General features: G+C 35.7%; 6 protein-coding genes and 1 pseudogene across 6 annotated transcripts; 2 read left to right on the top strand and 5 right to left on the bottom strand.

The window, feature by feature from the left end:
- Positions 1 to 41508: 41508 nt before the first annotated feature.
- Positions 41509 to 42024, bottom strand: LOC149078845 (ubiquitin-conjugating enzyme E2 D1 pseudogene; annotated as a pseudogene).
- Positions 42025 to 44252: 2228 nt separating this feature from the next.
- Positions 44253 to 49595, bottom strand: LOC149078844 (THAP domain-containing protein 2-like). The gene is made up of 3 exons (XM_089240999.1): positions 49291 to 49595; positions 44952 to 45101; positions 44253 to 44848 (listed from the first exon to the last, which is right to left on the bottom strand). Exons 1-3 carry the CDS (start codon positions 49387 to 49389, stop codon positions 44792 to 44794), a joined length of 306 nt encoding a protein of 101 aa, XP_089097125.1. The 5' UTR covers positions 49390 to 49595; the 3' UTR covers positions 44253 to 44791.
- Positions 49596 to 55039: 5444 nt separating this feature from the next.
- LOC149078843 (uncharacterized) lies at positions 55040 to 57438 on the top strand. Its single transcript, XM_089240521.1, has 3 exons — positions 55040 to 55485; positions 55570 to 55641; positions 56995 to 57438. Exons 1-3 carry the CDS (start codon positions 55150 to 55152, stop codon positions 57160 to 57162), a joined length of 576 nt encoding a protein of 191 aa, XP_089096647.1. The 5' UTR covers positions 55040 to 55149; the 3' UTR covers positions 57163 to 57438.
- Positions 57439 to 63468: 6030 nt separating this feature from the next.
- LOC149078842 (uncharacterized) lies at positions 63469 to 68436 on the top strand. The gene is made up of 3 exons (XM_089240520.1): positions 63469 to 63801; positions 63906 to 63977; positions 67582 to 68436. The coding sequence occupies exons 1-3, from the start codon at positions 63586 to 63588 to the stop codon at positions 68008 to 68010; spliced, it is 717 nt and encodes a 238-aa protein (XP_089096646.1). The 5' UTR covers positions 63469 to 63585; the 3' UTR covers positions 68011 to 68436.
- Positions 68437 to 71831: 3395 nt separating this feature from the next.
- LOC149078841 (uncharacterized) lies at positions 71832 to 73071 on the bottom strand. Its single transcript, XM_089240519.1, has 3 exons — positions 72501 to 73071; positions 72321 to 72395; positions 71832 to 72234 (listed from the first exon to the last, which is right to left on the bottom strand). Exons 1-3 carry the CDS (start codon positions 72969 to 72971, stop codon positions 71959 to 71961), a joined length of 822 nt encoding a protein of 273 aa, XP_089096645.1. The 5' UTR covers positions 72972 to 73071; the 3' UTR covers positions 71832 to 71958.
- A 6421-nt stretch (positions 73072 to 79492) lies between these two features.
- Positions 79493 to 81240, bottom strand: LOC149078840 (uncharacterized). Its single transcript, XM_089240518.1, has 3 exons — positions 80799 to 81240; positions 80623 to 80694; positions 79493 to 79868 (listed from the first exon to the last, which is right to left on the bottom strand). The coding sequence occupies exons 1-3, from the start codon at positions 81123 to 81125 to the stop codon at positions 79734 to 79736; spliced, it is 534 nt and encodes a 177-aa protein (XP_089096644.1). The 5' UTR covers positions 81126 to 81240; the 3' UTR covers positions 79493 to 79733.
- A 69212-nt stretch (positions 81241 to 150452) lies between these two features.
- LOC149078839 (retroviral integration site protein Fli-1 homolog) lies at positions 150453 to 281417 on the bottom strand. The gene is made up of 8 exons (XM_089240998.1): positions 281272 to 281417; positions 267642 to 268447; positions 238230 to 238430; positions 237046 to 237129; positions 197459 to 197509; positions 172637 to 172717; positions 155822 to 155869; positions 150453 to 152051 (listed from the first exon to the last, which is right to left on the bottom strand). The coding sequence occupies exons 2-8, from the start codon at positions 268378 to 268380 to the stop codon at positions 151507 to 151509; spliced, it is 1749 nt and encodes a 582-aa protein (XP_089097124.1). The 5' UTR covers positions 268381 to 268447; positions 281272 to 281417; the 3' UTR covers positions 150453 to 151506.
- Positions 281418 to 288358: the final 6941 nt, after the last annotated feature.

The following is a 288358-nucleotide window of genomic DNA, read 5'->3' as shown; positions in this document are numbered from 1 at the left end:
GAAAAAAAACTTATTGACAATATTAAAGAAAATATAGGATGTTGCGCTTCAGGAAACACTGTATTTATGTGATTTACGCAGATTTGAATAGTTTAAAGATGTCATTTATATTGTTTGCAAACTTGCTTTTCAATGACTGTTGAAGAATGCACAGCAATACGTTTCCTCCTCACGTGGTATTTACCCCCCCCCCCACCCCCCACCAAATGCTAGGGTAAAAAAAGTATTTTAGCTTGGCTTGCCAAGAAACAGGAGGCGTGTATGTTTGAGCCGTTCTTCTGGAGATGGTAGAAACTTCACGAACAGCTCACAAGTAAAAATCGAATGATTAGGAGTTGCTTAGAAGCATCAATACCGGAAACGGGCTCAAAATATACAATTTTTATGTTTGAAAAATATAAGAAAACCACGTGCTTTTGAGAGCAACTCGATTAAATAAAGGGTTCACCATCGATCATACGTAGAAACATACTTATAATTACAAAACATACCAAATACTCTGTAGATCGTAAGCATGCCATGCAATTCATAAAGGCTGTATAGTACCTATATCCCTCTTATAACATCCCCCACTCGGAACGTTTCGTGCTTAGTACGACTAATTTTCGTGTGTGGTCCCAACTCTTACTAATACCACTCCAACTATAACTCATCGAGAGTTCCCGTTTAAAGTCTTTTCCCACGTACAACGTTTTATACGAGTTTAAATAAAAAAAGTGTTATAAGCGGGAACGACTGTATATGCACCGAAATAGGAGTATTATTTTTTCATGCTGCTTCTCTCTAGCCTTATATATGCCAAAAATAATTTTATCTTGCATTAAATGATTCAAACAGAAGACATTCTATGCTTTTATTCAGATATTTACCAAGTTATCGCAAATTGAAATGTTTAGCATCATGCTTGGGAGCATCTCAGAATCGAAATTTCTATATTACGTACATTATGTACATTATGTGTGTTTTTCTGTGCAGATCACATTCAAAACTAAATATATACACTTGCATCAGAATCTTACGTGATGTATAACGGATTTATTTTAAAATGTAAACGGAATTTATTTCATAGTTTGTAATGTGTTCGGATATCATACAAACTGCCTCTTTTAGCAAATTTATCTCATACTTAACTCTCTTGAAATAGGAATTATGTTGCCAAAAAAATATATGGTAAAAATCATAAATTTTAAATTTACTATATATTTGAATTTTTTTTTATTTATAAATTTCTGCAAAAGACCCCTCATATGCATTATTATATATGGGGCCATTTTTTCCACGTATTTTTTTTTTCAACGTTAGGTGTGATAAGAATCCATGATGTCTTGGTTCGATAGGTGTGACAGATCCGAGAATGTCTTTCTCTTGTTATTGAACATCCGGGAAAATTCAAAAGCTCAAGCAATTTCTTGATAACTCTTTGAGGCTCAAATATTCATTTTTTGGATTAAAAATTTCTCTTTCATCATTTTTGTAAAAAATCTATAAAAACACAAGTTTAAGCAAGTCCTTCATTTTTTTTCAAATTTTATATAAAATACAGGACTCACACAAATTGTGTGGCCTTATAGTGAAATATATTATAGTGCCAGCTAGTGAAATGTGATATGGTGTGATATTGCTAAAAGCAGTTTGATTCTTTGCTCAGACAAATACATGCCACACTTTTTGACATCTCATCCTCGTCATTTTTTTAACTGTCTACAACACCCAGCAACTTTGAAATCTATACATATAATATTGACTTTCTGTCTGTGTGCATGTTCTCTCTACAAATTTACAATTTTAGATCTATTGTCGCCAAATTTTGCACATATACAAAACGGGACACGACTTGAACGATAGGCTACTTTAAAAGTTCACCAGAGCTGGGCAAATGCCCGAAAAGGTGAAAAACTGTCGGGCAACGATGGTTTCTCGGCCTAAACAATCACTTTCGGAATATGTTTAATTTGGTTCCCGAACAATGCATTTCAGACATGTATATGCCTTTGCAATGTGGTTTGCCATTTCTTTAATCTTGTCAGTATATGTATATAATATACGTAGTTTATATGCCTTTATAAAATGGTTTGTCATTTTTCAATCCTCCCAGTAATTAAAGAAAACCCGGGCATCGCCGGGTATTAGGTCAATGGCCAAAATTGACCATTCTCTGCCAACACATGGTTGTTATTATGGCATGTATTTCATAGAGCCCATCACTACAGTATGTGGATTCCAAATTTTTTTTTTAAATTTTATCTGTATTGTATCAAGTTTTAATTATTCAATAATACGTTTTTCTCGAATCAAATGCTATTAATCTGTAAACTACAAAGAAAGCCGACTATTTTCAATCTTAGTATGCAAAAATTGTTCATTAATTTAACAAAAATGTATCAATTACCATCAAAACTGCTTTAAAATTATCAGAATGTTCAAATATAGTGAAATACATTTGTCATAAAAAACGAAATTTAGTTCTGACGTTGCACATTTGGGAATGTCGAAGTTTTGAGCTTCAAAAAATAAAGAAATAATTCATCTCATTCATATTTTTCAAATGAAACGATGTATTTGGCCTGCATGAATTCACACATACAATTTATTTCCAGAATTGCATTGCTAAATTTTATTTAATACACCACATTTATAACACGGAAGTAACTTCTACTGGAAGCCATCATGAAAAAACCAGCGTGTTCAACTCCTCTGATGGAAACCCCAAAGTTCATATTAACCATGTTTCTAACTCAAAACACCCACAATTCATCAAGTCAGGGCTCAACATGCTGAGGTTAAAAGAAAATATCTAGTCAGAAAAAAGAGCTTTTGAGTACATGGTCTGAAAAGGATAACAGGAAAAATATCTAATGTCTCGTTTTTAAAATAAAAAAAAACCCGGATTCTCTGACGAAACGTGAATTTGAGGAAAGAGACCTCATACGACGGCCTGGCCGAGTAGCCGGAAAATACCATTAATGACTGCAAAATTCCTAATCAGATGAAAATGTTCTTTAACGAGACCCTCATTTCAATTTATTTCTTCTCCCTCTGAAAGTTCATCTTAATGTTTAAAGAAAAAAAAACAAGAAAATGATAAATACACACAATGTTGTCTTCACGCCAGTGTTGTATTCTTGAACTTGACCTTAATATTCTCCTCAATGGCCCAATGCGAAGAACTCGTTTCACCTCGTGGTTAAAGAAAGGCTTCATTCGTGACTGCTTTTACAAATAGTGGTGTTGCCGTTTTTTTTTTTTTTTTTTTTTTTTTTACATGAACATACATTTTGGTCTTCATTTTTCTTCTTTTTCTTTATTTATTAATTTTTTGCTCCATTTAAACTTTTCTTCATTTTACATCCTTTATATGCTTCGATTCTTTTATTGCCTTTTATGTATTGTTATCATTATGTACCTTTCTAATTGAATGATAAGATACTACACACGTGAGATTTAAAAAAAAAAAACTAAAGCAAAGTTTATGAACATAGAATAAGATAAAAATAACAAAAATATCAGCTTTTCAACTTTTTATCTGCTTTTTGTAAGCTTAGTTTGTGATAAAATGATCGAGTGTGTATTTTTTAAACTTTGTTTTTGTATATTATGGATTTATCAATGGATTTTTAAGGTATATTAAGAATTTTGAGAATTTTTTTGAATTCAACTTTCTAATACAGTGAAACCCCGATATAACGATGTAAAGCGAACCAAGAAAATACAACGATGCGGGAGAATTACTGGTTGCATCGAGAGGCACCTTTATTATTACGTGCCATTAAATTTATGCTGCTATTCCAAATCCGCGTAGTTAGTAAAATCAAAAAATTCGCTTTTGATTTATGCGCTTTTTATTCACCGCAAAAAATTCATTTCAATTGATTAGCTGACAAAAGAAATTCAGTTATATGTGTATTACCCTGTAAAGTGGTTAACTGCGATACACTTTGGTGGTATCATACAAAAAAAGTAGCGATGCCGTATATAAACTTCATCAACACTTTCGGTGATTAGGTGGTGCCATATACAGTACCGGTATTATTAAACTTGATCGGAAGAACTAAAATGTGATGAATTTACAAATATGTTGGATGATATTTTTAGTGAAATATAAAAAAAAAAAAATCGAAACAAAATACACGCAGTTGTAACAATTTCAAAATCTCCGCAAAAACATCGTTATAGAAGGATTTAGCATAGTGAAGGATATGGTTGTATCAAGAGGAGTTTAATATTAGACTATGGGTGATTCCAAACAAGATTTGAAAAAAAAAATCATTGTAGAGGGATTTATCGTTGTATCGAGGTTTCACAGTAAATATAATTCATTTTATTATTGCTGTATTATGATTTTATTAATATTTATATTCACCTATATACGATTTAGTGTAAAATATTAATTATTGATAAATCAACTGAGATCAGAATAAAATTAAACTAATCATAATTTCTTTCATCGAAATGACAATTTCATCTTCACGTAAATGCAAATTAACCTTATTAATTTGTTCTCATTCTCACTGAAAGTCTTATCAGAAGTTTTCATTGCTAAATAACTGACTGATCTAGACATTACATTACAACGATTGTACCTCGATACTAAATCTCATTACTGCACTATATATATCAAATAGCAGTACAGTACATGGAACGTCCAGGCTATGGTCAGGAAAATTTACTTCGTTATGTTTTAAATTTTCCGAAGACTGGTCTGTGATTGGTCGATAGAATGGAATAGACGTGACATTTAAAAATTCTCCAAAAAAGAACGTATTTACATTTCACGGAATTTTCTAAAACCCGAAAATGCAAATTTCATCTTGTATATAATCTCCATTTCCATATGAACATTTATCTTATTATAGAATTGTTTTTTTAAACTTCAACATTTAGATGAACAAAATTTGGTCTCAGATTTTGATGAAAAATTTGGTGATAGTATCAAATACTGAACTTAAATATTTCGGAATTTTAATTTGACCCATCAACAGTTTATGTTTCTGTGCTTCCTCGATTTTTGTCTTACTTAAGAAATAATACTTCGTGTATGTTACGATAAATGTGACAAATCAGTAATTATGGATAGTGGGTGGATAATATTAATATGAATAAATTTTGAATACATTTATAACTTTTATTGGCGATTACACATAATTCCCAGATGAAGTTGGTGAGTTTGATTTGATGCGGAAAAAATTATCATCTCTTTTCTTTTCATTCTTTCAGTGCATTAGTTTTGTCTGAACGTGATACGTACACTACACGTATTTTCACATGAAAATTAAATCACATGAAAAAATGTGGAAAAAGAGATAACGTAAAATAAATTTTGTCTTGTAATGTTTATTTTCTTCACATTAATTTACATACGGAAACGAGACGAACATTACTTATTGAATTCGTCATCCTAGACCAGATGGTCATTCATCTCAACCTTTCAGACACTCGGGCCAAATTAAACTTTTCACGAAGCATGCGGGCCACCAAGTCATCCCACGGTATATTCTCTCAGTTATTAAACAGCTTTCTTCATATTTATATTGAGCACTTATTTTTTTATCTACTCTGAATTTATTTATTTCCCTAAATTTTGAATTTTTATCTTTATCTTTGCAAATGACTTCATTTCATTAATGAATTAATGCATGAATTAATTATTTCTTTTATTGAATCTGAAATTCGCTCGATAACTTTGGAATTATTTTATTAATTAATTTCACATTTTAATATTATGAAATTATTATTTTTTCAATAATTCTAAAATTATTACTTTCATTAAAGTGTTTTTTTAGCATTCCTGAAAATTCTGTAATTATGCATACCTTTTTGATGCTGAATTTTGCCTCTCGAAATATGTAGCCTATATGAAAGCCAGTGGCGGATTGAAGTCGGTCGAGGTCCGGGGCGCAAAAGAAAATATTAGGCCCCTTAAATTTCATGTTTTCGGGGTCCCTTAGAAGTCGGGGCCACGGGAGCGTGCCCGGTGCACCCTCTGTTAAATCCGCCACTGCATAGGCCTTAAAAACTGTTTTGGCTCACTGTCCCTGGAATTCGTTATGATTGACCTTTTAATGCATCAGCTGCACAACATTACTATGGAGTCCGGAGAGCATCTCACACTTCTAAACACAGCAGTACAGATCCCGGTGGCCCTGATTTCTTAAATGACTTTTTTTTCTATTTTGGAATTTAATTCCATGCTAAGTACAGTAGCTATTTTGTATAAATTGTCGGTGGGCCACAGCGGGGACAGAGCGGGGGCCATGGTCGGTTTCGGGTTTCGGGGGTGGGCCACAGCAAAAAAAGCTCGGAAGGCCACATTTGGCTCACGGCCATGTGTTAAAGACACCTGTCCTAGCTTGAGAGGTACAGGTATAGTGGTAGGTTAATTTAAGCAATGCATTGTGATTCATCTTATTTATTAATACGAGCTGCGAAATATACATAAACATAGGTAAGTTTTATATATTAACGAAACACATCAGATTCACCAAAACGATTGGTGACAATGCATTATAACCGGTGGTTATGCACGATCACCGGAATTGTCATATTTACCGTAACATACACTGGATGCACAACTAACTCCTCCCGCTTGTCACAAATTACTGGCGAACCACTAATCCTATAGGCATACATCCCGCCGTCGCCACTGTGGTGTCGGCTGAAGTCGGTTTTCTGTGGTTCTCAACTTCGGAGTTCAAAAGTCTCGCTACAGAGAGTAACAAGCATGAAATGATACATTTATTCAGTCAGTACGCTTCTCTCCCGGTTAGGAAAAATTGATGGCAGCACTACACATAACAAGCATTAAACAGAAACGAAATTCACGTTTGGTTCACAACACGTGCGCGCACACTCCGGCATGTAGCAATTCGTTAGAAATTCCATAGAGGAATGTGTACGATGTGAATGAACGGTTAAGCAGTAGCAGTAGTGGTATAGGTATACATATCATTAGAAAAAGTATCCAAATAAGTACAATATTCACTGAGATATTTGAATTCGAAAATGAGGGAAAGAAGCATTTTCTGTTAATTTATGCTGTTTTTTCCCAAATTTTTCTGCATTTGAATTCAAATATCTCAGAGATTTTTCCCCTTAGAAACGTGATTTTTTTTGTTGCCGCATATAAAGTTTTTCCTTCTTTAATAACTATACAACACCTTACAATATGAATGATGCATCTGAGATTAATACGTTATTTAGATATTTTTCTAACTGGAAGTATCACTCTAGGACAGGCATCTTCAACCCGTTGCTCGCGAGCACCATGGTGCTCCCTGAACCACTCAGAGTGCTCGATGGCGGTGCCCGATTTCGTGCTCACGAGCACTTGATGAATAATTCCAATTAAAAACCTTGTACATATTGCATTCAAGGATTGCAATCACCCTAATTTCATGCATTCGTACGTCAAACTTGCTGTAAGGGTGGTCTTCTTTTGATGATGAGTACAGGCAGTGCTCGCGACTGGAAAAAGGTCGAAGACCTCTGCTTTAGGATCAACGGTACGACAGAAATTTATGGAGCCGGAACTTAACTATGCGCCCTGTATATTTTTTTATTTTTAGCCTAAAATGTTTATAAAGCCGTTCCAGAACAAAAAATGAAGTTATTCAAGAGTATAAGCGGAATAAAAATGCTTATACTTGAGTCCTAAAGAAAACGTAAATCCCTGAATCTATATGATGCTGGGGTTCCTGACATCTTTCAGCCGCGACCCAAAATCAACAACGAGATAATCTTCGCTCGACCCATGGGGACTTTGTTTTTTGAAATTGGTATACCCAGTGACGCAGTAAGTGCATTTTAAGAAGACGGTAAGTGCGTTTGTAAGACTCATCTGGAAAATCCCTACAGCCCCGTTCACATGTGCAATAAAACATCCCGGGAAGTTCCCGGTAACGAGGATTTTCGCTACAAACCATTCACAAGACGTTTAGTTTATGCCGGTAATCCCCCTCTTCTTTCCGGAAGTCGTCACTGGTAACATGGGTTGAACGGAAGTGGTTGATTCAAGATGGCTGACGAAGAAGCTTACAGTAGTTTTCGCGGAGCAAAGGATTATAGAAGAGAAGGTCAGTGTCGACCACCAATCCATCCCAAGAAAGATGGGCTTTTTTTGACGAGCTTCTCTTCCACCTTCTTTCTCCCCCACGAGAGGAAAAAAGTTGCCATGCCGGTAATTACACCAAAGCGACCCCCCAATCTTACACATGTGAACGGGGCTTACGAATCAAGTTTGATTCATGACCCATAGCTCAAGAGTTTCTTGGCTGTACGGGGATTTGTAAGACATGTCTCGGAAGACACCCCCCCCCCCCCTGCAAATCACAGTTTTAATTACAACCTTTAGCTCAGGAGTCCCTTTCTATAAGTAGATTTGTATAATCCGTATTGGTCTGAAGCCCCTGCGAATCAAGTTTAAGTCGTGACTCGCAGCTCAAGAATACCTGGCTATAAGTGGATTTGTACGACCCATCTCCAAAGTCCCGACGAATCAAGTTTGTGTCGTGACTAATAGCTCCAGAGCCCTAGCTGTTAGTTATCTGAACGACCTATCTCGGAAGCCCTTGTGACCCAAGTTTGGGTCGCAACCCATAGGTTAAAAATCTCTGATCTAATTGATCCAGGATAAATCGGTGCTACGAGCATGATTCAAATCTACGAAATTTCTTTTACATGGACAGTTAACAGTTTCGCGAATGTTCTCGGATAACATCGATCCAATGTATAAAATATACAAATTTTCTGAAATTATCGAAGACAATAAACTGATAATGCTATTACGTGTGTGTCTATTATGCCTTCCGAGAATAAAGTTTCGAATGTAACTCAACTCTGACCCGGATTTAAGAGCCCAGGTCTTAGGACAAAAGGCTATGAATTCATCAGATTTCGCAATCGTTGCGTGTGTTATGATGAGATGGCCTCTGCGCGCTTAAATAAGACGCAAGTGGCCTCGTTTCTAGTTACTTTTCACGATATAATTAATAACAATGCGTCATTTAAATCGCAACTTTTATGTGTGCATCTTATATGACATTGACGCAATTTACAGCGTCATCTTGCATGTCATTATACACTCACATGAAAGGCGAAACAATCGCTTATGATTAGCTGTTTCATAAAAACTTCTCAAACGAGCTTAATTAATATGCTTTTATGATGATGATGGTGATGTTGCGCAGCGTTTTAGTCCCCTGTTTCCACTTTTCAATTATTATGTCACTGCCAGAACTTTTTGGTGGTGTTGAAGATGATTTTCCAGAAATGATATTATTACATGATTCGTTTATTACTGTATGATTCTTTTTCCTCTTGTTCTGTGGATATGAAATACAATCATTATAATGTAATGTCTCTATCAAATTATCTTGCAATGAAACTATGGTCAAACTTTTAATGGGAATGAGAACAAATTAATGAGGTTGATTTTTATTTATATGGAAATCAAATTGTCATTTCGATAAAAGAAATTATGATTAGGATGATTTCGTTCTGATTTCAGTTGATTACTCAATAATTAATCTTTCACATTGAATAGTATGTTTATAGTTGAAAATAAATAATAATAAAATAATTCATAATAAAACCCTCTCAGACCCTGGTTCCACAAATGTGTGGGTTGCTTTTCCTAGTATAGATTTTTTCTTTTGACCTCAAGGAATTAAGCCCTGACTCAAAGTATTTTCTATGTTTATTATTTTAATTTTAATATAAATAATTTTAATTTTAATATAAATAGTTTTAATTTTAATATAAATAATTTTAATTTTAATATAAATAATTTTAATTTTAATTATTTATATATTAATATTATTTTAATTATTTATATATATATTAATATTATTTTAATTACATTTTCATATTATTTTAATATTATTTTAATATTATTTTAAACTATTTGGGTTAGAAATATGATGAATATATATGAACTTTTTTGGGCGCTTTCATCAGAAGGGCAGCACTGAAAGTTAAACTTGCAGGGATTTTTTGAGATGGCTTCCAGGATAAAGTACCTACAAGGAAAGTGCGATTTATTACATAACATTTAGCAATAAAATTCTAGAAATTTTTTTTATGTGAAGATGAATCTACGCTACATCATCTTGACTGAAAAAATTTTAACGAAATGAATTATTTCTTCACAAAAATTGCTAACATTTATGTTTTCCATGAATTTTTTGACTACCAGAAATGCAAAAGTTTGAAAATTCATATTACTAGTACATATTTTGAAGGGTAATTAAAGCTCAGTCACTTTTTTTTTATAATTTTTCAAATGAATATTGCTCTTAATTATTTTCATAAGATTGGATCCCGCAGGTGCTTGCTTTTAATGCATATTTTCGGATACAGAAATATGAATACTTATCTCATATATTTGTCAGATAATGAAAAGTAGCTCAACATTTCTCCTCCCATTTCAACAGTATCAACAACAATTGGTGTTACTTATGTCAACAATTTTGGTGATAATTGGCGATGTCCCGTATTATACGGCGTTTGAAATACTAGTTTCCCGTATTTTTCTGAATGTAATATGGTCAACCATTTGTTTAAATGTTTTTAAATTTCTAAATTTTCGTTTAAATGTTTTAAATTTCTAAATTTTCGTTTAAATGTTTTTAAATTTCTAAATTTTCGTTTAAATGTTTTTAAATTTCTAAATTTTCGTTTAAATGTTTTTAAATTTCTAAATTTTCGTTTAAATGTTTTTAAATTTCTAAATTTTCGTTTAAATGTTTTAAAATTTCTAAATTTTCGTGAAAATGTTTTTGGTTACTGCGATATGAAGAAATCATTCATTTCCCAACTCTTCAGAAATTTTGACTGTAATTATCAAATTTATCGAAAATTGCATTTTCTGTCTACAATCAGTGACATCCCGTATTTAGGATGACAAATCGGTGAGGTATAATGAAATTAAGTATGAAGTTGTAATTTTTATTTGAACCCATATTATAGTATTACTAATATCAACTTCAGCTATTGAATAATTTTGCATTCATTTAGAATTAAATTGTCAAGATTGCCTGTGGACCACTTACGTCATCGCGGACCATAGGTTCAGAAATGCTGACTCAGATCATTCGACATAGCAATTATAATTATTATAATTGACTCACACGTGGGAAAAAAAGATTAATGGTAACCCATTATAAAACTGCAGCTAATTTTTATGTTACCTGAATTTGTAGTTTTAATTTTTAAAGAAGTCGATGAAAATCTAAGCAATTATAGTTTGGGCAAAAATAACTTCTCACATCATTTCAATGATTTAAAATTTTTAATCAATAAAATCACTTGAATTATTATCCAGCCGTATGTTTTCGCGTGGTCCATGGTCATTCAACAGTTTTCTCTCCCCCGTTCATAATATTATATTTTTCTAGGACGATTCAGATCATCTGACATAATTATAACTATTATAATTGACTTACAAGTGCGGGGAAAAAATGGTGTGACGGTTACGGTCGTATGTTGATTCGTATTACCACCCGCTGAAGTCCAAGAAGTCATTCCATCTTTTAGCTGCTCAACCGTGCAAGAAATCTCTCTCGGTGAGGTCAAACATGGCATCCTCATGGTTTAATATGTATATATTTTTTGATAACTTCAACATTTTTTTTCCTCAATGTGCAACATAGCGTAAAAAAGGGGAAGATTCTAATTAAGGATTTATTTTTTCCTTTCCTTGTTAATTGAATTCTTTCGTCAAAAATCTTCAAAAACAAGACACGTCTCAAGGAAAAACATTAACATCATTCAAGCGTATATACAGTCTTTATACTATTTTAAATGCCCTAAAATTAGAAATATGCGAATAAAAAATAATAATATTCACTGATAAAATTTTGAAATTATGTTTATCTTTTACGATTACCTGAAGTGTTCACACATATTTGAGTTCTATAAATAAATATTTTGAATTTCATATCTATGAATGGTAGTTCGAAAATTTACTTGGCAAGTTCTCCTTCCAATAGTATTGTTTATCGACGAATTTTCGAATATATATTCTCATTTGATGTTCAAAGTGATACTATTCATATGTCATCTCACATCCTAATATTGCTGTAATCGAAAGCAAACCTTATCAGCGACAAGCGAAAAAGTCTATTGTAATCTTACGATTAGAGTAGTACTACGATTTTCCCTCGGTTTTCTCAACAAAAAGATATCTTTTTACGTCAGAGGTGCACACACACACACACACACACTTTAGAGGCCTTATTCTGCAAAACTTAGATATTTTAGCATTGGGAACTTGAAAAGAAAATTTTTATGTTTCAAATCTCTTCAACCAGTACGAATTGATTAAGGATGTTTGGTCGATTGCCATCAAAATAGAAGGGTTTAAATTTTAATGGTTCCCGCCGGACAATGAGCTCGATTGAACCCCTCTCTGATTTTCATTGTTGTAGGTCAGGGTTCTCAAACTCTTGTCACCCGCGGCTCCCTTGCCCAATTCATGGCTTATTTACTGCTTCCCAGAATAGTATATAGTAGATATTTCTACTAATAAAAGAACTACACTTCGAAGCGTAAATAGACATACAAATCAGTATCCCCAGCTTGTCGCGACGCACAATACGAGAAACACTGCTGTAGGTGATGAAAGAGGTGGTGGGACGTTATTCCAGTTAACCATATATAAAAATTATGTGCAATTTGGTTAAGAAATTGGAAAAGCAATCTTTTTCTTCTCTGCCGCAAGCATCAACACATAGATTGATGCGTGCGCCAAAGAAATATCTCGACTAGCGTCCTCTATTGCTCACTTAAAACATTAATTTTCGAATTGATGCATATTATGGAATTTTTTTTTTATTGTTTGGATAAAAATGTGTTGCACGTTATTACACAGATAATCTCAAAGAATAGATATTACACGGTTAATGCTACAATTGAGCTTAATTATAGCAAAATTTGATGAATTCAAATATCGGTTGATTTATTTTTATCTTATTTTATTGTGCGGAACAAATATTACATTTTTGTTTCCGTTTCAATTTTCAGCGTGCCTATCCTAAATATCACATAGTTTCCTGTGGGTTCCGACTGAAATTGGCAAACAGTGCATACCCCTGAGTCATTTCTTAGCCATCCTGGACTAGTAGTGCGATTTTCGAGATGGTTGTATATGTTATTATTTTTAAACTACTTAGAGTTTAATATTACCCATATTGGGTTATTAATCTAGGGGGAAAAGAAAGCTTAAGTAGGCTGGAGGGGAAATAAAAAGCAGAAAGTGTCACTCAACAAGGCAGTGACAGAATGTCACTTCATCAGCCTGTTAGGACGTCATTAAGTTATAATTAATGCTATTCTTTTAACACTAATCATTCATCATAATGCATATATTACCTACTCTCATTTTTATATTTAGCGTCAACCATATATCATATTAATAAATGCGATTATATGTTATTAAATGCAGTTATAAATCATGTTATTAATTATGATTATTTGATTAAATATATATTATCTACAAAATTTGATATTTTGCAGTTGGTCTAATTATTTACACTATATATAGTTGCTTATATACATTTTTCACAATCCCGGTACCTCCGGTCTTTTCATAACCAGAAAGTTTTTGGGTCTGGAGAAAGCTGATATCTGATCTTTTGGGTAAGTGGATATTTCCCTAAGATGTAGGTATTCTGACTCTTCAAGAGTTTGGAAGAGATTATTAGCCAGCTTTTGTGTAAATGCGTGTATGGTGGGCATTGCAGTATCCTTTCTTATACTTCTATTTCTGATGAACCAATTGGCTCCCAGCATAGCTCTTATTGTTTTGTTTTGATATTGTTCTAATTTAACCATGTGTTGATTGCTCGAGTAGAGCCACACTGGTGCAGCATATAAAAGTATGGATCTGATAGCCATTTTGTATACATTTAATTTGTTCTTGATTGTCAATGTTGATCTGCTTGCAAGTATGCGTTTTAAAGTGTGTTTTGCTACGTCTGCTCTTTGTATTACATAATTGCGTTGTTGCACAAATGTCAATCGTTTGTCAATTATTATTCCCAAGTATTTAGTACTTAAAACAGGTTCAATGAATTTCCCCTCAACCACTATTCCGGCATCTGGGGGTAGATCTAATTTTCCTGTGATCCACATAAATACTGTCTTGTCTGCATTAAGTTTAACTCTGCTGTTTTCGCACCATGTTTCGACTTGATCAATTAATTCTTGTAAATTACTTAATGCCTTCAGTGGTTTTCTATCTGTACAAATTATCATTGAATCTTCTGCGTACAGCGCAGTATTACCCTTAATGGCCACTGGAAAATCATTCATGCGATAATATTCAGCGTGCCAGAAGAAATTAGTTTTGGTTTTAGCGTCATCTATCTTTAACATTGAATATCATTTTCTAATTTTACACGTTTTAATTTTGGTCATATATATATATATATATATATATATATATATATATATTTATTTATTTATTTATTTATTCACTTTCTAACGTTTCTTTTATCCAAAAAATCAATTTCTTAATAATTTACGAAATAATTTGGTAAGTTGTGATCACTTATAAAATAATCGGATGCAGTGAAATATAGGTTAATACGATGTTTCTTCTGCTTTAACCTGGGAATTCTATATAGTTAATTTTTATAAATAGTTCCCTTCAACACACTTATAGGGAATAGTGCGCTGATGTTTTTCGGAATCTCTCTCTTCCTTGCAAAGTCTGCAAAATATGTGCTAGATCTATTAAGAAGCGTGCTAGAGGCTGCAATTTCAAAACTTATACTATTACGGCAATAGAATAAAATTCCCAATAAAAACATGAAAGGTAAGTCATCATTTTACACACAAAAATTAATTTTATTGAATTTTTAATTTTTTTCCCCTCGCTTTTGAATGAAAATTACATGCATCTTATATGAAGCTCAAGCATGTTAAATTCCCCAAATAAAAAAATATGTATGACATACATTCCGGTTACACATTTAATGCGGAGATTTTCATTATCAGGCATAATCATATATATCCTGTAACTCCATGATTTTAATCAGGAATATTTGCAACTTTCTATTTAGAGTTGCTAAATCAGAATATATTTTCTTTCAGAAAAATTCATGTACTTTTCTGAAAGAAAATATATCCAAATTTTCAGTTCCAAATGGAAAGCTGCAAATATTCTTGATTAAAATAATTGAGCTAAATCTTTATTAAAATCGATCAAATAGAAAGCTGAAAATATTAACTGATATAACTCACAGTGATTAAAGTTATTGAGTTAAATCTTGATTAAAATCATTTAAAATGGTTTTGAAGAGATCAGTTTCTTCTGAATATTAGGGAAGAGAACGGTGATTCTCATATTAGAAAACAAGCGACGTGAGTTCTTAAAAATTATATTTTAATGAAAATTTGTTCATTTCTTTCCTGAAAACATTTTTATTTTTCTTAATTTTTTTTTCTTAAATTTTTTGAGTAGTAGATGCACATTAAAAACTGCTAAGTTAAAAACTGTATGTTCAATTTCAACGATTCTACTATCAAAATACATGCGATTGGATATTTACCTTGTTTCTAGAACACCCAGCTTCCTCATGGAGTATATTATGACGGGTACAGAAAATTTAGAATCTTTTTATTGCTAAAAAATTGGACGTTCAGCAAATGAGAAGAAATCACAATTTTTGTATATGTAAGTTTCTATAGCAATATATCATCTAAATAAGACCATATTTGTTTTTACGAGATGAATCAAGCAGCGCAGTATAAACTGGATTTCATCATACACCTGTATCCTGCCAGCGAATTAATTTAATGAAAGATGTTTTCAAAACTGGAGAAAAGAGGGGGGAAAAAGCACAAAACAAAAGCTATGAACGATAACAAATACACACAAAAAAGAGGGAAATGCTCCTCTTCGAGTCAACAAATATTTGGAAAGAATAAACAGTATTTCTAACGATTGGTAATCACTATTTTCCGCGTGATAATGATTGGTCCTAGGGTAAAAATCAATTTCTCAAAAGTGACAAAGAGCAAAGGTGGACCAATCTTTGGGATTTTCCTCTTTTTTGATATTTTGCTGCAGATACAATATTTTAGTGTTTTCAGTGAATAGAACCATAATATCTTAGTAGAATGACCACTTTCCATGATTATTACTTTTTAATGGAAGTAAAAATCTATTCCTTAATTGGAAATTTATAAATGGGCGTGTATTTTTCGATTTACAAAACATAGGCATGATAAAAATATTAATGTGTTTTGGCGGCTAGAGATAAAATTCTCACCCATGCGAGACATAGTTTCGGCGCCCCTGCGGTGTATAAGCCGCACAAGTAGAACGACCCCAAAAACTCGCTACTGTGTTTCCAGCTAGATGAAATGCTACGAAAATTAGTTTTTTTTCTGTCTAAATGATTCCATAGGGGTCATTCAAGTATTACGTCAGCATCGAAGGGGGGGGGGGGGTTTCGGATTTGCTGACTCTTGATGACAAGGGGGGCAGGGGAGGGTTTTGAAGGTTGCTTACGTCATCAACCACCCCTTTTTGAAGATATGAAATATTCTAAGCTGCTGACGAAATTTTGGTGACAGGGGAGGGGAGGGGGGTCGGTGTTTTGCTGACTTTTGCTGACAAGGGGGAGAAGGGGGTCAAAAATGGCTGAAAATCTGCTTACGTAATACTTGAATGGTCCCATAAATGCAGGGTGAGTACAATTAAAGTTCTCAAACTCTGAGTAGTTTTTCTCAAAAATTGCTTAGGGGGCCATTCAAGTATTACGTCAGCATCGAAAGGGGTTAGGGTTTTCGGATTTGCTGACTTTTGATGACAAGGGGAGAAGGGGAGGGTTTGAAGGCTGCTTACGTCATAAACCACGCTTTTTGAAGATATGAAATACTCTAAGCTGTTGACGAAATTTTGTTGACAAGGGGAGGAGGAGTGTCAGTATTTTGCGGACTTTTGCTGACAAGGGGGGGGGGAAAGAAAAATGACTAAAAATCTGCTTACGTAATACTTGAATGGCCCCTTATAAGAATACAGCCAAATTTTTAGGATAGCTCAATTAGACCATGGGAGAGAGAGAGAGAGTTACGAAATTAAAAAAACAAAGGTTCAGTTTTGGACCACCAGGTGATTGAAGTTTTTATTTCATAAATATTTTCCCTGGTCTCATTAAGATATCGTATTAATATGGCTATATATGGATAAGCAGTTTTTGAGAAAAACTACTAAGAGTGCGGGAACTTTAATCATAATAACTCTTTACATTCATAATTTGAATTTACAGACAGAGGATTTTCTTCCTAAATTTTTCCTGCAATTATTTTTTTCTTTACCTCTAATTTGGCATCCTATGGGAGCCTACGGGTCACACGATTCTATCGCTGCCCCTGTTTTTATCTATTCTCAAGAATCTATAATAATATATCTTTCAAGTTTTGGTAAGATATTATAAATCCCTGTGCTGCATATAAGTAAAATCTTGTTAGTATACAAAAGAGGGGTGCACAACCTCCGGCCCGCGGATCAAATGTTGCCCACCAAGGCGTTCCATCCGGCTCGCAAAAATTTTTCAGGTAGAAAAGTATCAGTACACACAAGAACTAGCATGGCCATATTTGATAAATAAAATGTTGCCAATTATAGCTAGAAAAGTTGTCAAAAGCAAATAAAGATGTCCAAGGTAAGTGAAATTGCCAATTACAGCCAAAAAAATTTACAGGGGCAAATAAAGTTGGCAACTATTATTAAAATTGCTGAAAAATTATCAATGACGGAAAATAGAGGGCTACTGCAAGTCGCAATGGTTAAAAATGTAATTCCTTCAAAGAACGCATATTTTTTCCAAATAATGTGACATAAATATTTTTATATGACTATAATTAATTATGATGCAGCCATAATTATCATAATATAATCTACAAATCATGTGAAAATGATCTTAATTCTTGATTTGAAAAATTCGAGTATGACTCATTCAAAACAATAGAAATTTTGTAAAAAAAAGTTGAGACAGCCAAAATTACGGGAATGTTTCGTAAAATACAGATCATATATTCACTCTATGCATACAAGTTTTCTGACTCGCAAGCAGCAGAAATACCACATATATATACCAATCCGCGTACTAAAAACGTTGTAGTATACTCACTCCCCTGGTATACAATAATAATAAATGAACATAAAACTCGGGCTCTTTACATTTAGAAGAAGAAAAAAAGTATTGCTATATAAAAATTAGTTTCGAGTTAATCGTAATGGTTTTATCGGTTTGAAAAAGTTCCATGTTAATCCGTGATCTCATATATATATAACTCGAACACTAAAATGTTATATACTTCGAAGACAAGAGATTAATTGTTTCTTCGCGATTCCTATAACAATGAATTCTACGTATAAGAAGAATCTTAACAACGTATTGTTCTGTGGAAGTATCGAAAAAAAAACAAGGTTTCGTACAACGGCTCAGCATAAATGAGTTGAACGGGTCATGGGTCCGTGAAGATAAAAACCAATTCATTTCTGAAAATCACCCGCCTTTTTATAATGTATTGTTTGGAATTGCGATTAAAATGAAGTAACGCACGATCCGGGTAATTATATGCAAACAAAAGGAAAATAAAAAGCCGTACACTTGACCTCGTTTTTCTCCTCAAATGTGGATTTCGTGTGCAGATACTCTTCATATAAAAGTTTATTTCAGTTAGGGCCGTATATTCACGGACATGGTTTAAACTGTAGTCACAATTTTTGGATAAGAGATCAACATAGAGATTGGTTAAAAACCTGAATTTAACCAATCCGTGTCGATCTCTTATCAAAAAAGTGTGACTGTAGTTTAAACCGTGTCGGTAAATACCGCCCTTACTTTTCGTGTATGTTTAAGTAAATTTTTTTCAACCGGAATTAAAATTCTGATTCCTATTTTTCGAGTTATCAGTTAATCGGGGCTTCAAATATAAAATATATATGCCTAAATAGAACTGTTTTATTTCCATATAATAACCATATTTGATTTCTCGTTTGTTTTTTCCTCAAGAAGAGATAGGTTTCTGGCTTTGACTGTGTAATTTTGGGTCATTAGGTGTCCCAGCCGATCTCTCAGTTGTCTCGCAGAAACATAAATTGTAACGTAATATAGCATAATTAAGTCGTAACATTTAAAATTATACAGTACGTGCTTATACAGATAATGCTTATATATACACGGTGTTTCACCGGGAATGTCGGGGAGGCATATGAATTTTACAGTTCGGTTTAAAACTCGTGTAAAATATATAAAATGAAACATGGAGCAAAATATTTTGGCAATTTTTGAACCTCCCACACATGATCTTTGAGGGACCTATAAAAATCAAAATTTTCATAAGGTTTTAATTGTGAATTATTAAAATTTGCAACTTTTTTATTATACTAAGAGAAATTTACAACGTAAAAATTGATTGATTTCTGTCAGTTTTACGTGATAAAATAACTGTCCCAAAAAATGTCATTACATCTTCAAGTGGCAAAAATTAAGAATATCAATTACCGATATGTCTCAGCGGTTTTTCATTAAATTTTCACGTTATAAATTTCTTTTCGGGAAATAGAAAAAATAAAAAAAAATTACTAATTGAACAATATTTTATATCAGGGTGCATAAAAATTTATTTTTCAAATTTCCTCTAATAACCTCATTTTTTTGGAAACTTAACTATCATATAGTAAAATTTTGCTCTGTTTTTGCTGATAATTTTCCATATTTTACTTTAGTTTCAAGATGAACCATACAATTTTTGACTCTTTTGGAACTTCTCTAGTGAAATTCCCTGCATATATCACAGTAAATAGAACACATATAGATGTACATTTCGTAAACACAAAAATTTTGCTAAATATTCTGGGCTATACTTTTGCTAATAAAATTTTGCTAAATATTTCTATTTTCATGTCATTGAAATCTGGTCAACCGAGTGTTACATCATGCAATCAAATATCTTATATATAAATGTGAAAGTATGTATGTATGTGTACGTTTGTTCTTAATACAAATCCACAATTTTAGACCGATCGTCGCCAAATTTTGCATATATACCAAACAGTACCGGAATGGAACCATAGACTACTTTAAAAGTTCATCAGATCTGGGCAAATGCCCGAAATGGGCAAAAAAACCGTCGGGCAACAATGGTTCTTTAACCCCCAACAGTCACTTTCGGAATGTTTACTTCGGTTACCGTGGCTCCCTCAGAATGCGTTTCAGACATGCATATGCCTTTGCAATAGTTCATCACTTCTTTATGCTGCCAGTATTATGTATGATAGCTTATTATAATGGTTTGTCACTTTTTTCGATCATCCCAGTAATCAAAGAAACCCCGGTATTTTTGCTATTACAAAATAAAAATAATCTTAAACTCGTCTTGAGCCATCAATGGATAATGTAAATCTTAATAAGTCACGATACATTTCACGCTTCTTATGACAACCAGATTCATCTAGGAAGGTCATTCATTGAATTAATTGTTACGATATATATTGATATTTTTTTCTTGAATAATAATAGAACTATGGAGAACATTAAACAGTAGAAAAAAAAAGCTTGCCTTCAACAACACTGAAGTCTAAGTAACATTTTACGCTCAACTTAAACCCTTTCGAATCGTAGACTTTTCTCGTTTATGTACTTGAATGAAGCAATCGGAAGTCACGGAAAAATCTAAAAGCCTCCTTGAAACTCGCACCTGGGATCGGGTCAAACAGAACACACGGGGCCACGAGATGCTCTGGACTTGCTGCTTGTGTTTGTTCAACCTTTTTTATTTGCTTTTATAATCGGTCCATTGAATAAAGAGAGAGAGAGAGAGAGAGAGAGAAAGAGGAGAGAATACTTGACATTCGGCCTCATCAACAGAAAAACGAACTCTTACTCAAAGTAAATCTCTTTACCAAAAGCCGTGAACACGGGATCAAAACACGTCAGGGCTTACGAAACGTCCGTGCACATCCGTCCCGTGGTTACGTACGTAAACAACTTCTTATTCAATACTGATGTTTGGAATAATATTTTGCGATATAATAAACACATATGTCGATCTTCATTCGACATACGTTATCGACAAAGCTTTAGAGAGTAAGTTTTGCGATGTCCTGTAACGCACGCAACTAAAAATCCGATAAAAACTGCTAATACTAAACATACGGCTTTCATGCTTTCTTGCCAGCGGTCATGCGTACCATTGGCATGCACCAATCGTTTTCTCATCGTAATTGATTCATTGTAGGCAGAACGATCACGAATAGTATTGAGCAGTATAGATTAATACAGTTTGTGGCACTGACGCCAATACATTGGCACAAAAGAAATAAAAATCAGTTTCCTTTTTCTTTGTAATATGTCAATTCTTTAGTTGGATGGAAATTTAATCCTTTATAGCAGTGTTTCCTCAAAGTGTGCGTCGCGGTTCCAAGGAGAATCTCGGCGAGATGGAGATATTGATTTGTGTGCCGATTTATGCTTTGAAGTGGTTCTTTTATTTATATGGGAAAATGTCTGCCAAACTATTCTGGGGAGCCGCGAGTTAGGCAAGGAAACCGCAGGTGACAAAAGTTTGAGAACCACTGCTCTATTGCGAGGTGCTCGATCTACTGATAAGGTCTCGTCTTCTCGATATAATTTCAACGACTGCATTAGTTCTCTTCTGGCGGCGCCACTCACAAGCGCGAAACAGACATTCTCGAATGATCTTGACTATTCGCGCGACATCTTTACATTTCTCGTTCGGCATCATGATATTGCTAATTTTTAGACGTCCCCAAACGTGTCAAATTTGTGTAAATTTCGAGGGATTTACAAAAAAAATGCGCTACCGATTATTTACAGGTGAAAAATGACATAAAACATAACGAATGATGACTATTTACGTAATTTTCGCAACAATATATATGTGTATACATATAGTCAGGTGTACATCTGAATATGCATGACAAACACATGGGGGCAGAAAACCAATTATACCTATTTCCTTCCTCGGTAAAAATACGGCTGTACATGTACAACCAGTGCCGTAATTAGTAATTCTGTGCCCTGCGCAAGAATTTGCATTTAGGCCCCCTTCCGCACCCAGAGAATGGCCCATTCAAGCCCATTCTGCCCCTCTCCAAGTTGGCCGTGTGGGTACACCTATTGCACTTGCCTAGTTACGGCAATGTGTACAATACTTTATTGTATTCGTAAATAAAATACACTGCCCACATAAAAACTTAAGACAACCATAAGTTTTATACGCAGTGTATTTTATTTTATAATCACTTGTTTGTATTAGTTCCGTTCTAGTGTGTATTTGTTTTCTCGTGATAATCGCTCTTATTCTGGGTTTCTGTATTTTAGTTATATTTGACATCGATTTTTCAGCTATTACCTCTTTGGGATTTTTGCTTGTTGTGGCCTTTGTATTTCATCTGTAGATAGTTGATTCCTTGTCAGTATCATTTTTTGAGAGCTTCTGAATTTTTATGTGCTCAAAGATTTATAAAATCGCACAAAGTTGAGGAAACTAGAGATGAAATTCAAGGTAACAACTATTTAACTTTGCTGAGCAAGATTTCATCAGTTTATAGACAACATTAAAATAAAGGGAAGTGTATATTTTACCTTTAAGGGGTTTCACAACCCCTTGAACTCAATTTTTCAGAGAAATGACTTTAGAAAATTCCTCATTTTACAAATACAAATACAAATACGACGCCACAACAGGCAAATTGCCCAACGAGGTGGCTGACTTAAGAACATCATGGATCCCCGAGCCATTTTTTGGAGGCCCTACCTACTACTGCTACACCCCAAATGCACCCCCCCGCGGAACCCCCCAACGAACCCCCAACGAATCGGTACATGCGGGAATGTGCGTGTACGTGTAGTGCAACCTGACGTAAAGTTTTTTTTTGTTTCTGTGTAATGCTTGTTATGTGTAGTGCTGTCCCCAGTTTTTCTAACTATGAGTGAAGTGTTATGGTTGAATGATTTACCGTTGTAGGACTGTTGCTCTCTGTGGCGAGACTTTATAACGGGGAGATCGGCTCGCATTTGCGCCTTGAAGTTGGGAACCACAGAAAACCAACTTCAGCCGACCACCACTGTGGGGTTCGAACCCGGATCCTCGCATCACGAGTCCGCACTATAACCACTCGACCACCACAGCGGCGCAACCTGCATTTTTGACGCAAATAAAATGCAAAAAGTTTCGTATAATGAAAGAGTAGATCAACTTTACCCAAGAATATTAAGACGTCACCAACAAATAAGGTTAGTACACGAAAAATATTTTTGACAAGAAATTGTATTTTTCTCCCGTGTATTTGCCTTATTTGTTGGTGATTTCTTAATAATTTCGTATCAATCCATCAATTTTTTTCTTCTAAAATCGAAAACAAACTGGAATTATAGTGTAAATATTTTCAAGAAAAAAAAAACACTTTGAATGTGATTTTCTCAGATTGCTGTTTTGCAGTTGTTTATCAGCAAGATTGAAAAAAACAATTGCTTTAAAATTTTTGAAACTTTGTACGAATGTATACGACATGTATCATGAATGAACGCCAGAACTTTGCCACTGGACTTATCCCGTTGCCGAGATCTCTTTCCAGCCCAGCTTCGTGGCAGAGTCCGGAACACTTTATATGACACGTATAAGTAAACTGAACCTCAAATGTGGATATCGAATCAATCGTTAGAATTTTATGAATTTTAGAAGTTTCAAAAAAAAAAGATAAATTTCAAAAATCTGAATTAAACATTTTTTTTTTTAAGAATAATTTTCATCGGTCACACAGTTACTGAATCAGAAGTTAATTTTACTAACACATGTTGAATAAAGGCTTCTGAAAATAAATTCAGAATTTTCTGAGCGTTAGAGAGAGATTTCTTTTCTTAAATCTTATGGATGGCGCTGCGAAAACTTCAAAAATTCGATCTGAGAAAAACACGTTGAATATTTCTTTCCTATATACTTTTACACTGTCATTCATTACCCCTTTCTTTTATTTTGAAAGAACCAATCAACCGATTGACACGAATCATTTTGCATTTAATTTGCAATTGAGTGAAATATTTTTTAAAATTATTTTTTAAAAAAATTGGCATTTTGAAGACTCGGAAATCAGAAAATTTTCAGCGATATGCAGAAAACTGATTGAAAGAAAATTTATATTCCAAGAAAAACTTACCGATATGTACCGACGACCCTATTTATTATCACTTTGTATGAAATTATAGCTTGGGAACAAGTGTGTTTTTCATTGCAAGAGGCCAAACATTTGAAAAGAGCTAGAACCGATGACGCCGATGCCATTATTACAAGAAGATCCTCTTTATCGATTCGATAAATATTTGAGGAGATATAACGCATCGCATCAAGACTTTTCCCCATATCTTAGACAAAAGGCGATAGAAATGGACACCCAGACATACTCCCAGATAACACGCATAATATTCTGCATTTCTTTTTTTTATATTTCTATTTGCGTATTTTCTTGCAATGATATTTTCAAAAAAGGGGGAAAAAAATCTTTTTTCATTCCTATTTATCTAGCTAGTATTAGATTTATTTGATAATAGTAAGTCCTTGTAACTACTGTAACCATGATAAAACATTATATACACACTGTAATATACAGGGTGTCCTGTAAGTGCTAATGCGGCCTTTATCTCATCAACCGTCCGTCGCGTCGTAGAAGTATGATTCCAATTTAAAAAATGCTCAAAACGCGTTCAAAAACTACCCTGCACTAGTTATAAGAGTGAGGATATACAGTGTGTCATAAAATAAAAAATCCAAATTTTTATACGGTCCACTTGTACTCTAACTTCAGTTAGAAAGTTGTTGTCCTGTCTCTCCTGAGGCCAATAACAAAAATCTCATGTTTTTAAATGTAATATTTGCTGAGATATTCGAATTGAAAAAAACGAAGAAAACTTGGGAAAGGACAACATAAATGAGGGAAAGGATCGATGTCCGTTAGACCTTACTATTCTTTCATAACGCTTCTCCGATTTTTGGATAATCCTCTCCACATCCCATATTTTTTGAGAGCTTACGAAAAAAATAACATTTAAAATATTTTAAATAATTCCCGTGCAGAAATAAGGTTTTCGTAATTTTTAATGATCAAGTCATTAAAAATGAGTCACCAGAGTGAATTGATATTGTATATTTTAAAGAGACTCCTCACGTTTTGGGAAGAAATTATAGTCTGCAGTAGTACATCATAAACTATAGTTTGATTTATTGCAATTTGTTAGAGGAGTTTAGTGACTTTGCAGCTGATTATACACTAGTCAACAATTTTAACTTTTTTTTTTATACATGAGTGTAATTTTTTTTTCACACTAAATTTGGGATGTTGAATTCAAATATGAATGCAAAAAAATCTCCATCACGGACAGTTTTATCTGTAAGCATGACGGACATTTTTTTGAAATGCACATAGGCCTACACTATGAAAAACTTACTCATCTTGAAAAGGGGGGTAATTGGCAAATTCTTAATAACAAATTACAATACAGTAGAACCTCTCAATAACGGACACTCATGGGACCAAAAAGTTTGTCCGCTAATGGGGATGTACGATATACCATGAACCTCGTTTATACAACTTCCACAGTTATATGATGTTTGGTTTCGGTCATAATTGGTTCCTATATGTTTTAATGTTAAAATGTATATGTTACTCTGTCTGCAAAAGTAAAACACCGGTGGATATTCATAATCATCTATCGTGTCGATAAAGAAAACCTGATTGAAATACACTACATTTATCGCTTTTACCGGGAGTTATGCATAGTTCTAAAATATAAATAATTATATATGCATATACACAAAACGAAATTTATACTCATTTTTCTAGTATTTTATAAAAATAATTAATTTCTTTCTCTTATGCAAATTGTGATGTCTTCTTTCTGCAAAAACCAATAGTAATCACTCATCATTGAAGCGTTCCACCTGCCTTGATTCCCTAAAAACCCCTTCATTGCAGGTGTAAATGATTGTCATACAGCGAGTTTTCTGTGAAAACAAAATCACTCCTTGGTTCCCTTATTTGAGGACTTATAAATGCTTCTTTTAGTGTTCTGTCTCATTTAATTTCGAAAAAATTTTCTTTTAGGCACGAGAGAAACCTGGAAAAAATTTGTCCGTAGCCTTCGTAATATTTTCCATCAGCCTCGGACGTATGCAGGATCGACTTAAGAGGGGTCACAAAAGGTTTGTGGGGGAGGATTCACTCAAGGATTTTCTTCGAGATAAATTTTCAGTTATTAACCTTCAAAAAAACATTTAAGTTAATAGAAATTGATTAAAATAGCTGATAAAGGTATTTTATTGGTCTTTCGCATTTAGACTTTCAATATTTCATTTTTTTACAAAAATATTGAAAAAATTTTCAATTTTTGATCGTCTTTGGAGAGACATAAGCCCTCATGCCCCTTTGCGTGCATCTCTGATTAGCCCCAATTTAATGTGAAGTGGTAGCAGCAAAACATATAGAAAAAATTATATGGAGCATTAAATGCATCTGCGACATTGACTTAGCCCTATTTTTTGACCAAAGGATTGTACATAAACATAAAAAGCCTGTATTTCTCTTTCAATTAAGGAAACATAGAATCTGTGTGTGGTTGAAATTAGAGTTAAAATCAGTGTTGATATTCCTCAAGTTTTAGATGGCAAAAAATGGAAACATGATTTCTAGTATCATTTCACACGTATAGCCTATAAATGTAAATTTTGAAAGATATTCAAAATTAAATACATACCATGTAACAAAAAAAAACTGGACGTATGATGACCATTTTGTGAGGTGAGATCTAGAATCAGCACCCAAGAAAATAATTGAGAACAGCGGCTAAATTTTTCCACATTAGAAAAACCTTGTAGACTGGTGCTATCTAAACGTATCGCATGTTTCTGGTGATAATAGGGATCGATAATACGTAAAAGATATGTACATACGTGTACATAAGTAATACATAATTAAAATAAAAGTTAAAATTTCGAATGTATTAAATTAAGTACGATACTTACAAGACATGATGAATATATTATTCCTGTTTGAAGTCTAATTCGCAATTTTACCTACACCTTAAATATATATCTGAGTATTTTTCCCTTGGATCAATGGAATCTTCTAGATATTTTGAAATCACAAGATTTCAAGGTCGTACTTATACTAGTACCATGCAAACCTGAATGTTAACATAATATACATCTCAATACAAATTATACATTAGATTATTACATTTTATCACGATAACAAAAAGAAAATTAAAAATTGAATAACTTCCGGAGAATTTTTTTCTTGACGAATTTCAAAACGCAGTCCCTCTCTACGTTCCCTCGTGGAATAGCATATGACATCCAATAGTATAGTTCGAACAATCCCTCATATGGCTGAGAGTCTCTGACAATATAAGATTACCATGTGCCCGTAATCACACGATATACGTGAAATGAATTCCTTTGTCGTATTTTTTTTCAGAAAAAAAGCCAGCGAGGGAATAAACTAATTAGCTCTGGACACGCTGCGATTGTTTGCATAATATGTATATGTTCAATATAATATCGTATTTATTATGTTATTGTGCTGTTGCACATATGTAATCGAAAGATGCACGAAGGTGAACCTCACAGGCACGCATTTCCTTTCTTTCGTACAAGTAACTCAAAAACAGATGAAATCTCTCAAGGAGACTTGTCAATGAAGCAAACGTCAAATCTCATTTCATACATAATCCATACGAGTACTTAAACCAATTTGCGATGTCTGGAAACATATTGGCTAGATGTTGAATACACACGTACGCGTCTGCGTTTTAACGGTATACGTAGCGTGATTTTCACAGCAAGATATCGCGTGAATGTGGGAATAAATTCTTACAATTAAACGTCTGGACATTGTCTGATAGAATCAATGATGTATAGTGAAGAGGAAAAAAACAAATAGTTAAGCCTCTCTTCTCGCTTCAATGAATGACCATGAGGACAGAAATACGTATTTCTATTATTTGACAATGAATCTAAAATGGTATCTTTCTCTTTTTTCATTATCAGGTAAAGCTGAGGAAGAGTAGAAAGTGATAATATACAGAAAAGAAACATTTGTATCGAACTTTGTGAAATCGATAAAAGAGAAAAAAAAAATTCACTTACGTATATCTGAAAACGAGTGAAACTGTGAGAACGGAAACATATTGGTTTTTTTTTATATACCTAATAATATGGCAGGTGTTATCTCTCTACATTTCTACGATCGAATTAGATCAGACTATTTCATTGTGTCTTCACTAATCGAAGAACCTCGCAGATGTTTTCTTATACCGTAGATCCATCGAAGAAAACTCTATATTAATCTAATTTATCTTATTTTGATCTTCTGACCTATGTCTACGTTGCACTGTTTCTTTTTTCGGATTTGCACAGCGCTATATTTACATGTTTAAAAACTTGATTTTAGAAGATTGTGACGCGTACGTTAATTTTTGTTTCGGAAAACACAATCTTGAAGAATTAACAATGAATATTATCAATTGCTTTATCAGTAGACTGGGGATTGCACGCTCAATAGTCATTGCTCCAAATCGCGCAAACATATTTCATTTTGTGAGTGAATAAAATATCATATTTGCTAAACACCAAGACCAAGAGTCCGTTCGACGACGTTGCTAAGTAGAGTGCTAATTTGGCTACAATTAGTTTTATACAATTACAAACATCCGAGGATGATGTCCCTCTCCGCTATCCATACGAAGGTTTTTAAAAGCTGATTGATGCGAAGATATATTTAAGAAAGAGAGAAAATTAAACTGCCCCTTCGGGGAATCGAACCCACGTCCTGTCCCTTGCGGGTGAACGCACTAGACTACAGAGGCAACGAATATCTCCATCTTTTTTTGGAGCTCGTGTGCACTGAACAGGACCAAACATGGACGGTCGGACCTAACTCGAACCAAAGCTCACAATTGCTAACAATGCCACCAGATGGCGACTTATCCGAGAATGATGTCACTCTCCGCTGTCCATACGAAGGTTTTTAACAGCTGGCTGATGCGAAGATATATTTAGGAGAGAAAATTCAATCGGTGAATTCGACAAAATCGTTGAATTGCAAAGCTCGTTGCCTCTGTAGTCTAGTGGTCTAGGGCGTTCGCCCGGAACGTGAAAGTACGTGGGTTCGGTTCTCCGCAGTGGCAGTCGAATTTTCTCTCTTTCCTAAGTATATCTTCGAATCAGCCAGTTGTTAAAAACTTTCGAAACACTTACTACAAACTACTACTACTAACCTTCGAAACTTCACATGTTACTATGAATAGAACGATAACGGGGAAAGTCTGATGAAATTTCCACTATTCAGAGTTGGTTCAGAAATTTAAGTGAGCATTTCCTGACGAATATTTATTTGTTGAATACACGATATGCACTTTTTATTTATACATACACATACATACATACACATTAAATACACATTTATTTGTTGCACACACATGGTTTCATGAAAATTAAGTTTTATCCTTAGGTGTAAGTTTAGTAGGTGCAATGGATATACAGATGTGGCAGTTTCGTTAAGTTCACAGATATATTTTAAATATTTTTCCACAGTACGGTGCACTACCCATATGGTTTAAAAAGCTTTATTTTTGTGACTGTTTTTTTATTGGTTATTTGATTAGCTTAAATTAAAAAGGGGGAAGCACATTTATCGTACCAAACGTAAAGTTGAAATCACCTGCCTCCCAAAAAATCTGTCGTTTGAAATATTAATAAATTTTGGTTTTTTTCCCATCTAAATTAAAGGACCAATGTGCTCTGTTTGAGATAATATTAAATTTACAAAGTGTTTAACTATATATTTCACATAATAAAAGTCATAAAAAAGTCAAACTGTTCTGAAATAGTTTATTTTTCTTTGAATGATCATTGAAGAAAATTTCAGAAAATTAAAATTTCCTGCTCTTGCTTTGTGTAGTAGGCCTATAGTTGCACCTCGTTTGTACGACTTACAAGAGAACGAGTCAAAACTTCGTATAAAAGTGAAAACCACGCAAATATCAATCATATTTTAAAAAAATTACCCCTTTCCCCCATCAGACACATACAAAACATCATAACATTCAGTGTCTTTAACTGCATCTCCAATTCTATGGTGAAAGTTTTTAGGGAACAGAAACAAATGAATTTTGAAATCGCATTTCAAATCGTTTAGAAGAATAAAACTAGCGGAGTAAAACCTTTGCGCTTATAAAGTAGTCCATTGAAAAAATAAATAAATATAAACTTTAGTTAAAACCTTTTTTCGACATAGCCAGCAAGCAAAGCACTACAGTGAAAGAAATTTCCACCGGCAATGATCGAACGAACTGATACTGTGTGCGCGTGTCTCATTGACTGACCTATCTATACCCAGTGCCGTCCTAATGCGTGCCTCCCCGAGCACGGCTCAGGGAACTCAAGTGCATAAGTAGGGTGCAAGATTCAAAAAAAAAATTCAAAGGAGGACGCCTACGAAAGCACCCTTAGTAGCGTCACTTTTTCAAATTTCTACAACAGATAGCGCCACTATATCGATCAATGAAACCGGCCACACAACAGTAATTTTCCCAACTAAACAATACCGTATAATAAAAAATCAAAAACAGTAAAAATTTTGGGAATTTCGACGTTTATTGGTCAATGCGTGTGGCAAAGAAACACAAAAACACTTATATCAATGAAGAGATATATAAGTTTCAGAGTAGGAAAAAAATTTCCTCTCAGAAAAAAAAAAAGGAAGAAAGAATTTCGAAAACCGGAGAAAAAAGACGACAAAAAATGACGAATTTTCCGAAACGTAGGAGTCCCTTTTAAACGTCATCAAAAATGAGGACGTCTGGTAATCCTATGCATTAGAGGACCTCGTGATAATGAGATTTAGTGCTATGGTTTTCGAAAGGAAACAGAAATTTATAACGATGTACTTTCATCTAATTAGGGACCTAAGAGTATCATTTTGCCCGAGGGCCTATGGGTCATGATGGCTTTGCCCGTACCTTTCAAATAGACTGAATGGACTTTCCCAACTTCAACTATTTGAGTTCCAAACAATGCGAAATAAAAAAAAAAACCTATTTTTATTGGTGATATCTGCTGTTTATTTGAAACACTAATTTTTTTGAATTTATGCATATCTTAGCAATATGTTTATGCATCCATCTGGATGAATTCATATTGCAAGTTGTTATTTTGATAACATTTGTTACAAGTTCTGCTCAATTACACGTAAATTTGATGCGGTCAAATACCGGTAAACATAATTTTTTTTATTTTGTTCGGTGGATATATTTTCAGGGCCGCAACTAGAGGGGAGTAAGCGGGTCTCGTGGCCCGGGCGCTAGACTCGAGGGGGGTGCAAATTTCATTCTGAAACCTCTCCTTCAACATTACAAGGGGGCGTCAAAATGCGTGCTTACCCCGGGTTACCAAGCATCTAGTTACGGCCCTGTATATTTGATCCAATTTCGATTGCTGTATGTATGCGTGTTAAAATAAATTAGTTTCGTATTGTAGAATCATGTACTTTTTCACTCGAAATATTATTCTTTAATTTCACACGTAAAAATTAAAAAAAAAAAAACTTTTAGGGGAGGTAGAAAACACAAAAACCAAAACAGAATCACATAGGAATGTATGACCGGGAACCACAACCTGATCAGCTGGGGGATAAACGAAGATGTAGAAATGACAAGCCAATAATGGGTGGAAAAACTCTTCATTTAGAGATACTTTTACACGATGACAGTACGTGTACACGTTAAGTTTCACAAGTGCTAAACGTTCTTACCATTCACAGTAATGCACAAAAAATAATTGTTATTCTTTTTTTTTTTTTGTAATTCTGTTTTGTTTTTGTGTTTTCTACCTGCCATAAAAGTTTGTACGTTGAGATTTGAATTACCCTGTATAATGAATCGAATGACTTCAATGAATTAAGATTTGAATTGAAACGACAATATCGAATGAAAATTTGTTTCAGATATCAATATCATTGAGATTCTTGATTTTTTTTTCACTTTTTACGCAACAAAATAACTATCTAAAAGAAAATTTAAGTACTTCGAAAAATTGACGAATCAAGAATTTCAATTATCTACATTTCAGCAAATTCTTATTCAATTTTACGGTACGGTACAATAGAGAAAAGCACGAATTTTACTATTTGAGAATTTTTTGATTGTTGAAGTAAAAAAAATGTCATTTCTATATTTCCTTTTTCATTACTTTTGAGGAGTTCAATCATCACAACACGATCTCCCTTTTTACTCATAATTTTTCGTATTTTACTTGATTTTTAAAATAAGGTGTGTGTGTCTATTCCTTTCGGACATTTTTGGTGACTCACCCTGTGTCTCATTTACATATGTTAAAGAAAACGTCTTTATTGGCGCAAAAATGCAATTTCACGTAAATTAAATGATATATAAGATTTTAAAAAAAATTGTGACACATAATAAATGCATATTAAAATGCAAATGATATCTGTTTATTATGCATTAATAATGTATATGAAAACATAATAAAATGCTTTCCCTACTTGAAACACAAAGCATCGTTTCATATAAAACTAAAAGCAATTATTTGAATGGTAAATTTTGAAATACAGGGTACATGAATGTAAACGCCTGGTCATCACCATCATTTACATGATCCGCGATATCCGTAAAAATCGACCTACAAACTGTAATTTGAATCCATGCCATTTCATTTTATTTCATTTTTTCACACACACACAATGTATGCGAAAATTAATTATTTCTACAATAATTTTTATTTCATTTCTTCTAATAATTATTTTTTGGGAAGTTCAACCATCACAGAACAATTTTCTTCTCTTTGCACTAATAATTTTTTCTATATTTTACTTGAATTTTAGAATGAAGCGTAGATTTGATATTCCTTTTGGGAAATTTTGGTGAAAAACCCTGTTTACCTCGTTCGCATGAGTTCAAAATAACGTCTTCATCATAATAACAACGCAACTTTACGTGAATTAAAAGAGCTATAAGATTTTTAAAAAAATTTAACACTCATAAAGATAATATTATAATGCTTTCACTTCTTAAAACACGAAGAATCGTTTCATATAACACTAAAAGAAAGAAACTATTTGAATGGTATATTATGAAATACAGAGTTCATGAATGTAAAAGCCTGGTCATCACCATCATTTACATGATCCGCGATATCCGTAAAAATCGACCTACAACTATAATTTGAATCTATGCTATTTCATTTTATTATTATTATCTTTTTTTTAATGTATGCCAAGGTGAGACATAAACGGCCGAATATCTTTGAAGATGAACACCTTAGTATGAAAACTTTGGTTACAGTGTGTGTTGTGTGTATTCAATATTCCCGTTTTGTGTTTGAAGCTTGAAGTTGATGACGAAACGCTTTGCGTTGGCGGAGTTTAATGAGCGGAATATATCATGAGTGCGTGTGAAGGTGGCTTCTTATAGTTTCTGGGGGGGGGGGGGAAACTCATGCTCACGAGATAAGATTTAGGTTAATGATATAAGCCTTATATTTTCGTGTTTAGAAGAAAACAATTTGGTCATCTTGGGATGCAGAACAGTTTAATTACCGGCGTTGAGTTCTGTAACAATTTTTTGTTGTTGTTGTTTAAATCTGGGCTGTATTCACTTTCATTTTTGTTATGTTAATGAGTTCTAGATTCGTGAGAAAAAAAATAATACTCTACTAAAATGTGGTATATTTTGAAACTGTCGATAAGTATTGTAGTATGCATGCATAATGAATTCATTTCTCGCACGTTATATATTTCGGCATGAATAAAATATAGAATACTCGGTGAACTTGCGTGCGAGCGATTATTACGTCCATTTCTGTTATCTGAAATGGGGTACTGATTTTTTTTTATCGCTTTATGACTTAATTTATTTATAAAAATAAATTGTGTAAATTAAATGAAAATTACCGTGAGCTTATCTGTTAGATACGAACGGAAATTCCAAATACAATAATTTAAAGAAAATAAATTTTTATTTTTAGATATAAATTTGGTTTAAATTATATAAAAGATAATTTTCTTCCATTCACAATTTTTTAATTAATGTTCAAGATTATTATTATCATTTGAATGTTGTTTTGTCAAAAATTCCTTCCACTTAATGGTCTATTAAGCCGGGTGGTCTTCCACCTACGGCCCACGGGTCACATGTGCCCCGATGAGCTGCTTGCTGTGGCCCACCGCCCATTTAAAAAAATTACTACTCCGCATAGAAAAACAATGAAATTCTAAAAAAAAAATCGCTAAAAAGCTCTGGCCGCTGAGATTTTCACTATTCAGAAACTGTGAGATACTTTTCAGATTCAATAGTAATGATTGAATAGGCCGTCGTAATGAATTCGGAGACCCTGGGCCAAACAGTTTTTGAAACCTATGATTTCTCATACGCTACAAATTTCAGGAGGTCAAATTCGGCATCCAAGAGGTATGCATAATTACGGAATGTACAGAAATGCTAAAAAGCATCTTATTGAAAAGTTTTACAATTAATGAAAATTTATAATTAATTGAAAAAATATTTACAGAATTACTCACAGAGAAATAATTGCAGAACTACTGATAGAAATAATTGCAGAACTACTGATAGAAATAATTTCAGAATTATTCCGAATAATTTCAAAATTGTCGAGAGAAATTTCAGAATCGTCACTAGTAATTTTATAATTGTCAAGAGTAGTTTCAGAATCTTAGTATAACAAGATTAATTCTAGAATTGTTAAGAGTAATTTCACAGAATTGTTGAAAGTTCCTTAAATTCTAAAATTTTTGAAGTTAAAAAAAATTGTTAAAATTTATAAACAAAATTAACAATTTTTGAAAGAAATAATTTCCTAATTATTGGAAATTTAAAATTAGTGAGAAAAAATATTTCAGAATGATCGAGACATAGCCATATACAGACATTTCGGGACATATCAGATATAATAAAAGATATAATTAATTAAAATAATTAATTAAAATAATTAGTTAAAATAATTAGTTAAAATAATTAGTTAAAATAATTAGTTAAAATAATTAATTAAAATAATTAATTACAATAACTAATGGATGTCATTTGCAAATAGAAAAAAATTCAAATTGAATGAAAGAAATGAATTCAGAATAAATAAACATCAATAAATTTGGGGGAACCCGGTTTAATGACCGAGAGTACCAACGGTATATCACAGGGTGGCCCGCCGGCTTCATGGATAGTTTAATTTAACAAGAATGTCTGCGAGATTGAAGACCCTGGTATTAAATAAACTCTATCATAGTATCTTAGAAATATTACTTGAAACAAAATAAAAAAGAAAGTTATCATCATGAAAATTACGATAAAAATAAACTAAAACTGTACAACTTCATCAAGAAAATTTTAAATACTCGGAAAATATAAGAAAATGTATAGAGACCAAATATATATTCCTTAAATCTCGAAATCTCAAATACGTTTTTTTATTATCTTTACAGCACTAATATGATTAGTTCATTGTATCAATCTACTATACTCTCGAGTTCACGATAGATAAACAATATATAATTAATCATAACTACTTAAATTTAAGAATAAAAAAAAAGGATGAATAAAAGCCAAAAAATCGATTTCACATTAGAAGCTGCCCCAGATATGATCGTGGCGCGGATAGCGTTGTATTTTGACGCTTGTAGTGTAAAGTCTGGTTGTTTTTTTTTCCCCTCTCTCTATGATACAGGTAATAGATGAATATAAAGGCAGAAAAAAGATAACTGTTAAAAAAAAGATAACTGTAAAAAAAACTGCTCGAGAAACGCGTACGGTTATTGAATAACTAAATAAACTTGATCCGGTTTAACGCGGCGTGTTATTCAATTTTCTCTCATATAGCGACTTTTTTTTCAACTACTGGATCGAGTTTTATTGCCCTTTGCGTTGAATATTGATTCCGTTTCTCAGTCTGGAAAGGGGCTCCACCCTCAATGATGAAAACTTCTACTGTTTGCAAATGAGTCTTATACTTTTGTTGAAAAAAAAACCACTAAAAATCATTAATGCAACGGGACAACTCGAAATATTGATACATTCGTGTCCAATAAATTTCATCGACAGAAAATTCGCCACCAACAACTGTTCACTAATACATTAGCTTCTCTTTATTAATTGAAGTTCGAATGAAATTCATTAGTTATGAGCTTCATTAATTACCTTGTCGGTGATCTGTTATCGATAAATTATTGCCGGAGAATTTTCGGTTAACCATAGACCAGGGCCCGAACTAGAGAGGGAGGAAGGGGAGCAACTGCCAGCAGTTTACACCGTTATAAAATTATCAAATTTTAAAGTTATGGGGTGACAAAATCATGTTTGCCCCTGGTGGCTGAAATCCTAGTTACGGTTCTGCCATAGACATCAAAAGATATTAACCCTAGATAACTGAACTTAAATCAGCGTTAACTCAGTAACTAATTTAGTTAATAGTCTATTAGACAAATATTAGACAAATGTTTAATTATCTAGGGTTACCATCTGCCGCCACCGTTGTTCAGTTGAGCGTCGTTTGTGTTCCGTGAAAGACTTGTTTTACGAAGTGCTTGTTTAGTGCGTTGGTTCTTAACTGATAACAGGAAAATGAACGAACAAAAGATCAATTTAAAGTACCTGAGGGAACGACGATGAATGCTGCAAGGTACATTGAAATTTTGACCCGTTTCATGAAACGTCTACGCAGGGTACGACCTCAGTACGCACAACAAGGTTCATGGTTTCTTGTTCATGACAATGCTCGCCCTCACACAGCCAATATCGTCAAACAGTTCCAGGCAAAAAAGGGGGGTGGTGAAAATTGAACATCCACCATACTCGCCAGATCTCAATCCTCCAGACTTCTTCCTCTTCCCACGACTCAAACTCGCTTTGAAAGGAAAGAGATTTAACAATATTCCTGGCATCCAATGAAACGTGACGAGGCTTTTGAACTCCATCCCAAAAGAAGACTTCTTGCAACGTTTCCAGGACATGTATAGGAGATCTCAGCGGTGCATAGTAATGGGAGGTGACTATTTCGAAGGACAGTAAGGTAACTTTCGTTAACATTTCATCTACGTTGATGTTACAGGACTATTCACCGAACTTTATTGTCAGAGGTTGTATTTACATGAATGATACATATCACGTATTTACCAGTGGTTCTTATTTAGGGGTCCTCGAAGAGGTTTCAGGGGTCTGTGAGATTGAATGAAAAAACAACTTATTGTTTTTAAATTATTATGTGCTGCCTATTATTCTGTAAGGAGTCCGAAAAACACAAAAAGGTCAAGAACTCCTGATATAGACGAATTTACACAACAGAGACCTAAATTTTCACCGTGTAAATATTCGAATCCTAAAATTCAAATCCTAAAACATTTCACGTTAGAGAAGTTTGTCTCGCGGTACCTCCGGACGAAATCGATAAACTTAATAAGCACCTTTAAAAGTCGCTACATGTTAATATTATTATTAATATTAGGGCAGGTATGTTCATGACCTAAAGGTGGAACGTCGTTTCTCTTAAAAATCCTAGCCCTAATTATTATTAACATAATTATTCGGAACCTTTCAATTATATTAATACAACATATTATTTTACATATTAATATCACTTTCAATGTGATTTACGAATCACTCTAATCAAAATTCTGTTTTAAGGCAGATATCACGACTTTCTGAGGTTCCGATGCTTATCTTCTGGAAATGACTTATATCTCTTTCAGCTACAAGTATTCATTTTTGGGATTTTTAAAAAAAAAAATTTTAAATTTTTCACACTCAAAATATGCATTAATAAATGTCAGCAAATATTTAATTTTAATCTTTTTGTGAAGAAGTAAACCACTTCTTTCGGATTTTTTCATCCAAGATGATGCAGGGTTCGTTCACATCATTCTAGATATTATATAGAAAATCCACTTTTCCCGCAGACACTTTCTCCTGAAAGAAAAATTAAATCCCCCCCCTCTGAAAATTCAATTTTGAGTGCTGCCCTATGATGAAAGCCCCCTAAGTTCATATATTCATCATATTTCTAACTCAAAACTCATACAATCTTTCAAGTCAGGGCTTAACTCCTTGAGGTCAAAAGAAAAAAAATCTACATTGCAACCTACGCATTTGTAGCACCAGGGTCTGAAATGGATATAGTGATCTAAACTCTTCTCTCTCTGTTTAAATTCGATTTCAAAACCTCTGAAAATCATTTCTAAAGAAATCATCGCACCCTCAGACGTCCCATGACAGACAGAAAGTTGCTCAACATACCCTGCAGCTGCAGATGATATGTCACAGATATTATGCACGGCTCCGCTTGTTTTGTTTCGACGGCAGTTGACCCTATTCGTCATAAAACATTCCTCTTTCTCTTTCTATCTGTTGGTTTCTATAATCCTTTGTTTGAACAAGAGAATGCAATGTCTACGAAAGGCACGGACGTGTAATTAAACCTTAAAAAAAAATTCCACTTGACATAAAGTCAAAGGTTCCCTTAAGGGTAAATAACGCCGCTAAAAAAATAAGATAAAATGAAAAAAACTTGGAAAAGTCAAGTTAGTTATTCACGAACTTTTAGAAGTCGACCTGATTTCCACCCATTTCGGCCCTCTTCCGACTATAGAATTTGTTCTCTTCCACCCAGTGACCCCGAAGCTTTTTTTGGGCAAAAGAAAGGGAACAAGAGCTATACCCGCCCAAAATGGTCTCAGCGTCGTCACACCTCCATTCGATCATCTACTAGAAGAAAAAAAAAATTGAATAATAGAATACTTTTCTTCTCTCAAAATAGACATTTTAATATTTTTCGTTGGAAAATAAAATTAGCATGTTTACGTGTGGGTGGTTTCCACGCCGCCGCTGCTGAGAGAATAAGATCACACGCCGAATATTTAAGAATATTGGTGTAGGTGGTTATTTCACGTAGGTGTTCGATTGTTAATAACAATAATCAACATGGGCAGTGGTAAAAACGGTGTTTTAACATGATGATGAACGACTCGTAGTGTCAATGTTTCCTTCCTCCGCCTAAATATTGTTTGAGGCGATGGGAATTCCCATTGCTCATTCAAAAAAGATTAATTACTACAATAGAGATTATATTCTTTCTTATAATAGGATAATAGAAAATTTCAAATTTTTTCTCGCTGTAATAACCGTGGGAATTTTTTTAACTAATCCTTTCACACTGAAGAGTGTCTACATATGATTAAAATGGTTTCAGGATTTTGTTATGGTCACACATTTGGCATAATATGAGCGCAAAATTTTACACTCGCCATTATTTCCCGTGATAAAGTAGTGGCTTATATAGGCTATCCCAAATTGTTTACCCAGTGGATATCTCTGCAACCGTTGACTATAGAAACATACTTTCAATAACAAAAAGTTTTCAAATGACGTGTAAATGACTCTCTAATGCCTTAAATTTCCTAAGAGGGGAATCCTATACATAACAAAATAGAAAAATTAACTTTTTATGTAGACCCTGTGTGATAAAACTTCCAATTGGTTGAATGTAAATGCAGCTCTGCGAGAAGCCATTGACAAAAAAAATAATATTTCTAAACGCAATATCAATGGAGATGTTCGACTTTGTTTTTGGAGTTTTCAACGTTTGTCGCTAATGATTGAGGGTGTGATTCGCAAATTGTAAAACATAAATTAAAAGCTTCAAAAAATTCTACAGTTGTCAAAATAATTGTCAAAAAAATTAACGATTATTTATTGTGTATAAAAGAAACAAAATGATTGACTTCATTCCATTTGCGTACAGTCCCTGAAAGATAGTAACTTTTGAGCTAATGAAAACTTGCCAACACACTGTGATAAAGTTGTTAAAACTTTATATATTTAATGTTTCAATATAAATATTGCATTTAAAAATATGATTTTGCAAAGGAATTTTGAGAGCGGGATCTATTTTTCAATGATTGAAATTATAGCAGATATAAGAAGACACCAAACACAAAATCTTTGCTTTCATAACAAAATCGCAAGAATGGAGTTATTGATGTTATAACATCAATTTTTACTGGCATCATCATCATCATCATCATCATTCCCAATAATATGTACTCATTGGTAAATCCCATCGCTTTTTGGCAACAAATTCGGACGCTGTATAGTTGAAGTACTCTAGCGATATACAGTCAAACCTCGTTAATGAGTCACTCTTGGGAGAGCAAAAATATGACTTGATAAGCGGAGTGACTCGTTAAACGGAGTAAGCCATAGCTGTGACAATTCCTGCATGAAGATAATTGGGACTTCCAAAAAGTGATCCGGTAAGCGGAGTGACGTGTTAACCAGGTGACGCACTAACGAGGTTTGACTGTATATCTCTTTGTTAACATTTAGGCAATACGGGAGGGGGAAGATGAGTGTGCCAGATCTCCTCGTTATATCAACTACATTCGCAACCTTTCTCCTAAATATGTTTGAAACTAGACTCATTTCTGGCAGATCGTTATAAAAAAAGATTTATAGCACACATATTCTGGGACGAGATATCTTGCTCTTGTTCGGGAAGGAGTTCAAATACGGATTATGGTCCACTTTTGGAACCATGGGTGAGTATGAATGATAAGTCTGTTTATTAAAACAGTTTCATTCATCCTTATCCACGTTCCATTGAAACCAAGGGCCTAATCACAGATGCGAACGTAACATTAAGGAATCATAATTCCTCTGACCACAGATTTTTAGACGTAATCGTCTTGCCTTGATACTTGATAGCAACCGTTAATGACTACATTATTATTTTCTTATTAAAGTCGAACCTATCGCTAGCGGACACCCATGGAACCAAAAATTAACTGACGATTAACCATATTTACCAACATGAGCTTGAGATTGAATATAATATTAGTTGGATATGATGAATTTTCGGTTTTTTATGACCACAAATTAATAAATTAGAGTTTCACTGACTTTACTATCCGCTAACGAGGAGTGCAATACATTAATGCCCTATTGCGCGGAACCAGGGATCAGGAAAGAGTTAGTTAATGGGGAGTGTCTGTTGGGGGGGGGGAAGTTCCACTGTATATTTAATTTATGCAACAACTGTGGAATCGGTTTGATACTTGAAATTCTGTATACGTAGTATCAAATGACATTGAATTCTCGAAAACATCGAGCATTCAATACAGAATAGTCCCCAGAAAAGCCACTGATGGCTTCACAGTGTAGTTCCCATCTACTTCCAGAACCTATAAAATAGCTAGAAGTTCGAACCTAGTAGTAAATAGATACGACATCGATATATTGATCCGTATAACGAACGGTTTTAATCACTGAGCTGATCTAATGGCACATTGCTACACAGTACATTCTTAATGATCTACGATAGGTCAACCGCGTGACTGTCACTACCCCCCCCCCCTCCTGTTTACTGTGGAGAGCGAATGCTGCAAGAAGTCCCAAACCACCGTCAACCGGACGCGAACGCCAAGGTCCATTCCCTGGCTATCTTGTCGTGTTCCTGCCGTTCCTTCAAGTACATCATGGCGATGTCTCTCTCCAGCACGACGTATGGATTCGGGTCGGCTAGCAGCGAGCATATCGACAGCAACACTTTGGATATGGTCAGGCTCGGATTCCAATTTTCCTCCAGTATGCCAATACAGATGTCACCGGTGGTGCTGCTTATGTTGCAGTGGTATATCTTGGTGATGAATCGGACGTATGGCGGCTTGAACGGATAGTCGTTAGGGAATGATATGCCCAGGAAGAAGACGCCGCCCTCGTACACGGTGTCCGTCGGTCCGATGATAGTCCCAGTCCATTCCGTGATGTCACTGTCGTCTTTCGGTCCAGCGCTACAGTTCGGTGGAGGGTCTTTCGTGATCATGGCCAGCTCGATTTGAAGCCTCTTGGCTAGATTGAGTCCCATTTTCTGCATCTTACCCCTTGTCGCATTCGTGCTGGTCGGCTGCTGCATATCCATAGGTCCGAAGTGTATCCGAGATTAACTACCTATTTATAAATTTCTAAACTAAAACACCATTCAAACATTTTATAACTTCGTTATCCCTGAACTTAATCCTGACTAGTAACTAGCTCTGGCTAAAACTAGAACAAAAATGGGAAAGCTATTGAAGGCGACATTATCGAGTAATCTCGAGCTTAACGGGGAAAGAAAAAGACTGAGAAATGGCTGGTGAACGGCCATCTTGATTGTTTTACAGCTAGTTAAATACTATATCAACGCATTCAATTAGACCTTTTAATAACAATAATAATAATAATTCAATTAGATCAGGCGCAGATCCAAATGGAAGTGATGGAGCGATCGCCCCTCCCAAGAGCTGAATAATATTGGAAAGTTTTCCGCGTCGCGTAAAAATACAGGATGACGCAACGAAGCTACACAATAAGTCGTCCATGGCCCTCGCAAGGGTGGGACTACTATCACTTCAACCTACATGCACCTCGTACACATTCCCCTGTGGAATTTCTAATGAATTCGCACACGCCGGAATGTGTGCTCTGAGTTAAGACGCCTTCATATACGAGCGGAACCATCAGGCATTCTGGTCCTCGCCGAAGGGTTGCTGCACGAAATCGTCGCTTCCGAAATGACCGCCAAACAGAGGGGAAAAAAATCGCGTCGGTAAATCTGGCATAGCAACCTAACAGAATTCCCCGCGCGCTAAAAATGCTCGGCAAAAGCGTATGGAAAATTCAATTTGTGGGAGAAACGAGGAAATTCCGGGTACGGATTTACTATGGGAAATAAACCACGTTTCACGAAATTATGATTAATCACGTAATTATTGGTAAACAACAGGTTGAATTCGTAACAGTTCGTGTTATGACGATCAAGTAATTAATCTTAAACACAAAAGTATACAGCAAAAAAAAAAAATTCTTAACTTTTTTTCAGGTTTTTAGTGAAAATAAAATATTCCTATATATCCCTTACCACGATCCTTAATTTCAGGGTAAAAGTGGCATACAAAAATATATATAGTCAATTTAGATTACATTAAGAAAATTTCTTCTGGATATTAAATGATTGTGTGAAGTTAAGGATTTGATAAACTACTGCCTCTAGATATTGGAAATTTAGTAAAAAAATTCTTAAACATTTTAGGAGCATTTATTTTATCAGAATTTTCTTCAGTAAATTACAAATCCTGAATAGCACACACAGGTTCAATAATGTAAATTGACGAGCTCAATGAGTGAATAAATTTATTTATTAAAAAAATATTCAAACATAATGTACATAACTGATGAAAGCAAGATTTTACAAATATCATTCACAATTTCACATATTTTTCTACACCATGTAATCAATTATTACGCTGCTTTAGAGTACCAGTAAACTTTGGGAATTACAAAAAAAATATGCTTAAATAACAGAAATATAGTTTTTCTTGAAACTGCGTGACCCAACAGCAATTAATCTGGAAATATATATATATATATATATATATTTTCAAAAGCAATACTTTAAGAGAGCCAAGATAAAAACTCTACTGAAAATTGAAAATTACAATTATGGCAAAAAAATAGTCTACGCGTACATGATAAATACCCATATTTCGTTATCTTTGACCCTAGTAATAGGTCAATACAGGGGCGCAACAAAATACTTTGTCCCCCGGGCAAGCCAGAATTTTGGAACCCCCTTGCATGTAGAAACAGTTAAAGGGTGAATTCTGCACCCCTTCTGGTCAAGGGCGTAGCCAGGGGGGGGGGGGACTTGGGGGTCTGGTTCCCCCCCCCCCGAAATGTGAGAAAATGACCGAAAAAAGGGAAAAAGATGGCCAAATCCATTGTTCTGTCACTTTGGTCCCCCCCCCCCGAAATGAAAGTGGTCCCCCCCCGAACGAAATTTCTGGCTACGCCCCTGCTTCTGGTCCAGCGCCTGGGGCACCAGACCCACATGCCCCCCCCCCCCCCCAGTTGCAGCCATGGGCCAATAATAAGCTAATCTTAAAATCCTAATAAATGTATAAAAACATCACCACATTAGGATAGATAATCACTAGAGCCCGGATTATATGCAAATGCATATGTGCATATGCTTTTGCATATTTTGACCTTTTTTAGCATTAATGCATATAAATGCATAAAATCAAAGAATTTTCAGTATAAGTGCATATTTTGAAGGTTTATTTAACTCGCTCAATTTTTTTTTATAATTTTTCAAGTAAATATTGTTCATATAAATAATATATTGTTCAAATAAATATTTTTATAATATCGATTTTTTTCCCGCAGGTGAAATTTAGTGAATTAATACATATTTATAAAGTATTTTACGAATATTAGCCGTTTTATTGTCGTGTTAAATTTTTTTAGAAATTTAGAAATAGTGTCGAAATTTTTTGTTACTGGTATTTTCAGTATTGAGCAACTACAACGAACTAAAAGTAGAAAAGATGCATTTTAAAAACACATCTGCTTTTTTTTGCATAGTAATTTTTTTAATGCATATTTTCTCATTTTTTGTACATACTTCGGAATTTTTGACTTTTTCAAGATTTCTAGTGCATATTCTGGAGTATTTAATGCATATTTTGGGATTTTCAGTGTATATTTTGGCATTTTAAGTGCACATTTTGTATTTTAACTGCATATTTTTGTAGTTTTAAGTGCATATTTTTGCATTTTTCAGTGCATATTTGCATATTTTGCCACTTTTTTAGTGCATATAATCCGGGCTCTAATAATCACCAATAAAATACACACATTGATTCCTTTTAATAAATATATTTGTCTGTAGCTAGTATCCTCCGAACCAAGCTTTCTCTCCTCATCTAAAAAGTAAACAAATAAGCAATGACGATTTTCTGGCTTTCAGTATTTTCTGGCTTTATAATGACAATTGAGAAAATAAGGTTATTTGAGAATATCACATACATAATCATCACTCAGAACTTTTGGAAGGCCTATATTCTTCTTCCGTTGAGGAGTAAGAAGTTTCGGTGGATTAGGAACCTGGAACAAGGTCGGCACAGCAGTTTGCTTTAACTTCTTGCAGTCATCTTGCCTTTTCAACTCATAATGTACCTAATTTAAAAAGGGACAATAACGAAAAATTACCACACAGCCTTTTTTTATACCTTAATTCAAAGTAATGTCAGGTAAGTGCATATTGAATCACACATAAGAATGATAAAACAGCATAACATACATATTTTTAAGTGATTAATATGGTACAAATATTAACGTCCAAAACAGTCAAAATTCCTTTTAAGGGATACACATCTGTTTTTCAAAGATGAAAAATTCTGCCCCAATTTCTCAGAATAGGAATTAAAATCTTCATTAACCATCATAATTAATCTCTAAATACTGGACACTCATGGAATTCTGAATACCTATCCTTAAAGTATTTTCTTCAATTACAGTAATGGGGATGTCTGAATCTGCTCTAAAATAACGCATCTGAATTTCCAGTAAACATAGTAAATAGCCTATTGATATCCTAACAGGATCTAAGAAGAAACCTAATCTAAAAGGATGCAAGCACCTTTACTTTATCACTAACAAACTTTGCATAGATTTGGACCTCCCGCAGTCTTCCGTACTCTGCCACGAAGCTGGGCTAGAAGAGATCTCATCAAAAGGATAAGTCCAGTGGAAAATTTCTGGTGCTCATTCACTAATAAAACAGTGTAGATTTGAACCTTCCGCTTACGAAATTGCCTAGATGTGTATTAAGTGAGCTGTGCAATATAGAGCTTTTCTATGAATTTGTGAAAAAGAGCTTGAGATGGACGATCTGACTGAAATCTGTAATCCCTATAAAACACTCCCTACTAATCCCTGCCATCCACAATACTTGCTCATGAGTCTTTTTCTTCATTTAGTTAAAGGAAAAAACAGTTACTTGTAGCAGGACTTGACAAATCCCACCAGGGTGCCATGGCAATGAAATGCCATTACAGTTATAAAGTAAATCATGTGATAAGTAAATTTGAGTCTTTTAATTTCAAGGCAGCATGTGTCTTCTAAAGTAGGAAAAAGATATAGAAAGTTGAAAGAAAAAAAAAAACATTATTCATTACCATTTTATTTGAGATTAAGATCACCCTTGGCTCCTAAGAAGTTTGACTGGCATTAATTTTTTTCCCTCTTGATTTGTCAAACCCTGACTTACATTTTTTTTGTTTGTTTACATTTTATATTTCGTATATCATTGAATCTATTGTGTACTTTTGTTTTACACATTACCAGTTTATTATTACTTCCATAATTTTTTTCATGCATGGTTATTTGTTTCTTGTTCAACGAAATTATCTTTTAATTAATCAAATTAGCAGTACATCTAAAGCCCATCACATAACCAAGGTTGTGTGATAAAGGAAAAATATCAATGGAGATGTATTCCACATACTAGAAAGATAGGATGCAACAGTTCATATCTTTATCTTTAGTATATATAAGTATTATCGGTGTGCTTACAATCTGGTCAAAGAACTTAAAACCATTTTCATGAAATGGGGAAAATTCCACAGATGAATAAATAATTATAATAATACCACTTAAAACAATGGAGGCAGCACAAAATTTATATTGACGTGCAGTGTTTTGTGTGATTTGTTGTGAATTTGTGATAACTAGAGCCCGGATTATATGCACTAAAAAAGTGGCAAAATATGCTCTAAAAATATGCAAATATGCACTGAAAAATGCTAAAAATATGCACTTAAAACTACAAAAATATGCACTTAAAACTACAAAAATATGCAGTTAAAATACAAAATGTGCACTTAAAATGCCAAAATATACACTGAAAATCCCAAAATATGCATTAAATACTCCAGAATATGCACTAGAAATCTTGAAAAAGTCAAAAATTCCGAAGTATGTACAAAAAATGAGAAAATATGCATTAAAAAAATTACTATGCAAAAAAAAGCAGATGTGTTTTTAAAATGCATCTTTTCTACTTTTAGTTCGTTGTAGTTGCTCAATACTGAAAATACCAGTAACAAAAAATTTCGACACTATTTCTAAATTTCTAAAAAAATTTAACACGACAATAAAACGGCTAATATTCGTAAAATACTTTATAAATATGTATTAATTCACTAAATTTCACCTGCGGGAAAAAAATCGATATTATAAAAATATTTATTTGAACAATATATTATTTATATGAACAATATTTACTTGAAAAATTATAAAAAAAAATTGAGCGAGTTAAATAAACCTTCAAAATATGCACTTATACTGAAAATTCTTTGATTTTATGCATTTATATGCATTAATGCTAAAAAAGGTCAAAATATGCAAAAGCATATGCACATATGCATTTGCATATAATCCGGGCTCTAGTGATAACGGACATCAGAAATAAGTGTATAGGTAGTGAATGAAAAAAAAAACTGATTTTCAAAAAGGTTTTTCTTGCTATCATTATAACGTGTTTCGCAATTGCATATCTATGCAATGAGATATGGTGGTGACAGTTGACGAAACTTCTTCTACTGAAAATTATGCACACATTGTTGAGCTTAATACTCATTTAAAAAAGTAATTGTTACGCATCTTTTATATCACACTTACCAGAAAATGTGTTCATGCCAATGTCAATGTAAAAAAATATTAACATTTATAATGCGTTTTGACGGTTATAATGTCAATTTCTATTTTTTTTATCTTTCTCACAGTAATAGCTAATTTGCCTCAAATATTATTCTCAGAACATATTAAATAGATAACAGACTGCAAAATAAATTCAATTGAATTTTTACCTCATCAGTTTTTTAATCTATGGCTTTTTTTAATTTGCTGAGCATCCAGTGTTTGAAGCGGCAGTCTTTTCAAAGCATTAAAGGGATAAATAAGAGTAAGATAGCAATATAAAAAAACAGTACGTTATTGAACATTGAAGTTATTTTCATGTGTCTGTATGGTGTTGGGTCTGAGAAAAAAATTTCAACATTTCTGCTTCACAATACTTAAATGCGTTTTTCTCAAAGTGATTACTGGCGAATGATTTGACGTTGTTATGCAATTTTTCACACTTACTAAGCTATTATAGGGATATAGATAGAATTTTTGAGATTCATTGAAAATTTTAAAAATGTTTAAATTTAAGAAAAATTATAAAAATGTCTAAAATTTAAGAAAAATTATAAAAATGTCTAAAATTTAAGAAAAATTATAAAAATGTCTACAATTTAAGAAAAATTATAAAAATGTCTAAAATTTAAAAAAAAATAGAAATTTTAAATTCCGAATTTGAAAAAATTACTTTCCATCATACTTTCTTGAAACTCCAAAGAAATTGGAATGTATTATTCTTGAGAAAGAAGAAAAAACCAGTTTTTGCATGGGCAAAATTTAATCCACGAGGTATTTGTTTCAAAACTCATGCATGTAGTGCGAGTGAAAAAACTCAAAAACCTTTTTCCAAGCAAGATAATGATTTAAGCTGAACATGCAATTAATTTTAAAATAGTAAGATTAAATTAATTCTTTGTAATTAATTTGCAAAGTAGTCACTGCATGTGCCTTGCAGGAAAGAGAGAGTGCTCACCAGTCCAGTAACACAAACTAATGATACCAATCACAATTTTGTAGTCTGTTAAAAGAATTATGGGGGACAGAAAATGAAATCAATAGAAATACGGCGTCTATCACATTAATTTTTAATCCCATTAAATTTGATTTTCAGTGAAGATACAATTTTAGCTAATTACTCCCAATCTGCAAGCGATAAGTCGCCAAACCAGCAGAGCTCACTACAGCAAGCAAGGATGATTGAAGAACCGATTTCCAACTGATTTGAAATCACCTTGTTCTCTTAGTTGAAAATGCCAAAATTAAAACATTTCTATTTTCCACAGAAATATCACATGAAATTTTGCCTCAAAACATAACAAAATAAGTTAAAATTCACTATAACAGTAATTCGTCGTAGTAGCGATAAATCGCCAAACTGAGAGCCGAGAAAGTGAGCATTCCACGATAAATTCATAAATAATTTGAATTTAAATTAGTTCTCTTGGTCAAAATTATGTACCTATGCATCTTTTCTCTTAAATCAAACGGAACAAAAAACCGGGAAAATGATTGAAAATCACCATAACTTTTATACCTAAACACAACACGTGAGCAATGGCGCCAAATATCGTCTGCTACCTCCAAACGATTTATTTTTTCATATAGTTCTCATTTAAAATCATTATCACAAATACGATTTTGAAAAAATAAAATTCACACAGAATAATTAAATTTAACTCACTTCACACAGGCGAGCTCCGTTTCCTGGTATGAAATCGTCTCTCCTGGAGTTCACGATCCACTTCTCGCGTCGTTCGTTTTCCGCCGGAAATCTTAACATTCTAAAACCTTTTTTGTCGGAATTGGAACACTGGAGCCGAACAACAAGGCATTTCTGAAGTTATTTCACGAATAAAAATCGATAAAAACAACTAAAAACACAATAAATTTAACTAATATATAGGAGCGTTGAAAGGACCCTACAATGCGATGATAGTAAGCAGTGCTACAAAAAGGACCAGAATGCCGCATGCGCCAGCCTGTGTATTAAGGAGTTCTACTCTGAGTGTGTGTGTGTGGCCCCTAACGTATTTATGTTGTCGAGTTGCGCTTGTTTAGTGTTCATGCTGCCATCTGTCTTCCATTTTCTGAAGTAAAGATGGAAATGCTTGGTGTTATAGGTCTGCCTGCTCTCTGCGGAGAGATTTTTTTAAGGTGCGACTGAAAGAGCTAAAGCCCTAGGGACCGGGACAAACACCGTAACTTTTTTGTTTTTGTTCTATAAATTCGCTATTGAAAAGCCCCTGTGAAAAGTCTGACTTGGGGGGGGGGCAGCCAAAGATTGCAGCTTAGGGCCCTGCTCCAGGATGCGAAGGCCATGAAGTCGTCCTCGCGACACATCACATTAGATACGCGCCTGTCCCTCCTCCACTCGCTGCTGAAAATGTCTACCTCCGTCTCCTTCGCAGCTGAATATGTCAGCCTAGGCTTCCTTCGAAGCTGAAGATGCCTGCCTCTGCTGAGCAGGGACGGATTCTGGTCATTTTTCAAGTGTGAGCGAATAATATTTTGCAGATGAAAAATCACCCCTTCTCTTCAGTTAGTGCACTAAAAAATCGCCCTGCTTTCAGTTGGCGCATTCTGCGGCTGCATAGTTCGCAGCTAAAGTGAAGTATTAACGCTATTACAGCGTCTTTTTCGCTGATTGAAGTGAATGTAATTTTAGAACGAACACATGTGCGCGCAGTGTTGTGGAAACGATTGAGAGAAATACCTTGAATTTTCATGCTATATGTCCGAAAGAATATCAAATACTGTACACAGCCCATCTTAACGAGTTCGGGCCACCGCATCTTCTGAGGCCACTTTAACCCAGTTCACGCATTAGAAACTAACTACACAGGGTGGCCTGTTAGTGTAATAATTCGGCCTTTTTCTCCTCAACCGTTCGTCGTAGAGGTATGGTTCTAAGGGGGTCATTCAAGTATTACGTCAGCATCGATGGGGGATTCCGATTTGCTGACTTTTTATGACATGGAGGGAGGGGGGTTTGGATGATGCTTACGTCATCACCCACCCTTTATGAGAATATGAAATATTCTTAATGGCATCTTACTCGGTGCGCCAAAAACAAGAAAATTATTTCGCTAGTTTGTGGGCACCTGAACTAACAGTCTCCCTAATGATAAATCCCTTACAGAGCCACTTCACCGATCTCTAAATATTTCACGGATCCTTTAAGTGCTCAGGAAATGTGTTCGGGCTGCTTAAGTGCTATGGAAATATTTCCGGGCCGCTTAAGTGCTCTGGAACTGTGCAACGCATCACTCAAGTGATCCATAATTATGCCACGGATCACTTAAGCAATCAGGGAATGTTCCGCGGGTAACTTGAGTGATGTAGAACCGCACTGTGGACCGCTTAAGTGCTCTAAAATTGTGCCACATGTCCCTCAAGGGATACATGTGCCACGGATCGTTTAGGTGTTCTGGAACTGTGTCATGGGTTATTTAAGTGATCTTTGAATGCGCGACGGGCCTACTTCCGTGATCTGAAAAATGTGCCACGGGCCACTTAGATGCTCTGAAATTGTGCCATGTGTCATTTAAGTGATCTGAAAATGTGCCGTTTAGTTCATTTTTACAAAATTGAGTTTGAGGGGGGATCAAACAGATAACATCAGAATCCACATCGGATCCACATCAGATAACATTCAGGGCCACATTTGGTCCACTAATTATAAAAAAAAAATCCCAAACTGTTCACGAATCACTCTGTACTAGTTTCAAGAGTGAGAACACAGTGTGTCATAAAGTAAGAAAACATCTAAATTTTCTCTTTTCCTCTAATTTATAATTAGTGAGTTGTTCCCCCGTCTTTCCGGACGCCAACAAAAAAAAAATCCATGGTTTTAAAGTGCAATATTCGATTAGATCTTTTTGAATTCAAAAACTGAAGGAAATATTGGGAAGAACAGCAAAAATTAACGGACGACGCTTTTATCCCTCATTTATGCGGTTCTTTTTCCCATTTTCTCCGGGATTTTTGAGTTCAAATATCTCATCGAATATTGCACTTGAAAACGTGGATTTTTCTATTTTGGCGTCAGGGGAGACAGGGCAACAGTTTTGTAATTGGAAGTTAGAGGACAGGGGGAACCATATGAAAATGCAGATTTCATTTATTTTATGACACACTGTATCTTCACTCTCAAATCTGATACAGAGTGATTCGTGAACGTATATATATATATTTTTTAACGTGGGCTATGGAATGTTCCAGCGGGACAGTAGAAGCTACAGGTATAACATAGGATCCTATGGGTTAGACTGCGTTGGGGGCGATGGGAGAAAATAATTTCTGAACAAGGGGGCGATGGGACAAAAAAGGTTGGGAAAGCATGCTCTAGGTCATTCTCTTGGTAACTCACTGTCCTGTCTTTCGCTCTATTGGCACAGGCGAATTTATGATACTATGTACCATGCGTTTCTCTTTTTACTCTTCTTGACCACTAAATCCCAAAAATTTCCGTTCTGGGCAATTCACGAAATACAGCCCACAACGAAACCCACAAAAAAAAATTTGATCTGCATATATTGCTTTAGAAAATTAATTTGAAACCCATGTTCAAAGGTAAATTTTACAGCTATCTCATCTATATCAAATCCTGATTTATGAAGCCTGATGGATTAATAACTGACACCATTTGATTGTTTGGATAAAAAATATCAGCGAAAAGTAAGAGCAGTAACTTTGGTAAAAAAACATCAGTAAAAGTAAGAACTATCGGAAAGAACATAAAAAATTCCTTCGAATACAGTATGTCCCGCTTATAACGTTTTAAAAAGTCAATTTTAAAAAAATAGAAACGTTGTGAGCGGGAAAACGTTTCAAATGGAAAATCTCGATGGGTTATAGTAAAATTTAGGACCACGAAAATAAGTCATACTGAGCGGACATCTTTGTTCCGTAGCTCTGCAGTGCCGTCACCTATCATTCAATACAGAAAAATATTTTTTATAGAATAGTGCTGCCATCTAGACAAACGCAGCAGAGACGTAAACAATGAGAATAGTTCTTAGTTGTGTGAATAGATGGCAGCACATCCTTCAGTGTTGAATTGAGAAGTTATAATTTTGTCTCATTGATACAGGGATAGGGTTACCAGATCCGAAGACTGAGAAAGGAGGACATCTGCACACGCCCCCCGGGGCTAACGAGAAAGAACGCAGCCTCAGTGATGTCATTTTCCTCAGTTTTCCCAATAGATAGCGCCACTATTCCGAACAATAAAAAAAACCGGCCACAATAATAATTTTTCCCAACTCTAAACCAGAACCGCGAAAAAAAGCAGAAACAGAAAATTCTGGGAATTTCGATGTCTATTGGTGAATGCGTGTGGGACCAAAAACACAGAAACGTTCATGTCAATGAAGAAATTTATGTTTCAAAGTGGAGAAAAAAGTTTCCCCAGGAAAAAGGCAAAATAATTGCGGAAACCTGGAAAAGGAGGACAAAAAGGCGAATTTTCCGAATCGTAGGAGGACGCTTGAAATGACTTCAAAAAGGATGAAATTAATTATTCAAACTAAAAGCTTAGGCCTTGTACGGTTTAGTTCAGTGCTGTTCAAACTTTTTTTTTCATTGTAGACCGCTGGAATTAAGTGAAAATTTCTCGAACCGGAAAAAATTTGAGAAACAATTCACAAACTAGGGAACAATATTTTTTCACAAGTTCACAAATTATTATTAAAAAGATTGGAGGAAAACTTCCTGACCTTCCAATTTATAATATATCATATATTTTCATACTTAACAATTATAAATACTTAAAGCTGCTTTAAGCTAGGACCATGTCATCTATTGAATAAAATCAAACAACTACCTGTATAAGCTCTCAAAATTATTGTTTGTTTTAAACCGATGTGAAGAATGAAAATGAAAACGATGTGGTTCAAAACTATAATTTTTTTTTGTAAATTTAATTCTAGATGTCAGTGTATATTTAATGTATCATAGTGCCGGTTACGAATTTTTCTTGGTAATTACAAAACGTAATATTCAGTGGCAAACATAAAAACGTATTAACCGATATTTTGGGGCATGGAGTTTATACCAGTATGCAGTACGTGGTGAAATAAGTAGTATATAGTATCATAACACAGTTTAGAGAGATATAGATGGCTTTTTATCTCAGCCAGAGATATCAAGGAAACAGTTATTTTCCGGATATTATGCTGAGGTGAGCTCGGAAAGAAAACTCATCACGTCTCCGCCGGGACTCAAACCCAGGCCCGGGGAAGGCAGATTCATGTGTCTCCAGTGGTGTAGATGGTAGCATGCTTGCCCGGTATGCAAGAGGGCCTGGGTTCGAGTCCCGGCGGAGACGTGATGACTTTTCTTTCCGAGCTCACCTCAGCATAATATCCGGAAAATAACTGTTTCCTTGATAACACAGTTTGTTTGTTTTCGTAGTCCATAATACTGGTTTTAAACAGACAGATCTCTCTCTCTCTCTAATTTCATTTAGCTTACATTTTAAGTCAAATTTTACGTGTTATATGTATACCGTATTTTTAACCGTAAATCTGCCGAAAAAATTAGTTTCTGCCGCCAGATGAGTACAAATGAGTTTCTAGGAAATGTTTACAACATGTTGAATTAATTTTGAGGTCTTTGTGTTATTTCATTTAGTTAGGACAGTGTTTCAAAAAGAATGCGTCGCTGCTGCTAGGGGCATTGTGGCGATGTGGAGATATTGATTTGTGTAACTTATTTATGAAATGGTTCTTTTATTCGGAGAAATATCTGCGAAACTATTCTGGGGAAGATGTACCATGAATTGGGCAATGAAGCTGCGGGTGAAAAAGTATAGTTTTTTCTACACAGGCTACGAGAAGGAACCGATACCGTTTCAAAAAAGGCTTCTATAATCGATGCATTAATGATGAGGATGATGAAAGGCTGTATAAATAACCATGTGGGCTTATGGTAGGCCGGTAGCTATGTGGGATTATGGTAGGCGGGGGCCATGTTTGGTGTTATGGTAGCTGGGAGTCCACCGATGACGGATTAGAACAAAGTTCGAAAAATTTTAGAGCTTATAACAATGTTTAATAATTTTTAAAATTTAATAGGTGAAAATGGAAATTTTTGAATGCATTTTATTGTGCTTATAAAAAGCAGTCATAAAAGATTTTGATGACTACAGAAGGATCGAAAGATTTCGAATACATGTGATATCATGTCACAATGTTGAAGAAACGAACAAACAGGTGCACGCAGAAGCAGAATTAAAGCTGCTTTGTTTCGGGAAATGAATGGAAATGCTGTACGTGTAAGAGGATCAGCTACGTAATCCATTCAATGTATATGACACGTGTCAATGGTTAATCGATTTTTTCGAACGCGAATAATGGCACATGGCATTGACTCATCTTTTGCAATTAGCCGCTTATATAAAGGGCCTCGAGTACCAGTCGGGTGAGTTACTTTGGTTTTCTCATCATTCTCTCTCTTCAGCCATTTGCGAGCCAGTTTTCGTTGTTGGGAAAGGAATTCTGTCTTGGCGACTGAGTTATATTGCAATCAACGACGACAAATGTTATTCAATCTGTTTTCCCTTCTTTGCCTTTTTTACGCGGGCATTTACCCCGAAACCATTCAGGCAGGCAGATACCATCCTTTCACGATCCCTGAAGGTACTATCGTGGAAAGATTTCAACCTAAGATCATTTCGACCAAACCTATCCACCGTTATCGCGTCAAACCTGGTGCTTCTCGTCACTTGACTTCCAGTCTAGGACTCAGGTACTTGAACCCTCATTCGATACTTGCACAGAATGTTGCGAGATGGGCATACGAGAAGATTGGTGATGAATGTAAACAAGACTGGAGCATTATGACTTTGAATGGTATTCTAGGCTCAATGATACAGGTATCTTATTTCTGGACATCCCCATCACTGCTAGCCATCACATTAATGTAATATATACTAACTGAATGAATCGATTGTTTTCAGGATGGATCGAATGCGGTGAACATGTACTTGACTTTGGCATTGGGTCCGAGAACCTCGGATTCTCCTTACGGTGTACGTATTAATTCAATTTAATATTGCTCAGAATGAATTTCAGAGATGTTATCGATTTTTAGCTGGCATTGTTAAGATGTTAATTAATGTATGTTTCAGCCTCATTTCAGTATTTATGGAAGAGTAGATAAACTCTGTGCTCAGATGGCGAAATGTCATGTGTCACTTTTCCTAAAATACTGAGTTGCTCACATTCTGGAGTCTCTTTCATCAAAAATTGGGAAAGTGGAAAAATTTCGTCTTTCTCTTTCAGTTTATGAAGAAACAACGAAGGCTAATTGTAACAAGTCATAATTCACAGCATGGCATTTTGGCAAAATATTATTCACAAATTTTCTATCGTGAAATTTTGAAAAAGTGACTTATAACATTTTGTCATCTGAGCACAGAGCTTTGCCCAAGAATATCAATAAATCCACAATGAATAAGGCTAATATACGGAAAATACAAAAAAAATCCATAATGCATTTCGACACATAGTGGTTGTCGTCTTCAGAGGAAGAATATATAACCACTAACCACGCTAACCGAGTATTCCACTTGGGTTCAATACCAAATCTTAACTTCCGGTTGCTCAACCGAAAAAAGTACGTCTGTTCACTTCAAACGCCGTGGTCAGACTGAAGCTGAGAACCTGCGTATAAGACTGATGCAGCACCCTGATAGGCCGCTTGCAAAATCGAGCTGACTGATCAATCTATTCGAATTTTCTTAGAAAATATCTGGTAAATATTTTCTTCAAAAATATATTAGTGAGTAAAAATCACCACCTCACCAAATCAATAAATCAACACCACTATGGCTTAGATTCATTACGAGCGGGAATTCTAATAAAATTCGAATAGACCAATCGGGTAGCTTCAACTCACAAGCGGCCAGTCAGAGTGTTGCATTAGTCCTACACGCAGGCTCTGATTTGGTATGCAGCCCAAGTGAGATAATCGGTCAGCGTTATTAGTGGTTACATATTCTTCCTCTAAAGACGACACCCCCTGTGTGTCGAAAAATGAATTAGGAATTTTTTGTATTTTCCGTATATACTTGCGTTATTCATTGATGATTTCTTAGTCATTTCAGATTCCTTAGCTTTGATGTTCAGTTTTCTGTTCTTCCACGCACACTTCAAGAATGACGATGATGACAGTTCTTTCAGGTCATTTTATATGCTGAATCACAAAAGTTTTTTAGCTAACGATATTGTTTGCATCAACAAGACAACCATAATATTCTTGATGGCAGTTTTGGAAATATATGACATCCCTATTTGTTATGGGCATCTTTTTCTCAGCCACCTCGTTGGGCATTTTACCTGTTGTGTATTTGTATTTATTCATTTTTTTGTTTTTGTTTCAGATTCACATTTGTGATATAGCCGTCAATTATAACATCGAGGATTCCTATGCTCTGGTTAACGAATACAGCTGCAACCACGGACCATTAACATTTTGCTCAAGTGCCAGCGGTTATATATATAGGCCTACTATGCTGATGGAGGATGAAATGGATTTTGATGATGTTTAGGGCGGCAATGTGAAATCTATTCACATTGGTATAGAAACGGACGTTGACATTCTTGGTTAAAATGTAAAATTTTCCCCCGATAATAGAGAAAGGGATGTAAACTTGAAGAGCAAATGCAAGACTTCCTCATACTCATGTTTCATATTTCAAGGAAAATGTCAAAATACCGATATATCCTCCTTTCCTGAGGCAAATTCTCATTAATGTAATATGATAACACATGAGTGTTGATTCATGTTCCACGAGAGTAATAATAATAAAATATTTGTATCCCCATGTGTGTGGAATTTCTCCGTTGTTATTTTATTTTTGTTTTTTTTTTGCGTTTTTATTATTCTATGTTATTAAAAAAAATTCATTATACTGTAACAACGATTTTTGTCACTCGGTAATTCCAACATTATAAGCAGATACCAACATTGATACTAGAGAGGCATACTTTCAATGAGAGAAAAGTATCCACATAACGTGTAGACTTCAGATACGTCATTTATGTTGCAAGATTAACAAAAACGTTAACTTTTTTTTACGGAGAAAGTTATAAACTTAAAACTTCATTGGGAAGTTGTTTCCTCGTCTCTTCTCAGGTCAACAGGAAAAAAAATTCTGTTTCCAAGTGCAATATCCAACCAGATATTTGAATTCAATACTTCGACAAAAATTCAAATATTAATACAAATACAACGCCACAACAGGCAAATTGCCCAACGAGGTGGCTGACTTAAGAACATCATGGATCCCCGAGCCCCTACCTACTACTGCTACACCACAACCCCCCCCCCCACCGCGGAAACCCCAACGAATCGGTACATGCGGGAATGTGCGTGTACGTGTAGTGAAACCTGACGTGAAGTTTTTTTGTTTCTCTGTAATGCTTGTTATGTGTAGTGCTGCCATCTGCCACCAGTTTTTCTAACTATGAGTGAAGTGTTATGATTGAATGATTTATCGTTGTAGGACTGTTGCTCTCTGTGGCGAGACTTTTTAACGGGGAGATCGGCTCGCATTTGCGCCTTGAAGTTGGGAACCACAGAAAACCAACTTCAGCCGACCAAGTGCTTCATCAGCAAAAATATCATTCAGAAACATGGAATCACAGAAACATCAAGAGAGACTGGGCAACCATTTTCTATGGGTTTTTTAAAACAAAGTTTCCGCATAAAAAGTTTTTTTTTAAATTTTTAATAAGTACATATCCCCTTGCAATATGAATGACGTTTTATAACTGAAAGTATACCTCTAGGATCGATAGTTGGCCAGTAATTTGTGGCCAACTTAAGGGACTCAACCGGCTACCCTGTATATCAGAAGCAACACCGAAGCTAAGTTTATGATATGTTTGAAGAAAGAAGCAGAGAATGTTTGAAACACACACGTATGTGTCGAATTTCATTCGCATTCGTCGGTTTTTGTGGCCGATTTGGGAGTTCGTGTATCGGCAAAGGTATTTTATGACGACCCTGTATATTTAGTGAGAAATTATGTTGAAGAAAGAAAAGCAACACTCAAAATTTAATCGAAGTATTAATCGTAAGACAAGCGAGATCTAGAGCTATGTGTCGGGGAGGTCAAATTTGTGGAAGCGGAGGTCGTTCGGGATGGACCATGCGTTCCATATCAACACTATGAGAAGACCTCCTCGATGCTTTGAAGTCACTAAAGAAGCGAACTTCTTTAGCGACGTCACGAGCTTCGCGCGGAGGCTTTCTACTGTAGATGGTGTTGTCCGTATTGTTTTCCACATCATTTCTGGCTCTTAGAGAGTGGGAGACGATTTAGCCTTGGATCACCACTTGTTCGAAGCTGATATCACGTATGCCGTTGCGGTCAGGAAAATTCGGTGAACTGATCAATTAGATTTTGCTTTGAAACCTAGCTTTGGCAATTTGCAAAAACACAACATTCTACCCACTCCCTTCAACGTTTTATTCGTGACGGCGACTCTGAATGTTGATTTTGCAGCTGAAAGAATTATTATTTTTTTAAATTATTGAAGAAATTCATCGCATGTCATTTGTGCAGATTGACTAGCCCTGTCTTAGATCGAGATTAGTACTTTCAAACAAAGTACTAATAATATCCGAAAAACAATTTTGAAGTCCTTGCAAGGGGCAATGAATTTTAGACATTGGGGAATGCTTGTGAGATTGCTACAATCTCAAGTTACGAATGCTTCCCGCTTAGTGATGAAACTCGGAACGGAACCTGTTCGTAAGTTGGAAGAGTGGCTACATCTATTTTACTTTCTTTAAACTAAAATTTCATAATCATATAAAAAAAGTACTTCGCTATAGACTTCCCCCAGAAGCAAGAAGTTATTGAAAACAAATTAGAAGGTATTTGAGCAGTGGCGTAGGAAGGCGGTAGCGGGGGGGGGGGGGGTGAGGCTAGCACCGGGTACCAGTTCTGAGGGATGACAAAAAATTGCCGGTTTTGTATTAATGCGCCTGTTTGTTACGTAAAATAACATGTCAAATAATTTACATGGGCCTTACATGAATTGTGCTGGTGCACAACTAAACAAACCGCCGCACAGTGGTCCAAATCGGGAAGTTAGCTGGAGAAAAAAATAAAAAATGAAGTTCTTGCTTCGGAGAAAAAACCATATGGGTGTATAGAAAAATGTCTGGTGCGCGCGCATCTTGGGGTGATATTTGTTTACATCGGGGGGGGGGGGATCCCGGGGGGTAATGCTCGCTCAGATGGGTCTCTCGCCAAAATGTGATGAAAAGCTTAATTTTCTTAGGTTGTTGCTCGGTTGCGTTTGAATAGAACCATGAAATTCTTTTTGGTATTCATTTTTAGTTTTCTGTCCTTTTCGGTTCGTTATTTTCCAAGCTCCGAGTAGAATAAATAATTTTCGTAATTCGTCCTTAAAGTTTGGCTTATTTTTGAGTGATTTTGAGTACAGAAAGTGAGATACAAAAAAAGTTTAACTTTGTTCAATCGGGAAATGTTTTTTCGGATGTTCCACACATTGTTGGTGAACGTTTTGCATTATGCGTAGCCGCCCCCAGCCGCCCCATTTTACGTAAGAAATTTTAGAAATGGACTTATGTGTGACTCGTCTAGAGTTGCTTGACGTTATTCGCGATAATGGCGGGTTGAGCTTGCCTTTTAAAAAGTCAGCAGATCTGTTAATCCAATATATTGATGAAAAGTCAAAATTTGAACATAGCCTGGAAGTCAAAAGTAGTAAGTTTCGTCTGGAAATTAAATGTTTTATCAGTTTCTTATCAAAAAAAGTGGAGATCTAGTAACAAGACCATGACACGTTTCCTCTACAAAAATTCCGCATGGCGATTTTAAATGTTCAATCGGTAATCAAGCCCAAAAATCATAGATTTTGTTTACTTGCGCTGTTTATTTTTAATGTTTTGTGCTATAAGAGAATAATTTATTATTTCTGAGTGAAAATCTTGATTTCTTACATATTAAACTTCAATTAAGTGTTCTCCCCAAGTTTTTACGACAATATTTTGTTTAGAATGTGCTTTGGTGTTATTACAATTTTTTAAACATTATTCGTAATAAATATGAGTGATTCATTATTATTTTGCACACAGTCAATCAGAAAAATAGGAAGCATCAGTAAAAGCTGGAAAGATTAAGTAGAAATAAGTAATTATTTCATTGAAATGGAAAGAATTTCAAAAATGTAGAAAACATAGTGATCATGCCAAAGTTGTTTTAAAATTACCAAACGTTATTATTATTCAATTATACTTCTCCACCTGTGTGTGTATGCCTATTTTTCATGTGAAGCAAAAAGAATTTTTCAAAAATATTCATTAGTTTCCGAGAAAACATTTTTTTACTCCTAAATTCGCTATATTGACCACTGTGCGCCGGTCCTGGTGACTCATCGTCTCATCCTTGTCACAAATATCATTCGCTCCAAGTAAATCTGTGCAACAAGATATTTTTAACACCCGAACATCATAATAAAATTCAAAAAATCGTCAACGAATAAGGCAAATACAGTAAATACTAAAAAATTCTTTATGCAGTTCGACACGCTATGGGTGTCGTCTTCAGAGGATAAGAATATCACGCTACCCGAGTTTCCCACTTGATTGCTTTCAAAATGTTCCACATCGGTTGCTCAGCGGAAAGAAAAAACTATACGTCTGTCTTAAGGTCAAACGTCGTGGCAAGAATGAAAGCGAAGCGCCTGCGTGTGTTAATAAACTCGATCAGCGTTCTTATCCTCTGAAGACGACACCCATAGCGTGTCGAAATGCATAAGAAATTCTTTAGTATTTTCTGGTATATGCGTTTCATTTGTTGCCTTATTAAAAAATTGCTTCCTCTATGAATTTCATTTTATATATTGGTGGACATGGGTGGTGGGGGGAGGGGGGGGGTGACAATTTAAAAACTCCGCACCGGGTGCCACCAGACTTTGCTACGCCACTGTATTTGCGCCCAACATTTCAATAAGTAAAGTTATATTCTTTAACTTATTATGGAGATAGATTGTGGTAAATATTGTAGATTTACGGAAAATCCGCCACAACCGGATTTTGAATCCTGCGAACTACGGGACCGTAAAAGGTGCCAACTGAAAGAGGCCGGTTTTTAAGGACGCAACAGATGGAGGGGGGGGGGGGGAGACACGATTTTTTCGTTCGTCAAATGAAGAGGGGGGGGGGAGCACTTTTTATCATCAAAATATCATTCGCTTACACTTGAACATTGCCCTGAACCTGCCCTGAACCCTTCATCGACAACATTTCAACACGAGTGAATGAGCAAGTAACTGAGTTAGCATTGACCGAGTGACTGACCTAATGAGTGAGTCAATGAGCGACAGAGTATTTAGTGAGTGAGTGAATTAGCGAGCGAATGACTGAGTGAGTGAGTGACAGAGAGGATGACCTGGAGAGTGACAGAGGAAGAGACCTGTAGTGAGTGAGTAATCGAGCTAATGACTTAGTGAGTGTGGGGCGCGGTAGCTCGGTCGATAAGATGCTCGCCTAAAGTACAAAAGGATGTTTAGAGGTGTCGTAAGTTCGATACCCGGTTCATCCTTGCAGGAAAACTTTCCTGACATAAGGGTACAACAAAAAACGGCGACTTGACCACAGCAAAAAATTGTTACCGCAGGGAGTCCCCCATCGAGGGGTTAGCGCACGAACCTCTCGATGAGTATAAAAAACAAGCCTGCCGTTCGGAATCGGATATAAATTGTAGGTCCCGGTCTAATTAGCCCTCGTGTGCAGAAAATGACCGTGGTCCGACAAAAATGATCAAAGTGATCAATAACCTAGTGAGTAAGTGATAGATTCAGTGACCAGTGAGTAAGTAATAGATTCAGTGACCAGTGAGTAAGTAATAGCTTCAGTGACCAGTGAGTAAGTAATAGCTTCAGTGACCAGTGAGTAAGTAATAGATTCAGTGACTAGTGAGTGAGTTGTAGGGAAAGTGAATGAGCGAGTAACAGAGTGAGCGAACTCACTCGTGACGAACTGTTGTCGGCGAAATTTTCGCAACGGTGAACTTTACTTTGCGGTGAATTGCATGTCGGAGAATTTTCGTTACACGAATAGTGTGAATCTTCAGTCCTAAAGAAAACTTTGAATTTCCCGTTACCTTTATTTTTAACTTTTAAAACTGCCTAAAATTAGCTCCAGAATGAGTATGAATGAGTGAGGATAATGGCTACTAAATGTTTACAACACCCAGAACTAATTTTGACAATCTCTGTGAGCCTTTCATTTAGCTTGAAGAACGTTCTTTAAAGTGCTCTCTAGTTTTTCCCAGGGACTAAGGGGCGACGCAGGAACTGAGGAGAAGGATGCAGTTAAGAAAAAAGCTTCTCATAGATACATTAATGATGAGAAAAATGATGATGAAAGTTTGGATGAAAAACCGTATGGGAGTATGGTATGCTTGGGGAATCCATTGCTACCGATTAGAAGAGAGTTCTGCCATTTTCAGAAAATGCAATTAAATATGTTCAATAAATTTTTGAATTTAATATGTACAAACATAAATTTTGGAACCATATGTTTGTGTTGCACGTAAAATTCGGATTATAGAAGTACAGAAGTTTTTCGAATACGTTATAAAATGGCGCCATGCTGAAGAAACGAACAGGTGCTGCAGCATTAACGCTCCATTGTTTCAAAAAATTAATGGAAATACGTAAGAGGATCACCTACGCAATTCATTCAACGTTTATGAATGCTAACGTATTAACAGTTAATTGATTTCTTCGAACCCAAACAATGACACGTCGCATTGGCTCATCTTTTGCAATATTCCCCTTATATAAAGGAAACGGACACAGTCGGGTTATTTTCGTATTCCTTATCATTGCCTCTTCAGCGATTTGCGAGCCAGTCCTCGTTGTTGGGAAAGGAATTCTCTGCCTTGGAGACAGTTCTATTGCAATCAACGACCGCAACCACCCTAAACATGTTATTCAAACTGTTCTCCATTACTTGCCTTTTCCTCGCGGGTATCTACCCCGAAACCATTCACGGGTCTTCCGATCACGGACTCGAGTACTTGAATCCACATTCGATGCCTGCACAGTATGCGGCGAGATGGGCATACGAGAAGATTATTGCCGAGTGTGAAGAAGAGTGGAGCATGATGTCTTTGAATGGTATTCTAGGCTCAATGATACAGGTATCGTATTTCTAGACATCCACACATGAAGTACTTATATTCCTCTTTCTCCCCCCCCCCCCACTATAATATATGTACTAACTGAATGAATCAATTATTTTAAGCATGGATTGAACTCCGCAAACGTGTACGTCACTTTGGCAATGGGTCCAAAAACCTCGGATTCTCCTTACGGTGTACGTATTAATTCAATTTAATATTGCTCAGAATGAATTTCAGAGATGTTATCGATTTTTAGCTGGCATTGTTAAGATGTTAATTAATATATGTTTCAGCCTCATTTCAGTTTTTATGGAAGAGTAGATAAACTCTGTGCTCAGATGGCGAAATGTCATGTGTCACTTTTCCTAAAATACTGAGTTGTTCACATTCTGGAGTCTCGTTCATCAAAAATTGGGAAAGTGGAAAAATTTCGTCTTTCTCTTTCAGTTTATGAAGAAACAACGAAGGCTAATTGTAACAAGTCATAATTCACAGCCTGGCATTTTGGCAAAATATTATTCACAAATTTTCTATCGTGAAATTTTGAAAAAGTGACTTATAACATTTTGTCATCTGAGCACAGAGCTTTGCCCAAGAATATCAATAAATCCACAATGAATAAGGCTAATATACGGAAAATACAAAAAAAATCCATAATGCATTTCGACACATAGTGGTTGTCGTCTTCAGAGGAAGAATATATAACCACTAACCACGCTGACCGAGTATTCCACTTGGGTTCCATACCAAATCTTAATTTTCGGTTGCTCAGCCGAAAAAAGTACGTCTGTTCACTTCAAACGCCGTGGTCAGACTGAAGTTGAAAGCCTGCGTGTAAGACTGATGCAGCATCCTGATAGGCCGTTCGCAAAATGGAGCTACCTGATCTATTCGAATTTTCTTAGAATATCTAGTAAATATTCTCTTCAAAAATATACTAGTAAACGATAACAAATTAATATCACTATGGGTTAGATTCATTACGAGCGGGAATTTTTAGAAAATTCTAATAGACCAATCGGGTAGCTCCACTTCGCAAGCGGCCAGTCAGAGTGCTGCATTTCATTTTGACCATGAAGTTTGAATTCAATCAGCATCATCAGCATCATGAACAACAGCAACCATTTTCAATTCACTGCTGGATGAAGGACACACACACACACACTTTTCTGATATCATCGATCCATCTTGTGTGGGAACGCCTTCTCGGACGTTTAGCACCACGATGGTACCAACCCAGAATACTTGTGGTTCATCTGTTGTCCTGTCTTGTTGCAAAATGTCCAGCCAATTTCCATTTTAAACGTTTAATTCTTTCCATCTCATCATGTGCCTTTGTGTGGCTTCTTATCCAAGTGATTCGTTTTCTGTCTCTTCTTGTAGTGCCTAACGTACATCTTTCCACGCTCTTTTCTGTTGTCTGTAGCCGTTGTATCGTCTTACTTGTGAGTGTCCATGTTTCAGCCCCATAAGTTAGTGCTAGTAGCACACACTGGTTAAACTTTTTTTTTCAGGCATAATGGCATGTAGCTCCTCAGAATTACACAGTTTTTGCCAAAAGTGCTTCATCCAATCCTGATCCTTCTGTTTATTTCATTAATAATTCCGTTGTCTATGGTAATTTCTTGTCCCAGGTTCTACTTCTTATATCTCTGTGTTGTTGAGCAAGATCGTCTTCTTCGTAAAGGATTTGACATAACTTTAGTCTTTTGCAGATTAATTTTCAAACCCACCTAAATACTTGCCTCTGCCAGTTCTTGTATTATGTCTTCTATATTGTCTGGATAACTTCTGATAATAACAATGTCGTCGGCAAAACGCAGATGGTCGAGAAATTCTCCATTTATTTCAATTCCTTTCTCGTCCCAATCCAGTTTCCTAAATACTTCTTCTGAAGGAGCAGTAAAATTTTTAGTGAGATAGTATCAACCTGCGGGACAACTTTCCCAAGTTTAATCTTTGCTTTTATTTTATCCAAACGAATGGTTGCAGTTGCTTTGTCATATATTTTCTTAAAGATATTGATGTACGTCTTCTCTATCCCAATTACTTCTAGAGCCTTAACAACAGCAGCAGATGTGAAGACAGAGTCAAACGCTTTCTCAAAATCAATGAAGGCAATACACAATGGTAATTCGTATTCCTTGTGTTTCTCTTTGAGTTCTCTGATTGTCTGAATGTGATCCATTGTACTAAATCCACTTCGAAAGCCTGCTTGTTCTTTCGGTTGGGCTTCGTCTAATTTGGATTCAAGCCTATAGGTCAGCACTTTGGTGAAGATTTTATAAATTACTGATAAGAGAATGTCTATTGAAATTCCATCTCACGTGTGCATTTCCCTTTTTGCATGCATCTTATAGCCTCGTAGACTTCTTCTTTCAGCACAGGTGCTACTTGTACAAATTCTGCTCCATTTTCTTTTCTTCCTGCTCCCATTCCTCTGTTCCGATCCTGGATCTTCATGTTTCTCTTATTATAAAATTCTTCAACAATGCTAATAATTTCATTTCCATGTTTTGTGATAATTCCAAAATTAATGAAATAAAAAATTCTAGAATTAATGAAAGAGATAATTCCAAAATTAATGAAAGAGATAATTCCAAAATTAATGAAAGAGATAATTCCGAAATTAATGAAAGATATAATTCCAAAACTAACGAAAGAGATAATTCCAGAACAAACGAAAAATAATTCCAGAATTAATAAAAGAAAACTTCAGAATTAATAAAAGAAAACTTCAGAATTAATAAAAGAAAACTCCAGAATTAATAAAAGAAAACTCCAGAATTAATAAAAGAAAACTCCAGGATTAATAAAAGAAAACTCCAGAATTAATAAAAGAAAACTCCAGAATCACTGAAAGAATATTCCAGGATTGATGGAAAATTCCAGAATTGATGAAAGAGAAAATTTTCAGCGTAAATGAAAGAAATTATTCCAGTATTAATGAAATAAATGATTCTCTATCCTTTTTTTAAATCTTTAAAACGCAATATTTAGAGACTGAACTGTACATTTCAGTTATGAAATTGCCAGACAGGAACTGTGTTATTCAACGAGTCACGTGATCTTGTATTCGATGTTGACCCCGTCACAGCGGCGAATGCTCTCTCCAGTAATATAAGCTCGATGTTTTGCTGATTTTATTCACCAATTATCTTCCAGTGCTTTCTTTACAATATCGCAATTAAACATCCTGACATCTTTTGCAATTCGCTTTCGTACCGTCTTACGAAGTTGTGCATACTCGACTATTGATTTAGGGTTATTCTTCTTAATGTGAAATTCTCTCCGTTCTTTCACCAGTTTCTTTGCTTCTTCTGTTATTTTCTTCATCGGTTTGATTTCTTTTTCTCCAGCGACTTCTTTTGCTGCTTTTTTAGGGTACTGGTTAAATTTCTGTTCCTAGTGGTGACATCTTGTTTATCTTCAGTGGCGTTATATAACAAATATACAGCCATTTTTGAATTGAATAGACGTAAATTTTTCCGTTGAGCAACCGAGAGTGAAGATTTGCTGTGTAAACCCAAGTGGGGTAATCGGTTTTTCCTCTGAAGGCGACACCAATTGTGTGTCGATATGCATAACGGATTTTTTGTATTTTCCGTATACTTGCCTTATTCATTGGTGATTTCTTAGTCATTTCAGATTCCTTAGCTTTGATGTTCAGTTTTCTGTTCTTCAACGCGCACTTCAAAAATGACGACGATGAAAGTTCTTTAAGTTTTTTTATATGCTGAATCACAAAAGTTTTTTAGCTAACCACATTGTTTGTATCTTGTTTTGTTTTTGTTTCAGACTCACATTTGCGATATAGCCGTCAATTACAACATCGTGGATTCTTATGCTCAGGTTTCCGAATACAGTTGCAACTACGGACCACTGACGAAATGCCTAAGAGCCGGCGATTATGTTAGCTATCCTTATGCAGGAAATGATGAAGACTTCTTCAGACAAAACTTAAAATTTATTCCCAATTTCAGTGATACGGATCACGTTGAATCTTACGACGGCATACCAGTAAACGCTAAGCACACTGGTAGAGAAACGGGCTTTGATATTCTCAGTGAACATCCAGAATCTGTTTACGTTGATGAAGAGGGGGATACATACTTTGACGGAACAAACGCAAGATTTCCTGATACTCCTGTTTCATATGTGAAGGGAAATGTTGCAATACCGATATATCCTCCCCTGAGACAACTCACCATTGATGTTTCATGGTAACAAATGAGTGTTGATTCATGTTCCAAGAGAGTAATAAGAAAATATTTTCTTCTCCCGTGTGAAATTTCTCCGTTGTCATTAAATTTGTGTACGTATTATTTCATCTTATTTAAAAAGAAAAACATCGTATACTGTAACATCGATTTGTCACTCGATAATTCCAACATTATAAGCACAGTGATCAAATAAGCAGGTGATGTTAGAGTACATGAATGTCAGAAAGAATGTCACAATTCAACTATTAGTACAACAATTCAACCCCTTGCAATATGAATAACGGGTTTGTGGTTATTTAGATACTTTTTATAATTGAAAGTATACCTCTAGAATCGGCAGTTAGCCAGTGACTTGTGTCCAACTTAAGAGACTTAAGGGGACACATGACGTTCAAATGGAAATTTCTTATTACTCTGTATTTCTTGCTAAAAATGCTTTAATGATATTTCAGTACCAATATAATAACAGTTTCAGGTCTCTTAGTTTAAAAAATATGTGTTTCAACAAGCTTGGTGCCTTATTTACGCCAAAATAAATATATACCTGTACACCAAAAAGCCCCAAATTGGAACGGTCATTTTTTAGGCATATAGCAATCATTTGTAGCATGCAGTTTATTTGTGAGTTTATTTTCATGATAATTTTGGCAAATAAAGTTCAAAAGGATGAAAAATTTTCAAATTTGTGCTATAAATAGAGATTTACAATTTTTTATTCATTAATGGTTTCCCATAATACAAAATGCATGCTGAAATTAATTGATATATGACTACAGAGCAAAATAAAAAAAAGATGCTTATGAATGAAATTTGAGACGCAGGGGACAAAAAATGATTAAAAAATGACAGTTACAATTTGGCGCTTTTTGGTGTATAAATAAAGCGCAATGATTTTTACATATTTTTCACATATTTTTTAAACTAAGAGACCTAAAATTCTTATTATATTGATACTGAAATGTCATTAAAGCATTTTTAGCAAGAAATATGGAATAATAAGTAATTTCTGCATTTTGAACATCATGTGTCCCCTTAAGAATATCAAAACCAACGCCGAAACCCCGTTTGTGACATTTTTAAACAAAGAAGCAGAAAATGTTCACTATCTAAAAGCTGAATTTTTCATTCAAGATTCATTAAATAAAGAACTTTCTATGTGAACCAAAGGTTCTTAAGTTCCACAGAATATGGCCTCGAAAATTCATGAACAAACATGTGAAACAATACCGAAATAGGAATTAACGGCAGGGAAAATGAAAAAAAAATCACAAAAAGAAATTTGAAAATAGGCGAATAAGCATTTATGACATTTTCCCTGAACTTCCGGGCTCTACTTATCGCATTTTGTGTTTTCAATATACAGGGTGTTTCAAAAAGAATCACCCTATTTGAAATGCGTATATTACGAAAAATATTGAACATAGTCACTTAGACTAATTTCATATTACATGACTAATCATAAAGTTTTTTACAAACCAAATCAAAGGTGCTCAATATGTCAACCATTGGATGCACGGTATACCTTTATACGGTAGTCAAATTCGTCTCCAACCTTTGCTAGCATGCTTGCATCCACCGCTTCCACGGCTGTTGTTATGCATATTTTCAGTTCGCTCTAATGTACATGGAAGGGGAGGCACATAAATGTAGTCTTTTATAAACCGTCACAAGAAGAAATCGCACGCCGTGAGGTCCTCCAAGAAGGCATCTTGGAAGCCAGTGATGCTTAATTGAATCGGCAGGTCTCGTACATCCGATCCAACGTTTAGGAATGCGATTGTTCAAAAGTTTTCGAACGTCCAAGCTCCAGTGTAGTGGGGCCCCGTCCTTCTGGAAAATGAAGTCATCCGAATCGGTTTCTAACTGTAGGAAAAGCCAGTCTTGACAAACACATGAAATGGCGGCGAAAGGAAGAGCGTTAGCGTTACCTGTCGGCAACGGCGTGAAACTCTTCCCTCTTTCTACCTATATATTATTTGATCAAAACGGAGTAAAAGCTGCATAGTTATGTTTTTTTTTTAAATCGGATGATTCTTTTTGAAACACTCTTTATTTAAAAAACATGCAATTTTGAAATCGGGTGATTCTCTGTGAGTCACCCAGTAAAAATATTAACTTGATGTATTGCAAGTAGAATTTCATAAAATTATATTGTGTATGATACACACATGTGGTAATTAGCTCAGCTGAATAAAGGCATTTTTTAGTTTTAACATATTTTTAAAATAAAAATATTGATTCTTATTCGGACGCTCAAAGAATTGTGCCACGAGTCACATCAGATAACTCCTAGGACCACATTTGGTGCACGGGCCATGGTTGCATATATGTCTTGGAGGGTGTGGGTCGCAATAAACTTCTTAAAAATAAATTGTTCTTAGCTTCAACTGGCATTGAAATTAACCGAAATGGATTTTAATAACATGATTTTCCGAAATGTTAACTTTTTAAAATATTGGGGGGGGGGGGGTAAAGCACTCTTATGCAACACCCCCCCCCCCCCCCCCCGCGTACGTCTCTGATCCAAATACGCGTTAGAAAGGTGGTTACTACAGATCCTATCGGTCGTTGTAATGGAATGGTCGCTATAACGTGGAGATCATTATAACGAGTGTAGGCTGTATCACAAAAAATATTAACATTAAGTAAAACACTACCCATAGAAAACATTATGGTTGTCTTATTCTTAGAATGGATAGCTTCTTTATTCATCCCGTTATGTTTGTCGCACTTCTTTTTAAACGTTATAATTGTGTTGGAATTCACGACTCCTGGTTGTAAACTATAACTATCCCATCTTTTCACGACCCTATTAGAGGAAAAACTCCCTGCGACACCACAACCCTGAATACCCCTTTACTAAACGGTACTGGTGTCCATTTGTCAAAGCAGTTGATTGATTGACGTTGCACTCTTTAACTCATGGTCCATCCTATTTATACCGTTGAAAATGTTAAACACTTCAATCATATCCCCCTGACATTCGCGTTCCCCCAATCAAAACATATTCAAGAAACGAAGTCTTTCTTTATAGCTCAAGCCTTATGTGAAGACAAGAGCACGAAAGCTCTTCTCTGCATCCCCTCAACCAAGTCTATGCCACTTGTGTTGGTATGGTTTCCAAAACTTTACGACATACTCCAGTGCAGAACGAAATTAAGCCTCTGAAAAGAGAAAGAATGACTTCAGAAGAACGCGAAGAGACCTTATTGAAAATGAAACCGAGCATTCTATTCCATTTTTTGACCACCGCTGAACAATGTTCAGAAAACCTAAGCCGCTGGTCAATGAGAATTCCCAAATCCGTGACCATATTTGCAATATTTGCATCCGTGGTAGTAGCACCATTCAACTCCTAAGAGAAACGTGGGTTGTTCGAAGCAGAACGAGCGACCATGGCACTTATCAACACTAAAGTTCATGCTCCATTCATTAGTCCAAGCTGCAATCATAAAATTTAATGAAATTTAGTCATCCACTTTAAGAAATGGATTATTTTTTTTCTCGGCCCATGCCACTTCAGATAGAGATTATGTAAAATCATTTCATCATGCGTGATGTTTGGAAAGAATTCAGCTAATAAACCTGTAATATAACACTAAGTGCGTTCGCCCGGACGACTGCGAAAGGTCCGGGGGTTCGATTCGAAAACAATTACCTTTTTTTCCCCTCGTTCGCCTCGGTATGATAGGCAGAAAAATCTCGTGATTTAACTATAATTTGAGTTGGTTTTTTAAATTTTCGTAGATGGCTTCTTATATTATTTATGCGAAATGTCACGTCAAATGTTAACCGGAATAGGAGAGAAAAAGAACACAAATCACGTATCGAACAAAATATTTCATTTATTTTTCTTTATGCTGCGGTATCAAAATGCAACATCTGCTGTATGCATGGATATCAATTCTCTGCGTCAGCTGATTACATAAATACGAACACCAGGACGGGGAGTCTATTTCGCTTTCTCCATTGGAATTGCTATTTCACCATCGAGTACTATACCAGGTTCAGGAGTCGCACCGAGAGGTTCATGTCTGAAGATGTTTGGCATGGAATTTTTGTTGGCCGGGCTGGGAATCTGAGATAGATGGTATTCACCTCTCGCATTCGGGCATGAGTTTGTACCAGCTGGAACCATTGGCCCATCCGCTCGCAAACAATTGTATTCGGTAACCTCGGCATGATCGTTCCATGGTGACACTTTTACCACGACGTCGCATAGCGAATTCTAGAAAAGACAGGAGCATAACAATAAATACTAGATATGAACAATGTTTTTTCCAATTATATGATGAAAATAAAATATTTCCCTACTTCAAGAGACGTTTGTCCAAAGGCACTCTCAGGTCCCACTTCGTACGTCAAATGGTACTTGAGTCCGTCTGAAAACTATACGAATAGAAAGATTATATGTATTTGTTCAATTTACATTGGTACATTAATTCTTCTTTTTTTTTAGCTGTTCAAAGCTGAATGAAACTGAGTATATGTCACCTGATAATAAGCTGAAACGATTCCGTTGAGATATTTCATGTTCCACGTCGGTTCGCAAGTCGACTGGAGCATATTAAATGACCATGCGGCGGCTTCTTGTACCTCAGGCATCGAAGGATGCATGTATCGAAGACCCGATATCACCGGACGATGACTAGGTAGATTGAATGATCTGTCCGTAAGCTTTTTTTTTAGGTCGCGGTTGATGCTCTCGCGCGGAACACTCTTTACAGGGACCGTGGAAGTAATGATGTGTCCCGGGTCCCCGGGGGCGGGGAACCCTTTGAAACCCGTCAATGGTAATAATGGTTTAATCATCATTTCATCACTATGTAGATTCAATTGGCCACCTTCTTTACCGGGTAGTACGACCGGTCTATTAGGTGGATTCTTGCCAACGACCTCGATGTTAACGGACTCGGTACTAACTCGAGCAACGAGAAAACCCAGCACTAAGACTGCGAGATGCATTTCTTAAGGTTATCGAGACGAGAAACGCTTTTCACTTCAGAAAGCAATAGAGTCAGCAGCAGCAAACCTTGCGAATGCTGTAGGAATCGATGGATGAAGTAACGTGCCCAGAGACATTCGAGCTTTTTATAGCGACGAATTACGAAAGACAATGGAGCAGTTTAAAGGCTGGTGATAGACACACGTCAGCGTATGAATGGTAGCAAGAATTGGATGAACCATTTGTCATAGATGCACGTAACTGGTAATTGCCGCAATGATTTCCTCAAGAAAATTCCGCGTAAATTATCCCATTCATGAACAGAACAATAAGCAGAGCTGCTTCGACTGATCACCTGTCATTTTAATCAGTCCTACAGATACGCGTACATGTTATACGAGGGCATGTTTTTGAATTGCGAACTTACCTCCACGTGTGTCGTAGAACAACGCTCGCGTATAATATAATATAATATAATAAAGTGAATGTTTCACAGTTAATTTTCAGAGGAGAAAAGTAGGGCCAGACGAAAATGATACAATGACTGAAGATATCTGTATTGCATAATTTCCACTAGAAGTCCAGAATTATTATTATCCTTCATCTAGAACGGTAGTGTATTAGGGCACAGCCGACTAGACATTCAATTAATTGTTTAGTGGGCTATGATTAGGGTGAATTTACATTTTCGATTTTTCAGAGTTATTCGATTTTCATTATTACTACCCTGTTTTGAGTTATTTCGCCAAAGTAACACTCATAATTTCCCAGCTCACAGCATCCCTACGAGTGCGTACATGTTAATCACATTAAAATATTGAGATATAAATTAGAAATAAACAGGGATTTCTAATCTACAGTATGCGTAGTCCTGTGGATACGTATAGAGGCGTAATTATACACTAGGGGGGCAGGGGCTCCCCCTGCGCCCTCCCGCACGAATGCGATGAAAAAAACTAACATTTCGGTAAAAAAATTAAAATATCGAGAGAAAAATGACTTTCCTATGATGTTTTAACGAATTTCTGCAAATATGAAAACTATTTTTAAAGGGTGGTAACTCGAAATTTCCCGGGGAGGAAAATTTTGTACCCCCGCAAAGGCAGATCCGACGTACCCCCTCCCCCCCCGTGTATGTAAAGGATCATCCAAGGCAAAGGTACGCAACCTATTCAGTCTGCGGGCCAGAAACTTGTATATACAGGGTACGCATAGGTAACAGGACGTGTGGAATTTTACTGGCGAACCGTTCACCCTAGAGAGGCATACTTCCAATTAGAAAAAGTATCCACGTAGCGTTTAGTATTCAGATAAGTCACTCATGTTGCAAGGGGTCGACATGATATAATTATCAAAGTTATAGTTATTAAAACAAGAAAAAAAAAGACTTTTTACGACGTTCTCGTGTGACCAATCGGATCAAATTAGAAAGTTGTTCCTCTGTCTCTCCTGATTTAAAAAGAAAACTAACTTTCCTAAAGGCAATATTCACTGAGATATTTGAATTCAAAAAAAGGAGTAAAAAAACAGAGGTGGGGAAAAAAAACAACATTGAATACAGTTAAAACGTTTTACATGCAGAATGACGTACCTGATTCTACACGTTATTTGGGTACTTTTTGTACTTTGAAGCATGCCTCTAGGATTAACAGTTCATCAGTAAAATGCCATACTCCGTGTTTGCTATGCACCCTGTATAGTCTGTAATTTGGTGTGCATTTGAATATACGTGAGAAATAAATGGCAGAAAAAAGAACTAACTATACCACAATATCTTTTCTCAATTTGCTGGCAGTTTAGAAAATGTACATCTTTTAGCGTTATTTCAATATAAAAATACGGCTATACAGGTTTTCCCAAACTGTTTGCACAGCAGACATCTCTGCAACTGTTGCCTTAAGAAACATACTTTCAGTCACAAAAAGTTTACAAATGACGTGCAGTTACTTAAAATCTGAAAATTTGTTTGATGAGTCATATATTCATAAAATAATGGAGAAATTAATTTTTCATGCATTCTCTGTGTGTTAAAAGTTCTAATTGTTGAAATGTAGATACTGCTATGAAAAATCATTTGCGAAAAATTTTATGCTATTAAATGCAAAATGTGCATCAAAATATTAAGTCACTATTAGCGTCACTATGTTTTGGCATTTCATCCGTACGTTGGCCAGTTTTCAATGGCTCAAAAAGTGCCACTATTAAATACTACGCAAATAGAATGTGAACTCAATCATTAAATTTTTTTTATTCAAAATAAATAACAATTCCATTTTCTTTCACAATTGTTGAGAATATTTCAGAATTTTTACAACTTTGAATTTAATTTACGTTTCGCAATTTGTGAACCACACTCTGAATCATTGGCAACAAATGCTGAAAAATTCAAAGTCAAATATTTTCTACCGTTAATACTGCATTCAAAAATATGCATTTTCTTTGAATGACTACTCAGAAGCGCATTTACATTTCACTAATTGGAAGTTAGCACACAGGTTCTACATAAAAAAATAATTTTTAAATTTTTTCATGTACGTACAGCCCCTTTAGAAATTCAAGACATTTTGAGTAACCGCACTTCATTTTTTGGAAACTTTTTATAATTGAAAGTATTTTTCCAAATTCAACGGTTACAGAGAGGGATATCCCCTGTACAAACAATATGTGACAGCCGTTAATACCGAATATCATTTTGCTAAACGATCCGTAGCTATCCTTTCAAAGCCGGGGTGGGGGGGTTCGTGGACTTGATGTAATTTACACAAAGAGTCCGTGGAACACAAAAAAATCCCTAATATATTTTAAAACAATTTGAAATTCAAGCACGCGCACATACACACTAACCACCTGCTGATTTCATTTGGAATATCATGAACAAAATGCAATCCATTTCTTGCAGCAATCTCTCGTTTACGCGTTCATTTTTCACAATGACATTTTATTAGTTAATCCACACGTGTTCAATGATATCGCTCGAATTCGATTGAATATTTTTAAAAAAACATTGATGAAACAATGGCGGACTGTTTCATGAATACCCCGTGTCTGGAATTTACGAAATTAAAAAGGTCGTCTTTCTTAGAAGATGTAATTCTCGGTATTTTTTTAAAGAATTTCATAATGGTCTATTCATTCTTTAATTATTCTATTGAAGAATTTGGTTGGCTCATTCTCGATTGTGGAATTTCATCAACATTAATACGATGCTTGTTGCGCATAAAATTTCAATGACGAGTTTTTTTTTATTTACACGGAGGAATCTGCTGTGTGTTTTATGTGGAGCAGTGTTTCTTAACCTTTCTGATCCATACCCCGTTCCTTTGACTCGTTTATACGACATTTAGGAGTTTACAATGCTGGTCAAAGCGTCGTACAAATGCAAGAGTCCCGCAACTGAGCTTCTGTAAGATAATAAGAAAATGACCCCCTTCCCAACTAACACACAAAAAGATTATAAAATTTGATGTGTTTGGTTGCCTATATATATATATACCTTTCTATTATGAAAAAAAAACCATTTCCATACTCTCAAGTGTCCCATACTCTCGTGGAAATTTAAAAAAAAAATGAATTGTAAAATCGCATCTCAAATCACTTAGAGAAATATAAGATTGTCCCAACATTACTTTCCCTTATATATCGATTATTCATGTAGTTATTCCTTTGAAGATTAAAGAAAAAAAAATACTTCAGTTTAAATTTTTGTGACACAGCCAGCGAGCAAAGCACCACAACGAAAGAGAATTCCACTGGAAATGTCCAACCAAGTGTCCACTTTTTAAATGGTCCAAATTCAGTTCAATGGATAGTTTTGTATAGAATGTTGACAATCGCCCTAAAATTTATGGCTTTTGCGGTGATAATATGTCAGAAGAACTGTTTCAGTAACACGTTTTCACTGTATACAGAAATTGCACGCATTTGATGTATATCAATGCCGTTTATTTTTAAATATCTGAAGTTCGAGTTGAAGTGAAAACGCCAAATATAACTGAAGTTTTACGTCGAATAAATAAATTATTTTAACATTACAATTAGGGTTGGGAATCGATTAAAATTTTTAATTTAATCAAAAATTTTAACCGATTAATTTTTGACCGATTTATCGAATTTTAATTATTTTCAAATGCTATCCGTTCACAGCAAACGTAGTGTTGGTTGCTATTAATTGATGCAAACATTAATATGCTATTCATTTCACGCATCTATCCACTGAATGGACGTAAACAAATATAGAAATAGATTAAGAAATAAAGGCTGCCCTGCTTGAAGCTATTTTAATATCGTTCCCTTTACCAGAAATGTGAATGTACAAATTTCTAGAACTTGGAAAACGACTTTTGAATGCCATTTACTCTATGGAAAATACTCTCCTAAAATGTGTTTCAATAGGGGATACGAATTTGTTTCTGGCAAAACTTAGCAAAATAAGTGATTCAACTAATTAAGTTGGAAATTCCAGTTGGAAATTAGTGCATATATTTATTTCTCTAGTATGGGGGGACGATATGCTGCGCATGCTTGTCATATCCTATAATTTCTAAACTTGGATCTTGTCGTTTTTTTTTTCGTCTTTAGTAATTTTAGACGTCATTACTAGTTTTCGTTGGATCGACTTGTGTTTCGTCACGTTCAAAAATTTGATCAAAATAGTGAATCAAATATTTTCAAATACTGCCATTTATCTAAAATGTTATGTATAGCAACATAATTTAAGACATTTGATCGTATATTCAAATAAACCAAGTTAAATTATACTATTAATCAAAATTTTAATCGAATTTTAATTGAATTGATCGAGTTGATTAACTCAACTGAAATGTTTAACTGAGATTAACAATTGATCGATTAACCGATACGATTAATAAGACCAGCCCTAATTTATAGAAACCAATTGCCGCCGATGAAAAACGTCTTATAAATGAGAAAGTCGTATGCCTCGAGCACGCCGTAGGGCAGGGGTCTTCAACGCGTAGCCCTCGAAGCTTTCCGCAGTGGCCCACTGACGAAAAGGCTCGCATAATTACAGAATTTTAGAAATGCTAAAAAAAAATGTAGAAAAATGTATTTTAGAGAACTGCAATTTCAAAATTACTTCTCGGAAAGTAAAAACATTTCAGTATTGATGAGAGTAATAACTTCAAAAGTATTTCGCAATTCTTCAAAGTTCATAATTAAGAAAAAATATTTCCTGAAATAATTGCAAAGAAAGAATTGATAGAAATTTATTTTAATTACTTCAAGATTAATAAAAATTTTATTCGATGCAAAAATTAATTCATCATCAAGCAAATTCATAATCAATGAAAAATAAATCCATAAGAAAGGAAGTTCATAATCAATTGAAGAAATTGGTTAAAAATTGATATATTTATGAAAAAGTTTAGCAATCAGTGATCACGTCATTAATGATTCCCATTATGAAGGAGATGTAAGCCTTAAAATTGAAATTGTTAGATCTGGTGTTCCACATAACTGTTTCGCGGTCACGGTCACAAAGTAACCCCACTCACTCTACGGTACATAAAAAATTTAAGAAATTTACATTTTAAACAGTCTCCGTGTGCTCAAAAAACCAATTAGAAAGTAGTTGCATTTGCTCTTCAAACAAACAAAAAAATTATGATCGAGGGGTTGTTTGGTTACTAAAATAAAATAAAAAATTAAATTTTTATATGAATGGAAACACCCTGTACTCAAACACGCATTTAAAAGTTGTTGCCCTGTTTCTCCTGAAAGCCAACAAAAAAATTATACATTTCTAAGTGCAATTTTCGCCGAGATATTTGAATTTAAATATAAAGAAGAATTGGGAAAGAAAATGAAAAACTAAAAAAAACAATGCCTTTTTTTCCATGGTTTATGCTGTTCTTTTGCAACTTTTCTTCGAGTTTTGAATCTAAATATTTAGCAAATATTGCACTTGGAAATGTGGAATTTCTTTCGTTTGTCGCAGAAGAGACAGGTCAAAAACGTTCTAATTTGTTTTTTGAGCACACGGAAAAACGATATAAAAAATTAATTTCTTCATTTTTTACGTATCCGATCCCTCAAACAAATTTTACGATTTTGAGTAACTTCACGTCATTTGAAAACTTTTATATCTTTCTAAAGTCAACGGTTACAGAGATATCCGCTACGAAAACAATTTGGGACAGCCTGTATTGGATGAAGGAGGTATAATAATGGAAGCGACATCATGATGACGATTCATAGTCGGTATTTCGCATCCATTTGTAGCAATTGGGCAATATCACTCCGGAGGGGGAAAGCATGGTCCAGGGGGGGCGGGTAGAAGCTACGGAATAGCATAGAATATGGGTTGACTTGTGTTGGAGGGGGGTGATAGAACAAAAAGTTTGGGAAACTCTGATTTATAGGATAAGTCAAGATTTTCTCAAGTCAATCCGTTTATAATTTTAATTAGCATTATGGAGTAAAATACCAGTATTACGGGGGAGCTGCTATTCAAGCTGCATACGTCACGTATTCTTCGTATGTTGTTGGAAATAATAAATGCAACGAATGACATGACAACGAAGCGTATTGATATATTTTATTATATTATTATTTTAATCTATTGTTTTCGTGGAACATAAATCCACTTGGGAGATAACACACGGGGATGATCCGAATGCTGACGTTTTCCTGGATACAGATAGGAAAACCGGACATGACTTCACGTTAAAGTTCTTTCGCCGCAGTCGGTAGGATCCTGGATATAGATACGGTGTCAAGATGATGCACGGTTTTACTGTGGTAGTAGGCATTTATTTCTACCCTTAGAAACGAAGACTAGTCACTATTCCTCTTGCGCTTTGACAATATTCTTTGGGGTCATCGTTGCAACTGTACTCGATAACTTGAGCAAGATGGCTCAAGTAATTGTAATTGATGGCCACATCACAGGTGTGAGACTGAAAAGAAAAAAAATATGAATAAAAATGAAGAGCCACGACAGGCAAATTGACCATCAAGTGGGAATCCTGAATACATTTACTTTAAATTAAAACAACAATAAACCGAAGAACTTTGAGAAAAGCAAAATACATTGGCCATAAAAAAAAATTATGATTGTCATCATCTAACTATGGATAACTTTCCGGGGGGGGGGGGGTTCTCCACCACACGAATATCGTGAAACTTTTCAAAGGTACTATGCAAGAGGAGGTGGGATCGACCGTGAAGTGCCACACCAAACACATCAAAATAACCCAGTTTACAGAAACAGGTCGAATTAACGAACAAATTTCTCTGTTATACCGACACCGGATGGATATTGTTTGTCATTTTGTGCGATACAAAATGTTACGCAATTTTCAGTTGAAATCGTCTTTGTTATGCATATTATGATGTTCTCTTCCGGAATGGCCTCGGTGTTTTCAGTGAGGGTTTCTGAGATTTGGATTCTAAATTGTGCATCGATCCTTCGGGAAAGTTCGAAACCGCATAAGTGGTTCTTCGGGTTCGGGTTCAAGCTGTGCTCAATTTCTCCTCTAAACCTGGTTTTGGCTGGTTCTAAGCCATTGGTGTGGACCCGGCATTAGAATCACTTAAAAGAAAACTAATGACTCAAACATTCCTTGGCGAAAATCCTGAAGGAGGGAAAAAATACTTGCTGAAAAAATGGATATCATTCCAAACAATATTAAATCGAAGACAAATACATACACCAGACAAATCTTCCAACTCGGGAGGACCCATCGCCAGAGTCACGTACAAATTCATGGAATCCTGTCCACGCTGCAAAAGATATCAAACTTATTCAGTTGGTACATAAAACAATAAAATAGTAATAGTAGAGACTCATTCAGGCACACAAGTGCATGTTGACAGCAATCTTTTACCTGTATCATAGAGGCTAGAATGCCATTTAGTGACAAATGTCTCCACTCATTTTCGCACTCCCCAATCTTCCTGTAAGACCAATCTGCGGCATACTGTGCAATCGGAGAATGGGGGTTCAAATATTTTAAGGGAAGAGCGCCAATTTCACCCACTCCATGAAGCTTTTCTCTCGGTCTGTCATGTTCCATCAGTTCCGTCGCCTTTGAAGACTGGTGTGCCTTCGTAGGATCAGGTGAAATGGCAATCTTACCAATAGTTAAGTGAGCTGTAATACTAGGAAAAGCATCCGGGAGGAAAAGGGAAGCAACAAGCACTTGGAAAAACATTTTTGGTAGAACGTTGGATCCCTCTATATAATTCAGTCGCAAAAGTAGAATTTCTGTTCGAGGTTCGAATATAGTATCTGCAAAAATGACTGGGGAGGAAGATGAGATAAAAAGCCAAAGTAATCACGATTGACAGCCCGTGTCTTTTATAAAGGCGAATGATGGTGAAACATGCGCCTATATCCGACACAATGGTTTCATTGTTCAGATTCCAAAAACTCGATTACCATAAAAGTCGAATCGATTCGGAAAAATCCTCTTGCGTACGGCAAAATTCCATTCATTTCATGAAACAATTGAGTGTTATTGCCTCGTCCTCCGAACGTCTCACCTGCTGCGTTTTTTTTTCTCAGAATCGAGACGTGTTAACACATGGTGACATACCGAACGTCTATAGATACTCATACCAGTAAAGTATTCTGTGTAGTTAAAGTCGACGTCACTTATTAGAATCACGGATAAGTTATCATTCGGATGTCGTTATCACTTTTGCAAAGAACGGAAAAGATCAATATCATAACATGGCATAGCTGCCAATTTTATAGAATAAGAATTAGGGAGGTTTTTATGTGGATCCAAATTCCGTACAAAAATAAATACAAGAGGTTTTCGAGGATGATTTGTCATTCTCCGCTATCCATGCAAAGGTTTTTAACAGCTGGCTGATGCCAAGATACTGTATATTTTGGAAAGAGAGAAAATTCAACTGTCCCGGCGGGAAATCGAACCCACGTCCTTTCACTTTCCGGGTGAACGCCCTAGACTACAGAGGCAGCAAATTTCTCAATCTTTCCTTGGAGCTCGCGTGGACTGAACGGGACCGTACATAGACGATCGGACCTAACTCGGGATAAAGCTCACAATTGCTCACAATGCCGCCAGATGAGTTAAAAACTTTTTTTTTTAATTTATTTGAAACTTTATTTAATATGATGAAATGGCACATAATAATGAAACAAATTCATCAAGAGATCATGTCGATCTGTACTGATGAACACGAAGTATCGATGAGTAATTACAATGCAATCCACTACCCATATTGGAGATCATCGTCCTCAGATAAGTCGCCATCTGGCGGCATTGACCAGATTCAAATATATTTTTCCGAGAGATTTTCTCAAGAGGTCTATGTAACGCATTGTACATCCAAAAAAATATTGTAGTTCTCGTGATATTCTTTAGACAGTTCAAATCTAGTGCCTCACAATGGTTGATTAACGAAAATGCGGCATTTTACCTTTTGGGGAAAAATGTTTACCTTTTGGGAAAAATGTCCCGTTTTAAAATAAAAACAATAGAACGAAAATGAACATTTGCAACTAGTTATGCAGAAAAGAAAAACAGATTTGTCCAGTTTCACAAAGATCGGTTTACCTTACATCCCGTTCAACAAAACGGGATTTATGGTCACCGTATTTGCAAACGGAATTTTCTTTTGGATACAGTTATCATTCAGCTATTATTATCAGTAAAACCCGAATTATAACAAATTCATAAATGCATATTTTAGCACTTTTTATCGTTAGTGCATATAAATGCATAAAACCACCAATATTTTAGAATAAGTGCATATTTTTAGCATTTTCTATTGATTTCATATTGTTCAAGATTATTTTTAACTGTTTATTCTTCGAATTTCATCAAATTTCTTCCATTTTTTTCAAGAAATCATTCCGCTATCGGGTATTGTTCAGTTTAGGGCTTATTTTTAGGCATTTTTAAATACACAATTTTGCCCTTCTAAATGCACGTATTCTCCATTTTTTGCGCATATTTTTTTTTAGATTTACTGTATTTTTTTCTCTCAAGTTAGGCCATACTTTTTGGTATTTTTTATGCATGTTTTCGTAGTTTTCTTGAATTTTTTTACATTTTTCGACACTTTCAATTTTTGCGTATACTTTTCATTTTTTAGTGCCATTCGGCACATGATATTAGATGCATTTTTGTTTTAATTTTTCGCACATACTTTCGATTTCAGGGATTTGATTTCTTGGGATTTTTCAGCGGGGTTTTTTTAGCATTATTATTTGAGCGTTTCTTAGTGCATATTTCAGAGATTTTAATGGATATTTCAGAGATTTTAATGGATATTTCAGAGATTTTAGTGCATATTTCAGAGATTTTAGTGCATATTTCAGAGATTTTAGTGCATATTTCAGAGATTTTATAGCATATTTCAGAGTTTTCAGTGCATATCTTGGCACTTTTAAGTGCGCATAATCCGAACTCTAGTTATTAGAAGCCTCCGAGTCCCGATGTGATAGCATTAAGCGGAGTGGATTGTATGAAAAACTTACTTGGCTTGGGAACAACACTGCTAGATAAAGGGTCAAAAATGGTTTTATTCTCCCTTGCATGCCAATTTTCAATATTAAAAGTATGTCGAAAAAATCGAAATTTTTTGCCTGTTAAAAATCAGTCGATATAGAAATTGCGGATTTCTAAAGATATTGTTTCTGAGTCCCACGCATAGATGGCGACACAAACATTTCTCATAATCTTTAAGTAGCAGTAGGGTTCTTAGATTCAAAAGCTGAAAAAGGAGTACACATGCATGCGCATCGTTAGTAACGTCACTTTTCAAAATTTCCACAATAGATGGTGCCACTATTCTTACTAATAAAACCGACCACAATAACAATTTTTCCCAACTCTAAAACAGAACTGCTAAGAAAAAAACCCCAAAAACAGAAAGAATTCTGAGAATTTCGACGGCTATTGGTGAATGCGTATCGAAGAAAAACCACTAAAACACTCATATCAATGAAGAGATAGATATACGTTTAAAGTGGAGAAAAAAATTTTCCCCGGGGAAAAAAAAAAGAAGAAATAATTCTGAAAACATGAAAAAAGGAGGACAAAAGGGCAAATTTTCCGAAACGTAAGATGACACTTTAAATGGCATCAAAAAGGAGGACATCCAATCCTAAAGGAGGACGGTTGGTCACCCTAAGTAGCAGAAAAACAAACGTGGATAAACTGATGATGATGCTTTCAGGTATTTATTATGGTCAACAAACTTTATTGAAAATGTTTAAATACAGTGTGCATAAGACTCATGTCTTTCAAAAAGCATTCTTAAATTTCCATCAGAAATTTACAACTTATCAATTTTTAATATTGCAAATTCATTCTGAGAATAAGTTTTTTTTAAACTTTGTTTCATAGTACTGTGCCCACTTCAATCTCGAATGACACACATAATTTCAAAAATAAGTTGAAAATATAAATACAGTCGAATCCCGTTATAACGAACTCCAAGAGACCGGAGATTTCACTTCGTTATAACGAAATTTTGCTATAAAGGAATTCCCATTGTTCCTATGTAAACTTATCTGGAGGGATTAGAAAAGCGTTCGTTTGAACGAAATTTTCGCTATAACTGTATTCTTTAAAATGGGATTCCACCATAAACGCAGTCAAACCTCGTTAGTGCGTCACCCGGTTAACACGCCCCTCCGCTTACTGGGTCCCTTTTTGGAAGTCCCAATTGTCCTCAGGTAGGAATTTGCACAGCTATGGCTTACTCCGTTTAACGAGTCACTCCGCTTACTAAGTCATATTTTTGCTCTCCCGAGAGTGACTCATTAACGAGGTTTGACTGTATATACAAGTATATGTTACGGCAAATGTAATAAATCGGTTATTATGCATACTTACCAATCGTCTTGGTAAGTTCGATACATTTATCACTCTTAACGGCGAATATGCATAATACCCAAGCGTCGTTGGTAAATTTGATAAATACTAAAAATATTATCATTTCTACAGGCGGATATGCATAACAACCAAGTGTAGGTGGTACATTTGATAAATAGTTGAAATTCATCGCTTCTGTCTCTCTGTCTGTGAATATGCAAAATACCCCCAGTGTAATTGGTGAATAATTTGAATTTGGGAAAAAATTCCAAATGAGTCTAGCATGTGTGATGAATATAATCCAACCCCCGATATAATAACAGATTTTATGATCGTACCGTATCATGTGATGCAAACACCAAACATGGCCCCCGCTCTGTCCCTTGTGGGATATAAGCAGGCTACCTTGCGGCTGGGCCATGCTGGAAAAAAAGAAAATGCCCCGCTAGCCACCAAGACCACTGTCCGACCTCCAACCCACGGAAAGGAATACAGACACCAACACCAAACATGGCCCAGCTCTGAGGCAGATTACCCAGCGGCTGGGACATGCTGGAAAAACTATCTTGATGTTCGGGCCCGGCAGGCATCCCCGGCCCGTAAGCCACAGGACCCAATCCCGCCGAGGCCCCCCATCGCCCCCGACTCCTGGCAATTACACCCCCAAAGTCCCCGGAAACCCCCGCCAAGGAGCCCGGGCGAATCGCCCGCAAGAGGCCAACAAAAACATCTCGAGCCATCCGCCATCATCACTGTACTCTGTCCCCAACCATCAGCCAATCTGCAACACCAACTTCACTCATCTTGTCTTTTGTTGGAAGGGTTTTTTCATAGGTCCGAATCTGCAAATAGAACATGAAAAACAGGATACATGTACAAATTCAGGTCCAATGAACTATAAATATGTAAGTGGGAATTATCGATATTGATCAATTGCTGGTGTTAATAATATCACAAGACTGAAGGAGCCGGGGGGGGGGACTTTTCATTGCCAGTTAGAGACATGTTTAGATTTGGTTATTATAGTCCTAATGATGAGATCAAGTCCGAAGAAATTACAAAGTTCACTTGAACATACAAAGTTCAGCTGCGCACTAGTGGATTCACCGGTGGTATACATTGGAACACATGAATATATTGATGAATAACAAAAATTATGGCGTTTCATAGCAGTTGAGAAAGTATATAAAATGTGCTTATAAGCAGGTGTCCGGGTACAACGTCAGAGTTTTTATAACAGATGGGCTGTGGGAATGATCTAGACAAACAGCGATGCCACGAAACGTAAGATATATAGCGTACATGATGATATTATGTAAGCATTAAATAGTATATAACATGCATAGTAAATATACATGAAATGAGATAAAATTTAATTATGCTTACAGGACAACATCTGCAAACTACGCATGATTCAATAATAAAAATTTTGTGAACAATTCAATCAAAAAAAAAAAATTAAAATTCAATCGACAATGCAAGTAATAATAAAATTCAATCAAAATTCAATCACAATCAATAATTCAATCAAAAATAAAATTCAATCAATAATTCAATCAAAAAAAAAATTCAATCAATAATTCAATCAAAAAAAATTCAATCAATAATTCAATCAACAATTGCGCTCAGCCCATCAAAGCAGAGCAGAAAAATTCAAACAGGATATTATTAAACATTGAATCTAAAGTAGATACTTTGGATACAAAAAATATATATGAACATGGAAAGAATACATATTGGCATCACTGACAATGATAAATTTCATTAAAATATCACTATACATATTTTATAGCACATGGGGTTAGGAAAGACGTCGCAATTATGGTACATAGTCTGAGTCCGAATCAGAGTCCAAGGGATCTTCTCTGTCTTGATATGCCATAGGTCTCGGGAAGATGTATAACTCTTGATTATTTTCCATAAAGTTGATAAGATTTTTAATCTTATTATAACTGCCAGGATTTTGGAAGACCTTCAACTTCCAAGACTGTGTATCAGCAACAGGGATTTGTAAGTGGAAGTCTTTGGTGAACGGGCAGGCTGTAGAGTAGTGGATGACCGTGCCCTCCCCGCCACATTTGCATTTCTCAGTCTGTCGATGAAATCTCGCCAGATATGCTGGGAAAGGACCATGTTCGGAAAAGAATATAACCATTTCCCTGGTCCATTTCCTATATCTGTATCTTGCTGTGGGGAGGAGAGCATATATTTTCCTGCCAACTTTGCGTTCTGTCTGCCATCGATTTTGCCACTTCTGCATCATTTCCTCAGATAAGATGTTCTTTGCCCATGACTTAGGGAAGAGCAGCGAAAAGTCAGACGTCACTCTTGCAGTCGCAGCTTTTGCAAGTTGGTCTGCCTGTTCATTCCCATATGTTCCTGCATGAGCTTTCACCCAATTGAGACTGATTTGAGGATTGGCACACAGAACCTTTCTGATTTGCCTAGCGATGAGGTGTTGAGACAGGGGATCCCTGATTGAGTGGAGTGATGAAAGTGAATCTGTGAAGATAGATGTTCTCTTCTGGAGTTCTTCCGCTTTCTTAATAGCCATAAGTAAAGCAAAAAGTTCGGCTTGGAATACTGTGTTATTGGTATTCAATTTACAAGACCATCTGTAGAAGATGTCATCTTTCTGAAGGATAGTAAAAGCTGCTGCAACTCCATTTTCCGTCTTTGAACCATCGGTATAGATGTCGAAATAGGGTTTTTTAAACAGTTCAGTGTCAGTCGGATCTGCAGACATTTGTCTATCATCAGGATATTCTGCCGGGTGTCTCGTCCATCCGGTGATTTTCCTTTGGATTTGAGTGTGACTGATGTGAGTTGCATCTTGTAGTTGGATATTGCGTTTGTTCCGAAGTGCCCCCATTTTAGCTTCGTACTCCACGATATATCTTAGTGGAGGCAGACCAGCCAAGATTTGCAGGGCGTTTGTTGGTGATGTCGAGTAAGCTTTGAGGATGTACAATAAGCAACCACGTTGGATAGAATCAAGACGTCTACCCTGTTCCTCCGTTAATGTGATACCCCAGGCTGGGGCACCATATGCGATGATCCTCTCAGCCACTGTCATATATAGGATTCTTCGCATTGACGTGGTAATGCCCCATTCCTTTCCAGTAGAGCACCATAATCTTGGCATGAGGGCATTAATTTTGGTCGAAATTGTAGCGATATGGCTGTACCAATTCAGTTGGTCATCAAATGTCACCCCGAGAATCTTAATATTAGATCGTTTCTTAATGAAATTGTCGCCAATTTTTACCGATGGTGGTCTTTTGGAAGAGAGCCATAAAAAGTTGGTTTTATCCATTGCGATGCTGAGTCCGTGTTGGTCTAACCAATGATGGATTTCATTTAGCACATATGTGGCTAGTCTACCTGTGCCTTCTACTGTAGGGCCCGAGGCTATTACCGTAATGTCATCTGCGTAGGCCTGAACCCTGACATTCTTCGGCCACCTCTTAAGGAGGAGATCATTAAGGAATAAGTTCCAAAGTAGTGGCCCGGAACACGATCCTTGAGGACATCCCCTTGCCATTCTATGTCGAACTGTTCCTAATGGTGTCCGCATCTGTACCACCCTGTGTTGGAGCATGCTTATCAGAATATTGGCTAGATTAGATGGTATAGGCAGATTAAGCAACTTTTCCCTGATAATATTATGATTGATGTGATCGAAAGCCCCCTGGATGTCCAGGGTAATTATTATGACGTTATGTTTTTTAATTCTTTGATTTTTGATCTCTGTGACAATGTCCATGAGAGCTTGTTCTGCCGAACTCCCATGGCGAAATCCATATTGAAGGGGGCTGATGACATTAGATTTTTCCAAGAAGAAGATAACTCTCTGGCAAATGACTTTTTCGAACAATTTACCCAGTGTTGATAACAAATGTATGGGTCTATATGATTTAGTTGATGTTGGATCTTTGTCTTTTTTGAGGAAGAAAAGGACATTGCTAATCTTGAAATGTCGTGGAAAATGTTCAAGTTGAAAGCATTTATTAAATAATGCGGAGAACACCTCGGGAAAGCTTTGCAGTAGAGCTTGAAGGGTTACATTATTAATTGCGTCTTCGCCAGGAGCTTTTTTCTTATTTAAATGACTTGCAATGTACCACAGTTCTTGGCGTGAGATTTTCTTATTATCCGGCTCGTGAGACACCAAGCTAGCCGTTGAAAAGTTTATTTGATGATTGGTTGGATAGTTAGCCTCAGGGAAAAATTCTTGAAGTTGCTTTTGGGCTTGTTCTAGGACAGTCAAATTCTCGTCTGTATCAGTTTGGAAAAAAAGTTGTGGGGACAGAGAAGATTGTTTCACCGTTGCTTTGTAAAATATACCGTACGGATTTGTAGCTGAGTTACACAATTCCCTCCAGGAGCTTCTTTTTGTCTTCCTGATTAATTTTGAATATAAGGCCCTGTTACGGTGGTAAATGATTCTCAATACCTCCTTATTATCTAGGTTTGCCGCTAGATACCTTCTCTTACTAGTCCTGCATTTCCGTCTAGCGACCTCTAAATCTTTGGTCCACCACCCGTCGAAATATCGTGTCTTTTGCTTTGATATTAGGAGATACTTGTTACCCTGCGTTTTCAAGAGATTGAAGAGATCATTCGTGCATTCTTCCAATTGTTCAGTGGATGTAGCTAAGTTGATATTTTGTACATGGAGAGGTAATTGATCAACCATTGATCTCGTGAACTTCTCAATTCGGCGTCTCGAGTTGGAGAATTTGACCGTCTTAATGATTGATGGTTGAACAGAAATAGAAATTTCTATATGTGAATGCGGGCTATGTGTAACATCGAGATGCCTGACCTTCCAAGTTACATTATCAAGCGGTGGAACAAAATTTGACAATGTAACGTCTGGAGCGCCTGTGGCCCCGAAGTATTCGTATGTGTTCGAGCCATCATTGTGAAATATCAGATGATTGGCATTAGCGAAATCCAGCAGCGACCATCCTCTGTTGTTATTATCCTTATATCCCCAGCTTTGGTGGTGGGCGTTCATATCTGCAGATATTAAAATTGGAGAGTTACCAGCTTTCCCACAAATAAGGTTCAGTTCTTGAATGGTATTTTCAATTTTCTGGTATGGGGATGAATATGCCGAGACTATAATTATTTCTCCAGAAATGGTGCAAATTTTAATTGCCACACAATTTGTCATGATGGAAAAAGTGGCACCGGAGAGATGTTGACTAGCAAGGACTATCGCTGCTTTTTTATTTAGAGAGGTCCATTTCGGCCAAGACGCTGGAAGTTCGAGTAGTTTACCTTTACCAATCAGAGGTTCTTGTAACATCAATATACCCCAAGAGTTTTTGGTGGCTTGCAACGGAAGAAGCGCAGTCGCATTTCTGCATTTGTTGGCATTAAATTGTAATATTTTGATGCCATTTGTGGAAGATGTTGGAACAGACACTGAACGTTGATGATCAGGAGAAGACATAATCCTATATAATGACAAATAAGGTGTTCTCTTAAGGGATGTTACACAAGAATTTAGAACCACGAAAAGAAGAAAAGTCTTTTGATCCAACGATAAGCCTGAGGATTAGATGACGCGTAGGTGAAGTTTGAGTTTAAAATTGTTATTGATCTCTCTCCTGATCGCTGCTTGTCCATACAAGGAGGAGCAATCTATAAAAAGACCATTCGGGCATTGAGAAGTACGCCGAACTAGATGTTGGAATCCGGCATATTTGAGCTGTTCCTCCAGGTTTTTCATTGTGAGAGTTGGATTTCTACTGCTACAGTAGGTCATGTGAATTGGAAATTTCTCCTGTTCCTGATATTGCCTGTTATCGGAGGGGGTCGAAGATTGTGTTTGGTTCCATCGGTCACTCTTTTTACTAGGCATTCGAGATTTGATAAAGGCAATAGCATGATGATTTAGATAGTCATTATTCTCCAGGGAACTCTTAATATTGTAGCAAATTTCCCTGGATTTACATTGAATAGCCAGCCCATTTCTAACTGGACGAGTACAAATAATTTCTGAGTCGAATTCATCAAGAAATTCAATGAGGCTGATTGTTTCTTGACCTGTTGACTCTCTTCTCCTGTAAATTAAAACCGTCCCTGCCTGTGATGTCTTCTCCCGCTCTAGGTAAATATTTGATCGAGATTCAGCATTTTTACTAGATGATAATGTATTCCCAAGAACTCGATTAATTTTTGACAATTGTTGGCTGTTTCTATCCCCCATTTGGGAGTTGTTCGTGGGGATGGCATAGATATTGTCTCTTGTCACTTTTCTAGAGAGGACAGCTGTTTTTATTTCTTGACATGTTTTATTTTGGTAGCAATCAAGTGCATATCCTCTGCTTATTTTTCTGATTCTGCCTATGCCATTATGAAATTGGTTTAAAATTATTCGAAACTCATTAAAAATATATTTTTTTGTAGAGTTATTGTTTTTCAAAAGAAGAATTGTAAAAAATTCATCTGGATTTCTTCGTTCCTGTGAGATTCCTCTTTCCTGTACCTTTCGCTTATTCTTTTTCTTCTTGCGCACCTCTTGAAATTGTTCTTGTATTGTTTTGTCTTCCTGTTCTACGATCAGCTCTTCTACAATCTCAAATTGCCCCAATTCTTCTGACGCCGTTGCTTTTTCAGAAGCAGATTCTATTGGAGGCGGAATGGTTAGATTATCAATCTCGGTCTTCTCTTTATCCTCCGTATTGTTTTCCTGGGTCTGTGAAGAAGAGGGATTTTTGAGACTCACCTTCTTCACCTTTTTCTTCCTCTGCGGAAGGGGGGGAGGAAGCCCGAGAATTTTAGTAGAATTTCCCTTCGTTATCTTTGCACCGTCCTCTACAACTGAAGGATTTTTCAAAATTGTATTTCCTCCAATTACCTGTTTCTCTTGTGCTGTTTTGGACAATTTCTCATTTTCTCCACAACTTTCTTCTATCCAATCTTCCACGAGTTTGATTAATTTATCTGCTCTTTTGCGGGCGGCTCGAGGGATGTTGTGTCTAATCTTGTTCTCTACAATTGTAGAAGAATGTACAATGTCCGTGATACAGGTCATCATTTGCAGAATATTTGTGCATTTATCAAATCGTCCATATTCCTTGAATTGTATTTTTTTGCGATCAGGCTGAAGTCGGAACGCCAAGTCTTCCGCTTCTCGGACTCTGTTTTCATAGTACTCCTCCAAATTGCTGTTTTCTTCAGTACAATATAGACCTTCTAGTCTCTCCAATAGTTTTTTAGTCGCTAAATCTCTAAAAGATGCCTTACAGTGTCCACAAACTGGTTCAATACTCTTCTCGACGTCCGAGTCTGTAATATTTTGTGGATTACTGTCCAAGAGATTAAATTCTTTCGAAATACAATTTAATTGATTTGTTTCTGTACCTTTTTCATCTCGACGATTGTTGGGTGTATTCTTATCCCTGATATTCCGATCATCATGTTTTTTTCCCTTCTTAGTTGAGGATATACTTTGATGTTTTTTTGTTTTCTTGAAACTTTTTCTTCTTGTATTCACCTCGTCCATCAAAGCAGTATCGTCCTCTTGCGAAGAATCACTTAAGTTAGGGCTCCTGAAGTATAGAGATTTTTTGCTAACCTCTTTTTCCGTTTGCTGGGATGAAGACAAGTCGTTCGATGCATCGTAGGGTTCGTCGTCTCCCTCCTCGAAGGTGGTAGCCATTGAAGAAGAGTCCAAATTGAGGGACTGATTCTCGAAAAAAGACGAGTTCACGATATTTGAAGTAGCAAATCCGAATCTGGCCTGTGTGGCAGGGATAGGTGGTGTTGCTTGTCGTTGAAGATCTCCAGCTTGATGCGCTGAATCCAACGATATAGATGAGACACCTGATGAATTGTGCATCTCCGACATTGAGGTGACAGACAAATTAAAATCCAATGATGTTTGCGTCGGTCCTTTGGCAGTGGAACACATGGATTGCAGTCGTTGGCTTCGTCTGGGCGGATGAGGAGAGGTAAACCGGAAAAAAGATGGGCCTCTATCACACATTATTGGAGAATATACTGTACTGTTCGGAGAAGCCCGTGAATCGTCAGTTAGCGTCTCTTCCTGATTGGTGATTTTACTAACATTTTCAAGATTTTCAAAAACAGTTGCAAGTTTTTCTGTTGATTTCTCGTTTGCTAACACGTTTTTCAGCAATTTATAGTGCCCGGAGTATGTGCGACTCATTTTACACTGTTTTTACACAATAAGGGACAAAAAGCAACGAAAACAGGACAAAGAATGGGAACGTGACGTATGGTTCAGATTTCACCAATTAGCGCTAAATTTAGGAAGAAACATTTGATTCAACAATGCCAAGAATGACGAAAGACTTAATCCCGTATTCAAACATTTAACAAAAAATTCCCATACAAAATATAGTGATACAAACACACAGTGGTATGCAGTTAAGGCTATTCTCAAATATATTGATGATATAATGCAATAAAATGTCTCAATCTCAGAAAATAAACACATTATGTGTAACATAGGGCCATCATACCACAAAATGCAAAATGGATATTGTCAAACTAAAACTTTATCATTCTATAATTGAGACAGTCCAGGATCATGTGAGAGGCTATGGTATGATATATAGATGCGTACAATAGACACAGAATGCTAAATAAAACAATGTCTCGCAAAATTTAAAAGTAATATGGTCACCAACCTATTACGGGACTGCGTAATAATCAATAGTTAAATTATCCACGGGGTACACGACGCTATTAATTACATATATCCATACTATCAGCATATGATGCAAATATACAATGTTCAGATTCTCAATTCAAATTATGGTCCGTCTTCAAATACGGGACTATAGAGTCCAGCTTGCGTTCAATTTATAACCTCCAAGTTTTAACCCTGTATAATTTTTTGCACGCTTCTGTCCCTGGCCACGTTGCTTCGATAATGGCGACCAAATGTCAAAACCAATGTTATAATAAGCATTCAAAAACCATATATCTTGAATAATAATCATCTCAGAATTTAAATAATGACAGATTCTGAATCAAAAAAAAAAAAAAAAATATATATATATATATATATATATATATATATATAAACGCCCCAGTTGGATACAAACAATGACATCCTACAAAACATATTACCTAATGGGTAATCATCTTTGTCTAACAGAGGGGCCGCAGCATTCAACTTCCAGAAACGTTTGGTTCCAAACATTTAGATTTTTCAAAGTTTCCCGTACTTACAGCTCCCGAACATTACACACGACTGTGTTAGCCCCAACACCTCGCAACGGCGTGGCTTTTCCAATATCCACAGAACTTTCTCTCACTTCACTCGATTGCACAATTTTATAAAAACACTGTTTCTCCTACACTTAATGAATACCTATAACACATATAGTACCCGTCATGTTCTAATATACACATAAAAAATGTAATTTTTATTCGAGCACGAAAATAAACAATCCCACTCCATTATGACTTGACTGGACTCGCTGTATCATGTGATGTGATCATACAATATATCTATGAAAAATTATGTATAGTATATCATATAGTACGATTTATTATGTTTGCCAACGACGTAACGCTTAACGACATTACACATAATCACCAGTAAAAGTAATAATTTTTTCCTACTTATCAAATTTACCGCGGCTTATTAATCGCCGTTAAATAGATTAATTTAGGGAATTTATCGAATTCACCAACGACGCTTGGGTACTATGCATAATCACCGGTAAATGTGATAAATTTAGGGAAATTTATCAAACTTACCGAAATGCTCAGCGATTACGCATAATCACCGGTAAAAGTGATAAATTTAGGGAAATTCAGCAAACTTACCAGAATGCTCAGCGGTTACGCATCATAACCGGTAATCATGTATAAACCGCATTTATTATATTTATCGTAGCACATATATATATATATATATTCAGTTTAAAAAGACATGGAAATTTCTTGTGGGGATTAAATATCGCGGTATATGCTGTATTGCATAAATTTTTCTGAGTAGAATGAATAAATATTAAAATAGTTCGTGGAAAAATAATTTTTTTTCCCCATAAATAAGTTAACAAAGTCAGGGTGAGAAATAGATTTAAGCTGGGACTTCTGCTGCCATCTATTGCATGAAAAAACTATTTCCTATAATTTACAAAGTAAAATTTTCTATTGGTTTGAAATCGATGTGCCGCATAAAAATTAATATATGCTATGATACATTATATATATTCGTGAGCCATAATGATATGTTTAGGGTACCAGGTCTTTCGAATATGAATGTAGTTGAATGTGAAAACAATGGGTGATATATTTTTTTCTTGCGATACCTATTATTTTACTTCTCATTCATTGTCAGCAGCAATTCCAATGTAACAATAGTATGCGGTATTATATAATATGCATGATAATGTAAGTTAGAACCTGCTGCGATTTATCAAATAAAAAGAATATCATTTGTATAACTCTTACAGTGAAATTGGCTGTTGGTTTTTATCCGGTGTGCAGTAAAGAAATGCGTAGGTTATTATGCATACTTACCAAGCATTTTGGTAACTTTGATAGATTTCCTTAAATTTATCACTTAACGGTGATTATGCATAGTACTCAAGTGCCATTGGTAAATTAGATAAATACTTGAATTTTATGACATTTATCTGTGATTATGCATAAATATCCAAGTGTCATTGATGTATTTGATGAATTTCCCTAAATTAATCGCTTTTGCCAGCGTTTATGCATAATACCGCTGGTAAATAAATTATTCAATATAATTATTTAATTATATAACCGTGATTATATGACTCTCAAAATGAGAAATCTTACATCTTAACGTATACCGTAATCGTAAATATATAAATAGAAATACAATGTAACACATGTCTAATCTTTATGAAAGCTGTTGTCTGAAACATATGGGATTATAACCCCCTTTAGACCTGCTGGAAGGACTTTTAAGTCCCTTGGGGTCACAAAGTGTATGTATTTATGTGTTTTTATGTTTGTGCCTATGTGTATGCTTGTATTTGTATATATGTCTGTGTTTTTGTGATTTGTTTACTAAATAAATAAAAAAATACTAAAGCGCCGCGTCATTGATAAACATGCTAAACCGTACTATTAGATATAGCCTACTTTATACGATAATTCATGTATTGTATCATTATAACGGTGTGCGATCGAAAAATTTGTTAACATTGTATCAGGGGTTCCGACTATATTCACCACTTATACTAGACAAATTTGGAATTTTTTGTTTCAGATTTATCAAATTCACACCAATTACACTTTGGTATTATGCATAATCACAGGAAAAGGCGATAAATTTCAATTATTCGTCAAATATACTAGTTCCCAAACTTTTTATTTCATCGCACCCCTTCTTCAGAATTTTTTTCTTTCATCGCCCCTCAACGCAAGTGGTTCACATAGGATCCGATCCTATGTTAAATCCGTACCTTCTATCTCCGCCCCCATCCCCTCCGGACCATTGCATCTCCCACCAGAGGGTGATAGTGCCCACTTTGGGAAACATTGAAATATATCAACGACACTTGGTTGTCATGAATAATCGCCGGGAAAAGTGATAATGTTTTCAGTATTTATAAAATTTACCAACGACGCTTGAGTACTGTACATAATCTCTGGTGAAAGTGATAAATTTATCAAACCGATGAATTACCGATTCATAATAACCGATTTATCACATTTACAGTAATGTATATATGATGTGATACAATATATTGTTTATTGTCGTGTTGCATACCGTTGTAAAATTTTATGAGCCCCAATACCGGTAACTATGGTTTCTATATTTTCCGCATAATTTCATCAGTTACGCTTTGGTGCGTCGAATTACAATTTTTTAGTAATGGGACATTGTAAACAAATGACTGCAAAAAAAATTTAATTGTTTGTTTAAAAAAATTTTGTACAATAAAATTGTAAAAAATACGCGTAAAGTATTGTCGTAAAAATACGATGAAATGATGAATGAAATACGTTCGAATTTTTATTTTATCAATTCAATTTCATTTACATACCTTATTTGAAATAATAGGTAAACTTGGATCGATGTCTATTTTTTGCACTTTGAGCCTTCATAATTTCATCTATACTAGTAAGAGTTGCAAATATCATCATATCGGGTCATATCTTGTCAGTTTGAACCAGAAAATGGTGCAGAGTTTTTACAGCACGTGTTTGACATTTTTTCACTGTTAGTTTTTTTCTAATTCTTCTGGAACATCTTCTGCCGTATTTTCGTTGCACGAGTAGGCCATACATTCAGCAATCATTTATGTATCACATAGTAAAGGTGCTGCAAGTTTGTAGTGAACTTGCTCATTTCCACAAAATCGTAAAATGAAATTTCTAGCTTCGAGTTTTTTTTTTGTAATCACCCAATGATTTGAAATTTCATTTTCAACATTGTTCTGAGAATCGTTGAAATTCAAGTGAACCGCCAGATCTGATCCTTCATTACTGAGATGACTAATTCGAAATCCGCAGCTTTCTTGAAGCAATAATTTTGAATTGCCGGTTGGCTGAATTTTTTTTGCCATGCTACACAATACATCCACGTGGCATCAACAACCCCCCATGTCAATCATTGTAACTGCCTATGATTGACAATATCCATGAACACAATGGGCTGTAATATGAATAATAGTTTGTTGTGAATTTCTTTTACCTCCGGAGAAAAGACAGATTTGCGTGAAAGAGAAAGGGAATTTACGTATTTTCTTTTTACTAACATTGCGCTTGGCCTTCGAGATAGAGACTTTTTGAAAATTACTTCGAAACAGAAGTGAAAATGTATTAATTTATCACAGTAAATGCAAGGGTTTTTCGTTTTTCGAGATATAGAGTTTTTCGAGAAAAAGAGGTTTGACGGTATTAAAATTTTGTCATCAGTCACGAAACATTTTCCCAAATTTTAATAATTTTAAATTATAATAATTGATCTTAGCTGCTAAATCATTCACTGTTTTAGAACCGGTATCGCTCCAGGATTTCTTGACCATATTCAAAGCCTGATATACAGAAACAGTTCATGATCATCCGTTACGGAACTGTTTTCCAAATTTTGCTAATTATTCTCATGGTACCAAAGAAATATACCATAGAGCAACCATAATCAGAAACATTAGGGGACTGTCGGCGTTCGGATAACTGATTTTTCGGATAACCGATAATTCACAGAAAAAAATTGTACCAATATGATCGGAGCAATACGAAACAAAAAAACAGTGATAGCAAACACAAAACTTCATATATTTTGTATCACTTGTCTTACAGCTAACCCAGAACACTGACAAGCATAGTCTGACAATTTCAAAATGGTCATTAAAGTAGGCCTGAAGTTTAGGAAAAGAAGTCTTAAATTTCATTTTGCTTCACTAGCGGAACTTCTACATAGCGCGAAAATTTGAATTTGAACGCTTTCGGTGAACCAATGTTTCAGTTGATCGATATTCGAATAATCCATGCTCTAGTGTACTTTCATCGGCGTATTACAATTTGTAGTTTTGGATAGTTTCTATACGCTTAATGGCGATGCCTTGATCTACAGGTTAAACAACCTAATCGGTAGAACGCAAACAGTCCAACGATGGTAGCTAAAAATATACGGAAATGAACGCCAGACAGCTGTTTCGGGATTATTATAGCCCCTTCGTCAGTAAAAAAATGAAATGAAAGTGAAAAAAAACCTGTTATAGCGCAGGTCACTCGCTAAAATTAAAAACACGTGGTTACAATGGATCGTTGCAGCACGTGGTGTGATGACAGCGAGAGAAAAATTGTGATGATGATGATGATGAAACGATTACAATTGTGAGATGGTGTGTATCGATGATGGAGTGGCTGGAAGGGGGTAAGTTTAGGCATTGAGACCATATCTTGGAGAAAAATGGAGTGCTGGAAAAATCATTTACCAAAGAAGAGTTGATGTGAATATGGAGAGCTTCAAAGAAATCTAAGTCGAGGTGTGAAGAGCATTTCTGAATGATTTTGGTGGAGTTGATTTTGGTTGAAGTCAAAGTGGTGATTATATTGGTCCAACAATGTTGTGCAATAGAAAAACGTTTTAGCTCTTGATTTTTAACGTAGCGTTTTTGTTCAGCAAGGCGAAACTTCAAAGAACGTTTGGTTTGTCCGATATATGACAGACCGCATTGCCAGGAGAAATGCTGCAAATACCCCAGTTATTGAGACCTACTTGAACCTAATCGGTATCGAGTGGTACACATTATTGTTGCACTCTAACTGAAAAAAGTTAAAATGAGCATTAATTTATCAAAGAAAGAATGAAGAAAAACAGAATTTTTTAAATTTTAGTTGTCTTTGAAGGTTTGTTTCCAACAAATTGGTCGAAAAAAAGCAAAATCGGTGTGTGGCTTCTGGAAGAATTTTTTCAAACTAAATTTGCTCATACACAAAAACCATAATTTCCTTTCTCCAACTTCGAATTATCAAAAACTTTCGAAAGAAATTCGAATCGAATACAAACCTTTGACATTAAATTAGATAGAAATCTCAAGTGGAGTTCAAATTATCCAAAATTTGAGTTAACCAAGTTCTACTGTATTTAATGATATTTTTTAAGGGCTAGCATCATTCTTTCGGAATGAATATTATTTAAAAAAAAAAATTAAATATAAAAAAAACTAAAATTCTCAAAAAATAGTTAATTTTTTTTTGTTTTGCTTCCACTTCATACGATAATTTTAGACTTATTTTTCACCCCGCACTCATGAGAGTAAGAGCAACCACATAAATGTATTGATCCTAATGTTCAGGGGCGTAATCAAAAGCGGCGACCGTTAACGCTATCGTATAACCCCTCCAGCCTCTCGTTCATTAACACTGCCGACCCGACACACACACACAAACACAGTGGAGGTGTTGCTGTAGAAAGTGGATGGCAAAATGTAACGTTGATGAGTTGAAGCAGAGAGAGAGAGAGAGAGAAGGCAAAATCAAAGCCTCAAACGAACCGCTTCAAACGGAAAATGCGATACCCTCTAATCATATACTTTATTGATCTACAAGGAACAACCCAAGAGCAACCTTTTTTTTTTTGTCAAAGCCTCATTTTTTGTATTTTCTCTCGAAAAATCAGAGCAGAGAGAGATTGGAACTTTCTACCAAAACCGTAAGACATTTATCCGTAAAAATTGCTCCTAATTTACCGAAATCCGAGAAAAATTATTAGCGAAGATGACGATTACGACAATTTTGTTGTTGTTTGGAGGGAGGGCGAATCAAATATATTTTCATGTTTTATTAGATTTTTTTTTTTCGCACGGCCTGATTGAATTCCGATTTATATGACCGCGTGGCGCTATATCTGCCGAACAAATGATATATTTATTCATTAAGGAATGTAATTAAAGATTTTTTTTGCCTCCCTTCTCGTTTTTATCGTCAGAAATGGTGACTAAAAAGAATTTTTCGTGGATTCTTATGGATTCTAGCGCGAATATTAACTCATGTAGTTTTCAGAATCTATAATATCTCAATATTTATTATTTGAGATCCTAAATTATTTTTAAAAATTGGAAAACTAAATATGATTTCAGAATATGCCGTGTAGGAGAATATGTGACTTCGTGATTGTTCTGCTTCACCCTTGTGTATGTGTGTGTGTGTGAATGCTTGTGATTTATGTTTTATAATTTAAAATTCACCATGTGTAACCATGTTTTTACCATAGGGATTATACTGTGGTAGGTGATACACACACCAAAGCAGTAGTAAAAGTAGAGTAAAGTAAACTAAGTTAATAGTTTAAAAGTGATACCATCTACTACCTATTTCCTACTATGTTTCTAATATGAATATTTTACCATCAATTTTCTAAAGATTAAAATACTAGATAATAACTGGAATTTTTTCGTATTGAAATTAGAGATTTATTGTATGTTATCAGCTGATGCATTAGTGAGTTAAATCTATTGAATAGATTTATAGTCAGAATTTAAAAGTTTGGCGACATGCAACAAATGTTTTTATATGAATGAATTTTGATTCTAAAGCCGGTATTACACTGTAAAAGTTCGATAAAAGTACTTTTATAAAACTTGAAAAATCCAACCAATAAGCGTATTGGTTGCATTTGCTCGAATGTAACCTATGAGCTTTATTGGATTGGATTTTTTGAGTTTTATGAAAGGGATTTTATCAAACTTTTATAGTGTAATACCGGCCTTAATACGTTATTATATCAATTTTCATTATTTGCTTTAGCCTTCAATGAATATCTTGACGTTGCTGAATTTTTTCATTTAAGCTATTGAATCAGTTTTTAAATATTCGATACAGATAATGCTGATTTAACGCATGGGCCCACCCGGGCACGGCTCAAAGGAAGGGGAGAGCTAAAGTGCAGAGTGGGGCCTTATATAGTAATGAGATCTCGTTAAGATTTCCGAGATTAAGTATACAAATTGGGAAGCAATCATTTCTGGTTAGATGGGGGATTCAGAAAAATCAATTCGCCCGGGAAAAACCATTTTGCTCTTAAGACGGCCCTGAACACAGATAACATTAATTTTTCGGCATCATAAACTTTCGACCTCAACTGGCTGTTATATAATTCTATGTCTAGACCTCTATCTCTAACTACAACAGAGAGTGGGTTGTTATCGGATTTACCTCAATGTATAAAAATTTATCTGTGAATACCCTCTTTAGATTAATGGCAAAATACTTAGAAATTTCCATTTTGAAACAGCCACTTCTTAATATTTCGCTTTAGGATTCCATATTCGCTATGAATTTTGTATCATTGAATTTGCTTTAACTTTTTTACTTACAAGTTTTCAGCAAAAAGTTTGGACAATATATAGTGCAAGCGATATTTCACCGAGGTGTCTTTTTTTAATTTATTTATTTACGCAGTATTATTATTCAGCCGACAAGAGACAGCCGACCTACACAAGAGAATACTGTGATGGGACTTTTCCATAAGAGACGATTAATGCTACATACAAAATTGAAGCACAATCAATAGTATTTGATGGTTCCAATATATAATTTTTCGGAGAAAATAACTGAATTTGAAGAAATCTATGAATGCAAGGAAAGGTTCCAATTTTTGAGAGTGATTGGGTCTATAAGAAAAATGTGACGATTTGATTAGAATATGGGAGGCGTAAATGTTAAAATAGCCGTAGATAATTTCGAAAAGTAGGGTTAGTCGAGCGATATATCTACTGGAGATAAGTGGTAGGATGCTAAATTAACGTTTGAGTTCTGTGATGGAAAACGAGAAAGACCAGCAGTTTAAAATAAAGAGGGTAGATTTATTTTGGATAGATTCCAGCTCTTATTTATATTATGCTGACAATGTTTACATAATATAGTTAAATAAATGTTAACATTCAAAAAATAGGGGGGGGGGATGTGTGGAGCAGATTTTCTTTCCTTATAACTACAACCACCATCCTTCCTGTATATACATTATATATTTTACTCGTTTAACTGTCACCTCTCGTTTCTCAAATGATATTTGTTTCATAAAAATGATTTGCATATCGCTGAAGATAGAGAAGAGAGCAAAGAAAAGTGGGGGAAAAAATACTGATGTTATAAATGGGGAAAAACCTTAAAAAACAGAGAAAAAGCTCTGATCTTTTTCTTCCATCTACGAGAAGATATCTATACTAGAACGAAATATCTCGCTCTTGAACGGGAAGAAGTTAACACGAGCCATCCTCAGATTCCACTTCTCCCGCGATTGCTGTGAAAATTGAACATTATCCATTGCCTTACTGCAAAAGGTCACCAAAATCGTAAAATAATACTTGTAATTTTACAAAAAAAGAATTAAAAATTTGAAAAAAAAAAAGATTTGCTGACATTTTTGTTTTTAATGAATTTTTTGATCATAATAAATGCAAAACATCTTGAAAATTCCAAAAAAAAAAAAGGAATGTTTGGGTCTGAAAGGGATAATAGCGCGATGTTTGGGCTATATGTTACTCTCCTGGTACTCCTTGTATGATACTCCTGGCGTTTACTCGCCATAATTAATCAACGAGAATTCTTCAAAAATTTTGTGTCGCTTCGGGCCTCATTTATTGTCCCGATTTATACACATGAAAAGCAAATACATAAGCTTTTCATTTATTTGAAGTTCGTCGTTTTAGGAGCGTGTTTTGTCTGGTTGTGGTGAGTACTCTAAATTTTTCTAATTCATTAAGTCTCTCTAAGTAATGAAAATTCCTTGATAGAAATAATATTAACGCAGCTCTGCATATATCGTCATGATGAAAATTCCGCTTCCATTTCCCTCGTATAAATTCAAAAAGGGACCTTAAAATCTTTTCTATTTCAGTGTTTGAAAGTAATTAAATTAGGAAATCCATTCGAAGAGATGGGAATTATTTCCATGGAACACACTTGCGAAGGAAGCGAACGCTTCTTGACGGAGCGTTTTCTTAGATGTTAAGGTTGTTGAGAGTTTTGAAACTTCCCAAACGATGTCGCACGCGTGACATCTTCAACTCCATCGTAGATCGAGGAAGTACATATACTGCTATATTCAGCCAGATATTTTCCCTTGGAAATGGGTAAAAGAACGGGAGTCGAACTTCCGTTTGAGTCAACGTTTCCGGCGAAAAGGATAACGAGCGACACTGTATGTCGCGTGTGTGTGTGGGTCCGGGACTTTTGAATGAACGTAGCCTGGAGTTTCACACCCGATGCTATATATTCTCCAACCCTCCTTTTCTCTCCGTCACTGTCACTGAGAAATCTCTCCCACAGAGAGAGGCATCTATGTCTGAATCCGATGCTTTTAAAAGCAATAATAATTTTAAAAGCAGTGAAGAGTTCAATCTTTTCTCTGGTCGATTCTTGTTTAAATTCGGTCGCAAGAATTCGGAGATCGAGAATATGAGAGTTCAAAGAGACGCTATCATTAAATTTGCCTTAAAATACAGCGACACCTCGGTTTACGAATTTTTCGGCTAGCGAAGATTTTTTTTGTCGTAATTTTTCTGCCCCGGTTAACGAACATTTTCGTTAATATCGATGCACGTGCTAATAAAGTATAACGCGGTCGCGTACCCCGGGAGTTGAATTTTCCCGCCAATCATCCTCAGAATTTCTCGGTCCTGATTAACTCATGTCCAGGGTCATCTAAATAGCATCATGAGCCCCGGGCCAAATGACTGGAAAATCCTCAAAAATTTCACTTCTCACTTTTGTGAAGCCCCTCTCCTCGCCGTGCCCGGGTGGACTCATGCGTTATGACGGCGCTGCTCATGTTCACCTCGAAATCTTTTCTCTAAATCAGCGGTTCTCAACCTTTTTTGACTCCCTTTTCAGTACATAATTTTGAGCCCTGTATAACTCAAGGAATCCTTTCTGTATATAATTTTTATGGCGGAACCCCGTAGGCCTCTTTTTTTTCATTTATTTGTCAAATTTACTTATTAATTTCCTTTTTTTGAGTCGCGCGGAGCCCCTCGGAGTCCCGGTTAAGAACAGCTGCTCCACTTCTCTTTTCCTGAAAGTTTTTCAATCATATCATATAAAATGAATGATTCAGCTAATAGCAAATCCATTAGAAAAAAAGACCCTATGTATTCAGAGCACGCTTTCATTCAGTGCAAGACTCTGAGCATCAAACTGAACGGTCTTCACAATCTAGGAACTTACCATTTCAATCTACATGTATCAAACGCTAAAATCAGCTGAGCAAATCACAAATGGATGGGAACGCCTACGAACTCGACAGGGTAGTACCAAGACTAATGCTGGTGTTGGTTGTATGCATACAGTGCAAAATAAAAATATCTCCAATACGTCTCCCTCACCTTACTGCAGATTCTCATTTATCCAATTTTGAAGCTGTTCATTTCAGCCTTTTAGCAAGTCAGTTTTTCTCTGTGTTAAAAAACTTATTTTCAGGCAGAAGCTGGAACGAATCAAACAATTTTATATAGAAACCTATGGGATCGATTTTTGGATGTAATTATTGAATAAGGAAAAACGGGCGTGGGTAGCTCAGGTCGATAAGATACGCGCCTAGAGTACCAAAGTAGGTGTCGCGAGTTCTATTCCCGGTTCGTCCTTGTCAGAAACTTTCCTGACACAGGGTTACAACTAAAATTTCGACATGACCGCAGAAAAAGATTGCTACCGCAGGAAGTCCCCCACCGAAGCGGTTAGCACACCAACATTTCGATGAGCATAACAAAACCGGCTGCCGTTCGGAATCGGCAATAAATTTCAGGTCCTGGTATAATTAGCCCTCGTGTGCTGAAAGAGACCGTGGTGCGACAAAAATGATCAAGAAGGAGAAAAATTGGGTTTCCCATAGATTTGTAATTAAAAAATTCATAAAAATTGAAGGGGACTTTGTATTATATGAATGTGGTTTGAGCGAAATTGTTATTCTCGCGGAGGGGAGATTTTTTTTTTAATTAGTTGAAATGTTTGTATGTAGAAGGCACTGCGTCGATAAATTCTACTGCGAAAGTCCGACAGTAGTGATTGCACCTGACCTTTATTCAATTCCTTCGGCATCGGAAACGTTTACAAAGATTCAGCTGATTATCAGCTGGGGCAATAGTCATTTAGCTGAGCATTATTCAGCTGAGATAAAACAGCTTCATCAACAGCGTCAACGTCACGATGAAAATCTTATGTGAACAACCAGTAACAGGAAAATTCAGAAATGAGCCGTTAATCGTACACCCTGCAGTGTATATGACTCGGATTTGCATGTTTGCAGTGATTTCAAGATTACGAGAAACTTGTGTGTTTGAAAACAGCAGAGAGTTTTGTAAAAACTCTGAATTACTCTGTAAATTAATTTTGTAAAACATATTAAATTATTTTCGTCACTAATACAGTCGAATCCCGTTTTAACGAATACCGTTATAGCGAAAATCTCATTTTAACGAACACTTTTCTAATCCCTCAAATAAGTTTACATAGGAACAATGCAAACAACCTGAAATTCCTTTATAACGAAGTGATTTCTCCGGTCTTTTGGAGTTCGTTATAACGGGATTCGACTGTAATAATAAATGCTAGTAATTTCCCGCTGTTGGAAAGAAAATAGCTCAAACAATTATCACAAATTTGATTTAATACCTTGCAAATTATTAATTTTAGTTTGATCATTTATTTTTATTTTTTCGGTTGCCACACAAAACAAACGGGCAAGCTGTAGGCCTCGCATGGCGTAAATGGTCCCTAGTTACTCACTTCATTTGATTGCAAACAACGCCATCTGTGCGCGAAAAACCCTGAACATTTTTTTTTTTTTTTTTTTTTGATTCTTGATAAAGACACGAATTTTATTGCTGACTGCACTCATAACAACAATCAATTACTTTTCTATTGGGAGTGTGACCACCAGACCAGATTTGAATTATGGCTGATTCTCAGCCCTACGGGCTGCCTGTCAGCATATAATCTGGCCTTATATAAGTGTGAAAATTTCACAACCGATGGTAAAATAAAAGGAGTGCTTACGTTAATTTAATTAAATTAGATGTGAAAGGTAATATATATACATAAATTCAAGAATTTTTCTCGCTGCTGCACCGGGTGAGTGTAAGCGCCGCAATTGAAATACGGCACGAAAATGTAAAAATCCGGCATTTCTTATGTGGCCAGCTGTCCAATTTATATTATGTGAAGTCATTGCAAACGACACCGGATGACCGACTCCACTAGCCTCGAAAAACGTGGTATTCTTTATATTCCTACAGGGGTGCACAGCCTCCGGCCCGCGGGCCAAATGTGCCCCCCTCCTTTTTTTAGCGACCTACGAAAGGTATTCCGATAGTACACAGTATCAATATACACAAAACACAATAAATTCCTTGACTGACCATATTTCCTTTATAAGCACGCGAGATATTGCCAGTTATCGCAGAAAAAACAAGTTAAGTTGCCACCCACAGCCGAAACTCACCAGGCAAATTTTCAAAGGCAAGCAAATTTCCAATTTCCACCAAAACGATTCAACGTTCCGGTCTTTGTCAAAAGCAAGTAAAATTAGAGAAAAAAAAATTGGCAAAGGCAATTAAAGTTGGAAATTTCAGCCCACTTAAAATTGCCAAAGAGCAGTAACGTTGCCAATTACCATCAAAAAATTTGCCAAGGGAAAAAACGAGGAGAAAGAAGCGTTATCCGTGAAATCACGCTATTCTTTCCCACTTTTTTCCAATTTGTAAATTCAAATATCTCAGAGAATATTACAGTTATAAACGTGGCAGTTTTTTGTTGACCTCAGAAGAGACGAGGGAAAACATTTTGATTGGGTTTTTCAGCACAGGGTGTTGGTATAAAAAGTTCGTTTTTATATTTTGATAAGTATACAAACCCCCTTGCATCATAAATGGCGTCTATCTGTATTTACGCTTCATTTGGATATTTTTTTCTAAATTGGTGGTATATCTTTAGGATCAACAGTTTGCCAATAAAGAGCGGCAAGGGGCCAATAAAGAGCGCACCAGACCTACCTCTATATGGACGGGTTAAAAAGTTATACTGGTGTGTAAGTCAATAATCCTTATTTTGAATAAAAGAGGGTTTTATCAAAATTTTTTTGTCATAGTTTCCCATGGTGTGAAAATTTTGTGATTTCATAATTTAGACGCAAACTATTGGAGATGCCACTTAGTTAATTTTTTCTTTCGAAGTTTAGCATTTCTAGATTGCATTTCTGGACTTCGTCAGAATAGTTGGAATTGTGACTTATACCACTGCAACCCGTCCATATCAAAGCAGAAATCCTGAATGAAAATAAGTATAGGAATTGAGCTCAGGTGGTAGAAAAACAAAAAGTAGGGAAATCCAAGCTTTGGAATTCACTCTTCCGATATTTCTTTTATATCTCCACTGTGATTTTCCCCTACTTCTCCTACCTTTTTTCCTATTTCAGTTTCTAGCGCTGTTCAAATCTTCTCACTCTGAACGTTCACATTCCAAGCATCTTCCGTTCAGAATGAGTACATTCATATGATTATATAATTATTTATATTAGACTCATAATTATATCATAACATAACTTATAAGGTCAGCAAAGTAATTTCGATTCAAAAATTAAATTTAGATTTATTAAAAAAAATAAGGAATATAATGGGGCACATTTAAAAAAATGTTGGAGTGGCCAAAGTTAATTATAAAATTACAGGGATGTCCCGTAAAATACGGGTCATATGATTACCCTGTATACCCCAGTTTGTAGCTCGTGAGAGCAGAAATATTGCATATCTGGCCCGTAGACTGAAAAAGTTGTGCACCCCTGCTCTATATGTTGTCGATTTCTTCTGATTTATGACGCATCAGATCTATACCTATATCAAAAGAGAAATCCTGAGTGAAAATAAGGATAGGAACTGAGCTCAGGAGGTAGAAAACCAGATCCAAGAAAACAAAAAGACCCGAGCTTTAGGAACAACTACTACTAGATCCACTCTTCCAATATTTCTTTTATATCCACTGTGATTTTCCTCTATACTTCTCCTACTTTTTTTTCCCCTATTTCAGTTTCTTGTGCTGTTCAAATCTTCTCAATCTGAACGCTCACATCCCAAACATCTTCCGTTCAGATTGAGTCAGTACGTGCTCCAGCTAAGTAAGCAACACAACATCAGAGACCATGAGAGAGAGAGACATTCAGAGAGATAGAGAGAGAGAGAGAGAGAGTCAGTTCTCCAGCGTGAGGCGTATACTTAATCAACCCTCTGCATCCCGAATAAGCCAAGCGCATACAGAATGGATGTCGACCAACCAGAGTCGCCCTAATGGATTCGCTTCCGGTAACACACTGTGTCGCCGGAAGCGGCGAAGTCTTACCTTCCTTCTACCCGGGCATCCCTTCACTTTTACTCTCTCTATCTATCGGCAAAGATTCCTTCTATAGTCGAAATAAGAGGCAAAAAGACTACACACACAGCGAGAGACGCACACACACACACACAGCATAAGGGAGAAGTACCGGGGATCGAAATCGTCTCCTTTGTATAGAGAAGAGAGGAAAAGTCCCGGAGACAATAGGATGTTAGGAGTGAGACATGAACGGTTCAGTTGAAGGTATTTATATATATATATATATATATATATATACACACACACACACACACACACACACATATATATACGATATGATGAAGATTTTCTATCCTTCAAGAGATTTTTATTGAGACACCGGATTTATTTCCACAGGCTCTGTTTGACGGAATGGACTTCATATGTGAGCCAGGAAATATTTTGCAAATAATGCTGCATCGGAGGGCGCCATTGTTCGCAACGATCCCTCGCTGTTGTTGATTTTTATACGTTCAATGTATAGTGCGTCATCAATTTTGGATGTGGAATATCTATTAATATCGTTTTAGAGTAGCTGGGAGATTCGGGTTGTGCGGACATCTCATCTGGATGCGAATCGTGAGAACCCAGGTTGGAACCCGTTGGAGGCAGAGTGTTGCTCGATTTAAGTAGGTATCCCGTAATTTTTCCAACTTCGAGGCGCAAATGCCAGCTAGTCTCCCATGGCATGCGTCCGAGCGGCGTGGTGCTGAGATGCTGGTCTGTCACAGTGAAGGGTACCGTGAGGAGAAGAATATATAGATAGCAGGATATATATATTTTCCCCAACGAGCTTTAGGCGACCACCGATAGATGGCGCCTTCATTTCCAACCCAACTCGTTAACGGCAGTAAATTGCGTATAGTAATATGGCCGGACTTGGTGTGTGATAAAGTATCCGGTCCTCCCAACAACGTTAGCGACACAGGGGTGGTCGGCTGAAGTTAGTTTTCTGCAGTTTTCCAACTTCGTAGGAGCGAATGCAAGCCGGTCTCCCATTTGAAAAAGTTTCTCCGCAGAGAGCAGCCAAACCTTCAACATAATATTTACATAACATAAAAATTCAATCATTTGACATTTTCCTTTCAAAATATGTAAAGCAGATGGCGTCACCAATAGAACACAAAACACTCGTAACTCGTAGTTGAGCGGTAGATAAGGAAGGCAACCCCTACTGCGGGGTGGACTTTCCCTAGAAAGCTACGCGTAATCAAGCTATGTGTGCTGGCGGTTCCAACAGGTAATCGGAGGTGTTTTTTTCATCCGGGTCTGCGGAATGTTTGTGAGTAAAGAAGAGCAACGCGGTGTTATTCGGTTTTCAGTGGTAGAGGAGATGGAGTTTGCGAAGTGCATCTGCGAATGAAAGCAGTGTACGGCGATCATGCACTGTCATTGGCTCGGACTGACAATGACAGTGCATTGACAGTGTACAGGACTGACACAAGCGTTTCCACTGTGCACTCACTTTCTTGTAGTGGAGTTCCTTTGCAATGATGGCATGAACGGAACCCTAATGCACTCCCACCTTCTGATTAATGTCCCTTTTTGTACGTCGTCTGTTTGGGTTGATTATCTGGTCGACTTCTTTCACCAACGCGTCCACGGTGACGAGGTGATTTTGACCTGGTCGCGTATTATCATTCACAGAGTTCCCGTCCTTCGCGGAAACGCTTGTGCCAGTCCTACATACTATGCCAATGCAGCCCACATGCACTGCCTTCGTTCGGCAATGCACTTCACGAAATCCAACTCCTTCTGCCGCTAAAGAATTAATAACACCACTTTGCTCTGCTTTACTCGAAAATATTCCGCAGACGCAGATTAAAAAAAAAATCAGATTGCCTGTTTGACGCTGTCGGCCGACCGCCAGCACATATCAAGTTATTCCGCGAGACTATCTAGGGCAAGTCAATTCTGCAGCATCCTATCACTCTTCCTACTCTACCTATCACTCTTCCCCTACGCAACGTTTCGCCGCACTCATAAAAACCAAATTGTATAACAACTGGATATGCAATTGACATATGCGTTAACAACAACATGCGGTTGATAACGAGGCCCTACCTTAATACCCTACTTTACACATCGTCGTCGTCCCCCCCCCCTTCATTTCTTATATGTTAACAAAGATTCCCAGTTCGGTAGATATACAGGGTGATTATAAAAAAACTATCTCGACATATGGGCCCCTAACTATCATACCATTCACAGAAACTGAATGAAATTTTGGCATAAGGTATTTTGATGTATGCGCTCAAGAATGATATGGAAAACAACCGTGTCACTCTAACAGTTACGATTACAGTGAGAAAATTTCGAAAATATCAAATGGCAACACCAAGTTTTTTTGTATTGGAATGTGATCTCCATTGTGAAAACCCCTAAATAGCGTTCGAACGGCAACTGTAGCATGAAAATCACCGGCGGTAGATAGGCTAAAAGTGAGGACAACCAATAAGGACAGAGAAGCAGCATAAAATAAAGCATTTTATTGTGTTTCACAAATTTTCCACATGACCTTGTGGAGGACTAATCAGGCTGGGATCTCAGCCGAAGAAATGGTGTGACGAATGAAACGAACATTAATGCTCTGGTGCACGGCAAAGTTCTTTTTACTTTTTCCTTGCCTAGCTCCGGGCATTTTCGGGCTACAGGTGCCATTCCAACGCTATTTAGTGTTTTTCAGTATGGAGATAGCATTCCAATACAAAAAAACTTGGTGTTGCCATTTGATATTTTCGAAATTTTCTCCCTGTAACCGTAACTGTTAGAGTGACACTGTTGTTTTCCATATCATTCTTGAGCACATACCTCAAAATACCTTATGCCAAAATTTCATTCAGTTTCTGTGAATGGTATGATAGTTAGGGGCCCATATGTCGGGATAGTTTTTTTATAATCACCCCGTATATGACTGCTACCTCAACTTTTTGAAGAACAAATCTGTTGCGAGAAACCTGCGGTAAAACAAAAAGAGAGAGAGACTTATTTTACTCCACCTACTGCGCAAGCATCAGCTGAAATTGTGATCTGGGATTGTTCCTTTGTTCTGGATTACAGTCAACAATAAAATAAAAGCTGATCTTTTCATGAACACATATAATGGCCATATTTCAACCTTCAATGGATACTTTATTTACAAATACAAATACAAATACAACGCCACAACAGGCAAATTGCCCAACGAGGCGGCTGACTTAAGAACATCATGAATCCCCGAGCCCCTACCTACTACTGCACCCCCCCCCCGCGGAACCCCCCAACGAATCGGTACATGCGGGAATGTGCGTGTGCGTGTAGTGCAACCTGACGTAAAGTTTGTTTCTGTGTAATGCTTGTTATGTGTAGTGCTGTCATCTGCCCCCAGTTTTACTAACTATGAGTGAAGTGTTATGGTTGAATGATTTACCGTTGTAGGACTGTTGCTCTCTGTGGCGAGACTTTTTAACGGGGAGATCGGCTCACATTTGCGCCTTGAAGTTGGGAACCACAGAAAACCAACTTCAGCCGACCACCACTGTGGGGTTCGAACCCGGATCCTCGCATCACGAGTCCGGCACTATAACCACTCGACCACCACAGCGGCCAGAATAGCGGTAGAAATCTACGCCAGAATAAATTTGTCTCGTGTGGTTGAAAATTTGTTGAAAGAGCACGAGTCATCAATCGGACACTATTTGCCATCAGCCAAGTTTCCTCTTGATATAATCGAGAGCATATGGAACTCATTATAGTCTGAGAAGTCTTTCGACACTTTCTGGGTCCATCATAAAAATATTCGTGTTAAGTGGTGCTCGGAATCCTGATTGCACGTTACCCAGTTTCGTGTCCAGGCTTCATAAAAAACATTCTTAGCCATGATGGCTTCACACATTCTGTCAAAATGTGCCAACAGACCAGTGATTTTTCAAATTGGGGTTGCCTGCTGGACTATCAAGGGCCCATCACCTATTCACTGGGGGTGGGGGGGGGGGGGGTTCCCCCATGACGTAATTTTAGAATTATATAAAAAAAAATCAATGCTAAGAAAAAATATAATACTATGATAAATTACTCGAAAAGAAAAGTTTTAATTAAATGAACGTGTAAAAGCATCGCTGCAACGTTAGTAGACTGGAATACTAATATTGTTAAGATTTGACAAAAATTGTATTTGTGGTGACATCTCTCGATAGGAGTATGAAACGTTGTTTAGCTCTTGGTTCTATCTATCTATCTTTTGGTACACTGGTGTAAAAAATTAAGAGAATTTGCAGACTTGGTCGATTATCTCTAGAACTACTGTACCGATTTTAATGAAATTTGATATGTACATACATTGATACAATACAAAACAAATAACCATTCAATAATTGTAATACACACACGCATGATCGTGCGTAACACTCGTTGGAGTCGGAAGGTATGAAATAGCGGTTGCAGAATAAACAAAAAAATGCGTTAATAGATGGGTTAATAGGGGGTATGGTCCCCTCTTACAGATATACAGGTCTCGCAGCGTGATTTCATACTTGAAATAAGGCAGTTTATCATTTCCTGTGGCAATTGGTCCCACTCGTTCAGCAACGCTGTTTTCATTCCCTGGATGGTTCCCGGAGGGGGGTTGCGAGTTGCAATTGCCCTCCCCAGAGCGTCCCAGACATGCTCTATAGGGTTAAGGTCTGGAGATCTGGCTGGCCAATCCATCCGGCGAATATCCTCAGTCTCTAGAAAATCGTCGAGCAGAAGAGCTCTATGTGGCCTCGCGTTATCGTCTATTAAAATGAACTCAGGGCCAACTGCACCCCTGAAAAGGCGAACATAGGGCTCCAAGACCTCATCCCTATACCTCACGTCAGTTACAGTGCCTCTTTCAAAGACATGGAGAGGTGTGCGGCCATCCAACATGATGCCTGCCCAGACCATTAAACCTCCTCCGCCATAATGGTCGATTTCGCGGACATTGGAGGGTAGGTAGCGGGTCCCTGGTTCTCTCCATATGAACGTACGGCGAGAATCGGTGCTTAGGCTGAACCGGGACTCATCAGTGAAGAGAACGGTCGCCCATTGATCCATACTCCAATCTCTATGCTCTCTGCACCATGATAAACGGATTCTCCTGTCCGTAGAAGTGAGCGGTACGCAAACAGCAGGTCTTCTTACAAACAGCCCTTTCTCATGAAGTCTTTTGGAAACAGTCACCCTTGATACACGGGTTCCTGTGGCTGCATGCACGTCACGAGAGAGCTGAGAAGCTGTAGCACTCCTGTTACGCCTCGCTATAATCGACAAATGGCGATCTTCTCTGGCCGTCGTGGCTCTTGGATGACCTCGCCCAGGGTTTCTCTCGATGGATCTGGTATCCTGGAACTGTTTTCATAAGTTACGCACGACGCTGGGCGTTAAATTGAACTCTCTACAAATCTGGACTTGAGATTGGCCTGCTTCTAGCCCACCCGCCCCCCCCACAATTCGCCACCTCATTCCATCATCTAAACGTTTGTGGTTACTCATTTTTACTGTTACAATTTGAAATTAACTGATTGCTGCAAAATAACACCAAGAAATTCGCCGAGGTGTGCTAGCGAACGAAATGCGTCTTGACTTACGCGCGCTTATAAAGCTTCTTTCTCTACTGGCTCCGCCTACACACACGTGTACGCTTACGTATTTGACGTTCAAGATTTGCATTTTTGTCTAGAAGCAGTGGTTTTACATTCAGTTCAGTTCTTTTCATGAAATTCGATAAAATATGCAAAGTCTCTTAATTTATTTCACCAGTGTACTTTGGCAGTCCAGTAGATAGCATTGCTATATTTACTACTACTGGATAGAATGCCCTCTATTGTTCAAGAACATTTTCGGTGATAGATGGGTGTAGTTTCTGCTACTATAAATGGGGTTCCATGGCAGAGGCAGTCATTTGTAGCAGCAACATGTTCTACGATCTACGACAAACAAATATATGTAGACCGCTGCACTAGGCAGATCTGACCGAAGTCCCTATTCAAGAACGGACAGTACCTGTGTTTTTGTGTCTCCAAAAATTAGAGCAAGTCTGAATGTCTCATTCAAGGCCGTAGCCAACAAGGAACGGGGGAGGGGGGAGGGCAGTTGAAGTGCCAGGAAATGAATGATTTACATGGAGTCACGTGGCTAGGTTTACTGTACTATCAGTTTGGTCGTCGTTCCTATGTATGAGATATCTGCCTACGATTCTGTCTTTCATTTTGCGACATCATCAAATATTCATTTCTACCAATCTTAATACCGTATTCTCCCACATTAGCAGGCATGCCGTGAAACTCGAGGGACACCAGCATTTTGACTTTTGACTGTAATGAAAGGGTCTGGTCCGTTAACGGCATGCCGAGAAAAATCGAGGTTTTTACTCATCCTGATCTCAATAAGAATTTAGGAAATTCAATAGATTTTTAGAGTAAAGGTATTTAAGAATTCTCCAGAACATCTCTGGCTTCAATTTCCTGGCATGACAAAAAATACGCTTATTCCCGGCTCCCTCGCTTTTTTCTGGCATGCTGGTTGATTTGCGGAAACACGTAAATTCACTTGAAAAGGTAATCGACCCTTTTTCGAATTTCGGTTTCAGTTCCGGTTCAGCATCTAGTTTTTCCAAGTATAAAAGACTGTCACAATGAGAATCATCAAGCAGTTCCATCAAGAATAAAACCCGTTAAAACACTGTGGCAATCATATCATGGCGATCATTATGCAATAGGGTGCTCACAACTCTCAGACTTGATATTCAGTCAACACTAGAGTTTCCTTTCTTATCGTCGTACGACGCGTTTTATCAAATACGTCGTATCGGCGTCTCTGGTCGTGAGTAGACGACTCGATGCATTTTACGTATGCCAGACATCGATGCTGCGGTCAATGGGTAGGAAGTAACAATGCACACTCACACAGACGTGGAAAGGTTTTCCAGGTCTGGACGAAAAGTAAATATAAAAAAAAGAGGAGAAGGGAAATTAACTCGACTGTGAATGACAGTTGCAAGGACCATCGTCCCGACCAGTGAATATCCCTGTTCGGCAAATACTTCGAAAAGGCCGTCGAAAAAAACCCGAAGTAGGTGGATATACGCACTGTATGTGTGCTTAAGAGATTTGTTCGCTGGACTGGCACACACTAAGCAAACACGTTCAACAGTTCCATAGACGATCGGGGAGAAGAAGGAAGGACTCTCCTCACGAAGACCACCGAACCGGACTTTGCCACTCTAGTCCCTCTCTCTCTCTCTTCCTATTGGGGAAAGATCCGATTATTTTCCTAGAAAAGAAGTAAAATCGTTGCTGAATATAATATAATACGATACAGGAGAAACCATTTACCCTGCAATAGTTTTTGGTTGATTATTAGATTTGAGATAGAGACACAGATCATTATTGAAGTTTATAATTTATACGAGCCTGGAAGAAAAGAATACGGTCGCACTTAAGAGTGACGAGGAATAGTGTTGTTATAACCGATGTGACGTTGAACATCGATCGTTGTGTTTCTTTACGTAAACGTGGATGCGCTGCTTGACTCATGCCGCTCGCCAGCCAGAAGAATTGAGATTAATGCAGTGTATACCACTAACCAGAACATGGCCAGCCGCTCTGTCTCGAGGAAGAGATATAAGCATGTTGTCCAAGGTACCTGGACCAGGCTGGAAAGTTCAGTTTATGCCAGAGCATGGCGAATTGAAAAAAATTTAGGCCCCGGCAAAATTTCATAGGTGCTCCAAGCAGTTTTTTCCCCCGACAAAATCGGTTTATAATAGTGAATATATCGGTATTTTTTTACTTGTCCAGAACTTAGGGACCCCTTTATATGCTAGCAGACACGCTGGCACAACTTCCGATAATTTTGTGCTGCCTTTCGACTTCAATTAAGTTACCATACATAAAAAATATTTTTTGCCAATTCCAATATTTTAGTTATTTGTCCAGTCTTGCTATATACGTACACATCTTTTCAAATTTGGCCTATGTTGAAAACTGTTCGATTGTTTTAAAGGAAAAGTTTTTTTTCATATTTTTGTCGATAGACTTCGCTCCACAAAATTAAAAATCACTGGAAATATTCAAATCAGAGTCCTATAAAATGTAGGGTGTACGATTAACTGCTCATTTCTGAATTTTCCTGTTACTGGCGCTGACATAAGGTTTCCATTGTGATGTTGACATTGATGAATAAAGCATTATTGGTGAAACTGTTTTATCTCAGCCACGAATCACCGGCTGAAGCTTTACGAGAATTTCGGACACAAAAGAGATTGAAGAAAGGTTGACGTACAATTACTATTGAAGGACTTTCATGCTGCACCCTCTATCGACAAAAATTTGAAATGACTCTTTTTTTCTGTGCCAGAAAAAAAAAATCTCCCTCCGTGAGAATACCTTTTTCGCAAACCACATAAAAATATACCTCTTCCTTCAATTTTTATGAATTTTCATACCATTTATGAATTAATGAAACACCCTGCATGTATTCCTCCTGAGCGCCCCAAAATTTCTCCGAAATAGTTAGTTTTGCTTAGCATCAATAAGAAATTCCACATTTTCTGCTACTTCACCGCACACCAACTTCGGTCATATATCGCCATACGGCAATTTCCAACCAGAGGAGTTGGATGGGAAATGAAGGCTCCATCCATCGGTGGTCGCCCCAGGCTCAACTTGCTTTTGACGTTCTATGCTTGGATTCGAATCCACAGTTTCTGCTAGCACCAGAAAAACTTCTTTGGATGCGACAATCTGTGTTTTAGAGAATATGTATAGGAAAATTATTTTAAAACGGCTGCCTAGCCTGAGTACATGATTACACATAATTTAAGTATTATATACAACAGAGATATCATCGAAGGTTCTCTAGACAAGATGTGCTCTCACATTTCAGTTCGCGTGGATCCATAGATAGTTGCGGTGCTTTCAAACGGAGCCCAAGCAAACATGAATATTTCTACAATTTACACAATAATAATAATATAATAGATAGTTTTTTTTTTAATTTTTACGGCTTTTGATACAGCGGAACTCAAGAGATGCTTTCATGGAACCCCAGTATTCGGCGGAATATAGGTTAGAAATCTGTCCTCATATAGTCTGTGGGAATCTGCCGGAACCGTCACTTATTGCCGAGGTATCGTGATAACCGAGCTTGCCTGTAGGTTTATCCTTATATAAATCAAAACGAAAAATTTGGCAGTGAATCCGGGTTTTCTTGCAACTTAATAAAGTGTTGCACACAATTCAAAAATGTCTTGGAAAGTCTTCCCAGACAATCCTGTATCACTAATCTTAATAAAAGCCACGTTCAGCGACTAAATTTCCAAGCCATTAAAACCCAAAACCATCGGAGCATACGGAACGGGGAGTGAGGTCAATACATTCTTTTAGGTGAGTACAAACCTTCTCCTAGACCAAACTATCCAATAGAAATCTTCTCGGGCATGATACTCGCACACACGCACACATACTGCTGCAGAATCTCGGGTGCTGTTCTGCTTGGCATCATTCTCGAGCAATTTCGATGTTGCGACGATGTTTCTCAGGGAGAAGGATCGAGCCTCCTCGCTCTCTTGTCATATCACAGCTTTCCTCCTAACCTTCCAATAAAACACGCCCATCTACTTCACACCATCAGCATCACCACCATCCTTCTCTAGCTCTGTATCTCGCGCTCTCTCTCTCTACTCTTATGAAGTTTTATTGTCATCGGGCTAGAGATAGATAGATATACGTGGTTGTGTTGGGTGATGCCGCTGTTGTCGACAAAAGAATCGAACCTCGGTCGTGGGCTCACACACACACACACATACTTCTCTGGAAACGAACATTCATCATGAGGGGCGGCCAAGGCAAGAGACATACTCTGTCTGGCTTTTGTATGGTAACGATGTCACTCCCAGCTCGTTAGCTCTAGCTGCTAACTCCAGAGTAAAAGTAGGGAGAGAATGCATCTAGGCTCTGGGAGGAGCAAAAGCCCTAGCACAAAAGGGTGGAAGGAAGATATCTGCCTAAATACATAAGCATACATATATATGTGTAGCTTTACACATGAATTTATGCGTGTATACACACACACACAGCACCATCATCATCAACTCTTTCATGTCAACAAAGTCGGAGAAAAACAAAAAAAAACAAAAAGCAATATGATAATAAAATAAACCCTCTCTTTTCCAGCATTAAATCTGCATTTAAAGGCTAGTGTTGGAGCTGCAGTTCGAAATTTATGAACAAGTGGAGACGTGTCAGCACAGACACGCGTTATTCTCGGAAATGGATGCTAACAGCCAAGCTCTGCTGTCCTAGCGGGAGAAACAAGATGATGGGGAGAAAAATGAAATATTATGTATGAAGGCTTTTTCAAAACAACAGGAAATGTAAAAGGGAAGTAGTAAAAATTTTTGGGGGAAATGTCTTCATTTTTCGTCGATGTTTACAATGCTGGGCTCGAAATTGGTGTTTTATATTTGGTGTGTATGTGTGTGTGTGAATGGAATGGGAGACACGTGACGTGTGTTTTTGTGGCTTTTAAGTGAATGAAAAGGGTTGCTAGATCAAAAAAAGTGAAAACAAACAACTTTTTTTCTTATAGTATTAGTGAATATGAACCAAAAACTATTACTGATTTACAATCGGGGAAAAGAGAGACATTAGGCTAGTTGGCATAGTTTTTACTATTTGTTTTTTCAATTTTGTCCTGTAATACTTACATGCTATTTTTTTTTTCAATTTTCTCCTGTAATACAACAAATGTGATCGATGCTGCGGATAGGAGTAGTGTTTGGCTAAAAATTAATGATGAAAATATCACTCAAAAGTGTAAGCTCATTTCATAATAATTGTTTGGAAAATTGTTAAAAATCATGTCATTTTACCCCAGATGTGGAGCAAGTTGGCACAACCTCTGGGGTAAGTTGCCATAGTACAATATGATAGTTAATCGGATCTGAGGAATAAACGTAAGTTAGTAATTACAAAACATTTATTTCAATACAAAAATACAGAAAACAACGGTATGCATGTTAAGCACTCAATAATTTGAAGAAGAAAATGGATGTAAAAAAATCTGTATCATTTAATTTACAAATAGTGAGAAGCCTTAGGGTAAGATTTCAGAATAATTTGATTGCATTTTTTTTTAATCATGTTGATGAATTAAAAAAATGAAATAAATGATAAACAACTACATTATTTTCAATAATTTGTGAAATATCTGAATCAACTGGAGTAGATCTACTGTGTAAATGAAATTCTCAATATGAAAATATATTATTTCTTCTTTTAACATACGAATTTCGAGACATCTATACTTAAAAATAGATCGGTGAGACTTATACGTATCCCTGTATGCAAGATCTTGAACACATTTCAGTGATCATTGATCGGCTTGATAAGAAGTCAAGAAACCTTTAACGTTCTTCCATCATGTATAAACCGCAACAAAACTCAACAATATCAAAAACGTCACGGTAAAAAAAAAAAAGAAAGAGTTTTCTGAAACGTAAATATGAATAATATTGGGGGGGGGGGGGAAGAGTACAAATTCGTATCTTCTCTTACATGAGAACACTGCAAGAAATAAAAGCCAAATAAAAACTTATGCAAAGAATGGAAAAGTTCGTGCTGATATCATACACATAGACGCACACCTTTGCTCTTCCCAACAAATAGTAATAAGATTTTATATCGCCGTATACGCGGTGAATATTCTGTACAGAACTTGAAATAGGTATTTCGGATAGTGGTTGTGATGTCCCTGGGAGTATAACATAAACTTTTATATGTTATTACTCGCGTTCTGTATGCATGCACATGAGAAAAAGAACCCCGGGAAGAAAACAGGTTATCATGGTTCGTATAAAATTTTTCTTTCCTTTTTTTTTCAAGCATCTTAAAGAAAGAAATCGGAGTTGTGTGTGAGAGAGAGAAAAAAAAAAGAAAAAGATGATACCATTTGATTTCCTGAAATGAATGGTCCTTTCCGTGGTTTCTTTGAAAAGTGCGGAGATGCCGGACATCCGTTACTAAAGCGTATGTCCCTTTTTTTTGGTCTCTCTCTCTCTCTCTCTCATGTTTCTTACGCAATTGTTATGCAGCATCAATTCTCTAAAAAGATACAGGGGATGGAGGGTAAACACATAAGTATCACTTGGTTTGATCGAGACCAAAAAAAAAAAAAATAATAATAAATAAGAATAGCAATGTTTTTGATACTAGTTTACGTTTTTTCCAAGTGAGGAATACTTACTTCTCAACCATTATCAATTGAATCTCAATTTTAAATATGTCCCCTCTGGGAATGTATTTTTTTTTCTAAATGTGAAGAATATCGGATTTGAATATTTTAAAAATATTGAACCTCTTTATTGTCATTTGTTCATTATTTTTGAATCATTTACAATTATACTTTTTTTTAAATTCGTGATAGAATTTGGAAAAAAAAGTGTTTTATTTTTATTGCCAGAATTGTTACTTCGTTGATATCTATTGAAAACTTGAAAACAATAATTAGTGATACCGGGGCTCCAATAGGTAGTTATAGCCCATAAAACCGCCCTCGCCATGCTTTGCCATAACGGTTTGTATGCATTAAGTGGGTGAATCTATAGGTTCGCCTGATGCACTAAAGGGTGCTTTGTTTTTTCTTTTCATTTACCACAAGAAAATAGCCTTAATAATATACGTACACGCGCAGGACACGTGGATAACTGATAATTCCCTAGGGAACATGCATAATGTGATTAAATATGTGTATAGATGCGATTACATTCGGGTAAATGCAACTAAATATATATGCACAATATTTAATTTACACTAACCAGAATCATCACCAGACATCAGCAGCATCAAAAACAGAAAAAAATGCCAAAGCAGGTAACACATTTTTTAAATGGAATCTTATCAGGGTCAATATGGTGATTAATTCACCATAGAGCGGGGGCCATGGTTGGTCTGGAGGTTAATTCACTATGAAAACAATCCAATGCAATTTAGTTTTAGAGAATCATACCATTTGGAATCAATGCGATTTCAAGAGCATTGAATGCTGTTCACTCTTTTTAGTTCTCTTTATGTTTATCATTCACAGGCCCGGAACCGCAGGTCTGGGCATTAAATTTTGTTGACGAGTATACAGCCACATAGGAGCTGCATATAACGAATACCGGTCTGATGATCATATTGTAGAGAATAAGTTTATTGTGTATTGAGAGGCTGGAATGCTTGTGGCAAAATCTGCTGAGCATGACCGAAGATACAGTTTCCTTCCGAATGGCTTCATCATACTGAACCTCTTATCCACTATAATGCCAAGACATTTTGTGTGCGTAACAGGGTAGTCAGGGTTGTGTGCGTAACAGGTGTGCCTTGCATTACAATGTGAGCATTAAACGTAGCTATGTCTTGGTGGTGAACCGCATGAACACTGGACGAAACGATGAACCTCTCCGCTAATTATACGAAATACAGATGACTGGATACTAAGCGAAGATAATTGGAAAAAAAAGTTGCATTCTACTGTGGAGAATCGAACCACCAACCTCGCACTTTCCGGGCGCGTGCTCTACCATTAAGCTACAGAGGAAAGACAATTTTCTTTCTTTTTATTAGAACACTGTTCCTTTTGGACTGGACGGGACTGCGCAATAGGCAACCTCCTAACTTAGCAACAACTCGTAACGAAGTTAACCTCCAGATAGCGGCATAGGACGAAACAATGAACCTCTCTGCATATTATAAGAAGTACAGATGACTGGATAAAAAGCGAAGGTAATTGGAAAGGAAAGTACCTCGTATAGTTAGAGGAGAGGTTCATCGTTTCATCCAATGTCGCCATCTAGAGGCTAATTTCGTTACGAGTTGTTGCTGAGTTAGTAGGCTCTGTCGCAGACTCGTTTAGCCCCAAAAGGAACACATTGTTCTTTAGGAAAGAAAGTATCTGTCCTCTGTAGTTTAATGGTAGACACGCACCCGGAAAGTGCGAGGTTGGTGGTTCGATTCCCCATATAGAGGAATGCGACTTTCCTTTCTAATTATCTTCGCTTGGTATCGAATCATCTGTACTTCGCACATTAACACTGTCTTAGCTGCATTCGGTTCAACACGGGTTCTGACACCAGACCCATCAGCGTAAAAGGCTGTAGACCTTTACGGAAGAATATTGAAAATAGAAATATTGAAAAATAACATTGTTAGTTATTCATAAAGCATAGTGTCAGAGTTAAATGTGGACTAAATTTAAACAAATAATTCATATCCCTTAATTTTTATTGAGCATTAATTAACAACTAATTGATAAAATATAAGTAATTAATGGCAATAGCGATTAATATTTGTTTCATTTCGAAAAATAAGTCACCTTTATACCTAAATGCAATATTTTCAGTGTACTTCACGAGACTAAATTTCATAAAATCGAAATAAGCAAATTTATTATTGCTGAACCAGCATTTGTTATGTCGTCGTGTTTATAACATATAATTGTACTGTTTTTCGTTTCTTGAGTATGTATTTTTGATTTTAAACATGCTTTCTTTTAATGGTTTTAAATATTTAATATATGCACACAGGTATACGTTTTCTTAAATCTATTATTTTGATTTTACTTGTGCAGTTTGAACAATTTTACTTTGAAACCTTGTTTCTTTTATGTGTACACATTTACTTAATTATTTATTAAACGCGACATTAGACAAAATTTCCAAAAAGGTATTTGAAATACGAAAAATCTAAAAAAAAAAATTTATACGGTCTGTATATTCAATATCCTTTCACTTAGTAATTAAGAAACTTAAAAATCTAGGTTTTAATCATATTTTCTTCAAGATATGAGTGAAATCCCTCCGAAACCAATTGTGAGGAGAAGCAATATTAGAAATTTTTTTCCCCAAGACAACTTTGATAATTTCAATCTATGAGTTTCGATATTACAATTTCTACGTGTGTAGAAGGCTAGGTAGGATTCATAAACACGGGAGAGAGTTTCAAATAGCATAAAATTAAGGAAAATACAAATCCCTTAAACCTGGTTTCCAATCATTTCAATTCCATTTTCGGGATATTGAAAAATACGCGAAATATTTTTCGAACTTTCCAAAAATTTTCATTTCTTGTTTCAGGTGCTACCGAAGAAATGTCCACAGCTTCGAAAATACTTAATAAAATTTCTCATCTCTCTCCCGATATAGATTCGATTCTCGATCATCTTCTTATGAGTTTTCTGTGAAAAGTTCGGTTTCGGTCTCAGAATAGAGAGAAACTCTTTTATTAATATTTCAATAATATTTGTATCTGAATATTATGATTTCTTTCCCGAGAAAATATTTTCTCAGAAAACAGTCTCATAATAATAATATATTTCTCTTCAGTAAGGCATATAAAACTGTTTTTCTTATTTACTATTTTTCTAAAGAAATTCGATTTCAAAATCCACGCATTTTCATCGATTGTGGATGATCAATAAGAGCGAAAACACTTTATAAATAAAATTTATTTACATTATATTTATATAAATAGTTACCAGAGGTTATCAATAACAAACTGATATAAATTTTCGAACTTTAAATATTATCAGTACGTAATTTCTTATTTTGTCTTATATGAGAATTATAACATACCGTATTATATATTTATGTAGAAAGTAAAGATTTCTGGAACTTTAGAAAGTAAATTGGAACTCGAAATAGTTCTCCAACGAAATATTGAAAATATTACTAATTACGTACATCTCTTTTTCCTCAGATCTCCTCTCATGCTAATTGAATTGAAAATATAATTTAATGAAGCAATCCATATCTAATTTCTTAGAAATAATTAATTACATTAAAGAAAGCCATAATCAAAGGAGGAAAAAATATTTTCGGAGAATAATTCAATTATTCAATCAAAGAGAAATTCTAATTACCAATTCTCTGAGATTCCTCTTTTTTTCACTGATTTGTTTTCCTTTTCTTTTTGTTTAAAAAAAAATAATTAAGGATGGGCTTTGAAGTTCTACTTGGGATATCTTGATGTATGCGGAAAAGAAATAATAATAATAATAATGATATGTGATCGTAGGTAGGTAATTTATTTAGAAAATTAATTAGATTGGTCCTATGTGTGCTGTTACATTTTGAATATTTTTGTTTTTCACGATAGCTCGTGTACACGGGCGCAATCATTGATTGCTATTGGACGTTTCGTGAAATTGATTTTTTTGTGACTAATAACGTAGAAAATATATAATAAATCATTTTGAGATGAGATGACATTTGCAATTATTTCGATGAGAATATTTGAAATGATTCTGATTATGATTATTAGAATTATTTTCATTATGATTATTAGAATTATTTTAATTATGATTATTAGAATTATTTTGATTATGATTATTAGAATTATTTTCATTATGATTATTAGAATTATTTTGATTATGATATTTGGAATTATTTTCATTATGATATTGGAATAAGTATGATGATTTATTAGCGCTGTTTCATTCACAACTGAAAAAACTATAACCACAAATATTATCAATTCTTGTGTCACACACTGTGAAAAACGAGTTTTCGTAAAATCAAATAAGGAAAAAGTACCACGAATTTTGTCCAAAAAAACCGAATATTTGAAAAAAATTTCCATGAAAATTTACTCATTTTCAGAAACAAAAAATTGTCTTGAATTTCTCTAAGATAGTCAAGATTTTTGAAAATATTTTCCATTTTTCAACCGAAAAAAAAATAAAATAAAAACGGACACCCTGTGTACAGGGTGAATCCGTCCTATTCTGCCAAACGAAAGTGGGGGAGGTGATAGACGAGCCCAAGTTGATCATGAAACACCCCACTAACCTTGTCCAGTCTGAAACCGTTTTCGACATATGGTGGATAATCGATTATGGAAAAAAATGCGCCAAGTTTGAAAAAAACCAAAATTTATCAAGTTTGAAGAAGACCTATGCGCAAGCTAAGCACATATTTATATAGAACAGAAGAAGTGCTAACGGTGACGCCAATTTTATAGACAGATTTGGTTTAAATGGCGAGTTAGAAGCGCTGAAAGATTGGCAACATTCAAAATCAAAATTTCACTAAAATTCATAATCGCCAATTCTGCATACAGCCTTCTAGCTACAATCAGTCAAATTTGCCAGAAACTTGTCCTTTCCACCAACTTCCGAAAAAAATCTTACAATTAACCATATCGGTTCTCTGGTTCAGGAGAAATTTAGTCTTTTGTTTTCATCACTAAAATCAACATTTGCCGAAGTAAATATTCGACGAAAATTTGGAACTGACAGTTACAGATTTTAGTGACAATTTGATTTTGCACAAAAAATCCTATAATGTGACACTACCTATATCTACAGGATATCCGTGTTTAATGGCGAGCTACAAGTGCTGAGAGATCTGTGAAATGAAAAATGGCATTTTCGCCAAAACCTACTAAAATTACTCACAGATTTCCGTGATATATTGCAAACAAACGACTAAATTTCTCTTGAACTAGATAACCAATTTGGTTTATTCTAACCTCCTTGGAAAGCTGGTGGAATGGACAAGTTTTTTGGCAAATTTGACCGATTGTATCTAGACGGATGTTTGCGGAATTGGCAAATAAAAATTTTGGTGGCAATTCGATTTTGAATTTTGCCAATCTTTCAGCGTTTGTAGCTCGTTATCAAAACCAGATATTTCGATGAAAATTGGTGTCACCTTATAGCATTTTTTTTTTCTGTTCTTTCCAAATTTGTGCTTAGGTTGCATATAGGTCTTTCAAAAACTTCACAAATTCAGGTTTTTTCCCATAATCGAATTATCCATCATAACTGGGAAAACGGTTTGAGATAGAACAGGGTTGTAGGTGTATTCCATGATCCACTTGGGCTCGTCTATCACTCCCCTTTCGTTTGGAGGAATAGATCAGATTCACCCTGCATATATACAGTATTACAAGTATGTATCCTTTATTTACTAAATTTCTGTTTTCTTGAATATCACTATTATTTATCTGTGTGTGTGTATCTATGAATCACAATCTGTCTTATATTTCCGTATCACGTTTTATGTATTTTTCCGTATCACGTTTTATGTATTTTTCCGTATCACGTTTTATGTATTTTTCCGTATCACGTTTTATGTATTTTTCCGTATCACGTTTTATGTATTTTTCCGTATCACGTTTTATGTATTTTTCCGTATCACGTTTTATGTATTTTTCCGTATCACGTTTTATGTATTTTTCCGTATCACGTTTTATGTATTTTTCCGTATCACGTTTTATGTATTTTTCCGTATCACGTTTTATGTATTTTTCCGTATCACGTTTTTATGCATTTTTTTTCTTTAATTTGGCAATAACACTACAAGTACAATCTGATACAAAAACAGAAAATACTGCTACAAAAAGACAAAAACACAAACAAAAAAAATATATAAATACATAGATTAGAAACATTCAATATGTGACCCCCCAGGGACTAAAGTGTCCTTCCAGTAGATCTACAAAAATAATGTAGTGTCTGTTGGCACATGGCAACCGTCATTCATTTTTCAATTTATATTAATTTTATTGTATTTCTCTTCTCTTGTCCATCTCTGTAATTGGGAAATGCCTGTTGAGATGTGTATAAATAAATGAATATATATATATTTTAGTTTCGTTTTTTCAATTGCTATTTTACAACAGAAACTCATGTTCGTCGATAAGAACATGGATTTAGAATTGAAAAGTGAGTCCAGATTTTCTGCATTATGAAGGCCATCAGAGGACTATCAGACCATCATCAGGACTGAGGGTAGTACAAGCTCTTTGTTTATTTCTATATTATTTGAATGCATACGGAATTTATTATGAATGGTTATTTCATCTGCATCATGCATCCATACAGATGAAATAACCAGATGCTATCATCCATTATGATATCATCTGTATATTTCAAAACATTAACTTAAAAGCATCATTCGGTTATATTACAACAAATATTCACAAGCTCTTGAATATCATTACAACCGAGTTTTGTCTCCTTCTCATGAGCAACAAGCTCCAATCAATAATGTCAATCTCAGACTCGAATTTTAAGGATATCGCCTATTACTTTAATTGTCTCGTTGGTGTTTTTTTTCCCTCACTTCTCCATCACGATTTGAATTGTTAATAAACCTGCCCTTTAAAAACATGAGTTTTCAGAGTGATACGCTTGGTGTTTTCACTAACCGAAAGCCTCGATATTCACTAGGGAAATCTCTCCGAATTGAGTGAAAGGATCCGGAATTGACATGGACATGAGTTGGTGAAACGCTGTTCGAACCGAAAGCGAAAAAAAAAAATCGAATTCTCTTTTCTCCCACTACCCCTCGGGAAATCGATTTTTCTGTTTTTCCTGATTGAAAAAACGGGATTTGATGAAAGAGGAAAAAAAAAATATATATATACACGCATTCGAAATCTCTGGCAAATGTTTTTGAATAAGTAGAAACTGTTTTATATTTTTGTCTCTTTTTTTTGTGTCTGATGTACCGCAAGAGGGCATTTCGATTTGAAATTATTTGAAAAAGACGAATTTGAAAAAAAAAACTTTCAAGAAATTTATGTTCATTTACAATAATTATTGTGTTTTTTTTTTGTGGTAACGATAATCTACGTCTAACCAGGATGTCATAAGAATTCAAAATTTTCATGTTTTCTTCTGATTCATCACTTGAGAAAATCGAATAGCATAATTTCCACACTATAATTTATTGATTACATATTAATGAATATCTGAATTTCTTAGTGCGAATTGTCTGCGATTTTTCATCTCTCTAAGAGGTTGGAATATAAAAAGGAATATATTTTTAAAACTTAATTTGTAAAAAAACCATTTAGGCCTACTTTTAAAACGCGAAATCGTGTAAAGTGAGAACGCGTAAAGCTAGAGATACCTTTTTGAATCTATATTTAAATATAGATTCAAAATATGTATATTTATTTGCTAAACCAGTGACAGCGAAATGTGCATCGACTGACATGAATGGCAAAAAGTTTCATTTTTGAACAGTGAAATACTTTTTCAATGACTGGCTTAAATAATACAAATACAACGCCACATTGCCCAACGAGTACATGCGGGAATGTGCGTGTACGTGTAGTGAAATCTGACGTGAAGTTTTTTTTGTTTCTCTGTAATGCTTGTTATGGGTAGTGCTGCCATCTGCCACCAGTTTTTTTAACTATGAGTGAAGTGTTATGATTGAATGATTTATCGTTGTAGGACTGTTGCTCTCTGTCGCGAGACTTTTTAACGGGGAGATCGGCTCGCATTTGCGCCTTGAAGTTGGGAACCACAGAAAACCAACTTCAGCCGACCACCACTGTGGGGTTCGAACCCGGATCCTCGCATCGTGAGTCCGTCACTATAACCACTCGACCACCACAGCGGCCAGTATGCATAACAGATGCACTTCATCTGAAATTAACTGTTTCCACCATTACAAGCGTTGCTCATTCGTTAGAAGAACCTAATGGTAAACCCCCCCCCCCCCCCCACGTTACAATATGGTGGATAATCTTTCTAAATCAAAGGTCATGGTAATATACATAGGATACTCTTAAAAATGCCAAAAATTTGTCAATTTCACTTATAGATACAGAAGACAGATGGTAGCACCAGTATAAAACGAAAGACGCATTACTGTGACAACATAAATACAGTAGGGACCCACACATGCACTCAGAACACACATAACAGCACGAGCCGATTCGTTAGAAATTCCACAAAGGAATTTGTGCGAGTCACATATAAGATTAAGTAGTAAAGTAGGACCTCTCAAATCCGGACACCTCGTGACCTAGGTGATTCCGGATAATGGAATCATCCGGATTGTGGTTCCACTTTTGTTTATTGCCCAAGTTTTCCTATTTAAAACATTAATATACCTCTTGGAGCACTTTGATTCATATTCTGCTTTGATAAAAAATAATAAGGAAATATATATGCACATAAATACATATAATAGATAATTTCATTTTAAACTATATGTAATTTCTAATTTGCATACCCTTGCTAGATGCCATAGAAAAAAAATCATTTTACTTATATTCTTTGAATATTTTTGTATGCATGGCTCGGAAGAAAACCGAAAAATATTTTTGTGCTTGTGTGTGTTTCAGATCTTAAAAAGCAGATCTTCCGATTCCATACTTTTCACACAAAATTCGTATTGTCCGATGATGTCACTTTCCGCTATGCAATAAACTGACACTACTGAGCTTAATTATACTGACATTATACTCCGACTCATATAGTGCCCATTGTGGTGGACACACTTCATTGAAACTTGATATATACATTATTTAGACCAGCGTTAACGCCTTCTTGGGAGCGATGGAAAGTTCCGGGGGGCGGTAGAAGCTACGGGTATAACATAGGATCTTATGGGTTAGATTGCGTTGGGGGGCGATGGGAGAAAAAAAAAAAAAGGTTGGGAAACTATTATTTAGACCAGCGATTCTCAACCTTGTTTTAATTCGCGGAGCCCTTTCTGGTATATGATTTCTATGACGGAGCCCCAATGGCCTATTTTTTATTTTTATTCATCAAAGTTTCTGATTTATTTTTATTTAAATATATTTATAATTATTGTTTTCTTTCAAATTTACTTTTGTTTTAATTTTCCTCGGGCGGCAGTGGAACTCTTGGGAAGTGCACACGGGGAGCCCCAAGGGCTCCGCGGAGCATCGTTTGAGAACCGCTGATTTAGACCATGAGGGGAGATAACTGCGATGAAATAGCGCCACTTTTTCACCTGGCAGTCAAGAATCCAACTATATTTTTACTGAATCTTTCTTATCCCCCATGGTTCATCTATCCTATATACCAAGTTTCATCAAAATATCTCCATCAGAATGACCGCTACATACTGAGTAGCGTAAGTTTATTTTCAACCACCCTGTATACAAGTCTATGTTATAGGGTACTACACCGTACCATACTGAGCAGTATTCTTTTTCGATTTTCTATCCCCATTTAGCGACTCGAATGTTTGCCGTTATTTGAGCCACGTGCTAAATCAAACAAAATCAACAGGCTTTTCTAATATAACGAAAAAAAAAAAAGTGTATATAAGAACCCGAAACTAGAGTTAAAATTGAGCTCTCTCGTAGATACAGCTATTGAGTTCTTTTTTTCCCTCTCTCCTGTTTTTTCCCTTTCCTATTTTTCCTCCATTTATATATATATACACGTTACTTCTCAAACATGATCAAGCTACGTCAACGTGCAATGTGTACAGTAGAACATGGGGGAGGGAGAAAGATCTCATATTTTCAGTGATGTGTTGTGTTTTTTTTATTTCTCCTCCTCACCCTTAGTCAGTGTATTCAGTGGAACAATCTTTCCATCAGACGTGTCAGCTTTTTTAAGGTAAAAATAGAGAAAAAAACATTTTTTTTTTAAAAGTTGGAGTTAATTTACAGGGAAAAAAATCGATCTTTTTTATTGATTAACATGAGAATGAAGTTTTCATCTCGTCATAGTTTTATGTATGAAATAGACGGGGGTTTCCTATAAGTCCTAATTGCGCCTTTATCACAAACCGTTCGCCGTAGAGAGGTGTGATGCTAATTTAAAAAATTATCAAAATTTGTTCAGGAATCACTCTGTATCAGTTTCGAGAATGGAGATATAGTGTGTCATGAATAAAAAAAATTAAATTTTTACACGGTCCTCCAGTCCTTTAGAAAGTTGTGTCCCCGTCTCTGCTGAGGTAAACAGAAAAAAAAAATCCATGTGTTCAAATACAATATATTAAACGAGATATTTGAATTAAAAAATTAGAGGAAAGGTGGGAAAGAACAGCACCAATTAACGGACAACGCTTTTCTCCCTCATGCTGTTCTTTCCCAACTTTTCTCATATTTCTAAATTCAAATATCTCAGCGAAAATTGCACTTGGGAACGTGAAATGTTTTAGTCGGACTAAAGAGAGAGACAGGGTAACAAGTTTCTAATTGAAAGTTAGAGGATAGGGGACCATATAAAAATTTAGATTTTTTTCTTGTTTTATGACAAACTATATTTTCAAGTTCACTAATTCTACCGAACTGTTACAGAGTGACTCCATCACTCTGTGAAACTCATTTCGAACATTTTTAAATTATAACCAAACCTCTACGACAAACAGTTTACGAGACACAAGTTGAATTACGACTTTTACAGGACACCCTGTAGGCCACTGATAATTCAGGTTATCTTTTAATAGTATAAATATTTCTTCACTATTTCACTGGAAGCATGTGATTCGGTAGGCAGCCTAGGGGGTACAGAATTTCACTTGGCTCTGGAAGCCTATGATCCTCTTAAGACTTCTTATGCGAGCGAATTGAGGTGTGATGGCGAAATATTCTATATACACACACTCCTTTATTTCTTCTTGCTTTTTTCCTCTGTTATCAGCAGATAACCTTTCTGGCATGTTATGTGTGTAGACCGAAAGAAAAGCCGAAATTTGCTAATTTCGTTTAATATTGACCAGGCCATTTTCCGAATTTTTGCCTGAGTAAGATGAGTAAGATGCTGAAAATGCAACATGTTTATAATGATGCGATTAATGCTATATGAATATGATAAGGTTGATACAAATAATAATGGTGAGTAATAATCAACTTGAGGTTAAATATATAGAATATAATATGTGCAATTCATGAAGTATTTACAATGACATATGCAGTGTACCAATTCTGGCATTATGGAGAGAATCAGCCATATAGTACAAGTACACGTCAAATACCCAGAACATTGTGTCCTGACATCTCGCGGAAATTTTTAGGCTTTTTTAGTCTAAAAGTATCAGTGCTATTATAATTGAAGATTTCACGAAGATGTTCATAGTCAGAGATATATCGAGAACCATAGCAGTTTCCGAAGAGCCTTGTGGCAAAACCCTTAATTGTTTCAATGTTCGTATCTCTGCGTATATACCTATTTCTGATGAAATGGGGGGAGGGGGCTGGTAGAACGTTGGAGTGTTACGCTTTAGAAACATTCAAGAGCAATAATATATTAAGGTTTCTAACATACATGAGCAACGTAAAGTAATGCAGGACATATGATCAATTTACACAAAAATGAATTTGTTGTTGATAGAACGGGCCGTGCGTTTACTCCTGCAGATTTTGCTAAGTGCACCCTCTGGCTTGTTGTAAACGATAAACGTTTACCGAAAATTGCACCAAGGTATTTAGGTGCATCAGATGGACGAACGAATAGCCAACGGTTGAGTTAGAACGAAACGGTGAACCTCTCCACTAATTGTACAAAGTACAGTTGACTGGATACCAAGCGTGGATAATTGGAAAGAAAAGTCACATTCCTCTGTGGGGAATCAAACCACCAAATTGCACCTTCCGGGCGCGTGTTCTACCATTAAACGACAGAGGGACCGACATTTTCTTTTCTAAGAACACTGTGTTCCTTTGGGCTGAACGGGGCTGCATGATAGACAGCCTTCAGCCCAAAAGGAACACAAAATGTTCTTGATAAAGAAAACGTCTGTTCTCCGTCGTTTAATGATGGAACACGCACCAGGAAAGTGCGAGGTTGGTGGTTCGATTTCCCACACAGGAATGCAACTTTTCAAGTATCTTCGCTTGGTATCCAGTCATTTGTACTTCGAAAGATTGAGTTTCTTGAGCTTGGTTTATCTTGCAATTATCATCATAAAATGGCGTACGATAAAAATAACCGACGATTAATATGGTTTAAAATTGATCAAAACGATTTTCTTCTAACTTGATTGATCAGCATGTTATAGAGTAAAAGATGCCGATGATATATAATCCCCATTTAGAAATTCACAGCTCTAAAACGCATAGAATGCGTGATAAAATGCGGTTCGTAAAGGTTGCAATACGTTGATCGTAAGTCACTCATGTGCCACCATGAAATAGCAATTCATTTACAGTTCCCGAAAATAAAAGCGACGCTGAGATTTATTCAACCGATCTCAACCAACCGCGTCATTGTGCGGGGGAAGAAGCTTTTTTTCATTTTCGCGAGAAAAAAGCAGCAAATTAGTAAAATGAATGGACCGAGTTAGTCTTTTGGGACCAAAAATTGCTACATTGGGGAAAAATGGGGAGAACCCAGCAATTGATAGATTTTTTTTTCGTTAAGTCGTGTAGGGTAGGGGATCTGCCCTCCTCAGCACAGGTTGAGGGGAGTAGGGCTTGTCATCACAAGTGTGAGGTTTGGGAATTTCATCCCTAGGGATCTATGAAACAACATCCCCCGACTTTTCCACACGTCAATGATAGGAGATTGGAAAGTGGCGTCACACTACACGACACTTGCGGTCACGTTCTTGTCCGTTCAATTCTGTTGATTCTCCGTTTAATTCATACACCCTTTTTATGGTTCCTTCGTGAAATATTAGACCGAAATGAACCGCTTAATTCATACATGCCCAACCCACTGCCCACAGGCCAAATGTGGCCCTCGTAGTCATCTGATGTGGCACCCGACCTCAAACCTTAATTTTTCAAATTAACTAAGCAATAGGGCTAAACTACCAGCTTACTAGTGACTCGCAGTGCAGTTCCACATCACTTAAGTGGTCCGCAGCACATTCCGAGAACACTTAAGTGATCCACGACACATTCACAGATCACTAAATTGGCTCGCGGCACATCAACAGATCATTTAGGTGATCTGCAGAGCTGTTCCAGGTCACTTAAGTGGCCTGTAGCACATTACCAGATCACTGGAAATTGTGGCTCACGGCACAATTCCAAATCACTTGAACGGCCTGTGGCACATTTACGGATCACTTAAGTAGCTCGGATCACAGTTTCAGAGCTATTAAATGACCCGCGGCACAGTTCCAGATCACGTGAGTCGTTTACGGCGCATTTGCAGATCACTCAAGAGGTTTTTGTCACCTTCTCACTACACTTAAGGTTTCCCTCGGTACGTTTTCAAATTAACGAAGTGGCCAGCCTTCTCCAAAAGGTTGAGCACCCTCGATATAATCGGTTCTTATAGTGAATTTTGATGTGCGAATTTCCTATAATATTTTATTCAGCCAGCTCGTTTGGGCTGTGGTTTCTGTGTCCGTATTTTAATGAATTGCAGTGAATTTTCTTTCAAAATGGTATTCATGTGCTCTGAACTCAGTATATAATAGGCCATACCAAACAAATTTGTTCGACGCAGACGCTACAGAACACTACTCAACCTAGAATGAGATAAGGGCTATTCTAAGAGGGCGACGGGTGAAAATCAAGTGGAATGGGAAAATGCTTAAGGAAAACACAGAGCGCTGTGGGAAAAAAATCCTGAGAGAAAGAGGAAGGTGTGATTTTTAATCTGAATATGTTGAAGAGAAAAGCTTGATCACATTTTCAGAAACCAGCAAAACTGTTAATACAGTATAACTTAACCATCGTTGGTTTATCTGGGCATGGGTCCGAGAGCCTCACGTCCATAGAAGTCCTACGTGATGAATTCTGTTACTGTAATTTTTGCGAGTTAACTGTCACTTCCAGCCAAGTACTGGGCCGCCCAGATCACCATTTTACCCGGGAGCCCATGCTGCTGCTGCTGTTGAGATGTTCATTGCAATTTTGCCCGGGGGTCCGGAGATTGACCTCATTTGAAAAAAAAATCAGTTCAATAGAAAATGTTTCGCACTCGGATGAGGTGGACAGGGGTAGGGCACTGCATAAGACGGGGGGGGGGGGTCACAAGGAAAAAAGCTGTAATCCAACGAAGCCGTACTTAAAAAATGTCAAGAAGCACTGGAACACGGCAAAGAGAGATCGGTCAAGGGAATTCAAGTCATGTATGATGGAGTATATACAGTATATATATATCAGATATGCTGATGAATTTGGTTCTCGTTTTTCGACAAAGGCGTATGATTGAACTTGGCATAAAACTAATTTTCTAGAATGACCCGATTGATGCAACAAAACTTCTTATGGTAGAACAGTTGCTCTCAACCTGGGCCATATACCCTTCCTTAATATTCTGGGGGCTGCGGCTGAAAATCAGATGAAAGGGGAGCCATTACAAGTGTGAAGGGGCCACGGAGAGCTCTGAGGAGATAAAGCATTCACGTGAAATATGGCGTGAAAAAAATGTGACTACTTTCAGAATGCAGCAGAGCTGTCTATATAACAAGGACCATCTTAATCAATGGTCCGTTACCTCATGTCCATAGGGCTACATGAGGTTATCTGGCACTATGATTTTCGAGTGCAAGTATGTAACCTGTTATTTTCAGCTAATTTTAGGGGCGCCAGAACATCTTTTAGTTGGAGGACCCATGATGTTGAGACGGTCAATGCATAGAACCCCTAGAAATACATAGAACTCTACCAGGATGGCACTGAGCCAGGGTGGTGTGTAGGGTGAGGCCATTTATTGTCCCTCCCGAGAAATTAATCACTGACCTTTCTTTCCCATATAATTCAGCTCTTGGAAGGGATGATCATCATCCCCCTTCCCCCTATGGATCCGTGCCTGGCCCAGAACTCCGGAGATCAATCTTATTTATATTTTTTTCATTATAAATTTTAATTAAATTAGTAGAAAATTTCTCGCTCCTGGGTGAGGGTTGGGTCCATTATGGGGGACCGCGAGAAGAAAATATGGTCTCCACTGATTCCATCGCTAAATCAACTCTCAAATATTTCTCATCATCCGGCAATATCGCCAACTCGGATTATCGGCTGTTGGATTCTGACGTTTGACAAAGACGAACTAAAAATTACTGAAACGTCGTAACTTGAGAAGTTTCAAGATCATGTTTAGTTGGTTGAATATTTGTGGATAGCCCCTCCCCCTCTTCTTCCACCAGCTAAAAAGAAATGGGTGCGCGGCGGGTATCTCTATGTTTCTCTCCCGCCGAGTTATTTGTACGTATGATTCAGGCTATTAGGGATTTTCGTCGGCTTATTCTTAATCCCCGATTCAAAGGTCAATATCATTCACTCCCTCATTGATTGTTTCTCAATCCCCGGCTGACACAGAACTTGAGGGTGGGTGATACTTTCCGGGATTGTGTTTTATGATTAGCTATTGATAGCAAGCAGGGCGGGAGGGTATCCCGATCGAAAACGCGCATCTGCAGCAGCTACTGCTGCACTTGCCAGTTCTTCGTGCGGGTTTCAGTACCGAGAGGGAATTGAATCTAGATATTGTATTTGATTTTGATACGGTTCTCGTTAGAGATATAAAACCTCTTTTTTTTACACCAACAACTCGAGGTAACTCCTGAGTTCATATTAGGTAGATTCTGGAATAGAGGGTGGTTATTATGCGGAAATATTTGTCTGGTGAAATTTCAGCATTGGCAGCTGCCAAGAAAAAGATTATATTCATATATATGTACATGTATAAGTAATTTATTTTCAATCCTAATCTGCAATTTGTACAAATCTTCGCCAAGTTTTGCATATATACCAAACTAGACTCGACTTGAACGATACACACCTGAAACAAAACTGACTATTAAAAAAATAATTTTTTTGATTCATTTGTGTTTATTGTATGTCAAAATGTCCTTTAAAAAGAAAAATAATAATTATTCAATCAATCAATTAGGGTCGATATCTTTACTAGGACCGTTTGAGTTAGGTGCGCATATGTGCACCTCTGGGCTTATAACTTAAAAACGAATCTACTGAGAAATTGAATTTTCTGGATGTCATGTCGGAACTGATATTTGGAGAGAAAAGTGGTTTGTCTCCTCCGGGAATCGAACCCTTGCATACCGGGCAAATGCGCTAACCAATGCACCAGAGATACACTTTTCAATTTCTTATAATTGAACGCATTGGTAGCGTGAAGCGCTGAGTGGAGTCGTAGCGGCCTCCCTTAACTACAGCAATTGCTGTAGATATCTTGATATTTCTGTTCAAAAAATTGATTTCATTCTTCTCTTTTCTCCACAAGCAGTCGAAAACAATATAATCCAGCGTTAGTTTTTTTTTTCCATTGTAAAATGCACAATCATCCATCTTTTGGAAAATTCCATGTTGATAGATTGGCTATTGAAATTCGATTCGCATAAAAGCCATCGAGATTTCAGTTGGTATTGATTTTGGTTGATTCAATGGCTGGTGGTGAATCTCACCATTGATGAATAATGTATAATCATCACAATAAAAAAATCTCAAAATCCTATCTATCTCAAAATCCCCGTTTTTTTTCTGTGTTTATCAATAATGAAATTGACGCTGGGTGAAAGTTTATTCATCTTTTCACACAGGCCCGTAGCCAGAAATTTCGTTCGGAAGGGAGACCACTTGAATTTCGGAGCGGGGGGGGGGGGGGGCAAAGTGATAGAACAATATATTTGACCATCTCCCCCCCCCCCCTTTTGAGGCATTTTCCCACATTTCTGGAGGAGGACCCCCAAGTTCCGCCTACCTCGCTACGGCCTTGTTTTCACAATAAGCTTAACAAAACCAGAATTTTCACGCAAACTTTTCGAACCAGAGATCAGCGCTGCTAAAATTTACTGTGGGAAAAAAATATATTTTAAGAGATATAATGTCTACATTATACATCAGAAACTATTTAATTACAAGACCACAAAAAGAATAATCACCCATAAATATTCTTCCATAACATCCATCAAACTCTAAGAAAATCTGAACACATGTAAAAACTTTCACAGTACTTTAGTCATCGAATAAATCATGAGAGAAATGCTAATCTCTCGATATATTTTTGAATATTTTTCTAACATCTCCCATAAAATTCACCCATTTCTTAAAAATAAGCATTCAGCGTAAATTAACAATTCAGCATTCCATGTTGATAGATTACCTATTTAAAATTGATTTGTATACAAGTCACAAAAAATATCGGTTGTCAGTAAATCTCATTATTCATACATTCATAAATAATGTATAATCATTGCAAGAAATCGAACACATTCTCAAAATTCTGGTTCTTCTATGTATCTACTAATAATAAAACTAGCCCTGTATGAAAGTTTATCAAGCTTGTAAAATACTGGGACAAGAAATTCTACCATTTTGAACTTATTGAAATAGAGATTAGCAATGCTAAAATTCACAGTAAAACAAAACATATTTTAGCAGATATAATGCCCAATATTACGCACCAGATTTTTTAATTCCAAGAACCCCCAAAAAAGTAATAACACGTAAAATATTCTTTCATATCATCTATCCGGCTCTTTAAGGAAAACCATAAAAACTTCTACAAGTATCACAAGTACTTTAGTCATCGAATATATCAACAAATCATAGAGCAAATGCTAATATCTCTCTACATTTTTAAATATTTCTCTAACATCTCCCATCAAATCTACCCATTTTTTATAACTAAACGTTTAGCGTAAATTAACAATTCAACATTTGTTCCAAAATTCTAAAAAAATATTTATCAGTCGAAAGTAAATACTCGGAAAACAAATCAAAGAGAAAGTCATGTTTTACAATCGTAAATTTCCACAAGCGGTGTTAATAATGTATTCTTTTAATGTTCCCAAATCACTGCAAAAAAAATATATATATATATATTTTCAAACATTCACAAGAATTTAAAATTTCGGTAATTTCAATCTTTCTTCTAGATATTCATTCCTTCTCTATGGTGTTTTTGTTATTACTCACGCAAATCAAACCAGACTATTTTTTCTCTCGAAAATTACCTTTGATCTCAACATTCACTTTTCACTTGAAAATTTTTTTCCCGGTTTCCCGAAACTCGTATATTTTTTTTTTTACCCCATGTTTTCTTATAAAATGTATATATTAAAAAAAAATACATTTTAAAGTGTAAATGTGGACTATGCTTTGAAATGGATAGCACTTATTAAAAAACTTCAAAGATGCTATTTTTTTGTCCCCATCCCTTCTCTCTTTCCACATACTAAAGTACGCCATTTAGTAAAATTTCTAATTTGCAATGCAAAAAATATATATACACAACAAAGAACTCAAGGCTGGAAAAAAATTTAAATTAGGGGAAAAAACGAAAAAAAAAAAAATAGGGGAAAAAAAGTCTTAAATTCGGATGAGGGAAAAAAATTATTCAGGTGAAAAAAACTCTCAATTTTTGTTTAACATTCTCCTGAAAAAAAGATATATTCCAACCCTTATTAAAGTTTCTTCAGGCATTTTCCCGTTATTAGATTTTTTTGAAGTATTTTATCTTTTGAAAAAAAAAGCAAAAAAAATTTTTTTTTCCCTCAGTTTTTTAAGATTTGAAAAAAAAAAAAATTCTTGAAAGAAAAAAAGAAATGTATATAAAGAGATAAGATATAGCTAAAGACAAACAAGGAGTAAGTGAAAATAATTTTTTTCATCATTTTTTTTTTTCCTTTCATCATCGTCATCATCATCATAAGATCGACGAGCTGTTGCCACATCCGAAATTGGAAATATCTTTTATTCGAAGATTTGTTTCAAACCCGGGGACCGTATACATTGATTTCCGGTTTTTTTCAATTTTTTTTTCCTTTTTTTTTTTTTTTTTTTTTACTCTCTTAGGAATTTCAGTTTTGCATTGCTAATGGCCAAAATGGCTACGGAACAAGAGGGAGAGCAAAAAATGAATGAAAAGTGATCAGGTATTTTTTTCATTTTATTTTATTCCATTTTTATTCCTTATTTTAGAATCATATAAGTATGTAGTTTTTCATCTGAATATTTTTTTCCCCTTTTCTATTCGGTTCTATTGTGTTAATATGTATTCATCAGATAAAAGTCTTTTTTTTTTTTTTTTTTTTCTTCTTTCAAGAAGTGTAATATGCCGTGAAAAAATGGGGAAAAAATTGAAAAATATATCTTTTATGAGTTTTATTTTATATTGCAGATCAAAAAATTATTAGTGCAGAAATGTTTAAACCAGTAATATAATGCTGTAAGTTACTGTAATAAAAACTGTGAATTGCTGTATCTGGTACATCAATAACTATGAACGTTGTTTGAAAAAAATTGAATGTCTCAGAAATTCACGAGCACAGTTAATGAATTTCAGAAATCCTAAATTTACACACACAGGGGATATAATTTGATTTTCATCTTTTAAGAGGTTCTTCTTAATCCTATCGATGCCAAAAAATAATTGCATAAAATGGATCTAATGTATCTTAAAATGGCAATTTCCTTTTTCCTCTTTGTTTCAGAAAATTTTAACATGTGACTAGAAGCAGATTATTACATGAATATTTTCATGCACATGGACATCGATTTGATTGTATAAGCTTTGTTTGTCTTCGCTGGTTATTTTTGTAAACCTAAAATATTTCATTCTTAACAACATTACAGATACGAAAAGAAGTCATTTCTACAAACGTAGAATTGCGTATACATTAAATTTGTCTAAATTTTTGCTTCGACAATAAGATCAGCCAAATTTTGCTTAGCAAAATTTGCTTAGACAATATGAGAAAACGCATGCTGATGTCGAAAGAATACATTGTACTGTGGCTATGTTTGGCTTTACCCACGGATTTCATGCATCAAGTCATTGAATCAATAGGTTTCCAACGAAGATCTGGATTGGAGCTCAGCCCTGGATTTAATTGTCACTTGGCAAGCTAGAATGAGTTTCAAACACAGTCGAATCGCGTTTTAATGAATACCGTTATAGCGAAAATCTCGTTTTAACGAACACTTTTCCAATCTCTCAGATAAGTTTTCATGGGGACAATGCAAAAACCTAGAATTCCTTTATAAAGAAATTTCTTTATAACGAGGTGATTTCTCTGGTCTCTTGGAGTTCGGTGTAACGAGGAGATTTTTCCGGTCTCTTGGAGCTCGTTATAACGAGATTCGACTGTAGTTTCAGTTGAATAGCTCTTTTTTGCGTGCTTGTCACCACAATCTTTTCATAGGATTAGCATCATCAGGTACCATCATCCAGATGCTACAAAACCATCAAAACATCGATGAAGTTTATTTTGCATTTTCTATCTTCAAACAAAGTCTTCACCTGGTGGAACCAGTAAATAAAGACCAACAATCAGAAGACTTCTCTGGATGCAGATATACGTATTAGCATTTTAACTTTTGATTCCAGAAGTTGGAGACCAATTTCAAGAGAGATGACACTTTCATTTGTCATCAAGATTCAAACTCTTTCTTAAATTTTTCGTCCTTCATAAATTAATAATTATAAAAATTATTTTCTCAATTTTTAAACTTTTTTTGAGTATTTAATTTTCTTGTAAATAGTAGCTTTATTTCTGACAAATAATAATTCTCTGGAAGCAATAGATAATCTTAATTATTTTATTATTTCAAATTTATATGTAATTACGTTATCATAATTCTGCAGGTGTATAATGTGTAGGCTTATATATGTCTTCTGAAATTATTTATCAAGAAATTCAATACATCACATTTAAGTAATGAATACGGTTTAATCGAATTCAATGTCCGACTTGCTTTACTTACCTCTTCGAAGAAGTCGCATATGATTTTTTATAAGTATAAAATATCCATAGACGAATAATTTAACTATCATTATTTAACTATCATTTTTGCTTTGTTTTCAGTCATTTTCGAAAACAAACTTTTCACAATTTTTGACTAGTTTGTGTAAATAGATATAAAATCACATAAAAGATACGACATTTATGTTCATTAATCATCGACTGTGAAAAAAAGTGAACTCTAAATAAATTTTTTAGCTAATATTTAACGAAAATTTCTCCAGCAAATAATTTTGAATGGAACGTGTAAAAAAAAAACTCGGTCATTAAAAAAATGATAATTATAATATTTCATTTTTTGATTGTATTCAAATTTGAATTACTCAATCGCATATTATATCCAGAACAATACGATTTATACAAATTATTTTTTTTCCTCTCTCAATTCAACCGTAACTACTGCCATTACGATTGCATTGTCTTATTCAATGCATAGTTTTCGTTATAATGTAAAAATACAAGGGGAAAAAAATGTATAAATGAAATTAATGCCCGAAATTAATTAAAACACAGCAAAAGAAAGAAAGAAAAAAAAATAAGGATAAATTAAAACGAGAGGACGAAATTAAAATAATTTACTGGCAATTAACTTCCAGAGCATTATTTTAATTTTTAATGGGTATAAAACTATAAAAGACGGGAATTCAACTCATTAAAAAAAATTTTTTTTTACCAAAATATCCTCGTCCACAAGTAAATTTTCTAAGCTTTTCCAACCAGATGATTTCCCTTATTAATATCCAAGACAAGAGACAGAGAGAGAGAGAAAAAATAATAATTTTTTGGTTTATTTCGGTTTTTCGAAACTTTTTCGTCCGCGAAGGTTGCTTACAAGGCTAATTGTCAGGCCTTGAATTGTTTTCACGCGTGTGCCAAAGTCGTAAGATTTAGAGAAAGTGCATGTGTGTAGTATATATACTCTAGGATACTTTAATGTACGCGTTTTTAAGCCCCCCCCCTTCTTCTTATAAAGTCTGGAAGCATTATTTTCAGGACATTAATTTGAAAGAAGAGAAGAAACAGGACAAGAGAGAGAGAGAGAAAGCGGGGATACTTCCCTTGTACCATACTTTAATGAATGTTGAGAAAATGAGAAACAATTAAGTTTTACGGAGTTAGTTGTGAAAAAATTAAAAATTTTCCCTTCTTGTGAAGTCTACTGAAAACACTAGAGGGCGAGTGCATATGAGAGTATATATATATAGAAGAGAAAATTAAAGAGAAATTTTGGTAGCAAAAAAAAAAAAATTATCCTAAATTAAAGTAAGGGGGGTCTTTTGTTTTAACCTTCGTTAAGGTTCACACGCTTTTACATCTCATACAACTCTTACAGTAGTTATCTCATTGACAAGAGGAAGAATAAGAAAAGGGGTAGAATGTAGTGAAATTTTTACTTTTGATGATGATGAGGAGCAGAAAGAAGTTAGAAAAAAAATATTCTTTTAATTTTTAAAAACCTTCTAACGAAATTTCTTGTGTTTAACTACTTAAACTTTAAACTTTCGGGCCAAAGCGCGTGTTGTCTCTCGTCTAAATGAATTTAACTACTAGTTCTTGAAGTGAAGAACAATAAAAAAAAATTAGTTTTGTTATGTGTGACTTTTTTTCATATAATCTCGGATTTTTCTCATTAGAAACTTTCTCACCTCTGCGCTAAGAATGAGAGATTTTTAATTTCAATTTAATATCTTTTATGTCATAAGTGCGAAGACCCGTTTCCTATGAAGAATCCGGTGTTTTATAATGCCGGAAATGTTTTTGGCGTTACTCGTGTAGAAAAGATGAAGAGATAAGCGTGTAGTGATATCTTATTACGTAAGACAGATCGTATGGCTGAGGCTTAATGCATGTAAAAATTTTCTAAATTGAATCCGTATCATTGAAGATTATGTAATACATTTAGGATTTTGTAATACATAATTGATATTTTAGACGTCAGATACAGATACCAAAGCCAAATATAACTCTTTTCCATAAAATAATGTCTGTATTTAGCTTTTAAAAGTTTTAATTTACCACAAAACTAACTGAATATCTTCATTTATATCTTTTCCTGTAAATTTAAAATCATAGTTATTGATGAAAGGAAATTCAAACTATTTGTTCGATATTGTGATTTAATTCTTGTTGTTCATTTTATATTATTGCAGTATGTTTTTTGCCTACGTCGCTAAATGTCAATTCTTATGTATTATTAATTATATTCCTTTGCCATTTCTCTTTATATTATATATACGTGTATTTCTTTCTCAATTATTTTATTATTTGTTCTTGCATATAGATAGAATCGCTCACAATCCTTGACTACAACACTGGACACCAACTCTGGCCATATCACCACAACGCAATTTACTGCCATTAATGAGATTTGTTAGAAATGAAAGTGGTGCCTATATCGGTGGTCGCCTCAAGCTCGTTGGGGAAAACATATCCTCCCTCTGGGTTGAGCCTGTGACCGTGACAACACCCTTCAAGGTGGTAGACGAGCATCTTACCACCACGCCACTAGGGCGATTCGCAACCCTTGACTGATGCAAAGAAACTTACTTCCGTTACTTGAAATAAGGCAGGGTCGTGTCGGAAAAAGGTTAGCAAATATTTACAGCGGTACCCTTCCCCCGCTCCGTGCTCGCAAGTATCAAATCTCTCGCATCGTTCTGTCCCATGAAAACAACAATGAAGTCGATGTAGCGTACAAGGCATTGACTGAAAATGCGTAGCTGAGCCCAATGTCCAGGGAGAAAGATCTCTCTGCCTAAGATCTCTTCGTGCGCTAAAAATAAATAACTTCATCGTCCGCTTTTCTCAGAGAGTCAAATACATGTGGTAATATTTGTTCAAAAAAGAGAATGGCTCACACACACACTTGCGCTTTGAAGTTGGGAAACTACAGAAACCCAATATTTCAGCAGACTACCACTATGCCACCGGTGGAAATAGAACCTGGGACCTCGCGACGTCAATCCATCTCTACGCCCACACAATCGCACAGCGGATAGCGGCCTTCTGCTTCGATTGGAACGTTCCAACTTTTTTTACACGATTTTGATTTCACGCTAAAAGTGGTATTAGATTTTGCCAAGTCTACTTTTGCTTTCCTTGTTGTAATTAACTCCTCAATGCGACTTTTAAACTAATCATTGATAGAATTTGACATCTTTATATTTATAAAATAACGTCATGACTATAATATTATATAATATCACTTTGTATTACAATTTTATGTCATATTTGCTTTGGTGAAATTGGTTTTTTCCCCCCTCTTCTACCGCGGCCAAAAGTCGGATTTATAGTTGTTATAGTTTATCGGTTGAAACTACTAACTCAATTGTACAAGGAATGGAATAAAAAAGCTCAATGCAATAAAAAATGCTCTCTACAATAATATTTATGCAGGGCGTTTTATATGAAGGGACGAAAATATGCTCTTTGCAATAACATCTCGCATCCCTACGTGTTAAGCAGCAAACGTTCATCACTCACAATAAAATATGGTGAAAGAAAATAATATTATCGTTTATGATTGTACAAAGCCAAATTATTCCTCTTTCGAATGATACCAAACATGAAAAATATCGTGAACTAATATAAAGGATTAAATAATTAAGTTACTCAGTAGGTCGCTCGTCGCCGCAGAGATCGGAGGAGACACCATGTGAAGTCCGGGCCGGCCCGACACACTGAGTACGTCGCTCGACGTTGAGGGACTAACAGCCTATTGAATCTTCACGCAACATAGTCCTTTAAAATCCCAAAAAATCAAAACTAGGATTATTTTTTTACGATAGAAAATTTTGTAATATTTAATTTTATATCATTATCGTTTTGAGTGAATTAACAAAAATATAAGCATCCCGGAGAAAACTTCTTATAAAGAAACATTTTTTGTATAGGGTCTTTACCGTTCACTATGGCCTTATGGTTAGTCGAGTGACAGAGTTCGTTAGGAAAAGAATGAAGTATCTTAAAAACGGATGTTATATTTGAAGCGTCTCTTCTCAGCATAGTTTACTGTAAAGAAACTATTTCACTCGCCTGGGAGCATAACACAATAGAAATATTCAAACATCGAAAAACGGTTTTTCGAATTCGAATATCTCTGTGAATATTGCACTTAGAAACATGGAATTCTTTTTGTTGGCATCAGAAGAGACAGGGCGGCAACTTTCTAATTGGAAGTTAGCGTACTTGGGGGGGGGGGGAACCATAGAACAATTTAGATTTTTTATTGTTACACACTGTATTTTCCCTCTCAAAACTGGCACAGGCCTATTGAGCACTTTTTAAATTAAAATCATACCTCTACGATGCACAGTTGATGAGATAAAGACCGTGCTAGCACTTACAGGACACCCTGTATATCTAAACTATATCAAAAATATAGCAATCCAATAAGAGCAATAAAATACCAATAATTATGATACAATATAAATATACTGCCCATAAAATACCATGGTTGTCTCATCTAAGTATGGATATTGCCATCACTGTCACTCTCAATAGCATTCACGTGTATAGACCTCAGCCAACACATTATTGTATAAATAAATATAAATATTTTGTCGATTTATATATCCAGGGATAAACCATGGATTATACGTTGAAAAACGTTGAAATTTCAAAGCGCGGATCACGCGGTGTCTTTACTGCCGTTTTCCCCCCCCTTATACTAGTTGGAGTATAAAATACAGTCAGCCCCACTAAATCGGAATGAACGGATGGCCCATTTAAACGGATAAAATCATCCGAAACCAAAATTTCTTACATAGAAACATTGTCAACATGACAACCTTCCCCACTTAATCGAATAAGTTTATTAATTTCCCCCAGCCCGCTTAATCGAATATTACGATTCACACAACAACTGTTAACACACATCAACCACTATACGTGCTCTTTCTACACATGCACACAGTATGTATAATATTTTTTATTTGATAAATATCTAGAGTTGTGAAATATATTAGAATAAATATTGGAATTGATTTCAAATATGTTGCCAACTTAAGACTTGGCAAAACTTAGACTTGAGAGTAGTTACTATACTCGAAGTATCTAAGTTGTCTTCTGTTTGTACATTTAATTATTTCACTTTTTCGTTCTCTGTTGAGCGCATAATTTCACTTTTTTGGTTTCTGTTGAGCGCATAGAGGCACTTTCGCAATGAAAAGTGAAAATTTTAGGTGTTGCGATCGTTGAAATTCAATATAATTTTCATTTAATTTTGATGTCAGATTTGTTTCAGAAGTTCCATTAATATTAATCCGTCATCAGTTTTCAACATAAAAACTATTCGGTGTTAAAAAAGCGATATTGAATTTTCCCCCACTTAATCGTATGTTATGTGCTTAAACCGTTGATATTCGTTCAAGCGAGGCCGACTGGTAATTTCAAAATTAAATTATTAAATTTTTTTCGAGATTTATCGATAGCGTATAGACGAGAGTAAAAAAATGCAGTACTCTGTAAAATACTTTCCTTCCTCAGGATTTCACTATTGATGAACGAAATTTCCTTAAGCGGACTATACAATCATATTTTTTCTTGAAGTACTGAAATTTTCATTTGCGGACTATACGAAGGAAATTATGGTTCATTAACCAAAACTGCACTCATGTGTTTGTAAAATGTTTAAAACCGAATTCGTTTTGATTTCTCCTGCATAAAATCGTATTTGTTCAAGTAAATAGCTTTTCACACACACTTTATGTGTATCATAATTATTTTTTTCAGTTTTGATATACTATCCCCCATTTCTGTTAGAATTATTTAATCGTAAGAAACTTCTTTTTCCCAGAGATATTTTGAAATAAAAACATCTTTCAATGAATTTTTTTAATATGTTAATAAATTAATGTGTTATCATAAACTTTTGAAGTATTTCTCGGTACTTTTCTGTCATTGATAAGCACCACAGCTGTTATGTATTTCCATGAAAACATTCTGCGGCATAATCATCAAATCATGATTGGTTAATGAAGATGATTCTTTTACGTGATTATGTGTGTATGTGCCCCTCTTTCATGTTACCTTCATAATAATATTATTATACGAGCTTAACAATTAGGGCGATATTTAACTTCAATTAGTTGCATACTTAAACAGAATTTTGGTGGTATCTCATTATTGATTTTATTTATTTTATTTATTTATTTATTGTGTCTCTTACATGCTAGTCTAGTTACCTATTTCTGTAAGAAAGCTCAGATTGTACTCTTATTATGGAAATACTAATAAAGAGTCTTGATATTTTAATGTGCAGTGAACTACAAAATTAATCAACACCGAAAATTTCTGCTACACTAACCACTAAAACATCAAGCAGTGATCAAAAATTATTAGATATAATGTTTCACTGTCGGAGACAGAAGTCACCGATAACATCAATGACAACTTACGCAAAACATTGAATTTCAAGTGATTTAACCATCGCCGGAAATTCTTAACAAACACCGACGGGACCGAAAAATTTGTCCGCCAACAGCGAGTGTCCGTTAACAAATAGCTGTAACAATAAGCTAAAGCCCTATTGTACGGGATTCAGACACTTTTTGTGAACGGGAGGGGAGAAATGTGTGTCCACTAATGGTGAGCGTCCGTTCTGAGAGTTTCTAATTTGATCATTTGAGTCGCCCGACGGTCATTTTCTACACACGAGGGCCAATTAGAGCAAGATCTACAATTTACCGCCGATTCCCACGACAACTTTTTTTCTAATACTCACAGAAAGGTTGGTGCGCTAACCCCTCAGTGTGGGACTGTCTGCGGTAGCAATCTATTTCTGCGGTCATGTCACCGTTTATGTTGTACCCCTGTGTCAGGAAAGTTTCTGACATGGACGAACCGATTATCGAACTCGCGACAACCTCTAAACATCCTTTGGTACTTTAGGTCTGTTAGGTATCTTATCGAACTGGACTACCACACCCTTAGAGTTTCCAAAGAATTAACATTGTAATAACATATTTTTCAAACAATTAATGACAAAACCAATTCTGGTTATTTAGGTATGAATTCTATTCGTTTTTGACGAAAAATCAAGTCTCATATATATATTTTTTATTTATTTTCCATTTTTTCGTAATGCTGCTAACTGTTACAGACTGTCTATTCAACCCGGGAAGCCGAGTTAACACCACAGATTATCGAGTAAAGTGCACAAAGACTAAAGGTTGATAAACATCAACCCTTAAATATCAAGATGAAATTCGCCGATTTATAATAATTAATATGAATTCAACAAGCAGATAGCTTCCTAAAATCTCCATGTAGGAAAGATTTTAAATGTGGATAATCCGAAACAAGGAATAAACATCATATCTTCTGAAAATGCCGCTCATGATATTCGTGCAATAGATAGGTTAGTCGAAATTGGAGTACTGCGGCTCATAAAAAGTTTTAAATGTTCTCTTTGGGCCAGTAAAAATCATAATTTGATGTAAGAGATGGAAAAATAAGTTTCGACTAACTGCCAAGGATAGCAAAGCATGATACTATCAAGTATTTTTTGGTAATTTCCGTATTATATATACGATGTGTAATACGTAAAATTATAATACAACCTCTGACAATAAAGTTCGGTGAATAAAGTCAAAACGGCCGATCTGGCAACACTGGCGAAGCAAAACGCTGCACATGCGTAGCGGCAGGTGTTGACCATCTGTCGCCACCGTTGTTCAGTTGAGCGTCGTTTGTGTTCCGTGAAAGACTTGTTTTACAAAGTGCTTGTTTAGTGCGTTGGTTCTTAACTGAGAAAAGGAAAATGAACAGGAAAATCCACAAGGAATTTCTACCTCAGGGAACGAACGACGATGAATGATGCAAGGTGCATTGAAATTTTGATCCGTTTCATGAAACGTCTACGCAGGATACGACCTCAGTACGCACAACAAGTTTCATGGTTTCTTGTTCACGACAATGCTTGCCCTCACACAGCCAATATCGTCAAACAGTTCTTGACAAAAAAGGGGTTGGTGCAAATTGAACATCCACCATACTCGCCAGATCTCAATCCTCCAGACTTCTTCCTCTTCCCACGACTCAAACTCGCTTTGAAAGGAAAGAGATTTGACGATATTCCTGACATCCAACGAAACGTGACGAGGCTTTTGAACTCCATCCCAAAAGAAGACTTCCTTCTTGCAAAGTTTCCAGGACATGTATAGGAGATCTCAGCGGTGCATAGTAATGGGAGGTGACTATTTCGAAGGACAGTAAGGTAACTTTCGTTAACATTTCATCTACGTTAATGTTACAGGACTATTTACCGAACTTTATTGTCAGAGGTTGTATCTTACTCTGAATCGATAATTTTAAAAATTATTCTGATGAAATAAACTATTCATATGATATGCAAGTACGTCGTACGAACAAGTTTTAAAGTTAGAAAATGAACGCCGAAAGAAACAAACACCGTAAATTTTGTCGTATAATACAATATATTGTATTTTTATTACACATAAAATGTACATAAAGTTGGGTTTTTATTTCTGTTGGTAACCTGGAATTTCTGTATTTGGGCAGTCATAATTTAATTCCAGACAGATATGTAAGAAATGATAATAATAAATCTCAAATGATAAAATAAAATTGAATCAAATTACTAAAATAACACGATACACAAACAAAAATGAACAATTTTATACTGTTTTAAAGTTTTACAAACTTTTTTGAAAAAAACCTGGATTTTTATTATTATTATCAATATCCTGATCAAGGGAAGACTGAATCAACTGATGTAATTGATTGACGGACTGGAATAAATTTAGTGCTAAATTAGGAAAAAGACAAAATTCAATGGAAATGTTAAATACCCATAATTATGCGATTTTTGGGTTATTTATTGTGAATCAGTAATTTAATATTTTTTTTCCTTACAAAAAAAATTAAACTGGATTTTTTTGAATTTTTAATTTCAGTATCATTTTCTGGTATTTATGTGTGTGTATATATAATTGGCATCATTGCTGGTTATTTTTACCGATTTTTAATATTGTTTTGTTCGTAACATACGATTCTGATCTTACACTGAATGGGTATGTGTGTGCGATATTATCATATATTTATTTTTTCGAAATTACAGGATGTAATTTGATAGAAAATGTCATTATGAGCTTTGACAAAATGAGCATTTCTCGTGTATACATATATATATATTTTTTTTTTCGATGTCTCATCCTCGAGGTCAAGAAGATAATGTCAATTCGGATGGTTAGACAATTTCGGTGGCCTTCTTGTCGGCGTTGTGTCCAGCCCCGTTTTTTCTTTTCAATTTCCTCATAAGAATAAGCGACATTGTAATGATAATAATAACAACAACAATACCGACTGTGTACATTTCATTTTTTTTTGGAAAAAAATCACAATCCGTCACGTTACGTTACGCGGCCGTCACACATTGTCACTTGGAGAAGTGGCGTACTCCTCCGCTGTAGCAAGGTAGAACCAACCGGAACCGCCGCATGTCACAGTCTGTCGTCATGCGTAATGCGGATATGAGCCTATATGCGACGTCACGTGACTCGGATGGTGCGGCATGGTATGGGTCGACGCGGCCGCTATGTTCGAGTACAGGTTGGCACTGGGGTTAGTCCAGTACGGCGTCGGCGAAGGGAATATACTGCCCGTCGTCGATGGTATGCCAGCGTGGGCACCGACAAAGTTCAGTTTCGGGCTGTGGTGGTAGCCGGACATGAATAGGTCCGACTGGTACTTGTAGGCCGTCGGGTCGGCGGCCGTCGGCTGCGTCGCCTGCGCCAGTCCTTGAAAATCGAATTTGTACGCGTACCTCTTGCCGTGGACTTTAGTCATGATGTTCTTGTCGTAATAGTAACGCAGAGCTCTGCTGAGCTTGTCGTAGTTCATGTTCGGTTTGGATTTCCTCTCTCCCCAACGACGCGCCACTTCGTCGGGATCGGTCAGCTTGAACTCTCCGTTCGTACCTTCCCAAGTGATGCAGTTCGCATTGCTGCTGTCCGAGAGAAGCTCCAAAAGAAATTGCCATAGCTGGATCTGGCCACTGCCTGCCGTGGAAACATACGTAATTACAGAAATTAGTTAAAATTTAAATAACAATTACATTTCACATTAAGAGAAACAGAGAGAATGAAATATACGAATACAAACTCAAAGCAAAAGAAAACACAAGAGTGATAAAAAAAAATTAAACCACCAATGAAAGCAATGTTGTATTGCAGCTAATTTGTCTAAATATCCTGGGTCTGTCGCCATGGAAGCAGAAACAGGCAGAAATTGATAACTTGAAGTTCGGGAGGGGGATCGAAATACCTAGCGCCCCTTAAAAAGGGGGGGGGGAATTTGTTTCTATGTTTCTTTAAATCTAGATTTGTTTATTTCATGAAGTCGCGCAGGAAGTAGCTATATTGGTCAACTTAGACACGGTTTGCATGTCCCTCAAAGAAAGAGAGAGATATCACGTGATCCAAACAGCCTCATTGAAGAAATCTCGGGCAGCGCCGGGTATTATAGCTAGTTTAATATAATTTATATTTCAATAATAATAATTAAATATCATAACAACTTAATGTGTTGAGAATGATTTAATATTTGAGGAATATCTTTTTCATGTTTAAATAGATTACGTAAAGTTTGAGATCAAAAGCCAGAACCGAACTGTTGACCTCCATGCCCAGTCCTAAGGGCTGATGTTGGGCTTACAAACGAGCCCTGACAGGCCTATGAAGAAGAAAAGTGTATACTGCGTTTTTGTAAGTAAAGTTTGCGTATGAGTGTGTAATGAGAAAGAGAGTTTGCACAAAATCGCGGTACTGTACTGTTCTCATGGCTTTCATAATTCAATCTGAAATTTCACATTTTCACAAGAATAAACACCGCCACAAAATCATTTGAAACTATCGCAAAATGACAATTTGTATTGAAATATTTTAATATGATAAATTAAGTGCGGAAAATTAAAGTTTAATTCATAAAAAAATTGATATATCCATCCGCGATTCCCCATTTTCGCAAATATATCGAAGTTTATTCCTCTTTGAGCAGTGGCGTACTCAGGATCGACCTTTGGGTGGGGGGCACAAGTACCTTCTGCGAGAGAAATTTCTTGTTGCCATCCTTCAAAAATGCATTTAAATTAACAGAAACTTATTAAAATAGCATATAGAGGGTATTTTCTGTCGATATGTAAATTTTCTTTCGAAAATATTTCTATTTAATTACATTTGTTGTCTTCTTTGGGGATAGGGATCTTGTAAACCCCCCCCACCCTCCCCATCACGTACACCTCTGTGTTTGAGTGAACTTTTTCTGAGTGGCCCACCAGTTAAAATTTCTCATAGATTCTCAATCAGAAATTTCTCGTAGCGCTCGAAATGAATTATAGTTCTTCGGGTCCAACAATCCCCCCCCCCCTACAATACACGGTAAATGACCAACTATTACGTGGCCTGAATCACAATCAATGCCATCCTAGCCAAATTCGGTACACCTCGTTATTGTCGAATACCTGTAGAGTAGCGGTTCTCCAAGTGAGCGTCCAGGTTCCCAAAGAACTCAAAAAAAATGTTGAGGGTGCCGCAAAGAGTCGATAAAATCGAAGTGCACCTTAGGCTAAATATAATTTGAGAACATCAGATGACTCCGGGGGGCTACATTTGGCCCGCGGGCCATGGGTTGAACATGTATGCTTCAAAATTGACTTATTCAATTTATTTTTGAGATCGCCTATATTTTACAAAATCACTAGGTCTTCCATAGAGATTCAGAAAGCACGGTGATCGAGGGAAAAGTATTTTCTGTATGGTCTCAGTGTCGTCATCTTCTATGTTATTTGCCCCAGTATCTTCGAGTTTCTTGGTGCAAATATCGTAAGAGGAAAGTGAGTGGGTGATTCGCTCTCTCTCTCTCTCTTTCTCTTCAACTTACTTCCATTAGCCGAACAAATCAAGACGACAATCTTAATGACGTCGATCAACCAGGAACAAAATCGCCTTTTTTTTACCCTCCGTCCCCTTACGGTACAACTTCCCTTCATGTTACCTTCTATCTCCCCACTAAAACTTGCACATCACGAACAAACGTGATTCTGCGGCTCCCCCGTATCATCTATGGGTACAATTAGTTTCATCTCTCTCCCTCTCAGCACTGTTCTTTTTTTTACTGTTACACAACTGACTATCATAAGGTTACACTGCTGCTGTTGCTACCGCCCCTCCCCCGTCCACCATTCAATGTCCAGATAAGACAAAAAAATGGACTCTTCACGATAAGAATTCTGCTTTTCCCAAACTCGAACCCATAACCTGACAAGATAAGAAGACATGAGTATAATGTAGCATTCCTCTTCCCTTTTCCCGAAAACAAGTGAAAACGAACAATCTTTTTCAGATGGGTGACGGAACCTGCTCAAGGCGTCCCGGGTATAGATGGGTTCTTTCTTTTTCCGTTTGAACAGCCATATTTAAGATTTCCCGGTTTTACTAATGTGATAATCTCAAACCATTTATTTCTTTACGAAGACTTGAACTTGAAGCGTGTACTATGATTTTCTTTTTAGTTAGATTTCATGATTAATTAATGGACACTGAGCAAAGAAACTGTTTCGGCCAAGTTCGGGAATATTGGAGAAACTGCAAGATACCCAGGCTCTGTCGCAAGAAGAAGCGGCATAAGCCTTTCAGCCCCCCCCCCCCCCAAGAGGACCCGACCATCCAAGTCGGTGTTTTTCTTTGTTTTTTAAATTAATAACGTGATCCTTACGCATTCCCAAGGGATCAGCATGATCCGTCCTGGGAGTTTGTTAGTGTTAGTAATGCCCGAACCGGGATTCGAACCCAAACTTGCACAGTGAGGGGCTAGCTCTCTAACCACTCGACTGCCGAGCGGCAACTGCCAAACTTCCATTCTTTCAATTCGGTGCTTGAAATTAGCAAGAGGCTTGTTTATCGCTAGAAATGCTTGGAAGGCGTGAGTGACCCTAGAAATGCGTAGGGGGGATGACGCTTGCTCACCCACCTAGAAATACATAGAAAGCGCGTGCATACCACTTGATATGTCTTGCCTATCCCGACAACAAATACGCATGAGACTTGCTTATCCCTAGAAATGAGCATGATATAGAATAGATTATCCCTAGAAGTGTGCATGAGGCTCACTTATGTATATTAGCCTTAGACAGGCTTGAATACTACAGGAGATGGGGCAGTACGAGACGTGCTTACAACCAGAAATTCGTGGGAGGTTAGCTTGTTTACCTGTATAAATAAATGCAAAGGATGCTTGTTTACTTCTTGTCACGCGTAGGAGGCTCATATATTTCCTTGTACGTACCATAATATATTTTTTTTAATTTCTAACACTTCACTTATGCCGTTGCTGATTATTTTTCGCGTACTCGTGACTCCCAACCACAGGTTGAGAACTTCTGGTCTAAGGGATTCCTAATCTACTACCTGTGATCCTGATAAGTGAATCCAAGAATGAATGATGAATTTACAAATTTTTAATGAGATTATATACTATCTTTGAAGCGTTTGATTTGCACGAAAATTTGCTTGCATGAGGGATACTGTCTACCAGCGTTTCAGTTTTGGAAATGCGATTTTTTTAGATGTTGTGCCTTAACTGACTGACCGGCCAACACTGACCCAGGTTTTATCTTAAACCGTCCCGATCTTGACACGTGGCATATGTTCGGTGGGAGGGGGGGGGGGGAATGTGCATTTGGACATCGGCATATCGCACAAACGTTAATGTTTTGACTTTTGTATGTGCTTAACTAATAACATTTATTATTATGACATTTCATTTATATTACCTGAACTGGCTAATCTGCTACTCGTTGGGCCAAACATCTGATAGGGATCTGCAAAATAAATTTATAACATATTCAGACAATGAAGACCAGTCTTCAAAAGAAATACAATGTGCTAGGAAAATGAATAAAATATTCTGGAAGTGAATGACAAAGCAACTTAAAGAATTTATATAGAGAGAGATGAACTTCATTGAGCGCTGCCAATAACTTTTGAAGAATATAAAATTTCGAATTAGTTTAAAATTTTTCCAGTACTTAGCACTGCATTTTTTTCTGAAGGAACTAAATTCCGATATATCTACCATGTGGAATAACTATAAGAGGTAAGAACCATACCTCTAATAATTATAATTCCTCTTTTAGTTTTTAAATATACTTCTTATTCACATGAAGAAAGTAAATGAGTACCCGTGGAAATTTCTGGAATTAAATTTCCAAGCATGCATAACAAATAAAATGTTCCAGTTCCATAAAAGCTTATGGATTTTGTCGTTAGTCTCTTAAGGTGGGCCAAAAAAGAAACTAATAGTTGCCACTATATGTAGTGTCCCCTCAGATAGGGTACTATATGCATCTCCAAAATAAGCCACGAATTCAGAAAATTATTAAGATTGTTCCAATTTAACGGTGTCTCTTCACATCAACAAAAATGCAGCGAACAGTCCATTTCAATAGTAAATTTTTCTTTCTTTTTCATGATTCACGTTCAAATTTATTGAATCGGATAAAAATAATACACTTCAACAATAAGATGAAACATTTTTTTCTTTTTTTTAAATATTGAAATACATGTACATTCAAAATCGTATTCATATTATAGTCCTTCAGATTGATGAAACTTCCATTTACAATGTTAAGTCACAAAGAGAATAAATCACATATATTTTTCCAAGCAAAAATTTTGGATCAAAGAAATATTTTGAAATCAATTCAGATTATCAAATTACAAGACATTCCTAAAAAATTAGTTATCGTTAAAACTGGGAAAGAAATTTCCACACAGATAGTGGAAACCACTGTTATTTTTAATTACTTTTTATGCCAGAATTTCTCAACCTTTCTGAATCCAAGGACCAGTAAAATCTCTGAAACAATTCAATGGACCACAGAATTACAACATGATGATGTCCCGTATGTTATGGCAGAACAGGCACATTTATGAATGTTCTATTTTATAGAGTTTTATACTATTTTCTCAGGGCCCGTTCTGGATTCTTTTCAAGTGTAAGCGAATATTTTGGGATAAAAAATTGCCCCACCCCCTTCAGTTGACGCCTGCTGTGGCCGTGTAGTTCGCAAGATCCATGATCCGGCCCTTACCATTTTAGACAGATGTATACTATTTTATACAACTGTCCTGATTTTTTTCAGTGAAGCTTATTTAAATTTGGAACGATTACTGAACTCGCGAATAAAGAGAGTTTTTATAGCTTATAGATCATATTCTGATAAGTATGGCTTTAGAACCACATTTCAATTCACGGTGTGTGACTTCCACTACTTTTTCATTTCCTAACCATTTGTAATTATTTGTAATTTTTTAGCAATTTTTGCAACGATTGTTGATTTTGCTGAATTATGGTAAAGTTTTTGGTGACAATTGGATGATGTCCAGTATTTAAGATCCTTCCCATATTTTAATGAAACATAGTTATCAAGTTAAAACGATTTTTTTTTCTCCCCGAGAAATACATCTTTGCTTAGGCTACGGCATATTTTGCAATGATTAGCAAATTCATTGTAATATTTTTTTTTTGTTTTGGTTGCAATTAGTGATATACCGTATGTATAGGGTCGCAATTTCATCGATGAGATATGGTGACTCAAAGTATGAAGCTGTAATTTTCATTTGAATCAATATGAATATCACTAGTACCAACTAAAACAATTGAAAATTCTTTGCAATGAATTTGGAAGTTAATTATCAAATGCGCCTGTGGACCACCTTTGTCCTCGTCGAGGACCACCACAGGTCCGCGGACTATAGACTGAGAAACGCCACTTTATTCGCAATCAATGAAATCAATTTTGTCACCGATCACAAAAACTCTAAAAAAATTTGTTGTTCACTAAAAATTGAAAAAAAAAAAAAAACTAATACAGTGGAAATCAATTGCGTTCGGTTGTCTATTAGAAATGTCCAAAGAATTGTCCTTAAATTGGAAGAACTTCTTCGGAATCAAATTCTTCCGACTGTCCGATTCACGAGAAATTCCCAAGAAATTGGTTTCAGTTAAAACTTCAAAATTAATCGCTGATGATTGGAATCAATTTCATTCGACTGCCCACACGATCTCAAGATGAAAATTTCCTCAATTTAAAACTACACACTCAGAATTTCCTTATTCAATTTCAAGACAAATATTTGGCGGGAAAAGTAACGCAAACATTTCTAACAAATGTCTCAATGGTCGAGGAAGAGAAGTAAAGAAAAATATCTCAATATACACAGACACACATATGGAACCACGCAAATACTGTATGTTGTTATCCATCCATATATGTATATATATATATTCGCAAGTTTCCGCCCTATCTATCTCGAAGGCAAAAGCCCGAGGACCAAAGATGCATTACATCGATAGCCCGGGTAGACGAGAGCCGGAGAATGGCGTGGGAGGTCCTTATACATATATTTTATGACATCTAGTGGCTACGATTTCGATGATATTATGACAGGGTCGACGAGAACCATGAGGCGGTGCGCAGGGACATTGAAAAGGGAGAGCCTTGTGTGACGACGTGTAGAGATGGATTTCGGGAGATGGGCAGATATTGAGCCTTCACTTCCTGCTAAAGTAAACATTTAAGAGCGCAAGGAGTGAGTGCGACTCGCATATGGGAACTGTCTCTCTCTCTCTCTCTCTCTCTGTCGCTCCCTCCATGTCTCGTATATGTGTACTCTAAGAGGTTCCCGAAATATTAATATATTCATAAGCTAAGGTCGGGGAGGGACAAACATCAATATTGGATCTGCCCTTCATGCCAGAGATCGTATAAAATGATACGTTTCAACCATACACCACGCTGTATGTGTGTGTGTGTGAGAGTAGGCACAATCTTCGTCTCGGTCCGAGATGGAGGACGAGGACGGTACGTACGGTATGAGTTACCACTTGTGGAATAGCATAAGCGCTTATTGGGTCGGGAAATAAAATTTCTTACTTTAAGGAAACCGCGATGTTGTAAGTTATGGGATGATTGGGAATTCTCCCAGGAGACCATAAATTGCGGTCGAATTTGGCGGAATAATCTTGTAACGGATGATATGTAAAAATGTAATCGGAGGTGAATTTGATGATTTGTGTTGATGAATAATTTATGTGTATGGTCCTGCATGGGCACCCATACCCTTGAGCAGGGCTTCTAATCCAGGTTTTGGGTGGGCTACTAGGCAAAGGCTAGCCCTTGCATTAGGGTTTTCTAGTAAAAAATTTATATTATAAAATACAGTACGCTCACGAAGACTATTTTAGGTTTCGAGGCTAGAGCCCTGCCAGCTTCCTATCTATAGGGAGGAGCGAGGCCATAGTTGTATGATACTGTTAATGTGTTGACTACGTTATGCATTCGGGATTTCGAGGGTCATCGTGACTCGAAATTTACTAGTACTTCCCAACATATGCTTTCGATAACGTCATTTATTAATTTACTGGAACCCATTCTCAGAACTACTTATTTTAATAAGGCTCAACTGTACTATGCTATATTCTAGCCTATACATGCAAAAATGCAGTAGAAATCTTAACAGACATGCATTTTTATTACAGTGCCGTCTTATATGTTTTTATAAAGCTTATAAACTGAGACCGGAATTACCATGTGGACTCTGAACAGCCTGTGGCCAAAGCATAATTCTAAGCAGTTGGGCAAGAATTCAGTACTAGGTGACCTGTTACGCGTGTACCAGGTTATATATATATATATTTATTTATTTACTTATATTTTATTTATTATTATTATTATCATTCATATTTATATCATATACATCTCGGAGAACAAATAAAATTACGGAGAGAGATCATACCATCTATACTGGTGATCATAGATGAAAAAGATACAACTCATTTCATGTGCATAATTCACAGGGATGTATTTAAATGCAATTCATCATGTATGAATGAAATTGTTTTCATTAAAATTGTTAGAATTTATTATATATATATGATGACAATTTTTTAAAAAGAAACAAATAAAATATTTGGCATAAAATATTATGTCATTATAATGTTATTTCAGAATTAGAGTGAAAAATGGATGACAAATAAACAAGACGTCAGATAAGACATTTTAAAAATATTGTTCAATATGGCTTCAATTAGTTACATAAAGTACGTATTTTTTTAACAATTTTTTTAAAGGAGTACTTTTTTTTTCATTTTGGATTTCGATAAGTAGGCTACTTTATTGCTTTGGGGCTAAATCAGGGCCGTAACTAGTATTTTCGCTACCTGGGGCAAACATGACTCAAACACCCTTTGCAAACATTATTTTGCCCCTCCCACAACTTTAAAATTTGATAATTCTATAAAGGTGTTCTTTGTTCCCACCTAAAACTGCCTTCCTGGGCAGTTGCCCCACCCCTGCCCTGGGCTAATTAAATGGAGTTTTTACATAAAAATTTTTATTCGGTTTAGAAATAACTAAAATTTTATTTGGTCTTTTGGTCTATTAATAACATTTTGTTTATTGCACTGAATTCGATTTTTGTGAACAGCAATGCAGATTTAATGAAAATACAAATGCCTGATGGATAAGATGTTAAGATTTATGTGGTTAGACACAATTATACTTCCATTAAATTTAGATAAAACTTTGATAAATTTATTTTGCATTTTCTTAAAACTTCGTTAATTTAGTGATACAGTCTCCTCCCCATGCTATGAGGTTATAATTTATTTGAAATTGAATCTAGGCAAAGTATGGTGTTAGTAAGAAATTATTGTTTGCTTATAGAACTTTAGATTTAAAAAAAATTTACTTTGAAAAAAATCTTAATTTATTTGCAACATTTTTTACATGGGTTTTCCATTTCAGGTTATAATAATAACATTTAATAGATGAAACTTCTTCCAAGTGTTGGCAGTTACAATTTGTTAATACTTAACAGGAATTATCGTGATATACAGTCGAATCCCGTTATAACGAGCTCCAAGAGACCGGAGAAATCACTTCGTTATAAAAGAATTCCAGGTTCCTCATCGTTCCTCTGTAAAAATCACCTGGAGCTTTAGAAAAGTGTTCGCTATAACGGTATTCGTTAAAACGAGATTCGGCTGCATTAGAGAGAACTCAGTAGTTCTGTTTCTTAATTTGAAACGCATGTATTCAATTGTAGTCTCTCTCTCTCTCTCGGCCATGTTAATTTAATTACAGTAAATACCAGTGAATCTGCAAGTGAGCGTCATGGAACCGAGGGGCATCGTATCACATCGAGCTAAGACTTATTACGAATTTCCCCACATTGGTTTGAAAAAAAACACAACTTACACGATTTTTATGATTATAGATTTCTTGAGGGTGCCTCTGGTCTATGAACAATAGACGATGCCTTCTGGGGTTATTGTATATAAATAAATAAATCAATCAATGGGCGATGCAGCCCTAGATATAAAACTTTCAAGAACCAACCGCTGAGTATAAATAATAAGCATGTGTGATCTTATTGGTATCGTTAGTCGTAACTTCAAGACACGAATGCTCTAGTCGTTAAAAAAAATAACACTCCGTTCAAATTACATAACTCCATTGGTAATTTGAAGGATAGTGACACCTAACACGCATATAATTTACTATAATAGCCCTAGACGGTACACACATTCTCTGCCTTGGCTGCAAATACTAAACTATTCCCACCAAATTTGCTTCTTTCACAGATAAAAGACAGCAATCATTTACCACCATCTCTACACGCATCTACCTTTCTTGGACAGCAAATACTAAAATATGGGCACCAAATATTTTAAACGGCAGAATTGGTTATTAGATGTTCCGAGTGACCACATGGACGAGTTATGAATATTTGAATAAGAACTGAACCTTAAAGAGGTTAGATTTAATTTTGTTTTTAAGGTCAAAATTTTCCGATGAATTTGGCAAGATTTTTTCCTTTTTTACTCAAAACTCATTGAATATAGGATTTCATATTTTTGGAAGGAAAGATATTTCTCTTTGCCTTCTTCTCTTCAAAACTTCGGGCATTTCTTACGTTTCTCGCTCATATATATATATAAAGTTGAGCTTCATCGTCGTCAATCAGCCATAAATTTCGTAGCTCGGAGAATTCCATATTTTTCTTTATATCCTCCCGTTATTTATGATCGGCTCTTCGTGTTCAGAAAAAGGATATTTATGGCTTCCCTGGTCATTTATGGGGCGGACATCTGGCTCTTCGCATTCATTTTGCGCTTCCTCCTTTCTCCCCCCCCCCCCCAATACGTGTATAGATGATGCTCTGAGAAATGCTACGAATATGGAGGAGAAAGAATTTTCCAGGAATTTTTCCGAACAGTATTTTTTAAGTCGAAGAAATTCGTGGACTCTCAGATACAAGAACGAATACGTGTAGTGAGGGGTGAATCGAATTTAGAGATATTTATATCTCCTCCATCCTCTATTTCCACTGAAATATATACGGCTGGTTTATGGTCTCTTTATTCGTATGTTGAGTGGTCCCTACTAGTCCAGGATTTTTTAGCAGACCCAAGGAGGGGGGGGGTCCCTTTCCTGGGGTCTAGTCCATTTGCTCACCAACATGGCGTTAAGCGAGATGACTGGCTCTGATGGCAGGACCGTTTTAAGAGCATCGTGGGCCCCCGTGCCAAGTGATTTTTCTGAGGCCCAGCCAAAAAGTTTGGGGAAATACTGATATATATATAGTATTATGTAGCAGTGTTATATACAGTAGATCCCGCTTATAACGTTCCCGCTTAGTGCGATTCATTTTCGTGGTCCTAACTATTACTAATACTCATTGAGGTTTCCCGTTTAAAGCGCTTTCCCGCTTACAACATTTATTTATGACTGTTTTATGAAAAACGTTATAAGCGGGATCGACTGTATATATATACACGCACCACACATACTTATTGAAAAATTGTATAATAGTCTTACATGTGTAAGTATACCGTGCATGCACTTATATATTCTGACGGAGTTTACAACTGAAATTGGTGAATATTATAATTGATAGATAAACTAGGAAAAAAAAACCTCCCAGTTAGCTTATTTTTTGATATTTTGAGGGCTTTTAGAATTCTTGGATCATAATTTTCAGAATTTATCACTGAAAAATAAGGTCGTTAATAATGTCACAAAAAATGCTGATTAATAACGTTAAATAAAATAGCACTTTACGATGCGTAATTATCATTATATATCTACTAGAGGTGTCGGAAGTGTTTGAGCTTTGCTTAGGAAATTTTAATTTCTGTATAAATTCTGAGGTGCTCGGCCACAACGCTACAAAATACTGAGCACCTATAACACTTTCTAGCATTATAAATACCAGAAAAGAGAAAGAATCATGGTTATATATATATGTAAATTTATATAAAAATAGCGCAAGGAAAAGACGAAAATAGAAATATTAAGAAAATATAAAAAAAAAATGTTTTAAGTAAGAAATCATTTTTTTCTTTCTCCTATTTCTCCAATTAAGTGTGGCGGGTAGGAGGGGGGGGTAGGAGCCAAATCGCATATTTTGCCAGATTTTCCTAAGGTATAGAAAGTGTTATGAAGGAGGAAGAGGAAGAGAACGGGAAAGGCGATTGCGGAAATTGCTTCGTTTCCCGCCACTTCTCTACTTTTCCCTATCATTCAATATTTCTGTGTGTGTGTGTGTGCCCTGTTTCAGCAGAAAATTGTCGCTTGTCGTCAGAAATTGTCTTCTGAGGAATACTTTGCTCTGCCTTGCATGTATGTATACATATATATATATATATATATATATGAGAAGGCGATCCTCTCGAAAATTACTATAGGCACCGAAGCCTTTCGATGTCGCATCATCATCATTGGAAGAGAGAGTCTTTCTCTACTTTCCTCTCTCTCTCTCTCTCCATCTACCGAAGAGAGAGAGAAAGAGTAGATGTCACACAATGTGCTTCCCATCCTTTTATGTTTCTCGAACAATTTCTCTCAAGATGAGGAAAGAATTCAATCAAAACCTCCATTTCCTTAAACGGTTTCCTGCCGTAATGGCAAGAGAGAAATAGAGAACAGTGTTGTTCACGAGAATATTTTTCGCCCCCCCCTCCTCCTCCACGTAAATTTTGTGTACGTGCATTGGCCTTGCTTTTTCATTTGCCGGGGGAAAATGACTCCGTCATATAATACACTTTCAATAACTATTATCATTATTACGGTTCTATTTTCATGCCAAACCTCAATTTTCGAGAACGATACGCTTCCCAATAGTCTCTGAAAAGTCATGGATGAAATACAAGTTTGGCTTTTGTACTTAGATTGATGTAGTTGTTTATATATATATATATATAAAATGATGCAGTACGGAGTGATTAAAACGTCAATTACTTTAGAGGCCTAGATTAAAAGTAACGAGTACTTTTTATGCCAACCAGTATTTTTTTTTTCCGAAAACATTTGCAACACTCTCGTACGTTTAGCTGTACTCAAATGAGTACAGTGGGTACACATGGGTAAAAAGTACAGAATTAATGTAATAACACTATAACACCCTATATGACACAAAATTGTAGATATTTTAACAGGGGTTTTAGAAACCTTTATATATGTTACTGCCAAAGCCAAATGCATGGCCAATTCATGACGAAACCGGCCACTTCATGAATTGGCCAAGGGTTTCAGCTAAACTCCGAATTGCAGAAATGATTCGGACTTTGGCCGGCTATTGCGCGATGTGGTCGGAGATCCCTGGCCAAAGCTCGATGGGCTGATTTTAATACTGCCCGGTAGGAGCCAAATCCATTTTTTTTAGTCGCCAACGTGTGATACATGTCTATATATATATAGCAGCTGTATTTGATTAGCTTCATGTGACGAGAGGAAAAAAGTGAAATTTGAGAGAAAAAACTATAAAAATAATTATACAAACAACATAGTTTTTCTGCCGAATTTTAGAGGGAAAAAATTATTACCGCATCGTGACTGCGGTCTGATGGGTTGCCATAACTAACGTGGACAAAACTATCACGAAAAAATACACCAACTTGACGATGACCCCGAATCATGTCTTTTGTTATCTAAATTTGGCCAGGGATCATCGGCCACTTCGCAAACTGGCCCTGCCAATGTCAAAAATTTGGACATTGACCGGGTCAATATTTAACGAAATTGACCAATTTGCAAAATGGCCGGCACCGTCACGAATATATATATATATATTACAATGCTTAAATATTAGAAGAAAAAAATTAAGTATATATGCATAAACAGGGGTTTGACAACTATTATTCATTAAAGAGAAAAATAGGTTTAAAAACAACTTTTAATGCATTTTTGTTTCTTAAAATTCGAAAAATCGATCAATTAAAAGCTCTAGAAGCAACTAGAAACCTATAAAAAACTTCATAAAAGTCATCGACATCCGAGGATGTTAATGCACAAAAAATTATCAGAACTCGTATTCTTTAAATTTACAATTTCTAAATACTCTCAAATTTTCTACATCTGTGTTTGAATTTTTCTTCCATCTGCACAAAAAGCATTATGAATATTTCATAAATGTATTTGGAGCTGGAATACATTGATTATTCTTAATGCTATTATAAAGCTCTATTCTTTTTGTCATATAAGAAACATTGTTTCGAAAATGTCTTGAAAATTCGCAAGTATTTTGACACGATAGTATCAAGTGTTTTAATGACAGGATTTTTCAATGAAATGATTTAAAATAATTTTATGACATGTTTTAATAAATTTTTATGATTTCTTAAAAAATTAAGTTTTAATTATTTCTTAAAAAAATTGCGTTTTGTTGAATTTAATATTTTTAAAAAATCCAACGAAAAAACCCAAAATTTTCCGTTAAATTACATAAAAGTATTTACAAAATTTAATGGAAAAAATATTCACCTGATTGTAGTCATTAGAAAATTTTGAATATTTGTTAAAGAGATGGATAATTTTTCCCCTAAAAAAGCAATAACGACGAAGAATTATCAAACTATGTGTTCATTTTGCATCCATAATAATAAGATTCGAATTCAAAATATTTTGAGCAGTTCCCATCCGATCCAGCACCACTTCATCGGCACGCAAGAGTGCCGCAGCCTACTTCTCCCAATCACATTTTATTGAAATTATCTGGTGCCACTCGCTGGTCAATCTCGCGGCACACCACTTACGAATCATTAACATAAGATATACATTTTTGCTTCATTTCACAATGAAACGGACAACATAACACCGCTTTATTTATTTCTTTCCCCTAGAAAGATACAGGACGGAAAACTAGATATCTGTGAGCGAATCCAACAGACAAGACGACGTCCGATTGATCATTTTTCTCTTTAAAAAAAATCAACAATATCTTAAGAATAAGAAATGAAAAGCGACAGAAAATAAAGCGGAGGAAAAAAAAACAGCGGTGCGTCATTTATAACGAGCTCCAAAACATAATAAGATGGAAAAATAAAATAAAAACTGTTGTTCTTTTTTCCTTAAGCAACGCCCTAATGTTGAAAAAGAGCAGAAAAGATAGAGAAAAAAAAAGTGAACAATAAGAATAAGAAAAGATAAATATTAAAGATAATCGTCTCTTGGCAGTTGATGCATGGGCTATATCCTGCTTCCTGACAGTTTGTTTCGACAAAAGCAAGAGAATGGGAGTGAAAAAAAGAAAAGATAAAGAGTTAAAAAAAAAATAGGAGCGATCCAAGAAGGAATATTAGATTAAAATAAGAATTTGCACAAGGATTTGAATTCTCTTTCTTATGTTTCATTTTATTTTATTTTTATTTTTTTTCTCTCCGTCATTCGTATTTGTTTGCCGGCTATTTATACATTAACTGAAGGAAAAATGATTCGGAATATCCCGTTGAAAAAAGAATTTTTCCTCCTTATTTGGATGGAACAAATTTTGTGAAAAAATAAAATTTTTATGCTGAATAGTTTGTTTATGTATATTTCCGAATAAATCTGTATTAATTCTAATTTGGAGATTTACCTGTAGATTCTAACCCTTGAATGGTGATTTTTTTTCCTCGAGCTGATAATTTTTTTTCTTAGTTAATGATACGTATAGAAAGCCGGAAAAATTATTTTAAAAAATTCTATCTCGAATTGTACTATTTATGCAGGGCCTCAAAGGAGCCGTACAGAGCATCAAAAATAGACCGTAAAATGAATATATCAAAATAATATCAAATTTTAAATATATAACTACCTTCTTCGTGATTCAAACTATAGTAAGTACAAAAAATCGAATTGCAAAGTTCAATTTGAAGGAAATAAAATGCAAATGTTAATGCTAACAAATCAACGAAATCGCGGACACCATACTTTGCAATAAAGAGAACGATGTTGTTAGATAACGATTCTTAACGATTCTTAATAATCAGGTGATTATTACTACCTTAATTGGGACATCTTTCCGCAAATTCAAAAGATAAAATAGGAAGAAAATGACCTCATATAAGCTGAGCATATGCTTGCATATATACAAGCATATATATATGCATATATATAATTTTTCGTAAAATTTGACAATTTTCCCGTCTAGACTGCAAATAATTTTTTTTTACTTTATTTAAATTATCGTCTTAAAATAAAATATATGAATTTGCTGTACGTCGATGGTTGAAACGAAATGGATCATATCATCGTCCTTAATTTTTAATGAAATTACTATTTTTATAATGAAAAAAAAATTGTGTATATTGCTGGTAAAACACTTTACCCTGCATTAATATTTGTTGTGAGAAAAACCAACGTTACGGGTTCTTGTTTGACGTTGTCTAATAACTCTAAATAGGATTTTCAAACTCTTTTTAAATAAGATTTTTAAATTCTTGCTCCAATAATATTTTCAACTTTGCTAATATTTTAAGCATATAAACAGTGTCATGAGAGCATTTTTCTTCTATCGGTACTTTCATTTCTTTTAATGAATCATAGAATTGAACACTTGTGTTTCTTTGCTATCTTACTGCTGAGGCCTGTCTTTACTTCTCATCTTCTACGAAAGCCTCTTGAAGTTCTGTATATCACACTGTTTTGCGTGTTTTCCTGGATTTGACTACAACCACAACAAATCGTCTCTGTGTCGTCCTGGACGAATTCAGAAAAGAACCACCGTGTGATCACTTTCAGCCAATAGGCATCCTCGAAAAGAAAACAGTTTTAGGTGTGGCTCTTGATAACGTCACTCAGTGGTATGTTTTTCATATGGTAGGATATGTCGGGCAGTTTCTCACTTATCATTAAGTTTTTGGTTTTAAAATTTCCATCGCCCCCTTCTTCAGAGAAATTTTTCTCTCATCGCCCCCCAACTCAAACGAACCCATAGGATCCTATATTATACCCGTGGCTTCTATTGCCCCCTTGGACCTTTCCATCGCCCACCAGGGGGCGATATTGCCCACTTTGGGAAACACTGCTCTACATGATCTCCTTTGCTCTTCTAACACACAATTTTCAACTTATCTATGTTTCCACTAATCCTTAATTTTCACCTTCACTCCTCATATCATATGTTTTCAACATTTTTGCTCAGTTTTTACTCATCTATTGCTCTATTCAAAAATAATTTACAACTCATCTATTACTCTACTAATATAACATTTTCAAATCAATTAAATTTTCACTTCAATTATTTCATTAATATATGTATTTCGACTCATTTATTGCTATAATCATATGTAATTCCCAAATCATCTATCGCTTCCCCCATGCGTAATTTTCAACTTACCTATTGCTCCACTTACATATAACTTTTCAAATCAAGATAAAAAAAATGTCCAACTTTTCTCTATTGTTTTATCATTAATGTATAATTTTCAACTCATGTATTTGTCTATCCATGTATAATTCGCAAATCCCCCCCCCCTGCTCTTCTGCCCATAGATAATGTTCGACTCATCTACTCACTCATACATGGTCTCCAACTCATCACTACAAAATTTTCTTACTTTCCTTCAAAAAAATAATCTCGAATAAGACATCATTTCCAGCTTTAAGAAAAAAGTTCCAGAGCAAGAAAATAACAAGAAGAAGGTAAAACCAGAAACTCTAAACTAGAGACGAATTCATGTCCTAACCTTCGAGTTTCCTGTTCTTAAAGTCCGGAATTTCCTCGGTTGCCCGTTTCTTATATGTACCTCCTTCCCACCATTCTACTATTTTCTTCTGAAAAAGACTGATATGTCTTTTTTTTCCTTCTTTTTTCACTCCAACATCATTCTTGTCTACTGATTCTTAAATCCACCATCTGAGCGAGTTACTCTCAAAATAACTTCGAGAAAAAAAAGAAAAGATTCAAGCAGCAAAGAGAGAGGAAAATAATAAATATTGTAAAAGAGAAGAAAAAGAGAGATTTTCGGGAAAATACATTCAGTGAGCAGCAGAAGCAGCCTCTTTCTCTATCTCTTATTTATTCCTTTAAACTTTCGAAAAGTAAAAGTGTTTAAATTCTGAGCAACTCTTTCATTGAAGAATCCGGAAAAAAAAGGAATAAAAGAAAATTCTCTCTCTCTTTTGATACTTTCTTGATATCTATCTTCTCTTTTTTTCTGTTTCCAATCTCCACGAGTCAAATTCAGTTTAGATCGGTTCTTTTTTACCTTTTCCCCCCCCCCTTAAAATGTATGAAATACTTTCTCAATTTCGAGATAAGCTGGTAAAAATGTTTCTTATTTCATTTAAAAATCTGTATAAGAAATTTCTAAGAAAGATCTTCAAACGAATTTTGAGTTCTGGAGTTTTTGATGTGATTTTCTTCAAGTGACTGGAGTATTTAATTAATAATGTATGTGCTGAATGCATCTAACTTGCTCTAAAAAAATCTGATGGATTCTTTAAAGATGTATAGATGGCTTATGAAAGATGGTAAAAACAAAATCGGTATTTTTCACTGAATAAACATGATCAATATTCCTTTCCATTCTTCAAGATTTCTTTATTGGTGAATTCTTGGATGACATTTTCTTCTGAAAGTAGCGGAATTCGCATGAGCTGATTACATTTAATTACATTTAAAAATGCGCAGGGTATCATTTTTACGGTTTATGAACATGGTGACGAGAAAATGCGCACATAAATTTGAAAGCGGATAAAAAATGTTTTGCGATAACAAAATTCCCCCACTCCTTGAATTTAGTTGCGTCAGTTCTGAAATGCCTTGTGAAAAAAACATTCTATAGTTTATTATTCCTTTAGGCCTGCTGGAAGGACTTTTCAGTCGCTTGAGGCTACAAGGTGTTTGTTTGTAATATATATGTGTGCATCCATATATATATATATATATTATTATTATTTTTTTTTTTTTTGTGTATTATATGTTTGTATTTGTGTAAAACATGTCTAGATTTGCGTACTTCATGCTTGTATTCGTGTAACACATGTACATGTCTGAATTTGCGTATTACATGTTTGTATTTGTGAAATAAAAAAAAAAATAATATGAAGCATTTTCTTAACGTTAAATATTATATATTTTTATACTGTGAAACTTTGATACACCAATAAATTCCTCTAAAATGATTTTCTTTTCAAATCTTGTTTTTAATCACCTTTAGTCTAATGTTCATTCGTATTTCAATTCAGTGTTTGATCGCAGACATCTACGAAAGACCTTTTTACGGAAATTGAAAAGGGACTGAAACATTTTTTGTTCCGGGTCCTGGAATCTATCCCGTTGGAATACCACTGTCATTAAATTCTTAAAGTATGAAACCAAATAATCCGCATAGTATTTGGAACTATATGCAGTGAAACTTCGCCATAATAATGCAAAACATAACGATAAATCCCTCTACGACATATCCCGTTTCAAAACCATCTCAAATACCGTTTTAGTGGGGTTTATAGTAATAAAAAATATCTTTCTTTTGCATCGAGAGGAGTTTAACATTAGACGATTAAAAACAAGATTTGAAAAAAAAAATGTATATATATATATATATATATATATATACATAAAAGAAAGATATTTTTTATTACTATAAACCCCACTAAAACGGTATTTGAGATGGTTTTGAAACCGTGTGTCTGTGTGTATTACAACGATATTTTCTTTATATTTCGCTCGAAAAAGATATCCTTCAATGTATTTTTAAACTCGTCACATATTTTAGTTATTCTAAGGACGCGTTGATAATATCGGTATTTGGCATCACCGTAAATTCGTATAAAAAAATGAAAATCAAAATTCGTGCCAAATACCGAAATAAAAAAATGAAGTTTTCGGCACCGCTATTTGTTTGTGTGATACATTAAAATGTGTCGCGATAAGTTTTTTAAACAGAAGTAGTAGAGAGATCTGAGAGTTTTGTTTATCAAATAATCAATTAAATTTTTTTTCTGGCGAATAAATTCTCATAAGGACGTTTTTTAGTGATACTAACAACCCCGATTTAGAAAGATTGCCAACAGCAGCATAAATTTGATTTCACGATATTTTTTCTTGGTCCACAGAATATCCTTGTATCGAGGATTCATTGTACATAAATACACTCTTCTTTTTTAGAATGTCCGTGTTTTTTCAAGCTGGATAAGTCCGAAATAATTTCACGGATAGACGCATTAAATGGATTACGATTCGTGTGTGTTTAGACACATACAGTAGCTTTGTACATGCTTTAGGAATAAAGGGCAGTTTTTTCTTCTTTTCTTTTGAGCTGGGCAGTCGGGAAATGAGATTTTATCGTGAGGTTATTTACTGCTTATAACCCCTCAAAACCAGTGAAGTGGAATTTTCGACCAATGGGAAAGGACATCTGACCATCACGGGTATTGGGAAAGGATGTGAAAAAGACTATATTTTGGATTCTTTTTGAATAAAAAAATTTTAATCATCTCTATACAAGTTCTGGGTGAATAGGCCTATAATTTCATGTTAGGTAAATTTTCATCGTACAAAACAGTGATTTTTACGACATTTTATCACCAGATACTTCGGGGATGAAATTATATTGAACGTAGCAGTTGGCTGTAGCCAGTGTATCATAGAAGTTTACGTTGCCACTGACATGCCATAGATTAGTCTGGGGTGTCATGAATCCCTTATTCACTCGAAGCCATATTATGTTCAATATGCTAATATTAGCTACTGATTTTACTAAAATAGAAAGATAAATGTGTGCTTGTATATATATATGTGCACAATATGAACAGTAGATGAATATATGAAGTATGTACAGTACATGAATAAAATAAATCAGTTTCGTATCATGGTGGCGTTTCTCGAACCTCTTACGGTCATCAAATTCCGTCACGAATTGAGAGATGACCAAAGTACCGGCAGACTTATATGTTTTCGAACATGCCTTTTATACTTTTGAACAGATCACTGTACTCATATTTGAATTATTTTAGATGCTTCTGAGATACAACTCACTTAATCAATGATAATATTTCTAGAATTACCAAATTAAATTTCCATTTTATTGTATCGATACTTTTCCTCTCACTCATAAGCTAAGATGGTTCAATATCTTTATCGATTCATAAAGTGAGTTTCCAAGACATTGGAGATTTAATACTGCCTACATTTAAAACTCACTACGAGCTCAATTTTAGTGTCAAAACATCGAATACGTTGTTTAATAATTTAACGTCATTATTATACAGTAACATTCAATAATAATTTCACAGTGCGCATGTATTTAAACTGACCTTGCATGTTCCGGATATGTGGGTGCGTGTGAGCTTCAAGGGTTGTTTTGGCCATACCTCCGATAGCATTATGGGGATAACCTGAAGGAAAAAAGTAATAGTTTTTAAACCGATAATAATAAATAATTATCAACAGTATTCATTACTTTGTAAAGAACTATGGAGAGACACAGAATGGTTTTGTGATTACTCATTGCCATGAGTAATGTGACGTGTATTGGATGTTTCACAAAGAGAGTATGAAAAAAAAAAAACAATTTTATTTGATTCTAAAATTAAATTAAAGTATAAAATTCATCTGTAATAGTAGCACCTCCATAAATTGATATTTGAGTAAAATATAAAAATTACACGTTTAATATTGGATCACCGATATCTTGGCAAATTATCATTCAAATTTTACAAGATATATTTGCTTTCTTCTTTTTTGTTGTAATAGAGACACACACACACACACACCCACTTTACTGATTGGCATTTTTTTTTTTTCGATTGAGGGATGACGACTGATTGATACTAATTTCAATGTTTATATTCCCCCCTAATTATAATTATTTATGAAAATATCACTACTATACCGCTGACATTTTTAAATATTTCACTTTAATATCAGAATCAATGGTACAATTTCGATTCCTTTTGGTTATGCTTCGTGAAATACCCTGTGCATTCAAAACTAATCAATATCTTCCACTGCTTCGAAATTTCTGAATACATAAATGGAAGATACCATGAGTTTCACGTTTTCCCGAAATCGAATAAACGGCAAAGAAGACATCTATATATAACTATAATTTAAAAATAATTAATTCTCCCGAAATGTTCCAATCTCGCCCTTTCGACGAAAAATTAATTCATACGAATGAACGAGCATACCCCCGATCAAAGTGAAGCTACTTATAATCACTAATTAGACTGCGTGTAATTCTCATTAAGATCAAACGGTTCTCTTTGAACCTCGCAGCAGTTCCACATTTTTGCCAGCCAGCCTCGAACTCCTCCCGCCCTACCCCCTAATTATTCGACCCGCTTCCCATTCCTTTAATTTTCTGGCTAATCAACGGCAAAACCCCCTTCAAAAGGAGAAGTTGGAATTGCAAATGAGCCTTTTCCCTCAAGTCACACGCACACACGCAAGCACAAGCGCGTACACACATATACCAACTAATACTACTAATACCAATTATCAATTTTCGCTGAGTGTCCACGGGGATGAATTATCAGCGAGCGGCAGAAGAGCTACCAACGCACAAGGCACCGATACATCGTTACCTAATTATCACCCCACAAAGATCAGCGTAATCAAGTTAAGTTGTTTAATGAGCTGAGGTTTATACTACTACCACAACTATCCAAGTTGGGCAACTCTCGGGCACGGTACCACCTCTTCCTCCTCCTCCTGTTTCGGATGAAGCCGTATCACAGACGGTCCCGAATCACAGAGCTGAAATTAAATTAAACAGCACACAATGGCCTCGCTTTTCCAAGGTGCTGCTGCTTTACTGGCTGGTGATGAAGGGTGAGGAAAGTGACTGCGAAGAAGATTCAAGATATAGAGAGGGAGCGAGAAAGAAGGTGGGGTTGGCCAAACTGGCGTTCTTTGCCATTTTTGGATAACCATCTATAGTGTCTCCATTTTGGCATCCTCTTTCCTCCAGCCGCTCTCTCCCTCGTTAGAAACGTCCCTTCAAGGATATAAAGGAACATCCAGGATGCCAGCCTTAATTCGATTCGACGGTTTTCCGCAGTAAAGTACTGTAATTTTCGGTGGTAACGTTTTCCCGTTGCTGTTCCGCAGAAACGGCGCTATTCCGCGCGTATGCATCGGGACGGCGATCGCGATAAGACTTTGTGCGCGGAAGATATTTGTATGGCTCTTTTACCTACACAAACTGAAAAGTAATGTTCTCTCATCAGGAAGTGTGATTCCCATTCCGGGAACAATGCGAAGAATTGAAATCGGAATAAATATGCTTGTCTTCATCATCAGTTTCCCTCTCATTCTCTCCCCCCCCCCCAACCTTTAGTGTTTTAAAAGCAAACGTTTCAACTATCTACGGCCAATAAAATTCTATTTTTTCCTCTTTTCATCAACATTACGTATTCACTAAAGCCGCGTGATGTTATTTCCATAGCCAAGGTACAGCTCGAAAACTCTTTTAACTATCATAGCCGTTTGTTCTTTCATCACACATGCTTGCTCGACCCTTTAAACAGCGTTTTGTGTTAAATTGCTAATGAAATGGAAAATGTTGTGAGCGTAATTAAATGCTCCATTAGTTTTAGTCATTGCCCGAGCTGCTGTTTTTGAAGAAATTAGAGTCTAGAACTGTTTTCTAAAGCGTTCATATTTTTAAAGAAGGTCATTTTAACTACAAAGACTATAAGTGAAATGACATTTTAATCTCAAAGAAGTCCATTAATAATTCTTACGTATGAATAAAATGCGTTATTTTAAAAGGTTAGGACAAGGATAAATAACTTAATATTAAAAGATATACAGGGTGATTTTCTAAATTCGTGGGAACGTGATATAAGACACCTCAGCAAGCATTATTTTTGGCCATAGAATGTGCTGTCGAATCGCTATAGCAAAGGCGGTAGAGAGTGTTCTTAGAGAGTGCACTTCAGCATTTCACCAGAAGAGTGTATCATATTTTCATGGCCCCCACATCCTGATGCGGGGCCCCTAGGATGGGACCTTCGGCGGGCTCCCAGACCAGACTTTCCATGGGCCCCTTTATAGTGAATTTATGGCGTGAAAAAACAAAAAAAATGATGAGAATCGTCCCGGACCCTAGGACTGGAGCCCTGTCAGCCTCCCCCTTGTGGGGGCCATGCATATTTTTCTGAAAAATTTGAAATAAGTGCAATCAACTATTCGAGGGTGCAGGGTATTGTAATGTAGTAGCCTCTTTTCCCATGTTGCATCCTGGGTAACGCAGATTCTACCACAAATAATTGTTTCGCTTGGTCATTTTTTTTTTTTTTTTGGTGCAGCACAAACTTGATTGGCCTTGCACTAATAAAAAAAAACAAACTCCATTCCAATCCAAAGGCGCATGTGCACCCTCGAATTGTTGATAGCACATATCGTAGCAAATCCGTCGGAAAAATGTATTTGTTTTTGGTGAAGTGATGTTGAACACTCTTTAAAACACCCTCTAACCACCTTTGCCACTGCGATTCGACTGCACGTTCTGTGATCGAAAATCCTCGTTCAGGTGTCTTAAAGTTTGTGGCTCGAATTTAGAATCAACCTGCATAGATGGCGTATAGGTGCGAGTGCGAAAATCCATATTTTATCTAAAATGTGACAACACACAACTCCATTCACCTTCTCACACAATATTCCATTCTTGGAAAACATAACTTCCATTTGTGTGGATTATCTCCCGAGTGCAGGTTGAACGATGATACTTTTTCCTCAAAATACCGAAATTCGTATATGCTGATTATACGCAAAAAGTTATGGTATAAATCAAGCCAGGACAAATTTATTGCTCCACATACCCGGGAACTTTTTTTTTCCTTTTAACCACATGCCTGAGGCGGGCATGTAAAAAAATAATAATAATAAATTTTAATGTTGTATTTGTCGATTTGTTTTCATCGGTGACAGAGCAAGTTTTCCTACATACATTAGACACTTGCTTTAGCAGATTTTAGATTTTTAGTTAATAACTACCACAATAGTACTACTCCACCGTACATACACCTCGCACACATTCCTTTGCAAAGTTTCTTTATTAATTAATATGTTACTTTTGAAATTTCATTTTAAAATCTCGATTTTATTTCTAAATTTTTATGAAATGAATTTTTTTAATGAAAATGAGCATTAAATAATAAATTAATTGTTAATAAAAGAATAATTGTTATTCAAAATTTTTGAAGATATGCAAGCATTATACAATATTCAGTGTTGTTTTTTTGTGAATGCAAAGTTTTAGAGATTTATCCCGTCATGGTATAATGAATCTCTCGACGAATTTCCATTAAAATTTTACAAGAAAATTATTTTTGTCAAATAAACAGAGAGAGAGAGAGAGAGAAAGAGTAATAATTATTCAACCGATTCACATTTTTCTGATTGAGGCCGCATAAAAATTGTAAAAGTTTTACTTTTCAACTAATAATCATTTTAAAATAGCCGCTGAAACATAACTTAATTTTTTTTTTCACGGTAGATTTCTATTTGTTATTTTACTTAAATTTTAGAATCAACCATATAATTTTTATAATTTCTTCAACCACTTGCCTGGCATGCCCGTGTCAGACACGGACATCCGCTTCTTTATGAAATTAAATTGCGCGTGCTTAGCGTGGGCATCTTAATCTCTGCCCCTCTCTAGAGGGAGCTAACGAAAAACTAAACATTTAACAAAATCTGTACAAACGCTATAGCAACATGCAACAGCAATATCATGATATCTAGATACATAATCTTGTAATCTAATTATATAATCTAGTTCATTCACATAGTCTATCTAAAGAATAGATTATTTACATCCAATGCAAAAAACTTAAATAACAGCATTTCCAAAAAAAAATTTAATTCAAAAAAAGGTAATAAGTGAATTAAAAAAATTAGAGGATATTTAAATAAAAAAAATAATCATGATTTTCTGTAATTGTCTGTTATTCCTTTGATCATTTTTGCCACACCACGGTCATTTTCTGCACACGAGGGCTAATTTGACCGGGATCTACCGATTCCAAACAGCAGGCTTGTTTTTTATACTCGTCGAGAGGTTGGTGCGCTAACCCCTCGATGGGGGACTCACTGCAGTAGCAATTTTTTCTGCGGTCATGTCGCCGTTTCTGTTGCACCCCTGTGTCAGGAAAGTTTCCTGACAAGGACGAACCGGGTATCGAACTCGCGACACCACTAAACATCCTTTGGTACTTTAAGCGAGTATCTTATCGACCTGGGCTACCGCGCCCCTCTGTTATGCCTAGCTATAGACATATAAATAGAATGAAAAAATTAAAAATTTCTGACTTCAGAACAAAACTGAAAACCCATTAGGCGAGTGATTGACAAAATCTTTGTTAAACATACCGTAGACACAAAATTATAGTTTTATAAATTTATAGTTCCTTATTATAAAAAAACATAAACAATATTTTACGTGAAAAAATATATTCATAGAAAAGGCATGCAACAAAAATAGTTCAGTTCCGAATAAATGTAAAAAGGAAATATATGTTCTTCCATTCCGTATACAATATTCGTCTCTATCTCTGATGTTGAACAAGATTTTTCTCTCTTACGAACCATAAATATGTGTTGAACGTTTCTTGCATCAGGCGTATGCTTGCGCTCAATAAATCTCAGTTCAAATAGAATGTATGCATTTATAGAAGTACGATGCACATCGTACTATATTCTCATATTTAAAGGAAATAAAAATAGGGGAAAAAAAGACATTTATCAAAATGTGAAAAAGTCACGTGCTCATATCTCGTGAGAAAGTTAAATATTAGGAAGAGGCATTTCCCCCTATTCTATCGAATGTTTCCCTCTTGCATGAACGATGTTAAACATCGCACACAGATGCTCAAATATGTAATCAAATGTTTGCAAACATCGCCCATAACTCCCTCTGCTATTGACAGAAACGGGGGGATTTATTTCGAATATAGTGACAAAACCAGTAAAAAAATTCGAAAAAATATTTCCGGCGATTAGCTTTAGGTTAAAAGTACCCACCATGTACCAAATTGATTGTACTTTTGTTTGAAAGTTAATAATTTGGGTAATTTAGAAATTGTTATACAGGAAAAATGAGAAATTCTGGACACATTTTAAAAATTAATAACAAATCAACCAACTTACATAAAAAGGTGCAATTTTCTCTAATATACTTATCACAGCCTAGAGAATTTTTTTAATAAATTCAGAAAATTCCAGTTTCACTCACACGTGGCACTGTATCACAAACAACTCGACATAACACATCAAATACAGGGTGGTTACAACTAAACTAACGCTACTCATACATATGTAGCGCCCATTGTGATGGAGGTATTTAGATAAAACTTGGTATATACGACATGAACCATGGGGAAAAGAAAAATTCAATAAAAAGAATAGTCAAATCTTTTACCACTAGGTGAAAACGTGGTGATTTTTTATTACACTCATCTTTTTCCCATCGTCCAAATAATGTATATACCAAATTTAAATGAAACGTGTCCACCACAACGGGAGCTACATAGGTCGGAGTAGTGTCGGTATAATTAAGCTAAGTAGCGTCAGTTCATTTATTAAACCCATTACAACACAAACAGTGCATCATGGTAAATGAAATGCATCATTCAAATGAAATTTAATCGTTTGACGCAATTCAAATTGTCATAAACATTAACTATACACTGTTTGTGTCGAATTTAATGCATTATGTCGAGATTTTTGTTTTACATCGCCACCTGTGAGTTTCATGAACTTTCTCTCTAATCTATAAAAAATGTTCTAGGCTGTGATAAGCGTTTTAGTTCTTACCCTACATTTTCAAGTCAGTTGGTTAATTTGTTATTAACTTTTAAAATGTGTCAAGAATGAATTATTAAATTAAATTTTTATTTTACAACTTTGAAATAATATTACATATATATGAATTTGTTCCACTTGTACCGAAATTTATACAATCTTGATTAAACCGAACGGTTTGTGAAGTCATTTGTTAAACAGATTGCATCATGCTGACGCGAACGACAAGTCAATTTGCGATTCCCTCTTTCATGTTGGATGGGAACAGCAATGTATGTAAATGGGAAAGAATCGGGAAAGAGAGAGAGAGAAGCGGTGGTTCACAGAGTTGTGCAACTATTGCTGATCATTGGCGTGGATAAAATTGGATATATAGATGGAGATTGGGAGGGTAATAAGCTGGTCTGAGCATCCCAGGTCGATCTTGGATTGCTTTTTCATGGACAGATGAACTCGGTGATTCTCCAAGAGTAGCTATCATGGTTTATAATCTCCGGGTACAAGGGGGCAATATACTCACTCATTCACGTACGTATATAATATTTACCTCCCTTATCTCCCATTTCTCCCATGATAGCTCTGCTCATGCTTCATTTAATTGAACGTCTTCCATCAACTGCTATTAGTTTCAGTAACTGTTTGTAATTGACCTGAAATCGTCAAGAAAAACGCATAAAATCGTAGTATATTTTCAATTTGAAACATACATATGGTAATATCTTTTATATAAAGAAGAATTCGTCCTAAACTTGGCCTAGTTGACCCTCTTGCGTTCCTGTGTTATTCTAAGGTTCAATCAAGGGGAAGGGGAGACATGACGGATAGTGAAGGGGAAGCCACAGAGAGCTTAGAAAAAAAAAATCAGATTTTTAAGCTTTGATAACGCTTTCAAGTATGGTGGGAAAAAAGTGCTACCTCTTTCAGAATCTTGCTGAACTAGACATAGAACCAGGACAACTTTAAATCATGGGCCTATCCGGGAGTGGCTGGGGAGAGGGGGGTCCACATGTTGAGATCTTGTGCTGTGATTCTCCAGAGTGCGTGAATATGTAAACTGTCAACTTCAAACTAAGTACGGAGCCCGAGAACATAAATTTATGCGTTATCCCAGTTGAGATAGTTCTGCATAGAACCCTGACAAGTTGAAGTTCAGCCCAAGGATTTCAAATATCAACGTTATTTATAAAATATTTATCTGCTATAAATTTACTCAAAAAAATTTATTCGATAAGCAGAAAGGTTCTCGCTTCTGGATGAAGGTTGAAGGATGTATTCCCCCGAATAGGACAGGGAGCCACGGAAAGAAAATTTGATCCAAATGGGTCATGGGCAAAACTAAGAAACAATGGCAAAATATTAAATGCAGTAAAACCTATTTTCTTAGGCGGGGACAATTTTCTTATTAGTCAGGTGGTAAACTTAGAAAGCGTAAGATTTGGTTTTTGAAATACGTGTGAAACCAGTGGCTGAATAAACGCATTCATAACAGGTGAGTAAATGGTTTATACCAGTATTTATTGACTCGTGCCTATCTCCTTCCCCGTGAAGCATGTTTTCTTATCGTAACCACTCTGTCTTATCAAGAAATCCCTCCTTCATCCAGGAGAGAGGCCCTTTCTACTTATCGAATAATTATTTTAGTAGATTTTTAGTTAAAAAAGATTTTATAAAAAACGTCGGTCTTCGAACCTATAGGCTAGAGTTCAGTGAGCTTCTACTCTTGTCTTGGTTCTATGCAAAGCCGTCTCGACATCATGGGCCCCTGGAGAAATCATCTCCCGTAATCAGCTGCAGGTAACAGATTGCATATTTTCATATTTACTCTCAAAAATGATAGTATCAGTACTCATCACTTATACCCCTCGGCCTTGTCCGGATGGACCCATAAGATAATATGGCCCCAGTTCTTATGGAGGCTTCTGCTATATTCTGGAAGTATGTAGTAGCACGTTTTGTCACAATATTTTCAATATCCCCTCCCCCCCAATTACCTGTCATGGAACCGTTTCCACTTGATTATCATCTGTGACCCCCCCCCCCCCGAAAAATTCAAAGTACCATGAAAAGACCATATGTCCCCAGTTTGGGAAACATTGGTGCAATCGAATTTGGTTAATTCGAAGTCAAAAGTCACAGGAAAAAAGTTCGAATTAATCAAGTAATCTGTCCTGGATCCGTAAAACAACTAAAAATTGCAACTGAATCAGCAACATTTCCATATGGTAATAATTATAAATTATTAACTTTTTATCATTAGTTACGAAATTTCTTCCCAAATTTTGATAATTTATAATTGTAATATGTATAATTGATCTTAGCTGCTACATTATTCCACTGTTCTGGAATCAGCATCACTGCAGAATTTCTTGATTATGCTGAGTTCATGATCATCCATTATGAAACTGTTTCCCAAATTTTGCTTATCATTCTTCTGCTATCATGGAAATATACTTTCATTAACGTATTACAATCTGAACATTCCGATACTTTCCATACGCTTAATAACAACAAAAAGATTCAGACTGAATGTCACACCTTAATTTATAGGTTGCACAACCGGTATTAAGTGGTACACATTATCGATACACTCCAGCTGTAAAATACGATATGGGCACTAAATTATCAAAAAAAAGTAGATGAACAAAACAGAATTTTCATTTGCCCTTAAAAATCTGTTGTTTAATAACTTGATCGAGAAAAGCAAAGTCTGGCTTTTTTTGGAATTTTCCCAAACTAAATTTTTTCACACAAAAAAGTCATGATTGTTTCCCTCCTACTTGGAATTATCCTAAAAATTTCGAATCAAACAAGAAATTTTAACACTAAATCAGATAGAAAACTCAAATGGAGTTCCTAAAAGTTCGAATTATCCAAAATTCGAATCAACCAAGTTGGAATTATCCAAGCTCTTCTGTATATACGACCCATCTCGGAAGCCCTTGGTATCCAAGATTGGCTCGTGACTTATAGGTTAAGAACTCCTTTAAGGGCTCATGCGAAGATTTCGTTTCCATTCTGCATTCAAAATGTTCTAAAAGAAACCGTATAGATGTAATTTTTCCATCAAGCCATCACATATTCATTTTTTCAACATTCTCGGTGCTTCAAGTCTAACAACGTTAATGATTGGTTATGACATTGACGGGCTCCGTACAGCAAGCAGCAACACATCATCAAGCCTCATGAATGTGGCGTCTCTCTCTCTCTCTCTCTCTCTCTCGTTCTACTGGAAACGCCCATTGATCACTCTTGCTTTAGCCTTTTGATCAACAAAATCCTCTCCTTTTTTATTTCCACCTCATGGGAGCTGACGTGGGTTCGATTCCCTCGCTCTCTCTCTCTCTCTCATTCTTTCTTGGCACACATACACCACAAAAGAGCCTCACAATGATCTTGTGCTTCTAGGTTGCGCGTGGCCTTAGGCACACAGACACACGCGACTCCTTTTTCGCCTTTCAAAGACACATATATATATCTTTGTCGTATCCACACACACATAAGCAGTTGCACTCTCTTTTTGCAAGTGTGCACTCGCTGATGTGCCGCGTTAAAAGCACCTCAGAGACGACCCATTATAGGTGGTTATGTGCGGCAGCAAAATAAAAGAAGAGGCCAATAGTGGAAACGAGGGGGGCGAGTCCGTGTGCACACACACACACACACTCTCGTATATGCTTGTGTATATGTGTATCGCTAGGGTGGTAGAGGGGTCGGAACACGCAAATGTTGACGTCCATGAAATACAAGATTTTTTTTTTTCTTCTTCTGGAGCTGTTTTTCTGCGTAATGTGTGAATGTGAATAATGGGGATGGACTCTATCGCAGCGTTTCTCAAACTTTCCAAACCTAAGGACCAGTGAAATGTATGAAACAATGTCCCGGACCACTAACTTACAGCTTGAGTAGAGCTACCATATGTCTCGTATTTTACAGGAAATATAAAAATGCAGGAATAAAATACATATAATAGAGGAATTTCCAGTATTTGGCGAGATATTAAGGACATTTTTATAAAATTTATAAATTATAATTCATCTCGAGCATTTATCATGCTAATTGCTATTTCCTTGAACTAACTGCAATTTTCCGTTAGAACTTCATTTGTTGTATATCGGTAATTTCTCAGCAATTCCAACAACTATTGGTGATTTCAACGATTTATGGTAAACTTTTTTGGTCACAATTGGTGTTGTCCCGTATTTTTCTGTATTGAGAATCCCAATTTCCCGTATTTTTCTCGATGAAATATGATACCCTAGCCAAAACGAATGTTTTTTTCGTGAAATACATTTTTATTTATTGAGAAATTTGCTGAAGCTCTTTACTTTTATTTCGGTAATTTTGGTTATGATTAGCAAATTTGTCATAAATTGTGAATTTTTTTGCTACAGTTAGCAATTTCCCGTACGTAGGACATTTCTGCATTTTTTGCTATTAGATATGGTTATTTTAAGCATGAAAGTCAAATTTTTATTTTCACCCATAAGGATATTACTAATATCAATCACAACAATCGAATAATTTGTCATTCAGTTATAATTAAATAGTTTCAATCGTATATTTTATACTGCATTGGCATTCACGGTGATGATTATAGGTTGTCTATAATTAGTGTTGACATGTGCTCAGCTGTCTAAAGCCTCAATTACCCATCAGAAAACTGTGAAACTTTGATAATAGCAAAAATGAATGGATGGGAAACAAGTTTAAAGCAATAATAATAATAATCGGTTCTAGCATTCACCTCTAGACGGTGTATTTAATGCAAGTTTATAGTTCACTTGCTAAATTGTTTAGTGCCCAAACTGCTCGGGCTTCATAACAGAGTATCTAAACACTTATATATGCACAACCATTTCCATTCTCATTTCTTCAACTAATGAAATACGGAGATTTCTACTACGAACACGATGGTTCCTCACGGAACGCTATGCGAAGATTTTAGGTGTATATAGCAGTTTCAAAAATCCTCTCCACACCACTTTGTTAATAAAGACGTTCCAAAAAATTCATGGTTTTCTAATGGGTAGATAAGGTTGCAGACAGCTTAGAACACTCCTACTTCAAATATAGTGCAATATACCTGCCCAATATATATATATATATAACCATATATTCAAAAAGATATATACTTTCCCAACTTCCCTTTCAAAACGCTAAATTTCTAACAGTTCACGATTTATATTACTTCAAAAATGCTCTTATTGTGTGCAAAATAACAATGCGTTCACTCACTTTAATGAGTAAACTTTGAATAAAAATAATGTCTACTCTACAAGGTGATTCTAAATTCATGGGACAAACTTTAACAGGTAATATAAGACACCTAAACAACAATTTTTGGTCACAGAATGCACGGTCGAATCACAATAGCAAAGGCGGTAGAGAGTGCTTTTAGAGAGTGCTCAATAGTACTTAACCAAAAACAAATATCATATTATTCAGATGGATTTGCTGCCATATGTTCTATCTACCATTCGAGAGTGCATATGCACCTTCAGATTGGTCTGGAGTTTGTTTTTATTGGTGCGAGAGCCATCAAGATTATGCTGCACCGATGATCAAGCGATATAACGACTCGTGGTAGAATTTGCGTTACCAGGTTGCACTGTGAAAAGGCCTATCACATTGCAACACATTGCACCCTCGAATGGTTGATTGCAATTATTGCAACAAATTCGTCAGAAAAATATGATATTCACTTTTAGTGAAATGCTGTTGTGCAGTCTCTAAAAACACCCTCTTTCTATGACTCTTGTGTTTAGGTGTCTTATTTCACCTCTTAAAATTTGTCCCATGAATTTAAAATCACACTTTACGGTTTTAACAAAGCTGGAATATGACATATTGAACAATATAAAATCAAATTCACGGTCCCTTCATCTGGCAACAACTTCCTTTCGAATTCGAAGATTCCTCTTACACCAATGTCACTGACTATTTCACAAAAAACTCATTTTTACAATGTTTCCAAGGTGGAATATCATGCTAATTAACACAAACATTCGAAGTTTTTCACAATCTTTCCATTACATATACTATTGTATCGTACCCCTAACCAGAAATCCAAACCGTATCAAATAGAATAACTCATCAATTTCAAGGTCTATCCACTCTAGGTTATATGAATTGAGAAACGGAACATTTTGGCAGCCATTTCGGTTATTTTGTTTGCTTCGCCACACACTAATGGGCCAGAAACGAAAAATAATAATTTGAGTCGCTTTAAAGAAAACATCTAAGAGAGTACATTGTAGCAACTATTGGTAAGTTTCCCAATGTTTGGGCGCAGAACCAAAAAAACAAAGTGAGATCGACGCCCATTTAGTACGTGTGGCGTTCAAGAGAGAGAGAGAGGAAAGAGTCTTTCCTTCTCGCAGGACAAACAAACGCGTCACAATTAATCGGTCAATAGCGGCTGACCCAGTTGCATGTTTACAGATGAGTCCAACGCAGGAGATGGACCTCTCTCTACTTATCGCTCCCCGGGTGCGGATAGGTTTTTGTTCAGTGAGGTGTCACTCACATTCAGTGCCACCATAAAACAAGCCTACGTCGTGACACTAATGACTCGGTAAATAAGCTGCCGACGCGTGAAAACGTGTTAAACGCTCCCGGGTTCCCTTATTTACAAGATGTTTGCTCTCACTTTATTGCTTCTTCAGTACGTCTCTGTCTTCTCTTTGTCACTTTAGTGTGTCTTAATTAAGTTGTTTACCGCTTATTAGACTTTCGAAAATACAAACTCTAAAAGTTACAAAATGTCATGCTGGAGTAATTAGGAAACTAAACTGATATAGTATTACATTTCGATTATTATTTGATTTTGGGTTTTTTTAGCTCCAGAACCCATTAAGTCAAGCTGAGTCAAAATATCACCTTTTAGCTGTTATAATATTCACTGCTACTGATCAACAGCTACCTCTATTAACACTTATTTAGTTTTACGATTTCAACTCACTAAGCATATATATTTACATGTTCTTATGCCCCTTGTAGACCCTGGTGCCACATATGTGTGGGTTGCCTTTTCTCACTGTATAAGTTTTTTCTTTTGACCTCAGAGAGTTAGGTTCTGACATAAAAGATTGTAGAAGTTTTGAGTTAAAAATATTTGGAAACATGAACTTTGGAGAAGGGTGTCATTCATCAGGAAGTAGCAGTAGTAACTTAAGAGGGTTTTTAAGATGTCTTCCAGGAGAAAGTACCCGAGAAAAGTGTGATTTATTACATAAAATTTGCAATAAAATTCTAGAAAAAATTGTATGTGAAGACGGACGTAACGTGCATCATCTTGACTGAAAAAATTTGAACGAAATGAACTTTTTCTTTGTACAAAAAAATTGAAATTTTGAAAATAAAGATTTGCTGGCATTAATTTTTTAATGCATTTTTTTCAATATCAAAAATGCAGAAACATTTTGAAAATTCCAAAAAAATGAATGCTTGGGTCTGAAAGGGCTATGTCGATTCAGTGATTTCTCTCAAATGTACTCATCGTACTCCTCTCTATAAGATGTACTCGTGATACGCAGTACTTTCTGTCAAACGAATTGAAATGAACGAGTTACTCATCGTAGGAATGATAATGCATCATACAACATTACCAATGTCATTCTATAATGAATAAGAATCCCAAAACATAACACATAAAAGTCAGAAACCCGTTTTCTGTCGTTAATGTCGTTTATCGTAAAAGCAGCGTTTTTTAAAGATTTCCTCTCAAGACATTCTTATGTTTTCTTCTTATTTTTGTCTCACAAGAATTGTCATTTTTCTCTCGCTATCAAAAGTGTAAGTGTTAGTGTTGCAACAGAGCTCGGCTTCTTTATTATTTTTACTAGGTTTTTTTTTTTTTTACACTGTCTCGCCCTTGAGTATAATATACACCAGATACTAGACCAGTATCGAGTCGCGTCAAGAAGAATAGCTGCTGCGATGTCTCTTTCCTGGACAAGTGACATTCGCTTACTTCCTCCTGGCATTTCCTCTTCCGGGCCAAGGAGTTCCACGACGAGCTCGACGATTGGTGGAGGAGAGCGTCTCAGCCAATCACCTCCGGTGTCTTAATGGACGTCTTCCGCCGGTAGATCAGTCGCGAAATGACTATTGATCAATGACACGTTTATATATCGATATATTTATATTTATTTATTATATACACACATAAAAGTATCGTTTTACTCGTCCATTATCCCCGCTCACCGGAGAGTGCTCTTTTCTCTCCGTATCAGTATGTGCCTTTATTATTATTATTTATAGATAATCACTGATATATTTCAGGAAATTCCTACAGTCTCGGGGAATTTATCCAATCACAACATAATTAATAATTTAAAAATGTGTTGTGAATACATTATTACAAAAAAACGTTCCAAACATTTCGGGCCAAACTTAAAATTTACTAGAGACTCGACGACCAAAAATCTATCTTTACATAGTGGTGCCTCTAGAGACTCGAATCAAACAGTAGACTCAAGTATGTTTCACGATTTGTAGGCATTCTGAAATCGAGGAGAAAAAACTTTTTTTTTCACGGCGAGGATGTTTTTGAGTCGGGTTTTTTCAGCACTTCTGTACATAGTGAATATGAATGCTTTTTATATGTAACCTCCACCCATAAAAGATATCAAATCGAGGGAAGAGCCAAAAATGTTTGGGCCCAGGGCTCTTGCATTCATTAAGAGACCCCCTCCCTCCCTTTACCTGGATTCATAGGGACTTTGCGTATTTTACAGCGATTTCTGGGTGGTCCAATAGGATCTATTCAGGTTGATTCCAAACTCAACGAACAAACTTTTAGGGGTAATAGAAAACACAAAAGCAAAACAGAATCACATAGAAATGTATGACCGGAAACCCCAGCTGGAGAATAAATGAAGATGCAGAAATGGCAAACCAATAATGGTTGGTAAAACACTTTAAAAGTTTCATTGCGTGCCTAACTGCGGATGGTAAGAACGTTGAGAAAATTTTTAAAACGTAACGTGTACGAGTAAGTTCCCGTGTAAAGTATCGCTAAATAAAAAGTTTATCCACCCATTATTGGTTTGCCATTTCTGAATCTTCGTTTATCTTCCAGCTGATCAGGTTGGGGGTTTCCGGTCATATATTCCTAAGTGATTCTGTTTTGTTTTTGTGTTTTCTACCTCCCCTAAAAGTTTGTACGTTGAGTTCTGAATCACCCTGTATATTATTAGAGAATTAAATTATATTCAGGAAATTATAAAATTTATATTTTTATAAAGGTACTAAGGTTCAGAATTTCTGTAAATTCTGTAACTACATATGCCTTTTCATCGGTGAGTCACGGTGGAAAGCTACGATCCCCGCATTTGATCCGTGCGTATGCGTTGAAGACCCCCTGGTCTAAATATTGCTAGAATTTTCGATAAAATTTCAGTTGTTCATTACATCATCAGAATATAATTAATTTAACGTACGTCCTGTGGGACGTATCAAACCATTGTAGGCACTTCAGTACAGATTTCCAAGTCAAAGAGTACATTACGGAAACAGCATTTCTTTAGTGAATACCACACACAATAAATACTCTTCTTTAACAATACTTTTAAAAAAAATCATCTTTTAAGGCAATGTTGTCCCCGCTTCTGCAATAACCATCGACACGGTCACAAGTGCAAACTAGAATACGTTGTTTACACGCGTCAAACTGATATATGACTGGTATGGTAACCAAACCGCCACCTACAGTCACACTACAGCTAAAATCAGATATTAAGTCAGTAAAGTATCATTGGGTTTGTTTAAACTAGATCATTCCGTAGCCACTTAAACTCATTATGTGCCTATGTTTCATTTACTTCATGAAATATGAACTTTAAATTTCTGTATTTTCGTTAGGTTACGCCAACTTTTCGGAAATAGAGCTCATTTGGTCAGGTAGTTAATTTATATAAAACACGTAATTACGTTAAAAGAAGGTGAATAAGAGAAGAAAGCTTCAAAAAAAAGCAGTGAATACCTTGAATATCAAAGCGCATTTTCACAGCTGAGTACTTTGATAACGTAACTAGTGATTTAACTTTGTATCACTCAAATAACGTGAATATGTTTGAATTGACATAAAAATTATCTGAACAGGGTCTATGGCACTGATCAGTAACATACAGTAACATAAAGTACCAAATAAAAATTTAGGACAACATGTGCCTGATATATGTAATATGACTCGAAATACTAATGAAGTTTATCAGTATTTTTATACTGTAGGATGCATCTCTAATCCCTGTTTCTTTTCCAAGCTTGTACTCTTTCAGTACCGTATTTCTTGGCGTAAGAATAGCATAAGCATTAAGTTTTTCCATCGTAAGCATTGCATGGGAATTTTTCTAAAACGAAATTAAATTTATCATAATTAAGGTTTTTCCGTATTCTGCAAATAATGTCTTGCTTAAAAAAAAGGGCATACTTAATACTCTGAACTAATATCCATTGCAACTTCTCAGAGATTGCGTTTTATGAAACAAAAATTTACGTAGACACCGCATAAATTCAGTAACAGCCGCAAAATTCTTAGCAATATATTTTTGGAAACTTAAGCACTCCATAATGCGGTACATTTGTGGTTAGATGCGCAATTTATTATTCAAAAATTATATATCTTTTGGAAATGGAATTTTTATCGGATTAGTTTTTTTGCAAAAAGATCAGCTGTTGTTTTCTTGGTAGCAAAATCATATTTACCGTGAAGCCCCACTTAAGTACTTTTCTAACTATACTGTATCAACGAAGAAACACAAACCAATTAAAATGATTAATTTGTTAGATAGAGGAGAGAAAGAGTAAGATTTAGGGAAGTAATGTTTTTGAATGCAATATTTTTTTCTAAAGATCTCTTACCTCGAGAACAATCAATCGGCCATTTTGATGTCAGAGCTAGCCCTAATACTTCCACCTACTTCCCAGGATGACGACGGCGACCAAAGTAAGAGCTCATCCAGAACAACAACAACAAGAAAAAGAAAGATGATGATGAAGGACACAAAAATCTGTCGGTCGGTCGGTCGGTCCCCGCTCGAGGTTTAACAGAGTTTTCGCCCTTTGCAGCAATTAAAAATTCCATTAGGGCAAACTGCTGATTGTGCTCCTATGTTAATAATGTTTTGCTGCTTCCTGCCACCAGGACGTCGGTTATTAAGTAAGATAAAAAGATCGGAAAATAACAATTTTTCTCCAACCTCATTGCCATCAGTCCCTCTTCTGCCTTCCTCTATAGTCCCCCCCCCCCCCACTCCATACATATTCCAGTGGAAAGCAATTTGTCCCGCTGCCTCCAACTAACCCTACCTCCAAACAAGCTTTTTGGATAGCAAATAAAATGGTGTGGAAGGCAGAGAATGTGGAAAACGAAAAAATTTTTCGTAGCATAACGTTAGGAAGGGAGATAGTAGGATATGTGACGACGTCCTTGTCGACATCCTCCGTGTTTTATGCTGACGACGACCACATGCAACTAAAAATCTCCATTTATACTCTCCGAATGAGTGACGAATGAGGTGATAATGTTACTTCACACAGAAAAATGGGTGCTCGGATCTGCATTATGTATAAATAGTTCTTGCTTCAATTCAGATGCCGATAGTGTCAAATGCTCATTTTTCCCCCCTCCCAAAAAACATCAATGCGTTTAATAGTTAATGCCATGTAATGTATTATCAACATATATTATTTATTATGTATTATTTTTCCGAGGCTTATTTCGTCATGGACTGGAGTATGCTATGAGGTTTTGGAGACCATACCAACAGAGGGACATAGACATGGTCGAGGGGTTTTCAGAGAAGAGCAACGCGTGCTCTTGGTGGCACGCGGGGCTCAAGCTATGAAGAGAGACTTGATTTTTTCCAAAACGTTTGCATTGGAAGAGCGCAACGGTTATTGATACGTCAATCAATTGCTTCGCCAAGGGAACACCACTGGTAAGGGACAATTCTAGGTTGTGGTGTCGCAGGGAGTTTTTCCTCTAATAGGGTTGTGAATAAATGGAATAGCTTTACCTCTGGACCTCTTGAATTCTAACACGATTGACACATTTAAAAAAAAAAGCAATACGATAAACATATTGGGATAAGTCGAAAAGCTATCCATACTTAGACGAGACAGCCATAATTTTTTATGGGCAGTATATTTATAATTTATCATAGTTATGGTTTTTTTATTGCTCTTATTGGGTTACTGCATTTTTTATATAGTTTGGATATACATTTGGGATCCATATTGTTTACGGGCATGTTTTTTCAGCCACCTCGTTGGACATTGTGTCAGTTTTTGCCTTTGTATTTGTATTATCAGTCTGTATTGAAGTCAGAGAATGTCGATGCTTCATTGGATCGAATCATCGAATAGAGAAATAATTTGAAGGAAAAAAAATTGAATTTTGAGATAACATTAAGCAATATTCGCAACAATGATAATTTAACATTTATCTCGATTCTCAAACGTGTGTTGTACAGGGTGAGTAAAAAGTCCGTAGAAAATTTAAAAATTCATAAAAACCGGAAAAATAACCGAAATAAAAAACGGTTCGCAGGGTTAGCATCGCTAGGTGACGGGAACCTTTTGAAGACCGGAAAAAAATAACTAAAAAAAACAGCCGATAGGAGGCGCTAACGTACACGAATCAAAGAAAAGATACCCAAATAATGAATAGAATGCCTCCAAATCGTTTATTGCCGCAGTATGTGTTCCACATGACCACCACCACACTGCAGGCGAGTCACAAGTCCAACAAATTTTTATCCTTCGCACTCAACATCCTTGTTCACATACATAGTTTACAACGGTCAACTGATTGTGGATTTAGGAACGCAAGTTCTTATAACCGTCTCATTTGCATATTTCCACCGAAGTCGCTCGTACCAGTGACACCTATCGGCTATTTTTTGGGGTTATTTTTTGCCTGTCATGAAAAAATTCCCGTGACAGCGATGCTAACCCTGCAAACCGTTTTTTATTTCGGTTATTTTTTCCGGTTTTTATGAATTTTTAAAGTTTCCACGGACTTTTTGCGCACCCTGTATTTAGTAATAATTTGTAAATTAGTTTGCATTTTTTTAATCAATTATCATAATTTTCCGCAATAATGAATTATCATAATTTAGCCGCGGCTTATTATTATAAATTCATTATAAGCCTATTAAATATTATTTTGCCTTATTACATTCTATATGTTTCGAGAAATTGAGACTTTTTATATATGTCCGAAACAATTAAACATTCATTTTACTGTAGGCTAATGTCTTATGAAGCGGTTCTCAACCTTTTTTGACTCGCGGGGCCCATTTCAGTCTGTAATTTCTATGGTGGAGCCCCATAGGAACCTTTTTTTTTTTCCTCATTCGTCAAATTTACTGATTTATTTTACCGTCGTGAAGCCGCTGGGACGTGCACGTGGAACACAGTTTGAGAACTCCTGGTCGAATGTTTAACCAATGACATTATTATAAAAAGGGAAGGAAGTATGAAATTGAGAGAGAGAGTTTCATTCAAATTTTCGTGTTTTCTTTTAGTTCTTGAGTGAAAATTACGTGGGGCTCATACAAAGCTGTGGTGTGTAGAAAATCATTGTAATTCTGCGAATATTGTTTTTACACAAATAATTTTTTAGATGCAGCTTATAGGGGTTCATTTGAGGGAAATTACGGTTATTACAGTGGATCCCGCTTATAACGTTACAGCTCAGAACATTTTCCTCCTTAGTATGACATGTTTTTGTGGTCCCAACTTCTAATTCTCATCAAGATTCCCCGTTCAGCGTGTTTTTTCCGATTATAACTTTTTTTCATGATGGTTTTTTGGAAACGTTAAAAGCGTGATCCACTGCATATGATGATTATCTATCATCGAATAATGATTATCTATCATCGAATAATGATTATCTATCATCGAATAATGATTATCCATCATCGAATAATGATTACCTATCATCGAATAATGATTATCTATCATCGAATAATGATTATCTATCATCGAATAATTATTATCTATCACCGAATAATGATGATTCACTGGCGACCGGTTGATCCTAGAGGTATAGGCCTACTTCCAATTAGGCAAAGTATCCAAATAACGTGTTGAACTCAGATATACGTCATTCACGTTGCAAGTTGATGTACAGTTGTTAAAATAAAAAATTAACTTTTTATTTTGGCATCCGCTGCTCAAAAACCTGGAGAGAAAGCTATTGTCCTGTCTTTTTCTTAAGTCCAACAAAAAAACTTCCAAGTTTCCAAGTGCAATATTCACTGAGGTGTTTGAATTGAAAAGTTGAAAAAAAAAATTGGAAAAAACCAACAAAAACTAACGGGCAACGCTCCTTTTCCTTACATATGCTGTTCCTGTTGCCCTTTCCCAATTTTCCTGTTTTCTTTCTTTAAAATAAAAAAATACCTCATCGAATATTTGCACTTAAAAATATGGAACTTCTTTGGTTGTCATCAAGAAAGACAGGGTATTAGCTTTGTAATTGGGTTCTTCATCATATGGTGTCCGTATGAAAAGTTAAAATTTTTATTTTAATAACTATACATACCCTTATAACATGAATGACGTATATCTGAGTTCTATACATTATTTGGGTAATCTTTTCTACTTGGAATTACGACTCAACGGTTTCCCAATAAAATGCGGAAAGGGGAATTAAGTAATCACCATGTATATAATATCATCATAATGGTATCATATGATAATGATCATCCATCATGGTAATCATATCATCGAATAATGATTATCTATCATATGATAATGATCATCCATCATGATAATCATATCATCGAATAATGATTATCTATCATCCAAATGATATCATCGAATAATTATTATCTATCATCCAAATGATATCATCGAATAATGTTTGTCTATCATCAATAATCATTAATCCTGGAAGTATTTGGAGAGATTAATCAGCAGCGATAAAGTTACGTTGAAAGGAAAATGTGAGTATGTATTAAAATAAATACTAGTGGATTTTCCAACTTAAGCGCGTTGCATACTAACGAATTTCATCAATAATTTTATTTTTTCGTTGCATATTAGAAGGGTCCTCTACAAATCTGTCATACCTTAACGACACCCTTGAATGAGGTGGTAAAAATTAGGAATTGAGCCAGTTACAACGTTTGATATACTGTGAAGCCTCGATACAATGATAAATCCTCTACAATAATACATTTATTTTTGAAATGGCTATACTCCAATGTTAAACTGATGGCTATTGATGTAACAATAAATCTCTCTAGAACTCAGTTTTTTCTTGGTCCACGAATTATCGTTATATCTAGGATTCGTTGTAATTCTAATCTCCAAAAACATTAAGCCGGCATCTCACATTGCTCTGATGTGCTACGCAAGCCATTTAGGAATCAAAGCAATCGAATAATACATCGGAAAAAATGCTACTTAAATTTTTTTTTTCAATTGCTTGGTTAAATTTATAAATTCACGTAAAGCAAAGATTGAATAAGAAATTGTCAAGAAGTGTCGAGGTAATGAACATTGTTCCTGTATCTTTATAATGTGTTCAGCACGTCATATTTGCATCGTCGGCTATCACGAACGCGTTACCTATTGATCAATCTCCCCTACAGTTTATTTTCTCATCATGGATTTCCGAAATCGCCCCCGTAAATTAGATTTTCCATGTTTGATTCGGGGTCTTCGTAACCCTGCAGGTCGTCGTCATAAGCTCATTTGCTGCCCCACGGCTAACAAACAGCAACCCGTTTCACGTGGAGCCACCGCCGCCGTAACAAGCGCTTCTCTGGCGGCTGCGTTTGCGAATAACGCTGTTGATATCGAAGCTTCTGGAGTATGGAATGATCTGAAACAACGATTTTATTAACCGGCGGAGCGAGATGGAGAAAAAATCATAACATGTCTACTGATTATTCAGCAAATTTGAGATAATGAAAATAAAAGTGTATCTACTCTTTGAAAACACGGTTGAATCTCGCTACAACGATGCTCGATATAACGATAAATCCCTCTACAACAATATACTTTCAAATCTTGTTTGGAATTGCCTGTATTCTAATGTTAAACACCTCTCGATATAATAATATCATCTACTACATTAAATCCCTTTGTAACGGTATTTGTTTAGAAGATTTTAAAACCGCTGCAACGATATTTTTTTATATTTTGCTCAAAATCGTCTTGAATTTAATTTTAACATCGTCCCTCCAAGAGTGTCCAATAGCATCGGTATTTTGCACCTCATTATCACACAAAATGTTGATAAAATCGTTGGTGCATCGTGGCCACATGATCGCAGAATAATTACGTTGATTAACATGAGCACGGGGTGTTGATAAAGCCGTATATATATCACCACTTGTTTCTTTAAGACACAAAAGTGCAATACGGTTAACTTCTTTCAGCTTCTGAATGAATTTCATTAATAGAATTATTAATACAACGAAGGTTTCGACGTCTGTCTGATTAGGGAAATAAATATAGGAAAGAAGAGAATTCAGCTGGCCTTGCAGGGAATCAAACACACGTCCTCTCGATTGCCGGGTGAGCGCCCGAGACCACTAGACTATAAAGAAGGCGAATCTCTTTTCCTTAGAGCTCGTGTGCGCTGAACGGAGCCAGACTGAGTTAGCCAGTCCTAACTCAAACCAAAGCTCACAATATCTGACACTACCACAAGATGGCAACTTATCCGAAGATGATGTCGAAACTTCGACTGTCGAAACCTTCGTAAATGATAGCGGAGAGTGGAAAATTAATTAGTTTTTCGCGACGAATAAATACTTCAAAGCGCGTTTTGTGATGGTGCTAACAACACACGGTTTTAGGAAACATGCCAGCAACAGCATAAATTTGGTGGTACGTGATAACAATGCTGTCTCTCGATATAATGATAATCCCTCTACAACGCTATTCTTTCTTGGCCCGAAGAATATCATTTTATCGAGGTCTCACTTTATATACAAAAGTTTCTATTTCGGTTTAGTGATCGTATTGTTTTTCATTTTGATATAGGAAAAATGTCATTAAAGCCAAAAATATTTAGCGGATTGTTTCCATTAGTACCCTTGTGTTATTATCATGCTGCGCTTTGATTGATTTGATTCTGTCATGAGCACATGCTTCAGGAAAAAACGTCAGAAAAATTTTAACATGTGTGGAACAGCATATTCAATCTTTTTCTCTTGAATTAAGAAACAAAATTTAAAAATAATGTTTTTTAGTTTATTTTTTGAATTAATTTAAAAGAATAAAAGTCGCAGCTACTCCATCAACTATTTTAAGAAATCACCATTTCGAATTCCAGACATTACTTACATTTACTGCAAGATCTGTGGTGGTCGAGTGGTTATAGTGCCGGACTCGTGATGCGAGGATCCGGGTTCGAACCCCACAGTGGTGGTCGGCTGAAGTTGGTTTTCTGTGGTTCCCAACTTCAAGGCGCAAATGCGAGCCGATCTCCCCGTTAAAAAGTCTCGCCACAGAGAGCAATAGTCCTACAACGGTAAATCATTCAACCATAACACTTCACTCATAGTTAGAAAAACTGGGGGCAGATGACAGCACTACACATAACAAGCATTACACCGAAACAAACTTTACGTCAGATTGCACTACACGTACACGCACATTCCCGCATGTACCGATTCGTTGGGTAGGGATTCCAAAAAATGGCTCGGGGATCCATGATGTTCTTAAGTCAGTCACCTCGTTGGGCAATTTGCCTGTTGTGGCGTTGTATTTGTATATATATATTGTATTGTATCTGTTCATGTCTCGGATTTCAGCCAGGTTTTCATTTTTGATAGCAAATTGTAATTATGTAATACTTCATAACGCACTAGAACTGTTAACACATATAAATAGAAATTTCTTCATACATAAACTTATTCACTCAATACTATTTCATTCTATGACAGTGGTTTTTACCCAGGCATCTACAGATCCCTCTCCTCTATCCTTTGGGATGCTTGGAGAGATTTAGTGGGGTCAAGTTCATGAGCATGGAAGGAGAAAAATTGACTCATTGTATTATATTACATTGCCTTCATTTTAATTTTCACGCTAAGGGATTCCATGAATTTCACAATATTGGCACAACCAGTCCGTGAAGCACAAAATGTTGATAACCCTTTTCGATATGAAATTTTTTTTTAATAATAAATTCTTTCGTAAAATCACCTTCAACTCATGAAATAAACCTCTTATTGAGTTCAAGAATTTGGAAAAATTATTCATAACTTTCACAGCATGCAAAAACATTGATTGGTCGGTGATTGAGTAGTTTATATCAAGTCTGATGCAAAATATGCAAGACATGCGTGACTCACCTTGTGTCTGCGTCGGAGAAGGCGAACCCCAAGCTCCCTTATACGCTGGCTCTGCAAAAAATACATAGTCATTGAAAACCGTTGATAAATCATTCAATCAATAAATTTCAGTTCACTAACTTGCAAAGTTATATATTTTTCATAATTAACTGTTATTAATAAAAAGAAATTTAATTCGGTATTCAATTAACGTTTAATTTTCATAAATCTGAATGGCAAGAAGCTGAAAACAATTAAGTGATTATAATGAAATGTGCCAATAAAAACTCTTAGTAAGCTTGCATGGGATTCATTTGTTTTGTTATTTCAGTATATACATTAAATTAAAAATTAAAAGTAAAGGGAAATATGCGCCTGTTGTTTTGAGTTAACAAATATTTCAAATTGATAATTTAAAAAAAAAATTAAATATATCCTCAATACTGAATGTAAAAATGCATACTTTGACTAATTGATTGAAATATCAAGTCACTGAATCAACAAATTCAGTGATTTCTCAGTCTAATCAAAAAATTTTAATGGTGATTTCACAAACAATTTCAAGTGAAAAAAACTCAACAAGTAATTCAAAAAGTTTTACTGAAATGTTATTAAATTTATATTTTCAATTTAAATAAAATGTCTTGCATCTAACTTCATTTTTATCTCGAATTAAATTATTATTTTTGATTATTAATTGATTATAAAAATATTAAAAACGATCTTAAAAAATATTTAAATAAAATACTCGATGAAAGTTCCATCAAAAAAGAGATATTCAAAATATCTAGATATAATAAAAGACATTTCATTCATTCACACATATTTAAAAAAAAAAGAAAGTTTTAAAAATTTCAGAATTTTTTTGAATGAAAAAAAAAAAATAAGTTCAAGAACGAAAATGAAAGTGTGAAAAACAATTTCAATTCCGAATTTTTCTTCCTCTCATGATGTACATGAAGTATTTGCTTGCGGAGATGAGAAACGCGCTTCCCTCATCATGTGTCATAGTTTTTCATTTCGCTGCCGTTTTTCTTTTTGATGAAAATAATGTTAGAAAAAAATTTGATGGCTCTATTTCAATCTGAATTCAACAATTTTTTTCTTCTCCCGTGAAAGGTGCGAAAAGACAATCAATACGCAAGAGCGAGAGAAAGAGTAAAAAGAATGCTATAAAATATTGCGAAATCATTTTTTTTCTTTTAACATAGAAAATAAATTTTATCTTTCATAGAATATGAAATTTCTTTGACATTTTCAAGTATGTCCGTTATTACTACTGTAATACCTCTTTTATTTTCCTCTATTTCATTTTCTGTGGATGTTCTTGAAAACATGAAATAGCAATCTTGTTCATATTTTTCTCCCTACGATATATCTGTTTTTTCTATTTTAGATCGTTTTTCTGTCATTTTTATGTATTGCCGTAGCGAAAAGCAAAAATAAAATCAATAAATAATTATGTGAAAACATTTTGAAGCATAGTCTTACTTGGGTTTGTAATACTTTTATGTTACTTTATAAAAAAAAATACAATAATTAGAAATTGTTTTTATGTATATTGATGATAATACTGTGTGCGCACGTGTGTGTGTATGAAACTGTAATAACAATAATTGTTTGTTTCAGTCCGTAGTCACACAATGCACACTCAGGCCAATCGGACCGAGATACGATGAAGCCGAACGGCATCCTAAACTTTGCCGAAGACGGGATATTTGAACACCATGATCTATCGATCTATAATGCCTTACTAGTCATTACCCTTGCATTAGATTAGAAAATCGTGTAAAATTAAGGGTTATGTGATACTGAAGAAAAAATTATATCACTATGAGAGATTATTAAAAATTTTATGAATATGCGGTATTTTTTATAATTGTTCTGAATTTAAATATTTAAAGCTTAGAAATCATAGAAAGCCAACTATATGACACTCTTGGTTTCAACTCGTTTCTGAAGTTTCTACTTGGATTACTGAAACTATAAAATAATTGGTTGCCGTATATATAGGTATGCACGGTATGAAAGTAATATGGGATAATCTCTAGAAATAATGAAGAATTCCGAAGTTTGTTTAATTACTTAGTTTCTGATAGAGCAGATTGCATAAGTATAAATCAAAGCAAATATAGAGTGATTTATAATTTAAAGTGAAGTTATTTATTTCTTTTTTAACGAAAATGCAAACCATATTTTTCTTCACTTTTTTTCCTATTTACTGATTTTATGTAATCCGTATATTTATTTTAAAAATGATTAGGTGAGCAAATTCATGTTCAATATACAACTTGATTAAGTGTAAATTTATTTGTAAACTTTAATTTTCAAAATTAGAAAACCACATAAAATATTAATTTGAATCATTTCATCTGTATTGGCGTGAAAAATAAAGTTTGAGTTACATTAACTAAAATTTTCATATAACTGATAACACATCTTTCTAATGAAAAACGTAAATTAATTATGTCTTTTTTTTCTGCTTAATAAGAGATTAAATTTCAGAGACCATTCACTCAAATGTATCAATTTATCCGTATGTTCTTGAAATACCACGTGTAAACTATAAAAGATTTTTTTTAAATATCAACAAAATGTAACGAAAGTTTTTATTAATGCTATATAGTACAATAAAAGTTAAGACATATTTTTTCTTAATTTTTCAAATGTTTCTTCTTAATTTTTCAAATGTTTCTTCTTAATTTTTCAAATGTTTCTTCTTAATTTTTCAAATGTTTCTTCTTAATTTTTCAAATGTTTCTTCTTAATTTTTCAAATGTTTCTTCTTAATTTTTCAAATGTTTCTTCTTAATTTTTCAAATGTTTCTTCTTAATTTTTCAAATTTTTTTCCCTAATTTTTCAAATTTTTTTTTCCTAATCTTTGATTTAATTTATTTGGTTCAATCAGTTGGTTTGACTTTGAATTTCGAAAAATGTATAGAGACTCGTTTATTGATGGTTTTTTTTTCACTCACATGAAAACTCTATGATGAAATGAAAAACTATCACATGAAAAACTATGATGTTAAATATTGGTTTTCTTCTACAGTTACATCAGTATGAATCACGCTGAAAAATATTCTTGTCGAATAGCATATACAGTAATAAATTTTTATTTATTTTTTAAATTTTGGTACCATATTCAAACGCCAAATTATTTTTCTGGTTCTCACCAGAATTATGTTTGAACGATTCGGCAAATGACATGCGCGTTCCATAAAACTGGCTTTTTTTAAACATTATTTTGGAAATTTCAGTTCATTAATTGTTCGAGTGTTTAAAAAAGAAGTAAGTACTAGCATTTTCCGACACACACGTTGCACTTTTTGACGCGTCACGTCAATTTCATTAACTCATTTGCTTGAAAACATTATTAAAATAATGACGATGACGAAATGAACTTGTAATTAATTTTTTCCATCAACATACGTGTTTTGTTACAACTGAAATAGCAAGGGAAACACGTCTGCTATCAGCATGCTTATCTTCATTCAGTTCCTTGTTATATATCATAGGATTATAAATATTTATTTCCAGTGTCATGTTTAAAATCATTTCAAAATTCCAACATTACCTGTTTGTTTAAATTTGAAGAAAGCTTCAATATATTTTCTCGCTGACCACTGTCAGTTTTAATCTCGGAATTTATAGTAATTACAGTTACTATATTTAAATTGTGAAATAATTTTTCACCGTTCATTACAAGTAATACGAATGTGCGAATGACATCGTCAGATTTTTTCTTTTAATCTCATTTAGTTGTATTTTCACAGTACTCTATAAGTTTATAAAAAAGCTTACATTAGAAATTAAATTATTAAATGGCGTACATGTGATTCAGGAAATAGTCACTGAGATAACCAATTTAACATTTGTTGTATACGTTTATTTAAAGTTATTTTCATTTTACGTCATACTCAGCGCATTATGATAGTACTATAAACTATCAATTTTTGAATCATATTTCAAAAATAATTATAAATATTTTCCAATTTTTCAATAACTTTCTAAAAAAATCAACATTTTAAAGCTGACTAATGACTATTTAAAAAAATTTGTAATTTACCATTTTCATGATTATGACATGTGATCATAGCTTTAGACTTCCGAAGAAGATTCAATAAAAAATTTTCATTAATAATTATTATAATTCGTCTTTCATACTCACCCGTGAACAACATTGGAAGATTGGTTACAGGCGATGCAGCACCGTATAATTCTGTCTTGGTTGCGGCTGGTTGCATCCACAGCCGATACACTTCGGCTCCGTAGCCTCGGCACTGCAACTCCCGAGGCTTGTGTTCTCCGTCTCGCGCCACTTCGACAGACACACTAGCTCGGCGAAACCCGGCTATAGCTCATTTGTTCGAACACTGTATCAATGTTATTATGCAATGGACGGCGACAGCAGCAGCATTCGAACATCAACATCCGGCATCGCGTATATTTCAGCTTATCATACGAGTAATTCTGACCTCTCAAATATACACGTAAGATTTTCTACTTGTCGAACTGATTCTTGAGTTCCGAATAAATGCTCGATTCTCTCACCAAAATCAATTAAAAAACGCAGAAGTATTTTTTTGAGTAAATTGTACGCTTCTTTTATCTTGCATGATCCATCTTAGCTGAAATCATATTCTTCGCAGAACACTTTTTCATTCATTCTCCAGAAATTTTTCAAACCATCATGAAATTTGTTTCGATCTCGATGATGATTCCGAAACCAAACTTACATCTACCAGAACAATATATTCAGTGAATTCAATAGAAATTTCTACAATTTCTAACAAAAATTTTCGAGTTACATAACTGCCGTGAAATACACAATATTATACCTTAATTCTTTTTTGTTTCTTCATTAAAAGTTGTAGGAAATCATCGATTAAGAATCTCACGAGCCGTTCTGGACTGGTTTTTTTTTCAGAAAAACATCAAAATTCTTTCTTTTAGAACTTCAAAGAGAATCGTGAATGTTTGCAATCTTCCAAAATAAAATTTGATACATATTTACCTATAACGGAGCAGATATCTTCAAAAAAAAAAACGCGAGAAATTCACGAATGATCTCGCCTCGAAGTATAAATATGAATATGGAAAACACACGAGGTATTTTTCTCTCTTTCTCTCCCTTTTTAGTCGTAGTATGTATATGGGGTGGGGATCGGCCCGGCCGGTCTCGGTGTGCGTCGGAAGCAGCAGCAGCAGCAGCCCGCTCCAGAACAGAGAGAGAGAGTGTGCGCTAAGCGAGCGCAAATCGATGGTCTCGCCACCGCGCTTCACTTTTGTAAATGGCCCTCTAATCGAGGACGAGGGAGGGGGGGGACGCAAAATCAAAGGCAGAAAAGGGGTTCCTATGGTCTCCTGGACACGACAGGGCCACCTCTCTTTCCAACCTCCATCAGCTCGCTTTCAACTAAACCGCGACTCTTGCTCGTAATCCCCCCCCCTCCCCTCTTTCTAGATATATCTATTTTTTTTTTTTTTTTCGTTTCGGAAACCTCTCGGCCAATGGGATTGGAGAACTTTCCGCCAAGCGCGTCAAGTACATGTTTCTCGAAGGAAACCCCCACCATCCTTTCCGCCAATCAGAAAACGGGCGTTCTTATTGTCGGTCGAGCCCTAGACTCAGCGACTAATGAATTATGCGAAGGCATTTCCTCTCCTTCACTCATTCCTTGTGCCTTTTTTTTTTTCTTTTGCCCACCTTATCCACCAATTTTTTTTTTCCTTAGCCATTCTTCTTCTTCTTCTCCGTTTTCCGGGAGTAGATTCCGGAGAATTTTCCGGATAGGAGGGGGATTTCCTCAATCAGAAGGAGCACGACTCGCAGCGTTTTTCCTTGAGTGCTTTTTTGTATTTGTATTCTTTTTTGATTTTTTTGATTTTTTTATTCACCTTTATTCCGTCTGGTATTGTATATATCAATACTTTCAACGTTTTGGTGAAGATTATTTTTTTGTTATGGAAATGTTCAACATTGTCCACGTGAATTTTCAAATTACTTATAAAGTCATTTGGCAACTGAGAAAGAATATGTGTCATAAATTCCAGTGTTACGAGAAATGTTATAGAAGAAATATTTTCCTAAAACGTTAGGAAGAAACTTATAATTTCTTTCGGTATTTATATAGATTTTTTAAGAAGAATATTCCATTCTTTATCATGAATGCACAAATTACTAATGTTTTAGTAATAAAAATTATATAAATTTATTATATTGATCTAACGATAAAATTCCAAACTAAAAGAATTTTTTTAAAGTCTGAGTGTTGGCTTCTTGGCATATATACGCTACATGCTAAGAAGCCAACTAGAGATTTCTGTCAAAAGACCATTACGCTTGCATCAAAAGTAGATCCCAGAAGGAAGATTTCCTCAATCAGGAGCACGACTCACAGTGTTTTTCCTTTAGTGCATATTTTTATTTGTATTCTTTTGATTTTTTTTCTGTATTCACTTTTATTCCATTTAGTATTATATATGTTAATACCTTTAGAGCGTTTTGGCGAAGATTTTTGTTTTCATCGCATCATCACAATGTTCCATATTGTCCACGTGAATTTTCACAAATTACGCATGAATTCATTTAGTTACATTGAGAAAGAATATGTATCCATGATAAATTGCAAAGTTACAAAAAATATTGCAGAAGAAATAATTTCCTAAAACGTTAAGAAAAAGCAGTTTCTTTCGGTATTTATCAAGATTCTTTTTGTTCTAAGCAAATATTCCCTTTTTTATCATAAATAAACAAATTCCTAATTTTTTATGAAAGTTACGAAATCATATCGATAAAATTACTAACACAAAGAATGACATCTTAGTTACACCTGATATTTTCTTTTAGTACGTTCAATATTTTTCATGAAAATAGATTCTTCATGTTTTTTCCATGGGAATGCCCACATTGTCCGCATGAATTTTCAAAGTACTCATAACGTCATTTAGCAACATCGGGATAGAATATCGTTTCCAGTTTTTTATTATGGATACACGAATTATTATTAATACATAATTTTGGGTGCGTATTACGAAAACATATGAAACAAAAAAGTAGAATAAACACCAATAATTTCTTTAAAAAATCTGAGTGTTGGCTTCTTAGCACATATGCTTTATATCTTAAGAAGCCAGCTTCAGATAACTGTTAGATCAGTATTTTCCAAAGTGGGCGATATCATCCCTTGGTAGGCAATGGAAGGGTTCAAGGGGGCGATAGAAGCTAAGATAAAGACCCTATGTGTTCAGATAAGTCGGAGGCGATAAAAGAAAAAATTTTCTGCATACGGGGGCGATGGGACAAAAATGTGGGAAATTATGTGTTACATGTTTAAAGCATCCACCTACGTAAAAAATTCCTATTTGAAAGCAAATATGGATTTTTTTACTTCTATAAAATCTCTTTTTTTTTTTGCGATTCCACAAGAAACCGTGTTTTGTTAATATCACGCTTAGAACCGAAGTTATGCCTACTTTAGTATATATAAACCACTATGCACAGAATATTTTTATTTGATAAAAAACTTCAAAATTGTCAAAAACGTTGTATATTGCCAGTCAAGATGAATAAAATGCCTAGGCTTGAGACCTCAAATTGTCTAAACTGTCTTAAAAACTTTTAAATATTTTATTTTGGTCCTCTATCGAAGACATAAAGGGAGCTAACTTTTTCGATAAAAGTAAAATCTCAAAAAAAAAAAAAATCTGGGCAAATGCCATGGTTTCATGCAATGTCCTGAAATTAGAGAAATGATTGTGAGAAAAAGAGGTTTGCGTTTGGGCAACGAATAAAAAGTTTTGGGTCAAATAAAAAAATGAAACAATCTCAAACACAAACTGATAAAGAGTATAGAATTTCTCAAGCTAAATTGTCAAGCATTAAGAAAAATTTGAATTGGTGAAAGAAAAGAAGCTTGTTCATAGAAATTGAAGCTTGACGAGAAAGAGAAAATATTATTTTGGCGTTATTGACTTATTTATATCGCAATGGTCACATGCAGAAAGAGCAGCAAGTGTGTTAATCAACGGAGCCATGATTAGTCAAAAAGCAGAAGAAATCACCCAAGATTTTGAAAACAGTGAAAATTTTTGTTGGAAAAGGATGGTTACACAGATGACCATAAAACATCAACTCGGTGTTTAAGACTATGCAAACTATATAACACACTATACAAACTAGACAAGACATTATACAAACTAGACAAGACATTATACAAACTATATAAAACATTTCAAAAACTGTATAAGACATTATACAAACTATACTAACGGTTTGGAAGGGCAATTGTAAATTGTTCCCCATATAATCGAATGCTCTACATAACCGTATACTTTATGCTGAAACCATTCATATCCCTTTAAAGTGGGCCTGACTGTACTTATATAACCATTTGGTAGCATCACTAAATAATATGTATGATAAATTTCAAACTTATGAAAAATATATTGAAGTAATATTCTCCTAAGACATTATATTTCATAATTTTTTTTGGTATCGATAAAGATTATTCAAAGGAAAATATTCTAGTTTTCTATTATGAATTCATGAAATATCATAAATACGCTGCATTCTTATTCGAAATCATACAAATACAAATACAAGACCACAACAGGCAAAATGCCCACCGAGGTGACGAAGATGCCCGGATCGGAATAAAATTCCACATACAAAAGTTAATTTTTTTCAGTAATCTGAATTTTGGCATCTTAGAATATTAAATATAAGCAAAATGCTAAAAATCCAACTTCTGTTTTTTCCTCAAAGTTAGCATTATAAATGATCATTTAATATCGAAGTTAAAAATCCACCACAACACAAAGGAAATTTTTTTCAGATATCTGAATGTTAGCTTCTTAGCACATGTGAATTATATGGTAAAAAGCCAGCTTTAGGTCTATCTTAGAAGTTAGCATTACAGATGATCCGTTATCAAAATTAAATTTCCACAATTACAAAAGAATTTTTTTTTCAGTTGTCTGATTGTGAGCCTCTTACCACACATACATTATATGCTAAAAAGTCAGCTTCATGCTTCTCTTGGAAGTTAGCATTGCAGACGATCCGATAACGAAGGTGACTTTTAAGCTTGCGTGGGAAAGCATCTTTCTCCACTTGATATTGCATATGCCAGTACATTCGGTGTTTTAGCTGGAGATTATTCTTCTTTCTTTTTCATGGGAATGCTTCATATTTTTAGTATAAATTTTCAAACTGATTTTAATTTCGAGAAAATAAGTTCACCTTAGTAATATGGCCGGCTAAAAAAACTTTTTATATTGTATACGACACGCATAATTTACATTCAGAAACATAAATAAATCAATATTAAATCAAAGTAAATGCTGTACATTCGATTAGTTCCCAAGTTCTTTTTTAGAATTTCATAATATTACTGATTAGACCCATTCTCATCAGCAAAAATGTATTTTTTAAATGGATTAAAAAGTCTAAATGGAATAAATACCAGAAAAAATTCATCAAAACCCCTCAAGGAAGAATGCCAAAAAAAGAATTATGTTTAATGTTCGAAAAACATTTTATGTTTATATCACAGAAACATAATATTATCGTATTCGTTATTTATTTATTTGACGTGTAAATTACAAAATTTATGTCACACTAGATTCAACAAAAACAATTTTCATGCGAAATGTTTGTTTTTGAGCAAGTACAATGTTATATGCTAAGAAGTTAGTATTTAGGAAATATTCGATGGAACTTGCAGTAGTGTGCGTTGAGCATTTGGGAGCTGATGTACAAAACTTTAAGCCCGTTGTTTTTAAACAAACTAATCGTGAAGTAAACAAAAAATATAGCCGAACCGAAGATGTTACAGTAATGGAAAACCTATTCGTTAAATCGAAGAGTTTAAGCTACGGGAAAAATTCAAACTATTACAAGTTTAAAGTTCATACACCAACAAAATGTTATTCGTACTCACATAAACCTTGGAGCAATGCACAAAAAAAGAGCAGAAAGATGTAAAAGGATAGAAGAAGGATATCGCCAACCAACTCGTATCTTCCGTTACTGGACATTGCGCTTCAATGGTGATCCTATTATGTTTACATCATTACTTAGTATCCATGTTCCTCTTCCTTTTCATCCCTTCCTGTCATTCATTCAACAGAGAGAGAGAGAGAGAGAGAGAGATGACCACTGTCCATTAATGGTCAACCCCATCGCATTTTCAGGATGGAGTTCAGCTTGGACGGGGTGGGGAAGTCAGAAGTGAAGGAGAAAGTACTGAAAGGGAGAGAGAGAGAAATAGATCAGCCTCGGAAATCGGAAACTCGATGACAAGCCATGACCATCGGTCAGCGAGGAATGATGAGGAAGCCACCAGGCATATATTTGTTCAGTCCGCAATGTCCGTTTCTTCATAGACCGAATCTAATGCGGACGAAGGGGGAATGACACAGATTGCAAAAGACAAAGGTCAGGGGGAATATCCTGAGTATATGGATGACCATTGATCATAGCGATAAGTTCTAGTTACAGACTCAAATCTCAACATATATTTTACGTTAACTTAACACATTTCTCTTTCAAAGAAAAAAAAACATTTCATAACAAAATCCAACTTGCATTTTAAAAAAAAAATTCCAAAATTTTTTTTTTTTAAATTAAACCACCACCAGGAAAAAACTAGAGTAAAATTTTTTCGACCATACTCAGTATAAAATTCTAAAATTCCCGGTCATGAAAATGGAAGAAAAAGGGGACCGAAGGAAAAAAGTCCTCCAACGTCAGAAAAAAAGACCCAAAGATACCAACCCAATACGATAGAAAAGTACCTTAAAGGAAAAAAAAAAAGAACAACGATTACGTTGAGTAGATTTCTTTACTTCTTTTACGTGGACGAGATATAGTAAAGCCACTGCCGGGAATAGAGAGGGGGCTAAGGAAAAAAAATCCACAAGGCTTGGGTGTGAAAAGGAGGCTTCTATGTGCGAGATAGAGATAGAGAGAGTTAGGGGAAGTCCAGGGAATAGTAGTATCCTGGCTGACATCCGGAGGCGAATCCGGCCTATCTTGGACTACTTTCCCTACCAGACTCCTAAGATCCTCTCCAACATACCGCTGTATTTTTCGTCTTCCACCATCTCCTATACACGTATACATCTCCTCTCTCTCTTTCTTTCTTTAGAGAATAGCCCGAATGTATCGGCACCAGTGCCGTGGATAAATGTTATAAAGGGGGCAGTGTGAAATCTTACATCAGAAGCCTTGAGGAATATTTCTCTTCATGATCCATGCCAATAGAATTTCCCATGCTTACATCATGGATTGCTCAATTTTGTAGGATAAACCAGTTTCCTGTGAATAATCATACGCGGAATTACATACATGGAACTACTCAAAACTGCAGAGTGTAAAAGCGTTTTGTAAATCAAAAAAACTTTTTGTTGTGTAATTTCTCGTTTTTTGACGATACATTGATATGCCTTAGAATTCAATTAAAGACTCAAACATATTGACAGAAAAAATTGAATATTTTTATTTCGAGGAATTTCATAAATAATTATACAGGGTGTCCCATAAATACGTTAATAGTTTTAAAATTCATATAAATTGAAGAAACTGGTATATTAGACTGCGGTTTGCTAAAAAAAATTATTCTAACGAAGGGGGGTTTCGGTATAGAAAAAAAAATTAGTTCAAATTTTTAGGGCACTGCTTGAAAGCAAATCACCAGAAATATTCAAATCGGAGCGCTATATAATGCAGGATGAACCATTACCAGCTCATATCTCGATTTGCCTGTTACTAGGGCTTACATAAGGTTTCCATTGTGATCTTGGCATTTGTGGATAAAGCATTATTGGTGAACTTGTTTCACACTAGCCATGAAATGCTGTCTAAAGCTCATTAACGTTTCGGACACACAAGAGATTGAAAAAAAAGTTCAGGTGGAATCACATCTGATTTGTTTTCGTGCAGTGTCTTCTATCGAGAAAAATTTGAACTAATTTTTTTCTCTGTACCAACAAAAAATCCCCCTTCGAGAGGATAACTTTTTTGTAAACCGCATTCGAGTAGGCTTATATGTTTTCTTCAATTTTTATGAATTTGTGGTACACCCACGTTGAGCTAACCAAAAGTTTAGAGTGTAATAGCATTTTCTAAATCATAACTTTTCATGTATAATTTCTCGTTTTGACGATATATTGACGTTCAAGAATTAAAACTGAATTTCGCTTGAAGCCTCCAAAATATAGACCAAAAAGATAGAATAATTGAAGGATAAAAGTGGTAAACGTTGTAAGTGTTAAATGAGAAAATGTTGGGAAATCGTAAAAAAACTGTATTTGCGGCCCGTAAGAACGTTTATATTTGTGACCTCTTTAAACGCTCCTTTGAACCACTTTGAGGCACTTTTCACGTTGACACAATATAAAGCATCACTCATTTGACAATTTAACGTAAAAAACGGTGTTTGAATTTTTTTAGCGCTTACAGCGTCGGCCATTTTTATCCTTCAATTTGATTCATGGAATTTTATAAATAGCTATATGCATAACTATATTCGCATATACGCATAAATTTTAGGAATACGACAAACTGCATTTTTAGTTTCACAGGCATTTTTAGGAGAGAGGGGGGTTAATAGAAATGAAAATTACTTCATATAAGTAAAACTATTTTTTTACAGATTGACAGATGGCGTATTAGAAAGTAAAGCAACCGTAAGTTAGCGTAGCAGAAAAAGTTCTTTTTCTCACCACAAAACGTGACAAACCCTTTCGATTCCTTAAGATTTGATTATTCATGAATGAAATTTTCCCTAGAAAAATTAAATTATTTAATTCATGAAAATTGTATACATAATTACGTGGTCTATACATATACATGCATAGCAATTTTGGGAATAAAAAAAATTCATTTTAAACGCCGATTATAAATACATATATCATTTGAGGCACGTAATGCTTCATAAATACTTCATAATGCACCTAATGCGAAATCATTTAATTTTAAATGATCGTTGAACTTTATTAATGAAAGTAATTAAATCTGGTTCCAAAACACCAAGAGGTATGATCATATTTACGGTCATCATGTTATTCTCCCGGTCGTCTTAGCGCAATCTGTTCTATAATATTCAATCTATAAGGAGAATAAGCTAAAACCTCTGAGTAAGGACAAATTCTGAAAATAACAATTGGTCTGGAACTCGTGGAGCTTCAGAATGCCCTTCCGTACAATACTTCGGTGTCTTATCAATCTAGACTGACAAGAAAAATTAAAATTTCTTGACAGGTTAACATTCGGATATTTCTTGAGGATTTCTTACTTAAGTACAGAAAATGTGGATTTCCTGAAAATTAGAGAATTATTTTAAAATGTGGCGGTTAATATTTAGTGAAACTCTTTATTGATAAAATTTCGTTGTTTTTATGAACATTCTGGTACTTTTTCTGTTATTTAGCTTCATTGAACTTGACGAAGCAATTCTGAGACTTGATATAATAATTCACTGCAGCTGATACTGTATCGTCCCCCCTACATGCCAGAAGCACGAATGTGCACATTTTCTCTTTTTTTTTTATCAGCTGGTTGGATACCTTATTTTGTTATATAAGTTTCACCTGAAACGGGAATGGACATCCCTATTGAAACACATATTACAAAACATTTCAAGAAAATAACTTCCATGGAGTAACATGGGTAGAGTTAACATTCAAACCTAATTTCCCACGTTCTTTCCCCCCCCCCCACCTCCCCCCGAGGACATTGAGCATTAGTGCTTCTGATATGAGGGGGACGATATAGTAATGTGAAATTTGAAACAAATTTGAAGTTTCAATTTTCCCAAAAATTTTTAATTATTTCCCTGCATTTATTTCAAATGAAAATTAATTTCTTGTAGAGATTAGAGTGAGATTTGTGATGTTTCTGATATGTTTTCATGATGTTGAATTAATGCGTGTAACTATTTATAAGCCATCGTACATGTTTCATGTTTGAAATAACATGTCCATAAATTTCCGATGACCGTGGACATTTTTGTGGACTTTCCCTCAACGGTTTTTGAATTTTTCCTTGTTCACATTTTTGGTAGTAGCCAGCCACCATCTGCACAAGAGGCGCGAGAGCATAAGGAGAAGGGAGGACGAAGAGCAAGTAGAAAAGAAGGTGGCAAAAAGGACTGGCTGTCAGAAGCAGTAGAAGACTCGGTCCGCGCCGGTGGTGAGAAGAAGGAGAAGGAGGACGGCCAAAGTGAACAACAAGAGGACCTAGAAGAAGTACCACCAAGAATATATATAAAAAAAAAGGAGAGAGAACACAGAGCACAGAATTGGGCAGGCGGTAGTGAGAGGATGGATGCAAGAGACCGGAAGTGCATCAGGATATGAATCGGACGAGGTGCGGGTGACGCCTAAGGCATCAAAGATCCATGGGCTTAGAAAATATGGTATCCACTGTCTCTCTCTCTCTCTTTCTGGCTCCTTTTTCCTATGCTCTTCATCTCTTTTTATACTACTTTTCTCTACGAGAAGAGAAAACCTCGTCGTGTGTCATGATACTAGCAGCGTGAGGTTAAAAAAGACCAGAGAGAGAGAGAGACGAGAAAAATATATACATCTCCGAAGAAAACTTAGAAGGTTATTTGAGAAGTGGGCCTCCCATGTATATTATCACGCATCCCCCCCCCTTCCTTTCGTTTTTCTTCGTCTGCCACATTCATGTCTATATATCGACAGAAATCCGACTTGTCGAGTTTCTAATGAAGTTTCGGTTTTAGATACTAGTGTCTTGACTTGCCGGTAATTTAGGGCAGAGTGTTTCCCAACCTTCTGTAGCCCAGAGCCCATTGTTTATAGATCGGCATTAAAAATTACCTGTCGAATTTCCAATGAAGTTTTAGTTTTAGATACTAGTGTCTTGACTTGACATTGACAATGCCATAACTTGACATTACTTGTATAACTTGACTTGACATTGTACATAAAGCCTGGGCGGTGTACGGTATGAAATGAAAGGTGTCTTGACTTGCTGGTAATTTAAGGAAGAGTGTTCCCCAACCTTCTTAAGCCTTCTTCTGTGGATTTTGAAAGCAGTCATATTTTTTCCCACCAAATTTTCTTGAAAGCTTTATTTCCTCACAGTTCTCCGTAGCCCTCTTCACCACCTATCGTGGCTCTCCTTCCATCTAATTTTCACCCATGCCCCCCCCCCCACAATATAGCAAAGGAACCACATGGTCCCAGGTTAAGAGGCACTGGTTTAAGGAGATTGTATCATCTCGACGTTCTAAATGGTAATTAACCTATTAACAGGCACAGCAGAAATCACCAACCCCATATCTTTTGTAAAATGTCATATCTTTTTTATATGAGGTTGGTTTTCTTCTGATTTTCAGAAAGTGCAAATTAAGGCAGGGGAGCGAATAGGAATAATGTGTTCGATTTAGAAATCAGCTTTTTAAAACATTTGAGCAAACATAAAAAGTTTTTAAGAGCACGTCATCAATGCCTGTGAGAGCGTTTAGTCCTTGGGCCCTTTTTAATTTTTAACTAACCACAAAAAAAAAATTTACACATTCAAGTTCAAATTACACTTTTAGCAGGTCCATAACCCTTTATTTGACACTGTTGCTCTCAAGCAACGCGAGTTTCTTATATTTTTCAAATAAAGGCATTGTATATTTTGAGCTCGTTTCGACATTGATGCTTTTGAGCAACTCCTAAACATATTTCGAGTTTTACTTATAATCTTTTCATGAAATTTCTATAATTACCAGCGGAATGGATCGAAGTTACACGTCTATTATTTCTTTTGCAAACCAAGCAATAATGATTTTTTACCCTGAACAATTCGTTTTGGGGGAAAACTCTGTGTGTGGAGGAGACATATTGCTGTGCATCCTTCAACAATGATGGAAAAGTAAGCTGAAAAACTATAAATGACATTTTTGAACTGCTCAAATCTATGTAAATCATATTCAGTTAAATCTGTCTTTCTTGAAAAACTATATCTCGAAAAATGAAAAAATACTTGCATTTACTGTGCTAAATTAATGCATTTTCACCTCTCTGTCTCGAAGTAATTTTCAAAAGCTATCTCTAAGGCCAAGCCCAATGATAGTAAAAATTAAAACGCGGAAATTCCTTTTCGTTCGAGCAAATATGGCTTTTCTCCGGAGGTGAAAGAAACGGATAAGCAAGGATTATTCGTATTACAACCCATTGTGTTCATGGATCTTGTCAATCATAGGCGAATACTATGATTTGCAGGAGGTGGATGGGAATTTCGTTGTTGATGCCTTGTTCAGTATGGCAAAAAGTCAGCCAACAGACATTTCAAAATTGCTTCAAGAAAGCTGTGGATTTGAAATCAGTCATCTCAGCGATGAAGGATCAGATTTGGTGGTTACTTGAACTTCAAAGATTCTCAGAACATTGTCGAAAATGAAATTTCAAAACATTGGGGCATTACTAAAAATACTTAAAGCGAGAAATTTCATTTTACGATTTTGTGGAAATGGACAAATTCACTACAAACTTATAGCAGCTTGACTGGTACCGAAATTATTGCTAAGTGTATGTCCGACTCGCGTAACGGAAATACAGCAGAAGATGCTCCAGAAGAGTTAGAAAAAAGTAATAGTGAAAAATGCTAAACACACATGCTGTAAAAACTTCGGACCATTTCTGGGGCAAACTGAGACGATAGGGCCAGGCCCGTCATTTAGAGGGGGCAGGGGGGACCATTGCACCCCACCGCCCTGGAAAAGGTTGAAATGACGGCCCTAGATAGGGCCCCGAAATATTTGCAGCTCTTGTTGGTATAGATGAAATTGACAAGGCTTAAAGTGTAAAGAATATGCATCATTCTAAGCTTACGGATTATTTTAAATAAGTCATGTAAATAAAACTGAATTGATAAAAAAAGAATTCGAACGTATTTCAGTGTGCTTGCATATACTGTGATTGAACATTGATTATGTAACTTAACCAATAATTTAATTAGTATATATGTACATTTTATTACATATTAATATAATACGGTACTGTTTAGTTTTTATCAATCGAATTTTTCGCCATTTTTGGCGTGTTTTTTCTTTCTTACTAAAAGAACTCTTTTTCTCGAAAACTCTTTATTTTGAACTTTTTTTCGGTTTCGTCAGTTTCGAGATGAGGAAATTTGACTGTAAATACAGTGTGCGTTTGTTCCCTGAAGTTCAATATCCATTTTTTTCGAAATTGATAATATTTCTTTTGTCATGTAATAGCATTCACAGGGGTACCTCATTTGATTAATATAACCCTCAAAATTTTTGTTTTCTGGATATTTCAATATTTGCCAATTAAAGAGTTAAAAACAACCCTCCTGATTTTTTTTTAACTTTCATATCAGTTGAGACAATGTAGGTAAATAATATGTCCGAATTCTTCACTGAAATTTAAAGCAAATGATATTTCAAAAGTTATAGAGCAAAAAGCACTTATTCCGCATCACTTAATCAAATATTAATTGAAAAATCAATTGGAAAATCATTTAATAACAATTCTCATTAAAAATATTCTTTTATTGAATTTCCCACAGAAAATTCCATTGTGTTTGAAAGATCATTCGACAGTTTTTTAACGGCATAACGTGTGGATGCTACCGGTTCTTTTTATGGTACCCGTTAAATAATGGTACAATCCCCCTCTTGAATAAAAAAAAAAATTCCCCGCTTTGGCCACCATCAATGGCCTGTTTACTGGCTCGAGAGCTCGCGAAATCCCATTGAATCGACACGTGACCACAGACAGTCGCTTAACCGGATACTCAACGAGAAAGGACCGGCAGCAAAAAGAGAATATAACCATCATCATCCCTTTTTTTTATATATAAAAGTGATCATTATACTCTCGTCTTTATACTCCATTATTATTTTTTTACAAGAGTATTAAATCTATTGTATATTCATGTATGCATAGGGTCGATGGATTTTTTTTTTTTCTACTAAATAGTTCTAAAGCTCCTTGAAAAGATATTTACAATAGAATGGAAATGAGGTACGACACTCATGAATATTCGTGATGCATAATCCATGACGTTGTTTTGCTGGATTATGCGTCTTTGGAAATTTTACTTTTTTTTTGGGAAAAAACTTGAGAAATTTTCTCCTTTTTTTGGATAGAGAATTAGAAGTGGATGGAACAATATAGTTGAACGTTATCGTGTGAAACGTTACCCTCTCAGTATTTACGAACAGTGGAACCACGTTACAATGATACTCGATATAACGACAGATATCACTACAGAGATATTTTTAAATCTTAATTGAAACTGCCCACAGTCTAATGTTAAACTTATCTCTATACAACGACAACCTTTACTACGGTAAATCTCTCCGCAACGGTATTTTCTGAGATTTTGAAAATAATTCAACGATCATTCAGTTTCATAATCGCCATCAATGTTCTTAACACTCTATGCACAAGTGTATATTTGAATATACAGTACATGGCAAATACATGGTCTTGTATTAGTATAACGTGTTTAATAATTACGCTAAAAATTGGTATAACGGGTAAAGAACCCGTTATACCAAATTTTTTTTCTCAATTTTTTTGGTACGTTAGAAAGTACATATTTTAGTGTCATTTTAGTACAAAATACGTCTATGTAAACACAATACTTTTTGTGTGTGTGTGTGTGTGTGTGTGTGTGTGTGTGTGTGTGTGTGTGTGTGTGTGTGTGTGTGTGTGTGTGTGTGTGTGTGTGTGTGTGTGTGTGTGTGTGTGTGTGTGTGTGTGTGTGTGTGTGTGTGTGTGTGTGTGTGTGTGTGTGTGTGTGTGTGTGTGTGTGTGTTTTTTGAAGCTGCTGAAATTTTACGTGTTTAAAGATTCATAAAATCGCCCCGAATATATTGAGGAAATTGGAACTAAAATTCAATTTAACAACTATTCAACTTTGTAAGCAAGTTTTGATCTGTTTACGTACAAGTCCTGCAAGTCCCAATGCGGTCTTTATCTCATCAAAAGTTCGTCGTAGTGGTCGATTCTAAATTCAAAATTGATCATATAATCCCTCTGTATCAGTTTTGCGAGTGAAAATACAGTGTGCCACAAAATTAAAAATCCAAATTTTTATACGGCACCCGTCTCCTGCATCTTCTAATTGGAAAGTTGTTGTCATGTCTCTTCTGAGCCCAAAAAAAATAGTGCTTTTAACTGCAATGTTCGCTGAGATATTTGATTTAGAAAATTGGAGAAAGGTTGAGAAAGAGCAGTCTAAAAACTAATAAACAACGCTCCTTCCCCTCGTTTACGCTGTTCTTTCCCGACTTTCTTCCGTCTTTTGACATTTTCTTTGTCAGCGAACGTTGCAGTTAAAAACACGGGATTTTTGGGGGGGGGGGGCTCAGGGGGCTCAGAAGAGACAGTGGAAAACTTTTTATTTGGAAGTAAGAGAACGGGGGACTGTATAATAATGCAACACTTTTAATTTTTGACACTGTATTTTCACTCTCAAAATTGGTGCGGTGTAATAATAATTTCTGAAATAATTATTAGAATTTTTTTAATTTAGAACCTACCTCTACGACAAACAGTTGATGAGATAAAGACTGCATTTGGACTTACAGGACTCCCTGTATATATGAACAGTTTTTCATAATTGTAACAAATTTGATATAATTGCATGGCAATTATAATAAAAAGAGCAATAATAAAAAAAATAAATGAAAATAATATAATTAGAACATATGTATAGTACTGAGTTTATAAGTATAATAATGCATATGTTACGGTAAATGTGATAAATCTGTTATTATGCATACTTACCAATCGTCTTAGTAAGTTTGATAAATATATCACTTTTACCAGTGAATGTGCATAATACCCAAGCGTCGCTGGTAGATGTGATAAATACAAAGAAAATATCTCTTTTACCTGAGGTTATACACAATAGCCGTGTCGTTGGTAAATTTGATAATTAAAGAAAATATTATCAATTTACCGGTGATTATGCATAATAACCAAGTGGCGGTGGTAAATTTGATAAATACGTGAAATTTATGATCTTTTTCTGTGGTTATGCATAACACTCTAGTGTAATTGGTGAATTTGATAAGTTTGAAAAAATCCAAGTGAGTTTAGTTAGTCGAACCGAACTCCGACATACGGACAGGGCGGGGGTCATGTTTGGTGTGTAGGTAGCGTAGGACCCCGATATAGTGATAAAAATTTTACGATCATACCCCGCTATAATGATACAATACATGTATGATTTAGCATGTATAATATATCATACAGCACGATTTATTATGTTTGCCAACGACGCGACGCTTGAGTACTATGCATAATCACTGGTAAAAGTGATAAATTTAAGGAAATTTACCAAACTTACCAAAATGCTTTGCGAATATGTATAATAGCCGGATTTATCACATTTACGCGTAACATACAGTCGTGCGTAAAATTAAGAGAATTCGCACATTGTGTTCTATTTGGGGCATGATGTTGGACGGCCGCACATCCCTCCATGTGTTTGACAGAGGGTCCCTGAGTGCTAAGAGGTATAGAGAGATCTTAGAGCCTTATGCTTGACTTTTCATGGGCGCAGTTGGCCCTCTGTTCCTGTTCGTGGACGACAGCGCTCTTCCACATTGGGCTTACCTGGTCAACGATCATCTGGAAAGTGCGAGTATTCGGCGTATGGATTAGCCAGCCAGATCTCCTGACTTAAATCCTGTAGAACATGTCTGGGACGCTCTTGGGAGGGCAATTGCATTTCGCCATCACCCTCCAAGAACCATCCAAGAGCTGAAAACCGCGTTGCTGCAGGAGTGGGACCGATTATCTTAAGGACTCCTCCTCAACTGCCTTGTGTCATGTATGCCGTCGCGCTGTGCGACCTGTGTGACTGGGAGAGGGAACCATACCCATATTAGACTCATTTTTCGGTTCGATCTCGCAACGTGGATTTTGGACATTCCCGCAATAATGATGAACTTTACTGACAATCATGCGTGCGTGCTATAATTTTTGTATAGTACATCTTTTTCTCTGTTGTAACTGTGTATTCGTATCGAATTTCATTGTAGTCTGTCCATTAGTTTTTCAGAAATTCGGCATAATATGCTTATTCTCTTAATTTTGCACAGAGTGTATATACTGATCGAAAACGTAAGATAACAGCCCTGCATAACTTGAAAATTTCCAATTTATACATTATATTAATAACCGAAAAGAATGAAGATAAACTATCAGGGAGGGACACTTGAATATTTTTACAAATGTTTAATTTCATAATTTAAAAAAAATTCGGTTTTCTGGTCTCTCTGTGCTCATATATTTCCGCCATAAAAATGATCAAATTCCCTCATTCAACTTATAGTCATCGCTCCGGTTTTCCATCGCCGTTTCTTTTTTTAAACCATCGGCTTGATAGGGAGGCACCACTTGTACTTTAGCTCCTAGCGCAAGTCTAGCTCTTCGGCACTCCATTTGCATTTTATTAGCGATACGCAACGACTGGTTGCAAAGAGTGGAGCGAAACAAGATCCATTCCTTCATCCTGAATAACACACTCACACATATACAAAGAGAGGGAGGTTGAGGCCATGGATGATTATGCGACGGAAACTCATTTTAAATATCTTTCATTGAGCTTTGTCATCGAACCCAAGTAAAATAAAATAAAAAAAACCTCTCATCATAGTTCACCCTTGGTGGATGGAAAAATGAGAAAATTTTGTGAGAGTGACGAGAATGTCTGGTGAAATTTATCAATGAAAATACATTTCCGTCTTTCTTTTTTTCTCTCTCTCTATAAATACAGTTAATAACACTCCCGGTTATGTTGTGTTTAATACTATAAAATTAGCATGTATAAAAGAGTGAATGTAATGTGTTGTGCTTCTAAAAATGAACTTATTTGGGGTTGAGTATTTATAGTTAGTTGCAAACGTTGACTAGAATAATAATGATTTTATTCACCGTAATTTCTGGTAAATAAACCGATTGATGCTGACCGTAATGTCTGGTAAATAAGCCGATTGATGAAGACCGTAATGTCTATTAAATAAGCCGATTGATGAAGACCGTAATGTCTATTAAATAAGCCGATTGATGAAGACCGTAATGTCTATTAAATAAGCTGATTGATGATGACTCTAATGTCTGGAAAATAAGCCGATTGATGATGACTGTTATGTCTGGTAAATAAGCCAATGGTGTGTATAAGCCACATTCAGAAAAATAACCGGAGAAAAAAAGTGTCTTGCTAACGTGCGCCGCAGCTTCGTTTAAGCCTCACGAAATTTCCTTTCGAGAATGAAAAAAAAAGACAACCATTTCGATAAAATTAAATTTTGTTCGTTTAACGTATCTTTTAAATTTTCACTGGAGGTTTGTTGAACATTAGACATTATCCTGGAATAAAAAATTAATTTTTCAAGTGCGTTATAATATTAGCAAATTTTCATAAAATTTAACTAGAATCCCCTCAAAGTCAGAGTATTAGAAACAAAATTATTGAATAGGAAGTGGCTTTGAATAATAGAAGGGGGGTAAACATTTGTTTTTTTAAGAAACATAGACCGTGACATTATTACGGAAAATTGCGTATTGCAATAAAAAACCATCTTTAAGTATTTGAAATGAATATGAACCACCTTATGCATTTCTTACAGTTTAATTAAGTTGTAAATTTTTGTAAATAATAAGAAAAAAATTACTTTTGTTTTAGGTTTCATGTGGAATTTACGTCAATTTCGCTATGTTGGTAACCCTATGCCACTACCATATTTCGTCGTATGAAAGGACACCGCAATATGGATTAAAAGTGATCTTTCTTTTCTTCTCAGGCAAATTCGCAAATATTTTTTGTTCATTCTTGTTCCTCCATTGGTGAGGAACCCAATACAAACTAACTAACCGTGTGATGGCTCTGTACATATCCTACGGGACTTCTTACTGAAAAACCATCACCGGGAAACATATTTTCAATATGGTTAATATGCAAAATGAAAAATACATACGCTCGTCCTATATACATTCCACAATTTCCAAACATTTCAGAAACAGTTATACATACAAGCACAGCAAAACAGCAAGCAAAATAAAATAGTACATATGTGCATCCCATTCACATTCCACAATTTCCAAACATTTCAGAGACAGAAATACAAACAAAAATGTGTACATTAAATAACCCAATCACATATGTCTAGTCATCAGAGATGCAATACGCTACAAGAGCGTATACTATATTATACAGATTATTGAATTCTGATCACATTGTTAGTCTACAGGGTGATCAGCACATAAGCCCTTATTTCAAAATTAAATATCTCTACAACAAAGATCAATAGAATTATGCGGTAAACGGTACGTTTATTAGCAAAACTGTAAGAATGTTGTACAGAAATTTCGAAAATTTAGTTTTTTTTTTAATTTTTTAAAATTTAAAAAAAGAACAAAACTGGAGATTTTGGGGTTCCGAAAATCCTCATTTGTGTGAAGAGAAACCACTGCATTCGCCTAAAGTTACTGCATGGGCTGCGGTATGCGCCAGAGGCATTATCGGCCCCTTCTTCGTGCGAGAAACGATTACTACTGAACGTTACGTTACAATTTTGGAACAATTTCTCAGCACACATGGCGCATACCGCAACCCATGCAGTAACTTTAAGAGAATGCAGTGGTTTCTCTTCACACAAATGAGGATTTTCGGAACCCCAAAATCTCCAGTTTTTTTTTTAAATTTTAAAAATTAAAAAAAAAACTAAATTTTCGAAATTTCTGTGCAACATTCTTACAGTTTTGCTAATAAACGTACCGTTTACCGCATAATTCTATTGATCTTTGTTGTAGAGATATTTAATTTTGAAATAAGGGCTTATTCGCTGATCACCCTGTATGATGAACCCAGTAATGTGAACACTTGTTCCATCAAATTTATTGTATGAAACTGGCCAAATAGATGCTAAATTGAACATTTATTCGCTTTTGCCTTGTTATGTCATTGTTTCGTTGTGCCATCAAAATTCTCATTCGTTCACTGATTCCTCTAGATTTAGAAGCCTGTAGTCTCAAAATACATGTATTCCGTGAGATTATGGTACAAAGTTATATTGAAAGTCCTAATTAACATTACTAACTGGTTTGTTGAGCAAATTTAGGATGACAATGACTTGACATTAAGGAGTTGTCTTGAGTTTTAAATTCGCAAGTTTTGGAATACATACTCTGAAGATTATTTCAGACGTTGTCAAATTGTGGCTTATGAGCACCGTAGTTCTCACTGCAACATCCAATGACCATTCCCCCCATTTCATATATCCACGAACTATCTACATTCAAACAACAATCAAGAGATGCCATCAAGCTAACTTGAATTCACGATATACACAATTACTTGAATTGCACCATGGGTTCTCGTCTAATTTCAACCACAGACGATGCTCGTGGCCTGAAAAAATTTTTGAAAAATCTCTATTTCTTCCTCCAACGTATAGTGCATTTCACAGAAAACAACCAACCATACCAGCGTTTGAAATCTTTCTTCCGATTCCGTATGGCAGAAACAATAAGAACAAATAGACGGGAAAACGAAAAAAAAAAAGAAAAGCCACACGCCTTTGTTCAATCACAGCCCACGGTGCTCACACAAGGAAAAAAAACAAAAAAAACACAACTCAATCGTATGAATGTGTGCAAAGTAACAAGGAATCGAACAGTGCAGAGATACCGAAAAAAAAAAATCTCTCACTCCTCTTTCCTCTCTCCATTAACTTCATTGTTTTCATCCATGGAAAGAAAAAAACATGGCAGCCATAGTCAGAGCACCAAAATCCCCATCCAAAAAAATACACAGGAGAGAAAAAAGCACCTTTTCTTCTATTTTTTTCTCTCCTCTAGTTACTTGTTGTTCTTTTTATTGACTTTGCTTTTTTCTGCTTTGCCACCAAATGCAATCATTTCATATTTCCTCGGCTTCCCGTATCAGTACAAAAGGCACCAAATGGGAAACAGGTGAGAGGGTGGAAATTGAAGGACAAAAAAAAAATGGAAGAAAAATACATGTACATGTACAGTATGTGTGTAGGGGGGTATGTAATAGGATTTTTTTCTCTCCTATACTTACTTGCTTTACTCATTTTCCTCCGTCCTATAACTTTTGTGGGACGAAGAGGGGTAACTCAGTTTTCTATTACATAGAAATATATAAAGATATAAAGGATTCCGAAACTGATTTTTTCCTCCCGTAGGATTCCATATATTGTACCCTGTACCTAGTAGGGAATAGAATCGAAATCTAGAGATATAGTAATAAAAATTTTCTTGATTGTCCCAAATTCCCTTAAAGTTGTTTTTTTCTGTGATTTCATGAACTGACTAATGAACTCGTAGTTCTGGATTGTGTTCTTGAAAATTTTTCATAGACGAGGTATGAAAATATAGTTTTGCATTTTATATGATATTGGCTTCTAAAGAACTTATTCAAATCGTATTCGACTTATAGGGTGTTTCAAAAAGGACTACCCCATTTTGAAATGATACAACTTTGAAGCAGTTATAAATAGAAAGATGAAACAAGTACCACGTTTAATGAGCAGACCTGGAACTTGAAACACACCGGTTTGTGAAATTTATTATAACTCTAGCTATAAGAGACGGAACCGCTGTCTCGGTGCGATATCCTTTTAAACTGTGGGTGAAATTTTTTTAATGGCATAGGCACAAGTGGGGAGTGGAATTCAGTCATCTTGTGCAATGTCTCTTCTTCAATGGATCCCGATATATATAGTGTCCATGCTGATACAGTATGTAAGGATTCTTTGTGTAACCAAAAACTATTTAGAATGAACTTCTAAATGTCCCCTTTTCAGAAAGAAGTTGTTTGTCATCTATTTCGGTGAAATTGCACATGATTTTTGGTAAACCTGTGTATATTAAATTTCCAGCCTAATCATCAAACTTACTTCTTGTCATCTATCACTGTCAATTCAAACTTAGAGAAACCTTTCTGAAACACCCCGTTATTTATGTTTGTTTTTATATGTGATGACACATTATGTATAATGAACGGATAAGGAAATACAGAGAGCCCTTGATCTACAAGTGTCTTGTCTTCCAAATGATCCACGTTATAGGCAAAAAATAATTGCTAAAAACGCCTTAATTGCGAGTGGATATTCGATATTGACCATAACACACTCGAGGAAAAGTAGTTTAATATGAGAAAACTCGAGTGTTGTCGAATGTGCTGTATCTTTTAAACAAAGAATGATCTACCTTTTGATAATAGAAAGCTTTCATGGCTTCGTAACAGCTCATGGGCCATTTGAGTGATTTTTTTTAACTATAAGCCGGCCACAGTCCAATAAATGGTGCAAAATTTATAACTGAATGCCGCAATTTTATTTTGAAATAATAAAAAGAGTCAGTGATTTCACAACCGAGTAACCAATCGGGCTCGACCCTACTGACTCAATTGAAACGGAAGGGAGGGAGCCCTTATCATACAAAAATACAGTAATACAGTACATTCTAAAGAGGCGTTGATCTTTGACTTGTTTGAATTTCCCAAGCTGTTGTGGGCCGGATACGCCTTTTCGGTAGGTTTCAAACTCGTAAGTTGATATCAATTCACAAGTTAGAACGTTTTTGGCTTTCTTAATATGTGAAAAATTAAAAACATCTCGAACTATGGTACTAATCTGATCTTAATTCCCATAAAAAATACTTTGATGTGATTCAAGATGTGAGTTTTTTATGATACAAGTCATTTTTAAGAATGGATCTACTTCGTAAATCAAGTAAAAACGCACGCTTTCTACAAAGTAATATAAAATTGGGAGAAGTGATTGATATCATTACATAGAATGTGAATAAAGAATTATTCCCTATCTGAAAATGAGTCCCAAAACTAATTTCTTAAAATTTATCTCAGAAGTTCTTGAAAATGAATTAAATATTTTAGGTAAATTCTTATTTTTCACATGTTATTTTAATACAAGAGTGATTTTTTATGTTAGTTCCTGTCAATTTCATACGAAAAGCAAAGAAATAATAGAGAAATAAGTATCTGTTATATCCACTGAAGTGTTGAAAGATCACATGATTCGTAACGAATGATTTTCATGCTCCGTTCTACAACGTTAGAGTATAATAGCAAAGGCTATAAAAGGGTACAGGAATGACCATATGTTGGGTTATAAATAGATATAGGAGGATTTTTTCCCTTTCTCCAGATTAATGTGAATACGATGATGTGGAAGAATCATCACAAAAAAAAGTATGACAGGAATGACATGATGACTAACCCTTTGACACACGCTAAATACCCTCCCCCACCTTTTTTTGTCTTCTTTTATTTTTAATGCTATGGTCAGTTATGGGAATGGGAAATGCCATGGTTATGGAATATAGATGATCACTCACATAAAAAATGAGTATTATTTAGAGGAAAATTTCCCACGCTCTCAAAACACGTACGCTTTAATCACGTATGATGTGGTCAATTTCCCAATTCAGTCCCTTGGATTCGCCATTTGGTGATTACGTTTAGAACTTGTTTTGACATGTGTATGAGTTGGTTTATTAGTCTATTAGCTCAAATATTTTCAGTAATTGATTAAATGAATAGATTCAATAGATTTTCAAAGACACTAATATTACTGTGATATCTTTTCTCATTTCATGTTTTGGGTAAACAAGTTGCCAAGTCATAATTTTGAATTCCATTCCTAATCGAAGAACTGAAGAATTTGAATATAATGAGCCGAGGGGTTATCCATAACATAATAATGATAATGCAAAAGAATGGTGTGCCAAACTTGAAGTTGGATTAGTTCTCATTATTACACCTTCGTACATGGTGTAACTTGAGTGAATATAACTCACGCAGAGACCTCGTCACGTACCAGACCGATAAACCGAAATAACACATTCACAAAAACGAATACAGAATTTAGTCTAAAGTAGTGCTACCCTGTTGTATGCGCATTCCTTTTCTTAACGTTGCGAATCCATTGAGTGGTACGCAAAAATTAATGAACAGTGGCGGAGAAAATAAGTAAAGTAATAAAAAAATGAAAAAAATAATGTCTCCTACCTTCCACCATCAAGCAAGCATCCCCCCCCCTCCGTATTTTCAGTGGTACTCAACCCTCGTACGCATGCCTATAACAAGTCTCCTACGTAACATTATGTCTATGTATCAGCAAGTGCCCTACCTATTTCCAGCAGTAAGCAAGTCTGTTACGCAATTTCTGGAGATACGCATATTTCTTATGTATCTCTACGCATGTGGAAGTTCCTTACGCATTTCGGTAGGTAAGCACATACTTCTACGCATTTCTAGGAGTAAATAAGCATGCTACACATTTTTGGGGATATGCAAGCTTCCTGGATGTTTCTTTCTCTTTTTTTTTTTTTGAGGGGGAGGGGGTTACACCTATCTTCTACGCATTTGCAAGGAGGGTTCTCGAAGCATGAAGTTTTGGAAACCACTTTACTACTTTTTTCAAGCGAATTTATTAAGATTCACTGCAAAGAACTTTATTATATGCCATAGTGCAGAAGCATTTCTGTCAGAGGTGGAATAGAGCAAATAAATGGTTTTCAGTAGTCGGCATAAATTTTCCCTAATCACAAGGATTGCTTTGCAGTGTCTAGTCACTCAGTATAGAGATGACTACCACTACTACTACTACTAAACCACACATGCACCTCGTCCATATTTTTTAGCAGAACTAATAAATTGGTACATGTTGAAATATGAATGCACGTGTTGTGAACCTAATGTGAAATTTGTTTCGGTTTTATGCTTACTATGCGTAGAGCTGCCATCTGACATCAATTTTTCGAACTATAAGTGAAGTGTAATGATTGAAATTTTGTACCGTTGTAGGCTTGCTGTATTTGGGTGTGCTCTCTTTGGCGAGACTTTTTAACTAGAAGAGCATTCACGCCTCGAAGTTGGGAACTAAGAGAGAAAACTTCAGCTGACAAACAACAAATGGAGCCGATGGGGTCTGAATCCGGGTCCTTAAAATGAGAGTCCGTCACTATGACCACTCGATCACCAATGCGATGGTATAAAGATGACTGGTAAGTTGAACTCAAATGTTATTGGTTCGTGCAGAAAATTTTTATTAGAAGAGTACGACATGCCGTCGGTCCCACTTAAACGGATATCAATGGTTCTATCACCCAATATCCGATTATGCGGGGAATAATTCAATTGTCATTTAACACCGTTATTATAGTTTGTATATTGAAAACTGATTGAGGGGTGAAAAAAATAAATCTTCATGGAATAAACCAGACACCAAAATAGAATGAAAATCATATAGAATTACAACGATTACATTATAATTAATATTCATACTTTTCATTACGAAAGTTAGTGCCCTCTATAGGCTCAACACAGACAGCAAAAATAAAATAATTAAATATGACTGCCGAAAACTTTAATACTTAAGTTCAGTAATGCCCACTGTCAAGTCTAGGTTTTTTCCAAGTCAGCACATCTGCCATTAATTCTGAATGATGTGCCCAAAAATTATATTATATAGTTACATAGCGTTTCTTGTGTACTGTATCAACAGTTGTCGTATGAATCGTACTATTCGATTAGACGGGGAAAAGTTGCTGAACTTACTCGGATAAGCGGGATGTCCGTTTATCCATTATCCGGTTGAGAGGGCCGACTATACTTAGATGAACATTTGAGGCATCAATTTTTGTCCAACAAAACATGGACAATAATTTTTTTTTCGTGTCGCGTGACATGCAAAACACGGTCATCACTGGTGGGGCATCGCCGCAGACAAGAATCACACGTTGCAAGTATGAATTTCCCACGCTTGGCTGTTTTTCCAGAGGAAAATACAGGACAGGGAACAGAATATTCCCTGCGTCACGGGGTCGAAGGGAAATAAACGCCATGTACAACGCCGGTCTCCTCTTTGGTAACAACAATGATTTTTTTTTTTTCCATGTACTGTATACATAGTTGCGTGTGGGAGTACAGAGAAGGAGGGGGGAGCCGTATATTCCCCCCATCAGCCCGACTTGGTTTGTCGTCCCAGAGAATCCATTTATCACTGATTTAGTGACAAGTTGTCTCTGTTGAAATTATTCTGACATTGTTGGGGGGAGAAGATGCGTTGCTGCTGCTGCTTCACAGCGAATCCTATTAATAGTGATCGTTATGCGTGCGATTGTGTTGTATCACCCTATTTATTTCCACTCTTCTCTCTCTGTCAGGGTCTCTCTATCTGTATATAATTACGTACGGCTTGGGGGAAAAAGGTCCTCGTATATCCCTGGTGAAGATGATCCCGTGTTGTAGACTGTACACACTCTACGGGGTGATGTATGAGGATAGTAACACTTGGCTTATGTGAAACCGCAACACCTGATAACAATCTGTCTATGATCCCATGAGATCCGTGGATAGAAAATCCGAAGTATTTTTTTCACTGTCAAAAAGATATTTTTTCCGATGTGTGCAAAAAAAAAAATTGAAAAAAAATTTGATGAATTTCCTATTAATTATCTATTTATCAATTTCACTATCAATTAATCAATTTCACTATCAATTAATCAATTTCACTATCAATTAATCAATTTCACTATCAATTAATCAATTTCTCTATCAATTAATCAATTTCACTATCAATTAATCAATTTCTCTATCAATTAATCAATTTCACTAGCAATTCCCGATAGAGTCAATTTTTTTTTTCAAATTAACTTTTGAAATTTCTTTTGAAATCTTACATGACTTCATCCCATTCAAGTCACTAAGGTCGATTAAGGATTAAGACTTGCCGAGTCTATAGAATCCAATTAGCTTCCCTGTTCGATACTGCTCCGCACGAGCTGGGTGAAGAAGATAAGATAAGGAATTGTTTGTATATGAGTGTTGGGTGTTTGAGTGTACGTGTATGAGAGGTGTGCAAAGATAATAAAATTTACAGCCTAAGTTGTATTCAGAGTCAGTATAAATCAAATCAATTGAAATTATTTTAAGAAAACAGAAAATATGAATTTTTTTCGATAAGTAGTGTAGCATACTTATCATAGAAATTTAGAAGTTGCAGAGTTAAGCTAGGCCAAAGGAGATCGAGAAATCTGTATTAGATGTTACAATTCACAGGATAACCACGGACAATGTTATCCACCCGCGTAAAAAAATAAACAAACTTGGTAACCCAATGTTTTTGGGTTCTTCGGGACAGAAGGATGATATTTTCTATACTGAATAAATCCGGTATATAATTTTAAATAACGTGTTTATCACGTATTCCCAAGGGATATTTACGATCTGTCCAGGGAATTTGATAGCGTGTTAGTAGACATCCATGCCCAAACCGGGATTCGAACGCAGACCTGCACAGTCAGAAACTAGCTCCCTAACCACTGGACCGCCAGGCGATGATGCTATCGCAATTCTGTACCTCAGAACCATACTATCGTATGTCCATTTTTGTTAATTTTGAGATATTACTGTTGGCTAAGCCCATGATTTTTCATATGTAATTACAGAATCTAACTATCAATTATCTGAGCTAATAATTGCAAATATATGTTAAACCCTTCACCTAATGGTTACAGCAAAGTATATATATAATATATATACGGTTCACGAATTGATTACAATGAATTGAGTGCTAACCACACGTTGAAAAAGAAAAAAGGAGAACCGAAATATATATATATATATGCACACACACACCCTACTTGTTTCCTTTTTGCTCTTTCACTATAGAAAGAAAGGATGGAAAAAGACCAACTTTCGTAGAGATAGGGTTACTATAAAGCTTCGAGATGGTGAAGAGAGAGAAAAGAAAACACGGCAAACTTGTTTGAATTTATTCCACTGGTGTTTGGACGGGATATTACGCCCGTGATCGTTAAGAGAGGCTAATCGTACACCCAGCATTTTATAGGACTCCGATTTGCATATTTCCAGTGGTTTGCTATCGTGCAGCGTCCTCTACCGAGAAAATTTAACTACATTTTTTCTTTACCAAAATGAAAAATACTCCCTGCGTGAGAATAACTTTTTCGCATATCGTATTCAAATTACTAATTCCTTCAATTTGTATGAATTTTTAAAATATTTATAAATTTATGCGACACCCGGTACAACGTGTCATCTCATTATTTACTTTGATAAAATTTTCGGGTAGAAAATAATAGGGTTTTAAAAAATATAAAAATTCATTTCAATAACAAAATTAAAAATATAGACAAGAAATGGGCCTAGCCATTTCTTGAAACGATGACCATCGCTGCGTGTTTGATTTATATATATAAATAAGGCATAACTCATCTATGAATTTTTATAACTTAAAAGGGCTTCGTTAAATAATCAAAATAAAATATGTAATGAAAGTGTTTTTATTCCGTTTTCCGGCCCTTTTAAATTTTGTGGTTTTTCACACTTATTTCTTTGTACAACCAGTACCGCCTTAATGCATAGGCCCACTCGGGCACGGCCCGGGGACCTAAAGTGAAGAGGAGTGGGCTCGTGAACATGAGATCTGGTTGAAATTCTCTAAAGTGAACGTGTCTCGCCAGGTAAGGGGGCCCCAGAAACATCGCTATGCCCAGGATGCTCTTAGAATGGCCCTATGTACAGAGCTCAAGATTTGTGGAGGAAAATACCTTATTTATTTTTTTAAAAGTCATGGGGGTCCTAAAATATTCGAATCGACGGGGCGTAAGCGACAGAACAATATGGAAATGGTGCCCGAGATTTGAATCTTTTAATTTTTCATCATCACTAATTAGAATTTATCTGAATGAATTAAAAATTGAATGATTTGAAATATATATTACTTTCAAGGAAGGCATGACGTTTTTTTTTGCACGTACATACAGCTATTGCAGAATTCCCAATCTTATTTAGGTTATGCTCCATCAAAGCCTCTGAAATCCTGATGTCCCCCTGTCCAGGTCGCAGCTGTAGCTGGAACTTTTGTCCGTCCGGAGGTATACCCCCTCCCCACTCTCCCCGTGAAAATCTGCTATGTGAAAACTGTTATGCTTTACATCCTTAAATTTTGCAATCCGGGGGCATTGCCACCCCCTCCCCCATTTCTTGTTATTCAAAAAGCAGTCCTATTAACGTTGAGGGAGCCAAAAAGTTATTTACCTAATTAGAAGTAGCGGCTCTTTAACCACGGGTCCTTGGAGAGACTTCGGGGGGTTCGTGAGCTTGGATGAGATAACAACTAACTCATTGTTTTTACATTGCTACGTACAGAATGTTATTTTGTAAAGGGTTCCATGGTTCGAATATTTCTTCTTTTTTATCGGAACAAGGGCTTCGTGGACTTCACATCACTGGCACAAGTTGTGCGTGGAACACAAACACCCCTGGTAAAACCACTTACAAAGAAAACACTGAGAGAAAAATAAAAACAAGTCGTCTAGAAACTTTTTAAAAAACATAAATTTGAACTGCTTTGAAAAATGGTGGGGGTTCTGCAAAGGTCTTAAAAATGAGGTTTTTTACCTCATTCCTCATATTTTGCCCTCTCCTTAAAAAATCAAATTGCCTCCGAGCTAATGCTATGATGTTGGGATTATTATGAATTTTCTCGTTGTGATTAATTTCTAAAAACAGAACTAGATTTGAAGAGGGAGCAGTTTCCTAATAAAATATTTCGATTCTCGAATGAGTTTTAGAAGAAATTCGGGTGGATTCATCACCAAAATAGATTCAGACATGCAGCGCCATCTTTCGAACATCACGGGAAAATCTATGGAGGGGATGTTTATTGGAATCCATTGGCAAAAATTTAGATCCGAATTTTGAAAAGAATGAATTTTACAGATCTGTTTATTTAAACTGTACATCATACCTATCACATATTATATTACATTTCTCACATATTAACTTTCACTTGCCAATAAACTTAATGTATTTTATAATTTTCTTACATAATTGTTTGTGGACAAAAGTATGAATCTAAATTAAATCGTCTTGAAAGTCAGTGGCTTCACATTGAATTTTGCAATTAATGATCTCTAAATCATAGTAAAAGACCGTTGTAACGGCAATGCACAATCGGGGGGGAAAATTGTCGTTTTAACGGGCTTCCGTTACAAATGAATTTTAGTGTTTTTTCTCTGGTAGAAACATATATAAATAAAGGAAAAAACAAACTAAATAAATTTACTTTTCTTTTGCTTATGCAAATGCACGCTGTTGATTGTAAAATGAAATTTTGTACTTAATGGAATGTGCAGCAACTGTGAGCATTCGTTGCACTATAAAAATGTCCAATAACAGGTGGAGAAAATGATTATAAAACCTGTTTGCCCTGTGTCCAGTTTTGGAAGATTCTCTGAAAGGACGAGGAAGGATGATTTTCAAGGGTAATAAAAACGATGTCAAAACCAGAGGTCCAGTCCTACCTGCCCAACCAACATACTTACAGATAAAATTATAGGTTTTTCACCTCCTTTGAGTTGATATAAAAAATGGTTGGAATTCAAGAAGATAATCTACAATATGTGATCTTCTTATCTATGGGGAGGTACTGACAAGTCCCGTTTATAAACACCTGCGAATAGAGTAAAGAGATTGTAAAAAATGCCTCTTTCTAACCTATTTTATGTATAATTCCTAAAGGAAGGGAGGGTAAACCATGCTTTTCGAGAATTTCCCTTATCGTTGTAGCGAATGTGTTCTGATTTTCATTCATAAATAAGGTACTATAAACGAATATTTTTTGTATCTCTAACATTAGGTCTTTGGCAATCGCTTGCGAATTTCTCGTAATATCGATAGCCTCATTGTAAGCTGTACCCGTTATAACGTATTTGTACTGTATATAGAAACGAGTGGAAAAATAACGACCAAAAGTTGTGTATATATATCTGACTTACAAATAACACTTACATTGTTAGATAAATATTGCTTTACGTTGTTTAGTCCATTCATCATATATTCGATCTTAGGTAAATATAACTGTGACTGAAAAAACAATATTTACTTGAGCATTTTGTATACACACATACCCAGTCATTCTTCAGTGAAAAAAAAAAATCCAGTGAAATCACTTCATCAAATTTCTTTACTGTAAATATTTTTTACAATATTGTGAGGACATAGTTTTTCACGTGTTAATTTTTACTAGAATAATAATAAATATAAAAAATTAAGTATTCTTTCGATAGCTATGTGCATTGCGTTTTGATCAGAACACATGTGTTCTGAGCTGTATCATTAAACATTTTCAACTGTTTTTAAACATACACAGTTAATTCTGGTGCAGAAATTATTTATTAAATTTGTTATGATAGATTGTAATTTCCTTGGTAAGAGATTGCTTACACGTGTTTAAAAGAAATTTTAACTTTTTTCAATTTAAAGGGGATGTGTTTTACCATCAGGTTTTATTTTGTGGTGAATATGCTGAGAAAATGGCAAAAATTTTAGAGGAGATCTACATTCAGCAGTTGATTGAAAATAGTTGACGATGATCATACCGAGTCATTATTAACTATTTCAACAAAAAAAGGAACAGCTCCATATAGGCAGGCTGACCATATAGTTAGAAAAGTACGGTAAATTGAGTTTCTGCGGGAGAAGAAATGGTTATAAAATACGGGACGCCAACACCCCACACTTGTGGCCAAAATAGTCAACAATTATCGCTAAAAATCAGTGAAATATTTCCAATGCCGTGAAATAAAAAGCAATAACCTTCGCAAAAAGCAGTGATTCCATATTTACTTCCCAGAAAAAACAATGAACAAGATGAACGTGGGTGTACAGGAAATTTATATTTATAATCATAGAGTTATCATAACGTAATTTATAAACAATGAAAGACATCTTTATCCCACGATTTCAACGAAGATTATGAATTCCAGACTGAGCTTCGTCAAAAAATGGGCTCACTTAGATAGAAAAAGAATCATCAGTCATCATCATATAAAAAGTCCCGTAAATGCCAAGTAAACTACGGGTTATAAGGACACCATTCCTAGAAAGCAATAAGACGAACAAAATTTTTCTGTGAAACCAAATTCAAGTCGCCTCAAATCTCAGTGCTCAAAAAAACTATAAATAAAAAAATGCAAATATAGAAATACTATAATTATAATGAGCTCTTCTATGTAGTACGCACTTAGTAGCCAATAAATATGGGTGTTTGGTCTGAACATGACAACTCCAAAATCACATTTTTGAGATATAAGCATTTTCACACTCAATGTTACAGATAAATCACCATGAAATATTGCATTCAAATTTATGAAATTTACACTTTTCTGGCTCTAAATGGACTACGGTTCAAAAAGCTTCATTTCAAATATTAATCACCTTAATGTCGTTTAGTGTCATACTACCCCTTTTCTTCGTTGAAAGAGTACACAATCAAACCTGTATTGCGGACACATATACGATAACCTCACGCCTAAACATTCTCACCCCTATAATCATAAAATTCAAAAATCATTTTTTTTTTCTTCAACACTATCCACGTATAGTAAATTCCTAGCTAGGAAAATACAGCCATAGATAACATAGTTTGAGACAGAAAAAAAAACCTATCTTTTTGTATAAAAATGCAGATACATAGGTACACGGCAGCATTTAATCTCTTTCTAGCGTAACATTTTTTTTTTTAAATAAATATAATTCCGTATCTCTTTATAAGCGGTTAAAAGCGGCAAAAAAAAAAAATTGTTCAAATTTTTGCAAAAGAGGGAGGAAGAAAAAAAATAGCCGCGTGTTAATTTATAAAACCAAAAACTTCATTTAATGTTGATACTCGCTGATGAAAAACTTTTTATCTTTTTGTACTGAAAAATTAAAACAATAGACTTGGCTTCGTAACAAAACTTGAGTTTAACACGAAAGGTTCATACGTAATTTTTTTTTTTGAAAAAATGTACGTATATCTACGTAAACTTAATTACTAAAGTGTCAAATTTTTCCGATAATTTCACAACTTTTTTTTTTTCTTCTCTTCTCTCTCTCTCCTTCGTAACAAAAACGACGATACGTTTTTCAATTTTCATTTTATTTATTTTTGCATTTTTCTTTCCTTTTTTTTTTTTTTTTTAATTTAGTTTTTTGGAGGGAAAAAAATTTTTTTGAACATTTTCCTTAATTTAAATTTTTTTTTTCCCCTGGAAAAAAAAAAACTGATAGGAGTTATATTGAATGCAGAAGAGGGTTTGAGAGAGAGAGTGGAGGTGGAAAAGAGAGCGAGTGTGAATATAACATGAAATAAAGCTGTGAAAAAATATGTATTTTTAGGAGGGCGTAGAGAGGAAAAAGAGGAGGAATTTTCTATTGTTCCTGTTATCGCTTTTTTGAGCGGAGATCGATCGCTAGAGGCCGCCACGAGCAACAATGGAATAACTGACAACATACGGCGACGTTTCCACACAAAAAAAAGTTCAAAAGTTAGTTGAGATTATATTTGTTTTTTTTGGTTTTTTTAATAAAAATTTTTCCAAAAAAATTCCCTTTTTTTTTAATGAATTTTTTCATGAACTCTCGAGACGATTTTTATTCAATTTCTTTTTCGTTCGATTTTATTTTAATAATTTATTTACTCTTACATGGATTTCTAAACTCCGAAATCAATTTCAGATTCTTTTTTTTTTTTCAAAATTATGTTATTTATGAGAATTTTACATCTGGGAATTTTAAATATGGTGATGGTTTTCTTCCTGTTATTGGTAAATGCTTAATTCTCGCTTATCTATTTCTCCTTCCAATTTTCTATCGAAAGTTTTCGTGAGAGAAAAATCATTAACTTGGAATTTGATGATGATAAATTTGTGTTTATTTCCCGTTGAAATGATTTCATTTTTTTATACAGATTTATATCAAGGTAGGAAAAATGATGATTCATTGGTAATGTATCATCAAGGTCAGTTTGTAATTTATTTTAAAGTTAACTTAATCGAGAATTTTCTTACGGAAATTCAAATTTTGATGGCCTTTAACGATTAAATATGTTATTCGTTGGCAAAAAGAAAATGATTTTATGAATAATTCCAGTCCTGATATATTTTCCAAGTATTTATCTCAAATATATTTATTACATTCTGCGAAAACATCTGGAATTAATGATAACCAATGTCAAATTATTATTGATTAATGATTACAAAAAAAATGACTTTTAGGTAATTATAGGGGAGATGTTTTTGTAATATGTTAGATGCTTTCTATGTGAAAATATTTTTATGGACTCTCGGAGATCTTTATATTTGCAATGATAATTTTCCTATGGTTTCCTTTGTATACCATCCTAAGCGATCACAACGGTTACCATCATCCCTAAATCCATGCTAGTTTTCTGCTTGATTAACTTGTAATAGATTGAGGTTTGTGCTGAGTTATTGGGATGTCGGCATTCGGAGTATTGCTCATTTTAGACGCAGGAGAATGGTAAAACTATGTTTTTAATGATGTTCCATAACCTCTTTCTGAATGCTTGAGTAAGATATGGTTATTCTTGAATCTAAATTATGTTCAGTCTGTGATGTTTATATGTTTGCGTATCTACTGCCCCGTTTAGTTATTTCAATTGAAATGAAAATAGATTAATTGAATTCTTAGATGAAAAATTAATTTTATTTGTACTTAAAAAAATATTTTTTTTTTTTTTTTTTTTTTTTTTTTTTGCAACAAGTTCGGTTGAATTTGAATTTCGATTAAGAACGGAGAAGACTGTTCCACTAAGGATTTTATCTCGATAATGCTTTTAGTGAAAACGTTAATTTTTTGGGAATATAATATTGCCACAAATGTTGTTCGACAACTTTTTTCGTACGTAAGTAGGGCAAATTGCTCTTTTTTTTAATATAGAGCTAGTCTATATTAAAAAAAGCCTATTTAAAAAAGTCTATATTAAAAAAATATATTTTGCTTGATGAAATGTTACCGTATTTTCCGTATTAACCGCTAATGCAAATTTTGCTACTATGAGAAAAAGTACCATTGTATCATCCGCAGCAGCAACATATAATCTTCGTGTGGAAATTTCATTCAACAATATTATAACATTAAAGAATGAGTGGGATTGCTTACCACGTTTTAATGCAGTAAAATACAGTATTTATTAGCAAGGCCTGAATTTTAATTTCAGGGAGTCTGCAAAGTGGGCATTAAAATCAACGCTGCTAGAGACAAATTTTGGTCAGCTGATACAGTGGAACCTCGTTACAACGATACTCGATGCAACGACAAATCCCTCTACAACGATATTTTTCTTGGTCGGCAGAGTATCGTTATATCAAGGTTTCACTGTATGTTGCTTCAATTTTGGCCCTGAAATTATTGGATAGTAAGAAACAGCCCTACTTGCTCATGAGGAAATCAGGCCATATAAAAGTGGCTCACAATCGCATTTGCCCGTATCATAATGTTTGTTATGGTCGTTATTTTGTGGAAACAAATTTCCAGTCAATTTGTTTTGACGTTGTATCAATATTGGTTTAAATTTGTTCTTGATTCATATACTAAAAACAAACTTTACTCTAGAATCACACTCAAAAATCCAAGCATATAATGTCAATAAAATTATCAACCCTAATTTGTAGTTTATGCAGACATATCTCGAAACCTTTAGAATGAAAACAAAATCTTAAAATGACTCACCTGATGCTGCTGGTGGCGATCCTGTTTGTGCTAATGCTGGTGTTTTCTCTCTGGATGTCGTTGGTGGTAACGAACTTTCGGATGCTGCAAAAATTATAATCCCAAAATTACAAAGTAAAAACATTTTAAATACTTTACAACGTGTTATGAAATATCATATAAACACTCTCGTAAATGATGTACATTGAGTTACTCGGAAAAGAGTATCCTCTATCCAGGAGACTATAAAATAGTCAGATATTTCCAAATATTTACTTCGGTTTTGATAAATCAAAGAAATCAAATAAATAATTCTAGGTGAAAATTAAATAAATGCTTCAAATTAATATGATTTTAAATTTATTTTTCAATAATTTTAGATACATATACGTTGTATTGGGTGTTTCAAAAAGAATCAGCCCATTTTAAAAAATCATAACTATTCAGCTTTTAATCCATTTTGATCGAATAATGTATAGGTAGAAAGAGGGAAATCTTGAGTTTCATGCAGTTGCCGACAGGTAGCGCTAACGTTCCTCCTTCGGCCGCCACTTCAGTGTCTGTCAAGATTAGATTTTCCCACAGTTAGAAACCGATTCGGATTACTTCATTTTCCAGCAGGACGGGGCACCACCACACTGGAGCTTGGACGTTCGAGAAATTTTGAACAATCGCATTCCTAAACGATGGATCGGACGTACGGGACCTGACGATTCAGTAAAACATCACTGACCTCCAAGATCGCCGGACCTCACAGTGTGCGATTTGTTCTTGTGGAGGTTTATAAAAGACTAAATTTATGTGCCTCTTTTTCCAGCTACATTAGAGTGAACTGAACAGCAGTCGTGGAAGCAGTGGATAAAAACATGCTCGCAAAAGTTCGGGACGAATTTGGCTACCGTATACAGACATATGCCGTCCATGCCAAGGTGGACATATTGAGTCCTTTAATTTGGTTTGTAAAAAAACTGTATGTAATATAAAATTAATCTTAAGTGTCTATGTTCAGTATTTTCCGTAATATACGCATTTCAAATCGGGCGATTCTTTTTGAAACACCCTGTATAATAATCGTTATGAATAACTTTATCTTATTTTGATTCAGAAATTAGATATATATAACGTCCTTATCTATTACGTAGAGCGTTGCGTATTTTCTGCGCAAAACGGCAGAAATTTACTTTGGAGGAAGATTATATTCTTACTCTGTCTTAAAAAGCTGAGATGAGCGTACAAGACCTCTCCGTTGTACGAATTGGTGAGTCTAGTGAAATCGTCTCGACTGAGTTGGCAGAGTTCTCGGCCGACCACGTTGAATCGGCTCAGGTCGACTTCTCTCAGACCGTACTCTTTCGTTGCCCAATCGAGCCACTGCCTCACGTGGTCGGAATTCCACAGCAGTGGGTCTGTGAGAATCAAATACATAAATAAATAACAACACCTTATTTATAGTATACGATAATATAATATTTATAGTATGCAGGGTGAATTAAACTAACAACGCTCACCGCAAAATACTGGCGAACCGTTGATCTTAGCGGCGTACTTTCAATCCTGTCCTCAAAAACTCGAATTGAAAGCTGTTGCCCTGTCTGTCCTGAGGGCAACAAAAAAAAAGCCATGTTTCTAAGTGCAATATTCGCTGAGATATTTTTTGAATTCTAAAAATCGCTGTAAAGGTGGGAAAGAACGGCGTAAATGAAGTAGAAAAGCGTTGTCTGTTAGTTTATGATATTTCTTTTCAAATCGTTTTAGCGATTCTTTAAATTCAAATATCTCAGCAAAATATTGCTCTTGAAAACGTGGAATTTCTCAGGTTGGCCTAAGGAGAAACAGAGCAACAACTTTCTAATTTGGTTTGTGAGGACAGGGTGCGCGTATATAAAAAGTTAATTTTTTTTTTATTAACTGTGCAACCCCTTGCAATATTAAATATGAATGATGTATCTGAGGTTCACTTGTTATTTGGATACTTTCTCTAATTGGAAGTATGCCTCTGGGATCAATGGTTCGCCAGTAAATTCCGGTGTGTGTGCTGTCAGCTATATACCCCCGTATTTCATAATCATAAAACGAGCAGTGTCGACTAAAACACTGTACGTACAAATAAATTGTACTATTTCTAGGAAAAAAAGACGAATTTTTTTTTTTTTTGAAGATGCTAATGAAAATTTAATTCGTGCAATTGACTTTAAAATTGTAAAAAAAGAGTTCGAGTTACCCATTATAACAGTAGCTCTCAAATCGTACGTCGCACATCTCAGGGGCTTTACGAAACTTTACCCGTGGTCGAAGATATTGATGTGTGTCTTAAATTGAATACAGTTTAGTCTCGATAATCAGAGGTGAATGGAACCGACGCCGACTCGGATTATCGAAAAATTCGAATTATTCGAAAAACACTAAAAAATGCTTTGAATGTTGGTTTTACTTGGAAAAAAAAAGAGACAAAGCAAAACCAGTACTAGCATACTTACTATTACTACTAAACCACGCATATGCACCTCATCCATATACCTCTATGGAATTTCTAACGAATGAGCACATGGTGGAATGTGTTGTGAATCTAACGTGAAGTTTGTTTCTGTGTAATACTTGTTATGGTGCTGCCATCTGCCGTTTAATTTTCCAGCTTTGAGCGAAGTGTGATGATGGAATATTTGTACCGTAGTAGTCCTGTTGCGCCCTGTGACCAGACTAGCGTATACTTATTGTATTTTTATTGTTGTACAATTTAAGATATAGATGACATGTGGTGTTTCAAAAACTGAAGAATGTGAAAAGGGCGCGAAGATGAAAGAGTGATTGAGAAGAGTTGTAGATGGGATTAATGGTGACCGACCCTGAGTCAACTGCCTTTCCAAGCAATTAGGAGACAATGACATTGTTTTCCATTACGAAGAAAATGGTCAAACTTACTGCTTTTTTTCAGCGAAAACCCATGAATGTGAAAATGGTCTACGTCCATTCAAGGGAGTCTAATATTTTATTACACTAGTTACCTTAATTTTCTGCACACGAGGGCTAATTATACCGGGACCTCCAATTTATTACCGATTCCGAACGGCAGGCTTGCTTTTTATACTCATCGAAAGGTTGGGACTCCCTGCGGTAGCAATTTTCTTCTGTGGTCATGTCGCCGTTTCTGTTGTACCCCTGTGCCAAGAAAGTTTCTGACAAGGACGAACCGGGTATGGAACTCGCGACAACCTCTAAACATCCTTTGGTACTTTAGGCGAGTATCTTACAAGAATGAAGTTTGACATTTTTAGTGCCTCGGATTATCCAAAAACTCAAATTTTCCGGGCTCGGACTTTCGATGCTCTACTGTAGTAAGAATTAGACTTCACCCAATTATAGTGGATGCCGCTTATAACGCTTTTCAAAAAACCGTCATGAAAAAACGTTGTAAGCGAGAAAATGCTTTAAACGGGAAATGTCGATGAGTATTAGTAAAAGTTGAGAGACCATGAAAACAAGTCGTACAAAGTGGGAACATAATAATCGGCCTGTATGTGTACAACTGTTACTACTATAAAAACATCGAGCGATACATTGGGACTCACTAGCCAGCTTAGCCCCAAATATCGAGTATGACCGTAACCGTTGAACGTCATACAGAGCCGCCGAACTCAAAAGAGCCCTATTCTCCTTCATCTCGAAGTAACACAACATTACATTAGCATACAATAAGGCTCTAAATGATAATATTTGTAGGGAAAAAAATGAGAAGAGAAAATAACATTTTGCTGCGAAAAATTACCTTACCCATTAGTTCATTACATATTTGATGTCTTCGTTCGTGAGTTATTAATATTGATATTTGTATATTTTGTTAAAATTTTGCTTATCGTATTTGGCCATCAGAGTAGGAAGCTAGATTTTATTTCAACATTTGTCAAGGGAAAGCATCTGCCAAGGACCCTTCTTATTCAGAGGGAGACCCAATTTTGAGCGAAAAAAGTACACTGACCCAGCAAGCATCTTTTATCTTAGTCCCCCAGAGGATCCTGGATGAAGTTGGATGAAGTCATAGTCGGGCCTTGCATGGGAGCCCCATACAATGGTACAAGGTTGAGGTAGGTACGGTGCAAAAGTTATGAGAAACTTTTTAACCACTCATCACAATGTAACAAACTAACATGCATTACATAGAAAGTGTTGAGCACTCTTGAATACATAGAAATCAATTATTTTAAATCTATTTCACATTTCAATTATTTTAAATCTATTTCACATTTCAATTATTTTAAATCTATTTCACATTTCAATTATTTTAAATCTATATCACATTTCAATTATTTTAAATCTATTTCACATTTCAATAATTTAAATTGCTATTTCAAATTTTAATCATTATTTTTTGAGAATTTTTTCTATTGAAATGCAATTGACGAAGCATTATTTGCATTCATGACTGAAAGTGTTTTCGGGCTGTTTGGGTTGTATTTGAATGCAATTACAAATATATAAAAACCCATTAAAACAAAAAATTATTCAAATGATATGTATTTCGGAGCCTCAAAGTTTTATTTGTTCAAAAAAAATCAATCTTCGTCCTCTCTCTCTCTCAGGGCATAATGTTATCGAATAACATAATCACAAAAGAAATTTCACTGGAAATAAAAAAGACACATATTCCCACGGGTTCAATCAGCAAAAGGGACAATCGAAAGACATTTTTGTAACTAGCTCGAGCCAAATTGACTTCTTCTGAAAATGTGGAAAAACGGAACGATCTCTCGTACGCTAGCTGTTAAGAAAACAAACGCTTTTAACGAACTACACACTGTATGTTTCCTGTACAAACGTGGGAAAAATGGTCCTCCTCTATTTTTCTATGAAACTATTCCTCAATAAAGATCGAGTCATATAATACATTAGGTGCTCGTGTGCCGAGACCTATTCTCCCTCCCTTCTTCTTTTCAGTCATCCCCTCAGTGCATATGGTCGCTTTCATTCTCTTGTTGTTAGCTCGAGTGGATGATCGGTAGTTATAGCCGATATTTCCATATAAAAAAAAATTATTTCATATACATATCGGGTAGAACGCAAAACTATATATATGTATATATAAAATGTACAGAAAATTTATAAGCATTTTTATGGCTTATGCTGAAACATTGTATTTCCTGTATATATAAAATTGATTGCAGTTGAATTTATAAATCTAAGATGGATCTTGAAAATATTGGATGTTTTCAAATCTACAAATTCGTGAATCATCACAAACAGTATATTTACTGATATGTTAAATTTATATCAACATAAACGCTTTTGGTGGTGAGACGAATTTTATTTTAGAGTTATTTTAAAATTTGCGCATTTTTTCATGAATTAATAGAGTTATTTTTTATGCCAAATTTGTTCAATTTCTCTATATAATTCAAAATTTTTAAAAATTTATTTATTCGTAATTTGTTTAAAAATATATTTTTGATGTATTCGAGTTTATAAACAAAGATATCCATTAATATTTCGTAGAATTTTTAATTTTCCTTGTTTAATTTTCGAATTCCCAAAATTAACTAATTTAGTTACTAATTTTAGTATTTAATTGTATTTGTAAACTAATAAATTCTTTCCAATGTTTAATTTGCAAAATTACTATTGATAGTTTTAGGAATTAATTATTTTTCTGTATAATTTGAAGCGCTTACGGATTTGTAAATAAATAGAAACATTTTGTTTCTAAAATTTTAACTTTATTAATACCGAAGTGTAAGCTTTAATTATTAAATACAATTTGTTATTTATATTGTGAGCAATTCATTAAAATTTAGTTTTAATTTCAAAATACTAAAATTTCACGGATTTATATAAATTGTTATGCAATTTTATTATCAAATATGTCAAACTGATAAAAAAAATAATCTTTTTTGGAAAGTTTTTTTTGTTTTTTGAAATATTTTGAAATTTCAAATATTTACTAATCCGTGAACGAATACGTACATTTTTTACTAAGGTGTTTAAAATTTTTAGTACAAACATTTTAATTAATGATTTGAGAAATTTATAAGTTTCCTGTGCGTCGTTAGAATTTTAAAAATTTCCGTAGCATTATATATCGTAAATTAGAACAAATATTTTTCTTAAAATATTAAATTTTCAAAACAATATTTATTTATAGTTTGTGGAGTTTGTCATTATTCCTGTGTGTGTGTGTGATTTTAGGGTTTTAAATTTTTTGAATCTGTAAACTAATACAATAATTTATTTTAAGGTATTCAATTTTTAATGAAAAATTCTACTATGCCTAATGGTCTGAGGAATTTATAAGTTTTGTTACACAGTACAATTTAAATTTTAAAAATTTATGAATCATAAATTTAAAGAAATTTTTTTTCTGACATTAAAAATTTACAAAAAACAAAATATTAATTTATGGTTTTTAGAACCTTAAATACAATGTAGAATTACAGAGTCGTTAACTAATACGAACTTTGTTTCATAAGACGTTTTTTACTTTTAATAAAAAATTTTATCCATGGTTTAAAAAATTATAAAGTAATATAAAGTATATGAAAGTATTTCCTGCACATCGTTAGAAATTTGAAAATTCACAAAAAATAAATGCAAACTCTTTTTCATATATATAGTTTCCAACAAAATATTTATCGATGGTTCGTGAAATGTGCAGTAGTATTTCTGAATAATTCAAGAATAAAGATAGAATACCAGAATAGCAACATTTTGTTTCTAAAATTTTAACTTTATTAACACCGAATTATAAGCTTTAATTAGTAAAAAAATTTTAGTCACATTGCGAGGAATTCATTAAAACTTTGAGTTAATTTCAAAATCTTAAAATTTTACGGGTTTGTATAAAATTGTTATGAAATTTTGCAACATGACTGTTGTATGATTCATGATCTATGAAAGTAATCAGTTTACTCATCACTATAAAATAATAAAGCTTAAAATTCATGATATTGAGTTAATTCATATAGCAATAAACACCCAGTGTATAATTTCATCTGATTTTGCGTTACAAGTTCCGTGAAAACTATTTAATTTCTCAATTTGAAATAAAGCGTGTATTCGTAATTATGTGATACATAAATATAAAAGTTGAGGTACCACCTCAATAGTGCTGTCAAGGGCATTATAATCATCACACACAAAAAAAGCTTGAATGTTTCAAATAGGGACGGTCCGCACATAAAATGAACAAGAACGTGAACATGAAGCGAGTGAGAGCTCCAACAATATCGAATTCATTCTCTTTGTTCCCGACATTTTTCACGAGGAGAGTAGATGGATAGTGTATAACAATACAAACATTCGAGTGCACAGGCACGTGCGCGTATGGAAAATATTGAAAACGATCGCTCGCAGTCACGTCCGCAAGTGCGCGTGGTGAATGCAGACCGAACTCCTCCCCATAAGTGCCATCATGTAGTCTTCTTCATAGTCAACAATGTAACAAAAAAAAAATTGATGGTTCTCTTTTTTTTCTGTGGATCGCTGCTTCCCAGGGACCGAAAATAACTGATGCGAACGGGATGATGAGCAACTAACCCTCCGCAACCAACAGCCCGTGACACTGGATGAAGTTGATTCGCTCTTCAACTCTCACAATAGAAGGTCGCGGTGGTTCGGCAACGCACGCAATTTGGGATGTTGCGAGGAAAAACGTGCGATGGCCCGTACGTAAATTCTCATTGGCGCCATCTATTATGATTGAACAAAAACAAAACGAATCGTTTCGATTCTGACAAATCGGGTCGGCCCTCCCCGTCATCATTGTAACATATCGTCGTCGTAACATGGTAGTAAGTTAATAGCGTGACGGTGGAAAACTTACCCTATGAATAATAAAGTAAATTTTTCCCACGGGACGGGCGCGTGTCAATGGGTATGTTTTCCTGATGTGGGACCGCGGGTGGGTAGAAAAAAAATGTACATATAACAATGTTTCATTAATAGCTCATGTTTTCGATGCAACACATCTTCACACGCACTTTTTTTTTTTTCTTATTCCGTATCTTGCTATCATATTAATGGCCCGGGGAGTCCGAAGTGTTTGAAACTTGTGGGTGCTCGTTTTGATTTTTATGTAGAAAATTTTGACTTCTGAATCAATTCAAGGTGCTCAGACCCCTGCCATAAATTTCCGCGAGTGCTCCAGCACCTCCAACCCCAACGCCACTGTCCCCAGGTTACTATTTTGGTCACTCATATGCAAGGTTATCGGAAGTATTTTGATCCGTGGGTGCTCGTCTTTAGCTTTTACATATAAAATTTTTATTTCTGAATCAATTCAGATCTAACTTCTGTTACATGTCACAAATTACCGTGGGTGCTCGAGCACCCACAACATCACCGGCTCCAACGCCACTGTGGCTTTCATAACCTGAAGTGGGGGAGAGGCAGACATGGCCCTAACGAAGATTTGGCAGACGAGACTTCAGCCCGAGATGATACTTTTTCTTTTTTGGTCGGAATCCTTAGCCTGGTCGGAACTCAAGGGTTGAGCGCAAGAGGGTAGAATGAAGGAAAACAAGATGGACAGAGACAGAATGAAAGGACACTGATGAATTTGAAGACATCACTGCAATTGCTCAAAATTGTGGCCACCAACAGTGGCGCATGCTTCACGTCATCGATGTAGTGCTAGGGAGCACCTCTCCAGGGGTTAACCACTTGAGTTTCGAACATGGGCTGTATAGTGATTTGTGGTTGCGTTCTATCACCTCCTAACTTATTTGCCATGATTTATGAAACACCCTGTATAAATTTACTATAGATGGGCCCGTGAAAAGTCTAGATTGGGGCCTGCAAAGGTCCCAACCAAGGAACCCTCTTTCTTTCTTTAAAACAGGGCACAATTGCTGTCTATCGCCATAGACAATTTCGTGTCCATGAATTGTGCCAGAAGTGTGCATGTGTGCCTAGCAGACTGAGTGTGTATCTAGTGTTAGTGAGTTAATTTCAGTGCTGCCATCTAGAGGGGTCTGTTGCAGGATGTGGGTAGGACAGCATATTTGGAGATTTAACAAGAGCATTTTTAATGAGATAGCACCGGGGGGGGGGGGGTCCATCCGTTCATGGGCATGGCCTAAGAACGTCAAGTGAATAGGCGGCATCGTTTTGAGATGTGATATGAAGATTTTCAAGAATGGATATTGGTTAGTAGTCGCATCAAGCTAAGTAGCGAGGGGCAGAAAATCAATTTTCCTAAGCAGCCCATGGTGCTGTTAAGATGACCTTAGCCACCACGACTATTTCAACCTTTCATTCCAATTGCTGCGACACATTTAGAATAAATTTTTATTCTAAATTTTAAATATGCAATCATGGATAATACATTTATAAATTTACCTTTTTTTTGCATTTCAACAAATGTATAAATTTTCAATCCAAATTTCTGAGCCGACTAGCAGTAGTAATGACGTATGCAGTATTGACGTTTTTAGGGGGGCACTCAGGGTTCGTGGAGAGAGGGATGCAAAGAATCTCTTCCTAAGAAATAATATTGACTTGCCTTCAAAAAGAATTTTAAATAAATACCCCCCCCCCCCACACACACACACAAACACAAACACACGCACTCAACTAAATTATATAGCATTATTTCCTGTTACTATATTAATCTCTGTTCATCTTTAGGGGACGTGTGGGTCCAATATACTCCCACCCTCCCCTGAGTACGCCGCTGAACAGTAGAAGTGTTAATAAGAACCCTGCTTCTATCCCTATTCGACTGTGAAGTTGGTTCTCTATGATTTTTAAACTTGGAGACGTGACTTCACACATAATACGTACAAGCAAGATAACCTACCGAGTTGTTTCCGGATTCGGGAGTCAAATGACCCATTTTTTTCACGCAGTATTTTTTTTCAATCGACTAAATAGCACCATTCGCATTGCATACATATAGTTCATGACAGGGCCCTTCAAGTCGCTGTATAGAACCCATTTAATCAAGTGCACGTACCTTTGTTTTTCATCCATGTACCGTTTCATACATATACGAGCGTATTTTCACTCTCTGTATCGATATGTTGCATCATGAAATATTGTTACGCCGTCTTTCAAGTGCTTCGACTCGGGGCCACCAGTTTCGATTATTAAGGGTTCAGTTGTTTAATCACTTTTTCTGGCTTGTTATTTTTGGGTAGCTGCATTTGGGCTATGACAACCATATTTTTGTGGGCTTTTTTCTTCTAATTTTTTTTTGTTTTTCCTTTTTCTTTCTAGTCACCTTGTTGGGCAATTTGCCTATAGTGGTTTCTAATTTCGTATTGGTATTTGTATTTTTAAAACTGCAAAATGTGTGGAATGAATTCGATTAGAGATTAAATGTTACGAAAGGTTCACACATCGAATATTTGCATCTGAAAAAAAAATGGAATTTTTTTCTTTATTTTCATGTATATCAGATTATATTATGTGTTATAGAGTTTCAAAAATATGAATTTTTAAGATCTTGTCATTCATTTGTGCTAATCCTGTACAATGGATAGATAGAAAAAAATGAGCTGGCACACACTGGCAATCAATAAATACACTTCGACGTAGACTCTTTTCATGATTCCCCTCATGAAGAACGCATCCACCCTTCAATGATATCTCCTTTTTTTCTCCCCCGATCTCTTTTTATATTTTATTTACTTATTTACTTTTTTTTTTTTCATTTATCCTGAGTAGCCTGATGCTGCTCTTTTGGACTCCGACGGCCCAGAATAATCGCCGTTTCACGAGGTCGGGGCGTAAGTCGACATTTTTGTGCTTGAGCCACCTACTGGAAGATAGGAGGAGGAAAGATGATGTCGATGGTGGTGCCTAATTGACATTCAGGCTCAATTGCGCCACACGGTGCTAGTCGGGCGCACTGCCGCGCGCCACATCATCCAAGCTCCCTCTTGCACATACATTTCTTTTCTTTTTTTATATGTTACATGCATTTTTTTTATTCTATCTTGTCTTCTTTCTTACATTTCTACCATTTTCTTTTCTAAGTCTGCTATTCATTTTCGCTCGCGTGTTGCTCGTTGTTACGATAAATGGATTTTGTTGGGAAGCCATAAATGTTATTTTCCTTAAATTTTATTCGTATCTCAAACGAAAGAAAATTCTGTGAGAATTAATATTTTGAAAAATGGTATGTGTTGTGTTATTATCAGGTTTTTTTCTTTTTAATTGTTTGCAAAATCGTTGTATCCTAGCATAAAATAATGCTGTTATTGGGCTCGGGTAAAATTCAACTTGTCTTGAACTTTCTTTTTCCCATACCTGTAAATACCTTTACCTGTGTATATTCTGGGCACTAAACGTTTAAACATATTGAAATTTCTTGGTGCAGATTATATGCCACTGCGTCTTATGTGCAGTATTTTTTTCGAAGTTTGAATAGAAATAAATATTTTAGTCTAATTTGTAAAATAAATTTTTGTAACTTTTATAGATTGCGTAAGAGTGTCAGTAGAAAAATCGGCTTTTTTTCCTCGAAAAAAAGTGTCAAACAACCTCTTCTATTCCTTCAGATTTCATCATTGATGAGGGAAATTTTTACATGCGGATTATTTGCCACTCCTGACTGAATGATGATACAGGGTGTTTCAAAAAGAACCATCCGATTAAAAAAAAAATCATAACTATTCAGCTTTTAATCCGTTTTGATCGAATAATGTGTAGGTAGAAAGAGGGAAATCTCGAGTTTCGCGCACTTGTCGACAGGTAGCGCTAACGCTCTTCCTTCGGCCACCACTCCAGTGTTTGACAAGATGGTGACTGCACAATAGAAATCGTTTTGCGTTCTAGGCTTCGCGAAGTGTGAGTCCGTAACAAATGTTCATCGTGCTTTTCGTAGACCCTGGTGTTGAACTTCCTACCGCTCAAAGAATCAGGCGATGGTATAAACAATTCCGAGGCACGGGTTGTCTGTGTAACGGGAAATCCCCTGGCCGTCCCCGCATGTCAGACGAAAATGTGAAGCGCATTCGACAGAGTTTCGCGCGTAATCAATATATGGCATATTAGACATATGCCGTACATCCCAAGGTGGACATATTGAACACCTTTAATCTGGTTTTGTAAAAAAACTTTATTATTAGCCATGTAATATAAAATTAATCTTAATTTTCTATGTACAATATTTTTCGTAATATACACATTTCAAATCGGATGATTCTTTTTGAAACACCCTATATATTTTCTCCGAGTAGCGAAAGTTTCATAAGCAGATTATTTACAGGAAACTAGGGTAAGTAAGAGTGTGATGTTAATTTATATTTAATTTTAAAATATTATGGATCATAACACACTCACAGGGCCAAAAAATAGAATTAATCCTATAATAGGTAGTTATTCTACCTATGAATAACTACATGTAAAGCGCAATATGAATATACATGAAAAGCGCATGTATCTTTTTTTTTTGCAGTTCTTTTTTGCTCAATTACAATTACAATAAGCAAAATATTGAATAGGGTTATTTAGTGACATTTTTTAGCAGTTTTGCCAGCTTTCTAAGTAATTGGTGTTGCCGCTATACCTGGCACTAAGTGACTATGTTTGCCACGATATTGAGAAATGTATTTATATTGCTGACTTTATTGATAATGCTGCGCGTTAAACGCAATCGCATTCATTAACTTCTTATAGATACAAATGCAATATATATATGCTACAAGAAGATAGATAATCTATGTAATTAAATAAATAATTTAAATTAAAAATTATTGTTGAATTACAAAACGGAAGATTTTATCATGGAAATAGATAAAATTCGTATTATCTGTTGATCCACTTTGTAGGTGTGTATCATGCTAAATTATTCATCCTTTCGAAAATGTAGTGGCAGCAAATCCAGCTTGAGGCTATATATCTCTCTACTTGCTGTCCTGGGGTAGGATACTCTAAAGCAGTGATTCCCAACGTGAGCGTTAATGCTCCTGGGGGCGATGGGATGCTCCGGGCGGGCGGGGGGGGGCGGTAGAAGCTACGGGTATAACAGGATCCAATGGGTTAGATTGCGATGGGAGAAAAGAGTTTCTGAAGAAGGGGGCGATGGGACAAAAAAAGTTGAGAAACTATGCTCTAAACGTCTCTCTAAGGGAATCATGGTGAAAATCAAGTTTGAGGGAAGCCATGACAGGTGGTTCGGGGTAGGGGAGGCACAAAAGAATGCGAATTTTTTATAGCCTTCAACTGTAACGAAATAGAGCTTTCAAGTGAAATGTGATGGGTAAAAATGCGACTATTTTCAGAATCCAGCAAAACTGCTCAAAAAACTGGGATCATCTCAACGCATGGGCTCATCCAAAAATGGTCTAGAGCCGTGTCCACAGATCCTGTACTTAGATTTTAGAATGCAAATGTGTAAACTGTTACTTTTAGCCAAGTACTGGGCAGCAAAATATCACTTTGTCCGTGGGACTCATGGTGCTGAGATGGTCCTGAAATTGGGTTGGAAATGAAAGTGCTGTCTATCGTGGTCGCCTTAAACTCATTAGGGAAAATATCTTATCGATATCCTCCCTCGGGTTTGAACCTGAGACCGCAACCTTCACGGTGGAAGACGAGCATCTTACCATCACACCACTCGGGCCAATCAGGTGAGATTAAACAACATCTTTTTAATTGAATTTTTGGGCATAGTGTCGGTAATATAAGTCTTTTTTTTTTTTCAATTTTAAATAACTTTTAAATAACTGTACATCCCCTTGCAACATGAATGACGTATCTAAAATTCTTGACTTCGCACATCTATATTTCGCAAGAATGACTTTAATATCTGTCAAAGTTTTTGTTGCTATCCCATTTTGAAAACCGTCAGCTGATTGTGGGACCTCATATGAAGTTTCAAACAATACATTTGCTCCCCAAGAAAATCATCCGTTTTTGCTGAAACTACTGTACTTCCTATTTGATACGCATTTCTCTTAATATTTAAAAAATGATCTTGTTTTAATGAAAATAATTATTTGTAAAAAAAAAAAATAATAACAATAATAAAATATCTATGTATGTGTTTCCGTCTCCTCCAAGACCATTAAAACTGATAGTGGGTAGGGGAAAAAAACAAAAACACGGGAAAAATACCGAATTTCCAGAGCAAACTAGAAATTTTTAATTAATACGATACAAAAGGAAAACAATTAAAATTCTAAAACCAAAGCAGTTTTACTTTGATGAGAGAAGAGAAGAGGTTGAATAATAATAATAATAACAGGGAAAAAAAACTTAATTGGAATCGTTGGAGAATATAATTATCCGGTCGACATGATGCTTGGATTCCATTCACCTGCGCATGCGCGTTCCTCTTCTTCAATCTCCTTTTATGCCGAACATAAAATTTAGCTCTATTGTTCCTTATACGATATCAATTACTTTTCCCTAAAGCAGATTATTTTCGTCTCCATAAGAATTTTCATGAAACGATGGAAAATTATTGTTATTGCTCTTCTTTTTTCCTTCGGAATTCCAGTCGAAGAAAAGGGAATCGAAATTATTAATTGGAGGGATATCCCCCTCCAACTCGTGCGCCATCTGGCGAAGAAATGTTTAAACATCGATTGAGGGGTATATTATGGAATATTAGGAATTAAATAACGATTCTTGTAATAAGCCGGGGGGGGACTTCTGCGATGGAAAAGTTAAGTTCTTTCTTATTATGGATCCTTTTAAAATGGAAAAATGAGGCGGGAGGTGACTTTTCTAATCAGGAGTTCGAAAATTTCCAATTATCTTTTCTTAAATCGTTAGTTCGTCACAATTCAATAACGTCACTAGACCTTAATTATTTCGGGTCATTTCATCGCTTGAAAGAAATGTAACACGTACAAAAGAAAAGACGCTTTTCAAGAGAAAATTTCGTAAAGACCATATTATCGTGCTATTCAAGTGAAGTTAAACGGAGGACTTTCTACAAATTTATTCAGATTTTTGATTACGAGCAATTTAAATACTGTACTTGGAATTTTTGATATATCTCGTAAGGAATTTTTTTCGATCATTTTCTATATGATGTATTTATAAACTATTTATAATTATTAAATCATAAATAACAAAATAAGTACAGTCAGGCTCAATATAACACCTGGTATAACGTCTTCACTCTCATCGTCACCCTACTTATAACGTCAGTTTTCAAATAAGCCTGCCTGCATAGTTTTTTAATGCTTAGAGTCACCCTACTTATGAAGTCATCTTTATTTGATCCCTAAGGTGACGTTGTACCAAGGTCTGACTTTAGAATCAAATGTCTAATTCATGATCTTCTTCCTCCTAATCTAAGCAATATTAAAATTTCTAATTTTTTAATATTAATGTGCATTGCTATGCGGATATTTGATATTTTTAGTAGTTTATTGGGTCAATGGATATAAAATCGTTTTTAAATGGAGGAAAACCTTAAAAATGGGTCCTAAAAAATTGTTGGTGGGGGCGTCGCATTTAGAAAACAAAGCAGAATATAACAATAAAATCCATGCAGTATATTCCTACTACATTGCATATAAGGAAGTCGGAGTCTTGATAAATTTTTCTCAATGATTCATTGGGTTAAAATTAGTTAATCTCTCAACATTTTGTTTAAAAGCCATCAATATATCAATTAAAAACCTTTCACTTTTTGCGCGCTAATATAATTAAGTCTTAAAAGAAAAACTGACATAACGATAACAGACTGAAATCAATACATCAAAAATATAATGAAGAAACAATAAACATAGAAATAAGAATTTCAAATTCTTATGGAACAAAAATTCCATGTTCCATTGTTTCCGTCGTTTGTTTGTTGATCGATACGAGTCGAAAATTTTTCCTCCTACATTTTGGGTAGGAATACTTGCCATTGTTCCTCCGTTTGGAACCTAAAAACTCAACCTGTGGACTACAAAATCCACAGATAGATGCGAATGATTGCTGGGATTTTTAGATGGTCAAGATTAAAAGTTAGATTGAAATGTTTCAAGTGAGACGAGGAAAGTTATTTTGGACAATTGCAGTGCTCATTCACAAATCACATCTTCCAGCTATCAAAATATGATTTTTCTCACTTAATTCGGGATTGTTCTCAATAAGAAAACTTTGTGCACAAAATTGCAGACCCAAACATTTTATAAATTTTTAGATGAAAGAATATAGAATTGTTCAATAATATACAGGCACGTATGCATACATAAATGATTTTTTAGGAACTTTTAAAGTTGAAATAAAACCTCTCGCTAACTTGGCATCCGCTTAAGTCGACATGTTTTTCAATCACCTTGGGGTGTCGAGTTATCGAGATTCCACTGTGTACTGTATCCTTCAAATCATTCCAGATTTTTATTCATACTGAATTATTTTTCTTTCAAGTTATCATTCATTTTACATAGTTATTCGATTTTAAATCAGTGTTCAATTACTGAAATAATTTTTTACGGAAAGCGAAAAGGGACCCCTAAAATACAATTTTCGGCCCTCGACCTCAAACTCATCTTTCACGTTGGAATACTTTACTTTTCTGTTGTTAAATGTTTGAAATATTCACCCAAATAGTCCGTATAGTATTTACAATTATATAAATCTGAATAATAAAACCCCACCTAATCAGTTTGGATTAGCCGTGTTCACCTGAAATTTGACACGATGACTCACCATCGTGGACATAAAAATATATATAATGATCCGATACACACTAATATCATCTATTGGACATTATTTGATCTGTTGGCGAAATTATTTGACTCACTCAAACTCCTCCTAGCCGTGGTTTTATTATCCAATCAATAAGCCTTGTGTTTATTCTCCGCCTTCCAGACGTTGCCGTGCCCGGAGCGCGAATCAGAGCATCGGAGCCGCAAGATGAGAGATACCCGGGGTGGTTTGGGAAAGAGAGAAGAGAATGAGTCTCTCTTTCTGGAATTTCATGTAGGAGCTCTTCCAAAGAGAAAGAGTCTTTATGTGTGTAATGTGTATGTGTATGAATGTCATTTCAAAAGAGAAACTTTAGCTTTTTAATTAGACATTTCCTTAATGGCCGCCCGTTTCGAGAACAGCTGAATCGGTAGATATTTTCCGACCACCCTTTCCATTGCCTTTTTGAACGAAGCGAAATGGCAATTTTTACTGAGGACATTTGGCTTTTGAAGCATTTTTGGGACAATGGGCTCGTTTTCTGCCTTTTTCTATGTATGTATTTCGAATACATACCGAGTATCATTATTAAATGATTGATTTTTCCAGGCCGACTCTCTTTCTCTCTCTCTCTCTCTCTCTCTGACGAGTGAGTGAACGCTATCTTTATGCGTCCATCCTGCGTCCATTACAAAGTTAACAAAAAAACTATATAATAATACAAAGTTTTCTGATATATCATTACTTTTCTAATAATTATATAATTATTGTTACTGGTTTCTTGATTGATGTTGCTGAAGGGATAAAAATTTCTGTTGCTTTTCCGATGATTGGTTAATGGATGGATGCTAATATGTCGTTGGAGCTAAATATTTGAATGGTTTCGGGAAAATCGGAAATGTTCCGAGGTATGGAGGTATTATGAGACTTATGAGAGATCATATTTTCATGGACGATTCGTTAATGTTTAATTCATGTAAATCATAGGTATATCTATCGAGTACAAAAATATTAATCATACCGTTGTGTATATTTAGTAATAATATACTTATAATTATTTTTCGAAATTCTATTTATTACTACATAAAATGTTGCGTTTTTATTCCTCTTCATTTCGGTAGATGTCGAGTTCATTTTCAGTTGGTGAAAAAACTGATTTGTCCCTATTTTAATTATAATTTTTTATAAATATCTCAAAATGAACGAATGCATTAAATGGAGATGTACAAATAAAAAGCCCACAGAGCAATGAAAATTCTACAGCAAAGTTCCGATTCGGAATTTGCTCATAACCAAATAATACACGTGATACAGGAAAATCAAAAAAAGGCGAAAAAAAGTCTTTTCAAAAAATGATCAAAGCAGAAATTGGGGGGAGTTTCTCGTCATCCCAAAATTTCCTAATTTCCGCAATTTTTCGATCCTGAAACGTACAGACATACAAAAAAATTTATGCCCGGTCTAAGGTTTTATTCGAGCATGTCGGACAATAGATTTGTCTAGCCTTTGGTTCATACATTAATAACATAATATATAAGTACCACGGAATACATTGCAAAAGGCGTAGTTTTTCCACTTTTTTTTTAATGGTTTCGGCTCATGAATGCGAAAGAAACATAGTATTTTAATCGATATTTCAGTTTAACCGATTACATTATAAGTGGGCGTGACTTAACGAAGCAATCAAATATTCTATAAATTATTGAGGAATCGATTTTGCGGATGAAAAAAAGATAGAAAATAAAAATATATCACCCAAGTTTTAAAATCAAGAGCTATTGTCTAAAAAAACAACATTAGATATCGCTGAAAAACAAAACTAATTTATTTTTGTCACGCACGAAACCGAAACTGATGCTGTTTCAAAATTCCTCCTCAGAGTAATAAAAAATTATATCAACTGATATTTAATTGCACCTAATTTGATTTTAAATAAGCTCAATTGTAATAAATTTTAGCAAAATAATGATTTTTAATAAAAAAAAAGGAAAGTATACGTTTTTTGAAATATTCATCAATTCCAAAGTTGGTGTCACAAATTCACAACAGATGACGCTAGTAAAAACACTTTTTTTTATCACGCACATTCATTTTTGATCGCTCTTCCAATTTCTTAACCAAATTTCTTAGCATAATTTCCACTTATGATCACGCTTACCTAAATAAAATGTTTAAGAAGTTTTGAAATCCCCCATCACCTACAATGACGAAAATCATTCCGAGGTCAATTTACTTATTCAACATAAGGGAACACGTTAAAAATTCAAACCTTGCCATTTTCAGGGCAATCCACTGAGACCCGAGGTTTTCCATGTAATGGTTGAGGGAGGGACCTCCCCCACCAGACTTGAATACCACCCCGGCATACAATCCTGTAGCTACTTTACCGTACACCAACTGCGGTCATATATCGCCATTACGGCAATTTCCAACCAGTGGATTTGGGTGGGAAATGAAGGCCCCAAATCGGTGGTCGCCCCAGGTTCGGTAGGTAAAGAACTTGCTTCTGACGTTCTATGGCCGGATTCAAACCCACGGACCATGATGGTAATCTTCATCTTACCACTGCGCACTCGGACGATTCAACAATCCTGTAGCACGATGAACTAGACATTGCATTTTTATATTAGCACATGATGTCATGAACATCTGCACTACCCAGTAAGTCGATAAAGGGCAAATATCCTAGTTACGGACCTGCTCGTTAGAACCAATGATATTGGGATGGACCTGCATAGAATTTCCAACAAGAAGGAGAAGCTGACTAAACTCTAAACCTAGGGTGGGCGCGGATCCAAAGTGATATGACGAGAGGAGAGATTGATTGTGTATGTTCATTGTGTTGTATTTTATGACACAAACCAACTTTTTACATACTATTAGGCCCTTAGGAGAGGTGATGGCCCCCTTTCGATCCGCGTCTGGCTCAATGGATCTAGGTAAATCACCTTGTTTATAAAAATTTTTGTTCATTATATATTTTGGTTTTTTTTCCAAGATCGAATAATTAGAAAGCATATATCGCTCCTGGATGAGAGTGGAAATAGTTGGCCTTGGTTAAGACGGGGGTTACGAGAAGATAACGTAGTCCAAAGGGGCCCATGAGCAAAAAAGTTTAAGAAACAGGGAGCTAGACCTATCACATTCCTTGTGGAGGAAGGAGTGGCATGCATATAATATTGTAGTAGGCTGTAGAACACTCTTTTCTCGTCGGGCCACTAAATGGCCAGGTCTGTGTAGATGGCATGTAGATTCACCGATCTACCTTTGTCATGGGATATCATTGCCTAATGGCGTACGAAGTTGCCCTGCCTTGGACCCGGCTGACAAGGCTCTAGCGAGGAGCAGTGCCGTCTTAAGGCATGGGCCCACCCGGGCACGGCCCAGGGGCCTCAGGCGAAGATGGGCCTCACAAAAATGAGATTTGGTTGAAATTTTCGAGAAGTTGTTTGGTAGGGCCTCAGAAAAATCATTTGGCCCGGGGGCCCATGATACTCTTAAGACGGCCCTGGCGAGGAGTCCCAGTTTCAATCTTGTTATCTTTCATTTTTTCACACTTTGAATTTAGTAGAAAGAAGTCCGTGAAAAAAGCTAGGATTTGAGGAGCTTCAAAATACCCTTCTGTATAGAATGGTGACCCTTGTGGAGGTCACCAACTGATAATCTCCTATCTTATTTTTGACATTTTGGCAAGAACATTGTTAACTCAACCTCCGGGTGATTGGTCTCATAATACTGTCTGATGGACTGATAGAATAACGTTGTGGAAAGAAAAATTTATCACTACTTAAAATTTGATTATATATCTTATGTATGAATATCATGAAGTAGTAGCAAATCGGTAGAATGATAACATAAATGCCTTTGTAATGGATTGAATCGTTCAGTATGGTCGGTCAACCAGTACTAAATAAATTTGAAGTTTTTGTCCTTGGAAACTGCTTTGAATTCAGAGTTCATTTATATCGGGGGATAATATTGAGAAACTTTACATTAAATATAGACTTTTTTCTCGACATTTAATCAATTTCCAACAAATTATTATCATCAATTCATATGCCTTGGAGTAAATTATCAAATTAATGAAATTAATTGAAACTCTAATCCGATTTGTGTCCGTAATATATTAATCCATTGCAAATAGTAAACAAGGTAATCATCATCATCAACAACAACATTAGAATCGATTGAAGTTCCATCAGTACAATCTCGTTAGATTTTGTCTCCCTTGATATATCATTAATTGACTCAAAAACAAAACGTCCATTGAGAGACGTATTTACAAGATTCCTCTTTGTCTTCTATTTCATTAACCAATATGATTGCTGATATTACAGTACAGCACATCTGTGGTTATGATGTTTCATCTACAAAGTCTGAGGATGAACAAGAGGCTCCGGTATCGGAAAAGTCTGAAAAGACCGAACTAATAACGAGAAAATCAGTAGAAGAAGCTTGGGATGTCCTCCTGAGAAGTAGCGGCCAATCGGTTGGAGACTCTCCTGATGCTACAGTCGAAGATGGAACATTCAGTGGTATTGATACCGATGACGATCAGAGCGATTATCAGTCTGAATCGATTGAACCACTTGATGGAGATCCTGGGATCGAGATGGAACAGGGATCTGTGACAGTCGAAGATGGAAATTTCATTGATATTGATACCGATGATGATCAAAGCGGTTATCTGTCTGAATCGACTGATGGAGATCCAGGGATTGAGATGGAGCATGAACCTACGTCAATCTTCTCAAATCTGAAAATGTATGACGAGGAATATTATGCCATGCAGACTCACGATGAGAGCAACGCTTTTTGTGTGGAGATGTCTGACTTACAAGACATTGGAGGTGATGACACGCACGTCACTGAAAGCGGTATTCCTATTTTCAACGATGACTTCGATGACACTCAGTGCAAAAGGACAATCGACTGGGAGAGTCACCCGATCTTTTACGGTAGAGAAGAACCGCATAGGGATATTTCAATCTATGACAATGATAGTAAATACGATGACGCGCCACAGACGAGTTTTTATATGGAAACTGATGGAGATCAGAATCATGACATCGATATGTTAGAACCAACCCGTGATGATGAAGCTGACTATGACAGCGTGATAGAATTATGTTCGGATTCTGACATGGATGTCAGCGATGACAATGATGCCTGCCAGTTGGATCAGAGCCATACAATGGACCTAGAAAACTGTGAATCTCGCAGTGATGTTAGTGATGATAGTTGTGATCAGTCTATCACTCTGAAGAATACATCGCATTCATCGACCAACGAGATTTTTTCCGGATTGCTAAAAAGCACTTCGATACGTTACAATATAAACGAGAATAACCCACAGTTGGTTCCCGATTCTTCTAGCGCCGATTTTTCCGAGGAAGCGTTATTTCCAATGCATGAACTTGAAGATCTGAGAAATTTTGTAGCAGAAATGAAGGTGTCAGGCGATAAGAGCACATTTTCTGTTAATGAGCTCAGAATTCTGATGAATAAATTAGCTGAGAATATAATGCACTGTACGAAACTTTTCCCCATGTACGGCTTAGACGGATGCAAAGAAGAAGATGGAGAAGCTTATAAGTGGCTGATTCTCGCTATGGACAAATTGGATCGCAGCGCGTTGTGTTGCCTGATTCTATTGGGTGTCTTGACATACCATAAAGTTCCGGATGAAGTCATGCTGGAAAATCATATCGAAGTAATCTCCAAGTTCCTGAAGATCCAGTTCGAGAGCACTGTCTATCCCTCACTGGATCCGGCCTACATGATCGATCCAAAATCAAAGGATGGTTACCTCGACAAGGCAAATCGGAAGAAGGACAGCGAGTTGGAAACCAAAGTGAAAAAATGGGCCGGCGCCTTGCTCGACAAACTCAATGAAGTGTCAAAGATGTTTGTGGAATTGATGAACTCTAGAAAGTTGGCGGATTCTGTAATATTGGAACTATCCGCGATAGGTGTCGGTGCGTTTTTCGTGGGAGGTGCCCAACAGTTGCAGTTGATTTCTATGCATATTTTGACCAGCGTATTCACTAATTACTCTAAACACAGACAGTTAATTCTGGATTATATATCATCATCGATATCCCGGCTCCCACATACGAAACGACACCAGCGTGGCTACAAACTCGCTACTGGAGAAAACCTACAGGCATTTACTGCACTGATACTCCAATTAATCCATAGCATTGCTCCGCCTCAAGCTATCAAATGCAACACAAATTATGAACACGGGAAAATCGTAAGACTGGAAAAAAGTACTACGTATAGAGCATCGTATAATGAAGCTGCAACTACATCAGCTAATTTTCTAGCTAATTTATTCAAGAAGTGCTGCTGCGCTAATGTTGATGGTATGGACTATAAATCCCTATTCGAAAACTTCGTACAGGATCTTTTGGTGGCAGTGAATAAACCTGATTGGCCAGCTTCGGAGTTTATACTGCACATATTGGTGAATATACTAGTTAAATACTCACGAAGCACAGACTCCGAAGTTTCGGTCAAAGTATCGTCACTTAATTACTTAGGTATGATTCTAGCGGGTATGAGGAAAATGTATCTAGGTGTTCAAAGAAATAGGACGAAAACTCAGAAACTTATTCGCAGATGGAAAAGAGACAATAAAGATGATCCAGTACAAGTTGCTCAGATGATAATCACTCGGTGTTTGAGCGTCAGCGCCACAGCAAAATCACCGCTGTCATTTGCTTTAGGTTTCCATTTCGTACTCTGGTTTCGAGATGCAATTTCGTGGATGAAGAAAAAGAAGACGGCACCGCGAGGAGACAATCCAACATGTCAAACGGAATCAAACCAGAATCTGAATAGAATGTCCGTCAGTGATTCCGATGATGGGGACAAAACTGGTGAAGCAAGAATATTATCCCAGGTCGAAAACAGCATGAAGTCTCTTGTCCGGATGTGTAACTGCCGAATGATCCCTCAAGATGACGATGATATTGACGTTGGAAACAAAAACATGCAACTTTTATCTGGATTCCTTCTGGCCAATAGAAGTCTTTGGCGCGATCTTGAGCCATACGTGTTGCATATTCTGAGTTTTATGGGTGATGATTCTGTGTCGGTCCGTGCGAAAGCAATTAAATGCCTGTCTCTTCTAGTCCACGCTGATCCAAGTACGCTTGAGAAGATACAGGTACATAGGGCTGTACAGAGCAGACTACTCGACGAGTCCATCAACGTTCGTAAATCAGCAGTAGAATTGATAGGATTGTTCGTGAAGTTTCGTCCAAAGCTCATCGACCAGTACTATGAGCTACTTGCTCCTAGATTATTGGATACCGGAATAAATGTTAGAAAGATGGTAATTAAAATCTTCATGGACATCTATAACAAAATACCGGGATTTAAGAAAATTCCAGAAATCTGCATGAACGTCCTGAGAAGAATTTTTGATGAGGACGGGGTCCGCAAACATGTTTACGATATGTTCCGGATCATTTGGTTTACGCCATCTCCGAGCCGCAGTGATCTTCGTCGGAAATCTTACAATATAATGCGCGTGGTCTGTATCTACCAGGGCACAGCGTTGAAATTTATCTCACAATTGCTCGCGAATCTTCGACAGGATGTGAAATGCACAGATCGTGAATCCGTCGTAGTTGCCTGTCGCGAAATAATTGCCTTCATCGTTGAAGAAATCTCGCAACCGGAGAATAAAGGAAACTATCGCAAATGGCCAGCTGTTGCGACCATCTCTGTAATCGGGAAGCTCTGTCTAAATATCGTGGCCAGTTATGTTCCAAAGATTCTTCCGTATTTGAACACACAGCCCAACTCGGCCACACACTACACGTTTTTGTCTTTCGTTGTCCGAATCCTCGAGTTGGGTGTTCTCCAGGTCGACAGCTATCAACGATATTTAATTAAGAAATGCATAATGAATGTCATAAACTGGCAAATATCATCATCAAATTCATTAAACCTGACACTTCAAGAGTCCTGCATCTCTTGTCTTGCTGCTGCGGTGAAAGACAAGATAGAAATTGTTCGGAAGCATATCGATCCACTCTTGGTTGTCTTGACGAAATACAAAGATGGAAACGAAGCGAATGATTTCCTTCTCACGGCACAGTTACCCAATACAGAAAACGCTTTGTGCACTCTTGGGATGTTTCTGAAATTCTTCGATTTACAAGACCAGTGCTCTCATGCATCTCTTATAGACAATGCATATCATGTTATGATGTTTTTCACTGAACATGAGGATGAGGACCTGCGCTTTAAAAGCCTCGTGAGTCTTGGCTACGTGGCAGCGCGTCACCCCGAAATTATGCTACGATCAAAAATGAAAGCCCTGTATCATTATCTCCTGACCTCTCCGACATCATCTTCTATCTCAAGACTACAAGTTCTCAAAAACCTGAACCTCTTCCTCGTAGAAGAGGAGCACAGGAACAACAAGTTACCAGATGAGTCAGAGACGGGAGATACCGAGTCGTCGATCCTGGCCAGCACAATCGTGCAAGAACACCAAAATAAGATTTTTGAGACAGTGATTCACCGGGATGTCGCTGTCCGGAACGCGGCCCTGCAGGTGATTCTCACGATTTTGGATCACGGTCTGATCAATCCATTGAATACCATCCCCTGTTTGATTTGTTTGTCGACTGATGAGAATGATGGCATAAAAACGAAAGCCACTAACCGTTTGAATTTACTCGACCGAAAGTACCAAGGTTTTATACATAATGGAGCTATATCTGGCATGAGGATGTCATACAAGCTCCTCACTTTGATTCAAGGAGGACGAGATTTGGTTCGTGGATTTTTCGGCGTTGACCCGATTCTGAGTCGAAACAGCTTCTTGTACGCATTATTAAGAAAGAGAAAACTCGAGAATAGGAAATTCATCGCCTCCATGATCTCACAGTTCAACTGCGAATCCGGAGTCCCTCTCGAAGAACTCTTATACATGGCAGATAACATTGTTTATTTCCCTTACGATACTCGAGAAGAAGTCTTATTCACCATCTACCAGATGGACTTCATCGTGTCCTCTTCCACGTACGATGTACTGCAGTCCTTTCAGGAATCAGTCATGCCGCATACCAAGTCCTCGAGAGTAACTGATTCGGATGAGTCTGATAACAGAATATACGAGAGGATGCATACAGTACTTTCTACGGACATGACGGTTTTGGAACAATATTCGATATCTTTTCTAACTTCCATTCTCCTAATACAGGCGAGAGAGGCTGTGCGGAAAATGTATCGAATACAGGAGAAAAAAATCGAGGCATACTCGCCGAATGAAACGGACAAAAATTACAAAAAACACGTGAGTCCGAAATCACAGCAGCTATTCAAACCCAAGTCCGTGATGGATTTCTTGTCTCGCAGTGGTGATTATGAGGAATACGATGTCTTGGGCATTGGGACAGCTGCAGTCGAACTATATGTAGTCCTCAAGAACATGCTTCTGAAAACGGACTCACAGACTGATCATGCGATCCATCTGACTGACCAAGAAGCATTTCAAGCAGATCAATGAACCTAAAACTTCAAGTCTAATTCTCAACCAGAGATATATCCAGCTTCCCTTATTGTATTATCTAAGTCAAATTCTTAGAGCATGATTATGTACTACAATCGTGTATCATCATAACATTTTCAATAATATATACAGTACATGAATCAGTATTTGGGTTCTATTTATAAATTCCTATATTCAAATTTTACTCTATTCTGTATCAGTCCATCTCGTCATTTCTACATGGTAAAGGATGGTGGCCAGTACTTGTAGCGATCTGAACCCTCTACAGCAGGAATTCCCAGCAAGGGTCTTTGTCATCCCGAAATCTTCTAAGGGGACCACGGGTGGAAATCTAAAGGAAGGGAAGCAATGAGACAGATGCTTAAGGGGGTGAGAGGGGGAGATGTGGAGAGCTGTAAAATATAATTCGGATGTTAAGAAGCTTTCAAATGTGGTTAAAAGTTTACAAATTCTTTATAGTGGAGAAAAGTATAACTATACTTTCAAGACCGAAAGCGCAATCGCCCATCTTAAGGCAAAGACCGATACCGGAGATTCATGTCCATAGGCCACGAGGGACTCGTCTCATCAACTACATTTTTGTAGGGACAAGTGGAGTATTTATTTATGCCCCCCCCCATAACGTTCTGACCGAAAATTCAATCAACATTTTTTCACTGACTAAACAAGCTATTTTGACCCTAGTCGGAGGGGAGCCTCCTCCCCTAATTACTGCTTGCCCAGTGCCCTTTCATGTTGGAAACTTTCCTTGTCTTTAATGATTTAATCTAAATTTATTACGGTTAAAAAAATAATTGAAAAAAAAAAACAAGTTTTATACCCACTGGTCCTCAAGCTACAGTTGTGTCAGCCTGTAATTCTGATTGAACATGTAATATCCATTCAACAAATGATTGACAGTTTTTCCTCCTCCGAAAAAGCACTCGTAATTACATAATACATAAATGTCTATTTACTCTAAAGAAACATAATCATTTATTTATGAGTGAACCGATTACATCACTGACCCCCCGTGGCGATTATCGAATTATTCTTACTATATTTATGTAAGCGGTGCGATTAATAACTAATAAATTAATACCCACGTGAATTATGACATAATAATCAAGCTCCACACAGGTGTGCGCGGGTCACGATTATCAATCGGTGTCAGTCTCGTTTAGGAACGACACACTGGTCACGAGGCAGATGGTCTTCGTGACATCGGGTGGAAGAAAATCAATTCCATATCGCAGGTGCTTTTTCCGTCTATTTTGTACTGATTTGTATTAATTTACATGCAGTTTTATGGGTATCGTAGATCATGTCAGTATTTTATGAATTAGTCAAATTAGTCGATGACTAGTGACTAGGTCATAGATGGCACTAATCAGATCAGTCTTGATGTACACAACTCTACAGTGCATGATTTTTTTTTTTTTTTTTTTTTTTGAGCTGATAATATAGGAAAATATTTCATAAAATATATTTTGAATTTTACTGCTTATACAGGCTATTAAAAAGAACGTAAAATTTCACATAAAATAAATGTATCATTACTTTCCAAATATACAACGCTATCTTCTTTGTGCTTCAAACTATAGAAAGAGAGAGACTTCGGGTTGCAAGCTTCAGCGAAAAAACAAACAAATGCAAACAAAACATTTCAACCCTGCAGTGCATGATTTTCTTTTAGACAAGTTACAGAAGATTTACATTTCTCTTCTTTTTTTGTTTTAATTGAAGAGTTTTACTGCCATCTGTTAAAGGTTTTCGAACGAAAATGAAAAAATGGGAATAATGAATGTCTCAAACATGAAGCTGCTAATTAATTGGCAACAGAAAAGAAACATTAAAAGTAGATGCACTCAGGGGCGTAGCCAGAAATTTCGTTCGGGGGGGACCACTTCATTTCGGGGGGGGGGGACCAAAGTGACAGAACAATGGATTTGGCCATCTTTTTCCCTTTTTTCGATCATTTTCTCACATTTCGGGGGGGACCAGACCCCCAAGTCCCCCCCCCCTCGCTACGCCCTTGGATGCACTGTAAGGTTAATCGTATAATTTAATTGTATAGCCTGGATTTCCATGTAGAATTTCTCACGTGGGTACTTCACATATTTTCACATAATTTCATATATTTTTATCACCTTCTAATCTTAAAAAACAACTCTTAATAATTTTTAATGAACAAATTAATTTAGTTTATTCTATCACACATAGTCAATTCAATTTATTTTTATTCATCAGAATGGAATATTTTATCTTCTTGACTTACTTTTAATTATCAAAATTAATTTATTTTATCAAATGGCTTGATCTTTTTTTCCTAAAATATATAAATGTTATGATTTTGAATATTATTATTTATATAAGTCTTAATTTTATATTTTGCAAGCCGATCTCCCCGTTAAAAAGTCTGTTGTCCACAGAGAGCAACAGGCCTACAACAGTGAAATCTTCAATCGTAGTTCGAAAAATAAGAGGCAGATTGCAACACTATAACGAGCATTACACAGAAACAAACTTCACATTAGGTTCACAACACGAACACGCACATTCCAACATGTATTCGTTAAAAGTTCCGCAGAGGAATATGGACGAGGTGCATGTCTGATTTAGTAGTTTTAATTTTATATCTTTGAAATAGAAAATACTATTTTCTTTGGAGGAATTGATGATTCAACTTTTAGTATTAGAGGTATGATCGAAAAAGGCAGGGGTTCTTAACCTTTTCCTCCCACCGTTAACAAAAATCCACAACATGATCAGCTATGCGACCCATGGGCAGGGCCTCAACTAGATGCTTGGTCACCCGGGGCAAGCACACATTTGGACGCCCCCTCGTAATGTTGAAGGAGAGGTTTCAGAATGAAATTTGTGCCCCCTCGAGTCTAGCGCCCGGGGCACGAGACCCGCCTACTCCCTCCAAGTTGCGGCCCTGCCCATGGGACAGTTTGGTTTTTGGAATTAGTCAAAACGGTGACTCAATAAGTGCATTTATAACAGGGCTATAAGTGAACTCGTACGACTCATCTAAGAAGTCCCTGCGAATCAAGTTTGGATCGTGACCCATAGCTCAAGAGCCCCTGTCTCTCAGAGGATTTGAACGACCCATCTTGGAAGTCTGTGTGAATCAAGTTTGGCTTGGGACCCATAGCTTAAGAATTCATAGCTGTTAATGGGTTTGCGTAACCTATTTGGTTTCCCTGCGAATCAAGTTTAGGTCGCGACCCATAGTTTAAGAGCCCCTATGAATCAATTTTGGGCCGTAACCCATTCCTCAAGGATCCCTGACTGTGTGAGTAGATTTGTACGACCCATCTCGGAAACCCCGGTGACCCAAGTTTGAGTCACGATCCATATGCTAAAAACCTTTGCCCTATGGTCTCTCGAGCTATCACTGGGAGTTCAGTAAAAATTATAGTGAATATGGTAGTTGTTCTTATGTAAAATAAGTTATAGTAAAGCGCTGTAGAAAATTAATGGATAATATTTCAAAGCTTTCTTAGAACGTGTGTTATTTCAAGAGTTCTCTAGAACAGCGTTTTTAAACCTGCTTCTACTTACGGGCCTGTGAGATTAAATGAACAATATCGTGGACCGGCAGGAATAGTAATTTTGCGGCAGACTAATGGCACGTACGATTTATATGGTATGCAGCATAAAAATATATGGTATCATACCACATATTGTCCATTTTCATGCTGCAAACCGGTATAAAACCAACCGTCAATTTCACTTGAAGAATTTATAACAAATAGTTTTGATTTTATTTGATAGGTGGCAGCAGAATTTTCTCAGGGCAAGGTTTCTCATTTCAAATAATATTTTCATTCTTTTGGTAGTTGGACAAACGTTGTTTCTTTGTTAGGAAAAAATATTATATACGCGGCTTCGCGCTGTTTCTGAGATATAAAGCGTTGCAACAACTTCCACGCGAGTCCTCTATTTCATTTTTATCACTGACACACACACGGCTATACACTCACTCCCCTCAACAATGCAGCTTCCTTTTCATGTAGTGGCTTCAAGAGTTAAGCGAAATGTTTCGTGGAATGGCACCGGTCCGTGGACCAGCGGTTGAAGAACACTGATCTAGATCACATAGTTTCCAACTGTTATAGGCTACTGTGCAGCCAGTGAGCATTCCAGATTTTAGCGGATTTGATCGAGAGATCGTGAAATTTTTCACTTAGTTTACAATAAAATTATATATTTCAGAGAAACAGTCATGTTTGTGACATATGGTCCTGGCCATATGGTCCCAGGTTGAGCAGTGCTGACCACTGAGTATTAAAGTAGCTCTAAAATCCCGCAAGGGAAAAACGGTTGAGACACTGCAATATACATAGGTTTCATGCAGTGTCGTAGCTAGCCATTCCTGTGCTCTGTTCAAGAATTTGAATTTAGGCCCGTTTTGGGCCCCCCCCCCCCTTTCCAAGTGGGCCTTGTGCGAGTGCGCCTGTTACACCTGAAGAACAGAATAGGTTATACTTTACGTGCATATATTGTACTTCTATACTGTATTTACCTGCAGGTACAACGACTCGTTTCTCGGAAGTTCCCCTCGACGTCTTTTGCGCAGATGAAGAGTCGACGATGGAACTTCTGGTCGAGGAACTGGACGAAGAGCTGGACTGAACTGTTGGTGACCTTTCGGACGGCATCACGTCACTGGGATTTTGACACACGCTGCCGTTCAAGGAGCTCGACATCGTCGTCGATGGCTCATTGTTCGTTTGCTGCTGTTGTTGCTGTTGCTGCTGGCTGTGGTGATGGTGCTGTTTGTTACCGTTGAGCACATCCGACGCCATATACGAACCCGTGAAGAAATGCGTGCCTGTTGGAATGTTCGAAAAAGCACTCGCGCCGAGGTATCGGTTCCGGAAAGTAGCTGCGAGGGCTGCCGATCCCGTATCCAGGACCTTGTTTGACACGACGTCCATGGCAGAGTTCTTGGATTCGTCATTAGCCGCGTAACAGCGCCTCGACACCAGACTGGTGCCGTGATGGTGGTGGTGGTGATGGTGATGATGTGCAGCTGCCGCGAACCTGTACGCGCAACCTGTTGTCCAGTTCTCCGGTGCGGGAGCAATACATTCCTCGACTTTAACTTGTATGGACGCAGAGCAAGAGAGAGCGGAAAGAGCGTTGTTCTGGTTCGGACTGCATTGGTGGGAGTGCCGTCGATTCGGTCCGTGCGTCGAAAGATCGGACGCTTGACCAGACGAAGACCCGAAGGAGCAGCTGTTGGTGGCTGCGTCGTACATCCCGCCAACAGCCACGTCCGGCTCGTTTTATGCTGCGAGATTCCACACAGTGTTCCACTCAACACTCCTACAATCGGGAAGGATGAAAATCCATTACAAATTGTTATCAACCATTGAATACACGATCTTAAACTTTAAAAAAAAACTACTTCGTTAAATGAGCAGTATTATGAGCCAATAAATGCACAGTTCCAATCAAGAACACAAGAAGTCTACGGGAACTGGGTTAGAATTATTTATACATTATATACAGTAATTCTTTCTTAGACAGTGGTTCTCAACATTTGGAAGCCCGTGGCCCGGTTGATTTATGTTTTGCGAGTGGAAGGGAAGGCCTGGTCATACACACGGCTGATGGGAAATAAATGGGTAAAATTGAAACGGTAAACCAATCACGGCCCGGTTTGACTGATGCCAAGTCCCGATATCGGGCCGCGGCCCGACGGTTGAGAAACACTGTTTTAAGAAACCCTGAAAATCAATTCTTTAGAGAGTTTCGTCTTTGACAGAAATGCACTGAAAAAAATTCATGTTTCCTTCTACAGATGTACAGGAACGAATCATTTCCATTTCCATCCTTTAAAAAATTATGTATATCCATTCGACATTGATGACATAACACATCATCAGGTATAATGGCATGAAACGTATGTTCGGAGTCCAGGGCCACTCTCAACAGACGCCGTGTTCTGGAAAAAAATAGTCAGGGAAGCCCCCCTTCGCTATATGAATAATTTTCTTCAACTCCTCATATTATTTAGATTTTCCACAAAAATTTTCATGGTTGAAGCAATGTCATCTTGTTTTATTATCAAAAACATTAACTGATAATTTCCATTTTTCTTACCGCAAGTTCGAGCCCTTACCAAGCATTATAGTTCTGTGCAGCCGCAACAGACGCATACCCGATAAGTATGGCTCTATCTTAATCTGATTAAACTCTTGGGGGGGGGGGGAGAGAGGCCAAATATAATAGAAATTTCACAAAACATTGCAAACATCATTCGTGAAATGTTTTGTTTGCATAATCTGCACTCATAGCAGTCCATATTCAGGCTTTATTCTTCCTATCGGTAGATAAGTCCCCATTTGTTTTACGGTTTAGAGCCATTTTCGATCCATATTTTGAAGTCAATGGTTAAAAAGATATCTGCTGTGCAAACAATTTGAAACAAGCCTAACACCAAAGCCTAGCAAATATAGTGGACGTAAAGGGAGGTGTCCCTTCGGAGATTTCGCACTGTGCAGTAGGCTGTCCATATTTGTTCGAGAAAAATACGTGAAATTGGCTTCGAAGTACAGGAAAATACGGGACATCGCCAATAATCGCTAAAAGTGATGCCAAAAGTAAGCAAAGTCACACCAACTCGTGCTAAAATTACAGAAGCGTCGTGAATCGAGGAAAAAAAACATGAAAAATATGTGAAATAAATATTCTCATTTGTGATCGTAACTATCGTAATGTAATTTCTGAGTTGGGAAGATAATTTTAATCGTTGATTTGAAAAATAAAAGTCAAGTTGACTTCGTTGGAAAAACCGGGACATTTTTGGAGAAAAGTCGGCACATCTAGAAAAAAAGAAAAAACCAGGACTGTCCCGGCAACTACGGGACGTATGGTTACCCTGCTCTACAGTAGTAATGTCCTATAAACACAACCCGATATACTTTCCTCCTATTGCGTGATGAATCGAAATAGCATTCAAATAGCAGTAATTACAAACAAAACCCAGTTTTCTCGCGTTAATCACGTATCATGTTCCCACGTTTACATCTACCCATAAACAATGCATCACACCAAATCGTTCCGTCGAAAGAGTAATAATAAAAAAAACCACTGCATAATAATAGGCAATATTAGTCTTAATTTACTTGGGGTGTGTCGGCCATTTTATCCCACGATCGCTCGTAATGAGTCAACTAACATAGGCAAAAATAATAATAATAAATTAAAGGGACAACGTCGCGTGGTTTATATATTAGAGACGTGTATATGTGATGGGAGCATCTCTCTCTCTCTCTATCCGTACTAATACTACCCACGTACCTTCGTGCACGTGGCAACGGGACGATCAACCACGTGTCAACGGGGATCATCTTCATTAGGTGCTAGCGACAGGAATCCTCCCTATTGTGGATACCGTTTTCGGTACGGGACACGCGTGGACTTGTTGGGCCTCGGTGCAGTATTTAAAAAAAAAAAATTGCACGTGTATGTGATGAATGTGAAATGTAAGAGGAAATAATCACATCGTTTTCGACATTTAAGCTCTTTTCTTTCAAGTATATTTATAACAATACATGAAATGAGTATTAAATCCTCTTTTTTATTTAAAGCTTGAAATTATCCGCTTATTTATTATAATTTAATCCTGCCATCGAAGATTGAAAAAAAAAATTTGAGAATTTTTTTTTTTTTTAATATTTTATAGAATGGACTTACTGGATATAATGTATAATACCCGGCACTGCCTGCGTTTTCTTCAACTACTGGGAGGACTGAAAAAGTGACCAACCATTATAAAGGAATGAACTGTTGTAAATATACTGGTAGCATTAGAGAAGTGTGTGGTGTGCCAAACCATGGTAAAGGTATATGCATGTCTGAAACGCATTGCTAGAGAACCACGGTAACCAAAGTAAACGTTCCGAAAGTGATTGTTGAAGTGCACGAATCATTGTTGCCCGACAGTTTTTCGTCCATTTCGAGCATTTGCTCTGCTCTGACAAATTGATTTAACAAATCTGATCTAAAATTGTAGATTTGTATAGAGAACATATACACACAAGGTACACACACAAGAAATTTAACACTTTTGTTATCAATGCGTTTAGCCCTTTCAGACCGGAGCATTTATTTGTCTCATTTGGTCATTTATTTGTTTGAAATTTTGAAAATGTTTTTATGTTTTCAATACTCCAAAAATGCACTAAATACATAAATGTCAGCAAAATCTTTGTTTTTTTTTCCTTCAATTTTTATTATTTTTTATGAACACATAATGAAATAAGTCACTTTACTCAAATTTTTTTCACCCAAGATAATGCAGTGTATATTCATCGCAACAAACAATTTTTTCCAGAATTTTATTGCTAAATTTTATGTAGTAAATCACACTTTTCCCGGAGGCACTTTCTCCTGGAAGCCATCTCCAGAACCCACCGAAAGTTCAATTTTAAGTGCTGCCCTCTGATGGAGGCAAATAATGTTCCTATTCACCATATTCTGACTCGATACTTGCGTAATCCTTCAAGCCAGGGCTTAACTCCTTGAGAAGAAAAAATTCCTCAACGAGAAAAGCAACCCCCTCACACATTTGTGTCACCAGGGTCTGAAATGGTTATTATGCTTCTCCTGGGAATTATTGGTCCGAACTTGATTTATATATTTCAAACTTTACTAATTAATAATAAAATTATACTTATTCACAAAATTATGCTTCTCTCCTTCATTTATTCATTGTTGGTGTAAACTGTTCAACGCCAATTCAAAATTATACTTTTTATTGTTATAGTTTTAATGGTAAGCCGATGAATATTACTACTATGTATTACTAGTTTAACATTCATGCATTTCGTAAAAATTCCTTTGGAGGAATTTGTAAATCCATGGCAGAACGTGTTTTGCGTGTACGCGTGAGTCTAATGTATTTATTTTATAGCCTCGTCCCCGAAGAAAGTGGACGTGACTGCTGGATACAGCAAGACAGTGTGACATGTAATACTATGGATTTTCCTGTGGCAATGCTGAGGCAATTTTTGGTGACAGAATAATCTCTAATGGGATGTAGCAACCAATATCTCCAGATCCTGCCGGTCTGAACTGCATATTAACAAATACGAGTAAGGAAGAAGTTTAGACTCTCGTTACTGGCTGCTGTGAGCGACGAACCATTGGCAGTGTTGTTGGCGAAGTTTGAGAACATTTACTTTTTCCCTCGTGGTAACAGGTCCTTCTTTATGATGAATTAAAAAATGAACGATGAAGTTTAAAATAGGATAAAATTGTAACAAATTTGATGCAACCAGCCGAGAAAGTAAAAAAGGGCACAAAAAAAAAATAATAATAATCATTCTACCTTCATCTTGAATTTCGCAAAGAATTTCCCCAGAAAGGACGTATTGCTTTTCTTCGCACTCATTGCGATTTTTTGAGACAGCAAATTTCTCCCCTTACTCGTACCAATGTAAGGTTTGTTGATATGCTACCGGAAAACTCGCTCAATAATAGACTGTATACAAAAATAACCCACACACCTTAGCACGTTCACTGCTAATGACGCCGTGGTGGCGTCATGAAGGACTTGTATTAGGGGGCTCATGACGCCATGGTGACGTCATGTACAAAACTAGTTGTAATCTTTAAAAAAAATGCGCCCCACGGACTCGACAAGCAATTTAGGCCCCGCAGTGAACGTGTTGAAAGGGTTGTTGAAAGAGCTGTAGGTGAACGTCACACCATTGTATAGGTTCTGTAAGGCCTGATGCTTGATCAGGTCACGAAGAACATATTGAAACGTGTGTATTGTAAATGTTGTCGATATTGAGCGCTGCATGAATTCAAATCGCTGAAAAAAGGTTCAAGCCCATCATTCCATCTCTTCTGTGAGCAAAAATTTCTTAAAGCTTCAGCCGACGATAACAGCCTCTGAGGTAAAACGCCTTCATCGATGTGTTTCATCTACCAATGGTCAACAGCATAATGAAAACCTGATGTAAGCACCAGGAAAATCTAAAAATGAGCTCTGTTAATCGCACCCTCCGCATTTTATGACTCTGATGTGCTTATTTTTAGTGACTTGTTTTCTGGCAGCATCCTCTATCGACAAAATTAAAAGTAAACATTCTTTTTCTGTACCGAAAAATTCTCCTTTGTTAGAATAATTTTTTTTTCGAATTGTATTCAAATACTAATATAAATTTTCTTAATTTTGAAAATTTTTTAAACCGTTTGTGAATTAATGGAACATATTGTGCAAACAATATTAGTTATTGTAATTAAATTAATATAGATATTAATAAATTTTTTGAAATTCAATTTTTTCTCGAACTGATGTCATAATTTCAATTCCGCCATTAGGCCCTCGGGTGCTGGGCATGGAGTAAGTAACAGTTTGGTGATATTTGTCGCATCGCGGTCGAGTGTCAATGTGGTGGTCGAGTGGTTATAGTGACGGACTCGCGATGCGAGGATCCGGGTTCGAACCCCACAGTGGTGGTCGGCTGAAGTTGGTTTTCTGTGGTTCCCAACTTCAAGGCGCAAATGCGAGCCGATCTCCCCGTTAAAAAGTCTCGCCACAGAGAGCAACAGTCCTACAACGATAAATCATTCAATCATAACACTTCACTCATAGTTAGAAAAACTGGTGGCAGATGGCAGCACTACACATAACAAGCATTACACAGAAACAAAAAAAACTTCACGTCAGGTTTCACTACACGCACATTCGCGCATGTACCGATTCGTTGGGGGTTCCGCGGGGGGGGGGGTGCATGTGTGGTGTAGCAGTAGTAGGTAGGGCCTCCAAAAAATGGCTCGGGGATCCATGATGTTCTTAAGTCACCCACCTCGTTGGGCAATTTGCCTGTTGGGGCGTTGTATTTGTATTTTTTGCACGCGAGGGCTAATTACATCGGGACCAACAATCTAATGCCGAACCCCACAGCCTTTTCTTTAATACTCACTAAGAAGTTGGTGCGCTAACCCCTCGGTTTGGGACTACGGTCATGCCGCCGTTTCTGTTGTACCCGGAAAGTTTTCAAACAAGGATGAACCGGGTATCGAACTCGCGACACCTCTACCCATACTTTGGTACTTTAGGCAAGTATCTTATCGACCTGGCCTATTGCACCCGGTCTCGTTATAAATTTGTATACCAACAAAACAAAAAAACATTGAGATGAGGGGGATCGATTTACCAATTACGTTCATGAGCTAATGAATTCTATTATAGGGGGAGGGAATGAAATAAAGAAATTGTATTTCACCGAGCAAATGTTCGAACATAACCGAACATTACATTTTTTTTTTCCCCCATGAAAATATAAGAGAGAAATCTACAACCGTGTTTACTGGAGCGTCGAATTCTCTCACGCATGCGACCTTTGCTTAATATGTTCATTTTTCAGGAAACACGTTGAAAAGCTGATGTGTCGATTCCCAGGGAAGGGAGAGGCGACACACAATTCCTTTTTTTTTTTACTATTAACACAGAAAATCTTACTGTTCGTCTGGTAAAAATGACAGGATGTAGCGTGTGGCGTAGAAAAACGTCTTTCATACTTTCGACAGCAGTATTTTTTTTCCTCCCCCGGTTAGATATTGACTGAATTGAATCGTCGATTTGAAAGCATGCATGATATTCACGCACGGACACGAGAAAATTTGGTGTGGGCATTATATCTTCCCTGTATATATTTCTCCTCTTTCCTTAGTTACTTTTATATATCTTAGCAGATCAATATTCCATTAGATGAAATGATTTTGCAAAACATGCCTGTTGAACATCCATAATCGTCCGTTTTTATGCATAATCAATCACCAATCCTCTCGGTAAGTTTGATAAATTTTCTTAAATGTATCACTTTTACCGGTGATTCTATATAATTATCGAATGAAGTTGGTAAGTATGATAAATATTTAAGAAATCATATGCGGAGATATCACTTAAATTCAACCACTAATGAATTTCTTACACACGTGAGATAGGCACACTGCGCTTATTTTTGACATGAAAATTGAATTAAATCCAAATAAGTGTTTGAAAGGGGGAAAAAAAGTATAAATTATTTATTAGTACAGCGTTATAATTTTAGATTTCTTCACATTTACCAAAGTTTATAAACATAAACAACATCAGCGATTGAATCCATTATCCTATGAACAGTAGTTTTAGCAAAATGTCCGGTAAATTTATGTAATTGACGATTTATCATATTTACCAATATGAGCTGGGGATTATACATAATTATACGCATTGAGTGAGTATAAGATGACAAAAAAAAGTTATTTTGTCTACTTTAATCTCCTACTGTATTACGTTCGACAAAAACTGTTTACTAATCTTGTATACCAGATGTGGCCAATTTCTCACTGTTCAAGGTCCAACATAATGGTCGGCTGTAGCGTCGCGGGCTGCATCAGGGATACTACTACTACTAAACCACACATGTACCTCGTCCATATTCCTCTGCGGAACTTCTAACGAATATGTACATGTTGGAATGTGCGTGTCCGTGTTGTGAAACTAACGGGAAACTTGTTTCTGTGTAATGTCTGTTATAGTGCTGCCATCTACCACATATTTTTCGAACTCTGAGTGAAGTGTAATGTTTGAAGATTTTACCGTTGTAGGCCTGTTGCTCTCTGCGGCGAGACATTTTAATGGGGAGATCGGCTTGCATTTGCACCTCGAAGTTGGGAACCGCAGAAAATGCATCAGGGATAACACTCCGGTGTATAAATCGCACCAGTAAAATGACCCGGATAACTCGCAGATTTGTGTCCATCACTCTTTCTTTCTCAATTTAGTCCATTCAATTGCATCCAAAGTTTAAATTTTACAGACAAAACATTTTTTCTGCAAATATTTTCCCTTACTCCTGATTGGGTAACCGGTGGGACCGTACGGGTGAAATAGAAGCTCAAGAAATTGATTCGCGCACCAGTAGACTTCGAAAAATGTTTTATTACTGGGATGAAAAGCGTGCCGAAAGATACTCATGTGGATAGTACTGGCTGTCCGGAATGAGATGGATAAACGTATGGTGGTACCAAGATAAGATGGACTAGCTTCGCATGGAGAGGCAGACTACCTGTATAGGTTAAAAAGATATGCACACGCATCAATACCTGATGCTGCTGTATGTCCATGAGATTACACGGAACCGTATTTGCGATACATGTATTCTTATTACTTGAGTTACTTTCTTGGAAATGAATATTGGTATTTTGGTTTGAGAAAAGTGTTAGTCTGTTTCAACGTAGAATGCTAGCAACCGCTGAGGACGAAATTTAGAGAGAGCTGCCTCTGTTTTCGACACAAAAACAATCGGCAGAATATGAACTCGACCATCCCATATGGCACATTTTTTCTCTTTAGAATTATTGGGGTCTGCGTAGCCGGGATGAAATTTCTAAGTGCAATTATGAAAGTTGGCATCTACTTTGAAAAGTTTCGTATCTGTGAGCAGAACACCAAATATGCATTCAGCTATAAATATGGAAGGCACAAAGAGGGAACTTGCATAACGATGTGGCGGAAAGAAATGAGGTAAAAGTGCCCATAACAAATTTTAAGAGCAATACTTGTGTACGAAACGGGAGTCTGATAGCTAATTACCATCGTCACTAGAAATAATGAATGTAAATAGTCTGTTATAATAAGGTCTCCCCTGCAGAAAATTATGGCTTAAATAATGTTAAGAAAATCCATTTAATACACACTTACCTAGTCGCGGGTAGCATAAAATTACCTCACAGGCCACATGCGGCCCGTGGGCCAATTTTTGGCCACACCTGCTGTAGATCAATGGACTTTAAGCATCATATGCCTAAGTGCATATCCGTGATTTCTTCAAATTGCAGTGGGAGCAAATGTCTTAATTCATTATCAATACAATGCGACTACTTCATTACCTGTACCATTGAAACGTTTTGGACGTTCCCTGAAGACATGGTTTCCGCAGACACTGGGTGCTGTAGATCAGTGATTCTCAACCGGGGCCCCATAAGCCGCCCCCCCCCCAGCTTACTCTAGCTCGTGGTAGGCGCGAATCCCAAGTGATTTATTGTGCCAGGTTCATTGGATTGTCCCCCACAGACCAATTTTTCATGTACAATTCGGCTCCTGGGAGGGATGATTGCCACCACCTCTAGATTCTCACCTGCCCCCAGCAGTTGACCTTATACAAATACCACGCCACAACAGGCAAATTGCCCAACGAGGTGGCTGACTTAAGAACATCATGGATCCCCGAGCCATTTTTTGGAGGCCCTACCTACTACTGCTACACCACCACTGCTGCAGATGATGGGTACACAAAATATTTCGACTTGTGGTACCTTGTTTGCTCAGAATCAAAAAGCCGGATCGCTTGTCGACTATTACGAGCCATACAACAGCAAATTATTTTTCGAGGAATGGATAAAAAACACTAACAAATCTATTTAAGCATTGTTTCAATGCATAGTTTATGAATGTTAATTAATATTTGTAACTCACTTAATCCTATTTCTTATACGTAGGCCCTATTACATTTAGAAGGCACGTTCTATATCGTATTTCAATATACATTAATAATATGGATTCTTTTTTTTCAATAAACCGGATAAAATTCGCCAGAATTTGAACTCTTCTCTGCATTCATGGTATAAATAATAAGAGTAGCCTATACTGATAATAAAATATTAATTAATCGACGAATGTAAGATTATCGATGAGGTAATTATCAGGCCTACTCGAAATTATTTTTTATGCTCCGACAGATAGGATTTTTCAAATTCAATGATTAAATATTCTTATTCGAAGACATTTTATAGCATTTGAAAGGTGCATTTTCATGAGTGACACGGCACAAAAAAAAAATCATTCACAACATTGCCAAAAACAATTACTAAAACTGATATGCGTATACAGCAAATGCCGAAGCAGTCAAAATATGCAAAATCGTTGTTTGTATTGCAGATAGACTGTTAAAAACTGGACTCTAGAAATCAGAACTATATGGTTAAATTATTTACAAATATATAGGTTCATTTCACCTACCACAGAGAACTCATGCTTTAAACATTGTGGGCTCTCGTACATATGATCCGGCATACATAGGTGCACGTAGGATTTTATACAAATACAAATACAAATACAACACCACAACAGGCAAAATGCCCAACGAGGTGGCTGATAAAAAGATGCCCATAAAAATATGGTTGTCATATGTTTCAAAAATACAGCAACCCAATTAAAAATGCAATTAACACAAATTACAAACAATATATACACATGATAAAATATTATACAATGCCCATAAAGAATACTTATGGTTGTCTTATTCTAAGAATGGATAGCTTCCCGATTTACCCCAACATGTTTATCGTATTTCTTTTTAAACGTGTCAATTGTGTTACAATTTACTACCTCCGGGGGTAAGCTATTCCATTTATTAACAACCCTATTGGAGAAAAATTCCCTGCGACACCATAACCTTGCATTGTCCCTCACCAATCGATACTGGTGTCCCCTTGTAAAAGCAGTCGATTGGCGGTGTACTAAAAGTTCATGGTCCATCCTTTTCTCAAGGGTTTACGTTTTTCTTGCAAAATAACACTAATCTCGGCTCGGTGTCGTGCGGTGCGCTCGTGTACGCCAATTGACCGCTTACAACGTGCTTCGAAAAAGCCATCACGAAAAAACGTGTAAACGAGAAACCTCAATGTGTAGGCCTATTGGTAATACTTGGGACCATGGAAATAAGTCGTACGAAGCGGAAAAATAATCTACGTAAGAACGTTATAAGCTGGATCCACTGTATCACCAAGATATCCGTATGAAAAAAAAAAATTAATGATTCAGGAGAAATGTGCGCTATATAAGGACAGTTCATGGTTGAATTAGAGCGTTAAGTTTCTTATAATTAGATATGGTATTTGTTTGAACTATCTTCCTTTTCATAACAAGCTTTGAATTGAGTTAACATATAATGCAAAATATATTTTAAATATAATCTTAAGATGTGATTTTTTCAAGTAGAACCGAGTAGCCTAATTTAAGTGAAACTTCAAAACTACGTGTGTATGTCATCTAATGTTTACTAATTTATGAAAATTTCGATATCATTAACAAAGAACATATTTTCCGAACATTATGCTATGCTTGATACCAATACTAATAATTACACCTTGCTGTCAAATGGGTGTCACAACAACTTTGAGCTTGGCAGTTTGGTGTTTTGATTTCAATGGGGGTCAAGTAGTTATATGAAAGCATTGCGTGCCCTATTTTGATCCTAGTTTTATTAGCCCTTCGCGCTCATAAAAATGATTGAAACTGAGAGATTTTATAAAGAATCAAATGGCTTTCGTTTACAAATAAAAAGAAATGGTGTGACAGATAAATATAGAAGTTTGTTTCAGAAATTATTTAATGAACGCAGCTGTGGATTCAGATTCAAGTGCTCTTTTTTTTTAATTCAACCTCGTACAGCCATTCTTTATCAAAGATAGGTAGACATGTACTTATAAGCTACTGCTTCACCTACAAATATACTTATTTTTTTCTCAAGGATTTTCAAGTTTTAAGCTTCACCATCCATAATGAGAAATCCTTTTTAAAAAATTTTAAAAGAATGAGATTTAGTAAGAAAAATATACAAAAAAATGGTACATAAAATAATTATATTAAGTTATAAAAATTTCAAAACGTCGTCAATTATGCATAAATCTCAGTAGAGCTTAAATAATTTCTCGTCTTTCAAATATCAATATCAGTATTGAATATGATGGGTTTCATGTGAACATATGTGCTTCGAAAATATTTTAACTCATAAAATTTCACATAAAAAAATCATAATTTTGTTTTTAACAATTATTGAATTAGCCTACACATTGTATTTATACACTGTACATGTTTTCTTTTAATAATAAAGAAGAAAAAAGTTACAAATGCTAAAAATTTGATGATAAATTTAGATTGCTTACCACGTGACTTAAAAAAGGTTGGATTCACTCAGTTTGAGACCCTTTAGGCTCTTACAAGTTTGTTGACTACATGAAAATGGTAGCTTTCTATATATGAACTTTTTTTTTTTAAATTGAATGTATGTAAGATGTGCGCGTATACATAAATAACTTATACGTTAAATTTATATTTGAACTCATAGATATAACTAACGTAAGCCTACAGGATTAATATATGTTAATATATAAACAAATATATATTCAATATTTTTAATCAATAACTTTTGTTTATATTGTTAGATGCTGTAAAATATCATATAGGCCTACTTAGTACAGCGCTGGTTTTTTGTATACTATAAGAAATATAGGCCCAAATAATTTTATAATTTGCTAAAAACCATTTCATTATTTGCTCAAAAGTTTTTATAATTTTCACAAAATACTTCTATAATTTCTACAGAATATTTCTATAATTTCTACAGAATATTTCTATAATTTCTACAGAATATTTCTATAATTTCTACAGAATATTTCTATAACTTCTACAGAATATTTCTATAATTTGTACAGAATATTTCTATAATTTGTACAGAATATTTCTATAATTTCTACAGAATATTTCTATAATTTCTACAGAATATTTCTATAATTTCTACAGCATATTTCTATAATTTCTATAGAATATTTCTATAATTTCCAGATATTAGTTTCATAACATTCGCAAATCAATTTCGCATTTCTCATACAATAATTGTACTACCTCAAAATTATTTCATAATCCGCGTAAAACAATTTCATAATTTACATAATTTTATAACTTCCACGTAAATATTTTATGAATCCCACAAAGTCAGGCCATAATTCCCACAGAAAAAAAAAATTAATATTTTTCATAATTTCAATGGAGAAGAAATATCAGTAGTTTTCATAATTTTTAAGAATGATTTTATGATATCCACGAAACGATTTAATAATTAATATCCATTGGAAAAAAATATTAAGACTGTATTGTAACTATTAAGAATTCAAATGAGCGCTACTTATCATATTTACAGTCATCTCGTTGTTTTGTTTGTAAACAAACTCTGATCGAACAACTTTGTTAAAAAAGGTAAGTAAAACATGAATGAAAATATAAAAAGAAAAAAGAATAAAAGAGAAGCCGTAAAAAAAGAAAAAAAAATAGAGTAAGAGAGAGAGAGAGAGAGCCAACCTACCGGATTCAGACTCGAACACAAGCCCGGAAACACTCAAGGATATTCCGGAATAAGGAAAAGCGTATATAGATGCCGGAAGAAACGGGAAGTCCCTTCGGGCTAAAGCTGACTTTAGCTGCAAAGGACTAAACCAGCTTCGTGTATGTGATTCGAGTCGCCGCTCAAAGTCCGTAGGACACACAAAAATTCGAAGGGGTGGGATGAAACGGATCGTCGGAAGAGAAGAAACAGATACAATAACCCGCAGGGGGAGGTAGAGTATGGAACGCGGATTCTGCATCCTGATTGGCCGATGGCCGGATCTAGTTGGGCGGTCGATAGGGCTGGGAGGACTTGTGCGGAGTTCGATGCTTAGCATGTCTCCTCGAGCACACCCAGTCATCTTTTATTAGGTGTGGCGGGGAATTCGAATGCTAGCAAAAGTTACCTTTTTTCGACGTTGTCTTATAGATCAGCAGGTGGATTCGAATGGATATCCAGTAATCGCGATTTTACTTACATTTTTATCGCACGCGGATATATCGTTTTTTTTTCTTTTCTCCTAGTCCTCTCCGGATAAACAGATATTTAGAATTTAGCTCGTTTATAACGACATTGGTTATTACTTGCCTCAGCTGAACGTCAGTGAAATGCAACGAACTCGGATATAATTACATATTTTACAGCACTTCTGCTGTTATGATGTTTGACTGTTCATAAGCTGTGAAATTGAAATTTGAAATTTATTACACACATACAACATATAATAAATAATACACACAAAAACACCACCAAAAAACATACAATACAGACGCAATATACAAAAACATATATATTACCATTTATGTATTAGCCCAAGGGATTACATAATCCGTCCAGGGCATATTGATACTACAGTATATATTGGAGTTGACAACAGACCAAATTATCTGTATCTGATAAATTTATAAATCGTTTCGGTTAATCGATCAATTGTTAATCACAGTTAAAAAATTTTGTTGATGTTGATCGACTCGATCCATCTGATTAAAGTTTGCGTGAAAAGTATGTAATTTAACTTGGTTTGCTTAACGAAACCATCTTGAATTATGTAGGCTACATTTATATAAAATTTTGGATTAGTAGTCATATTTAAAATATTTGGATCAAATTTCTCGGCCCTTCAGTCAGCAAGAAAAGCAGCTAAATAGAATATATCTTTTTGTATTTTATTTAGATTAGTTAATTCGATTCAACAAAACTGATGATTTCAGTTTCAAATTGAGTTCAGAAGACAGGACCAAAATTTTGGTGTAATATGAATTTTCGTATTATTGGAAGCATCACCTCCTCTACTTATAAGTAAGGCCCTTTGGGAAGAGTTTCTAGGAAAACTAGCAACAGTTTTGTGTCGGAAGCAGTTTCGAAATTAGTGACTAACCTAGAAAAACTGATTTTTTACTATAAACGAAAAGTTATAAGATCCAAGTTAAGAAATTCCAGGTTGTGACAAAATATATATAGAATATTAAATTGCTTCAAAAGAAGGTACCTCAAATTTTTCGATAATTCCTATATTTGTTTACATCTAGCGAATAGGTATTTGACATGAACAACATATTTTTTTATATTCGATTAATCGATTGAAACATTTTATTAACCAGTTTAAAATTTTAAGGGATTTCCACAGCCCTTTTTAATAATTAATTGATGTAATAAAGAAGAAATTAGCCACATGATTATCGATTGCTGTTATTGGCATGTATGGGAAATTGTATTTTACTCTCAAATTTATTTTATTAGGTCCACATTCGACAGCACCAGCGAGAACACGAAACGAGAAAATCTGACAACGTAAGTACGTTAAGACCCACGCATATAAATACACACACACCTAATACATGCCGACGTGTCCCCAATTCGTTAGAAATTCCTCAGAGAAATGTGTACGCGGTGCATGTACGGTAAAGTAGTAGTAGTATACGAACCAGTAAAAAACATTAATTTCTCTTTGTTGGTTTTCCTTCAATCAAGGAATTTATTGAATGAAATTGAATTGAATGCATTGCTTATATTAACACATATTTTTTTATCAATAAATACTCTTTCTGCATACGTAAAAAAAGAAAGTTTCCATTAATTGCTTACGTAGAAATATTGACAGAATTCCGAAAAAGCCATGAATCCCCACCTCCCCCCATGGATGCGTTTCCTTCTTATATGGTAGGCCTATGCATAGCAAACTGCAAATATTGCTGAACGGATCGGGGAATCCTTGTATTTAATCTATACATTCATTATTTTATTTATTTATTTTGTTTAATGGGATTTTGAGAATCCAATATAGAGCCAATTTCTTAGGGATTCCTTCAGAATAAAAAGTTTCTAGTTCTTTTATATAATTGCATTGTTCCGTACAAAAAATACTTACTGAGGGTAAAGTAAGCTTTGTTTATTTCTGCACCATACTGTGAGACTCAAGGTAAATAATCACTTCACGACAGCCTTGGATTATCTAAAATTTAGCGACACCGTGGTTATAATGAGGAAATTTCACGGTTCCCTGACTGTCGTTATAACCGAGTTTATATTGCATATGCAGCTTTGCAATGACATTTTGCATGTTAATCAATATAAATTACCCCGTAGTTTCTCGAAAAATAAAATATCATTTAAAACCGATAAATAAAAAAACCTTCAAAATATCAAATACTACCATGTACTGTACATATAAATCACCGTGTTGTTTTCGGTTTTTTTAGAGTTGGGTGTAAACCCCATGCTTTTTGGAGAGATCTGAAGCTTAGCAACTTTTTTAATTTAAATTTTTCTTCTACCTCACTTATTTTCTTAGATAATGATAAAAAGTTCATAAATTCACCGTTTGAGGGCACTCTAACGAGTCCCATCTTGTTCACCGTAGCTGTTTTGCTACGCCAATAGTCAGCTTCCATAGTTCTATCTGCACTTGTTTTAAGTTATTCGGGTTTATGCGGTAATATCTTCGAAATATTTATCCTGTTGCTCCCAGGCATCCCAAAATGATTATAAGAGGTAGGAAAATGATTTCAAGAGGTTGGGTCAAACCACTATTTATAAACACAGGAACGCAGTAAAGCATTCATATCTCTGGAAGTATTATGCTTAGAGTCATGGTATGAAAGCACAGATTACTAAATCGTCCTCGCACTACAAGAGCAGATAGTTTGCCAAGTCCCCTGGTGGAAGATTCACGAACTTTTCAATCCTATCTTTAAAATTAAGCGTGATACTAGAAAAATTCTACCTTCAAAGTGTTGTTGAATGTATTTTGGTTTACATAATAAATATCTAACTTGCATGCAACTTGTAGGTATCTAGCTGAATTTTGGACATAATATTTAATTAATGAGAATGATAGTAAAAATGTACATAGTAGGTCTGTTATTCCATTTACAGTGATGGCTTCCCTGCCCGGAAAAATTTTAGCAGGGTGAATTTAAGTATAAGGAAAAGGGCAACTAAAATCAGCTAATAAATTGATCGTATCAGTGATAAGTGGCATGAAATATAACTTTTATACAAACAAACAGTTGTAACAAAGACTCGGTATTTACTAGTACAAATATATTAATAGCCTCGTTGAGGTAAAATGGTAGTAAATTGCTATATTTAATGTTTTCTTTTTTTTTAGATTTCAGGTATTTTTTGCCGCCAAATTGAGGTGAAAAGAATTTTTTTTTTTGGTTCTAATGGTAAATTTGGCTTCTAAGAGTCGTCAGTTATCGTTTGCGTTTCAGATACGGTTCAAAACAGTTTTTCCTTCTCCCAAACTGAACTTGTTAGACACTACTAGAGGTGACTACTAAAGGCAAGTTGACCAATCTAATAGGTATATTTTAAAAATAGGATTTTAAAAATAGGTATTCCGAATGCTCGAGGACTAATTTCAGTGATCATATTCGATTTTCAACCAAGTCCTTTGGTATCCTTCACTGAGTTATTTATCTCCTAGCCAATTCAATCAAAAATCCTTCAAGAGCGAAATAAGCTCACTCATCATTTCTCAGCCTATAGTCCCCAACGATGGCATAGGTGTTCCGCAGGAATACTTGATAATTCGATTATGGCAATGAAAAATTATTCAATTTTTCTAATTGATATGGCTAATACCCGTATATTTTAAAATAAAAATTGTACATTCATACTTTGGTTCTCCACCAGCACCATCCCTCATGCGGGAAATCGCTATCCTAAATGCATTATATCTTTGATTGTAGCCAAAAGATGTAATTCATGACAAATTTACTAATTACTGCAAAAATCGGTGAAGGATGGGGGGGGGGAATAAAGGGCTGCTACAAATTGTAGTAAGCAAAAATGTATTTCACGAACATAACATTCAAATGAATAGATGACCATATTTAATTGAGAAAAAAATAAGGGGAACTCGGATCTTTTAAATGCGGTAGAAGACGAGATATCACTTATTGCCATCAAAAGCATTGCCATAACTCGGCAAAATCCCAAATTGTAGTTAAAATCGCTGAAAATTTTAGGAAAAAAAAAACGTTGAACCTGCAAAAACACTGAATGTATACAAATACTGAATATCTATAGCCATAATTACCATAATAATTATGACAACGCAGTTTATTCACGGTTTTAGTAATTGTAAATTTAAATAAGCATCGTTGAAAAAACTGGACAAATGTATAAAGCAATTCGGAAAGCAACTGAAAGTACTGGGATGACCCGCAATACGGGACACAAGTGGTCCGTCGAATCATTTCAGACATTTTACTAGTCCTTGGATTTAGAAAATTTGACAATTGAGAAACGCTGAGCTAACTGGTTTCATTGCTTATGAAACCCTAACCACGGGGTTAATTGAGTTACTTCAAGCCAGTTCCGACGGCTTGATTCGTTAATGCATATGTGCATATTGAAACCGTGGTCATAACTGACACGAGCAACAACCTGTTGGATCCAAAGGATACGCGTGGCTACAGCTCATATAGCCATTTCTTTTTCATAGGAATTTTTTTACTTTTCCTATGCTCTTCCTGCTGTGACGCTAGGAAGGAATTGAACAATCTTGACATTTCCCTCTGAACTTCCACTCGAGATTCCTGTGTATATACATCCACATAGGATAAAAAAAAATCCTTCCTTTTCCTATTTGAGAATACCATTAATAGGCATACGTATGTACATATATTGCCACTTGCGAGGGTTTTTTTTTTTTATTTCTCCAAAGTTATACGACATGATTCCGTATTACAGCGAGAAAATCTTTTTCTCGTGACTATGCGATTTTTTTTATATGTACAGTAGAACCTCGTTTATACGACGTACAAGAGGGCGGATCAAAATGTCGTACAACTGAAACTTCTCCAAAAAATGTTAACTCCTTTTCCCAGAAGACTTACAAAATATTATAAAATGGAATGAGTTTTTGATTGCATCTTTAATTCTATTATCAAAAAAAAATATCATTTCAATCATAAGAAAACTTAAAAAATTGAATTTCTCAAAATTACGTTCTCTTAGGGGTCATTCAAGTATTACGTCAGCATCGAGGGTCGGGAGGGGGTTTCGGATTCGCTGACTTTTGATGACAAGGGGGGAGGGGGGTTTGAAGGTTTGCTTACGTCATCAACCACCCCTTTTTGAAGATATGAAATATTCTAAGCTGCTGACGAGGGGAGGGGGGGTCAGTGTTTTGCTGACTTTTGCTGTCGGGGGGGGGGGGGGGGTTTGTCAAAAATGGCTGAAAATCTGCTTACGTAATACTTCAATGGCTCCTTATCTATCAAATCAATTATTATTATTATCTCTTATATATATATATATATATATATATCTTCTAAATCAAAATCTCTTGGAGCAGTGTTTCCCAAAATTGGTAAAATCGCCTCTTAGTGGGCATGGAATGGTCCAGGGAGCGATAGGAGCTACGAATTTAACATAGTATCCTATGGGTTCACTTGAGTTGGGGGTGATGAGAGAAAAAAATTCCTGAAGAAGGGGGCCGATGGAATGAAAAGTTTGGAAAACTATGTCTTAGAGCAGCGTTTCTCAATCTTTCTGAACCTCGGGACCAGTAAAATGTTTCAAGCAATTTGACGGACAATTTGTGTCCATATCACGGGACATTCCTGTAATTTTTGGTGTTCCGATTTTTTTTTTACACGTGTCCCGTTTTTCTTCAAGGTTACTTTTAATTAAATTTATAAATTTACTAAAGTCGTGAACACACAGCGTTTCAAACAAAAAGGAAAAAAAATATGAAATTATATTATAATAATTATGGCAAAAAAATATATACATATTCAGGTTCAACGTTCTAGTGATTGTGCCTATTTCTGGCAACATTTTTTATGAAAATTGGTTACGTCCCATATTTTACCGTATTTCAGATGAATGAATGAATGAAATATGTGGTTATCTGATCATCATTTGAATATTTATTTCGCGAAATACATACATCATGTTTACTGTGATTTGTATAGCAGCCCTTTATTTCCCGACCTTTCAGTGATTTTAGAAGTAATTAGAAAATTGCATTTATATAAGACAATAAATTGCAATTTTTGGCAAAATTTAGTGGCATCCCGTATTTACGCTCGCAATTTCCCTCATTTTCCTAAAATAATGTATAATGAACCTCAGCGTGTAAATATATGTATGAAAATTCCACTGGAAACGATCGAAAAAATTCATTAAACTTACTTACTTCGTGTAGGCCTATGTCATTGACAGACCTGTACCCTCCAAATGCTTACAATGAACTTTCTCACCCTCTGGGGATAACACTGAAAACAATAAGGGAAATATTTTTGAAAGGACATATGGCCCTCTTCGAAACAATAGAAACCCGTTTCTTTCGGGGCCCGCAGCATCTGTGCATTCTCAGAAACAAACAATAAACAAATCACTTAAGTATCCACTCTATTAGTGGTTATCAGCCAGCTCAACGGCCATTTTCGCATATGTGGTCGTCAATAGCCACCCTAAAATTTAGGGCTTTTGCGGTGACGATATACAAATGAACTGTTTCAGCAAAGTGTTTTCAGTGCTTACAGAAATTGCGCGCATTTGATGGATATAAATGATGTTTTTTAAAAGATTTAGAGTTCGAGTCGGT

The sequence above is a fragment of the Pholcus phalangioides genome, unplaced genomic scaffold (genome assembly GCF_987345545.1).
Source record: "Pholcus phalangioides strain wild (caught in Gottingen) unplaced genomic scaffold, Ppha-v1.0 ptg000013l_1, whole genome shotgun sequence".
NCBI lineage: Eukaryota > Metazoa > Arthropoda > Arachnida > Araneae > Pholcidae > Pholcus > Pholcus phalangioides.
Note: the sequence above shows the minus strand (reverse complement) of the source record. Positions and strands in the feature narration are given on the sequence as shown.

Bases quoted from the DNA above. Each gene is read 5' to 3' on its own strand.
- LOC149078844 (XM_089240999.1), bottom strand. From the start codon at position 49,389: ATGTTAAGATTTCCGGCGGAAAACGAACGACGCGAGAAGTGGATCGTG. The intron at 45,102-49,290 runs GTGAGTTAAATT...TTTTTAAATTAG, and splicing joins ACGGAGCTCGCCTGTGTGAA to GTACATTATGAGTTGAAAAG. The intron at 44,849-44,951 runs GTATGTGATATT...TTTACTTTTTAG, and splicing joins AAGTTCTGAGTGATGATTAT to ATGAGGAGAGAAAGCTTGGT.
- LOC149078843 (XM_089240521.1), top strand. From the start codon at position 55,150: ATGTTATTCAATCTGTTTTCCCTTCTTTGCCTTTTTTACGCGGGCATT. The intron at 55,486-55,569 runs GTATCTTATTTC...GATTGTTTTCAG, and splicing joins TTCTAGGCTCAATGATACAG to GATGGATCGAATGCGGTGAA. The intron at 55,642-56,994 runs GTACGTATTAAT...TTTTTGTTTCAG, and splicing joins CCTCGGATTCTCCTTACGGT to ATTCACATTTGTGATATAGC.
- LOC149078842 (XM_089240520.1), top strand. From the start codon at position 63,586: ATGTTATTCAAACTGTTCTCCATTACTTGCCTTTTCCTCGCGGGTATC. The intron at 63,802-63,905 runs GTATCGTATTTC...AATTATTTTAAG, and splicing joins TTCTAGGCTCAATGATACAG to CATGGATTGAACTCCGCAAA. The intron at 63,978-67,581 runs GTACGTATTAAT...TTTTTGTTTCAG, and splicing joins CCTCGGATTCTCCTTACGGT to ACTCACATTTGCGATATAGC.
- LOC149078841 (XM_089240519.1), bottom strand. From the start codon at position 72,971: ATGCATCTCGCAGTCTTAGTGCTGGGTTTTCTCGTTGCTCGAGTTAGT. The intron at 72,396-72,500 runs GTGACATATACT...CTATTCGTATAG, and splicing joins TCGTTTCAGCTTATTATCAG to TTTTCAGACGGACTCAAGTA. The intron at 72,235-72,320 runs GTAGGGAAATAT...TGTCTTTTCTAG, and splicing joins TTGGACAAACGTCTCTTGAA to AATTCGCTATGCGACGTCGT.
- LOC149078840 (XM_089240518.1), bottom strand. From the start codon at position 81,125: ATGTTTTTCCAAGTGCTTGTTGCTTCCCTTTTCCTCCCGGATGCTTTT. The intron at 80,695-80,798 runs GTAAAAGATTGC...TATCTTTTGCAG, and splicing joins TTCTAGCCTCTATGATACAG to CGTGGACAGGATTCCATGAA. The intron at 79,869-80,622 runs GTATGTATTTGT...TTTTCTTTTCAG, and splicing joins AGTTGGAAGATTTGTCTGGT to TCTCACACCTGTGATGTGGC.
- LOC149078839 (XM_089240998.1), bottom strand. From the start codon at position 268,380: ATGTACGACGCAGCCACCAACAGCTGCTCCTTCGGGTCTTCGTCTGGT. The intron at 155,870-172,636 runs GTCAGTTTAAAT...TTTATTTTGCAG, and splicing joins ACATATCCGGAACATGCAAG to ATCCCTATCAGATGTTTGGC. The intron at 152,052-155,821 runs GTAATATAAATG...TTTCCACGGCAG, and splicing joins TAGCAGATTAGCCAGTTCAG to GCAGTGGCCAGATCCAGCTA.